The 288,358-nt window shown below is 40.7% G+C and overlaps 3 protein-coding genes, 3 long non-coding RNA genes and 1 other non-coding gene across 10 annotated transcripts; 3 read left to right on the top strand and 4 right to left on the bottom strand.

Annotated features, from left to right (window-relative positions):
- Positions 1-3,842: 3,842 nt before the first annotated feature.
- Positions 3,843-4,472, bottom strand: SMIM36 (small integral membrane protein 36). Its single transcript, XM_060647848.2, has one exon. It carries the CDS (start codon positions 4,385-4,387, stop codon positions 4,106-4,108), a length of 282 nt encoding a protein of 93 aa, XP_060503831.1. The 5' UTR covers positions 4,388-4,472; the 3' UTR covers positions 3,843-4,105.
- Positions 4,473-91,548: 87,076 nt separating this feature from the next.
- On the top strand, positions 91,549-205,431 carry LOC132687874 (uncharacterized). 2 transcript variants are annotated; one of them, XR_009614310.1, is made up of 3 exons: positions 91,549-91,612; positions 137,442-137,529; positions 205,239-205,431. It is a non-coding gene; the product is annotated as an uncharacterized LOC132687874 (long non-coding RNA). The 2 variants fall into 2 exon arrangements; XR_009614309.1 differs by lacking the exon at positions 205,239-205,431 and adding an exon at positions 173,775-173,989.
- LOC132687873 (uncharacterized) lies at positions 127,546-138,150 on the bottom strand. The gene is made up of 3 exons (XR_009614308.2): positions 138,009-138,150; positions 134,763-135,108; positions 127,546-127,819 (listed from the first exon to the last, which is right to left on the bottom strand). It is a non-coding gene; the product is annotated as an uncharacterized LOC132687873 (long non-coding RNA).
- TRNAQ-CUG (transfer RNA glutamine (anticodon CUG)) lies at positions 172,278-172,350 on the top strand. Its single transcript has one exon. It is a non-coding gene; the product is annotated as a tRNA-Gln (tRNA).
- Positions 189,141-192,327, bottom strand: TMEM100 (transmembrane protein 100). Of its 2 annotated transcripts, XM_060646469.3 has the most exons (3): positions 191,874-192,327; positions 191,330-191,543; positions 189,141-190,418 (listed from the first exon to the last, which is right to left on the bottom strand). In XM_060646469.3, the coding sequence occupies exon 3, from the start codon at positions 190,350-190,352 to the stop codon at positions 189,948-189,950; it is 405 nt and encodes a 134-aa protein (XP_060502452.1). In that variant the 5' UTR covers positions 190,353-190,418; positions 191,330-191,543; positions 191,874-192,327; the 3' UTR covers positions 189,141-189,947. The 2 variants fall into 2 exon arrangements, with proteins under 2 accessions (XP_060502452.1, XP_060502450.1); XM_060646467.3 differs by lacking the exon at positions 191,330-191,543 and having other exon boundaries at positions 191,874-192,316.
- A 13,947-nt stretch (positions 205,432-219,378) lies between the features above and the next one.
- Positions 219,379-252,362, top strand: PCTP (phosphatidylcholine transfer protein). Of its 2 annotated transcripts, none has more exons than XM_060646473.3 (6): positions 219,379-219,668; positions 236,884-236,998; positions 239,568-239,647; positions 248,860-249,031; positions 249,904-249,971; positions 251,103-252,362. In XM_060646473.3, exons 1-6 carry the CDS (start codon positions 219,525-219,527, stop codon positions 251,166-251,168), a joined length of 645 nt encoding a protein of 214 aa, XP_060502456.1. In that variant the 5' UTR covers positions 219,379-219,524; the 3' UTR covers positions 251,169-252,362. The 2 variants fall into 2 exon arrangements, with proteins under 2 accessions (XP_060502456.1, XP_060502455.1); XM_060646472.3 differs by having other exon boundaries at positions 219,382-219,668; positions 236,881-236,998.
- Positions 252,363-252,961: 599 nt separating this feature from the next.
- On the bottom strand, positions 252,962-256,652 carry LOC144614237 (uncharacterized). The gene is made up of 2 exons (XR_013551859.2): positions 256,074-256,652; positions 252,962-255,174 (listed from the first exon to the last, which is right to left on the bottom strand). It is a non-coding gene; the product is annotated as an uncharacterized LOC144614237 (long non-coding RNA).
- Positions 256,653-288,358: the final 31,706 nt, after the last annotated feature.

The following is a 288,358-nucleotide window of genomic DNA, read 5'->3' as shown; positions in this document are numbered from 1 at the left end:
GATCCGTGATACATCTCCGTTCCCGCCCTCCCTTATCTTGGGGCGGAAGCATTTTGCTTGTGACCTTCCCACAGCTCTTGTCCAAATCAGGCCACAATGTTGCGTTTGCTTTTATACAAATTGTGCGTGATGGAAGAATAATGTATTGAGAAGAGGTGGACTAAGGAAGTCCTAATCCCATCAGGAAACAAAAATAATGCCGTATTTGACTGTTAAAGGGACTTCTTGGTTCTAGCCGGCAATCCATTCCACCGGGTTTGAAAACATTAGTTACAGCTTCACAGCTGTGCAATAAACCATTCCACTGGGAAATAAAGCTTTATTTAAAAGATAAGAAATAAGTTATGAAGTTTTACAATACAAGCAGGCAGGAGATGGTGCTGTAGAAAGAGCCCTGTGTGGGGAGGGAGGGGGTGGGGTGAGGTGGGGGGAGGCAGGGTGGTAGAAGGGAAAAGGGAATAACAGGATCTTAGTCCTGGCTCTAAAGCCAAGTCCTCTTGGGGACAACGGTCTTCCTTCCGGGCTGCTTTCCTCATTAGCAAAATGCTGAAAGGCTTTTGTAGCTCTCCTAAGATTCTAAGCGTACATTCTAAACAGAAAAGATTGTTTTAAATGCTGAGAAGCTGGTTCCTTCCTGAAGAACACAAATTGAATGAGCCACAAATCAAATGAACCAGAAGCTTGGAAGAAAAGCTTAATACCTTATATTCCGATGTTCACTTTAGAGTCTTAGTTTCCTTCTTTTGTCTCTCTCCCCTGACTTTATTTCTGTTCCCCTTATCTGTTGTTGTTATTATTACTATTATTTGGCGGTTTGTTGTTATTGTTGTTGTTGTTCTTCTTCTTCTCCTTGGAATTTATTTTTCTACCCTCCATGTTAATCTTTCCTCTTCAACTGACTCCAATATGGAATTGAAACATACATGAAAATATTTCCATTTAAAAAAAAGTCCAGTGAATGTTTACTGCATATTCTTAACTCTAAAATAAGAAGAATTTGGGGCAGCTGGCTGGCTCAGTTGGTTGAGCGCTGACTTCAGCTCAGGTCATGATCTTGCCATTTGTGGGTTCAAGCCACACTTTGGGCTCTGTGCTGACAGCTCAGAGCCTGGAGCCTGCTTTGGATTCTGTGTCTCCCTCTCTCTCTGTCCCTCCCCTGCTCACACCTGTGTGTGTTTCTCTCACAAAAATGAATAAACATTAAAAAATTTTAACCAAAAAAAATAAGAAGAATTTAACATTTGGTATTTCTCTTTCTCAAAAAACTAAATTAACTATTATTATCACTTTTTTTATGGTCTACTGACTTTTTTTTTCTCCATGGATACATTTTTCTTGTGTGCACTGATCTATATATTCCCATGATAGGGACAAGGAATGAGAAGGTTAGCCCATGTGAAGCTCATGCTAGGGTAGAGGGCAGGTTCTTAGAAGCTGCTTAGGAATTTGCTGTCTTTTCCTATTCATTTTATATGTTCATTATTAAGGTGGAGATGACTTCTCGACCATAAAAGAAAAAAAAAAACTCTGCAGGATTTTCAATATAATTTTAAAATCACATGTTTAAGAGAAAATATAATTTTTCTGATAAAAATGTGAAACAGAATTTGAAATAAATATTTAAAAATCTGAAAACAAAATAACTTGGATTATCTTTATTTTTCGTATGGCTACTTAACAATCCCAAGGCAAAACAACACCCATCGCTGAAATCGGCAGAGCAGGATGAGTCAGTCCCTCCTCTTCAGTTTTCTCTGGGATAAATTGAAATTTAATTTCTCATTTTTTCTTAACAGTTTTTAGAAGCCCTCAGGCTTTTGTAGTCAGTGAACCCTATGATTTCTGCTTCCAAGCTCTGTTCATGCTATTCCTTCTATCTAAAATGACATTTCCTGGCTTACCCATCAAGCCCCCAACGTCTGCTGGTCCTTCCAGAAAAATAGCTGCTTATTTTTCAAGGCAAATAATCTTATCTTTGATGCCTGAGTCGAAGATGAGATTGGCCATTCAACATTATTTAAATGTTTCCTGAACTCCTTCTGTGTGGTAGGCACTTCTGTCTCTAGGGACTCCTGCATGCTGTGTAGACCGTCAGAGCATCTACAAGCTTTCTTGTCCTTCATGGGCTAAGCCATGCCTGACTCCTCCTTTCTCTATCAGGCAGCAAAGATGAGAGGGAGCAGTCATGACACACTCGTTTCTTTGTGTTTCTACACACAGCCAGATTGGAAGAAGGGGTTTAATAAATCACTAAGTGGATATGCAAGTTACTTTGAGCTCGGGGAAAGGGAGGATTAATAAAAACATACACTGGAAGGAGTAATTCAAAATTATGGAAAGAGATGAGTGAGCAGGGAAACAAGTTTATTAGTTAACAGTAACAAAGAAAGGGAGAGAGTGGTGCTCGGGGGGCGAGGGGACTAAAACACGATGGAACCTCAACATTTTGTGGTGAGTCTTCAGTAACTTTGTACTGGAACAGGACTGGAGATTAAGCGTCTCGATGAGAAGTATGAAAGGGGGTATCATTATATATTAATAATTAAAAATTTTCACTAAGCCATACAGAGAAAGACAGATACCATATGGTTTCACTCTTATGTGGATCCTGAGAAACTTAACAGAAACCCATGGGGGAGGGGAAGAAAAAAAAAAAAAAAAAGAGGTTAGAGTGGGAGAGAGCCAAAGCATAAGAGACTCTTAAAAACTGAGAACAAACTGAGGGTTGATGGGGGGTCGGAGGGAGGGGAGGGTGGGTGATGGGTATTGAGGAGGGCACCTTTTGGATGAGCACTGGGTGTTGTATGGAAACCAATTTGACAATAAAATTCATATATTAAAAAAAATAATTAAAAATTTTAATAATCATGAATAATAAGCTAACCTTATGTGCCAAGAACTGTCTCAAGTGCTTTCAGTGAAATAACTCATTTAAATACCCAGAGAGCCTGGAGGTCTTACCATGAGCCTTGGGGCACAAGGAGGTAGCTTTGGTCACACACCTAGTGAGTGGAGGAGATAGGGTTTGAACCCAGGCTCCAAGCTTTGTCAGTTAGCCACTATGCTCTAAGATGACTGCGCCCCCCCCATGACTCACACGGGGGAATAGAATGGGAGGAGCTGGTATGTATACAAAGAATGATAATATTAAGTCTGGACAACTTCAATGGTTACCTTGTAAAGAGGTAATCTGCTGAGTATAGGATAGATTTGAGCTAGGCTCTTTCCTCGTCACTCAGACACACACACACACACACACACACACACACACACACACTATTGCACTCTGTGTTTTAAACCTTTTGAGGGGGAGTGGAAGAGGCTGCCCCAAAATATGACATTTGGGCATATTGATTATTTTGAAAAAAAGTTACTTGAAAAAGAGCTCATACAAGAAGGATGCTCTGACGCTCCTCTGTCTCCTTGAAAGCAGGATATAAATGTCCCAAGGCGAAGGTGCCACAACACATTCTTGTCACTAGAAATAGGGAATTTGGGTCCAAGAAAGCTATATCAACAAATCTTGTTACATCTTCACTAATTTACTATCTCAAACCCAAACTTCTCCAAACTTCTTTGCTTTTGCTTTGTCAATTCTTGACAGGTTTTTTTTTTGTTGTTGTTGTTTTGTTTTTTGTTTTTTTTTTGGTCTAAAGGACATAAAATCTGCCCGCCCTGGTCACTTCTTTGAGTCTCATATTTTTTATAGGGCCCCAAGGGTAAACATTAAACTTGTTTTTCTCCTATTCATCTGTTTTATGTCAATGTAGTTATTAGACCAGCCAAAGAGCCTAGGAGGGAAGAAGGAGTTTCCTATCAAATGTCAATCTCTCCTAGAAATGGCAAGGGCATCACCAGGAAGGGACCAACAACCAACATCACTATACAAGAGTATTAATGAGATTTTTGCATCTGTAGAACTTGACCAAAGGCCACTTCAGGCTTCTTACCTTAAATGTTTGCTTCATCCACAAAGAGGGTGACAAGAACATAGAAGGTAAGGCAGAACTCCCAACTACATAGCCCAGCAAGACCAGCGCAGCCACGTGGAGAACAGTTTGTCCAGAATGTCTAGTGCTCTCTCCCCAGTAGCCCTTGGCCGACCTCATACCATTGTGCTTTTCTTCCCTAATGGAACAGGATCCCCAAAATGAAGGCTGGGCCTCCTTGCCCAGAGGTCCCCTGATGTGCTCTGCTGCATCACCACCAAGTGGATGGAGGGCTGGGCATCAAGAGTGGTCTCAGGAGCGTACTCCTTACTGGGGTCCTTGCCTCGGCAGTCATACAGCACGCAGGAGATGAGGAATACCAAGAGCAAGATGACGTAGCTTGCCACTAGGATGATCAGGTTCAAGGTGACAGGGTCGATCTCCAAGTAAAACTCCATCACATCTTTCACGGTTAGGAAGTGGGTCTAGAGAAAGGCAAGGGGGCCAGTGTGGGCATTTCAGGGAGCAAACTCTAGCTCATTGGAATAGCAGTGCTGGCTCTGGGGTAAACATACAATAATCCCCACTGCTCCGGGAGACCTCACGGATTAAACCTGCTCGGTTTAATAACTTAAGCTCTTGCTGCTAATACCACGGCCACCAAAACACAGAAGCTGTCTCTTGTCAATTCACCTCTATAGAGAGAGAAAGAGATGGTTCAAGTATTGTTAAAGTGTGGTATATACGCACAGAGCCTATATAATTCCTTATCTAAACAGGTGGTGTGGTGAGCCAAAGTAAGTGTTGTTAATAATAGCACACTGTTAACAAATGGAATTGTCTTGGAAAAATTGTGTAGCATGGTCACACTCTATGTACGGAGGCTTAAATGCCAAGTATCCATACAGGGAGTGATGTGGGTGAGCAGGTCACTGGGTCTTGGAATGGACATGTTTCTTAGAAGAGGGGCACTCTCAGCACCTGACATTTTCACCCTTTCTTCACTTGTTGTTGGTTTTCAGTCATTCATTCAAAAACACTTTGTGAGCACCTCTTGTGTTCCAGGCACTGTACGTGACAGTAAGAGAAGCATTTAGCAGGGGAGACAGACATTAAACAAACGATGGCACAGGTCACCATTTAATTAAGCACAGTGTGAAGAAGCTTATAAAGGACAAGGAGAGCGTGATACGAGGGTGTGTTGTCCCAAGGTGGGTCAGAGAACACTTCCATGAAGAAGAGACATTTAACCTATGACTGGAAGGATATGCAGACTTTGGCCAATTTAGGACAAGGAGGGGAGATTCTTTTAGTCATGGAAAACAGCATTGTGAAAGATCTGAACAGAAAGAGGCATGCAGAATGGGAGAATTGAGACAAGGGCAGCATGACTGGGATACAGACAGAGAATGGAGACCATAAGGGGAAAGAGGCAGGTAGGGGTCAGATGGCAAAGGGACCTGTGTGCCAGACTTAAGATTTGATCCTAGGGCAACAGGATGCAGGGAAGTGACAGGACCAGATTTGTTTTAAAGAGATGGCCTTGGCTGCTGTGTGGATGCAGAAAAACAAACAGATTGAAAAGAATATGAGAATGCAGATCTCTCTATTTATAAATCATCATCCTGCCCCAATAGTCCTGCATAGGGCCAACCGTATGGGTATGCATCCTTTGTGTAGACGCATGGGGCCCATGCTCCAAAGGGCCCCAAACCTGTTTAATGTTTTGCTGTCATCATTTTAAAATTATTAGTCATTATTATTTTGGATTGGGCTCACAAATTATGCATCTGTAAATACATATCATCTGTATGATATATACATTTTTGGCCAGACAGGACTATTTCTCTAAAAGCTAATGGGACTCTTTGACACCTTCTAGCTAAAGGCCCAAGGTCCCAGAGGTCTGCTGGCTTCTCACCGTTGTTAGGCTTTAATGACCTAACAACTTCCTGTCTGGACTCTTTAAAAAAATTTTTTTTAATGTTTGTTATTTATTTTTGAGAGCAAGAGAGACAGAACACAAGTAGGGGAGGGGCAGAGAGAGAGGGAGACACAGAATCCAAAGCAGGCTCCAGGCTCTGAGCTGTCAGCACAGAGCCCGACGCTGGCCTCAAACCCACAAACTGTGAGATCATGACCTGAGCCAAAGTCGGATGCTTAACTGACTGAGCCACCCAGGCACCTGTGTCTGGTCTCTTTATGCCCAGTTTCCGTGGCAACCTGAGGGTTCAGGGATGCTGTAGAAAGGAGTTCTTATTGCTCTGGAGACCTTTATAAAAGAAAATATTTTATGATCTGTGGTCCTGGACTAACCTGTGGGATTATACTTAAGCAGATGGATACTCAAACACTATAGGTTAGAATCTGTTGGATTTCTTAGGAATACAGATACCCAGGTCAGCTCCAGATCTGTTGAATTAGAATCTCTGGGGGGGGGGGGGGGACTGGGAATCTGCATTTGTTAAACATCTTTATAATTTTGATAATTTTGATATGCAACCAGGATAGAGAATCATGGCCATAGAAGTGTGAAAGCAGGACCCGAAGCCTTGGTTGGCTGCCAAGAGATGTCAGAGGAGATTTTCACCAGAGACTTTTCTCTTTTTATTTAATTTATTTTTTTAAATTTATATCCAAGTTAGTTAGCATATAGTGCAACAACGATTTCAGGAGTAGATTCCTCAATGCCCCTTACCCGTTTAGCCCATCCCCCCTTCCACAACTCCTCCAGCAACCCTCTGTTTGTTCTCCATATTTAAGAGTCTCTTATGTTTTGTCCCCTTCCCTGTTTTTATATTATTTTTGCTTCCCTTCCCTTATGTTCATCTGTTTTGTATCTTAAAGTCCTCATATGAGTGAAATCATGTGATATTTGTCTTTCTCTGACTAATTTCGCTTAGCATAATACCCTCTAGTTCCAGCCACGTGGTTGTAAATGGCAAGACTTCATTCTTTTTGATTGCCAAGTAGTACTCCATTGTATATACATACCACATCTTCTTTATCCATTCATCAGTGGATGGACATTCAGGCTCTTCCATACTTTGGCTGTTGTGGATAGTGCTGCTATAAACATGGGGGTGCATGTGCCCCTTTGAAACAGCACACCTGTATCCCTTGGATAAATACCTAGTAGTGCAACTGCTGGGTCATAAGGTAGTCCTATTTTTAATTTTCTGAGGAACATCCATATTGTTTTCCAGAGTGGCTGTACCAGTTTGCATTCCCACCAGCAGTGCAAAAGAGATCCTCTTTCTCCGCATCCTAGCCAACATCTGTTGTTGCCTGAGTTGTTAATGTTAGCCATTCTGACAGGTGTGAGGTGATATCTCCTTGTACTTTTGATTTGTATTTCCCTGATGATGAGTGACATTGAGCATTTTTTCATGTGTCGGGTGGCCATCTGGATGTCTTCTTTGGAGAAGTGTCTGTTCATGTCTTTTGCCCATTTCTTCACTGGATTATTTGTTTTTTGGGTGTTGAGTTCGATAAGTTCTTTGTAGATTTTGGATACTAACCCTTTATCTGATATGTCGTTTGCACATATCTTCTACCATTCTGTCAGTTGTCTTTTAGTTTTACTGATTGTTTCCTTCACTGTGCAGAAGCTTTTTATTTTGATGACGTCCCAATGTTCATTTCTGCTTTTGTTTCCCTTGCTTCCAGAGACATGTTGAGTAAGAAATTGGGTGGCCAAGGTCAAAGAGGTTTTTGCTTATGTTCTCCTTGAGGATTTTGATGGCTTCCTGTCTGATATTTAGGTCTTTCATCCATTTTGAGTTTATTTTTGTGTACGGTGTAAGAAAGTGGTCCAGGTTCATTTTCTGCATGTTGCTGTCCAGTTTTCCCAGCACCACTTGCTAAAGAGACTGTCTTTATTCCATTGGATATTCTTTCCTGCTTTGTCAAAGATTAGTTGGCCATACGTTTGTGGGTTCATTTCTGGGTTCTCTATTCTATTCCATTGATCTGAGCATCTGTTCTTGTGCCAGTACCATACTGTCTTCATGATTACAACTTTGTAAAACGGCTTGAAGTCCGGGATTGTGATGCCTCCTGCTTTGGTTTTCTTTTTCAAGATTGCTTTGGCTATTTGGGGTCTTTTCTGGTTCCATACAAATTTTAGGATTGTTGTTCTAGCTCTGTGAAGAATGCTGGTGTTATTTTGACAGATATTGCATTGAATATGTAGATTGCTTCGGGTAGTATTGACATTTTGACAATATTTGTTCTTCCTATCCAGGAGCATGGAATCTTTTTCTATTTTTTGTGTGTCTTCTTCAATTTCTTTCATAAGCTTTCTATAGTTTTCAATGTATAGATTTTTCACCTCTTTGGTTAGATTTATTCCTAGGTATTTTATGGTTTTTGGTGCAATTGTAAATGGGATCGATTCCTTTATTTCTCTTTCTGTCACTTCATTATTGGTGTATAGAAATGTAACTGATTTCTGTGCATTGATTTTATATCCTGCCATTTTGCTGAATTCATGGATCAGTTCTAGCAGTTTTTTGGTGGAAATCTTTGGTTTTCCATATAGAGTATCATGTCATCTGCAAAAAATGAAAGTTTGACCTCCTTCTGGCTGATTTGGAGGTCTTTTATTTCTTTGTGTTGTCTGCTGTGGCTAAGTCTTCCAATACTATGCTGAGTAACAGTGGCGAGAATGGACATCCCTGTCTTGTTCCTGACCTTAGGGGGAAAGCTCTCAGTTTTTCCCCATTGAGGATGATATTAGCATTGGGTCTTTCATATATGGCTTTTATTTTTTATATATTTATTTTTAAAAAATTTAATCTTTATTTATTTTTGAGAGAGAGACAGCGTGTGAGCAGGGAGGAGCAGAGAGAGAGGGAGACACAGAATCTGAAGCGGGTTCCAAGCTCTAAGCCATCAGCACAGAGCCTGACATGGGACTTTAACTCATGAACTGTGAGATCACGACCTGAGCCGAAGTTGGACACTTAACCGACTGTACCACCCAGGTGTCCCTCATATATGGCTTTTATGATCTCGAGGTATGATCCTTCTATCCCTACTTTCTTAAGGGTTTTTATCAAGAAAGGATGTTGTATTTTGTCAAATGCTTTCTCTGCATCTATTGAGAGGATCGTGTTGTTCTTGTCCTTTCTTTTATTGATATGATGAATCACATTGATTGTTTTGTGGATATTGAACCAGCCCTGGATCCCAGGTATAAATTCCACTTGGTCATTGTGAATAATTTTTTAAATATATTGTTGGATACAGTTGGCTAATATCTTGTTGAGGATTTTTGCATCCATGTTCATCAGGGAAATTGGTCTATAGTTCTCCTTTTTAGTGGGGTCTTTGGTTTTGGAATCAAAGTAATGCTGGCCTCATAGAAAGAGTTTGGAAGTTTTCCTTCCATTTCTATTTTTTGGAACAGCTTCAAGAGAATAGGTGTTAACCCTTCCTTAAATGTTTTGTAGAATTCTCCTGGAAAGCCATCCGGCCCTGGACTCTTGTTTTTTGGGGAGATTTTTGATTACTAATTCAATTTCTTTACTGGTTATGGGTCAGTTCAAATTTTCTATTTCTTCCTGTTTCAGTTTTGGTAGTTTATATGTTTCTAGGAATTTGTCCATTTTTTCCAGATTATCCATTTTATTGGTGTATAATTGCTTATAATATTCTCTTATTATTGTTTTTATTTCTGCTGTGTTGGTTGTGATCTATCCTCCTTCGTTCTTGATTTTATTTATTTGAGTCCTTTCCTTTTTCTTTTTGATCAAACTGGCTAGTGTTTTATCAATTTTGTTAATTCTTTCAAAGAGCCAGCTTCTGGTTTCATTGATCTGTTCTGTGGTTGTTCTCTGGGGTCTGCTGGGACCAGGTGGCCGCACAGCCTCTACCAAATGTCGTTACAGCAGAGGAACCGCCTCTTTCCATGTGGCCTGAGGATCCCCAGACCTCACTCTGCTCCTGGGATTCACCTTTCCCACCAGAGCACTGCCAGGTATTGAGCTGTGGAGTTTCAGACTCTGCACTCCCCCTGTTTATAGAGTCTTAATGGAATTTAAACCCTCTCCTTCCTCCTTTCTCCCTTTTTAGTTCAGTCCCTGCAGCTGTTTCCACTTTTCCACTTTCTCTCCAGCTGCTTTTAGTGGGGGGTGATTTTCCCATACTCTCTCCCTGTCTCCATCCTCTCTCCACAAACAAAAACATCTCCCTGCTCTCCGCAGCTTCTCTCTCCCCCAGTTCACCTCTCCGCACCATGTACCTGCTGAGTTCTGTGGTTCAGGTTGTGCAGATTGTTGTGTCAATCCTCAAATCAGTTTTCTAGGTGTGTAGGATAGTTTTGTGTTGATCTGGTTGTATTTCACGGACACAAGACGCAAAAAAAAAAAAAAAAATCTTCCATGCTGTTCCGCCATCTTGGCTCCTCCCCTAAACAGAGACTTTAACACCATCTGAGGCTGTGTCCCACAGGCTCAAAGAGTTCTTTTTGTCAGGAAGAAGTCCCTTTCCTGATGGCAATACATTTACCAAACTCGTCAGAGACTGCTATTTAAAACAGAATACCAGACCCACCTGGGTGGCTCAGTTGGTTAAGTATCAGACTCTTGATTTCTGCTCAGGTCATGATCCCATAGTTCATGGGATCAAGCCCTGTGTCAGGCTCTGCACTGTCAGCACAGAGCCTGCTTGGGATTCTCTCTCTCTCTGCCCTTCCCACCACTTGTATTCTTTCTTCCTCTCAGAATAAATAAATAAATGTAAAAAAATAAAGAGAGTACTATTATTAAGTCATAGTGAAAAATATAGTTGTCATAGGTTGGAAGGGTTTGTGCTGGACCAGGCATAGTTTTTTCTCCCTAGAGGCAGATTTATAATAAAGTTTAAAATTTATATAATAAAGTTATAAAATAAATTTATAATAAAGTTTCTTGATGAGCACAGCATCTCAGCAAGTGGAGTGTTCTGGTGCACCTGTAAGTCACATGCAGTGCTCCTGGATTACAGCAAGGCTTTATTTACTTATTTATTTATTTGAGAGAGAGCATGAGCAGGGGAGGGGCAGAGAGAGAGTGGGGAGAGAGAGAGAGAGAGAGAGAGAGAGAGAGAGAGAATCCTAAGCAGGACTCATGCTTAATGCAGAGCCCAATGTGGGGCTTGATCCCATGACCTTGGGATCATGAACTCAGCCAATATCAAGAGTTGGGATGCTCACTCTGACTGAGCCACCCAGGAGCCCCACACAGCAAGGCTTTAAGAGACAGCATTATGTACCAGTGAATTCATTTTTCTGCCCACTCTGAACTCTAGATTCTTGACTTCTATAGTAAACTGATGTCTGTACAGCACAGGTTTTTCCATGTAAGAATATTTAGGGAAGTTCTTTGATGACTTTAAATAGAGGACACAAAAATTTGCTAAAATTGACTCTGAAATGAGAACTACACACATTTTAGTCCACATTAAATTAAACTGAAATATATGTAGCAACTGTTGTATCGAACGGAGTTTTTCAGATCAGCTCCAGATTTCTCTGCACGAGTGATAACACCTAACTGCGGTGGTTGATTCAATCTGGCCTCCTCTCTTCTTGCCTTGTCCCAGTTCTGCTGTTTCCCTCCGTGGTGTCCCGGAATATTTGGTTGAAGGCTATTGTTTCTGCTTTGGTATCTTATTACTATCTGAAGAGTGGTGGGTTTTTTGTTTTTGTTTTTTGCCTTTGCATTTATTAGTGCTCAAAGTTCATTTAAAATACAGACTTGTGGAGGTTTTGCTTCCTTCCAGTGTGTTTAGTGGAATACTGGCTACCTGTTTGACTTAATTAACCCCAGGGATGGCTGCTTTATTCACACTGTAGCCAACATCCTCAAGCATCTGTCCCGATCTTTAAGGAACTTAACTTCTTGTGCCATCTAGTGGCCAAGGCAGAGACTGCTAATGAAAGAAAAAGCCCAAAGCAAACTGGGGACAGTTATTTTTTATCAGCAAGAGAGTGTAACATAGGTAATAATATCAAATCACATCTCAGAACAATTCCTTGAGGTAGTCAGGACATACTCCCTTCATTTAAGAACATCTATTGTGCACTTACCCTATGCTGGCTGGGTGCTAGCTGCTTTGGAGCTTGATGATGAGATCAATACTGAACCGACATTACATGCCTAATGTTAGATAGAGCCCTAATGCAAAGAGGAATTATCAACTCCCTTTTAGGAGTGAGGAAAATGAAACTCAGAGAGGCAACGGAATTTGAGCTCGTTCTCTTTCTCTCTCTCACCCTTCTGTCTCTCTTTCTTACTGCCTGAAGCTTAAATCAGGTCTGTACATAGAAAACCCTATGCTATATGCCATGGTGCATTTGAAACCCAGTCAGATAGGGATCCTGTGGACTCTCACTTGTATATACACTTATTTATAGCATAGTGCGTTTTGTCTGTTGACCTGGAGCATCAGTTAACAATGCCAGATAAATATGTGTTAAATGCTCTTCCAGGAGACTCAAGTTTATTCCATAAAACACCAAAATATTTTTGTATTTTAACTCTTCTGGATAAGAATTTATTTCTGATATCATACAGTGCCTTGCTTCCTCCAGAAAACGTAGCATCTTAAAGACTTAGCGCAGTTTTAATAACTTGGGAGGTAAAAATGTCACACACTTACCAAAAAAAAATCACTGGCAGTTTAATTATGTTACAGTTGAGGACGGTGAGGCTTAGGGAAGTGACGTGTGTAAGGCCAGATGGTAAATGATAGAAATAAGACTTGAAACCAAGTTTTTTGAATTCTAATCTAGTGCTTTTTTTTCACTGAAGCTCTTGACTAGATGGAATGGGAAATGACAGAGAGCTAGATGCCATGCTTGACAGAAAAGTGAGAACAGCAACAATAATGTAAACCAAATTGCAGCCCTTTGTACTCTTAAGTCTACTTAACCTAAAAATTTGCACTAACAAAACGTAGCTGACCTTATAACTCGCTGCCGTTCTCAGCTTCCCAGTTGGAATCTAGTGAGTGGCTCCTCTGGGATCTTCTGGAGAAATACTGCCACATTTGATCACAGAGCAACTTCAGGATCTGTTTTTCCATTTGTACTGGGTTAAATAAGGTCCCCCTCCAAATTCATATCCACTTGGAAACTTAGAATGTGACCTTATTTAGAAATAGGTTCGGGGCACCTGGTGGCTCAGTCAGTTAAGCATCCACCTTCAGCTCAGGTCATGATCTTGTGGTCTGTGAGTTCGAGCCCTTGTGCGGGGCTCTGTGTGGAGGGCTCAGAGCCTGGAGCCTACTTCAGATTCTGTTTCCCTCTCTGTCTCTGCCCCTACCCTGCTCATTGATGTCTCTCTCTCTCTCTCTCTCTCTCAAAAAATGAATAAACATTAACAAAATTAAAAAAAAAGAAATAGGGTTTTTGCAGATATAATTAGTTGAGTTAAGATGAGGTTATACCAGATAAGGATGGGCCTTAAATCCAATGACTCTGACCTCATAAGAAGGCTATGTGAAGACACGGATACACACACAGAGAAAAATACCATGAGGAAATGATGACACAGATTGGAGCGAGGTGTCTACAAGCCACGGGATGCCAAGGGTCGCTGGCAACCAGCAGAAGCTAGGAGAGAGGCAGGGGGCAGATTCTCCGTCAGAGCCCCTAAAAGGAATCAACCCTGATGACACATTGATTTCAGACTTCTAGTCTCCCCAGCTGTGAGAGAATACATTTCTGTTGCTTTATGTGACCCAGTTTGTGGTAATTTGTTACGGCACTCTTAGGAAACTAATACACCATCTATCTAATGCTTAGATAAAACCAGGGTTGGCTTGGAGCAAACCGTGAGGTATACAAAGCTATTTTGGCACTTGCCCCTTCTAGCCCTGAGTTAGGTTTCTGGCTTCTTCTAGGGTATGGTTCCACGAAGAAAATGCCCGAGATCAAACAAAATTTTTGTATGTGAAATTTGCTTCCATAAAAAATAAACACAAGACCTTCAGTTTAAAATAGCAACTGGCTGGCAGTCCCTGATGTAGCCTTTTATATCTTCCCAGTAAAATTCCTTGGAAGACACAGAAAAATATAAAAAACCTACAAAAGAAGTGAAAAACAGTGTAGCAGGGGATAATATTTTTAAGATGTTAAGTCATTGCTTCTCGCATTTCCCCTTCCCAAGAATTATCTGAACCCATTTCTCTTCTCCTTCATCATCCAGAATTTCTAAAGGTAGTGACTCTCAGGAGATATACAGCCTAGAAGAGTCAAATTCATCATCTTGAGCTCCTTTGTAGACTTCATAAATTTATACTAAAGTCCATAGACTTAGAGCCAGGCATTGTGGGGAGAGCAAAGACCATTTTTAAAATGATAAAATATTGGCTTTGTGCATCAAGAGACTAAGAGCACAGAATTGATACCGCAGGCCAAAATATAGCAAAGATAAAGTGAGGAATGTGAGCAACCTTCCTACTCTGAAGGCAATAAAAGTTGAAAGCGGGGATAAGAAGGGGGAGGTAACAAAAGCCTTGATGTTACTGAGCCCCTATATAGGCCCTTTCCTTCCCCCATATAGTTTTGTTGGTGGAGAGACTATAGAATCACCCAGATGGGCACTACAAAGCAAAAAGTGTTGGACTTTGATTCCAGAGTATATATCTGGAAAATTGTCAGGTTCTTGGAGAAGCCCCATGCCCTGTATAGCACTGAACAGCAATGGGCTGGAATTGTAGAGAACAATTTCTAAGGAAGGTGGCTAACTGGACAGACCAGGGCCACCTTACAACTGACATCATGCCAAGAGGGTACAGGGAAAATAGTCAAGAGTTTCTAAGACTCCAACATGGGATTGAGATGGAAGAGTTGAGAGATCTCTGATTGAAAAGGGCTCATATTTCTCCCAAGGGCATAGAGTTGTCAGTTATGACGAGGAGATTGGGCATGGGCAATGATATAGCTGCTACAGAGTCTGATGTCTAAGAACAAATGAGATAAGCCACATCTGTAAGGAACGTTGGAGACAAATGATAACATGTAGACTCCATGTTCCTTCCCCAAAGCTGAGACAATACCTAAGACTCCACAAACTTAGGTGATTCCCAGAAAGAAGAAAGCAGGAAGAGGGGGAAACAGAAGAACCTAGAATTTGACTAAGTATTTACTTCCCCAAAGATGAAGGTTTAAATAAAGAATAGTTGATTTGCTTTTAATGGCAAGGTTGAATTTTCACCACTGGAAGACATGGGGACTTCTGAACTAATTTATTTCAGTTATAGAGAAATGAAGGAACTTGTCGCTGGGCTTATCTAATATACTATGTTCCAGCATCACACAGATAAGTTACAATTCAGTCAATGGTTACAGGACATATACTTTAACTCAATACTTCAATCACAGGACCACACGTACAGGTATGTGTGCACACACACATTAGAATAAGGCTGAAAGACAACCTAATACCAGAATTTGAGAAGACTGTTGACTAACTATAAGGTAGATGGAGCTGGATTGGTAACTATCTAAACAGTTTTCACTGCAGGCTTGCATTATGGGATAGAGAATATTTAAAGATAGTTGAACATTTCTGCAAACAATTCCACCATCTGCTCCTATATCATAGACCCAGGATTCATATAACCTCGTTGCTATTCTCCAAAGACAAGTCACTATCTCTACCCCATTATCAGCACCTTCAATCCAGGAGAAGTAAGTAGAGGGGGATGGGTGATGGTGGTGGCGGTGTCTTTATATCATGGGCAGTTATTCCCCACAAGTAAAAGATAAAGATGTACAACGTGATGATTTGATATAAGTGATATCTCAACAAAGCGGGGGGGGGGGAGGTGAAAAAAGAAAAGAGAAATTTTGTTTTGTTTTGAAATAAAGGTAGCAGAAAGAAAAGAGAAACTCCAAAAGAAGGCACAAGGGGCCGGAGAAAATTCCGTCTCAATAATAAAACTGTACCAGATGAATGCAGGGTCAGATCACACAGGTCTTGGTAAGCTATGCTAGAGAGGTTGGATTTTATTCTAATTGCCAAGGGAAACTATCAGAGAGATTTAAGTGGAGTGACAATGATCACACTTAATCTTAGAGAAACTCTGTGGCTTATGTGCAGAGAATGAATTATAGAAAGACAAGTCTGGGAGAGCAGAGAGGTCAGTCAAGGAGTCTACTGCAATGTTGCAAGTCAGATGGGGTGGTGGCATGGTCAAAGTTGTTGATGAAGATGTTAAGAAGTGACTTGGATTTGAGAAATATATGTCATACTTGTTTAGGCTTAGATGTAAGGGATGAGGGAAAGAGAGGCTTTTAGTCTGAGCTAGTGGGTATACGGGGGTACCATTTAGTGATATGGATGAGTGGTTTTGGGGATGGATCTTGAGTTCTTTTTGAGCTAAATCTGAAATGTTGAGGAGGCAGCTGGATATCTGAGTCTGGATCTTAGTGGGAAGAATGGTGCTGCACATACAGATTTTGGATTTGACATATGGGTAGTATTTACAGTCATGGAATTGGACAAGATGGGATTGGGAGAAAGTGTAGACAGGGAAGAGAAGAGGACCAGAGAGTATTCCAACATTTGGAGTATTCCAACATTGAGAAGCTGAGCAGAAAAAAAGGAGCCAACAAATGAGACAGAGAAGGAGTGTCAGTGAGGTAAGAGGAAAACCAGGGGAGCATGGTCTCAGGGAAATATAGGGAAAAGTGGATTTAAAAAAGGAAGTGACCAACTGAGTAAAAAAGGGATTGGTAACATGAGAGTAGATAACTGACCATTAGTTTTGATAAAAACTGAAGGCATTTTTCATGGAGGAGGTAGGGTAAGGAATGAGATCTAAAAAAAGTAGATTGAGAAAAGAGGTGAAAGTAAGAAAGTAGAGAATGTAAGCAAAGATAATTTTAAGGAGTCTGGCTGTGAAAGATTGCAGGAAAATAGAAAGTAGCTGGAGGGCAGTGTGAGAGTGAAAGACAAGGAGTTTTTGTTTACATGAGTGATATCAGAACATGTATGGGGGCCAATGGGAACAATCCAGCTGTGAAAAGGGAATTGATAACACAAGAGAAAAGGGAAAATTATAGGAGCAATTTTCTTGAGCAAGGATGAGATCCAGAGTAAACATGGAAGGATGGGTCCCAGCTAGGAGCAGGGACAATTCTTCCACTGTATCAAGCAAGGAGAAAAAAATAAGTGAGCTCATAGTGGTCTTTTTCCCCCCAATGTTTATTTATTTTTGAGAAAGAGAGAGAGAGAGAGAGAGAGAGAGAGAGAGAGAGAGAGAGAGAGACAACGCATGAGCAGGGGAGGGGCAGAGAGCGAGAGGGAGACACAGAATCTGAAGCTGGCTCCAGGCTCTGAGCTGTCAGCACAGAGCCCGATGTGGGGCTCAAACTCACAGACCGTGAGATCATGACCTGAGCTGAAATCAGACGCTCAACCGACTGAGCCACCCAGGTGCCCCGAGCTTAAAGTGGTCTTAATGGTGGGAAGAGGAGGTTTATTTCATCTGATTCTTTCATTGTTGTTGTTGTTTTTTTCTTTTTCCTGCTCATGAATGAGTCAAAGTCATTAGCAGTGATTGAGTGAGAAAACTATGTGGTGCATGAAACATGAAGAGAAGTTTTGAAATATTTATTTTGGGGAAAGAGAAGACAAATATCCTAGAGAAGTGGGGTAGGACCGCTGGGCCCTGTTGAGTTCCCATGGAGATTTCTTGTCATGAATTTGATGTGAGATGTTTGGCTCCAAGTTGGTGGATAATTTAGCTAGGCAGATGAGTGGTTTAATTAAGTGAATAAAACATAGGGGAAGGTCAATAAGGGTATTAGGAAGCCAATGGTTCTAATATTAGATCACAGCTTCTAAGTTGGATGGAAACGAGGACGTGGTGTGTGTGTGTGTGTGTGTGTGTGTGTGTGTGTGTGTGTTGACAAATGGTAGAGTCAATGCGATGGTGGTCCCTATGCAGTCAAAGGAGAGTTGGAGTAGAGAATTGAGTACATGCACTGGGAGGATTAGAGGCGGGCATGATTGAAATTGAGATTTGGGAATGGACATAGTTATTGGTGATGGCAAGATCTAGGAAGAATGACTGAAGAGGAAGGATGGGCATATCTTTTCAGTTAGGGTAGGCAGAAATCTGCAGAGGCAGAATATTGTCGAAATTGCCAAGATGCATGAAAGACTAAGAGTGAAGAGAAGAATGTGAGCAGAGCACCAAAGCCTTGATGAGACAGGAGTGGTCAGCAGGTTGCTACATGAGGTAAAGTCAAGAGGTGTCTGGTGGTTAAATCTGATGACATACCCTTCACAAGTGTAAGCCCACTAGTTTAGGATTTGGATGAAGCAAGGGGAAAAATATGTTAAGAAGTAGCAATTCAGGGTAACAAATCACCTATCTAGTTTCCCATGGCCGTTGTAAAATTAACACAAACTCTGTGGCTCGAAACAACAAAAATTTATTGTCTTACAGTCCTCAAGGTCAGAAGTCCAAAGTCAGTATTACTGAGCCAAAATCAAGGTGTTGGTAAGGCTGTGCTCGGTCTGGAGAGTCTAGCGCTCCATCTGGAGAGTCTAGGGAAGAATCTGCTGTCTCTTTCGCCTTTTGGAAGCTACTGGCATTCTTTAATTTATGGTTGCATCACTCCAGTCTCCAAAGCTTTCTCTGCCCTATCTTCATGTTGCCTTCTCTCTGTGTATAAAATCTCTTTTTGCCTCACTCAAAGTGATTGCATTTTGGGCCCATCCAGATAATCCAGGATAAACTCTTTATCTCAGGATCCTGAATTTAATGATGTCTGCAAAAATCAGCATATAGGCTAACATTCACAGGTTCCAAAGATTGAGATGTGGATATCTTCTTGGAAGGTCATTTTTTTTAGCCTAACACATGGGATTTGGGGGAAAAAAATCAGCTCTGTTTGAGAGGGCTGATGGGGAACCAGTGACTTCAGGGATGATCTGTTTCAATAAAAATAATACTGGTAATAGTAATTATAAAAATAATTTTTATTTAATAAAAATTATCTTTATCTAAAATCTCAGGTTAGGGATGCCTTGGTGCCTCCGTCAGTTAAGTGTCCAACTCCTGATTTCAGCTCAGGTCATGATCTCACGGTTCCTGAGATCCAGCCCTGCATGGGGGTCCCTTGGAGACTGCTTAAGATTCTCTCTCTCCCTCTCTCTCTATCCCTCCCAACCGCCCACCCCCACCCCAGGTGTGTGTGCACATGTGCACATACTCTGTCTCTCATAAAAAAATCAATCAAATCAAATCAAATCAAATCTCAGGCTATATGAACAAAAATCAGGAAAGGAAAAGACGAACAGAACTATGCTAAACTTCTCATCTTAAATAAGAAAACCTCAAAAGACATCACTTCGTAAACTTCAGCAATTAGACAGAAAAGGATTTTGTAGCTTGCTTTTGAAAATATTGAAAAGAAGTGTTATGAAAAACTAATTGTACCATGGTGGTCACCCCTTTTCAGGGGTAGCAAATTTCATCACTTCCCTGCTCTGCCTTCTTTTCTTCTGCTCTCTTTCCCTTTTCTGGTTAGAAATGTTTCTTTCACACCCATGATGACATTCTAGATTTCCTTATCTGAATATCGTACCATCTGGAGGCATTCTGCATTCCTTTTGGCTTGGGACTTTTTATAACCTGTGATTAGGGTACGGATGGTTAAAGATGGCCACTTTATCCAATTTCCTATGTAGGATTTATGTAATGTTAGTATCCATTTATTTTGATATGTACATTGGACTTGGGAGGACGTGCGTGGATTTAAGGTGTATTCATGGCTCCAAGACAACAGATAATGCTCAGATGCAAGAAAACTTTGACAGTGCTAATTGTCAGGATGTCAAAAGCAACCCAGAGGGAAATACAGGCAGCAGATGGAACAACAGAAAATCCCGGTGGTTCTACATTCAAAATACGTCAAGAATCTAAACCTTTCTTACCACCTTCACTGCTTCCACTGTGCATCAAGCTATTGTACCTTCTGACATGCCTGTTGCAATTAGCTTGCTCATCTTACCCGCTGCCCCACCATCTATTACCAGCATAATAACCTGAGCCTGTAAAAAACAGAAGTCAGACAGTGTCCTTCCTTTGCTCAAAACCTTCTGATGATTTCCCATTTCTCTCCAGCAAAAGCCAGCATGCAAGGTGGCCTAAGGCACCTCCCTCCTCTCAGTTCCGGCCACTTTCCCCCTCACCTGCTCTCTCCAGCCACTTTCGTGTTTCTTGGACCCTCCAAGCCACTCTTATCTCTGGATCTCAACATCCGCTGTTCTTTCTGCCTGAAACGTTCTTCCTCCAATTACCTACACAGCTTGTTCCCTCACTTCCTCAGGTCATTGCTAAAATGTGGCCTTAGCAGAGAGGCTTTCGGTGACCACTCCTTAGAAAGTAGTCCCCCTCCCTGCCCAGGGCGCTCCCTTCCTCCCTGATTCTTCTTCTTTATTCTCCACAGTCCATGCCCCATCTGACACATTCTAAGTGTTAGATGTGCGACCTCTACCCCGCCCCCACTAGAACGCAAGCTTCATGAGGGCAGGAGGTTTGTTTCAGACACGACTGCATCCTGGCACACTGCCCAGAACATGACACAGTGTAAGCACTGAGTACGTTTCTGGATGAATGAGCCATCCACAAATACACATCTTGCCTTGATAAAGTCTCAGACCGTTTGTTATGAAAAGATGGTCACGAGATGAGACCTCCTTGACAGGGGATTAGAGAAAATATTAAAATGAGAAGAAAGGACAACCTGAATTATGTCCCTCTCAAGTTCATGTGTTGAAGGCCCTCGCCCCTAATACCTTAGAATGTGACCCTATTTAGGGGAAATGCCAGTGATGGGCATTGAGGAGGGCACTTGTTGGGATGAACACTGGGTGTTGTATGGAAGTTATGAGCCACGGAATCTACCCCCAAAACCAAGAGCACACTTTTCACACTGTGTGTTAGCCAATTTGACATTAAATTATATTTTAAAAAAAAGAATATGACGTTACTTGGAGACAGTGTCTTTAATGAAGAGATTCAACTAAAACAAGGCCATTAGGGTTGCCCTGATCCAATCTGACTTGGATCTTTGTAAGAGAGGAAATTTGGATACTTAAGGAGACACCAGGAAAGTGCATGCACAGAGGAAAGGCCATGTGAAGACACAACGAGCAGGTGGCTGTGTGCAAGCCAAAGAGAGGGGCCTTAGGACAAACCTAACCTGCCAATACCCTGATCTGGGACTTCTTGCCTCCAGAATTATGAGAAAAAAATTTTCTGTTGTTCAAGCCACCCAGTCTGTGGTATTTTGTTATGCACCCCTAAGAAACTCATACACCTAATTTCAGGGAAAAATCGTATTTTGAGTTGGTCTTCCAAGCGCCTGGGTCTCCTTATATGAAGCCAAATGGGAAACATGAATTTATTGAAGGTTTCTAAGGGTCCAGCGATTCCAGGAAGTTTATTATTACCAAGAGAGAAAGGTGTTCTGTTACTAGAAGCAACTGTCTAAAGCTGGATTGACTTCAACCCTTAAATAATGAAGGACCCCTATGAAGCAGGGCCCACTATCACTGTCATCCCCACGGAAACTGTTGGTGACCAAGGGCTTGCTACGTGCCAGGTTCTTTCTCAACTGCTTTGTGTGTTGAGCCAGCCAATCCTAACAAGGAGCTCTCACATCATTTTATAGGTGAGAAGATGGAGGCACTTAGAGGTTGAGAAACTTTCCCAGGGTCCTAGATTTTTGGTGGCAGAGCCAAGGTTTGAATCTAAGGAGTAGCTCTGGAGCCTGTGTTTTTAACTTCTGCACACTAGTTCCTTTTACGTATCTTCCCCTGTGTATGGAAAGACTTCTCTGCACATTTAGATTTGCTGGTCTCTGGCCTCCAGGGACAGGTTCTTAGCTTAGCGTTTTGAAAATATCCACAGAGTTGAGATAACTTATGGAAAACTTGTACATGAGTGACAGAATCAGACATTTATGTTAAGGTGGCAGGCTGGAGGGAAACATAGTTTGGCCAGTTAAGATGGATCTCTCTCTCTCATTTTTGTCCTCTTTTATTCATCAGACTTTCTTTGAGTGCCAGTCTGATGTCAAGAGCCACCTTCCGTTAGGCATTTTTTTTTTTAAGGTTTCTATTTAGCGGCTCCTGGGTACCTCAATCGTTAAAGCATCCAACTCTTGATTTCGGCTCAAGTTATGATCTCACTGTTCATGAGTTCGAAACCCCCCATGCACTGACAGTGTGGAGCCGACCTGGGATTCTCTCTCTCTCCCTCTCTCTGCCCCTCCCCCCCAAAGTAAATAAATAAAATATTTTTAAAAATTAAAGATTTTATTTTTGAGCAATCTTTACACCAGACCTGGGGCTTGAACTCATGACCCTGGGATCAACAGTCCCAAGCTCCTCTGATTAAGCCAGCCAGGTGCCCCTCCATTGGGCTTTTTTAAGACATTTCATCCTTTAATCTTCCAGCTCTGTGGGACTCAGAAGAGCAGTGCTCTGTTCTGAGTGTGGACTCAACCCTGGTTCCAGCATTGGAAGGAACTTGAGAATTTCTTGTGCCCTCTCCCTCTGTCTCTCTCCTGCTCTCTCTCTCTGTCTTTTCTTCTTATCAGTTAACACTTGGCTCTAGGGGCTCAGGCGGGAAGCCAAATTCTGGGTTGGCCTCATTCTTTCCCCAGTAGTGGCATCTGCAGTCTCCCTCCCCGACAGTAGGGGGCACCAGAAGACCACAACCCCGTGTGAAGTCTGAGGTTTAAGGTCCAATTTTCCTTCCCAGGCAAAGCAGGAAATGGACAAGTGGTTTTTGGATGATAATGGAGTTTTCTCATTTTCCACTTCTTTATATCACCAGTGACATTCTTTTGGAAACAACGGAAAAAAAATAAAATAATTTTTCCCCCCACATTGCATCAATCTCACTTCTCCCTCCTCTGTAATCTCTTCTCTGTTTCCAGGAACTGTTTTCCCTATAATGCACTTGCTAGAATTATCTTCGGGGAATGCCCAAATCCCAAGATCCCACAAGCTTCAAGGACTTCCTCTCTGCTCACCTCATTTGGCTGGCCTTCAGCACACGAGTTCATTTTATTGGAAGCCTGAAAAATGAAATCATTTAGGAAGAAGATACCTTCTGAATCCCATGACACTCTCGAAAGGTGTCTTTTGGTTTGATGTGCTGTTTGGCAGATTTGTACTTTAAAATGGTGGTGGGGTGGGTTTCAGGAATGCATTGTGTTTCTGCTGCATTTACATAATTTACCAACTAAAATAGACTTTTTACTGCCAAAAACATGAGAAAAAGAGAAAGGGAAAATTATTTGGGCCCATTGTCTCTAGCTGCTGTGGAAAATTTAGAGACCAAAGCTGCCATGCTAGAAACAACATTTTTCTCCTGGTAGGGACTGTCTAGTTTATTCAGAGCCATTAACTGCTGCAAATATGGTCTAATTACCAAGCATTTTTTATTCAGCCAGGATACAATGAGCCATATTTTCTAGAAGTCAGGGAATGTCAGAGAAAGGAGGAATGAAGGTTAGTGCAGTCCACTAACTTTATAAACAGAAGCTCAGAGGCCTAAGGTCGCTCAGCTTGTTGGACACAGTAATGCTTCTCAGTATGTGGCTCTTTCTCCCACACCTACTCTTATAGTTAGCTAAAGTAACTTGTCAGGGAAATTGCATTTTCTTGGGTTTGCCTGAAAACGAGGGTGGGCAATTCTAAAAAGGAATATATGTATATTTCTTCCTTGGAGAGAAATGTCTTTTGTGACCTCTTACCAAGAGAGGGCACCCTCTGAGCAGGAATTCTCTCTTCTAGATCATTTTACAGTTAGGAAAAAAAATTGGCCGTCCCTGATAGATCACTGGAGATGGGAACTGCTAAGTTAGTAGCATCTATCCTCAGAAATCATTCAACTTATGAGGGGTGTCAGGAACCAAATTCTGTCTACTTTGCCCCAGAAGACTAATACTCATTTCTTTCTGAGTCTACATCTCTGTAGCTTTGTGTATGTGCTCACACTGACCTCTGCCTGAAATGCCTTTTCTTTTCTTTTCCTTCTCCTCTAGTAAACTCCTAGGCCAAAGTTCTAAATTGTTCCCTTCACTTTTCTGCCTTCTTTCCTCTGTATCACAGAACTTGTCACATCTCTGGATTAGAGCATGGATTCTCTCTTATTTTAGTGTGTCTTACTCTCTGGACTGTGAAACTCTTTGGAGCCTGGATTGTTTTATCTCAGTGTTATCTCCAGTGCCTAGTCTTATGCAAGGCACGTAATCAATGCCTGACAGGTGTTGGTTGTACGTATAAACACATAAATCAATACAATTATGATTGTTCACTAAAGGATTCATCATGGATGGATAGGATTATTTGAGGAAATCTTAAACCTAGAGCTTAATTGTTTTTGCTTTTTCAGCTAAGGTATTTCAAAGAAAATGTACTTTGGGTGTGCAGAAATGTAGGCAAAAGATACATGTGATAAAGGACTGTTATCCAAAATATACAAAGAATCCTTAAAACTCAACACTAAGAAAACAAGAAATGGGTCAAAGACCTTAACAGACACCTCACCAAAGAAGATATGTGGATGGAAAATAAGCATATGAAAAGTACTCCACATCGTGTGTCATCAGGGGAATGCAAATTAAAACAACAATGTGGTATGTCTCTACACCAATTAGAATGGTGAAAATCTGGAAAACTGACACCACCAAATGCTGGCAAGAACGTGGAGAACAGGAATTCTCATTCATTGCTGTTGGGAATGCAAAACAGTAGTCACTTTGGAAGACAGTTTGGCAGTCTCTCTAAACAAAATTGTACTCTTACCATAGGATCTGGTAATCCTGCTCCTTGCTATTTAACCAAAGGAGTTGAAAACATGTGCACACAAAAATCTGCACGTGGATGTTTATAGAAGCTTTATTCAACCAGGATGTCCCTCAGTTCGCGAATGGATAAATAGGCTGTGGTATATATATTCCACAGAGGAATAATATTTAGGAGTGACATCACCAATATGGTGACACAGGTCGTTCCTGACTTTGCTCCTCACAAGCAAAACAACTAACAGCTATTCGTGGACCAGACACTGCTGAGAGAACCCTAGAACCCGGGATGGGGGTGTGGAGTGGGGGTAGTGGGGGTGAGCCCAGAGCACCCCCTGTGCCACCCCACCTTAGAAGGTAAGAGGCTGGGGCGCCTGGGTGGCTCAGTCGGTTGAGCCTCCGATTGACTTCAGCTTAGGTCATGATCTCATGGTGTGTGGGTTCGAGCCCCACATCGGGCTCTGTGCTTACAGCTCAGAGCCTGGAGCCTGCTTCAGATTCTGTGTCTCCCTTTCTCTGTGTGCCCCTCCCCTGTTCATGCTCTGTCTCTCCTCTGTCTCTCAAAATTGAATAAATGTTAAAAAAAAATTAAGAAAAAAAGAAGGTAAGACACTGGCTGCTCTACCCCTCCCCCAGGCTGGGACAGCACCCCCAGGTGTTCTTGGACCTGTGTTTCTTCCAGGGGCCAGGAGGACCCGGGGGACATCCAGCTCTTTCAACTCGCTCCAGCCTTGCCCCATGGAGATTGTAGGGGAGCCTGGGGACTGGGCCACCAGGAATGTGATGGTGCTGGAGAAGGGGAAGGCTAGCTACACCCATCCAGGCCCACGGACCTGCAGGACCCAGGTGGGGAGCAGTCTGCTCAGGGAACTATAGCCCTCCCACTGCTGAGTGTGGCCCCTGGAAGAGTATTCAGCACTAAAAAGAAACAAGCTATCAAGCCATTAAAAGGCAGAGAAGAAACCTAAAAAGGCATCTTACTAAGTAAAAAAAGCCCATCTGAAAAGGCTACATTCTGTAGGATTCCATCTGCGGTGGTATCCCCTTATTGGTGAGATGCGTTTCAAGACCCCCAGGGATGCCTGGCACCATATAGCAGCTTATATATACTATGATGAAGTTTAATTTGTAAATTAGGCACAGGAAAAGATTAATATAGTAACTAATAATAAAATAGAACAATTACAATAATACACTGCCATACAAGTATCTTATTGTACTGTACTCATCCATCTTCTTATGGTATATGGAGCTGATAAGATGCCTATGTGAGGAGGCGACTGAGCTCAGTGACTTAAACGTGTGACTACAACATTAGGCTGCTGAGGACCTTCTGATAACATGTCAGAAGGATGATCATCTGCATCCAGACCAAGGTTGACCATGGGTAACTGAAACAGCAGAAAGTGAAAACGTAGATAAGGTGGGGGTGGGGTGGGGGTGGATTACTACATATGACATTATGGAAAAGGCAAAACTATGGAGAAAATAAGAAAGATCAGTGGCTACTAGGGGTAGGGGTAGGGAAGAGTTGAATAGCCCGAGGACAGAGAATTTTTAGGGTGGTGAAAATACTCTATATGCTCTAATGATGGATACATGTCATTATACATTTGTCTAAATGCATGAATATAAACACCAAGAGTGAACCTGAAGGTAAGCTATGGACTTTAGGTGATTATGATGTGTCAATGTTGGTTCATCCTTAGTAAAAAATGTACTATACTGGTGAGTGATGTTGATAATGATACAGGCTATGCATGTGTGGGGGCAAGGAGTGTATATCTTCCCTTCCCTTCAATTTTGTTGAAAACCTAAGGCTGCTCTAAATAAATAAAGCCCATCCCCCCCGCCCCCCCGCCCTGCCCTTTTGTTTAAGGAAGAAATGTAGCTAAAGAGTTTTGGGTAAATAACTAGGACATTTGGGTAGAATTCAAGCTCTCTCACATACTACCTCTGTGACCCTAGGTGTCACTTAACCTCTCTGGATTTTAGTGGCCTCATTTGCACCTGTAGGGGACTTTTTCAGATGTTTGTTCTGGGTCTTTCTAGCACTAACTATTTAAAATTTCATGAGTTAGAACTCATAGACATTGATATTTATTCAAGGAGAAAAAGGAAGTATTGGTCAGAACTATCCTTTTCCTAACTATACCTACCTATGGCACAAAAGAGATATCTATCCATGCACAGACATTAAAACACGGAACATGGTTAATTTTTGAAAAAGCTGGTTGTTTTGGGGCACCTGGGTGGCACAGTAGATTAAGTGTCCAGCTTTGGCTCAGGTCATGATCTCACAGTTTGTGAGTTTGAGCCCCGCGTCGGGCTCTGTGCTGACCGCTCAGAGCCTGGAACTTGCTTCGGATTCTGTGTCTCCCTCTCTCTCTGCTCTTCCCCCACTCATGCTCTGTCTCTCTCTCCTTCAAAAATAAGCAAATATTTTCAAAAATAAAAAAAATTAATAAATATAAAAGCTAGTTGTTTTAAAAAATAATTAGCTGAATTTCATCCAACAACTGGTAACTAATTTTCTGTTAAAAATATTTAATACAGGGGCACCTGGTTGAGTGCCCGACTCTTGATTTCAGCTCAGGTCATGATACCAGGGTTGTGGGATCAAGTCCTCTATCAGGCTCTGTGTTGAGTGTGGAACCTGCTCAAGATTACTTTCTCTCTCTGCCCCTCTTCCCCAGCTCACCTGTTTGTGTGTGTGTGTGTGTGTGTGTGTGTGTGTGTGTGTGTTTGTGTACACATATATATTTATTTATATACATATATATTTATTTACACATATTTATATACACCTATATATTTAATATAGTATTTAAATGTAACTTTTCCTCTTAAATAAGTTAACCTATGTAGATACAGTCCAGGTATAGCAGATGAGTCTTCACTGAGTACATCATTGGCCATTTTGTTGAGTCAACTGAGGGTGGTTTCCAACATCTCCAACATTCATGAAAGATCCCAAGACAGACCTTTGAGAATGAGATAGTTAACCGATAGCTCACCATCAAGCTGCTGAGCTCTCCCCCAAAAGCCAAGTGAAAGAAGAGAAACAAAATGAGAAGGTTTGATCTACCAAAACAACAAAGCTTTATTACCCCCCTCCCCCCGCAAGGATCTCTAAACTCCACTGGGATTTGGCAAAAGACCATTTGAGTGGAGTTCATGTAATGATGACAGGAATACAGGTGGGCTTTCCAGAGATTGCCTGGGGCAGTAAAGGTCAGTGTTAGTGGTGACTTGGGGACACGAGAGATGAGGTTTGCAAGTGAATTTAGCTCAGGAATGTGAAAGCAGCTAGTATTGCTCTCTGAATTCAGAACCTCAGAATGGAGTTGTCTTCAAATTCCCTCACTGCCATTTGTAGACCAAGCCCTGGGCTTCTCTTTTGGCAGTTGAAGTATTAGTGGAGGCAGAAAGTTTTCTTTGGGATGGAAATCTAAGAGGCTGTAGAGGTAATTAGTGCAGATGGCTCCAGGAGGAGAAAGGAAAGTAGAAATAATTGCTTGGATGTAGAACTCCTCCTTTGGGGACTGTCTAAGGAAAGAGAAAAAGTGGTTTTTGTTTTTTTTTGTTTGTTTCTTTGTTTGTTTGTTTGTTTTCATCCTCCTCCCTTAGGTAAGTTTACAGTATATTTAAGCAGCCCAGGCTCAGGGAATAAAGCAGAGGTATCCTATTTGGGCCTACCTAATAATAATAATGCATTTTTCTTGGCTGTCCATGGTCATATCCATGGTTCAGATTGTTTGGACTTCCAGATTCCGTTTCTATCTCCTTCTAACCCATCCTTCTAAATCAACATCTTTTTTTTTTTTTATCCATTGCAGTCTCTGTGAACCTTTGCTGGATCTTTATCAGTCATAGATTATAGGCCAAACATCTCAATCATGCTAGGACCTTCAAAATCCCAACACTGCCCACTTTTCCTTTTCTCCTGCAGATTCACCTACATATCAAGCTTCCCACTGTGTCCTGTTCAAGTGGTGGTTGGTCATAGGTTCATGCCCTTGCCTTCCAGGAATGCCCTCTCTCTGCTGTTGCCTTGGAGAATCCTCATGAATTCTTAAAAACATGCTCCATTTGTCATCTTCTTTGGAAGCTTTTGTATCTCCCCAAGTCTGAGGCCTTTATACCTTCTTAGATGGTCTTAGCATTGTGTATACACAGGCTTCTATTTCTGTTTTCATTTCTCTTTCTCTAACTAAATTGTGACCATTTAGTATTTGTTGTCAGGCCCTGTCCTTGCCAGTGTCAGTCATAGGGTTGGTAGACAGTCCATATTTGCAGAATAAGTGAATTTCTTGGCACTTAACTTCTGGTCTTAATGAAGGGGGAATGTTGTTTGAATTGCCTATGTACTGAGAGAAATAAATACTGAAGGAAAAAACACTTAAATTATCTTTTCCTTTGACATTCAGCTCTATTTTGCATAGACAAATGTTATTTTGACTGCACGTCAGAACTCAGTCACTGTTTTACATAAACATGGCCCTGCAGTAGACATAATTGTCTAGGAAGTGGAATGTAACCCTAATAATAAACTAAGAGAACACAGTAGTCCTGGATGGGTCCCAAGCAGGAGCTAAACACACCTGCTTGGGCTAAACACAGACAATGGTAAGATAACGCTATAGATGATGAGATAACAGGCAGGGATGTTTGCTGTCACTTGGAAGAAGTATTTCTCCATTGTGTGGGAACAGATCATTCAAATGTAACCCAAGTGGTAGGTGTGCATATGTCCCTGGCCCCTCATTTTCTGGCCTCAACCTTTATTTCAAAATCCAAATAAGATATTGCCTTGGAAAAAAATCCCACCTGTGAATTTTTGTGGAGATCCTTGGTTTTTGTCCATGCTTCAGTATGCTTCCTGCGCAGTGCTCTTGGTTTCAGCCGTTACTTTTCTCTTTTATTGAAGTTTTGTGGGAACTGAAGGGATTACAGTGTCGCACCAGATAGACAGCAACCTAAAACTGAACATTAGATACTATCGTCCTGAAATTCCCTCCTACTGGTTGGAGGTTATGTGGAGGGCTGGCCTTCCTTCTTGTATCTTCTGCTTATCTCTTCACATTGTCCTGCTTGGGTTGCCTGCTGGGATTAAAAGTCCTTCTCACCTAATTGTGCAGAGTGATTCACTTACAGTTTTCCATATTCTTCCAGACTATTGCCCGAGGTGGGGTGGGGTAGGTGCTCGCAATGAGGTTCAACGCAATTAATATTTACTTTTCTAAATAAACAGCTTCACTTCTAACTGGAGCACAGTCTACTTTTGTGCTAAATAGCAGTTTTCATTTTCTGAACAGCCATAGGAATAGCTGCTTACTAGGCTCAGAATTTTCTAGAGCCAAGAACGTAGAAGCCCAGAAAGTCTGATTTGGAAACAATTTAACCAGATAGGATATATGTTTTCTTTCTTTTTCTTTTTTTTGTCCATATGTTTTCAACAGTTTACTCTCATTATTTGAAATCCAGATGTGTAAGGCTATGGCCTAAGCCATTATCATAGCATGGATACTGAGCCATAAATGAGTCATAAATGAGTCAGGTGCTACCTGCAGGCTTTAGTCAGTCCTTGTCTTCCTTATTCAACAATGCTTGAAGTCCTTCCAGGTTAATGATTTACTTTTAGTGGAACTGAACTTGAATGTCTCAAAGTACTGTCATTAAATATATTCATCCTCAATTACAATTATAAACTCGACCAACAAACTTTGTGGAATTTGTAGCTAGTAGTGATCAGACGTAATAGCAATGGGACACCCACTGTGAGCTAATCTTTTAAAAAAATCCTCAAGAATAATAAAAACAACAACATAACAGCAGCTATAATTAACCAAGTATTCATATGTGCCAGGCACTCTTCTAGCACTTTCTGTGTACAGCTGCCTCAGAACAACCGTACCATGCATGAGGTAGATGCAATTAGCACCCCCATCATACAGATGAGGAAATAAAGGCACAAAAACTTTAACAACATGTCTAAGGAAGGGAGGTTTAGCATGGATCTGTTAGACTACACTTGGTCTGTGGGTCTCATTTTGGATTTTCTCTATTCCAGATGAGATGAAGAGATGAAGATCCAAAGAAGTGAAAACATTTGCAAAGATGTGGACTCATCAGCACCCATTTTGGTGCTCTTTGCATTATCACATCTGCTCCCCTTTCCCCAAAGGGCTTTAGAGTTTCCGTTCCTACAGAAAGGGATGTGTGTTCTGCAGCTATCTGGAGGTAGTCAACAAACAGTAGCCAAGGTGCTCCAGTGACTGTTTGGTTTGTCTGTTACTAGGAACATCTTGCCATTAGTTTCAGAAAAGAATTAATTATTATGTATTAATCTGTGACTGATTCAGGAATGCAGTTGGGCATTACATTAAAGAGCCACTTCTCTGTCTGATCAAATGACAAGTTAATTCAGAAAAAAGGGGGGAAAAGCAAAAAGATTTCCCCATTAAATTTTCAATTCAATTGAAAAAAACAGTCAATTTAGCAGCAGCAAAAAATTTTTTTGTTGCTAATAACAGCAATTAGTTTGAATTAGTCTAAATGAGGAAGGAGAATTTAACGGCATAGGAAGGTGGCCCGGAAGCCAATGACAGGAATGCAGTTATGATTCAAAAGGCACTAGAAGGCCAAAAAGGAGCTCAGAAGACAGGCTTTCTTTATATTTTGTTTCCACTTGTCTTTGCAAATGCTTTTCATTTGGGTGTCTCTGTAGCAACTAATGCTGAGATATTTTCTACTTGTCTACTTGTAGAATAAAGGCTGTGCCCCAGGTTTCAAATTTATGTAGTTTTCATATAAATGAACCCACACTGAAATCTCACTCGGTCACAGAGCCCCCGAGGAGGGGCTCTGACTGGCTGTTTGGTTCTGGTGCTCAGCCACTGCCCATCAACTGAATCCTAAGTGACAGTGTTATATAACAAAATATGGCTCCCAGAGTCCCATCCTGATGACTCAGGAGCTCAGATTGGAGAGCTGTTCTCAGAGAAGACTGACTTGTGAGCAGAGCAGACACCACCAGGATCCCTTCTAATACCATGTAAACTAGGTCTCTGTGTGAACTGGCTCTTAAAAATTTAAGGACTTTGTCAAACTTAGGGACAGTGCCTCTTCTATCCAGCTAGGTATATTTTTAGACTAGATTGTAGAGTATGTAATTAGGACAGCAAATTTAAAAGTCAACCTGGATCAACCAAATGTTAATTTGAGTTTTCTGTAAACCAAAAAATATAACGGATTCCAAAGCTAAGTGGAAGTGTTTTGGATTATTCTTGACACCACACCCATAATTTGTGAGAATAATTGAGATGTATCCAAGCTTTTAGCCTTGCTGATGATGCTTATGATTTAACTTAAATTAGACTACCACATAGCCTGCTGTAATTGGTGGTCAGATCCTTGGAGACTATAGGGTTTTTGGATGCCCATACATAGTTACATGAATCAATCTGGGGGGATGCATAAGTAGAGAAAGAGGAAATTCTTGTCATATTCCTTCCCAATGTATCCTTTGTATTCTCCTAGGTCCTGAAAGAAACCTCAGGGATCATCCAGTAAGATCCCTTCTTCAGATGGAAAGTGAAACACGGAGAGAGGAGTTGACTAGTTCAGCGTCAGATGACATATCGAGCCATAGATCCAGGGTTTAAATCCTTGATTCCCGTCTTCTTTTTATTATGTCTTACTATTAATAATAGGATTCATAAGACACATGGTGCCACTGCTAGCAAGTTATATTTTCACTAGTTTTTAAATGACCTTAACTAACATCTGGACTTCACTTTATCAGTCTTTTTTTTTTTTTTTTTTTTTTTTAGGCCCTGAGCACAAATGCTTTGGATAATTTTCCGGCCAATTCAACTAACCTGTAACGATAAGTCAGCAGCACAGATGATTAAATATCAGAGAAAAAATTTCTTTTCTCTCTCTGTTGTTTTGGCAGACAACTAGATTTAAGTTTTCTTAACTGCAGAAGAAAAACAGCAAACATATGCTTTGCAACTGGAGGAAATTTGTTTTTCACTAAGAAATTTCATTAAGAAATCTGTAAGGACAACTTTCTACAACTATGATTTTGTGTGTTAGAACCTTGAGAATACATGACCTACAATATCTTTTATCTTTTTTTCCTGCACTCCATGAAGGCAGGCCCCAAGGAAACCTGGTCTTTAGCTTTGAAATTAAATACTGGTTCATAGATTTATGTGTGCACATATTCTTTCTCCTTTCATTGTTCACAATGGACAAAGAGGAAATATGACTAAAGAGATTTTACAGATCCAAAGATGGCCATGCTAAATTCCAATATGCATTCTCAATTCCAAATAATTTGGGAAATGAAGCATGATGATAAACAGGAAATTGAAAGAAAAAAAATTGAGTGCAATGTGCCAACCTCACTTGGCCAAATAGTGTGGGGTTAGAGTTCTGAATTCCTGGATTGCAATTTGTCCAAGTTTTAGATATATATTGCATTAATTTGCTTTTTCAATTTGACAAAATAGATTATTTGATTCTTAAATGGTCCTTTAGTTTTGATTTCAAGATCAAGTTTTAAAAAGGACTTACTGGGAAGACAAAGCTCTCCAGTGATTATAATTAAAAAATTGTTTTAAATTAAAATTACTGTGAAAAAAAAGCAGAGTTATATTGTTAAAACATGAAAAAGGACTACAAGGGTCCTGTTTCCTGACATTGAGTCATGATCCCCAGGAGCGGAAACTTTAAATTATTAGCTGACTCCTGAATTTTATGTCCATATTTCTAATATGCTGAAAAAATATTGTTTTACAATTATTAAAAATAATTTTACTGGTTGGTTTTCTGTACGCAGCATTCCCAACTCCCATCCTCCTGAAGTACAGGTGTGACAATATTTGCATGGTCGTAATATTGTGAATACCAGATTTTGGCTTATCAAACAATTGTAATATTGGGAAGGTAGGGGTTAAGAAGTGTGTATGTATATGTATAAATGAGGGATGTTAGTATATATAGATCTACATCCTTTTTATCTATCATCAGTGGATGGAAATGGTATATAAGATTGAAAAAATAAAGATTCAGTGTCTAAAAAAAGAAAAGGAAGAAGGCTGCTGGGCAGACTCTGCTTTTTGGTGAATGTATTTGTTTTTAATTAAAATGTACAGTTTAAAAACATAATCAAAGAAATACATGTATCATGCATACATAATCAAAGAAACATTACAAGTTTCTGTTTTCAATAAGCTTTTGTTTTTTTTCCCAGAATTATGGCTGTCTTAGAATTTTTTAAATTGTATCTGAGAGAGAGAGAGAGAGAGAGAGAGAGACAACCCCAAGCAGGCTCCATGCTCAGTGTGGAGCCTGACCCAGGGCTTGATCCCATGACTCTGGGATTATGACGCGAGCCAAAATCAAGAGTTGGATGCTCAGCCAAACTTTCTACTGGAGTTGCATGTCATTTCTCCGGACAAACATTTTAGATACTATCTGTTCTATTTTTTTTCCCCGGAGTCACCCCTGGTTGGAATTTTCTAGCTTCTTATGCCAGTCTTAACAGGTTTCTGGGCTTAATGACCAGCTGGCATCCTGGGACTTCCTTCACCTTCATTCTGGGAACTTCTTCTTCCCCCTCTTGTGTGGGATCCTTTGTTTCCTGGATCCTCTCCCTTGGGCTACTTTCTCATTTTGTGTGGTGCATTTTTCAGACATTTGTTGAGAAAAGGTGTTTGCCAGTTTAATTTCTTGAGACAGTATTTCACATCGGAAAACATTAAAAAATTTTTAATTTAATGTTTATTTGTTTTTGAAAGAGAGACAGAGCACAAGTGGGGCGGGGGGCAGAGAGAGAGGGAGAGGCAGAATCTGAAGCAGGTCCAGGCTCTGAGCTGTCAGCACAGAGCCCAACATGGGGCTCAAATCCATGAACCATGAGATCATGACCTGAGCTGAAGTCAGAGCCTCAACCAACTGAGCCACCCTGGCGCCCCACTTTTTTTTTCACATCTGAAAACATTTTTATTCTATTCTCTTACATGGTTAGTGTGTGTGTGTGTGTGTGTGTGTGTGTGTGTGTGTGTGTATGCACATGTGTGCACATGTCTTATTCAAGAGTTTATTCATTTGAATTTTGAAGATGTTGTTTCTTCATCCTCTAGCATTAAGTGTTTCTCTAAAGAAGTCTAACAATATGATCCACAATCTTATATTTATATTCTATTTAAAAAATGTTTATTTATTTATTTTGAAAGAGAGAGAGTTCAGGGGAGAGGCAGAGAGAGGAGAGAGAGAATCCCAAGCAGGCTCCCTGCTGTCAGCACAGAGCCTTAAGCAGGGCTCGATCTCATGAACTGTGAGATCATGACCAGAGCTGAAATCAAGAGTCGGACACTTAATCAACTGAGCCACACATGCGTCCCTTTATTCTAGTTTTTAAAATCTGGATTTGTGGGGTGCCTGGATGATTCAGTTGGTTAAGTGTCTGACTCTTGATCTCAGCTCAGGTCTTAATCTGAGGGTTGTGAGCTCAAGCCCCAAGCTGGAGTGAGGTCAACTTAAAGAAAAATTAAAATCTGGACTTGAGTTTGGCAATGATGTATAGTAGTATGGGTCATTAAAATTCATGTGCTGAACAGTTATAGGGATATTTCAATCTGCAGATTAATGCCAGGGCATTTTTTTCTTGAGTTATTTCTCTGATAAATTTCTGCCCTCCAAGATCATTTAGACCTCAATGGATGGGGATGGTTGTTGGCTTCATTTTAGGGAGACTGGGCCTGGGCATGCCCTATTTATTGGAGAATTCCTGGAAGTTTTGAGCCTCTCAGCTTCTCCAGAGAGTGATCCTCCAGTCTCCTGCCTGGGCATTATAAGCCTGGATGCCAATGTTTGGGAGCCAAGCAGATGAGAGAAAGGAATAGAGCTTCTCTCATTAATTTCTCCAGACAGACTAGCATGAAGGAGGGGTTGTGAACTAGTCTGCTGAAGAGTGGAGGGCTTTAGGAGGTATAACTCCTCTTTATACAACCCTTACATCCTAGCCCTTGCCTTGACATTCTGAGAAGCCTGGTATCACAATTTTCTGAGCCTCCCTGGAGTTCAGTGGAATGAATTACTTAAATCTTTTGGCTTTCTTTTTTGTAACCTAGACTTTATCAGATTTATTAACTTAATCACCACTTATCAATCTCTTTTCAAATTCTAATATTTTGCTAACATCTTTCATATGCTGTTATCATCTTGCCCATTCTTTTTACTCTTGTGTATTTGTACCATTTTAATTTATATAAATTCAACTCCTTTGTTTCCTTCCATTTTGGAATATTTTTGGAAAGAAGAGAGATACATATGCATATTCCTCTACCATATATATTATTTGGGGGAAACAGGATTTGCTCCTCACACACTGACCACTTGACTCAGCCCTTTAGCTTTGGCTTCAGTAATTTATTTTGTCAGGCTAATCTCTAATGTTATACTCACAAGGTAATATCAAACAGTTATTGAAATAAAGTCTGATTAACTTACTTTTTGGATTAGAATTCTTTCTACTTCCTTTTGTTTTTCTCCTTTGCAGGTCACAATCATAAAGATACAAAATAAGGAGAAATTTTGTCCACTTTTAATTGGGACGTTTAAACCATTTACATTTAATGTGATTATTATTATGGTTCACTATAAATATTTATCTTGCTATTTGTTTTGTATTTGTACCATCTAATTTTTTTGGTCCCCTTTTCCCATCCTCTTTTTAAAAATTAATTCATTTTTTTAAAAATCCCATTTTGGGGCGCCTGGGTGGCGCAGTCGGTTAAGCGTCCGACTTCAGCCAGGTCACGATCTCGCGGTCCGTGAGTTCGAGCCCCGCGTCAGGCTCTGGGCTGATGGCTCGGAGCCTGGAGCCTGTTTCCGATTCTGTGTCTCCCTCTCTCTCTGCCCCTCCCCCGTTCATGCTCTGTCTCTCTCTGTCCCAAAAATAAATAAAAAACGTTGAAAAAAAAAAAAAATCCCATTTTATTTGTTGGCTTATTAGCTATGTCCTTCTTTTGTATGTGGCTTTAGAGTGTATGGTATATATTTAACTTATCATGGACTACATTCAAGTAACATCATAATATAAGAATCTGATAATAGTATAATCCCATTTTCCCTCTTCTAGACTTTGTGCTACTTTGACCATACATTTTACTTGTATCTAAGTTGTAAATCCCATACTATATTCTCATTATTTTTGCTTAAAACAATCTTCTGGTGATTAATTATGTCCTTTGTAAGTCTGAAAAAATTTTCACATTTGTTTCAGAAAGGTATTTCATCTGGGTTTAAAATTCTAAAGTGGCAGGGCTTTTTTCTTTCAGTATTTTAGGGACGTTGTTCCACTGTATTCTGGTTTACATTGTTCCCAAGGAAAAGTCTTCTATCTTTATTATTTATATTCATTTGTATGTCAGATGTCTATTTTTTCCTCTGGCTGCTTTTATGATTTTCTCTTATTACTAGCTTTAAAACATTTTGATTAAGATATATACCTTGATTTATTTTTCTTTATTTTTCTTGTACGTTGGGCTCATTAAGCTTCCTGAATCTGAGGGTTTATAGCGATCATCATATTTGGGGAAAAAATTTGGCCAATTTTTTTCTTCAAATATTTTTTCTACTTAACCCTCTCTCCCTTCCCTTTAAAGACTCTAATTACATGTTATTAGGCTTCTTGAAATTGTCTGACAACTTGGTAATGTTGTATTTGTGGGGTTTTTTTGTATTTTTTTTCCTTTGTGATTTATTTTGGATAGTTTCTATTTTTATATTCTCAGGTTCACTAATATTTTCTTTTGCAGTATGTAATCTGTTGTTAATACCATACAGTATATTTTTAATATCAGACATTATAATTTTCATCTTTAAAAGATCCATGGGTCTTTCAGAAATCTCTTCCATATCTCCACATGGTTAGTCTTCTACCATTTTGAACATACAGAATATAATAATAACAATAACTGTTTTCATGTTGATAACTACTAATTTTATCATTTTTGTCCTTTTTGGTTCTGTTTCTATTGATTGATTTCTCTCCTTGGTATAGGTTATATTTTCCTGCTTCTTTGCATGCCTGGAATTTTTGATTGGAAACCAGACATGGTGCAATTATTGGGTGGCGGGTATTTGTAACAAATAATCTTTAGTTTTGTTCTACAGTGAGTTACATTACTTGCAAGTAGTTTGACCTAATTTTTCTCCATTATTGAAGTAGTATCTTACTGATTGCTACCAGACCATGAGTTACAAGGGTTTCCACCCTGGCTTGTGGGAACACAAGCTATTCTTGGGCACATGAACCAGCAATTCTTACTATCTTCACCTTCTTCTTTCCACAGCTTCATGTGTTGTTTTTTTTTTTTTTTTTTTTACACGCATGTGCTGGTCAGTACTCAACTGAAAATTTGGATGGGATCTTTTGAATATTTGTGGAACTCAATCTATCTATGCATATACTGTATCTCAAAGGGTTTGTCTTGCAGACTCTTAGGCATCTTTATCTCCTTGAATACCTAGTTCTTTCTCCTCAATTTAGGAAGATGCCTGTGCTCAACCTGGGTTCCACCTCCTTGCACTGCTGTCTGAAAGATTTCTTTGGATAATAAACTGGGACAGTTGTGCTTCTCGTGTTTGCTTGCTGTCTTTCAGGAATCTCTGTCCTGCATTGTCTAATGTCTGGTGTTTGAAAACCATTGGTATACACATATATATTCATATTCTTTTTTTTTTTTTATAGTTCTTTAGTAGAAGTGTAAATCCAGTCTCTTGGCTCTGAACCACTCAGTTCTACTTTGGAATGTTTACACAAGCCACTCTAGGTGGCAGCATTAGGCATCATGTTATCATTATAAAAGCTGCTAAAAGGGTCTTTATTTCTAGCATCTGCAAAGTAGTCCTATTCCTACCTCAACAGATGTTTGTTGAGTGCTAAGTTCCTGATTCTTGGAATGTAGAGGTGAAGAAGACAGATGAGGCTCCCCTTTTAAAAGGAGAAAACATTAAATAAATAATAATACAATAGCTCTCTACCACTATCTCTTTACCCTACTTTATTTTTCTGTGTAATATCCTTTGTCATCTGATATACCATATGCCTATTGGTTTAATTTTTGGTAATATCCCAGTAATATTGTAAACTTTATGACAGCAGAAACTTTTTTAATTGCTGTACTCCATTGTTTAGAAAAATGCCTGCTATCTATGTTTGTCAAATGAAAGAATGTTGAATGAAAGTGCTGCAAACAAGAAAGCAAGGGTGTAATGAAATTCTGTGATCTGAAATACCTCTCAGGATGTGGTCTTGCAACCACCTGCATCAGACTCATATCAGGTAATTTTCTAACTTTCACATATTTGATTCCCCTCCCCATGTCAGATCCACTGATACTGAGTTTCTGAGGGTGAGGCCTGATAATTTAAAATTTTAACCTCTCCAAATAGTCTGTACACACCTTAAATTCAGAGAACTACTAAGTTGAAGCATAGAAAAGTTGAAGAGAAGTAGTATTGTAAATGAAACTCTGAATGGTGTGTGTGTGTGTGTGTGTGTGTGTGCATACCTTCTGGTAGGAAGGAGCTATTTCAGGAAGTTTTTTTAAGCAAGGGAGTATGTGATTAGGTCTATGTTTTTAAAAAGATCACTATGGCTGTAGTGGGGTAGTTTTGGTTAGCTCAAAAGTTCTCCTGCCTGTATGTAGAGGAGAGATCCTCTGAGAGTTCCTGAATGTAGAGGAGAGATCATATGCTTTGTAATCAAATAGAGCAGACATGACCTCTTATCAACTGCATGATAATAAAAGGCTATAACTTCTTTTAGACTTACGTTCTTCACATAAAAGTGGGGATAATAATTCTTTTTTTAAAATTGGGTTTTCTGAAGGAGTGACTGGTTAAATTCATGTAAAATAGCTAGTACATACAGATCTGGGAATAATATTAGTTTCTAATGAAACTAATCCTCAAGGTTTTTCTGCCTTTTGGAAGAAAATCAGGGAAACACATCAAACACTGGCATACTCAGGGCCAGTTTTGGCAAGTTGTGACACTAGTCACAGGTTTGAGAGGTCCTAAACAATCTTGGGTAAGACTGTGGGTAAGCAAGGACTCCTAGAGGCAGCTTGAGGAAAAGGAGAAAAAAAGTTGTGTGGACCAGTTCTTGCTGAAAAAGACATGAATAATTTATACACAGTGTGTCATCAGGGACTGGGACTGAACGGCTAACTATTCAACAACATCCTTCTCAAAGACCAGCATAAATCACTTCAGTTTGAGTAATAGAGTTTTCCAAGTATTTAATTAGATTTCTCTCTTGTCTGGTGGTACATTGCTCTTGATTGCGTAGAATAAAAACATCGAGAACATTTTGTACCTTATTTCCCCTTCCCTTTCTTTCCTTGTCTTTCTTTGTTTCTTTCTTTTCTTCCTTCCATCCATCCTTCCTACCTTCCTTCCTTCTTTCCTTCCTTCCTTCCTTTCTTCTTAACTTACATCTTAAACAATTAGTCTCTAAGAGTTGGACCTTTACTACATTTTCCTATTACTAGGACTGAGTGATGAATTGAGCAGAGATCCATGTTCATAAGTCAGCATCATGTTCCTCCCTCCCACACACACCCTCCACTGTGTCCAATCATCTCTTATTAAATTTCACAGTGTCTTAGTATAACCTTTTTCCCTTTTTGAAGCTGTCTTTAATGTTCATTGTAATCTACTTTCAGTTCATTAGAATTAATGGGGAGATATGCATGGTAAACCTTGGCTCATTGAGGTATTCCTTCATTAAATTAAATATAAATAAGTAACGCGCACACACACAATCACATAATTTTGAGTGGTAATTATGTGCTTGGCAATATTGATAGGGTGAATCAAATGGAATCAGAATCCCTGTACTAGTGGGGGAGATAAACAAAAATGTATGCATAAGTACATGTATAATAATAAATTATGGTAAGTTCCATAAACAAAATAAAGTGTACATAAATAGGACATAACAAGAGGGAGAAGGAAAGGAGCTTATTTAGCATGGTTCTGGAGGCATCTCTGAAGATATTATATTTTAGGATGAGCCAAGTTAATCATATGGGATATGCACTTAAGACCGAGGGAACAGCATGAGGGGAGTTCCTGAGGCAGAAAAGAGCTTCTTTTGTATGTCAGGAACTGCAAGGAGACCAAGCGTAAAGGCAAGGAGTGGCCGAAGATGGAATTTTATAGGTAAATGAGAGCCAGAGGTTAGATCATGTTGGTCTCTGTGGGCTCTGGCTATCAGTTCTATTTTGAGTGCATTGGAAATACATTGAGAGGTATTGTGAAAGGGCATGGAGTCATTTGATTTTTATTTTAGAAAACATTCACTCTGGCTTATGTGTAGAATATGGATTGGAGGATCAGGGAGAATGTAGGAATCCCAGTATGGAGACTATTGAAGTGGTCTGGAGGAGAGATGGTAGCGGTTCAAACCAGGATGGTAGCAATAGCAACAACAGCAGCAACAACAACGGGTGGGTGTATGTTATGTTTTTTTAAGCAGGAGTGAAGGAATAGATTTGGGGTTGAGAGAAGGTAATTAAGTGTGGCTTACAATTTGCAGCCATTTACTGAGAAGAGGGAAGGCTAGGAGAGGAATGGTTTGGTGGTTAAATCAAAGCTCGGGTTTGGGGGTGCCTGGGTGGCTCAGTCGGTTAAGCGGCCAACTTCAGCTCAGGTCACGATCTCGCGGTCCGTGAGTTCGAGCCCCGCGTCGGGCTCTGGGCTGATGGCTCAGAGCCTGGAGCCTGCTTCCGATTCTGTGTCTCCCTCTCTCTCTGCCCCTCCCCCGTTCATGCTCTGTCTCTCTCTGTCTCAAAAATAAATAAAACGTTAAAAAAAAATTAAAAAAAAGCTCGGGTTTGAAAATGTTAAGTTTGAGATATCTGGGAGAAATCCAAGAGTACAAATCAAACAGGTAGTTAAATTTCTAAATATGGAGTCTGGAGGACAACTCAAGGCTATGATTACATATGACAGCTCCATGGTATGTATACAGATGGCGTGTTTAGGGGACCAGCTAAGATCTTTAAAATGAGACCTTATATACTGTGGATCAAATAAGATACAAGTTTGTTTCTCATTCATGTAATTTTTCAGATGTAGGTGGCGGGGGGGAGGTGGTGTCTAGATTAGGTAGGCAGCTCCACTCCACAAAGTCATTCAGAGCTTCACTTTGCCTTTATCTTTATTGATTTGTCATCCCTTGAATATTCTTCTTCTTTGTGTGGTTGAAATTGGCTCACTAGCACCAAGACCACATTCTATCATTCAGAAAAAGAGGAAAAGACAGCATCTTATTTTTCAGAAAGTGACCAAAACTTTCACATATTACTTAATTGCAAGAGAGGCTATAACATACAGTTTAGAAACTGACCAGGTACCACCTGGTGAGGTGTCAATTCGACTACTAAGTAGAAAGGGAGAACGGATACCAGAAAACTACCTATTTTCTGCCATAGGCAGTATATAAAGCCAAGGGACTGGATGTGCAGGGCTTCTCATTGTGGTCACTATTGACATTTTGGACTGGATAATTCTTTGTTGTGGGAGGCTATGCATTGTAGGATTATGCATTCACCACCAATATTTATTTTTTATTTTTATTTTTATTTTTTGATATAATTTATTGTCAAATTGACTAACATACAGTGTATACAGTGTGCTCTTGGTTTTGGAGATAGATTCCCATGGTTCATTGCTTACATACAACATCCAGTGCTCATCCCAACAAGTGCCCTCATCAATGCCCATCACCCATTTCACCACCAATATTTAGCAGCATCTTCATCCTCTACCCTCTAGAAGCTGATATCATCCTCCCACTCTTGAGAGTCAAAAGTATCCTTAGTAATTGATTAATATCCTCTGGGAGAAAAATCATTCCCTGTTGAGAGCCATTAGGGGGAAGGGATAGAGAAAGGTGAGAGTGTAGCAGCTGGGGTTTGAGGAGTGCCAACATTTGAAGACTTAGTAGAAAAAAAGCAAAGGAGAGGAGCAAAGTGAGCAGAGGAGACAGGCAAGGGGTAGTCAATGGTATATAAAGAAAAGCAGGACTATAGAGTGTCACAAAAACCAATATAAAAGGTAGGGATGGTTGACTATGTTAAATGCTACTGTGAACTCAACTGAGATGAGGAAGAAATGTGGATTTGGCAAGAAGGAAATTACTGTTGACCTAGACAAGAGCAATTTCTGTATAGGGGTAGACATGAAACCCAGACTGCAGTGAGTAAAAATGAAAAATTGGACAAGTTATTTGTAGACAGCCCTTAAGCAACTGAAAAAGTACAGAAAAATGGAGCAGCTGTTGGAAGGTTATAAGAGTGCAGGTGTTTGTTTGTTTTCTGATGGGAGACACTAGAGTTTGTTTCTATGAATTGAAGAAAACAATCTAGTATAAAAGGGAGTGACTTATGATCCAGGGGAAGGAGGAAAAGACCAAATGGTGAAAATCTTTGAGGGAATGAAACCCAGTGCACTTATTGAGAAATTGGCTTCTGAGATGAGAAGGGATACTAGGTGGTAACTGGCAGAAGGAGAGGAGCATACAGTTAGGTTTACCAATGTGCTGATGGAAATATCAGAGGGTTCCCATAGGTTGGAAGCTTTGTATGAAGTTGGAGATGGGCTCCTGGGCGGAGAGTGGTAGGGTCACAGAACTGCTGGGGCATCCATTGTATGGGTGTGCAGGGGAATAGTGCAGAAGTTAGCTTTGAGGCAGGCATGAAAATAGTAGGGATATTGGACAATGTTGCATCTGTTTAAGATCTGAGGTCACTTGTCTAGAGTGAATTAGTCTTTCTGGTTGTACGAACACAACAGGAATGGATGGAATTGCTTAGCGTTCCAAAGTGAAGCAGCCAACAGTGCATACAGAGAATGTACCCAAAAGCTTCTCTCCTAGACCAAATGAAAGTGACTCTTCTCTTTGCTCCTATTTCTGGAAGGGGGCCTGGAAAGAGCAAGAAAGGATGAAGTCTTATACAGCCATGGTGAACTAAGGTGAGACTTTGTGAATTGCAGCCAAGACAGGTTGGCTTCTCTAGAATGAGAGGCTGAGATGGAATTTGGGATGTAAGATGTTCATTACAGATTGTAATGGTTAATTTTATGTGTCAACTTGACCGGGTTAAATGTTGCCCATAACTAGTAAAATATTTCTTGATGTGTGTGTGAGGTGTTTCCAGAAGAGATTAGCATTTGAATTGGAAGACTGAGTAAGGAAGATCACCCCATCAATATGCATAGGTATCATACAATACAATGAGGGCCTGCAAAGAACAAAAAGGTGGAGGAAGGGTGAATTTACTCTCTGCTTGAGCAGGACATTAATTTTCTCCTGTCCTTAGATATCGGCACTCCTGAGTCTTGGGCCTTTGGACTGGAACTTACTCATACTATTGGCTTCCCTGGTTCTCAGGCTTTCAGATTTGAACTGGAACTATAGCACCAGATTTCCTGGGCCTCTAACTTGCAGATGGCAGACTGTGGGACTTCTCAGCCTCCATAACCACATGAGCCTATCCCTCATAATAAATATCTTTCTCAATATATCCTATTGGCTTAAGTTTCTCAGGAGAACGCTGGCTAATATAGGGGATGAATACTTGTGAAAGAAAGAGGGGAAGCAAATGAGATTGGTCAGAGGAAGCAGTAGAAGTGGGAAGCAGGCCCGACAGAGTTTTGGCTAACTCATTGCGAATTAGAGCAGGTATCGCTCAACTGAGTTGTCTTGCATTGGGTAGAAAGGGCTGGGCATTATGCATGTATTGATCCTACCACTGTATGTGAACTGCCCTGGGAAAGGTGTGACCTTGGGGAGGTGGCTCTCTGCTGCTGAGGCAGACCCTGTTTTTCTGACCACAGGAGGCTGTCTGCTGACTTCACTGCCCTCAGCTGGGCAGCAAGTGTTTCCTTGAGGGGAGCTCTGGGTGGTGTATCTCTATGTCTACCACAGCCAGCATCAGACCTGTAGCACTGAGTCCCTCTGGATCTCAGTCTCCTTCCTCATCTGTATGAGACACCTTGCCTGCTCACAGGTACTCACATGAGATAAAAAATGCAGGAGAGAAAGAATGTTGCATTGAACTATCTTTTTCTGTTTCTTTTACCAGATCTTTCCCTTTACAATTCAATCATGAGACGGCACCTTTTTTTTAAATCAAAATTTAAACATGTATTTTATCATATTATTTATAATCTAAAGATGATTCTTCTATGAGGAAAATCTCTATTGATTAAGTCTTCTATATTCAAATGCTCTTTTGGTGTGAATTTCAGAAAGATAATTTTCTTTTTCTTTCTTTATTGTGGTCAAATATACCTAACATAAAAGTCACCATTTTGACCATTTAGAAAAAATTTTTTATGCTTATTTATTTTTGAGAGAGAGACAGAGCGCGAGCAGGGGAGGGGCAGAGAGAGAGGGAGACACAGAATCCAAAGCAGACTCCAGGCTCTGAGCTGTCAGCACAGAGCGCTATGTGGGGCTTGAGCTCATCAGCTGTGAGATCATGACCTGAGTGGAAGTCGGACACTTAACCAACTGAGCCACCCAGGCGCCCCACCATTTTGACCATTTGTAAGTACAGTTCAGTGGCATTAAGTACATTCACAATGTTGTGCAACTGTCACCACCATTCAGTTCCAGAACTTTTTCATCTTCCCCACCCATTAAATAATACTTCTGCATTCTTCCCTCTGTCTAGCCCCTGGCAGCTACTACTTTGTTTTCTGAAGAGAGAACATTTTGTATATATTTCCATAGCTTAAGTACTATTGTTTCTGAAGAAATGCAAAGAGAAAGAAAAGAGTGATTGCTCAAGATTTGGAGCACTGTCATCTTTTCATCTGGGCATTCAGGGCTCAGAGGTCCTGTGCTTCAGAAGGTGTCTTACTGCTCCATCATGCTTACATGCTTATGTCCCCACAGGGTGAGGAGTCCAGGGGGACATGACCACCTGAAGTCTGCCATTCTCCCACCCTGAAAAATGGCCTAATCATCAGTCACTCTCAGTCACACTGAGAACTTGGGAAGGAAGCCCACTACTCAGCGAGAGCACACTCTATAACTACTAGAACAATAAAACAGCTTCATATTTCTATCTTGTGGCTTGAGGCTCACCACCTAAACAAGTGTCTTGGTTATTTATACATTTTGTATGCTACTCTATTATCTGTCATATACATTGCACCAGCTTTAAGTGGGGAATTCAAGCTCTTCAACTTGTCTTGCAGGTATTTGAGGTTTTGCCTCCTTTTTCCAAGGCCTTTTTCAATTTCTGATTCTTCTGAGAGTTCCTTGGCTTTGTCCACCATCTTCTTCCCCAGCTTTGAGCTCCTATTCTGTTTCTGGGAATTTTTCTTTTATTATATACATTTTTTCTTTTTGTTATATTTTCTCCAGTGTTTTGTGTGTTTGATGTGGGAGGACACTTTCCACATTAGTTCACTGACTAAAAGTCACTCTAACCTACTCATCTGCATTTTACAGATGAGGAAATTAAAGCTCATGAAGGATAATCATATTATCCAACATTTCCAGCCAGCCAGTGATACAGCCAGAAATAGAATCTGCTTCTTTTAGACTCCAGAGCCCCTCCTCTTCACTTGCCACACTGTTACATCTGGGTGGAAGAGGTGGATAAATGGCCCATGCCAAGGCTTAAAGGTGGAAATGAGCAAGTTTTAGGTAGGAGCCAGCAATCAGGAGAGGAAAAATAAACCAAGTGGTAGACTAAAAAGGCTAGCTCATAATAAGCACCTAGAAGGAAGGTATTATGAATGGCCAAGATCGGCTTCCAGTTTTCATGTGTGCTTTACACATAAAAGAACATCTCTGTGAGTTCTTGACTGTAAGAACTGCCACAATAGGTGAAATTAATCGTCCATACTGCCCATTATAAAAAACACACGGAAACACAAAAGTATTGGAGTCATTGCAAAGGAGAGCATGTAAGAAGCTAGAATTGACCCTGAGTGGAGGATGTAGGTTAGGCCTTTTCATATAGGTCTCTGGCATTTACTGGAACTGATTAGAATAACAACAACAACAAAAAAAAAACCCAGAAGATTTAAACACACAGTGGAAAGAGCTACTCATAATTTTAAGTGTATTACTGAAGATAACTAAATTTGATTGCAGTTGTGACAAAACTAATAAATCCAGCAAAAGGCTATCATCTCCTGAATGTTCACCAGTGGCTTAAGTCTACAGCAAGGATTCTTAAACCTACCTGTACGGCATTATTCCCATTGTGCAGAGGAGAACATCAAGATTCCAAGAGGCTAAAAATTTAGCTTTAGAGACCACAGTTGATAAGTTATGGTTGAGCTCCAAGTACCTGACTCCAGCTGTTAACCACTCTGTTCTAAGCTTCACTATGGCCAAAATATATTTATTTTTAAATGTTTATTTATTTATTTTGAAAGAGAGAGAGAGAAGGGGAGTGGCAAAGAGAGAGGGAGAGAAAGAATCCCAAGCAGGTTCCCCACTGTCAGCACAGAACCTGATTTGGGGCTCGATCTCAGAAGCCATGAGATCATGACCCGAGCCAAAATCAAGAGTGGGACATTTAACTAACTGAGCCACCCAGGCACCCCCAGCCAAGAAATATTTCTTAAACATGTTTTGCAAAGTTATATGCTCAACACTGTGGGGGATAGAAATCTTAGACATAATACTGATTCGTAGTTGAAGATGTCATAGTTTACTAGGAAAATTCTAATCGCCTACAATGCATGGTGGACAATGGACTTAGGGATAAAGAATTCACATTTAAGAAGACTCCCTGGGGGGTGTAGCACATGACGTGGGCCTTGGAGAAGGAGAAAGATGTGTCCATGATGAACCAAGAGGATAAAGAACAGAAAAGAAAGAGGCAAGCTGTCCCGGTGGCAGGCAGAACAGGAGCAGAAATATAGAGATGACAGAGAGAAGCAAGGCATTTTTTGTAAAAGTTAAATAGCCAGTTTGGGAAGAGAGGGTATGTGTGGAAGTACAGAGAGAGAGGTGATGCTGAAAGATACAGTGAAGATGTAAATGGTGTGAGTAATAATTAGAGCTAATATTTCCTAAGTACTTGGTGTATGCCAAGCAGTGTCCTTGTGGCTTTAAATTTATTACTTCACTGCAAATTTCCAACTAACCTGTGAGATTGATATCCTTACCACCCAAGCCCCCCATTTTACAGATGGATAAATTGGAGCCTAGAGAAGTAATTTGTCTAAAGTCGCATGGAGAGTACTGATGAGGTTGAGACTCAAACCCAAATTTGTCTAATATTAAAACCCATGTTCTTATTCATGGAACTTTATGGTCACCTAGAAAACACCACCATTGATGCCAAATGGGCTCTGCTTCAGAGTGGATGGGGGAAGAGTTGGCCCTCATTTCATCCCAGTGGAGAAAGAAGAAATAGAAATTGAATCAAGTTATCCTCTGCTGAAAAGTTCTTCTCCCCCAACTTAATTATATGAAGGTTAGGTCACAGTCTGCTGTAAGAGAATGGACTCATTCAACCTTAGACCTACACTGGGAGAGGGATCGAGGGGATCATTCCCTAAAGCTCTGGATAATATGTCATTTGAAGCACCTTAAAAAAGGGGATACCGTGTTGGCTTTCACATAGGGTTACTGATTCAGGGTAACTGTACAACCTGGTTTGCCAAAAGTAGTCTTTGTCTGTGCCTGTTAACCTGTTAACCTGGTATAAATATTAACAGTTCCATCTTTCACTCTGAAGTTGTAAGAGTTAAGATGATTAACTATATGGCCACTCTACTGAAGGTCAGACTAGCCAAGGAAGTTGGAACAGTTCCCAGTACTGTCACTTTGGGTGAGATTTCTGCCTTACAGGGAGTTGCAGCTAAGAGTCTGGACCAGTAGGCTTCTCCAGTTGTGTTCCTTCACAACCTGGCAGAAAAAATAATGCCTTAGGGATGTGGACCTTTCCCATTAAACTGGATGACTGCTGGTGTTCTTGGCTGCTCCAGAGACAATGACATCAAGTGCTCTTCTGGGCATCTGAGGGGATGATCTCAGGGTGATAGAAGAGGAGAGGCTGTACTCATCCATGAAGTCAGAAGTTTTGGGAATGGTCTAAGCACTTCAGTCCCAGGAGATCCCATTGAAATCAGTCATGTGCTAAGTCCCATGAAAGGAGACGCAGATTGAGCCCTGGCACTGGAAGTCTCCTTAATGAGTCATTTCTGAAGACCTCTTTTGTCTAGGAAAGAATGTATCTATACTGGAAGAGTTACTTGTAGTCATTGAAGTTTCCTTACCAAATATTAAAAGTTGTATAAAATAGTACTTATCTTGGGTAACCTCTTAATTTGGCAAACTTTGATTGTTGACGATTTGAAGGATTTTTTTCTCATGCAATTTATTCGGAAGATATTTGTTGAGTACCTACAAGAGGCTAAGTCACTGGGTTCAGGGATGTGATTCTGAGAAATAGAAACCACATTAAGATAATGTTATTCTTGCTCATAAAGCTCATTCTCACCATCCAGTATAATGTGCCACTTAAACAGATCTTTTTAAACACCTCAAATACAACTGCATATTGTTTGTGGAAACATTCATATATAATAAAAGCACAGAACATGCATGGGAATGATCAACAACTCTTGGATATCAGTTAACCTTAGGGAGGTTGAGAGGGAAGAAAAAGGATGGGCCTGGCTTTAGCTGTGTTGGAAGAATTTTATTTCAGAGAGAAAAAGAGAGGGAAGGAGGGAGAGAGAGAGTGTGCTGGCAAGACAGTGGGCTGAAACATGAATGGCAGCATTTCAACATCTAAATCTTAAAATGTGATCAGTGATATTACTTTCTGTACTTTTCTAAATGTTTGAAATATTTTGTAATTAAACACTTTTTAAAATTCCACAACTGCTTCTGAGGAAGGTGGGTCTATTAAAACAGATGTCCCTTTGGAACGACAAAGACTGATCCAACAAGGAGGGAATGAAGAAATACAGAGGGAGGAACAGGGGCCAGTGAAAAGGGATGAGGCTGGGGCCTCATGGGGTCATGAGGTCTATGAAAAATCCCTAAGTATGGTTTGGCTATTTCACTAAAAGGGGTATCTATATGGAAGTTGAAGTTGTGTGTATGTGGCTCTAATATAAACCTCTCCATCTACTCAGACACATGGGCCTGGTGAGCACTTTTCTTTTTTAAAGCTGAGGAAGCTGTCAGGTTCTTACTTGGGTAACTCTGGTGTAGAGAGAACAGCACAGCAGGTACAAGATCGACAACCCACACAGACTCCAGTGGAAGCAAGAGTTGAGAGCCAAGGATATACCTCTTGAGAGGTTCTCAGAAAATTTGTGGAGAATTTTGGAATTTCATAGGGCAGGGCATAAGAGAGAGGAGACTTAAGGAGAGGGAGACCTCAGAGGACTCTGGGTAAAATGATTTTTCACACAGATAAGGTGGGAATTAGTACATCCTTCAACCACAGATTTTATAAGAGAGATTCCAGGAAAATAAAAGGAGGGGGGGGGGGTTGACGAAGTGTGAGGGAGATAGAAAGAAGGAAGTACAAGTACAAGTGCATGTGATAGGAATTTCTGGAGAGGCCCATGGGGATCCCCGAGGTCTCACTGACACTGGAAGGAGAAACAGGCACCCAGCTGATGCTCGTTTGTTTAAGAACATCCCCAGGTCCTGATGGAACCTGTCGAACAGTAGAAGATGTTCAGTGTGTTCCAAACACATTCACAAGTTCTGGGGGCAATGGCATTGCAGTGTGACGGTGGTCTCATCCAACTTTATCCTGCCTTTTGAACTGTGGGCCACCAGTAATCTCACAAGGAGTCCTGCTTGCAAGGTTGTGGTCGTAACCACAAAATGGACTGGGGTCTGTAGTCCCTTTAACAACATAGGCAGGAAGGTAGTAACCTAGAAAAGGCAAAGGTTGGGGAGTTATATTTTGCCACCTGCTGCAGTCGCTGACCAAACTTTAATCCATTTATTTTCTAGGTCTTGTATTAACTAGGGTCATGTATCAACTTATTTCCTAGACAGGGAGGAGTTGATGAAGAGGAGATGGGGTTAGGGGTGAGGCAGGGGGAGGGAGCAGGGCGGGGGAGGGGAGGCAAGAGCCCGGAAGAGTGTAAAGGAGGAGAAGCAAAACAGGTTTCTTGGAAATGAAACTGCTTCCAATAAAGAACAGCCTGATGTGATAAGAGCGAAGTAATCAAAAACAGACAGCTCACATTTCCCTGGAAGTGGAGAGAGCAACTGGATTTTGACTGTTTCCAGATCGTAGTATCTGCCGAAGTCCTTCCCTAGCCTTCTTCAAAGGCTCCCCACTGACCCTATGGCAAAGAGTGCAAAGCCTTGGAAACAGTGAGCTCTTCCTCCTCCACCTCCCCCAAACTATTGCTCCTATCAGACTATAATTCATGAGTGGAGAGTCTCCTTGCTCAGCCCACCCCTCCTTTCGAACCTCCCTCACCACCCATCTGTGCTCCCCACAGCTACTTCCCTAAATCATCCAGCTCAGAAAGAACTGTTCACATACTTGCCATTCATCCTTTGGCTGTGTGGAGGGCCTGTCTGATTCTAAGAGACAGAAGGTAAGTGGCATCTCCAATTTCACACAGCTCACTGTGAGAGGGCTTCATCTGATAGCCTTGTTCAAAGGAGTCAGTTTTAGGATTTGACGTTGGCTCAAACAGCTTATTCTTCCCACTCCCTCCTAAACCTTAGTTTTGGCTGTTCTCCTCCTAAGCAGGATCCCCAGAGCTTTCCAAAGTTTGTACCGACACACAGTCTGACTTCTTACATCATCAAAAGGCTGCAGTTTCTGAAACCTGGCTGGAGCACTCTGTTTTTTGGCAGCTGGAAAAGGGAAAGAGCAGATCTCTAAGAAGAAAGTGGGACCCTGATTCCAAGCTTGGAGATCAATGGACCTGGAGGAATAGGCCGGTGTTAACCCAGAACTTTTCTTTACTCCTGAGAGCAGCATCAAGGCCAACTCCAGGGCACAGAGAGCTGTGCAAAGGCAACCATGATCATTTGACACTTCAACTAAAGCCTAGTTGGGGAAATGAAGAAAATAAGAAAGTCAGTTATGCAACTTTCCAACATGTTAGCTGGAGACCGAATCTGGGCACTGGTCCCTCCATGGGCTTTCCTCTTGTGATCCAAATGGGCTCTGGGTATCCTAGTCCTGAAAGCAACTTAGTGGAACATGATCTCTCCTTTACTTTTAATTGTCATGGAGCCCAGCACAACATTAAGTTCAGATTGTGTGGGGGCCCTCTGATGAGTTAAGTCCTGGGGTGGCTGTTTGCAAGAATTGAAGACATGATTTGTGGTCTAACAGGAGAGGAAGGGCATATTTTGTGATTTACAAATAGTTTAGTTTAGACTTACAAGGTGTACAGATGACTGACAATTATTATAGTGAAGGCATGGTACAAAGCAGTCTGTCTGATACTTGGAGAAACTTTGTACAAGATTCTTATCCATTAAAATTTTAGCTCTAGGGGTGCCTGGGTGGCTCAGTTGGTTGAGTGTCAGACTTCGGCTCAGGTCATGATTTCACGGTTCATGGGTTCGAGCCCCACATCAGGCTCTATGCTGATGGCTCGGAGTCTCGAGTCTGCTTCGGATTCTGTGTCTCCCTCTCTCTCTGCCCCTTGCCCACTCACACTATATCTCTCTGTCTCTGTCTCTAAAATAAATAAACATTTTAAAAAATTGAAAAAAATTAAGCTCTATTAGGTCAGGGATTTTGATATGTTTTATTTCCTATCATATCCCTAATGCCAAGAATACTGTCTAGGGATACTGAACATATTACTCAATTAATTCTGTTGAATGAACACATCTATTCCAAAACCAAATCTTCTTTTCTATTAAGTACTGGTTAGAACTCTTTCCTAAATTTTTTATAAGTTTTACTGGCACCCTAAAGATAAGGGACTAAACTTAATTTAAACTTTGCTTGGTAGCTCAGGGCCCGATTCCAACTTAATTACACTGTTATAAGAAGAAGGTAGCTTTCATCAGATATGATTGAGATATGTGTCTGATTGCCCCTACTTGTCCCTATGCTAAATCACCTTGAATGTGATGAGTTCTTCTGTTATATTTGTGTTGTTTTCCTGTATCCTCTTTCAAGGGTAAATTGTGGTTTCAATGCGTGTGTGTGTGTGTGTGTGTGTGTGTGTGTTTATTCTGTAAGCATCTACCTATAACCTCCTGAGTTCTGATTTGCTGCTTTGAATCTATGACCTGGAATGGCTGATTTAGTGTGACAAAAGTACAGGCCTTGGGGATCCTGGTTTGGATTTTCCTCCTAACTCTCTATATGTGTAATTGGACAAGCTGATTAACCCCTGTGGGGCTCTGTATCCTGATCTGGAAGCCGGGAATAAAAATACTTTGCTAGTTATTGTGAGAACTTAAAAAAGTAACTCGTGTAAGTCAGATGCCAAGGAACTCACAAGCCTCTGAAAACAAAATATAATTATTTTATATAAGTATTTCTCCCATGTCCCTCCCGCCCAGTCCTCAGCACCTCTTAACCAATCCTCTGCTATGTCTTAACACTCTCAAAGGCTTTTCTTCAGCTTCTACTTCGCTTGCCATGTATGATGCTCTCAGAATAGTCCCTCAGCACTACTGTAGCCACTTAGATGAGCTCCAGTGTGTACAGCAGGGAGCTGCTTTCAGATGATCCTGCATGTCAGTGGGCTGGAACACTGCTTGGATCTGTGCAGAAGGAAGAAGGAAGGCTTTCTCCCCAGCTGAGCAGCACCTGGGGTGCAGAATAGCCCTACCTATATGTTCAGAGTCTCACAAAGGTCTCCCTGAAGGGCTCAGACAGCTTCTGTGCATCATTTCTTGTCTAGAGTCCTGCCGTCTGTCATAAAAGAACAGCTCCATCAGTTTCTGGCCTTTTCCCCTCTAATGCTGGCCATGTACTCCCAGCCAGGAGGGGCTGTGTGGGAATGGGCACCATTTTATCTGCTCTATACCCATTCACTCTCTCCTTGGCTCCTTCTTCCTGGAATCAAACTTTTTTATTTTAAGCCCAAGTTACAGAATCCAAGCTGTGACATACCTGGGGGTGGAAAGAGAGTAATAGGAATGAGACAAAAACCATCAGTTCTAATGAAAAAGGCGTCTGAACTGAGAAGCATTTGTAAGAGGGGTCAAATGACAATAATAATGGAAACTGCACATACGGTAACCCATCAGACAGGAAGCCAGGGAACTGTTCCCCCAAGTTTCCCTTTAAATTATGACCATAACATCTAACATGCAAGGCCAGGCTCTACTGTTGCAGGTTCACATCCAGCAAGGAACTATTATTGGGAAATTGATCTTGCATTTAAGAACAGATTGTGTAAAATCCTTCCATTCAGTTAATATTAATGGAGCTTTTACTATGAGCCAGACACTCCCCTCTACTGGGAGTGTGCTGGCATACCACACCTCATTGTTCCTTCTGTAATAGAGACTTCATTCTGGTGGAGGTGAGATATGTGTGTAGGGCTTGAGGTTGGGGTTGGGGAGACAGACCAAAAAAAAAAAAAAAAACCAGAAAAAGAAGAAATAAACAGGAAGAAATACTAGCTTATGGTGTGCACAGCCTTGCAGAGAATTAAAGTCAAGGGATCTCATGGATGTATTTTAGATCAAGTGATTAGGGAATATCTTTCCAAAGGAATGATATTTAAGGGGAAACCTGAATAATGAAAGGAGCCAGACAGCTCAAAGGCCTAAGTCGGGAATAAGCATGGAATGTTGGAAGAACTGACAGGTCTGCATTCCTGAAGTAACATTGAGGATGGTGCTGGGGTGGTGGTGGTAATAGTTACAGATGAAGTCAGAAGATACCAATGTTAGGTCTTATAGAGTTGTGCAAGACAGTAGGAATTTGGTTTTTAGTCTAATTTCCATTGGAGGGATTTTAGAAGAAGATTGACATGCCGTGTACCTTTTGGATCGCTACGGCTGCTGTGTGGAGAATGGACTATGGGGGCAAGAGTGGCTTTGGGTAATGGTGGGAAACTGGTGAAAAGTGGTGGATTTGGTATATCAGGAGGTATATCAGGAGAGCAGAACTGGCAATGTTAACTGGTAACTACTTTGGAGGGGGAAAAGTGAGAGAAGGAGCAGTGTCAGGGATAATTCCTAAATTTTTGATTTGATTAGTTGGATGCATGGTGATGCCATTTACAAAAGTGGGAAATGCTGAAGGAAGAGCAGAGGTGGTGGTGGTGAGTCAGGCACTGAGAGTTCTGCTTTAGACATGTAGATGTGAGAAGCCTACGTGCCATCCAAGTGGACTCTCGGGTCCGGAGGTTTGAGGAGAGGAAGGGCTGGATATGTTTATTTGAGAGACATAGGCATATACATGATGTTCACAGCTGTTGGAGAGATGTATAGGTAGGGAAGAGAAGGGGGTCTGACTGCTCACCTCCTGAACATCATTCGTATTTTCCTCCAGTGTCTTCTTCCTCTTGGATGCCTTCCCAGTCTCTAGATTAGATTAATCCTTGTTGTAACTACTCACAGCCATCACATACCTCCCCTTCTTAGCACTCAAACGGTTGAAACCTAGGTGGGTGATTGACAATGTGACAACTGTGTCACCCAGGGATAGCTCCCTGAGGGTAGAGACTGTGCCTGCTTTTGTTGATCAGGTTAAGAAAGATCACCCAAAACTTAGAAATAAGGCATAAAGGATGGCTACATTCTTTCAAGTACTCATAGAGAATTGTGTAATAAGCTTGTCCATGGGACTCTGGTTATCATTTGAATGACTATTTACCATTAATTAGGGCCTAAACTTTGTTGACTGAACTTGTAGAAAACTGATATTACATAAGTGATTTTTGTCCAATAGAGAAGATTATTACTACAAGGGTATGGTTTTATTATACTGCAAGAAGTAACTGGTTTTGTATATAATTTAGCAGTTTTACTTTAGCTTTTCTCCTTTTTAAAATTTTGGTAAAATAAACATAACAAAATTTATCATCTTTAAGTTTACAGTTGAGTGGTATTAAATATAGTCATATTGTTGTGCAGCCATCACTACCATCCATCTTCAGAACATTTCTTATAAAATTGAAATTCTGTACACATTAAATGGTAGCTCCCTGTTCCCCTTTCTCCAACTCCTGTCAAAGCACCATTTTATTTTCTGCCTCTGTGTATTTGATTACTCTCGTACCTCCAAGATACTCAAGATACTTTTATTTTCTGCCTCTGTGTATTTGATTACTCTCGTATCTCCAAGTACCTCACGTAAGTGGAATCATGCAGTATTTGTCCTTTTTGTGACTGATTTATTTCACTTAGCATAACATCCTCAAGGTTCATCCATGTTGCAGCACATGTCAGATTTCTTTCTTTTTAATGCTGAATCATATTCCATTGTATGTGTATACTACATTTAGGTTGTACTTACATTTCTTGGTGAACACTGAGTTGCTTCCATGTCTTAGCTATTATATACAATACTGCTATGAACATTGGTGTACAAATGTCTTTTCCAGGCTGCCTTCAGGTCTTTTGGTTATATAACCAGGAATGGAATTACTGAAAATAGATGTGGATGTAGGTATGTACACATTTCTTTAATTTCTTTCAGCAATGCAAGTCTTTCACAACCTTGGGTAAGTTAATTCCTAATTATTTCATTCTTTTTGGTGTCATCATAAATGGATTTTCAGGTAGTTTTTTAGTGTGTATAAATGAAACGGATTTTTGTTTGTTGACTTTGTGTTCTGCTACTTTGCTGAACACATGTACTAGTTCTAACAGCTTTTTTGTATGTAGAATCTATAGGATTTTTTACATATGTCATATTATTTGAACACAGATCCTTTTATTTCTTCCTTTCCAGTTTGGATGTGTTTTATTTCTTTTTCTTGCCTAATTTCTCTGGCCAGTAGTATTCAGTAGTATGTTAAATAAAAGTGGTGAGTGTGGGCATCATTGCCATGTTCTTGATCTTAGAGGAAAAGCTTTCAGGCTTCCACCACTGAGTATGATGTTCGCAGTGAGTTTTTCATATTTGGCTTTTATTATGTTAAGGTAGTTTCCTTCTATTACTAGTTCTTTTGAGTGTTTTTGTTATGAAAAGTGTTGAACTGTGTCAAATGCTTTTTCTACATCAATGAGATAGTCATATGTTTTTTCCTTCTTCATTCAGTTAATGTATTTTATATTGATCAATTTTTGTATGTTGAACCATTCTTGCATTCCAGGAATAAATTCCACTTGATCATGGTATATCATCCTTTAAATATACTGCTGAGTTTGGTTTGTCAGTATTTTGTTGAGGATTTTTGCATCAATGTTCATAAGGGTTAGTCTATAATTTTCTTTTATTGTAGTGTCTTTATCTGGCTTTGGCATCAGGGTAATCCTGGCATATTAGAATGAGTTAGGAAGTGTTCTCTCCTCTTCAGATCTCTGGAAAAGTTTGAGAAGGGTTGGTATTAGTTTTTTTAAATGTTTGGTAGAATTTACCAATCATCAGTCCAGGGCTTTTTTTTGTTGGGAGATTTATTATTACTTATTCAATCTCCTTACTAGTTATAGGACTATTCATATTTTCTATTTCTTCGTGATTTAATTTTGGTAGGTTTTATGTTTTCAGGAATTTGTCTATTTGATCTAGGTTATCGCATTTGTTGGTGCACAATTGTTCATGGTACTTTCTTATAATCCTTTTTATTTCAGTGGAATCGGTAGTAATGTCCCCACTTTCATTTATTATTTCAGTAATTTGAATCTTCTTTTTTTCTAAGTCCATCTAGATAAAGGCTTGCCAATTTTGTTGATCTTTCCAAAGAACCAAATTTTGGTTTTATTGATTTTCTCTATGTAACCCATGTTATGGAATAAACAATATGCACTTTACTAAGTTGCTAACCTAAGCATAAATGTATATGTATAATATACATATCATATAAAAGTTGTGTACAGTGTTGTTTCAGTATTGATTTGTGCTCCCTCATTAAGAAATTGGTGAAACTCTTAGTTGTAGGTTAGGGAAATGCCTCTGAGTTGCTCTATTCTAGATTATTTCTCTCCCTGACCTTGTTCATGTTTTGAATAGCCCACTGATCTTGTTCTTCATCTTAATTTTTTTATCTGTATGTTACTATTTCCTCCTTCTATAAGTCACTTTATATAGAATGCAGAAAATTCTCAATCTCTGTGTGCAACTGATGAAAGTACAGATTTTATCTGTCAACAGTATTTCTGTAGGTTTCAGTTACTACTCCAATGCTAAAATCTGGAATGCTAGAGGAAGAGTTCACCTTCAAAATAGTCAGTAAAATGCCAACTGCAGCTGTTGCTTTTTTTTTTTTACAGTTTAAAAACCTGCCACCTCCTGTGTTCATTTGCCTCTACTTGTCACTCATAAATTACTTCAGAAACAATGCATCTCTTCTTGTGTTTCCTTTCTGCTGAACCTGCTCCCTCCCCATCATACTTTTCTCTGTTCTGTGCTTTAGAAAGTAGGGGTTGTTGGATACCTCTATGGCATTTGTTGGGAGATAGCAGCATTTAGGATGGGCCTATCTTGAAAATCTCTCTTTTGTGGTGTAGAGACTCTTACTGCAAACACATTAAGCATTTCTGTGGGTGATAAACCATCCAGGGACTTGCTACTTAATCATCTATGTCCATATGAGATGCCCTTGGACACACTTGCTCTTTTGATGGTGTAGAAGTCTTTTGTATTCATCTCAGTGTCCTTGGCAGTTCAGTGACCTCTGTGCAACTGAACTACTATGTCATATGGTTCAGGGTGATATGGCATAAGGACATGGACAAGGGAATAGTTGCCTAGAGAAGATGGGCTTATAAAATGGGTTTTAAATAAAGATGGTATTGAGGAAGCATGTTGGTGGTGAAAAAGGAGGAAGCCTTTTAGAAAATTAGAGTTTAGGCAGAGATACCAGGATAATATTTTCTTTTTTTTTTTAATTCATTCAACAAGTATTTATCTACCATTTACTATGTGTTCAGCATCTTTTCAAAGAAATGAGGAACAAAGATCAATAAGACACTATTCGAGGCAAATTCATAGAGACAGAAAGTAGGTTAGAGATAATCAGGGGCTGGGAGCAGGGGGAAATGGGAGGTTATTGCTTAATGGTTACAGAGTTTTTGTTTGGGGTGATGAAAACGTTTTGGAAATACATAGTGGTGATGGTTGCACAACCTTATGAGTGTAATTAATGTTACCGAATTGTACACTTAAAAATGGATGAGATGGAAATTTTTATTTATGTATATTTAACCACAGTTAAAAAATTAATAATGCATTATGCTCAAGCTATTGAATTGAATACTTAATCATGTGAATTGTAAGGATGTGAATTATATATCAATAAAGCTGTTAAAAAATAAGGCACTATCCTTGCTTCATAGGAGCTCACTGTCTAATGGAAAAAAATCTCCCTGTAAGCAGATTATTACAGAAGGACAAATATATCAAGACTGGATGGTTAAGAGGATATTTAGAGAGTCATGTTGCTCTGGTTGATCACCACTTTTCTGTTTCAATAATGTAATGATATTTAATAATAATTATTTTGCTAGGCATTACAGCCCAAAATAGTGAATGACATTTTTCATGTATGTTTGTGACTCTTCCTTCTGAGTTGTCATGGATGTCCATTCACTCACAACCTGAATGTAGTACCAGCAGGCACAGCATAGGGAGCATAGGTAACACAGGATACCTATGTTACTTTCTTCCTTAATTTCCAAGTGACATCTCAATTCTCTCATCACTTTTTCTGATTGCACAACTATAAACCTTCATTTAAGCAGTGCTCTGTGGGGTCATTTGGCCTTCACTTCATACCAGTACGTTTACCATCACAAATATAAAAGTGGCCCTGAAATTGTGTGGGAGAACTCAGCTAGAATGTGGTCACCTAGAACATACAGCATATACTTGGGTTCATTTTCAGTGATGGGTTATTTAAGCCCACTTAAATCACTTAAATAGGCTTAAATGATTAAGTTTAGACATCATTTAGAAATTCACATGGAACTTTAAGACCTCAGAGTGCACTTCTGTTTTTCACTCAGATGTATCTGATGTTGCCAATTTACGTGGTAGTGCTATGTATTATTGATGTTCCTATGCTCTCACTTTCTGTTTTTCCTTTCTAACCTTCCCCCCTGAAGTCTTATCTGTGCATGGTCTCCTACATCATCATGCTACATGCAAATCAAATGTCTATATATGGCTACATCTACATTTATACCAATATTTATGTTAAGGTAAGAAAATAGTATCATTATGTACCTTTTCAAAATTGTTTATTCTATCTTTTTCATATTATTCATCAATAATGAGGACTATTATGATAAATGCAAACAGAGCAACTATAATCATAATGGATATTTTCTTTAAAGTTCATGCTTAAAATCTTAAAACACAGGTTCCCAAATCTAATGTAATAGTTCGTATCAGAATATTTGGCTGCCAAATTCAAATTAGAACTTGATCCTTTCTTTGCCTCAACTTTATTTTCTGTAAATATTTGAAGATTGCACCAAGTAAACACTGATGCTCTCATTAGGCCAACTGTTCTCAGATTCTTGGTTTTCTCCTCTGATTTAATTATGCTCTTCCATGAACTACAGAAATATCTCCACTGGATAATAAGATCCATGAGGGTTGGGATTGTGTTCATTTTCTTTACATTTAATCCTCAGCGTGGAGGATGAAACTTCACACATATTAGACACCCAGTAAATTAAGTATAGAGTGAACATTTACTGAATCTCTGACATCATACTTGCTTTGCTTCAATCTACCAGCCATACAGATTTGATCATGCTGTTCTGTTTCACAATCTCTGAATGGACTCAGAGTGCCTACTTAGAGAATCAGATCTAAACCCCTTCCTATGGCATTTAAGGACATTTACAATAGGGTTCCATCTACATGGTGGTGCAGAAAACCATACACAGATAAGATGTCAGCCAGGAAGCATAGGAAGAGAGGAAAAACAGAAAGTGTTAGTCCCATTTCCTGACACTCTGTCCCTGTAAAACAGCCACATTAAACTACTTACTGCTGTGTCACTGCTCCACCCATCAATTTTGAAAGTTCTGGCTGCAAATTAGTGATACATTTTTACAAATTTGATTTGTATCTCCAATAAGGACAGAGACCTGAGATTTTCTCAGATATTTTAACGAAGTTACCTTCTTTGTTTTTATTGTAAATACTGTTGATCTTTCCTTTTCCCCCTTTTTAATGTGGGCATTTCAATGACTTGGGGTCGATGTCTGATTCTTGCCATGTGACTGACCACTACTAATTTTTATGAGAAATCCTTCTCATTATGTTATTATTCCATTCATTTATTCTTTTAACCACTGTCTCACAATTTTCCTTGTAGACTTAAATATTTTAATTTGTGTAACCTAAACATTTCCTGGAAGTATGCAAAAAAATTATTTTCCCCAAATATATGCTATTTGGTTATGTTTGTTTTATGTTAATTATTAGTCTTTTCCTCAAAATGTCTTGCAACTTCTGTTTACTAAATTTACACATTATGGCATTTGTATGCAATTAATAAAGTCAGCCCTCAAAAATCATTAAAAAGTGTATAATTTAGTATTTCTGTTTTCTCTCCCTTGTTTTCGTTTTCACTTGAACTATTTCTATACTTCCTTCAACTCATCACCTAATGTTACAATGTTCATCCTTTGATTTCCACTTGGAGGTTTTGTTTGTTTGTTTGCTTGTTTATCTTGCCATTTGTAAGCTAAAAACACTGGGTGCTGAACTTTTTAATTCCTTAAAAAGGCTTATTGAGATTTTAGGGAAAATTGGAAGGATGTAGAGATTTCTAGGCAACTAAAAGTTTTTATTTTACTTATTGTAAAAGTAATTCCTATGCATCTACTTAACTAAGTAATTCATAATATTAATAATTTATTTTATGTCACTTAAAACATACTTACTCTTTGCCAGGTACAGAGCTAGACTCTGGGTAAGACAGGTACATGGTTATGCTCAGGGAGCTCTCCATTTCTAGGGAAGCAGACGAGGAAGAGCTGGTATATTAGTCTGGGTTCTCCAGACAAACAAAAGCAACAGGTACATATACAAATAACATATATATTATATATTAGTGGGGGGGGGTGACAGAGGGGGAAAGATTGATTTGAGTAACTGTTTCACATGATTTGGGTAGCTTGGCAATCCAAAATCTGCAGGGTAGGTAAGAAGGCTGGAGACCTAGGGAAGATTGATGCCCAAGTCCAAAGGCAGTCTACTGGTAGAATTCCTTCTTGTTCCAGGGAAGTCAGTCTTTGTTCTATTAAGGCTTTCAACTGATTAGATGAGGCCCACCCACATTATGGAGGGTAATCTGCTTTACTCCAAGTCCACTGATTTAAATGTTAATCTCATCCAAAAAACACCTTCACAGAAACATCTGGAATAATGTTTAACCAATTATCTGGGCATTATGGCCTGGCCAAATTGACACATAAAATTAACCATCATAGAGAGTGGTACTGCACTCCATACATTCAGGGTGATGCCAATCGTGTGAGCAACAAGACACATGAGTGTGTGACAGTGAGGAATAGTGACATCTAACATTTCTAAGGTGAATCCTATGATGACTTCATAAAGGAAGTGACTCTTACAGACTTAAAAATAAGGTTATAACCAGTAATAAAATGATGTTTTACCTAGATCATTCCCAGTAGTGCATCTTTGAAGACTTCATTTTCCATTGCTTTAAATGACTGTATTTCCTTTTTAAGGTATCCCACTTTTGGGGGGCTACAGTGCCTTTGATATTGCTAAATGCTTTTTTTACTCAGTCATACTACTGAATGTGATCAAACCACCTCTTGTGTAAGGGATTCGTTGTGAGGTATAGCATGCCATTGTTACAAAGCTGTTTGCTTCCTTCTATATTTTTCTTTTTCTAATAGGATTTGCCTAATATTTTCTAAAGTGTGCTCCAGGGCATACTGGGCCTGAAGGTGCTCTGGGGAATAAAAGGTCAAATATACATGCAAATAGCTACGTGCGATTCCATTCTTCAGGATTAACCACACCCATCTATATTTATTGGCCTGGTGTTACAGTGAGGTTGAAAACATCCTACCAGTAGACACTGGATTTCCTTTTACAAGAAAGGGTATTATGTTTCTTTAGCAAAATACCTTTATGAGCTGCTAGGAGAAGAAGGTGAGGTCCCAAGGACTTGGATTAGCAAAACACAAAGTTACAAGGGAGACAGCTAAATCATAGTGTACTAGAAATGCTCAGGGGTTTGGGGGTGGAAGGAGAGTAGGGAAAAGAGATGAGAAGAAGTAGGAGGAAGGAGAAATGAGATTAACTGAGTGACAGGATAGATATTAGTTATTTGTATTGTTGCCATGTAACCCCCATTTATCATAGTTTGTTCCACACACAAAGAACTTGTGTGGAAAGAATGTGACTGATTTCCTCATTTAGGTTGAGGAATGAGGTCTAGACCTCATTAGGTCTAGCACCAGACTGGTGCTAGAGGAATAGCTGTAAGACATAGTAGGGAACCAACATTCAGGGAATATGGGAAATCAGACAGGTGGCAATCATGAGCATGAGCCCTGGAGTATTTCATTGGAATCATGGGGAAGTTAATGGATTTCCCACACGAGGCAAAGAGAAGGGGTTCAGAACAATGTTTTTCTAGTCTTATAAAGCACAGAAGACCCTCAGTCGGCAATTGGATTGCGTATATACATGTTTTTTTAAATTTTTTAAAAATGTTTATTTATTTTTGAGACAGAGAGAGAGACAGAGCACGAACGGGGGAGGGTCAGAGAGAGAGGGAGACAGAATCCGAAGCAGGCTCCAGGCTCTGAGCTGTCAGCACACAGCCCGACACGGGGCTCGGGCTCACGGACTGTGAGATCATGACCTGAGCCGAAGTCGGATGCTTAACTGACTGAGCCACCCAGGCGCCCCACGTATATACATGTTTTCACAGACAGGTGATAGAGGTTTACTAGAATGCTAATAATTGTCCTTTATGAGTGATGAACTCTTATGTGGCCTTTAATTTCTTCTTTATACTTTTCTGTATTTGAATTTTCTTTATTAAGCGTGTATTATTTTTATAATCAGATTAGTTTAAAATTCTATTTCCATTTCCAAAAAAAAAATTTCTCATCGTTTGTTATTCACAGGCAGGTTTTTGTTAGATATTTGGCAATAGTGTGCTCCCTAAGATTGCTTACCCCAAGATTATGAACCTTAGGCTTGGAGGAAAGCTAACCAAGTTTTCTCATTACCAATCTACACATCTTAAGAGATAGTATAGCTGGGGCAGAGTGGATATTCCTTTAGGGAAATAGGTCTGAGAGCACAAGTAGCAGATAGAAGGCCATCCCATCTCCACTATGAAGTGGCCTATGGGAGCAACACCAGTTTGGAATCTCACAGCAATCGATATATTCGTTCAGGCACAAAACATTCTTTAATTTATTACTGGTCTTCTCTTGTTTGAGGGAACCAGGTTACTGGTTCCTCATCTAATTCTAACTTTGAAGGTAATTATTCTTTCTTGAAGAGGTCTTCATACTGTCTCAGTTCTATTTTTAACAACCACGATCCCTGGAAAATGAGCTTTTTCTGTTTGGTCCTTAGGTCTGCCTCTCAGCTTTAGGTCATGACCCCAGATACAAAACATTAACATCCATGCTGTAGGTTAGGCCTGGACCAGCAGTGATCTCCTAGCTCTGGTATATCACACAGGGTCCCAGTGCTTTTACTTGGCTTTGCTTCTGCCCATATGGCATCTTTTCTCCTATCTTTTCCTTAAGAGTCAATGCAGCATGGAGATAAAGAGCTTGCAATTGGGAGCAATGCAAATTTTGGCTTGGCTATTTAATAACAGCATAATCTTTTGTAAGCTACTTGACCTAAGTCTCTGTGACTCATCTATAATGTGCAAATAAAAATAGTTTCTTCTTCAGAGGTTGTTGTGAGGATTAATTAGATGAAAAATCCTTAGTGGACTTTTTAGCACATCATGAGGGCTTAATAAACATAAGCAGTTATTTAAGAAAAAAATTATCTCAATTTCTGTTTACCTTACACCATCCATGATGTTCTTGTGAGGCTGACAGCAGAGCCTACTGAATTGCCATCCATTTCTACACCTTCATCTCTTTTCAGCAGGATGCAGCTTTAAAAAAGCATGGATTTTGAAGTTATAGAGACCTGGTTTGTACAATTTACCGTGTCACTCCAGTGACTTATGGTACCTGGGTGGCTCATTCAGTTGAGCATTTGACTTTTGATTTTGGCTCAGGTCATGATCCCAGGCTTATGGGATTGAACCTCACATAGGCTCCTCGCTGAGGGTGGAGCCTGCTTATGATTCTCTCTCTCTCTCTCTCTCCCTCTCCCTCTCCCTCTCCCTCTCCCTCTCCCGCTCTCCCTCTCCCTCTCCCTCTCCCTCTCCCTCTCCCTCTCCCTCTCCCTCTCCCTCTCCCTCTGCCCCTACCCTGCTGGTGCTCTCTTTCTCTCTAAAAGAAAAAATAAAATAAAGTGGGGACAATAAAACCAATTGAAAGAGCGTATTGTGAAAATGAATTGGTATCCTCATCACCCTGATGCCAATCATCAGATGCTCTACCTGTGCTGTGGTTAATGATGAATGAAAGTAAGCACTACACTCTTTCCTTGTATTTGCATTTCTCTAAGATTTCATTCTCCAGGTCACCAAACTCCCTCCTCCTCCACCTCCCTCACTATAAAAGCCGTATCTTTGTCTCATCCATGGATAGATTAGGAGGGTGTTTAAAATCTGAATTTGATTCCTATTTTTCCCAAATCTGTGTTGGGTAACTGGGACAATTTTAAAGTTTCTGACATTCTATTTTCCTCTTCTTTAAAATAGAGATAATGATACCTACTTCAAAAGGTGGTTTGGGGACCCAATTAAATTTACTGCCTCTGTTTATTTTGGGCACCTACTATGTGCCAGCCATCATGCTAGGTGTTGGGATTCCAATAGCAAGCCAGCTGGATAGTGCATTTGTATGGTGGTTAGCACCATGTCTGGCACACATGAAGCTTCAACACATAATGTCTAACAACAGCAGCATCACGGTCATCATTATTATATCTGTGCTATATTCCATAAGCACAGAACAAACCAATTCCATTTTAAATTCTTCTGGTCTCAATCAAAATAAAGGAATACTTCAATCTTAGGAATTCTGGGGTGATAAGTTTTCCCACAGAGGTATCCATAATCCTCATGAACACCAAGGTATAGTAAAAGCCATGAGTAAGGTAAAAAGTTATTAGGGGCGCCTGGGTGGCTCAGTTGGTTAAGCGTCTGACTTCAGCTCAGGTCATAATCTCGTGGTTTGGGAGCCCGATCCCCACATCGGGCTCTGTGCTGACAGCTCAGAGACTGGACCCTGCTTCGGATTCTGTGTCTCCCTCTCTCTCTGCCCCTCCCCTGCTCGTGCTCTGTCTCTCTCTGTCTCTCAAAAATGAATAAATGTAAAAAAAAATTTTTTTTCAAGTTATTCAAGTAATTTGAACATACATCTGAGGTTGCAAATCACTGATGTAGAGTTTACTGCCGTGGTGTTGTTAGTACCTGAATGAAGGGAAATTGTAGCTTGGATACTCCCAAAGAGCAAAGAATATTTTCAAAATCAAGTGATTGAATAGTAGAATGGATAAACTGTGGCGTATTCATAAAATGGCGTTTTCTTACTACACAGCCATGAAAAAGAGTAAACTATATTTTGCTAAAGTAAGTGGAAATCTCACAAACATGATGATGAGAAAGGAAGTCAGACACAAAAGGATATGTACTCTGCGACTTGGTGTACAGGAGGAGCAAGACAAATAAAACTTATCTATGCCAACAGAAGTCAGATTATCTTTGGGGGATGGTAGGTATTGACTAGGAGGGACATTAAGGAAGCTTCTGTGTAGAAATGTCCTATATTTTCGGGTGCCTGGGTGGCTGGGTCAGGTAAGCATCCGGTTCTTGATTTCAGCTCAGGTCATGATGTGGTGGTTGGTGACTTTGAGCCCCATGTTGTGCTCTGTGCTGACAGCGCGGAGCCTCAGGATTCTCGCTTTTCCCTCTCTTTCTCTGCCCTGCTCTCTCTCCCTTTTTCAAAATAAATAAGTAAACTTTAAAAATATGTCCTACATTTTGTTCTAAGTGATGATTATACTCTCCTTCTCTCAGCAGCTTGATACATTTTAATATGCTCATTAAAGATGTGTGTACATTATTAAATGTAATATTACATTTAATATGCAACATTTAATGTTAATTGGAATATGTAAGAATAAATGTTACAATTAGTGCTATGTCAATACAAAGTAAAAAAATTTTAATTAGGTAACAAGTATCTATCTATGTATATACATTTTCTCTTTATCTCTTTTTCTCTTTCCTAGTGACCTTTCTGAGCGTACATTGTTGAGGCTGGTATTAAAATGAGTTTGTGTTTTCTTTACTTTTTAAAAATTTTTAAAATGCTTATTCATTTTTGAGAGACAGTGACAGAACGTGAGTGGGGGGAGGGGCAGAGAGAGGGGGAGACACAGAATCTGAAGCAGGCTCCAGGCTCCAAGCACAGAGCCCGAGGCAAGGCTCGAACTCACGATGAGTGATCATGACCTGAGCCAACGTTGGACGCCCAACCGACTGAGCCACCCAGGCACCCAAGTTTGTGTTTTCTAATTGCATTCTTGGCATTTGTCTTCTTTCCTCAAGCTCCTCAGCAGTTCTTATGGGGGAACAACTTGATCAGTGGGTGGTGGGGTAAGGTCACAAAGCAAATACAAAAGTCGTCTTTGACTTCAAGTGTGCTGTCAATGATTCTTAAATCAATAATTGTTGAGTCATCTGTATGTGGGTAATTGTTCATTATATAAAGCTGTTATGATTTTTCTCCAGGGCATCGTCAATGGAGCATTAAGGTGCCTGAGCTCGGCCCAGAATTCAATAGGATAATGGTAATTACGAGCAGGTCTCTAGTTCTCCAAGTTATTATTTTGGGTGGGTGATAATGGCCTTGGGAATAGAGGTAAGAAGCAAAGGGGAGATTTCAGGACTTGAGTGCTTTTCTACTTACAGATTTTGGCCTCTGCCAAAAATCTTTAGATTTGACTGACATTTGAGGGATTAAGGGATGTTGCTAGCCCTTCAGTTACCATCTTCTTCTGACTTTAGGGACCGGCCATGATGGTGTCTGTGGCAGAGTGCAGCTTGCTCCCTGAGGTTTGGAAGATGAGAAAGGCAATAGTCAAAACACTGCTTCATAAGTGATCACGTGCTCCGAGAGTTCATTTCCCAGCTGGGCCCACAGCCCTGGGAGGGGGCAGGCGGGAAGTAGCAGAAGGTCTAGAATGCAGAGGGAGGAAGCAACTCAGGAAGGCATCGGAGTAAATAGAATCTTTTTTTTCATAAGAGTGGATGAGAGAGAGAAACTGGGCTACAGAAGAGAAAATAGGAAATGAGTGGAGGGAGGTGGGAAAGACAGAAACCAACGACTAAAGAATAGTTACTTGACAACCTCCAAATCATAATTAGGAGAAACTTCCTGGCCTCACATTTTCCACATAAACACTCGGGCGCTGGGCAAAGTTAATGGGTCCCTGACTACTGCACAAGAGAGTAGCCTCTGTCCAAACCCAGCAGCAATTGACGTCACAGACGGAGTGTCTCAGAGGAATGTGCTCCGCTCCCCTCATTTATATGTTTGACCCTAACCTTTCCCAGATGTGCAACTGTTGTTCCTTCCAAACAGGGACTTTCAACCCTGGGCATTGTGTGCTCTCTCAATCCTGTCCTGCAGCAAAAACAAAAGCTCCTGAGCTTTAGAACTGGACTGGTGTGCTGGGATCTCTCTAGGCCGCCGAGTGTCCCCTCTGGAGGCTTGGATAATGGGGTTTCTGTCTTGCCTGTGCTTGTGTTCTCACGCCTCAAGCTGCTCCTCAGCATTTGGCCCGCCGCCTCTCTTTGTCTGGCTGTGGAGAGGTGGGAGCACAGGGCAAGCCAGGTCCTTTATGGTCGAGCTCCAGCCTGTTCCTCCTCTCCTCCTGCCTGAACTCCCTGCCTTCCTGGCTCCAGGCACATATAATCTTTGCAGTTGCGCTAACACTTCTTGGTGACTCATGGCCCTGTGGCTTTGTCCACTCTGTTCAGGCGGTTGGAATGTCCTCTCCCCCTTTCCCTTTTTGAGTTGGTGGACACTGAGTCCTCATTCAGTACTAAAGGCAGTGCAAGCTTCCCCTACTCCTGGAAGCCTTTTCTCACTCCCTTCCTGTTCCCTCCCAGTCTCAATTGGCTTCTCTCTCCATAGCTGTGAAGCTCTGCTTTATGTAGACTCCTAACCTTATGCTTCATGACACTGGCATGTTTACTTTTCTCTTTGCTTCACGTCTGAGTTGGTTGTTCATGTATCTATTTCTCCAACTGGACTGTAAGCCCTTTAAGAATGGGAACCCTAGTTTGCCCATCTTTAATTGTCTTTAGGACTTAGTACCAGTTTAGTACTTAGCCTGATTTAGTATGTAACCTGATATGCAATAGGCTTCAATAAATGTTTGTTGAAGGAATTAATGGGTATGCCCAAGGAAATGAGGCTAATGATAACGTAACAGAAGTCAGGTATCACGATGAACGTGGAAGAGTTAGTATTGGCAAAATAGCAAGGCCTCGTTACCATTGATGAAGAGCAGCATTAAAAAAATAAACACAAAATTTGCACAATAGGAACAATTACTGTTGCTGTTACAGGTCCTTAACCCTGTCACTTCCTAAGTGCTTCATCAATATTACCTCATTTTCTTCTTGCTACATCCCGTTTCCAAGTGGTATGGGGGTTCTATAATTGCTGTTTGTATTATTTCAAGTTTCTAGACAACATAATTCTGTAGCCTACAGTGGAGACATGTTCCAAGACCTCTCAGCCCTTTCGATAGCCTGGAATCCCTTTGCTGCAAAGCAAGTGAAGTGTGCTCTCTGTTACAAAGCAGCTGGGCAGAGGATTGTGGCTTCAAAAGTCCCTCAGTGCTTATTACAGGAAAACCAAACTTCTCCTCCCCTCTGCACTCAGAGTTAGCAGTCTTCTTTTCCTCAAACCTAAAGTCCCTGATATGAGACCAGATCCATGCAAAGGTAACAGGGACCACCAGCTGGGCTTAATTAGTATGCCTTTTCCCTAGAAGTTAAGAATGTGTAATTAGGAAAGAGCTACTTATATCTCAAAAAACCTATGCTCCACACTGGACTTCCATCTGTGAGGAAGAGGATTGGAAGTTGTATCAAAATCCTCAAGTAGGAAGAAATGAAAAGAAGGCTAAGGAAGCATTTTTGACAACCTGTCTTCCTATGGTCTGACTTGGGTCCATCCACCCATCGCATATCCTCTTTTTCCTCCTCAGGGAACCTGGCCCCAAATGTACAGAACTCAAAGAAAGCAGGAAGAGATGTCACCATGTCCTCATTTTAAATAGCCAGGAAGCAATGATCTCTTTCCTGGTGCTAAACAATCATAAGGATGATTTCAGGACTTACAGCAGCTTGGAGGGTGGATGACACAAGTTATCTGTTTGTTATCATTTCAATAAGTGGAGTTGGGGAAAAAGTCTTCTTGTCTGACTATCCTCTGGGAGACAAGCCAGAAGTGGTGATGTCTTCCTATGATCCAGAAATTTTTCTGGCCTCCCACTGGGAAGGGAATTTCCACAAGGAATTTTCAATTGGCTGCCTCTCACTCTGGGTTCACTTTTATCAGAGTTAAGGGCTAAGTGGATTAGGCCCTTCAAAGTTGCTCAGGATTCATAATTATATAAAATAATTGGTAAATTCTGTAATATAATTATGCATATAATTACATTTACCTAATTATATAATATACATAAATATAAATTACATGAAATAATTTATAAATTGTATAAATAATATAAAAACCAGGTCTTAAATATTCTGCCATTCCCATTTTTCAGCCACCTTAAGAACTGCCTTCATGCAAGTAGGATAAAGTGGCTTCCCAGAGTTATAGGGATTTTCCCAAGGATGCTGTGAATGTGTTAAAGCTGGTAGCACTGTGGGAGATTCATATTTTGAATCAGAAGCAAAAGATGTGTGTTTTTCCAGAGTTATGGTGGATAGGAATTGTGGATTACATTATTTTAATTTCAAACTTGTTATTTTTCTTTAAATTTAATATCAGTGCTGGGCAAAGAATGTCAGCTTGTGCTCATTTTCAAATCATGGAGCAAACCCAACATTCACTTAAACTTTCATTAACTGATATTTCTAGGGAGATAAAGAAAATGATGGGGAAAAAGTAAAAAATCCCTAGCCAAATAGAGAAAGGAATAATAAGATGAGGAGAGGCAGGGAAAGAATGAAACACACACCAACACTCCAGAAAGGTGGCAGGGAACCCGGGAAAGGGGAGCTGTTCTGTTACTGCCCCAGTCAGCAAATTCTTGCTAAGTTAATTTAGCTGGTACAAGGGAAGAGTAAAGTCAATACACGATGGCTTTGACGAGAGATTTAAATGCTCAGTATCTCAATGTTTGCAAAAAACATTCCACTCCAATGAGTACAAGGTGGGAAAGAATACTGATGCTTATTAGTGCTGCTTTAGGAGTTATGGTCCCCTGAATTACCGTCTCTAACTAACACTTATGATATGCCTACTATGTGCAAAGCACAGGCAAGGCATTTGTAGGTATAAAAGTGAATAGGCCACTTGACTTACCATCAGTGTGGCCCTGAGTTCTTTGAAGGGATATGAACCAAAGAGAGAAAAGGGAGGCCAGGAAAACTGATTATTGTCTTGGCTGAGTCTCTCCTGCCTCAAGTTTCCAAAGTTGCACAACTAGCATTATGAATCATTTTTATATCTTGTCCTTCTCTGTGTCTTCCTTCCCTGCCTCCCTTCCGCCTGTCTTTTCTTTCTTCCTAACTTCCTCACTTCCTTCTTTCCCTCTCCCCCCATACCCCTCTTCTCCATCTTGCTCTCTTGCATGCTTGCCATTATCTGATTAAGGAAGAGTGCTAAGAATTTTTTAAAATTACTAAAATATTGTTAATTTTATGACATTTTTTTCCATCTATGAAGGTGATCATATTGTTTTGTTTTTTTTTATTCTATTAATTTGGGGAATCACACTGGTTGACTTTTGAATGAACTAACCATGCACACTAGAAATAAACACAACCTAGTTGTTCATTTTATATAAATCCCAGATTTGGTTTACTAATATTCCATTTTGGATGTTTGCATCTATGGTCATGAGTAAGAAACTGGCCCATAAATTTTCTTTTTTATAAGGCCTTGTGTATTTAACTTCATATCAAGATCATACTGATTTCAAAAAAAGAGTTTAGAATTTTTTTATTTCTTTTTTTTCTATTCTCTGGAAGAGTTTGGCTAAAATTAGTTTTATTTCTTCCTTAAATGTTTGGAAGAATTTTTTGGTGAAGTTAACCTTTGCTTAAAGTTTATTTCTTTTTTTAATTTTTTTTAAGTTTATTTAGTTTTGAGAGAGAGAGAGAGAGAGAGAGAGAGAGAGAGAGAGAGAGAGAAAGAGAGAGAGAGAAACAGTGTGAATGGGGAAGGGCAGGGAGCGAGGGAGACACAATCTGAAGCAGGCTTCAGGCTCTGAGCTGTCAGCATGGGATCCGACCTGGGGCTCAAACTCATGAACCCATGAAATCATGACCTGAGCTGAAGTCAGATTCTTATCCAACTGAGTCACCCAGGCGCCCCTAAAGTTTTTTTTAATCCATTAGTTAGAATTTAACTTCTTTAATGAGTATAGGACTATTCATATTTTCTATGTCTTCATGTATCAGTTTTGGAAAAGCTTATCTTCCTACACCAGTTTGCATGCTATAAATATATTTTTAGAAATTTATCCATTTAATCTAATTTTCAACTTTGTTGGAATAAAGTTAATCATCATATTTTTGCATATACCCTTTTAATATCTGTGTTATTTGTAACAATGCCCACTTTCACATTACTGATATTAGTATTTTTCCCCCCTTTTATTGGTCCAGCTAGGGATTTATCAATCTTACTATATCTCTTCAATGAATTAATTTGTGGCTTTGTTGAAACTATCTTTATTGCCTGTTTGTTTTCTATTTCATTAATTTGTATCCTTTTAAAATTATTGCCTTTTAAATTTAGGGGATTTAATTTGTTAAATTTGGGAGATCTTTAACTTTTCTTAAAAACTAATTTCTTGAGATAGATTCCTAGTTAATTGATTTTCACTTTTTATTCATTTCTCTTTTTTAATGTTTATTTATTTATTTTTAGAGAGAAAGAAAGAGTGCTAATGCACATGTGTGCATGAGCCAGGGAAGGGCAGAGAGAGAGAGAGGGAGAGAGAGAGAATCTCAAGCAGACTCCACGCTGTCAGTGCAGAGTCACATAAGGGCCTCAAACTCACAACTATGAGGTCATGACCTGAGCCAAAATCAAGAGTCAGATGTTTGGGGCACCTGGGTGGCTCAGTCAGTTGGTTAAGCATCCGACTCTTAGGTTTTCATGGATCCTGCTTGGGATTCTTTATCTATCCCTGCCCCCTCTCAAAATAAATAAAAATAACATTAAAAAAAAAGAATCAGACACTTAACTTACTGAGCCACCCAGGTACCCCACCTTTTATTCTTTTCTAACATATGCATTTAATGAATAAAGTAGCTTTCATTTCAAAATGCTCATTTCCACTGTGATTTCTACTATGATCCACTGATTATTTAAAAATGAATTATTTAATTTCCAAACATATGGGGATTTTGTTATACATTGGTAACTTAATTCTATATTCAGGGAACATGCTCTAGATTGTTCCAATCTTTTGACATTGTTTGAGACTTGCTTGATAAACCAGCATGTGGCAATTTTTGTCAAATCTCCAGTGTATTTTGGGGTTTGTAGATATTGTATGTAGGTATCGCCAATTTTATCTTTATATTGGTTGAGGCTAAATCATTAGGTGCATATAGATCAAGAACTGTTATATTTTCCTGTTGAACTGAACTTTGGTCACTAAGAAATGTCCATGGTTATCTCTAGTTTTTCAGTCTATTAAGGGGATGTTAATACAGTCACAGTAGCTTTCTTTCAGTTAGTGTTTGCACAGTTTATCTCTTCCTATTCTTGTATTTCCAGCACAAGTATGTTCTACTTGTCTCTTGTAAGTAGCATGTATTTGTATTATTTTGTTTATCTACTCTAACAGTCTGTCTTTTCATTAGATTATTTAGTCAAAGTTTTTAATTTCAGTTTATCCCACTTTTTAGAAAGTGTTTATTTCTTTTGAGAGAGAGAGCATGTGCACTTGCATGTGTGTGAGGGGGAAGAGGCAGAGAGAGAGGGAGAGAGAGAATTCCAAGCAGGCTCCATGCTGTCAGTGTAGAGCCCGACATGGGGCTCAATCCCATGAACCATGAGATCATGAGTCAGATGCTTAACTGACTGAGCCACCCAGGTGCCCCTGTACTACTTCTTAAATTTCTTTTTAGTCCTTTCTTTTTCTTTGAATTATGATCACTATATAACCCCATGATGACAAGATGTTAGTCTATTCTTATATGATTGTTCTCCATCTCCTGTTTTCCCATTATACTGATAATACTCAGACTAATGGTTCAAATTTTTTAGGCTCAGACACTCTTTATACTCTACAAAGATATTTGGAACTTCAAAGACTTTTTGTTTATGGAAGTTATAGCTATTAAAATCTTTCATTTTAAAAATTAAAACTTACAACATTTAAAATATTTATTAATTCATAAAAAAATAATAGCAAACCCATTACATGATAACACAAGAAACATGTTTTCATAAAGAATAACTGCATTTTCCCAAGCAAAAGAGTGGCATTATCTCACATTTTGTCTGCCTAACAGAAGATACCTAGATTCTCCTATTTGCTACTACATTGATTTAAAAAACAACAACAACCTTGTATAATGTTATACTATAACATTATAGTATTATGATGAACATTGTTTTGCCCTTATGGATCCCCTGAAAGAGTCTCAGGGATTTCCAGGAACTCACAAACCACACACTGAGACCAGTGACCCTCAGACTTTACCAGTGCATCAAATCATGGGGAGGCTCATTAAGGGAGCCTCATCGGGAGTCCATCACATAGCTGGGCTCCATAACCGGAGTTTCTGGTTCTGCACGTCCACTTTAAGAATCACCAATCTGGACTTTTAATTCTGGATTATTATGGATGTAATTTTTTTTGTCTTTACTTGTAGCTACTTAAACATTTTTTTAATGTTTATTTATTTTTGGGGGGGGGGGGAGAGAGAGAGAGAGAGAGCACGAGTAGGGGAAAGGCAAAGAGGGAGACACAAAATCTGAAGCAGGCTCCAGGGTCTAAGCGGTCAGCACAGAGCCCGTCGTGGAGCTTGAACCCATGCACAGTGAGATCATAACCTAAGCGGAGGTCGGACATTTAACTGACTGAGCCACCCAGGCGCCCCTACTTGTAGCTACTTTTAAAGACAACATCAAAATCTACTAAGATATTTGATCACTGTTACCTCACATACACCTTACACTATCTCTTCTCCAATTAATTTTTCTCTTCTCTAATTGAAGTACTTAATATAATACTGACTTCAGTATGAGTGTTTTTGTGACAGTCTGAGGCTTTGGATGCTTGAGAATACTCTTAGCATCCCTTCATATTTAAATAGCAATTTGAGTGATATCAGTGTCTTGGATTTATGGTTCTAGATACTTTTCCCCAAATATGCTGAAAACATTAATTTTTTCATTCTTTTTTTTTTTTTTTACATCTGTTTCTTATGTTGCTATTGAAATAACTTGATCTTTGCTTATTAATGCAGGATCTGTCGTTTTCCTCTGGGAGTGTTCGCAATTTCCTCCTTGCTTTTGATGCTTTCATGTTTTCTTATTAGACATCTAATGTGAAGTTGTTCCTCGTATCTTCTCCTTGGGAGTCTCTGGCCCTTTGAATCTGGAAAGCCCTCCTCTACTTTTTCCTTCTTCTCTTTCTTTCAGGGAAACTCATCTCCATTATTTCTTCAAATATTTCCTCGTCTTCATTATCACTCCCTCTTTGAGGGATTTCTGTTATCCCATAGTTACTACTTCCACTTCTATTTCATCTACCCCACCACTTTCTGGATATTCTTTTATATTTTATATGTTTTGCCTTTTAATTCTTCCCTCTGGGAATTTTTCTCAGTGCAGTCTTTCAATTGTTAACCTATTCCTTAGCTAAATCTTTCTGCTATCTTCTTCATGCATATTCTTTATTTCAACTAGTTATCTTTTCATATTGAATATTTCTTCTTGGTCCTTTTTATGCTTTCTTCTTATTTCACATCACATTGAAATAACTTCAATTATCCCCTTTAAATTTTTCCTTAGGCAAACTGAAATTTTTGGTGCTAATATTTTTGCTTTTGGTGGAATATGTAACCCACTATTTTCATTTGAAATAGCTGTGTTCTTCAAATGTCTTATTATTTTGGCTTGTGACCTCATTTTCCCCTGAGATATTGGTTGTTTTGTCAGGCAAGCATAGACTTTGGTTTGTAACAGCCCTAATTAGCTCAAGTTAGGGAGCTAAGCCCTGTGTAGGAGAAGGCCAGGCAAAGCAAGACCAATCAGCCACTTTTGGCTCTTAGGTCAGGGCTGCAGCTTTGCCCACAGAAAGAAACATCCTCAGATCATATAAACTAATCAGTCCCAAGAGTTTGGAAGGGAAGGAGAGGAGAATTGCTGCTCAAAGTCAGCCTCCACTTAGCACCTCACAAATACATATGCTGGGAGCTGCTTTATTTGTGCTACCTAGAGTACCTGGACCAGAGCCATGAGCCATATGTGTGACGGCAGAAACTGCTCAAGACAATGACAGAAGAGAGCAAGAGAAGAATGTCAAGAGTCCCTTTCTTATTGTACCCTCCTGAAGCGTGCAGTTATGCTCCCTGTTAAAGGCCAGAGCCTCACCCATGCACCAGTTCAAAATAGTGTAACTCCAGGTCTCCTGGAAATTTTTTGGTATTTCTCTTTTTCAGTTCCTCGGGGAAGGCTGTCAGCCTTTATACTGGTTCAGTGTCTTGGGGAATCTTGATCCTAATCTATTTCTAATTTTTCCAGAAGTGTGATCTTGGGCAAGTTACTTTATTTCTCCTTAGTTTTCTAATTCATAGACTAGGACTAATATGTAACATCAATAGCAATGTAAAAATTAAAAGTAATAATATACACATATATGCTATTTTATATGTATTAATATATAATACATGCATATATACATAGATGTATATACATATAGATGTACATATTACATATATTAATATAGTAAAAATTAGTTAATATTATTGTTGACATAGAGTACACACTGCTCCATAGCTGCTATTATAATTGTTGTGGTTGACTAGAGCTGAGCCTGCCTTTCTATTCTGTGATGGAATGTTCTGGATAATGAGGTGCAATATTGCTGTACCTGTAATGTAAAAAGTTGTCTTTATTGTGTTTAAATCATGTCACTGAAGATTATATTTCCTTTTTCATTTGGGGTCATATATGTGCAGTTACTCAGAGGATTTGGGGGTCTGGGTTCCAAGAAAGGGAGGTGTGACTTATGGAAGTCTCACTGAAGGGAAGTAACTGACCCAGTGGGAGGGTATGGATGACCATTGTGGATAATGGGAATAGCCATATCCATGATCTAGCACTTACTTTTCTTTTTGCACACTGTAATTTTCTTCTGCTAGAGTCCAATGCCTTCAACAATGTGATATTACACATGGCAAAGTGGTCTTGCTCATGCTTGGGTAATTAAGGGATAGAAACGTGTCCATCCTTGGGGTGACAAGTCTCAAGCAGCTGATCGTGAGATATTGAGTCTTCTACAAAAAGCTGATCTAGTCTCAGATGGTTGACTGAGGTGACAAGGGACAAACAGAATGGACCTGTGGGACACCCCAATATGCCACAAGGATTCTCAGAAATATCTGAGGTGGGGAATCTGGTGAAAGAGTGGGCTTCCTACAACAGCAGGATAGGGGATGGACAAATTAAGATTTGCCATTAAAGGCAGTTGTGACTCACTATAGGATGGACTCATGACTTTTGCACTGCCCTGTTAGTTCTGAAAGCTATATATTAATATTACCACACCCCAGCACCCGGTATGCATAATAGTGACAGATGTCTGTTCCTACTTTCTGGCTTGGATAGCTCCTGGGGGCATATCTCTTGACCTTAAGTCACTTGATTTGTTGGCCCCCAGCCATGAGTATTTGGCCACCCTTCATTCAGCAGCACTGACTTCTGAAGTGGACCCAGTGACATCATAGTCAGCCACACCTACGTGAGGCCTCAACATATGTCTTCCCAGGGTGGGTATGGGATGGGAAGCAAAGAAAATATATCTGCTGATTTCTTAAACTCACACACTTTATTTTTGAAATATATATTTCTTTTCTCCCTCAGGGGGCCAATGAAATGTGCTCAAGCTTTCATTTCCACATCTAAAATGATGTGGCTCATTTCTTATCCTCCTCCGAGGAACAGCCAATTGCTGGTGGGTCAATGAACTCCCAGAGGGGATAAAATGGAAGCTGATGCTATTTTAAAAATGCCAGGAAATCTTCTACTGTGCCTAAATATGGACACGGGAGACCTAGGTTCTTTAATTACATTTTCCCAAGTTCAGTAATTACTTAGAGAAGCTTCTTGGAATGTAGGATATCTGAGCAATTCTCTTGGAGTCAAGAATATCTGAACAATTCAGAGGAGCTTTGACTGCCTCCTAAGCCACTTGCATAAACTCCACTCTGCAGAGCTCATAAATTCCAACAAGGCAGGACAAAGCAAGGCCCCCCTTCCTTGGGGACAGGGCCTGTTTCCTTCTACCCTGAGCAGCAACACTACAGCCTTTGTTATGGCCTCCTTGGAACTCTGTACATAGCAACCAGGGCATAAGGTGAGCTGGTCTCTTCCTATTAAATATGATGCCACCAAGCTGTTACTGTCAGTTACTGCCATTAAAATGACAGCTGTTGGTCAGCCCTTAGTTGAAAGGGGCAACTTTCTCCCTCCTCCTGTTTCTTAATCAGAATGAACTTTTCACTCTATCCCAAAATGTGCATACCGACCCAAAGAGGGTTATTCTGAGAATTTCCCAGGCATCATCACCCAGCAGGCTCAGCTTTCTGAACTTGAGGACAGAAATATGCCAGGATCTCAGTGGAGATCAGTGGTTTGGCTTTGAGCCTCCACCACTCCTACCCTCCCCAGACTCCTCCTAAGCTACCCCAATGGTTGGGTGTTGAACTAAGAATGGTTTTCTTTCTTCAAAGATGAAACATCCATCAGAAACTACTCTCCCTCCCACACCCAAGTCAGAGAGTTGTCATGGTGGCAAGAAAGAGAGATTGTGTGTGTGTGTGTGTGTGTGTGTGTATGCATGTGAGGATGCATGCATGTTCCCACATGTACATGGGGCTCTGACATGCGCATTTAATTGGCATATGTGAATTTTTGTGTGCATGTATATCATGTGGGTAGTGTCTTGACAGTCAGAGAACTTCAATCCTCTCTCCTCTCATTTCCCCATTCACAGCCTGATTTTCTTTATGGCAAGGTAACTTCTTATAATTTATTTATTTACTTTATTTTATCTGTCTCTGTGTGTATGTAAGCAACAAAAAATTGATCAGAATTTTGGAAAAGACTATTGTTTGCAGATATGAACAGTTCCTCTTTGGAACTGCTTGGTGGAGGGCTTTTTCCTAGAACCCAGTTTTGGGGGCCCATGTAGTAGAAAGACACTGTCCTCTGTTGATGTCATAACCTCATCTCTCCTCCCCACCTGCCCAGCCTTGATTAGAATGCTGTGTGCTTGGGGTGAAAAAGAATGACCTGAGGCAGTCTGTTAGCCAACTCCTGACTGCTTTTTAAATCAAGTCCAAGTGCCTGTGTTTTTTCCAAAGCTGTTTGTTTAACATGTCCTGAAAACATCTCTTGGATTTAATATCTCATGATGTTTCTTCAGGGACTCACTGATACAATCATGTTAACCCTGTCTCTATCTCCTGCATTTTTCTGGAAGCATAATATGAGATTTGGAGTCAGACAGGCTCAAATCTTGAATTGGGTTACTACTCATGTAACCTTGAATTCATTAATTCTTATTTACTTCTTCTAGAAAATAGGGATAGTAACAATACTGGTCTAATGAGGCTATTGTACAGATTAAACGAAACTAACCTTGTGAAAGTCTTACTGCAATACTTAACAAAAAGTAAGTGCTCTGTTAGGTGTTTTTATTTTCCCCTCCATGCTCCCAGCTATTGCTGAATCTACTCCTCTGACTCCTATCCCTCCCTCTTGTTTCCCTACTGTGTTGGTTTCCTCGTGCTGCCATAGCAAAGTACCACAAATTAGGTGGTTTAACACAACAGAAACACACTCTCTCACAATGTGTGAGGCTACAAGTTTGAAACCAAGGAGTCTGAAAAGCCATGATCCTTCTGAAGGTTCTAGAGAAGGACACTTCCTTGCCTGTTCCTAGCTTCTGGTGGCCCCTGGCATTCATTGGCTTATGGCCACATCACTCCAATCTCTGCCTACCTTTGTCATGTGTCCTTCTCTCTCTCTGTGACCTCTCTTCTTATTGTAAGGATGCAGTCATTAGATTTAGGGCTAGCCCAAAATTTAGTATGATGTTATCTTGAGATCCTTAACTAATTACATCTGCAGAGACCTTGTTTCCAAATGAGGTAATATTCTGAGGTTCTTGGTGGACATGAGTTTGCAGGTGGAGGGGGGACACTAGAAAACATACTATATCTACCACCCTAGGCTCCTATCTTTTTTTCAGATCATCTCAAGATTTGTAACTATCAAATTCCCTTCTCTTACTCTATTTGTATTTTGCTTCCTTTCCTCCATCCTCACTGCTGTGGCCTATAGCAGCTTTCACTTGTGTGACTCTTCTATTCTGTGAACTGATCTTTCTTCTCTGGCCTCTCTCATATCCATTCTCCACATTGCCTTGAAGGTAGGCTTTTAAAAATATAGGCAGATCTGATGAAGGGTTCTTTAAAAACTTTAAAAACCTTTAAAAGCTCCCAGTATCATTAGGATAAAATTCAACACCTTAGCATTCAAGGCTCTTCACAAGGTCCCAAACTGTTTTCCTAATATCCCACTGCACTCTGTACTAATCACCCTCAACAGTCCAAGCCCACACTAAGGCAGATCTAAGGAACAACGTCACTATTGCTGCAGCCATGACAGACTTATTCTAGGGTGCAGTCTTGGAGATCAGGCTCATTTAAGTAGAAGGTTTGTTGAGAAATCCTCTGAGCAGGTGTTAACTTGGGTGTGGGTGTGAGGAAGGAAGTTAAAGACCAGTTCTAGAAAACCTGGGTCAAGCACCAAGTTTGAGGGGTGAGTTTGGTTTCACAAACAGATATGGGAGCTTTGGAGCCAAGGAAGTCAGGATCAGGTTTGGAAAGGGAAGACAGTTGGTGAAATAGTTGAGGCTCTAATACCTGAACTGAATGAGTATGATGTATTCATTGAGATGTTAGGGGCTAGCTACGGGCATAGACTGGGTTGGTTTAATATCACCAGGGCAGGATTGAAAGTGCATTCTGTGGTCAGTCTCTGTATATCTCTCTGGTCATCAGGGAGGGATGCATGGGACACAGAGCCCAGTGACCTAATCCTTGTGATTCTTTGTTCTCTTTTTTCCTTGTTTATTCTGTGGGATCTAAGGCACTGTCAACCCAGGTCATAACTTGTGTTTGTGGCTGTTTGCTGTTGTGGTTTTTTAAATAGCTGGGCAAATGGAAGAACTGAGCTTTCACTGTTTTTGAGAATATCAGGCCCTTTTGTTTTGACTCTTGCTCCTTTGCACTTTTAGTGTCTGAGTCAGTTTGGATCTAGGTTGAGCATGAATCAGGAGACCCAGCTTGACTTGATGGTGTCTAAGGAGTTCCTTCTCTGACACCTTATGACTCTGAATCCAGCAAATTAGCTGAATGAGATGGCATTTTCTCTTCTTCCTAGATTTGGCCACTAAGCTTAATGCGTGACTCTTGCTGAATAACTGACATCCTGTAATCCTCTGGCAGTGGCTGCAGGATAAAGAAGCAATGAGGGACTTAAGCTGCTTCAAGTGATTTACAAGGCTCACAAGATATAACCACTTCTCAAACCCTTGTTTCAATTTATTACAGAAAGTTCTTTCTTTTTCTCCCTCTTCTTCTCCCTCCTCCTGCTCTCTTTCTTCTTCTTTCCCTCCTCCTCCTTCTTGTCCTCATCCTCATCATCATCCTCCTCTTTCTCCCCCTTCTCCTTCTCCTCCTCCTCTTCCTTCTCCTCCTTTTCTTATTTTCCTTCCTCTTCCTGCTCTCCTTCTCCTCCTTTCCCCCCCTTTCCTTCTCTTCCTCCTCTCCTTTCCCTCCCCCTTCCTTCTCTTCCTTTTTCTCCTCTCCCTTGTCCTTCTTCATCTTCCCCTTCTCCTTCTGCCTTCCTTGACCATAAGTCATTACAGGAATTAACAGAGTTTCATGTTGGACTAGGCCTTGGGAATGACTATATTTTCAGGTTAGTCAGTTCAGGCTGCTAGAACAAAAATACCATGGACTGGTGGCTTAAACATTTCTTTCTCACAGTTCTGAAGGTTGGTAAGTACAAGATCAAGGTGTAAGCAAATCAGGTGTGTGGGGAGGACCTGCTCCCTGCCTTATAAACAGCTACCTTCTTGCTGTGTTCTCACATTTTGGATAGAGATTATCTCTCTCATTCTCTTCTAATAAGGGCACTAATCCCATTCATGAGGGCTCTATTCTCATGACCCACTAATCTCCCAAATGCCCTACCTCCAAATAACATCACATTGGGGATTAGGCTTTGACATGTGGATTTTGGGGGACACAAATATTCAGCTCATAGCAGAGCCTAGCATCTTTATTTAATAGATGAGAAAATTGAGCTGCATCATTGTGAGGTCTCTTGCAAGTGTCTCCAAGACAATGAGCAACAGGTTGTCTGGTTTCCAATGCAGGGCTTTTTTCTCTTACATCACAATCATGATTCTTTCTGCTTATTTAAGTGATGTAATTTTATTCACTCAGTCTTGCCTTAACTATTTTTTTTAATTTTCTTTCACTTAAAAATAGAAGACAATTTGTAAGAACAAAGAGGAGCAAGGGTTCTGGGAAGATGGCCACCTGGCTGTAGCTTTCTTCTCCTTAACCTCCAACTCCTTCTCTTGGGCTAGATGGGAGGGACATGGGGCTGAATTGAGGAGGGAAGACCAGGCAGAGGGCTTTCTTCCTCAAGAGCAGAGTTGGATCTAGAAAGGAGATTACCCTGGGACAAGAAAAGGACAGTCTGAGGGGATCCTGAGAAAATGCTGGTTCTGGAGGAAAGGGAGATGTCAGCCTGAGGGTATCTGGTTTCTCTAGTCCCTGTGAGGCCAAGAAGGAATGACACTGAGGTGGTAGAACAGGATGGCTTATGTTAGATAGAAGGTGGAGGTAACCTCTGGGTGACTGACAATCTTTTAGTTTCTAAACCAACACTGTCTGGGGTGTAGAAAATATTTCCGCCACACTATTTGTGTGGCTGACACCAGTTAGGAGACTCCAACAACCAGACCTGAACATAAATGAGCAGACAAGATGGAAAGAAAACACACACACGCACACACAAAGGCAGCTAGAAGAGGAAACAAGTCAGAACTAATAGAGCCCCTTCCGTCAATATGACTTGCTAAAGTGCAACAGGTGACAGTCTGAACCCAAACAAAGATGTTGAAGGAGACTCAAGTGCACCACAAACGTGGAACTAAACTGCATTATTTCCCAACTCAACAATTCAGCAGATTAACTGAAGGAGAGGATAGTCAGTGGAGGCAAGTGGAGGATGTATGTCAAAGCCCAGAGCAAAGATATAAAGGAGGATGCTATGGGGAGAAAGAAGTTTGGGGAGAGGTATCCCAAAGACTCAACATGTGAAAAACAGAAGTTCAATAAAGGATTGGGAAAATAATTCCTTAACAAATAACAGGGAGAGAGGGTATCCTGAGTTGAAGACAGATCTGAATTGGCCTATTAAAGGGGATCCTCAAGTTCAAGGCAGGACCAATGACAGTAACGTGCACTGGGAAATATTCTGGTAAAATTCCTGAATTCCTAAGACAATGTGACTATATTGCAATCTTCCAGGTAGAAGGAACAAGTTACCTACAATGAAAAAACAGTGAGAAAAATATTGGACTTCTCATCTATAATGACTTTTAAAGTCTAAAAGATAATGGAACAGCATGGGCAGGCTATGTAAGAATACCATACAAAACAATATGGACTTTATTACTTGCTAAGGCACAATGCAAATATTTGTTGATACTCAAGTCAAGGATCCATCAATTTCCCCTATATTCCATTGGTTAAAACTCAGTCATGTGGCTTCATCTTTGCAAGGGGATGGGACAGCTGGGGATCACAAGCAGACTGACTTATGCCATAAAATAAAATAGTAAAGAAGAGAAAATAGAGGTGAAGACCTTGTAATTATTTCCTTACTTGGGATTTTCTGATTTTTCACTTAATTCTTGTGGTAAAATAAATCAGATCCTTGATTCAGCCTATTAAATAGATGGTGCCTTTCACTCATTCACTCGATAGTTCTTATGAGTTTCTGCTACCAGCACCTGATACACAGCAGACCCTAAGACCAAGAAAGATTCTTGCCTGCACAGATCTAGTGGGTGTACTGATGCATATGACAATTATGAAGCATTGGAGGCCAGTATACAGTATTGCACAGTGGTTTTGGAACCAGATAGACCCCAATTTAAATTAAAATCCTGGCCATGACAGAGCCACTTTGAGACCTTGAGAGAATTATTTAACCTCTTTCAAAGCACAATTTCCTCATATATAATATGGGTGTTGCCATATACCACAGTGTTGCCTTTGTGATAAATAATCAACCAATAATGTATGGAACACAGACATTTTAGATCTTAGAAATCTGTGGCTACAAGAAAATAAGGTCTCATATATTTATTAGAAAAATTAGTTTCTTAACATTAAAAGCTTCATGATCACTATTAACATCTATACAGTAGTGCAGAAGGGTATAACGTGAAAACGAGAAGTGCTCGTCCTTTGCTTCCAGTCCTTTAGGTAATCATACTTACCCATTCTTGCCTATCTTTTCAGAGATTTTCTGTGTTGGCAAGCATCTGCACATATATGTGTATGCTTTAAAAATTGCAAATGGACTTATGGTAAGCAGTGTTCTGTATCTTGCTTGCTCTATCACAAAATATACCTTGGACATTTTCCTGTATCACTGTATGTAGACCTATCTTACTCTTTTTAATAGCTCAGTAATGCTTTATAGGATGTGTGTATATCATGGTGTAAGTGTTCCCTATTGGTGGATATTTGGCTTATTTTCCAACTTTTGCTGTTGGCTACAAAGCCGCCACAAACGCCTGTGCATATGTGTATTTGGACACATTGAGTGAGTGTATCTGTAGGGTGAATTCCTAGTAATTCAGTAATGAGCCCAAAGGATTGTGCATTTTATATTCTGATAGAGTTTGCCCAGTTACCTTCCCCATGGTTGGTACCAATTTCTATTCCCATCAACAATTTATGAAAGTGCTTCCCACCCCCCCACTATAGTCATCACTAAATCACTAAATTACTTTTGAGATGAAAGGAGTATCCCCTTGCTGCTCAGTATAAATTTCTTTAATGACTAGTGAGGTTGAGTATCTTTTCCTGTTTATCACCATTAAATTTTTTAATGTTTATTTATTTATTTTGAGAGAGAGCAATAGAGAGAGAGCAGGGGAGGGGCAGAGAGAGGTGGAGACTGAATCCCAAGTAGGCTCTGCACCATCAACACAGAGCCTGATGCAGGGCTTGAACCCACAAACCATGAGATCATGACCTGAGCTGAAATCAAGAGTTGGATGCTTAACCCACTGAGTCACCCAGGCGCCTCCTTCCACCCCCCGCCCCATTTATCACCATTTTAATGTCTCTCTTTTCCCCTCAGATTTAAGTCCTTTGCCACTTTTTGTATTTTCTCTCTTTAATAAGTGCTTTTAAAGAGTTCTCATTATAAGGATATTATCATTTTTGTGTCAAGGCATTATAAATGTTTTTCAACGTGCTATTGTTTAAAACTTTTGTTCATGGTATTTTTGCTATTCCAAAGTCATATTTATTATCATGTTAAATGTATGGTCTCTGGGTTTTGTACCATCTTTAGGAGGAACTCCCTTACTCAAAGATTAATTTGAAAAAAGCACTTATGTTTCTCTTAGCACATTTGGGGTAACTTTAAAAAGTGTTTGAATCTTTGTTACACCTGGAATTTATTTTTGACTAAGGATCAGGGTAGGTATCTAGCTTTATTTTTTTTCTAAATAAGTTGGTAGTTCTACTAATATCACATAATGAATATTTCATATATCTTTCCACTATACTTATTTGTATATTTTTCCCACTATATATCGATATGTATTTTGGTATTTTTGGTGTCTCTGTACCATTCCATTGATTTATCTGTCTTTTCAGCACTAATATTAAATAGTTTAAATTCATGTAGCTTTACAATTGTTTAAATAACATCTGACTAATTCTCACTCATCGTTCCTCTCTTCCGGAATCTCCCTGACTACTCCCACATTTTTATGTCATGAGAGAAATCATTTCTGTGAAGTGAATATATTTGATTGGATTACAATGAATTTATAGATTATTTTAGGGAAATTTATTTCTTTTTAACATGGGGTATTCCAGTCCTTTATGTTCCTTACATGAACTGTAACATTTTAAAATAAATGTCCTGAATGTTTCTTATTAAGTATTCCTGAATATTTTAATCTTTTATTTACTATTGTAAACTAGGTTTTAAAAATTCTATTATGTTTTCTAATTATTTTTTGTTATCAACCACTTATTCAAACACTTACTTTTACCTAGTACTTACTCTTATTTTTAAGAAGGATTTTCAATTAATTCTCTTAGACTTTCCAAGTGTAAATCACAGTATTTATAAATAATGATCATTTTTCCTTCTCTAATTTTTTTAACTTTTATTTTTTTGTGTCAGACTGCACTGAAAGGTATTCCCAGAAAGAAGTTACATAAAGGTGGTAATAATTTGTTTTTTGTTAATATTTGCTTATATTAATGTTAAATATGTTAATATTTTGTTTTGTGACAATTTTTTTTTTAACAGGAATATTTACAACAATTTACCATTAAGCAGGTTGTATAGTTTGAGATACTATTTTTTTTTCATAGTAAAGAAGTATCGAGGGGTGTCTGGGTGGCTCAGTCAGTTAAGTGTCAGACTCTTGATCTCAGCTTGGGTCTTGATCCCAGAGTCATGAGTTCAAGCCTCACGTTGGGCTCTGTACTGGACGAAAAGCCTACTTTAAAAAGAAAAAAGAAAGAGCAGTATCCATTATGACTTTTTAGCACCTATTGAAATGAGTGTATGCTTTGGGCCCTTTTATTTATTACTGTGGTGCCTTGTAATAATATATTTCTTAACATTGAACTATCCTTGGATTTCTGAACAAGCCTCAGATGGTCCTGATATATTATTGAAGAAAGTACTGCTAACTCTCTTTGTAATATTTATAAGTTTTGCATTGAAACACATTAGTTACATTGGGCCTTACATCGTAACTTTGTCAGATATTTGTGTCGTTATTATGATGGCTATATAATTACAATATGGAATCTTACTTCTTACTCTGTCCTCTGGCATGGTTTTAAAACCACCTGGGTGGCTCAGTCAGTTAGGTATCCGACTCGTGATCTCAGCTTAGGCCTTGATCTCAGGATCATGAGTTCAAGCCCTACGTTGGGCTCTGTGCTAGGTGTGAATCCTAAAAACACATTCGTGCTCTTTGCTTTTTACAATTGGTCTGTTTAATTTTTTTTCTCTCTGAAATTTTGGCAGTTTATATTTTTAATGGAAAAAGTATTTTTCTGGGGTGCCTGGGTGGCTCAGTCAGTTAAGCCTAAGACTCTTGATTTCAATTCAGATCATGATCTTGTGGGATCGAGTCCCATGTCCAGCTCCATGCTGACAGCACAGAGCTGCTTGGTATTCTCTCTCCCTTTCTCTGCCCCTTCCCCATTCATGTGCATGTGCACTCTATCTCTCAAAATAAATAAATAAACTTTAAAAAGAAAAAGAAAAAAGAAAAAAGTCTATTTCTTCCAAGTTTTAAACTATATTTCCCTTAGCAAATATTTCTTAAAATTATTTTCATTTCTTGTCTATGGTTATTTTTCTGTTCTTGTTCCTTCTCACTTTTTCTCTTGATTAGTCTAAGTAGTGATTTACCTAATTTATTGTTCATTTTAGTTACTGTTCTTTTTCAAAGACCCAGATCATATATGCATCATCTTTTTTAAAATTTATAATAAATTACATTCTGTCTTTACATTTGTTGATTCCTATACTTTAATTTGCTTAGGATTTTTCTGTTTTTCTTTTACTACTCTGTAGAAGGCATTTTGCCAAATGCCTAATTAATTAATGTGCTTTTTAATTAATATATATAGTTATTAATTTTGATTAATTTAGTTTTAAATACAGCTTGATTTAGATCATACAGATTTTTTGTTTTTTCATACTTGTATTATTAAAATTTAGCGAAGTCATGTATTTATATTATTTATAGGCTCAAATAGTTATGTAAAGATTTGTTATTGGCACAGGAACTCCCTGTTCTTGACATTTTAGTTGCAGGTATATGTGGAAATAGTAAGATCAATTCTAATACTCATTTATGCTTTCTTCCACTTATTGCCTACTTGATCTGCCATATGCTATGGAGTTGACTCAAGAAGGGGAGTCAGGGGATATTCGATGGAAACCTTGTATGTGAAAGGGGCTCTATTCCTGCGTCAACCAGAACAGTTCCTTTTATTTCTTTTGCCTATACTGCTCCATTTGAGCATTTCATAAGAAGACAAATTTCAACAGCTGATAGTGTTTAAAACTCATTAAACATACATACATGTACAGTGCTTACATGGAAACCCAGTTGTAAAAGCTCAGTACATTATTGGACTCCAAGAAGCCATTGAGAGTAAAATTCATTATTATTTAATGTGACAAGAAGAAAAAAAATTCTACGGCCCATTAGATTATGACACATAATCTTATTTTTAGAGAGAGACATAGCAATTTGAGAGATGCTAAAATATGAAAAAAAATATTATTGTAGACTAAATATGGCATATGACTTTTAGTTGTGAATTAAAGCCTTAGGTTTGCTTGACAATTTTGTGACTTTGTTCAAAGATTAAGTGCCCAATGAAATCTAAATTGAGGAGGAAGTCCAGCAGAAGATCATTTGCTAACTGGACATCTGAATTCAGCTTGAAAAGTGACATCTCACACTTTCCTTCTCTATGTTCTCATTCCTGATGATGCAGACACCATCAGCTTTGTTCAGTCTCCTTGGCAAGACTGCACATCCCTGGAGCCGGAGTCTTCTGCTTAGTCGGGAAGGGGAGATGTCCTATGTTCAGGGCTTGGAAATGTCTTCTTGGATAAGTGTAAGCCACTAAGTGCCCAGATGAGCTCCTGCTGTTTTGTGCTCCCTCCCTGGACCACGTGTAGCACAGCTGGGGCCTTGTCTGCAGCGGTCCCACAGTCTGGAGGACGATGTGTCATCAGCCTCCTTCTCAGTCTTGGCATGCATTTGCTGCTTTCTTGACAATAGTCCAGAGCTTCTCAAATGTTTCCATATAGTGGCTCTGATGACCCCAGAGTGTGAGAGTGTAGAACCTGGAAGCCTGGAGGTCGAGTTCAAAGCAACTAGCTCTAAATCTGGAAACATTTTATGACTCCCCTCATCTTAAACACTTTTACAAATTAAGTATTTAATTTTGTGGGGTTTGACTATGAATATGGTATTTTCCCAAAGATCTTTAAGTAAAATGGCCCCAGGAAAACATGCCATACGTACACATTTTTGCTTTGTGTAACCCACACACCACTTAAACTGTGACATTACACATCCTCCACTTGGAGAAGCATGGATGAAAGAACCTGGAGGGATCTGAGTTCAGGTCCTGGCTTTGTCATTAAGGAATTATGGGATCTTGGAAAGTTAACTAAACTCTCCAAGTTTCAGTTTATTCATCTGTAAAAGGGAGATTAAAGGCACCAAACTCACATGATTATCTTTTTTTTAAGCTTATTTATTTATTTGTTTATTTTGAGAGAGAGAGAGAGAGAGAGAGAGAGAGAGAGCATGAGTGGGGCAGGGGCAGAGAGAGAGAGGGAGAGAGAGAATCTGAAACAGGCTCCATGCTGTCAGCATAGAGCCTGATGTGGGACTCAATCTCCCAAACTGTGAGGTCATGATCTGAGCCAAGATCAAGAATCAGACGCTTAAATGACTGAGGTGCCCCAATCACATCTTTATCCATTTATCAATCAACAAACATTTGCTTCAAACATTTCATAGTTGGGCTATTGTTGATAATATTGTTATAAAAATCAGGAGGCATGTATCCCTTCGAATCTGTATTTTTGTATCCTTTGGGTAAATACCTATTAATGCAATCTCTGGATCTCCATAGACTTTTATTAATCACATAGGATGTGCATCTTTCAGGAGCTGGGAGCAGATGGATGGCAAAGGATTATTGGAAATGCTTCCCAAGGGAAGGCAAATGTGAGCTAAGACCAGAGAAGTAAAGGCGAGAAGGGGTTTTGATGGTCCATTTCAGGAAAAACCTCAGAGACAGCATGATTCAGGAAAGTGAAAGGTGTGAAGGAAGGAATGGTGATAGATATCAGGAGGAATGGTGAAGAGAATGAGGTGGTAGACAATACACATACCCAACTTTGCTCTAGTGAAAATAAACTATATAAATCAGATGACATAGAAAAGAGAAAGGTTACTGTAGTAATCCAGGTGAGCTGCTTTGGAAGTCCAGCCTAGCGAGTGAGACAGAATGAGAAGTTAGGATTAACAGTCATGAAGGAGGTAGAAATTTCAAAATAGTGTAACTTACTGGGTTCCATAGAATTTGTCTCTATCATTCTTAACTTCCACTTCCCACATGGTGTTCAGAGCACTTGGTATTATACCACTTTAGAGTGGTTGCTAAAAAAGGAGGTAATAGAAACACTGGTTAAAAAATTTGATATTTTAAATCTGACAGTAGTAAATTATTTATTTTTTTAGTGTATAGAGAATATACTATTTATTGCTGAGCTGAACAATAAAATTAATTTTATAAATCATTTTATTTTTTTCAATTGTTAATTAATTCTATGAAGTTAATATATCTTTATGTTGATGGGAGAAATATGCATAATAATAATAATGTGCGTTAAAGTTTACTATAAACTATAGAGTGCTTTTATATGTATTTGCTCATTTGATTCTCCCTATGGCCCTATAAGATAAATGTTTATCCTCATTTTACAGGCAAGGAAACTGAGGCATAGATTTACTTGAGGCCACTCAATTGCTAAGGCAGGAATTGGTCTCAGACTGGGTGACTCCATGCCACGCTGCCTCCTTTTGTGATGTCAGTAATGGGATCAAGATTCCTTCTCCTTTTGGGAAACTGGCAGGGATTCTGGGTTGTAGCAGGAACCTGCAGGAGAAGATGAGAATGCACCTTGGTTCATGTAACTCTCTCCCTGACCTCCCGTAGACAAATTACTTGGCATGCTATTGGAGGGGTGGGAGTTTATTTAGTTTTTCTGGGTGTTTCTTTAAGGATGTTAAGAGGAAAAGGCCAATAGTAATCTCAAACAGGATATCCTTTAGGGAAAACACTCCACACTAAATACAAACAAGAGATTTCAGACTGAAGAATTGCAGACACCGAAGAATCCCTTTAAGTGTGTGTGTGTGTGTGTGTGTGTGTGTGTGTGTGTGTGTGTAGCTAGTTAGTTTCAGGTTCAGAATATCTCTTAGGCTTTTTAGTGGACCACCTACTAGAGATACATTTGAGTACTTCTGGTACCCTGTGCAAATCTTGATGAATGTTTTTCAGGATTCTTCCTCCTTCTACATGTTTGGTGCACATATTTTTTTTTCTGTAGATTTCTGATCTTTCTTTCTTTCTTTCTTCTCTTTCTTTCCTTTCATTCTTTCTTTCCATGCATTCTTTCTCTCTCCTTCTCTCTCTCCCTCTCTCCTTTTTTCTTTTTGCCAACAATCTTGCTCCTGGAGTAGTTAAGTCCATGAGGATACTTAAAAACAAGAAGGATCAATGAGTGCATTCCCCCTGAGTTCAGCCAGGACCACCCACAGTGAATCATGTGTACGAGGACTATTTTCAATGGGGACAAATCCTCAGCAGATTTTGCTGTCCTCTGGCTTTAGTGTTTGGTTTCCATCATCTCTTGGGTCACGAAAGTAGGAGGCTACTTCTATAATCATCTGACTGAAGTTCAATCAGTGATCAGTGACCATGGAAGAAGAGGGAGTGACAAATCAGTCCCCTAAGCCTCTGTTGCATTTGTGTTTGAACATCCCCTTCCTGCCTACCAAGTGTTCTTCTGAATACCCCATTGTTATAGTCACACTCACCACCCTTTTGAGGGATTTAATGGCTAAATCAGATCTTTTTTTTCATGGCACGTCTCAAGGCGGACCCCAACCCTTATCTCAGCAACTGATCTTTCCCATTGCAAACCTGGTGCCAGTGTGTCCCAGAACCCTCTCGGCCCCTGAGAGAGCACTTCAGAGTAAACAAATTGAAATACCAAGAGGATATTTACAGCCACTGACCAAGCTCCCAATTTCCTTGGCTGGCCCTGTAGACAATGTACTCTTGCATTAGCCTTCAATTGTACTGTCAGAAATTGATACAAGACCAAGATTGAGAAAATATTATGCTAAGCCAGTCAATAGGCAAACAAACATTGTCTACCATTTCTTTAGAGGATCTTGGGATAAATGTTTGTTTGCTTTCCCAGTGATATCTCAGTCACCACAAATTCTGGGCCTCTCCTGCTTAAACTTCCTGATTTATTTCCCAGGGACACAAGAGAACCTGGCTTTGGAGATGAGAGAACCCCATGGCACCTAACAGCTTATGCTTTCCTGGTGTTAAGGGACCAAACTCTCCTCAGCAGGCTTCTGCCCACTCAGCCCCACTGCGAAAACTCATAAAACTCACATTAAATCAATTATGAATGGAAGCATCTTTTTAAAAAAAAGTGTTTATTTTATTTATTTTGAGAGAGAGAGAGAGCACGAGTGGGGATGGACAGAGAGAAAGGAAGAGTGAGAGAATCCCAAGCAGGCTCTGTGCTGACAGGATGTGGGGCTCAAACTCATGAACCATGAGATCATGACCTGAGCTGAAATCAAAGGTCGGATACTTAACTGACTGAGCCTCCCAGGAGCCCAGAAGGGAAGCATCTTCTATTCCCATCTAAATGCAAGTGTCCCAAGCCTTGCTATGGGCTAATGCTTACAAAGTGAAGCCTCTAGATTTGTTTTGAGTCTTTGGAGAGAAAGGCAATCAACTATAGAATGTTCTTAAATTCATTTCTTGAACTCTAATTCTTTTTCAAAAATTTAACCATGTGTTAAGAATCTAGCCCAGTGTTTTGGAATCTATGATCTGTAATAAGGTCTTATTAAATCCTGTGTGTTTTCTCTCCTTCACACAGTTAGGTTAATTTCCTCTAACTTCACACACCTGCCTTTATTCCTTTGCATTTGTTTACTGAACCTAGAATGAATGTCTTTCTTTTCTCCACCTTGCAAAAGTCTACTGATTGGTTCAGATTTGATTTATCGGTCTCTTGTTCAACTGAACACATCCATTAGGAGGTAAAATACACATCCCCAAGGCCCCTTCCCTCTGCTTACATTCCCTTATCATTTCTACCATCCTTATGGTGTCTAGTACTGTCCCCTAAGGCTGGGACGAGGCTGAGGCAAATGAGATGTCAAGGGCACGAAATTCAGGAGGCACTCACTGTCCAGGAGGTACACTTAAATTGTGAGCCCTGTACATCCCACTTGTCCTCCTGGTCTGGACCTTGCTCTCCCTGCACAAATCCTCTCTCAGCAAAGACTGGTACATGTCAGATAGCCCTAAGTGTATATGTGTTGCTTTATATTCAAATAATATGCTTAGGCTGTTGTCTCTTGGTTTTTCAATTTAAGATACTGGCTAACACTTTCTTACCATGGCAGAAGACGATTCAGCCCTCTTCAATAGTCACCCACCCCTTCTCCTGACACATACTCTCCTTCCCCCATCCTTACAGTATGATCCCATGACACTCTCACAAGGTTAGATTAATAATCTGTGTTTATATTAGTATGGTCATGTCAACATTACCACAGCTGAGCCCGTAGAATACAGTGTTTGCTTTCTCCATAACTTTTGCTTTTATTACAATTGATGGCTTCTTGCACACTTTATTTTTGCATAATTTTTCATTTATTTTACCACTCCTGGAAACCTAAATCATTTCCAGAACTACAAACGCCTTTCAGTATGGTTAAACACCAGAGAACTTATGGATTCCATCTCCATCTCTCTGGAGTCCTCCGTTCTCCAAGCTGCGTTGAGATGCTCAGCTGGCAGAGGGGGATTGCCCTTCACCTTGCTGTGTGTGTGGGATCCTTATATCCCAGAGCCTAGGATGTCTTTATTCTTGGCTTACTCTCCTCTGGCAGAATAAATCTTTGAGAACTTGCATGTAAAAAAATGTATTTATTCTGGCCTCATACTTGATTCATAATTTGACTGAGAATAGAATTCTGAGAATAGAATTTTTTTCAATGGCTTTGAAGCATAGCTTCATTGCCTTCTAACTTCCAGTCCTGCTGTTAAGAGCACTGATTCCTACATTTATATGTGGCTTCACTTCCCCACCCCCTTTTTCCTTATCTTTGGAAAGTCTTAGGATTTTCTCTTTATCTCTAGTATTCTGAAATATTGTGATGATGTATCTAGGAATAGGTATTTTTAAATGCACTGTGTTGGGCACTCAGTATTTTGCTTTTATTTTGGTTTAAATCTAGAGACTCATTTATAGGAATTTTCCTTCTATTATTATTTTGCAAGTTTCCTTCTTTCTATTGTTTCCTTTTTTTTTTCTTCATCTCTTCATCTCTCTTTCTAAAATTCTTATTGGTCAAATATTGGCCCTTGTTCCATTTATCTATTGATATATAACAAGTCATCTAAAAACTAAGCAGCTTAAAACAACAGCAATCATTTGTTTTCCTCACAAATCTGTAATTCAGGCAGGACTTGGTGGAGGATAGCTTCATCGCTGCTTTATGTGACATCACTAGGACATCTCTAATGAGATTACAGTAACTACTTCCAAATGGCCCAGTTACAGGGCTGGTAAGTTGGTGGTGGTTGTTGATGGGAGTCTTGGTATCTTCCTACATGGGACTCCCCACAGCTGCTTGAGCTTCCTCAGAGCATGGTGGCTGAGTTCCAGAGTAGCATTACTGGAGAGAAGTTGCGAGGTGTCTTATGACCTAGGCTTGGGAGTCCCAGAACATCATGTCTACCACGTTCTATTGGTCAAGCAAGTCACCAAAACCAGTTCTATTCAAAAGGAGGGGATTTAGATTCTACCTCTCAATGAAAGAACAGCAAGGAGTTTTTAGACATCTTTAATTTGATATTATATTTGTTCCCCTAATATTCATGTATTTCTCTTATGTTTCCTTTTTTGACTTTTCCCCCTAGATTTTGAACTAGGGGGAACTTTATATTCCAGCCCTTCAATTGACCTTTAATAAAAACAATTTTTTTTTTAAATCATATTGGTCTATTTCCCTGGACTCTTCTTTAAATTCATCCATTCTTGCTCTGTGGATAATGATATTTTTTATCTTCTGAGGATAAAATTATAGTTTGTTAGTTTCCATTTTCTTCTCTATGCAAGCTCCCCCTTTCTCCTATTCTTCTCCTTCTTCCTTTTCTTCTTCTTCTTCTTCTTCTTCTTCTTCTTCTTCTTCTTCAGTTTATTGGTTTTCATCTCTGCATTTCATGTTAGGGACTTTCCTCAAATACCTGGCATTCTTTAGCTAAGTAAAGCACTTAGACACTGACAGGGAACTCTGGGTGCAGAGAGTTTGTTGAACATTAAAACATCATTGGTGATCAGGCTTGAGCCAGCTTTTTCATCAAATGAAATGACAGTATCTGTAGTCCCCCCAACCCCCTGGGGCCAGCCCACTTCCATGGGGAAGAAATTTCCAAATCCTGTCTAGGGAGTAGAAGACCATCTGACAGAAGTCTGGAAGCTAAGAGTCTTACCATTCAGAATGTAAACATTTATTTTAATAGCCTTGTTTTCATTATAATAACTCACCTTGCTCCTGTCTGCACCTGGCTTCTCCAGTTCAAAGCCTTTGTTATTCACTGCCAAGACATGGAGTCTCCCATGTTGAGAGTCTGAGTTGGAGTCTGAGGTGGAGGTGGGAGAGCTCTATTTGCTCAGAAGGAAGGAGATGGCGGAATTGACTGCTCCTTTAGTGTACAGACCATCAATCCATCTTCTTTGTAGTCTTTTCCTGCAACTCTACTCTCAGAGGTATCTGGGATCTCAAATTCCTGAGCCTTTTTGGAACTCCATGCCCCCAAATCTGCTTGCTCCCTTTGGACTTCCCATAATGGTCTTTGGGCTGTAACCATGCAATTAAGTATCTTTTTCACCTTCAAAAATATTAACATTCTAAAATCTACTGTCTTCTCTTCTATTTTCTCTGTCTTTGTGAATTTCCACTTCCCGCCACTTCCTATCATTTCATTGGAATTTTGAGAAGGGGTGGAAATATGTATTGAATCCGCCATGTTTAACCAGAAACCCACCTGTGTTTTTCTTCCCTCTGGGGAACTGTTCAGTGTTTCTTTTGAGATAAGAACAAATTCCTTCCAGATGACCCTGAAGAAATCCACAGAGTAGACTAAGACTCTCTCATTTCTGATCTGCAGGACAAAAGCGCTGCTTACTATGGCTAATCCAGACAGTGAGGGAGCAGCAGCTAGCTTCCATGGCTGCTCAGAGCCCTTATAGAGTCACATCACACAGAGGCAGGCCGAGCAAGCTACAGTTGTGTCTGCTTCCACTTTCAGGGACCAAAGAAAAGCCACATTTATTGGATTTGTCGATAACTAGGCTAAGCACTTAATGTGGTATAGATCTCATTTAATTCTTCTAACAAACTTATGAGATATGTGTGATTATTACCTACATCTTAGAGATAAAGCATCTGAACCACAGGGTTTTAACATCTTTCCAAGGCCACACAGCTGACACATGGCAGAGTTTATCCAGGAGGTCTGCTTTTGAGACTGTCCCTACTCCACTTTGTCTCCCAATTATATATTATTTGTGTGATTATGCTTTTTTTGTTTGGAGACCATCACATCTGGGCCAGGGATTTTTGTCCTGGCCTGACTACTGAAGGGAGGAGAGGCCCATCTCCTTTTCAAATTAAAAAAAAAAAAAGGATACAAGGAAAGATGTTATGTTAGGCCATTGTAAGTTGGTTAAGGAGGATGGAAGAGGGATCATGGCAGTCAGTAAGAAATGTATCCCAATAAATGCATGAACAAGGATTAGGTTTTAACAAATAAGTGCCTTTTATGTACCAAGCATTATGACAGACATACACAAACTTACTGCTTTGTGTAAGCTTTAAAACAGCCTTAAGATGGGGCACTTGGGTGGCTCAGTCGGTTGGGTGTCCGACTTCACCTCAGGTCATGATATCGCAGTTCATGAGTTCAAGCCCCACATCGGGCTCTGTGCTAACCACTCAGAGCCTGGAGCTTGCTTCGGATTCTCTGTCTACCTCTCTCTCTCTGCCCCTCCTCTGCTTGCACTCTGTCTCTCTCTCAAAAATAAATAAACATTAAAAAAAATTTTTTTTAAACAGCCTTAAGATAAAGGTGACACTTCTACTTTTCAGATGGAGTAGCTCAAGTTCAATTTGGTTAAGGTATCCATTAATGTCACACTGGTAGAAAAGCACAAAGCTAGGATTCAAACCCAGACCTTCTGATTCTAATCAAACCTGGTTCCATTTTCAAGGGAAGATTTCATTGTTTTTAAGAAAAATATTATCTAAAAAACCCAGAAAATAATATCTATAATGGAAATCTCTTATCACATAGTTTGGTATGTATCAGGCCTTAGAAAGGTCTAACACATAAAATTAATCTCATCAATCTTCTATTAAACAATGGCATTAGCCATAGATCTTGGGCAAACAACTTCACCTCAGGTTTTTTGCCTATTAGATGGAGGGAACAACACTTTCAACTAAGAGATAACAAACAGAAGACACACTGTACTGTGGCACATGCAGTGAATTATACTGTGCATCACAACAAGATGTATACTCCATCATACTCCATACATATACATATACATGTATATGTATACTGCATCTTCTTCTTTATCCATTCATCCATTGATGGACATTTGGTCTCTTTCCATACTTTGGCTATTGTTGATAGTGCTGCTATAAACAATGGGGTGCATGTGTCCCTAGGAAACAGCACACCTGTATCCCTTGGATAAATACCTGGTAGTGATTATGCATGAATTTTTAGGCAAACTTCTGAGGTTCAAGATCCACTTGCTAGCCAAGAGACTTTATAAATTATTTAATACCTGAACCTCAGTCCTCCCATGAAGTGAGACTTGTAATAGTGAAGGTTGTGCAAGTAATATGAGGTATTATATGTGAAGTATCTAGTAGTTAGTAGGCACTCCAGTTATATTAACTAATTCTATGCAGAAATGTTCAGGTGTGTAGATGACTTGGTGGGGTAAACTTTCTCAAGAGGTCTATTTTTATGAATTAATTCAGGGCAGAAAGGTTTGTGTGGGATCCTGGGGTGTGAAAAGTGGAGTGGGAAAAGAGTGGATAGTATAGAACCTTGTTACTGAAAGTGGGCCCCACAGACCCTGCTCTGGTTTATTCACTTTTTATCTTTTAAAATTTATTAATTTAAATTTAAGTTAGTTAACATACAGTGTGGTCTTGGTTTTAGAAGTATAACCCAGTGATTCATCTCTTACATATGACACCCAGTGCTCATCTTGAAAAATGCCCTCCATAATGCCTGTCACCCATTTAACCCATCCCCCACCATCACCCCTTCAGTAACCTTCAGTTTGTTCTCTGTATTTAAGAGTTTCTTATGGTTTGCCTCCCTTTCTGTTTCTATCTTCTTTTTCCTTCTATTGCTTAACTAAATATAAAATTGAGTTCACCTATAGCTAATAGGAGTCTCAGCAGATTTAAACTTTTGCATGGGCTCTTATTAGGTGTGTTGTTGGAAAACTTTTGAATAAAGTCAATTATAAGATTTTAGGAAAAAATGTAAAATTATTTTTAAAATAATAAATAAAAAAGTTTTCAAAAATTCACACCTAATAAGAGTCCATTCAAAAGTTCAAATTGACCAGCTACTCCTGTTGGCTATAGGTGAATTCAATTGCGTATTTAGTTAAGCAATGCCCAGGGTCAACTGTGAGGGCTTTAGATGCATTCTTTAGTCTTTACCACAACCCTCATCATTATGATTCAGTAAATGTGCCTGACTTTGTGAAGCTAACATTCTAGCAGGGAAAAGACAAAAGGTACACAAATGAGCAAATAATCTAGTCTGTTTTAAACCATTTTAACAGTGACCATATGCACTGAGTTTATTCACTTTAAAAACATTTAGCTTAAAAAAATAAAAACATTTAACTTTCAGGATTAGTTTCTACAGATGAGACCACAAAATAAACATCTAGAACAAAGAACATTGCTTTTAAGTAACACAAACATAAAAGTTTTGTCTTTTTTACTGTAGCCCCTTGTTTGTGGGTCAGGGAAGGCTCTATGCTCCTTTCAGTGATGCTGTCATTGATCAGAATACACTGGGATGTAATTTTGGCAGAGTAGGTTTATGAGAAAGTTACTCAAGAAAATTAGTCTCATTGGGTCTTATTTTTGATAATTCTGTATTTTTTAGTTTGACCACTGTCATGGTTTTAATATATGTCTATAAATTTGGCATTTATCCCCTTAAAAGTAAACTCCAAATGCCTATCTAATGAATAGAATTTAGCAGAAGTGATGCTCTGTGGCTTCTAAAGATAGGTCATAAAAAGGATAGCTTCTCTCTGGCTTTCTCTGTATCTCTTAACTCACTCCTGAGAGCGCCAGATGCTCTGTCATGAGGACACTCAAGCAGTCCCAGGGAGAGGCCTGTGAGTGGAAGAACTGAGCCATCACCAACATGGTACTCATTGAACGAGTCCCTTTGGAAATGGATTCTCCAGCTCAGTCAAGCCTTTGGATGGTTCAGCCTCTGCTGACATCTTGACCACAACCTCAGAGAGCTCCTGAGTCAGAGCTACCCAGGTAAACTGCTTGCAGATTCCTGGCCCTCCAAAATGGTGAGAGAATATTTCTTGATTGTTCCTACCCATAACGTTTTTGAGTAATTTTTTATGCAGTTGTAGATAACCAAGCTAGAAGTGATACTTGAAAATAGGGTGTTACCTGGAGGTTCCTCAAAAAATTAAAATAAAACTACCATATGACCCAACAAGAGCACTGCTAGGAATTTACCCAAGGGATACAGGAGTGCTGATGCATAGGGGCACATGTACCCCAATGTTTATAGCAGCATTTTCAACAATAGCCAAATTATGGAAAGAGCCTAAATGTTCATCAACTGATGAATGGATAAAGAAAATGTGGTTTATATATACAATGGAATACTACTTGGCAATGAGAAAGAATGAAATCCTGCCCTTTGCAGCAATGTGGATGGAATTGGACAGTGTTATGCTAAGTGAAATAAGTCAGGCAGAGAAAGACAGATACCATATGTTTTCACTCACATGTGTATCTTGAGAAACTTAACAGAAGACCATGGGGGAAGAGAAGGGGGGGGGGGGGAGGAAGTTACAAACAGAGAGGGAGGGAGGCAAGCCATAAGAGACTTTTTTTTTTTAATTTTTTAAAACGTTTATTCATCTTTGAGAGACAGAGAGAGACAGAGCATGAGCAGCGAAGGGGCAGAGAGAGGGAGACACAGAATCTGAAGCAGGCTCCAGGCTCAGAGCTGTCAGCACAGAGCCTGATGTAGGGCTTGAACTCACAAACTGCGAGATCATGACCTGAGCCGAAGTCGTATGCTCAACTGACTGAGCCACCCAGGCACCCCAAACCATAAGAGACTCTTAAGTACAGAGAATAGGGGCGCCTGGGTGGCTCAGTTCATTAAGCATCCGACTTCAGCTCAGGTCATGATCTCACCGTCCGTGAGTTCGAGCCCCGTGTCGGGCTCTGTGCTGACAGCTCGGAGCCTAGAGCCTGCTTCGGATTCTGTGTCTCCCTCTCTCTCTGCACCTCCCCACTTGCAAGTTGTCTCTCTCTCTCTCTCTCAAAAATAAATAAACATTAATTTTTTAAAAAAAATACAGAGTACAAACTGAGGGTTGATGGGGGGTGGGGGAGAGGGGAAAGTGGGTGATGGGTATGAAGGAGGGCACTTGTTGGGATGAGCCCTGGGTGTTGTATGGAAGCCAATTTGACAATAAATTATACTTAAATAAAATAAATTAAATTGATACATAAAAAGTTAAAAACAAAAAAGAAAGAAAATAGGGTGTTACCAAAACAAAAATCTGAAACATCAGAGTGGTATGTAACCAGGTAGTGAATGGAAGCTGGAACCTCACAGAAGGTTTGGGGAAAGCCTCATGAGCTTTGAAGAGACTATTAATAGAAATCCGATGGCTGTCAAGGGGGCTGGCTGGAGGAAGAAAAAGAAAATGAAGAAATGCTATTGGAAGAAAGGGGTGCTTATTCTTTAGTGGCAGAAGGTTTAGCAACACTGTCACTTGTGTTAATGTGAAAAGTAGGGAACATGCTTTATGAACTGGGTGATCCAGCTAAGGAGAGTTACAGGCAGAGTGTTGAAGATACTGCCTGGTTTCTCTTGGCTACTTTTGGTAAAATGCTATAAAGAGCTATTATAATACTTATAATTTATTGAAAAATAATGGACATACATTCACAGTATAAGTTTAAACCACACAGCATTGATTTATATATTTTGGATTACTATGGTGGATTCAGCTAACATCCTCCTTCTCATATAGATATGATAAAAAGGAGAGAAAGGAGAAAAGAAAATAGAAAAAAATTTCTTGTGATGAGAACTCCCAGGATTTACTCTCTTAAATTTCCCGTATGTCACACAGCAGTGCTGTAATTATCATGTGGTACATTACATTATTTATTTTAGAATTAAAATACTATGTTTCAAGTATATATTGAAATATTTAGTATTATTTATCTTACAATTGAAAGTTTGTACCTTTTGGCCACCTTCCTCTAATTCCCCCACCCCTACTCTCTGCCTCTGATAACCACAAGCCTGAACTCTTTTTCTATAAGTTTTGAGATTCTACATAAAAAGACAAAAAAGCATTTCTTTCTTTGTCTGATCTATTTTACTTAGCATAATGTCTAAGTTCCACCCAAGTTGTTGGAAATGGCAGGATTTCCTCATTTTTTTGTGGCTGAATAATATTCCATGCTGTATACATCCCACAGCTTCTTTATCCTTTCATCCTTCACTGACACTTGGGTTGTTTCCATGTCTTGGCTATTGTAACTAATGTTCAGGAAACCTGAAGAGGCTTCTGTGTGAAGTACTGAAACCTCTCACCAACGTCCAGCTCCAATTTGCCAGCCATGCAAGGAAGCCTTCTTGAAAGTGAATCCTCCAGTCTCATTCAAGCTTTGCAATGACTGAAGCCTTGCCCAATCATAACATCATTTGAGTATACACCAGGAAATTGGACCATTTCAGGTGTACAGTTCATTGATTTTTAGTAACTTAGTGATGGAACCATCAACACTTATCAATTTAGGAACACTTTTATCGCCCCAATAACATCTTTTATGATCATTTACAGTTAATCCCCCTTCCCACTTCCAGATTTGGACAACTAACGAATCTATTTTCTGCCTCTATGAATTTACCTTTTCTGGGCATTTCATAGAAATGGGATCTTAGTATATGGTACCTTGTGCCTGGTTTTTCATTTAGCATGTTTTGGAGATTCATCCACGTTGTAGCATGAATTCGTAGTTTGTTCCTTTTCTTGGTTGAATAGCATTCCGTTATACTGATGCGCCACATTTTTGTTTTATTAGTTGATGGGTGTTTGGCTTGTTTCCAGTTTGGGGCTGTTCTGAATAAAGCTGCTATGAATATTCACATGCAAGTCTTTGTGTATACATATGTTTTCAATTCTCTTGGGTATCCATTTGGCAGTGGAATTAAGTATGATCACTCTGTGTTTATCTTTTTGAAGGACTGCCAAACTTTTCCTCAGCGGCTGCACCGTTTTATGTTGCCACCAGCAATATGAGTGTTCCTGCTCCTCCACCAATTTTGGTGGGTGAGAAATAGCATCCTATTGTGGCTTTAATTTGCATTTCTTTGATGATTGATGTTGAGCATCTTCTCCTGTGCTTATCAGCCATTTGTATATCTTCTTTTGTAAAATGTCTGTTCATATCTTTTGATCCATTTTATTATTGGGTGGTTTGTCTTATTAAGTTCTAAGTGTTCTTAAAATTCTGGATGCAAGTCCTTTAACAGATTAGTGCTTTGCAAATATTTTCCCTCAGTCTTTTGCTTGGCTTTTCATTTAGATTGTCTTTCAAAGGACCAAAGTTTTGAATTTTGATGATGGACAATTTACCCTTTCTTCTCCCCTGTTTGAGAACTGTACTTTAAGTGTCATATCTATAAAAATCTTGCTTGGAGTACCTGCGTGGCTCAGTTGGTTAAGTGTGTAACTCTTGATTTCAGCTCAGGTCATGATCTCAGTGTTCATGAGTTTGAGCCCCACATTGGGCTCTGTGCTGACAGCATGGAGTCTGCTTGAGATTCTCTGTCTCCTCCCTCCACTCAAAAATAAGCACACTTAAAAAATATTATTATTATTTTTAATGTTTGTTTATTTTTGAGAGGGAGAGCATGAGCTGGGGACGGGAAGAGAGAGAAGGAGACACAGAATCTGAAGCAGGCTCCAGGATCTGAGCTGTCAGCAGAGAGCCCAACATGGGGCTCAAACTCACAGATCATGAGATCATGACCTGAGCCAAAGTTGGACGCTCAACCCCTAAACTTAAAAATTTTTTTTTAATCTTTGGTTAACTTGAGGTCTTGAGAATTTTCTTCTACATTTTCCTCCAAATGTTTTGTTGTTTCAGCTCTTACATTAAGTCTATGATCTGTTTTGACATTTGGGTATTGTGTGAAGTGAGGGTCTGTGTTCAATTTTCTTAACGTCATTTCATGAACAAACCTGCCCTTTTCCCAGTGAATTGCTTACACCTCTGTTAAAGATCAATTGGTTGTAATTGTCAGTACTTATTTCTGACATGGTGCCACACTGATCTTGATAACTATTGTTTTACAGTATATTTTGAAACTGGGACATGAAATTCTTACAATCTTGCTTTTTAAAAAATTGTTTTGTCTAGTCTAGATGTTTTGCATGTTCACATAAGTTTTAGGATCTGCTTGTCAAGCTGCTCCATATTTTGACAGCAGTCTCCTGGGAGACTCTGAGCCAGAACTGCTCAGCTAATCCAGGCGTGAATCCTTGACCCACAGGGATGATAATGATAAGTGTTTGTTCTTAAGTCACAAACTTTTGGGTAGTTTGCTTCATAGCAATAAATAATTAATTCAACCACCCAATTCTATTTAACTTGCCCATGCATGATATTTGGCACCCCTAAACATCCTGCCACTCCTAGATTTCAAAATTTGTTGCCATTGAGGAAAATGTGAGAAAATGTGGCAGGTGGCAAAAATAAGAGAACTAAGGAAAGGAGGGAGTGGTAGGGCACGGAGTAGAGAGAGGTCTGGAGCAGCAGTGAGCTAACTGTGGCTTGAGGGCCAAATTGGACCCAGAGCCACTTTAAGAATGTCTTTTATATTTTTATGTTAAAAAGAAAGGAAAATAAAGAAGGGAGGGAGAAGGGGAGAGAGGGAGGAGGGAGGGGGGAGAAGGAGAGGGAGGAGAGAAAGTGGAGAGGGAAGAGGGGGAGGGGGAGAGAAGGAGGGGAAAGGGAGAAAGAGAGAAAGAGGGAAAGAGGAAGAAAGAAGGGGAGAAAGGAAGGGAGGGAGAGGGAAAGGAAAGGAAGAAGGGAGAAAAGAAGTGAAGGAGGGAGAGAGAGAGGAAGGAAGAAAGGGAAGAAAGAAAGGAAGGAGGAAAGAAAGGAAGGAGAAAAGAAAGAAAGAAATGACTGTGTGGTCATTTTCCTTTATGGAAAAAGTTTGCTGCACCAGAATTACTCTAATAATTGAAAGAATCTAAATTGCCCCTGCCGTATCTGTGGAAGTAACTATGTAAGTCCTCCAGATCTCAAGAACAAATGTGTTCCATTCTGTGGATGGAATGAGATGTCTCATTCTGTGAATTCAGTTGCCACCCATCCTTCAAAACTCCATGCACTCAGCACTGAGTATGCACAGACCTCTCTGCTTTATGGTTTGCGAATCCCTACAGCTGTAAGCCAAATCAGTGTTTTCTCTTTCTGCTCTCAGTTAAATGGAGAATGGCTCTTCAACTGGTGTTTAATTTTCAGTGGAATGTCTGGAGTTCCACTCCGTTTAGCATAAATAACAAATAGCAATGATACCAACGTCATTCATCGTTTGTGTTTCCAGGGAAGTGGAGGGCAGGATTGTAGATTCTTCTGCAGATTTCTCTGGTGTGGTGAAAAAAACCTTCCAGATTTGGGATACAAAGAACTGGATAAAAATTTCTAGCTTTGAGTGACCTTGAATAGTCATTTACCCTGACTGAGCCCCAGGTTACTTAATTTTTATTGTGGCATCATGCCTAGGATTACATATGATGGAATTTTAAAAGGTGTTTGTATCCTATACATTTCTACACTTAAGGAAAGGGATGTCTTTATTTTATTTTCAAAGGTGGGGAAATAGTTCAATTCTTTGTTGACAATGTAGAGTTTCTGTTTATCGTAATTCATATCACAGATTATATAAATGAACAGAGAGTTCCCAAGTTGATGTTACCATGTTTCTCAAGAGAATCCAATTACATCCAGTTAACAAACTCTTTTCATAAACAGATGTCTCTCTGGAACTGATGATAGATGGGGAGTGAACTTGCTGTGCTAGTCCCATGTAAAATGAAAGACAACTTTGAGTCTTGGCTAAAGCAGAGGAGGATCAACCCCAAAGAAATACTATAGCACTCAGGGTCTTTTTCCCACATACTCCTTTTTCTTCTGAAATTGGTTTTCCCTTTTTGTGGTTGTTTTTATTTTTGAAACATTAGCCCATTGGGAAGAAAACTCAATATCTACAAATGTTTTCAATAGAATAAATTTCAACCACCCCAGGTCAAATGCAATGGGAAAGTGAGTTTGACCTTGCTCATGAAACAAACATATTTGTTCATTCACTTCATCATTCCCCTTAAAGTTACAGCTTCATTGAAAAGCTTTTATTTTTTTAATTTTTATTTACTTTTTATTTATTTTTATTTTTGAGAGAGAGAGAGAGAGCATGGGAGACAGAGAATCTGAAGCAGGCTCCAGGCTCTGAGCTGTCAGCACAGAGCCTGACATGGGGCTTGAACCCATGAGCAGTGAGATCATGACCCGAGCTGAAGTTGGACGCTTAACTGAGCCACCCACGCGCCCCTCATCAAAAAAGTTTTAAATTAGCAGGACCCAATACCTATTGGGTATCCCTATGGGGATAGACAGGCCACCTCTCGTCTTGGCTGGGATTCTAGGCATGTCTGGAATGAGGAGAGATAGAAAGATCTGGCATGGACTCTCATAGGTCCCTGCCATTTTTATCTGCAAACCTGAGCTTTCTTTTTTCACCTCACCCTGTTTGGATTGGTGTCTAAATTTTAGGTGATCTGTTTCTGACTTGAGTTTCTTGTTGCAGTGTGCGTCTGAGAGCTGCCTTTTAGGCTCTTATGCCACAACCATGGGCAAGAGGTACTGTTCCCCTTTCCTGGATCCTGTTTGTGAGCACTTTCAAAGCCACTTATCGGTATTTAAAAATTACTTCCTTTACATTTATAATAATATCTAAAGCACCTGGTACAGCATATGCCTTAGGTAAGGGGCAGTTTTCTTCCACTTTCCCTCCTTCAGTTACAGTATAAAACCATGGCACTGTCCACCAATGAGTTCATCCCATCCCTCCATCACTTCCCAGGCTTTAGGTTCAGGTTTAGTCTGCTGAAACATGGGATTTTAGAGTCTGCTCTTATAAGTTCAAATTCTTGGATTGAAACCCAGATCCATAGGCAACTAGCTCAGTGTTGTGAGGCTTCGACAGTAAATGGGACATAGAGGAGTTTCCTTGGAATCACTTGCACTGGCTACCTTTCCTTTGCAGTTCTATTGTTTCCAGACAGAATGGCTAAAGGTTATTTCTCATCCCTTGAGAACTCTATCAGGATTTATATCAGTAATTAAAAGCATGCTGCGTGAGGCAGCTGAATGCATCCAACAGTACAAATTTAGGCAGGAAACAGTGAGTTACTCCCATTCACTCCCAAGCCACTATGGCACTTATTTGAACACTTTATCTTGGTCCAGCTGCCAGAAAACTTTTCATTCTCTTCCCTTACATACAGGGAGCCGCCTTTCCTTGGCTATCTGAACTCGGAAACATTTAACATTCTCCCAGGAAATAACTCCATTCAAAGCCATTGTTTTTAAGTGCTGGAGTGATTGACTTGAAAGTAACTTGCGTAAATCAGTGCTGTTGATTACTAAACACAATGGTAATTACTAGGGAGGATAATAAAAACACAACACAGTCGTATGAATAATATGTCACAATTGAAAGTGGAACCTATAATGGCCTTCAACTGCAGTATATGCTATTAAAAGAACAGTGTTAGCAAGAAGGTGGCTTGCATGCTTCTGCTGATTTTGCTGTTTCCCCACATGGCAAGTATGGTTAAGTGATCACACTTTTCTCCCTTTTGCATGTGGACGTCTCAGAATCCTTCTCAGCTAGTACTCAAGGTGGCCATTGTCAACCAATTGGATCTGCCCAAAAGATGCAAGTGATTTTCTATCCTAATGATAAAGTGTATGTTTTCATACACTAGACTTGAGTTATTTGAGGATGGAATTCTTTTATTCACCTCTGTATTCCTAGCACTTAGACTTAGTACTTGACGTGTAATGATCACTCAGGAAATAGTTATTAAACTGAATGCCTGACATTACTCAATTAGTAATTAAGTACTCTATTCAGTCAAGAAGAGCTTCCCACCACTATGGGTGTCAAATGGGGCATAGGTATGTGGACATCCTATCTCCTTTGGTTCTCAGGGCATGAAATGGTCTGAGAGTTGTCAGAGACCCAGAGAAGTCAGAGGCTTCTAACTGTGGGCAACCTCACCTAATTATGCATTGTGCTTTACACATCTTTTCTGTGCTTTTCATGATGTGAAAAAGATTGAGGAAAAGGTTGGAAAGCACCAGGTAAAATAACCCTCTCTGGATAACATTAAGGAACCACACTGATATTAGGTTATCTAGAGAAGAGCTCTATATTTCTTTATGAAGTATTTCAATTCCTGAAGATTGCAGATAATGACAAGCAGAAAAAATATGTCAATAAAGCAAGGAAGGATTTATCATAATCAAATCCTTGTGTGTGTGTGTGAACTGAACAGCAATGTAGAGAGTTCCTGCAGCTTGCAGAAAGCACTCTCTTCTCTTAGAAATGGGGTAGCCCAGAAATTCTGCACATACTGATTAGACAACATTAATGACACTTTTCTATGCATTGGATATAAATACTCTTCCTGGAAGATAAATTCTATAAATCTCCAAAGAGAAATGAGAATTTTCTTCTATTTTCTGTTCATGGTCTCTGAATTCTTAATGGGGTAAAGAAATGTTCAGAACCAACATCAAAGACATGAGCTGACATCAGGACCGTCTATTTGACATTGAGACTATCTTTGAAAATCTGGGACATGTAAGCTCCCATTCTTCTAATGGATGTGTATGCACCCCAGGAGTGTTCTGAATGAAGTATTTGCAGAATGTGCATAGCATCATGGGACAAAAGCATGGGTGGGGTGCTCAGGTGTTTTGGTCATGGCAAGTTTCCAGTGTTGTACAATGGAGAAAGAATGGACATGAAGACAGACAGCTAGGTTTAAATCCTGGCTCCTGTCTCCCTAGCTGTATGGTTTTGAGGACTAAACCTCAGTTTTCAATCATAAAAACACCTGAACAATGTGTACTATACAGGTTTCTGGGGTGGAGGGGGGGAAGGTGGCTAATGAGACAATGTATACAAAGCACTAGAACAGCTGGCACAATTAAACCCTCTGTATACCCCTGGGTCGCTCCCATGACCCAGTGACAGCCAGACCACCAGAAAGGACAGATAGAGGCTTGGCTGGGTAGCAGAGTTAAGACCCTTGAAGCCTGCCAGATACACATTCCTGTAGTGTTAGTGACAGAAAGCAGGGGTCCTAAGGCTTTGGGAGACCTGGAAGAGGAGCTATGTGTGAAGCAGTGTTCTTCCCCCTTGGTGTATACTTCCTGTATCATCTCCTCCCCTTGAGCATGGGTAAGGTTTGTGAATATGATCGGGTAGTCACTCTTGTTATGGTGTTACATGGCACACTTAACTTCAAGAAAGGAAGATTATCCTTAGTGGAACTGATCTAATCAGATAAGACCTAAAAAGAGACTGGGTTCTTCTTGAAGAAGGAAACCCAACATGTGGGAAGGTTTCTGGTTTTGTTTGTTTGTTTATTTGTTTTTGTTTTTGTTGTTGCTGTTGCTGTTGCTGGCTTTGAAGATGGAGAAGGTCAAGCAGCAAGGACCTGAGAGTGACTTCTAGGACCTAAGAACAGCCTTTAATAGTTGAGAGAAACCCTCATTGACAGTGAGCAAGGAGCAAGGAACTGAATTCTGCTAATAATCACATAAGCTAGAGGACCATGAACTCCAAATGAGACATAGCCTAGTCAATGCTTCCAGTTTAGCCTGTAAGACCCTGAGTGGAGAACCTAACTATACTATGCCCAGATTTCTGACCTACAAAAATTGTGAAATGAGTAATGGCTATTTAATTAAGTCACTAAATTTGTGGTAATTAGTTATGCAGCAATAGAAAACTAACAAATTATTTTGAATCTAATCCATTTAGGACTTTATCAGTCTCATTCAAGATTTAATTTTTAAAATATTTTAATTTTAATTTTATTTTTTTAATGTTTATTTTTGAGAGAGACACAGAGTGTGCATGAGGGAGGGCAGAGAGAGAGGGAGACACAGAATCCAAAGCAGGGTCCAGGCTCTGAGCTGTCATCACAGAGCCTGATGTGGGGCTCAAACCCACAAACTGCAAGATCATAAGCCAGATAGTTGGACACTCAGCAAACTGAGCCACCCAGGCTCCCTAAAATTTTTTTAAAAGTTTATTTATTTTGAGAGTGAGAGAGAGAGAGAGAGAGGGAGACGTGGGAAGGAGCAGAGAGAGAGGGAGAGAGAATACCAAGCAGGCTCTGCGCTGGCAGTGCAGAACCAGATGTGGAGGTCGATCTCACAAACCATGAGATCATGACCTGAGCCAAAACCGGGAGCTGGACACTTAACTGACTGAGCCACCCAGGCACCCCTTAAGATGATCTTTCAGAATTATGGAATTATCCCAATCTGCCAGGTATTATAGATATCTGTTTTCATGTATGGCTTCAATAGCTAGTAAGCTCATTGACAGTGGGCTCTAGTTCTTGTCACTGTTGTTCTTCAAATTGTCCAGTGTAGCACTCAGTAAACATTTGTTGGGTTGGATATTTCTATAACATTTGGCCTCCTACAAAGCATTCACAGCCTAATCTCATGTGATACTCACTGAACTGTGATGTTGAGGCAAGGTAGAGAAGGGAGCTGAAGTCAAAGAGGAAGAGAGACTAGTCTGTGTTTAAAAGGAGAATCCCTTGGGGTCCCTGGGTGGCTCAATTGGTTAAGCATCTGACTTCAGCTTAGGTCATGACCTCGTGGTTCATGACTTTGAGTCCCTCATCAGGCTCTGTACTGACAGCTCAGAGCCTGGAGCCTGCTTCCGATTCTGTGTCTCCCACTCTCTCTGCCCCTCACCCATTCGTGTTGTTCTCTCTCTCTCCCCCCCCCCCAAAATAAACATTAAAAAAAGGGAAAAATCCCCATACCCTCTTAATTCCCAGTACTACGTAGCTTTGCTACATTAGAGCTTTCTCCATGACAAGGATTAGGATATGAAGTATCTTATACTTTGAGCAGAGTTTTGCTGCAAAGGACCTTGAGGGTTCTGATGGAGCCAAGCCAAAGGGAATAATGCCCAGGCTGTTGAGTCCCATCTCATATTTTCCAGAGCTTTGAGGAGTTACATGCTTGTTTTCCATGCTCCATTTCTGAAGGACAAGCTAATCAAGGAAAATGTTCTTTTGTCTTACAATAACCTCAAGATGAGAAACATATTGCCTTAAAGAATTATTTCAAAGGCAAGATTTCACATGAATATCTTGTCAGCTTACTGTACTCTGAGCATATTAGAAAAATTGGGGGTCTTGGCACTTTTAAAGTTACCCCTGCTGGTACTCATGGCCACTAGAAGATTCAGAAGGACTCTAGGCTGGGTATCTTGTGTTTCTTGGTGCCAAGACCATATGGAGCCTCTAAATGTTAGCATAATCACTACCTGATTAATTCATTAGTTTAACAAATATTTGAGTGCCTGCTGTGTGCAAGGTACTGTGCTAAGTGCCGAGAGTATAGTGGTAAATAAAAACAGACATGGTCTCAACTCCCTGTGAGCAAATCATGTTCTGGAAAGCTGTCTTTGATTCCCAAGGACAGTTTAGGAACTTCTTCTGTATGTTCTTATTTATTATAATTGAGGGACAGATCTATTATATCAGTATCTCATTGTATAATAGTTCTTTGGTGTCTTTGGTTTATCAAGCCAATGTATAAGGTTCTCTAGGTCAAGGAATGTAGACCCTCTTCATTGTATACCTAGGACTATTGTGCTTGCGCAGAGAATGTACCCTACATAAAGCTTATTAAGTAACTAAATGAGTAAATGAACAAATGGCTTCCTTGGGGTACCATATTTGGAGGTGATTGTCTTTGTAAACTCTACCTGGATGGAAGTTTTAGAAAGCTCTCTTCATTGCTTGGACCACAGTAAATATTCAATATGTATCTTTTGAATATATGTATTCTTCATAATCGAGGACATTTTATTTGTCTCAGACGTGATAGAATTCCTGAACCTACTTTGCAGGGGGTCTTATTCCCAAAGGAGAAAACTCAACTACCCAAATCCTGAACAGTCCAAAAGCAGGTTCCCTAAATCACCCCCATTTTTGCCTAGGAATCTGGAAATGTTACAGCAGCTGTTTATTGAGTGCAGCCCAAATCCCAAATTAGCAAGGCTAAGTGGAAGAATCGGCCAGCCATCACTCCTGGCCCCTGAAAGTATCTTTTAAAAAATGCCAAAGCGACATTGACACTACTGTTGGAGGCTTTAAATAACCACCAGTTCTGTTCACGGTGCTTAAGCCGAGCAGCCCCTATGCACGCTGTGTCCCTGGCTCCCTGGGTAGGAGATAGCTAGTCAACACGCCCTGGGAACCCCTTTTAGACCTCAGGCTCCGTTAGCAACAACACAACAAACAGTTGAAAGGGCTTCTGGGTGTAGGCTTCTGGCTGCTTCAAGAATTGTTGCTAAAATAAGGGGGGGGGGGGGCAGAGCTGCAGGTGTTCTCAGCCTTCAGAAGAACAAGCTACTAGGGCTGAGTCAAGGCCAGGCATGTTTGGCTGGTCCTAAGTAGAAGTCCTTAGGATAAGAGTCACAGGCTAGTCTACAGACAGAACTACAAGGAAGCAGGGTAGATGTATTTGTTTTCTAACTGAACATATCAACTATCTAATTGAATTCCCTGACCCCAGGTTCTGCCCTTCCAAGTCATTATCAATATTGCTTCGGTTATCTTTTTGGAATTTAGGTTGTACTGTGCCATTTATGCTTAAAATTCCCATCTGAATTTCCATGGCATAGAGAACAATGTCTAATCCATTGCAAGCACTGGATCCCTTTCTACCACCTGACCACAAATTACTGACCAACCTTATTTTTGTCTTAACTTATGTACTAATGTCTATGAATACTGTGCTTCAGTCTCCTGAAACTTCATCCCCTTAAACATGCCACGTGCCTTGACTTCCAGGGGATTTTTGGTAATGTCTGAAGACATTTTTGTTTGTCACAGCTGGGAGGGGGTAGTATTGGCAAGTAAATACTGGTATTTAGTGAGGAGAGGCCAGGAATGCAGCTAAATATCCTACAATGCACAGAATTTTTCCCTATGATAAAGAACCATCCAAAATGCCCGAAATGTCAATACTGCCAAAGTGGGGAAACCCTGGCATACACCATTAACCCTACCTCATATACCCTTCCTTCTTCCTATCTCCCACCCTCCTTTCCTTCCTGATCTGGTGAAATCCTTGCTATTCTTTTCTCAAACACTGCTTAAAATTTCCCCTTCTCTGTAAAGCCCTCTCAACCCTGGTCCCCCACCTCTTGTTCCTTTACTTTCTCTATCCAATCTTATAATCTCTTTCCCTAACCTCCACCAAAGTACTTTTACCATTTCACTTCATGTTTTTCAAGGCAGCACATATGACGAAAGTCACTTTCCCCCATATGAACTTAAGCAGTCTTCCTGAACTTCCAATTCTATGCTTGGTAGAAGTCCAGACCACACATCCCTGCCCCCAGGGTTTCCACACTGGGCTCACGTGACCTTGTCTTTGGCTTGTGGGTTGTCACCATCCTGCGTGTGCCCTGCAGTGTGTGTGGGTTCTGCACCATCTCAGCCCAGACGGGAAATGTAGGCTTTTCCTCTGTATTTACAAAATCCACCCTTACCACAGGCAATTTGTACAGAGTGCATTTTCCTGGAAGGAGGAGTGGAGGGAATTTACATAGCGGCAAGACAAACAATTAAAAAATGAACATTAGACATCTCTGTTCCATCAGCCTCAGCCACTTCACTCTGGAGATGCTTCCATAGCTGTCCTATTCCCCAGGCACAACACCAGTCCAACTAGTGGCTCACTCCCTGCCTTCCTCTGTTGTGTCCTCATCATTTTTGCCCTCTAGGACTAGCCCTAAGAAATGTGATTTATTTTCTCCATCTTATGTTTGGTCCTGCAGCCTCTTTTTCTCCAACTCAAATCTGTGTCCACTTCTGCTCAAGCAAATCAATCAAGGTACTCAGAAGAAAGAAAGAAAGAAAGAAAGAAAGAAAGAAAGAAAGAAAAAAAAGATGGGTTTCCAGATAACAAACTTGGAAGGAAGATTTAGTGAAAAAATAACAATTCTTGTTTCTTTATTCTATTTTGCTATCTGATGCCCCATCTTGAAAAGACATTCTTCAAGGACAGAGACTGGTCCTCATTTATGTGTATTTCAGGTCCAAGGACAGTGCTGGGTATATCATTAATGGTCAGAGAATATTCAAGAGTTGTTCTTCTGTTTTAGTGTTGATGTGGAGAGAGGTTTAGCTGATATCCCCTGTGGGTCGTGGACAGTGGGGACTATGTGGAGCCTGAATTTCACTTAACTAATGGTGAATATAGTGAAATGAAAAAAATAAAGGATGCTAGGGGTACCTGGGTGGCTCAGTCAGTTGAGCATCCGACTTCAGCTCAGGTCATGATCTCATCATGGTTCATGAGTTTAAGCCTTGTGAATTCGAGCCCTGTACTGGGTTCTCTGTTGTCAGTGCAGAGTCTGCTTCAGATCCTCTGACTCTCTCTCTGCTCCTCTTCCTTTCTCTCTCTCTCTCTCTCTCTCTCTCTCTCCCCCTCTATTTCAGAAATAAACATTAAAAAAAATAAAGGGTGCTAAATAGGAACAACCTCTTTCTTTGCTCTCACAGCTCATACGTATATCCTTCACACTTGATGAACATCACAAGAGGAGGTTCTAGCTCTGCCAACATTTAGTTCCCTCTGCACCACCACAGAAGGGGAATACCATCGACAGCAATGAGGCTTTTTTCTTCCCTGGTCATTTAATGCCAGGACACATGATATGCACAGCTTTGCGAGTGGGAGGGTTTCTGACATAGGGAGGCTAGTAACCCACTTATGATATTCAACTTAGCAGAAACTAGTCCTTGGAAAGGCTGTAGTTTGGCCCCCATGCTGGATTATGGCATGCAGGCACTTAATCTTAGAGAACCGACGTCCCTCTGGGAAGCTCCAAGCTCACTGGAGCTGTGCAGAACTTTGTACTCTAGGTGAGGGAGGAAGATGGTAGTAGAATTCAGGGTTCAGTGCTATTGTCGGTACTGCTTCCTCTATTATGTTAGGGTTTTGGAGTTGCTTTGAAACTATAACCACAACATTTTTATACTTTCAATGGTAAAGTGCTTTATAAATAAAATTTTTAACTTGAAGAATACAAATCTTTTGGGTGAATAATCGATTTGGAATGTCCTGTAACACTAATAAGAATAAGAACACCATTGAAATAGTGTTTCAGAGCACTTTCAGCAAGCACATTGATAGGCTGTGCATACAAACGTCATGAGATGAAGCTTAATAGAGTGGAAGGGAGGGAATGGGAAGGCATGGAACATGAGAAGACCTAATTTCGAATCCCAGTCCTGCCGACAGTTAGCTCTGAGGACTGAAATCATAATCTCTGTTCCCTCATGTCTCTGTGAAAACAGGCTAACAGAGGTTGTCCTACCAACAGTATAGATTTTCAAGGTGGATCTAAGGAAACAGAGGACTTGGAAAAGCTTGGGAAGTTAAAAGAATTTTGCAGAGAATAACAATAACATTGGACTTATCTGGGCAAGAGTGGCTAGACCAAGTGATTGTCTTATAGCAGGGTTTTTTCAAAGAGTGCGTCATGATCATGGCATACTGACATTGTCCAGACCTTGTGCTTTGAGGGGCCCTGAGTTGCTTGGAGACACAGTCACTGACAGTTTCTAAGTGGCTTAGACATAGTATGGGGAGAAGAAAGATGGGGCATGGGATGATGATGGGGTGAAGATACCAAAGCTACTATGGCTAGGATCCTCTGGTAGATTTCCCTAAGACCACTGACTAATGATTAGAAACATTTTTTAGGACGCTTCAGGGGTGTTTACTGTGGTAGTTGGATGGGGCCTGGGAATCCCATATGCCAGGGACCTCCCTAAAGGAGACCTTACAGTTCAGTTCACCATGTTAGCCACAGAAAACAAATATTTTCTGTCCAGTCCCAAGGACCACTTCTCATAAAGGGATTTTATGGTGCTTGTGTTGTTGGTACAGGACCAACATTAGCTTCCCAAAGACAGTCCTAGAAGGGTCTTCCTTTACTAATCCATCAATTTTCTGTTACACTGAAGTGAAGATCCCATCCACGAATGCCCATCCCATACCTCATGTATTGGGATGGTATTTCCTCCTTGAAGTTGGTGGAAATCCCATCTGGAGGCTCAATGGGGCATCTTGAAGTAGGAGAGAGTGGGCTTCTATGGATACTGCTGGTTTCTCAGGAGCCTCACACAGTAAACATACTTTACAAGATGTGAAATATGCCCACTAGCAAGTTTGAGAAGAGCAAAAGGGTTCAGAGGACAGGTGCTTTATGGCTGAATGGTATAAACAGAGATTCCTTAACAAACCTTTATTAATCCTGGTTCTGAAAGGAAATAGAGGGTCCCCACAAGTGTGGCAATAGAGGAAAATTTAATGAAATGACAATTCACAAGAGGGCTGGAGAGTTAAGGGAAATCCACCCGGGATGTGGAGACATTCAAGAACTAACAAAGGCTGGCAACCATTACCATCCCTAGATCTGATGTGGCTGAGAGGAAAGAGTGGTTGTCTGATCTCAAAGAGAGGCACAGGAGGACACTGAACAGGAACCAAAGCCTTGGGTGGAGGCGCACAATGACTAAAACCCGGCCCAGCAGTGAAGGGGTGGGGATGAGACTACTCTGATCTCATAATTTCCACACCCTTAGCCTCCAGCCAGGGCTCCCTATTGACTGAACTCAATGGGAAGTCAAAGGACAGGGCAGATGTAGAGGCTGCCTGTAGTCTCTCAGAGGGTGGGGAATCTTCTCAGACAGGAAAATAGAAGCTATCCAGCACACTTTTCTTGGCTAATATACCCTATGTTAAAATAAAACATTCAAACAAAAGCAAATATAACTTAGTGGAAAGAGCATAGAGTCACCAGTGAGGAGAACAGAGTTCTAATCCCAGCTCTGTTACTCAGTAGCTGAGAAGTCTTGGATCGCTCATGTTGCCTCTCTCTGTGTTAGTGCCATTCTTTTTTCCTTCTTCAGGGTAATGTTCAGTGAGTTTATCAGTACAGGGTTGTGGTGAACATGAAAACACAACTCTCAGTTATCAGAGGGGGAGAGTGAGCAGCTACAGATGTTGTAATGTAGGAAGAGGGAGGATAGTGATGGGGCCATTCAGATTGCTTGGAACCTGATGGGGAAAGAATAAGAGCAAGAGGAGCAAAGTCCTGAGAACAAGCAAAGCCCTGAGACTCTTCCCTACTCCCGTGTTCAGCAAGGCATTCAAGGATATTCACTGGCAGCTGCAGATGTGAACATTGAAGCAAGAAGACAGGGAGGCTCTGTTAATGCCTCAGTACAAGGAACACTAACTATTTTCATTTAGCGGTCGCTTGCTGTTCTTGCCTAGTTGCCAGAAAGCACATCCGGGATTATGCATCTCAATGACCATTTGTCTCAAATTGATTCTGTCTTTGCTGCTCACTCTTTAGAATGTATGGTCCAGAGAGTGTTTATGAGTAAAGGGAATATTATAAGAAACAATATTTAAGAGATATTAGGGAAATAAAGGCTTACTCCAAGTGTCAAAGTAGGAATATAGAAGAGGAGCATGAGATAAGAGGACTGGATATAAGAGAGAAGTCAAAGGTGAAATGTGTTCAGTCCCTTCCAGGCAAGGCTAAGTCAGGTATAGACAATATCTGGATATACAAGTCACTGCTGGGATGGGATCTAGATGCGTGGAGCCTGGTTTCTTATCCTGGTACTCAAAGCCCCCCCAAGATTTGGAAGGGACATAAGTTCTCACCTACTACTCAGAAAGTAGAGGTCCACAGGAAGAATAGTAGACAAAGCCAAAGAGTTCAAATGTAAGAATGTTGAGCATCTTAGGGCCCTACACAACTTCAATTACTCTTTCAAACAGGCCTTATAAGAAGCACCTGAGACATGGAAGACTGCCCCTGAGGCTTGACATTCCCTTTATTTCAGCCTGAGTCGATGATCATCCTGCTGATCTTAGTTCAATTGTCTCTTCCTTAGAGAAATCTTTCATGACTTCCCTGATCAAGTCAAATATTTCTCACATTGTTCTGGGGACATCACCTCTGTAGGACTTACCTTGGGTGGGATCTTATAAGTATTTGACTGGTGCCTGCCCGACACATAGACTGTAAACTCCACAAGGTCATGCCTACTGCAAATCATTACACTCCCTGATCCTAGTTCAGTTAAATGGACAATGCAGCCATGAAAAAAAGTTATTGTTTGTCAGATTCTTGTTCCTGTTCCTAGTACCTAGAATCTCCTGCTTAGCTTGGCCTCTTCATATTCATGATTTGGTTGCATATTGTGCTTGACTTTGATTTCAGTTTCTACCCTAAAGACTGTCTTGGCTCCAAGGTCTATATCTAATTAACTAAATAATAGTAGACATAGGAACCACACAAGTAATAGAAGAACAAAATATTTAAAGGAACAAGCAAAAAGGGACAGGACAATTGATAAAAAATAGAGTGCTATAGAAGGCATGTTTATGTATACCGATATTCATATATTGAAATCTTAACTCCCAATATGAAGATGTTAGGAAATGGGGCCTTTTGGAGAAAGTTGGGTCATGAGGGTGGAACCCTCATCAATGGAATTAGTGCCCTTATAAAAGAGATCCCAGAGAGCTTTCTTGCCCCTTCCATGAAGAGACGGCCATCTATGAGCCAGGAAGTGAGTCCTTACCAGACACTGAATATGCCAGTGAAATTAAGCCAATCTGAGTAAAAGGGTATTGATCTCATCAGTACAGATCGTTGTAACTTAAAAAAAATTTTTTTAATGTTTATTTATTTTTGAGACAGACGGAGACAGAGCATGAGTGGGGGAGGGGCAGAGACAGAGGGAGACACAGAATCTGAAACAGGCTCCAGGCTCTGAGCTGTCAGCACAGAGCCGGACGCGGGGCTCGAACCCACCAATCGTGAGATCATGACCTGAGCCGAAGTCGCATGTTTAACCTACTGAGCCACCCAGGCGCCCCCAGATCATTGTAACTTTAGATCTCTATGATATCCATGGCTTTCTTACTGTTCTCCTGCCTCTTACACTGCTCCTAGTTTGTTCAGAACAATGTCTCCAAATTAATCTTTCGAAATACTGTTAGCCATGAAATTGCTTTCAACCCGCACTTCTGCAGAACAAACATGCAAATAAAAACATTTATGTCTGTAATGAATATTTGTGTTATGTTTCCCATTCTGGAAGCCCCAAGTCTTCAGAATTTAATCTGGAATTAAATGATAATGATGTCATTTATGGCTAATATTTATTAAGCACTTATTTGATCCTAAGCTTGTGCTGAATGTATGGCAGCTATTTTCATGGCTAATCTTCACAAAAATGCTTTGGGATAAAAACTCTTATACACAATTTTTTAGATGAGGAAAAAATAAAGTTTGAAGATGAGTAACCGCCTAACATCACACTGCTAGTCAGGAGTAGAGTCAGGGTCTGAACCATGTCCGTCTGATTCTGGGGTTTAAGCTTTCATGGAGGTACTGGCAGAAGGGTGCAAGCCTTTTCACTATTCCAAAAATCATCTTGGAGCTGGTAATTGAAATACCCTGGGGATGCAGCCAGAGCCTCTACAGTGAGAAAAATTCATCTTCATCATTTGTCGTGATGCCTATAATCATTGTCATTATGGTAAAAATTAATTGAACATCTGATTTGTGCCAACCATTATGGGCTAAGCATTTTATTTTCATTTTCCTTGGTCCCTGCTCCACAGAAAGAAGTGGATTTGGGTGTTGCATCATTAGACTGTAAGTTCCATGAGGACAGTGACTCTGTCTGTTTGCTTGCTGTTTTATCTCAGACTTTGGCCCAGAAGAGTGGTCAAGAAGTCAATATTGACTAATGTAGTCTATTTGATTATAAAGCATCTGTAGACTTTCTATGCCTTTAAAAGCTGAAAATAATTATAATAAAAGAAACAAGAATTTTTTAGAAAGAGGGACATTTTTGTTAATAAAGTAATGGGGACTGGTGCTGGTCAAGGGGAGGAAAGAAGCTCATGGCTGACAGTAAGGAATTACTTGAATATGAATAATGCTCAGGTTGGGGTGCCTAGATGTCTCAGTCTGTTAACTCTCTGACTTCAGCTCAGGCCATGATCTTATGGCTCTCTGCTGTCCACCAAGAGCTCACTTCAGATTTTCTGTCCCCCTCTCTCTCTGACCCTCCCCTGCTCGTTTTCTCTCTCTCTCTCAAAAAAAAAAAAAAACATTAAAAAAACCCAATGCTCAGGTTAGAATATAAGCTATTTATAAGTTTTGTTAAAAGGTGATATGAGGAAAGGAAAATTAAAGTTAATATGTATAAAATTAAACTGTATTAAACATGTATAGAAATGAAAAATTGATTTAACAATATAGGGAACCACAATGCAAGCAAAAAGGAGATTGTTTTTTGGATTATACTTCAAATGCATGTCCAAAAAAGAAACAAAAGTTGGGGAGCATCTGAGTGGCTTAATTGGTTAAGCATCCAACTCTTGATTTTGGCTCAGTTCATGATCGCACTGTTTGTGAGATCGAACCCCACACCAGTCTCCATGCTGAAAATGCTGAGCCTGCTTGGAATTCTCTTTCTCCCTCTCTTCTTGCCTCTCTCTCACTCTCTCTCAAAATAAATAAGTAAAAAGAAAATAAAGTTGGATATATGATATTTTTAAAGCCTTATGCATTGAAATCTTTCAATTTTCCCATAATAAAAAAGATTAAGTAATACCAATTTGTATTTGCTTGCTGACAAGTCAGACAGTAGAAGTTTCATGGTTTATGGCCAATTAAGGTTGTAATATGTAAGGCAAAAGCCACTATAATCTCTTTCACACACTGATTCATTTTCATTTCTCAAAAGCTGAGGCATTTTGCAGAAGCCTATGAAATCTCATAAAATTCTTATGGGAACAGGAAGTAAAGAAGCATAAATATATCAAAGGCGAAACTTAAAAGCATGGTATCTGTCATCTTTTTTCTTGATATCGTAAGTGAGGAATTATTTTGGGGTGATAAAAAGAAAGCTCTTAAATGAGTAAAAAAAAAAAAAAACACCTCTGAAGTCCTTGAAGAACAAAACAGATGTGCATGATAAAGAAAGGAGAAGAAGGTGAAAAACTGAGTCTAAATGTTGAAAATCAAATTCAATGAAACCTATCTGTTGACTAGTTCAACACGATGGAGGAAGAAAGAGATCAAACAAGACAAAGGCTCTGCCCTACAGACACCTTCCGGAGTGTCCAGAAGGTGACCAGGAGAAGGGTGATGACCCTCGTAAAAAGAATGGATAAAAGTTGTGCCAAGAAATAATCTGCTGATAACTAAGACTCTTTCTTCTTTCCAGAATTTGTCTGAGATAACAAAAGGGGCACAGAAAAGGACAAGATGGAGTCATCAAAGGCTAAACTCGATTAAGGGCAGAGCCCGTAGTCCTAGACACGAAAACCAGGACATGATTGTCCCTGGGTATGCTGGCCTCCTTGGGGGTGATGTGCTTCAGAGCCCTGTCAGAACAGATTTTGGACTACAAAATTTGGGTTTAAGGGAGAAGGGCTTGACAAGCTTGATGTAATAAGGAAGATTAAGGGTGATATTTAAATGGAAAGAGGATATATATTGTACTGGTTTTCTATTGCTACTGTACAAATTATCACAAACTTAGTGGCTTGAAACAACACAAATTTTTTATCTTCTAGTTCTGAGGTCAGAAGTCCCAAATGGGCTAAAATCAAGATGTTAGCAAGAATGCATTCCTTTCTGGGGCTCTCCTTCCTTCTCTTTTCCATCTTCCAGAGGCTGCCTGCATCTCTTGGCCTGTGGCCCTCTTCTATCCTCAAAACCGACAACGTTTGGTTTAGTCTTTCTCACATCATGTTGCTCTGACGTACATTCTTCTGTATCCCTATTCCACTTAGAATGACACTGGGTCCACCCAGACAATTCGGGTAATCTCTGTCTCAAGGTGAACTGTTTACCAAGCTTAATTCCATCTGCAATCTTAATTTTCCTTTGCTATGTAACCTAACATATTCATACTTTCTGAAGATTAGGATATGGACATATGTGGGTGGAGGGAGGGCATTATTCTGTCTTTTTGCCTATTTTAACATCCAGCCACTTTTGTTGTTGCCATTATATGGAAAGAAGGGTTAGAACCTGGATGCCTGAGATTCACGCCAAATTTAACCTTGTGAGATTACATGCAAGCTTCTATCTGTGTGTGTTCTTCCAGGGAAAGGATTTCTAACTCTGACAGGAGTTTCTGATTCTTCAAAATATTAATAAACACTGATTTGGAGAATGGTTCAAGACCAGAAAGATCCTGGAACCCAGTGATCTTTTAAAACATTTCTTTTTTGTATATTTTTTCTTACAAAGGTAGTCAAAGAATAAAATGGACTATAGTGCATAAATCCTTCAGTGTTGCTTTGCCATTATGTCCTTTATTCATCAAGGTTGTTTAAGGATCTGATCATGCAATTTACGTTAATAAGAGTAACTAATTTCCCATAGTAATAAATATATTTTTTTCTGAAGGATACTGTAAAAAATACGGCATTGCAAAGGACTGCCTATGGCCACTGCTTTAGGTTTAAACACCAGCAGTAGTAGAAAGTATTAACAGCATGAGTTACTTATCTGTAACATAGTTTGAATTAATATGTTATTCATTCTCCTCAAGCACTAAATTCTTGGAAGATGTATACTTTGCTATTTTTCCATCTACTGGTTAGGCACATAATGTTCACCAGTGTGCCATGGTGAATATAACTCAAAGAAATAAATTTTTGTCAATGTCTATCATCCAAAAGGCAGAAAAAAATTTTTTAAATTAGAATTCAACACATCCTGCATAAAGGAGAACTCAATTCTCAATTTTATTATTTTATAAATATTTTCATGAAAGGTAGGAAATCAATTTCTTGGTTTCCTAGTTCCTAACAGGGGTAATTTAAGTAAAATAAACAGAGTCACAGTTTTCCTCTAACAACATTTATTAATACATTCATGTAACATTTATCCATTGAGGGCTGCTATGTCCTGGACCTACAGGATAAAGGAGTGAACAAAACATAGGAGGGGAGGGAACCTGCTGTAGGTAGGAGCTCAAAAATGTTATTTCCCTTCTCTTGTTATGGGATGGAACGACCATGCCAAATAATTATTGTTCAGAATTGTTGTTCAACCTTATGTAACTGGAATGTATTTGGAACCACTGATGCATAACTCAGGGCTCATTTTCAGAGAAAGTGTCTATGGGTTTATGTCAAAGAGAAAAGGCACAAAGAAGTGAAATCTTCTATGAGAATTGTAAAATTTATGGCTTGTTTCTAAGCCAAGGGCAGGGAGAACATTCCTAAATAAACACTGCTCTCATCTCGATGAAGAGAAATAACAGAAAACAAAGCTAGCAAGCTTCCCATAACTTCACTGCAATCCATCATGTGACCTTCTGCAGGCAGGTCAGACACCCCATCACATTTCATCTCCAGCAGGTGCAGAAACCCTGTGAAGTCCTAAAGTCACCTTTAGGGAATCATTATGATATTGATGAATATATTACACTAAGGTTGGGGCCAAGAACTATGGAGAATGACCTGGCTGGACCTAACCCTGTATTTTATCTACATTAAAAGAAATAAAGACTATCTATCCATGACCAGTTTGCTTTCCTTTCCTTCCCTCCTTTTCCCCCCTCCCTCTCACCCTTTTTTTCCTTCCTTCTGAATTCCTTCTTTCTTTCCATCCCTTCCTTCCTTCCCCTGCTATAAGTTCCTTATAGCCCTAATCAAGTCTGTATTTTTCGTCATAGTGTTTTAGCACCATCAGTATCAAAGGGTTGAATGATTCAATGAATGAATGATTGAAGGAAGGAACGAAGGAGTGGATGAATGAATGAATGAATGAATTCAGCAAATATGTGTGGAGAACCTGTTATGCATAAAGAGTGGTGGTTGGTCCTGGGAGTCAGGGTGGAAAGAGAAGTGGATTCGAGAATAATGTAGCGGTCCTGCGTTAGTGCAAGTCTATGCCCTTGTATTGAGCCAGGATTTGACCTGGGAACAGGGCCTGAATCAATCAGAAGTGCCAGATTTGCCTTCCCTCCTACCACATTCTTGCTGCGTGAGCTTAGGGAAATTACTGAAACCTCTTGAGCCTTATTTCCTCGTTTCTAAAATGAAATAGTACCTACCTATCCTATCCACCAGTGTTTCTGTGAGGATAAATTGATGTAATGTGTGAGAATCCCTCTGTATACTATTAAGCAATTAAGATATTTTGGCCTAAATAGAGATGATATGCATAAAAACACTAATAATTAAAAAAGTAAAATGATTATAGCATGAGAGAAGCTCAGATAAGATGCCCTGGATATGGGTCAAACTGTAAAAGTAGTAGTACAGAAGTTAGAATAGTACAGTAAACTTAATATTACTGTCTTCAGTTTTATAGGTGAGGACACTGATTGAGAAAAGTTAAGTGACTTGCCCAGGGTTATACAGCTAATTAGTAGCTCAGATGGGATGGCCAGATCTCCTTTTTCAGAGGACTCCGTCTAATCAGTTCCATTCAATTAGTATGGCCAAATATTAGCAAAAATATGGTGGTATTATTGCCATTTTTCTACCATTTCACTTTTGGTATTCCTATGAATTCAGATTTAGAGCATACACAGAAGTAGTTCTTTTCTACATATCCTTAAATGATGCCAAGAGGGGCATCAGGCATCAATCAGGAGAGAAATAAGTTTTTTTGTGGATTAAATGATGAAGTGATTTCAAATTATGGGAAACCTTGGCATCATTGGTTCAGAGGAAAAAGAACTGTATTTCTTGTTCAAATAAACTGGCAGTCAGCTTCAAATAAACGGCAGCCTAAAAGGCATGCAGTGTGTTCACCTCTCACTCAGGACATTTTGTCGGGGAAAGATGCCCTGTTCCCCCAGGAGAAGTATAGCCTTGAAAGAGGAGAGCAAAGATGAAGCATGTACATCAGTGTGAGCTCAGCGCATCGTCAGCACGGGATATGTTTCCTTACTCTGTGATGGGTCCCTTGTGACCTGCACTGGGTCCTCCACATGGAGTTCTGCACCTCTGCAGGTGTGGATGATGTAGCACATGTCCTCGGGAAGACTGACAGCTGCTTTCTTGTGCCACTCAAGTTTAAATGAGAACATTACACACATACCTTTGGGGGATGGGGGATGGGTTTCCTGGAAATGACAGCTGTAACTGGGTGAGCACTTATTCCCGGTGGTTCCAGCAGAGTGCCTTTGAATGTGTCCTCCAGACATCCTACAGCTGTACTCTCTCATTCTTTCCCTTCAAATTCTCTTAGGTCATGACATCTCTCTGAAAGTTGGATTTCCTTCAGCTACTGTACATTAGTGTGTTGCTGCATCCTTTGGGGCCACAGAAAGGCTTATGGTGACCCTTATAAAGGGACTCACTGGTCTCTATTGCCTGCCTGTTATCCTATCTTCCCTCAGCCATTTCCTGGGAGGCACCTCTAGCCTGGCTACAACATGTGCATTTTACCACCCTGCTTAATTAATACTCTTGGTGTTTTATCTGTACTTCCAAGACATTCCTCCAGAACAGAGACTCCTTGGCAGGTGTCACCATTTACTCAATGTGTAACCTTGAGCAAATTATTAAGCTCTCTGTGCTTCAGTTTTTTCATGAATAAAATAGGCAAGTCCTAGCACCTGCCTCACAGGGGCAGGGGAAAGAGGGGAAGCAACTCAGAGTATGGGTCTGTGGGGTTTCAAATTCCAGCTTTGTCATTTCCTGCTTATGGGCCCCTGAGTAAAATACTTCCTTCCTGTAAACCTCTAGGTTTTCTCTTTTCAAATGGAGATCATAAGAGGACATATACCATAGAACTGAGAGGATAATTAAATGAGATAATATTGATGAAGTTCTCAGCACAATGCTTGGCGCTGAGTGTGACGTGATCAGTGGGCGAGGGTGAGGACAAGCAGCACCCACAACCTTATGTTGGTTCTGTTGGGAAGTCATTCTCCTTTCTGTTCTTTTACCTAAGAGAGGTGTTGTTCTTTTATCTAAAAAGAAGGAGGAGGGAGAATAATCATACTTTGCCTTTGCCAAGTAACAAGCATGATCAAGAATGATGATGTGTATGAATGTGGTTTAAGACATACAAAGAACACGCAAATGCAAGGTAATAATATTCTCGATATAGCCTTCTCAGGGTACGGATCAGAACTGCTCTGGGTCCATGCAATTCAGAGTAGAAGCTTGCCTTCCGTTCCTCAATTTTTCAAGTGACACAGTTCAAGCATAACACCTCTCCTCTCTCCAGAGACCAATCACTGTCATTTGACACATTTACAGCATGCTTCCTTCAAAGAAAATGCTTACTGAATATTGTACAATAATCCACTTCCTAGTCCCAGTGCTGAACAACATGGGCCCCTTCCCCATTTCCTTGAGCAACATGCTGTTTCTCTAATAACCTAACCAACCCAGCTCCACGACTCATTCCCAGAGGGTTAACTCCTTCTGCTCAAAGGAGCACAGGCTCATTTTCAGCCAGCAAAAATGTATTCATTATAAATCTGCAAACACAGCAGGATAGAAGAGATCATTTGTGTTTTCATAGAGGGCTGATGCCTCTTCACTCTCAGATCAGATTCTGTATGTCTGGACTCACCATTTGCACTGAACCAATGACCAGGACTCCAGAGGGTAAACCTACGTGAATGCTTTACAAGAACAGTAGCATCTCTGCTCTGCTAGTGTTGTTTAGGGTTTTAGCTAAATGTCTCAAAGTCTTAATATCTCTTAGTCCTAGATTGCTGTCTTCAGCAGTCCCTTTAACAAGCTTCACTTGGGACTTTTAGCCATTTAGGCTGGTCTTGTTGACTGACTCTGAAGTCTTGCTATTGACACCACAGACCCTGCCTGCTTCCCCCTACCTTGTCAGCTTTAGACCATTGGTCAGGAAGCCACAAGACCTCGGCTTGAATCCTGATGCAGAGACTTCCTAGCTGTGGATATAGCCGAGGCACAGGTCCCAAACAGACTAGATACAGACATTTGCCACTGACAAAATCCAAACGAAGGGATTTGGTAATGAATGGTGGTAAAACAAGAAAGGAATTTATTTCAGTGAGGCCAACACCAGGAAGACAGTGGGCTAGCATCTCAAAGACTGTCTCCAAAGTGCTGAGAATACTTCCAAGTTTATATAAGGAAAATGTGGGACAAAGGTCAGTGGGTACATGCAGGTGAGCAGTAAAGGTCAGATCATCATTGTTTTGGGGTCCATCATGCCAGATCTTGCTGGCTCAGGGCAGTCCATGTTATTTGAAGGAGTAGTCTCAGTTCCCATCACAGGATGCTTTGATCACAGAGTCTTTTGCCTGAGTTAAGAGATAAGCAGAAAAGAAGAACTTAGAAAGTTTGAGGTCAAAATGGAAGTAGCTGAAGTCCTCTTTCACTGGTGCATGGTCAAGTCAGCTTAGCCCCTTTCTTTCAGCTTGAAATTCCTTATCTGCAGAATGAGATTTCATCAGTTTCCCCCTTTGGCTGTTGTGAATATTGAATGAGATAATATGTGCAAAAGTTGCTTTTCCAGTAACTAGTACATGAGTCATTCTCAAGCCATATTAATTGAAAATGGATGCTTATCTGTTCAGATATCTGAGTCCATATAGCATCCATATCTTCCAGATTCTTCCAGTCTTAGCCTTCACTGCCTAACCCTTCATCATTGTTGTTTATACCCCTTCATGTGGACACACTGACCTTTGCATGGGATGCCTGGAATATGATTTGTCTCAACATTCTAAGTTTGCCTGTCAATTAAAATAAATTTAGTGAATTTCTCAAGCCTTCAAGGTTAATTTCTACTGGAAAAATCCAAATGCAAATGAGGCATCTGGTTCTCATGTGCAGATGGTTCATGCATTACTTGCATCTTTGTCAAATAAAGTTAATGTGAAACCTCATGTAGATACAGTCCACTTGTCCTCTGTTTTCTGTGTTAGGGATTAGAAGGATATGATGAAAAAAAAAAAAGACAAGAGTATGATGAAACTCTTTTCTGAAGTAATTTGATTTGTGTTTTGCTGTAAGTTGAATCATTTTTTCTTAGCAGATTTTTTTTTGTTTTTCCCACGTGTGTGGCACTGTTTGCAATTCTATAGGAAGTTCAAGAAAACCATAGTGTAAATTTTGCTCCAAAAGGTAACATAAACTCTCTCACAAACCCTATCTTTTTATATACAGAGTCTCAAACTGTGGTTTGCCAATCCTAGGGCTGTGTTTTCTAATTGGAATCATGATTCCCAAACTCTGGGTCTGATTATTAATTTAAAATCAATAAAATTCAATAAATATTAAATAAATGCTACCATTAGCTGTGGATTATCAGTGATAAACAAAGTTCAATCCTTGCCCTTCGGAAGAGTTTAGTTTACTAGGGGGAGACAGACGAGTAACTGGATAATTATGTTACAGTATGATCAGTGCAAATGTCAGAGCTATAAGAAAAAATTGAACACGCACACACATATACACACACACGCACACAAAAGCTGGGGTGGGTTTTATTCCAGGTTCAAATGCCAGCTTCCTTCTCTGAACTACCCTAGCATTTTGTCTGAACTGCCATGATGGTCCTTTTCCATTTTTGCATTCTCCACAAATATTTGTAGAATGAATGAACAATTTCCTTACCTTTTCCAAACACAGGAAACTGGTATTTATAGCTGAATAGTTACTGTTCGATATCTGATCCTGTATACTGTTAGATAAGCTGGTAGCAAAGTGATAAAGTTCCTTGGAACCCCACCCCTGAGAACGTACATCTTTTCATGACCCTAAAAGGGATAGGAGCTTTAATGAAATGCGTACATAATAAAAAAAAAAAAATAACCCACCTCTGGAACTTTAAACATGTCTGATTTGGCAACACATCATGCTAGAAGATGAAGAAGGGGTCATAGGAAAACCAACTTAAAGGATCTTTACAAACATCCATCCAAGAACACCCTGCTGTTCCCTTCCTTAGCCCATGGTCTCTTTTTATTTCTCAGTTCACTTGTTCAACTCCCATGTTTAACCTGGCTTCTATCTCCACGTCTGAACATTCTCAGATTTGGAGACCTGCCCTATAACCCTCACTTAATCTTTGCTTCCACCTTTACTTTGCATTCTTTCTGCCCTCTTTCTTTTTAAGTTTATTTATTTTGAGAGAGACAGAGACAGAGAGAGAGAGAGAGAGCATAAGCAGGGGAGGAGCAGAGAGAGAGGGAGAGAAAGAATCCCAAGTGGGCTCCATGCTGTCAGTGCAGAGCCTGATGTGGGGCTTGAACCCACAAACTGTGAGATGGTGACCTGAGCTAAAGTCGGACGCTTAACCAACTGAGCCACCCAGGTGCCCCCATTCTTTCTGCCCTCTTGATATCACTGTTAACTATAGCTTCAAATAAAGGACCCCTACACAATGGCTTCCTCCCTGAGATAGACTGACAGGCTGGTTGGGCCTTCTGTCTTCCCCGAAAATTAGGACAAATAAAGGAAGTTGGGATTGAGATGTCTGAGTCCCACATATGCCACTTACCAACTGTGTGATCTTAGATAAGAGTCTTTGCCTTTCTGTATCTACATGCCCATCTGGAAAAATAGGGTTAATATTTCATAACCACTCAGGTGGCTCTGAAAATGAAAATTGAATATACTTACAAGTGTCTGGGACAAAGATGACATTCAACAAATGGTAGTTTTCTCCCTTGTCACCTCTCCTAACTATGGCCTTTGTTTCCTCCCAGGCCCTGAGGTCAATGTGACATTTCTCCTAAGGCAAAAGGATTAGGCAGGCCCCTTTCTAGGGAAATTCCAGACTCACCTACCTTTGGTGCTTCCTCCTGCTGTTCAGAATTGTTTTCTGTCTGCTCTCTCAGTTCATCTCAGGAACATAGGCATATTCCTCAATCTAACCCATGCCAATTATTTTGCAGCTAACTCATTGATAGTTTAATATGACACAAATCTGTGTATTGGTAATACCAAAAGAGTCTAGTTAATCAACAAAAAAGGACTTGTGATGTGTTACATTATTTCCATTGGTATAAAACAAGGATGTCCTGGCCATCTTATTTTTAACTTGTGCCTTAAGGATTTTATGTTGCCTTTGTGTATACATAATTCTATGTACATGAACTAAGCTGCGAGAATATTTTTGCACCTGGACCTAAGTGGCTCCTTATCCCCTGAGCCTCACTCTGCTGTCCTCTTGAAGAGGGAATGGTAACCCCCTGCCCTTGTGCACTCAGCAACAGTGTGGAGCACTAAGAAAGAAATGCAATTTAAAAGATTTCTCAAGAAGACCAAAAATGCATTCTAAGACATGGAATCAAAAGAATATGTCAAAAGGAGCCCAAGTTTTCAAATGTTTGATTTTTACCCTCTACTCTCCCAAAATGGGGGCTAAACAAATATCTTTTGCCCTTGATCCTTAACCATCCTTAGGGGTTGAGAAGGCAAATGGGACACTTGTCACCCCAAGTATTAGGGTTCTCCAGAGAAACAGAATCCATAGAACACAGTGTGTGTGTGTGTGTGTGTGTGTGTGTGTGTGTGCGCATCTGTGTGGATTGGAGTACTGGAAGATCAAGTTCTTGGCAGAATGTTCAAATATATTTGGGGCAGTGTAAGTCTGAGATCCTTCCAAAAAGGCAGTTAATGTAGGAGTTCACAATATGAGGGAAAGATGAAGACAACTAGTTTATGTTGAATGATAAACTAGGAAGTTGTATGTATATAAAAGCTACATGTGTTCTTGGGGATGTTTTATATCCAAAGTGAGTGTTTGGTTTCACCTGATTTCAAAACTTTTTAGCCTAAAATGATTACAGTCATGCTGTCTGGCATGGAGTTTGGAATTAGGATTTTCCATCTGTTTGTATGCTGGAGAAACTCCATGATTACTTTCTTAGTATTCTTATGGGTATTCCTTCAACTCCCTTCCTATCAGGGTAGGGAAGGGGCCTTTTCTTTTTCCCACCAAGCACAAAGAAATGTCAGTCTTACTCCAAAATCACCTGGTTATTAAGATAAGTAATTCTGCCCTTAGCTGGTCTAATGAGCTGTCATGAAATGTGGTTTTAAACACAGCTCAGAAATAATGTATTTATTGTTTACACTAAGCCCTCATTTCATATTCCTCCATTAACCACACCTTACTGAACATTCTCTCAACCTCAACTCAAGTGATCCCTGATTTGCCTTAAAGGCATCAGTTCCCCATATGGAGGCTCTCCGTATCCCTTTGTACCTTCAGGAGAGGAAGGAGCATGAGAGTTCAGAGTCTAGAGTTTTTAGGTGAAAATTCATGCTCCTTCATACCATCCAGCTTCACCATTATTTGTCTTTCATTTATGCTTCCAAATACTAACTTCCTGACTATCTCCTGTCATTCACTGAGTTTGGGTACCTATCTCCATCTCTTTCCCTCTGCCTCATGTTCTACCATCCTCCTGGATGATCCCAATATCCTAACCTTTTATTTAAATGTTTTCCTAAGGCACTCTGTGTCAGGCATTACATAAAGCAGCTGGGGGGAAAATTATAACATATATAGAGAGTCAAATATTATTTGAAGATTTTGGATAGGAGTTGTACACATTAAAATAAGCACAGGTAGGAGCTCCTGGGTGGCTCAGTTGGTTGGGTGTCCAACTTTGGCTCAGATCATGATCTTGTTCATGGATTCGAGCCCCACATCAGTCTCTGTGCTGACAGCTCAGAGCACAGAGCCTGGAGCCTGCTTCAGATTCTGTCCCTGTCTCTCTGCCCCTCCCCTGCTCGCTCTCTGTCTCTCTCTCTCAAAATATAAATAAACATTAAAAATAAAATAAGCATAAGTAGAGTATGAAGTAGAATGTAACTATATGGAGGTTTTAAAGACAAAACAGAGACAGGTTGCTTATGACTAAGCCTCCAGACACCCAAGGCTTCACATTTATTATGCTTTTTCTTTCTTGGTGGAAAAGTGTGACAAGTGTTAGCCCAGATTCTAAGTTCCTTGAACGCCTCAATTCAACCACCAATTCCCATGGCCACACCCCCAGAATCTTATTTATCAACCAGAACTTGTTCATCTCTGAATTTTTATTTCCTAATGTCATAGTCTCTTGTGTAAACTTTGTCATTTTACTTGCAGGAAAATGGTGTTTTGTTTAAATTCATCTTTCATTTGATTCCTAATGAAATTGATTTTTTTTCATGTTTGTTGGTCATTTTGATTTTTTTCTTGTTCATTTTCCTACTTGGGTGTCTATTTCTTATAGCTGATTATCAGCAAAAACGTTTTATTTGATTTTTTGTCATTTTTTAATAAATAATTTTATTTTAAAAAACAACCAAGTTTTCAATTCAGTTTACTAAATTTTAAAAAAATATTTTAAGGTGTGCCTGGGTGGCTTAGTTGGTTAAGCGTCTGACTTGAACTCAGGTCATGGTCTCACAGTTCGTGAGTTCAAGCCCCGCATCAGGCTTTGTGCTGACAACTCAGAGCCTGGAGCCTGCTTCAGGTTCTGGGTCTCCCTCTCTCTCTGCCCCTCCCCCACTCGCTTATGCTGTATCTCGTTCTCTCTCTCTCAAAAATAATAAATAAACATTAAACAATATTTTAAGAATAATTTGGTTAAAAATTCCATTACTGGGGTGTCTGGATGGCTCAGTTGGTTAAGCATCCGACTTTGGCTCAGGTCATGATCTCATGGTTCTTGGGGTCAAGTTCTATATTGCACTCTGCACTATGGCACTCTGCAGAGCCTGCTTGGTATTCTCTCTCTCTCCACCACCCCCTCCCCACTTGCTCTCTCTCTCTCTCAGAAGAAATAATAAATTTTAAAAAATACTATTACTTCAGGAGTAAACTGTATCTTAATTTTGTAGGTGGGTAAGTCTCATCTGGTAATTGATCTGTGTCCAGTTCTGTAGTGGAACTTTTTTCTACCTGTGGTTGTTATAAATATTATATAGAGGCTTATTTAAGAATTTCTAAAGTCATTTTTTACTAATTTTTGTGTTCAAAATCTCATACTCCCTGAGAGATCTTTTCTTTATGAAGACAGATTCTTTTTTTCTAAGATTTTATTTTATTTTATTTAAAGTTTATTTATTTATTTTGAGAAAGAGAGAGAGAGCAGGAGTGGGGCAGAGAGAAAGGGGGAGAGAGAGAAAGACAGAGAGAGGGAGAGAAAGAATCCCAAGCAGGCTTTGCATGGTCAGCACAGAGCCCAACTCAGGGCTCAAACTCACAAACCATGTGATCATGATCTGAGCTGAAACCAAGAGTCAGATGCTTAACCAACTGAACCACCCAGGCACCCCTTTTAATATTTTATTTTTAAGTAATCTCTATACCCAAAGTGGTGCTCGAACTTACAGCTCTGAGATCAAGAATCATATGCTCTACTGACTGAGCCAGCCAGATGCCTTTTTTTTTATGACTAATCAAATGAAACATCTAGTTAATGATGTATATAGTGTCACCCCAGACTGTGGAACTACCAGGAACTTGGAAAAGACCCAAGTAAGTAAATCCCAAATAGACCTTTAGACCCAAAATGCATAGGTAGCAATACTCCCAATTTTGCCAGATGTTAAGGCAGCACATAATATTAGACTTTAATTTTAGGCCCAGTATTTAGGACCTTAACATTAGGGCCTTAATACTGGGATCTTGCACACAGCCTTCCTATCTTTGTTCTCACTGTGGGAGGAATGCCTCCCTCCCCTGTACTTTATAGTTTGTCAGAGGCTTACCAAAGCAGTTTTTAGTATAAACAGACCTTTCAGTTTTGTTTTACTATTCGTAGAATCCCTCTTCACAGGGAAAGCATCCAAATTATAGACATGAAGCTGTACTCATAAACCCAGCCCCTTTGGACACTAGGACTTTGTTTCTGGTAAAGCACATCTGTCTGCTTTCCCGGGGGTCCTCTCAGACCCTCAAGCAAATAGATCCATGGTGGGCCTTGCCCGGGAGTCTGCCCAACATTCACAGATGTGTCAGAATCTAGAGGTGGCCAGGGTCTCAAGCTGGCATCTCTGCCCACTAGCAGGGGGTATTCTGGAGCCAGAGGGTAAACAGTGGTAAAAATCAGGGAGAACAGCAGCTACTTAGCCTCTAGGGCAATTCCAGTCCATGCAGCCACAGGCATTTCTATTGAATGTTGCCACTCACAGCACTCACACAGGATCTGGAAGCCATTTGGAGATCAAAGGCACCCACAGACTTCAGCAAAGCAAAGCTAGGGGCAGCTTCTGGCTATACAAAGGACATTAACATACACATCTGTTTAAGAGGCTTGGAGGCTTCCTGGTGGAGTTTCTGGCTGAAAAGTTGCTGAAGAAAATCCATGGCTTCAACATTTTCTCCAAGCCCGTACTTAATTGGGTTTGGATCAGGACCAGGAACCACCCTTAGTAGAATCAATGGAGTGTCCAGAAAAGAGTCTGTCAAAGGGTAAGACATGAAGACACCCTCTCCACACCTTCTCAGCCTTCAGATAGCAAGGACTTGGCCCTCTTGACTGTTCAGGATGCAAATGGGATCCCTAGATACAGTGAACCCAGAATCCATTTCTGCTCCTTGGAGCACACAGCAGATTTCACATGATTCTCAGCTTTGGAGTTCCTGAACCAAGAACAAAAAAAGACACACTCAATTCTATTTCTTATTTAGTAACCTCCATTCCATCCTTTCCTTCACTTTGTGTTTTCTCCTCTATGCTCCATCTTCTCATCTCCCCTCCCATTCTTCCTTCTCTCTTCCACCCCTTTTTCTTCTCCTTCCTTCCCCTTCTCTTGCCCCCTTGCTTTTGCTGTTGAGCCTCTTAGAATTGAACTTTAGCAGAGGTTGGCACAAAATTGTTTAATCTAGACTTTTGCTTCCTTCTTAAAATTTTTAAATGTTTATTTATTTTTGAGAGAAAGAGAGAGAGAGAGACAGAACCAGAGCATGAGCGGGGGAGGAGCAGATAGAGAGGGAGACACAGAATCCAAAACAGGCTCCAGGCTCTGAGCTGTCAGCATGGAGCCGACATGGGACTCAGACTCCCAAACCTTGAGATCATGACCTGAACCCGAGTCAGCCGCTTAGAAGAATGAGCTGCCCAGGTGCCCTGACTTTTGCTTCCTTCTTGATCAGGGTCCAGTGGTGCTTCATGGCCAAGAGGAAAGAGTGAATTCCTTTGGGGTTCATAAGTCTGAGCCCTGTGACATTTCCTGTAGCAACCCCACTATCAACTCATCACCCCATGGAGAAGCTGGGCAAACTTCCAGAGACATGGATGCAGAAACAACAGGGGAGACCCACTAGGGGTCACTAGAGTGGGTTCTAAGAAGGGACAGGGCATGGAACCTGGAAAGAAACAACCTGTGATCTAATTCTGTCTTCTATTTGTGAGTCCTTGGGCAGGGCACCTTCCCTCTCTGTGCCTCAGAGTTCTGTCTGCAAAAATTAAGATGCTGGACTCAGAGGGCTTTTCCAGTACTTTAGTTTTTTGGTCTCTTTTTTTATGGCATTGCCATAAGACCATAGGCTTTTTCTCCCATAACAAATCTTATATTCTCTGATAAATGGGCAGGTTTATAATGTAAGCGACGCTTGAAAAAAATTTCCAAGTAGAGAAAGGGGAGAAATTCCTGTTTGAATCTGACCCCGGGGTAATGGGTGGCTGGTTTCACCCTGTCTTCTTCCCAGCCACCCACAGTCTCTGACTCCTGCCTCAGTAGCTCCTCTCTTGCTGACACCACCCACTAGTCTGGGAAAAGCTGAGCTCTTTCTCTTTCCAGTGTGTGCCGGGGCGGGGGAATCTTCTTTTTTAGAAATTGCAGAAGATTTAGAGGTTGAAAACTGAATGTTTACTGGAAAAGAAACAAAAAAGTGAGTATTTCTGAATATAGGCTTCTGAACATGTTTGGGAACCAAGCTAAGAGCTACACTCTCTATCAAGATTGTTTTAGATCTACTGAGATCTTCGGACTCTCCAAAGACTCCCTCCCTCCAAGTTTTATAGAAACAAAATTACAGTGTTACCACAAGATATCTGACAGTCCCCAAACTGGCTCTGTGATGGGAATATGACCAGTGTACTAAACGTGGGGTCATCCCAGGGGTGGGCCATGGGAGCAGATCAAAGATAACCTTCGTTCTGCTGAGAATGCTCTTTCACCACCTACTCTGTTCCCCCAGACCACAGCTCTGGTCCTGATTGCTAAGTTCCCTTGTAGGAGAGAAATGTAAACACATCAGGCTCTCTGTTCTACAGCCAGTAAAGCCTCTGGGAATGGAAAACCAAATTCAGGAATTCATTTGGGGAAAGAATCGCTGTTAGTTGATTTGTTTCATTGTCATCAGACTTGGTTTTTATCCCTGATCATTATTACAGATGGCTCCCATTGCCCTGGCATGAGCCAGACCTACGTGAGGGGGGTCAGTTACAACCTTCTCCTTTGCTCCACTTCTATGGTGAGGGGCTGCCAGGAGCTGTGGGGAAAGGGGTGGGGCTCAGAGATGATTCTCATTTGGGGAAAATAGAATGAAATGTTAAGGCAAATGACTTGTACTAGGAAATGCATTGTTTCTAGCGAAGAAGGTTCTCTGAAAAAGTGAATTAGGATGGAAAACAGATAGTGCTCCTAAAACTCTCAGCAGGAAAATGAACCAGTCTAGTCTCTTCTTTCTAAAATATCTCAATTCCACTTTCTTTAGTTGATGATACCTAGACCACACTGGCAAGAGACACCTCTGGTATTCACACTCCTATAGTACTTTATAAATTATACCCCTCATAAATTACTACAGAAGGAGATTAATACAGATTGCCATTATCCTTGTCGTTATGCCTGGAAATCTTTGGGATGGAATGAGATTGTCTTCTGATTTCTCTCTGAATGCTTTGTGATGATTATGACTTTCCCCAAACCTTGGAACTTATTTCAATAAACCCTGCTTTTCATTCATAGGTGGAAAACAAGTCCAAGTTACTTAATATGACTGGATGCTTTGGACCAGTGTTAGAAATGAGACACCATCTAAAGCTGCAACTTTCTGGTATGTGTTTGCTTTGCTTTGAACCTCATGAATGGGGAAGAAGGTTAGACATAAGTGTTATAATTTGGGTCCTCTGTTTGGAAACTCCAGTGAGTGATCCAAACGTACATAATTTATAGTATAAAATGGAAATTGCAGTGACTGTGGATAATATCTTTGAGCATTAATGTGTGCAAGAATGTCAATGATTAGAAAAACCAGTTCTGGGAATACTGGGGATGCAGGGAGATCCCCCTCAAGCCACATTCTTTGATCCCCCTTGCTGCTATTTGAATGACTTCCTGCCATCGCTGTCACCCAGACCATTAAGGATTTATTCTTCAAAGATGATGCTTCTGGGAACATCATCTTGCCCATGAGTAATTCCTCCCTGATAAGTCCTGGGCCAGATGGTCAGAGTACAACTTTACTACAGTGTGTGGAAATACCAGGCTATAACTGCCCTCATGAGTAATGACATGCCTGGACTTACTGCTCACCTCAGCTCTGGTTGCCACAGTTTTTCACTGTCCTCTCCGCCTCAGCTTCCTGTTTCACCCTGTTTATCACCCCTCCAGTAACCTTCCCCTCCTCTCAAGCTGGAAGTCTCTCTTATGCTCTCCCTGCACCCACCCACTCCCCCCCGACCCCCAGCTGTCACAGACAAACGTCATCCTAGGTGTCTCTCAACTTCATAATGCTGTGTCTATGCAACATAGGCTCCACCCCACAAGAACAATCATTCTTGACTTGGCAGTCTCTCTGGGTTATGCACCCCCACATTCCCAGACCTAAAGTTTTCCTTTCAAGGCGTCAAGCCCAGGAGACAAAGTCTAATAAATACATCTCCAACCTGATCTTTCTTTCAGCTGCCCTACTTCTCTCATCAGAGCACTTTGTAAATGTATGCCTACAATTTCTCCAAATCTTCATATTTGTTTTACCCACCACACAAGTCGTCAGCCTATTTGGATGACACAGAGTTCATATTTCCATATGATATTTCATACAAATACATATATGTAAATCTAATTTCATTTGCATTAAAATATACACACACATATATATAACAGATGCATTCATGTTTTACATTTTTAGTTATTTGAATGTGAAAGTGAAATGTGTATGTTATAACAACTCAAAAAATGTAAAAGGGATTGAAAGCCAAATTACTCTTTTCCCCTAGCTTCACAGTTAGAGGTACCAATGGCATAGTGCACACAAATAGACTTATGGACATGTGTCTTATTCAAAATGTGATCATTTGACTATTAGTCTTTAACTCTTTTTTACTTGATATACTATGACTATTCTTCTTTAATATACAAATCTTTCAAAATTTTCTACCGTTTTTAGTTGACTCATTTTTAAGAGTAAGTAAAGATATGTAAAGCATGTCTCAAGAGTAAGAGCAATAAATGTGCATTGTCAAACAAAAGTGTCAACAATGGAAAGTGGGCATACACCAGAAAGTATCTTATCTTTCCTCAGATCTCTAGTTTCCCTTTCTCAGAAACCACAACTTTTAGCACCCTTACAACTTGTTATTGAAATTTGGAACAATGGATCTCTTTCAAATAAATGTCTACCTCACTCCACCTCACCCCCCATGCCCCTGCCCCGGCTGCCTTTCTTTATACTCATAGGTTAGAAAAACACAGAAAATCCTTAAATGCTCAGGGTCTTCATGACCTCCCAAAGCACTAAATGGAAATCATTTTTCAGGGAAGGCCACAAATCATCTGCAGCTGATAGAAGAGTATTAGGAACTGCAATGAGCCATGACCATTACAAGTCTAGAGGACTGGAGCTTTCTTTCAGGTCACTGGCCTATTGAAACTATTGAAAGATACTAAACATCTTCATAAATATAAGCACATATGTGTTTGCATAAAATTGTAAGAGGCTCACAGATGTCCTGAGGCCCGGCCAGGGCCTCCAGGTTAAGAGCACCCCTTCTTGTGTAGAGGAGAAACTGAGGCACAGGTGGGCAAATATCACAGTATGAGACAAAGCTGTAATTGGGACCAAGGTCTCCTGACTTAGTCCACTGCTTTGTTTAAATGGCATGGATATGAAGACTCTCTCTCTGTTTAATCTTACTCTACAATCAATAAAGAAGTAAGAGCATTGTGCAAATGAACAGCCTGGTGAATCTTTCTGCATAGTAGTCTATGGGGAGATGGGCTACAAGGTGGTTGGATGATAGATTGTATAATATGCCTGTTGTTCAGTGTATTAGTCAGGGCTCTCCAGAGCACCAGAACCAGTAGAGTGTGTGTGTGTGTGTGTGTGTGTGTGTGTGTGTGTGTGTAGATTTATTTTAAGGAATTGGTTCATGCTATTATGGAGTCTGGCAGGTCCAAAGTCAAGGTAGGCTGGCAGATTCAGGAAAGAGTCAATGATGCAGTTGAAGTCTGAAAGCCATCTGCTGCAGAATTCCTTCTTGCTTTGAGGAGGTCAGTCCTTGGTATATGAAGGCCTTCAAATGATTGGATTAGGCCCACTCATATTATGGAGGAAGAGCAAGGTGTTTTATTCAAAGTCCACTGAATCAAATGTTAATCTCATCCCCCAAATACCCTTCAAGTTGACACATAAAATTAACCATCACTGTCAGTCTTGTCCTGCTCTTTCTATCAGCTTCTTCAGATGTAGGTCACAACCCATGGGAATATATTTGAACCTGGAATAGCATTTCCTGGAATGAGAAGATGCATTTTTTTTCAATGTCCATTTATTTATTTTGGGAAAGAGAGTGTGCATAAGTCGGGGAGGGGTGGAGAGAGAGGGAGGGAGAGAGAATCTCAAGCAGGCTCCATGCTGTCAGCATGGAGTTGGATTCAGGCCTTGATCCTATGAACCATGAGATCATGACCTGAACCAAAATCAAGAGTCAGATGTTCAACTGACTGAGCCACTCATGCACCCCGAGAAGTTTTATTTTTATTATCTTCTGATGACGAAGCTAGAAATGTATAATTTCTAGTACAAACTAACTCACTAATGAGTTGTACGTATGGTCTAGTGATGTTATACAGGAACCAGAATTTTATACAGAAATGATACTAAATTTGAAAACTTCCTTGGAGTCTAGAAAGTATCAAGCATTTTAGTGTCCTGAACTTCTCCTTAAAGGAGTCATTCATTCTTCAGATAGATATATAGTGGACACCGTCTATTGGCCAGGAGTTGTGTTAGAAATTGAGGAAGTATAACAGTTCTTATGTCAATAAATTTACAGTGTCATGAGAAAAATAGACAAGAAAACTTTCCTCCAGCTTTCCCTCCAGTTAATGCTCTGAAAAAAGTTTACATAGTATGCTAAGGGAAGCACATTCTCAAGGATACCTCTTCTATCACAATTCATTGTCTCTTCATGTTTACAGCAAACACTTGCTTCTAAGATAGGGATGCAAGGATCCCTCCAGCTGACTTGCTTAACCTTCCTTATCTCTCTCCATAGTAAGTTTTTTAGCTCTAGAATCCAGTGGTTTCACCAGAATAAAATTATTTCAATATTTTCCAGGTGCAATGCAGACTGGAGAATGAGGAGTTTGGGCCCAGAATATAATTTATTGCTTCATCTGGGGAGGGAAGCCACATGGACTGATTTGGATCCCCAGAAGCAGAGCCTCTGGCATCTGCATAAATAGAAGCCCCTCTAAGGGAGGCAGCTGGGTATATGATGGAAATAAGGGTTCCATTAATAAGATCACTGTGTTGTACTGTTATGTTAGCAATTATCACAGAGGAAGTTCGTCTGGGATTAGGACCAGATTTTCCAAAGCTGGACTTGTAAACACCATGAAAGTAGACTTTCCTGTTGGTGATAGAAAGACTGACATTTAACAGCAGACTTTTGTGCAGCAAAGACAGGTCTGATTATTCTGAAGCATAACCAAGAGTGCAGGTTGATTAGATTATGGTTTCAAGTGTTTCAATTTCTGGTTCACTGAAATTTTACTTTAAGTACCTTTGTTCTGTGCTAGCCCAGTGGTCTCTGCAGCTGAGGGAAAGGTTCTAGATTGTGTTTACTATCTAAAATTAAACAGGGATAGTATCGCACAGACTGGTTATGAAAAGCCCAGTTCTGGCATCCTAAGTTGGCTAAAAGTTCTGAAACCCACTGTACTTTTGTTCCAGAAGAATTTATATTCCAGTTCAGAATTTAAAAAAAAGTTTATTTATTTTGAGAGAGAAAAAGAGAGAGCAAAGGAGGGGCAGAGAGAGAGAGAGAATCCCAATCATGCTCTGCACTGCCAGCCTGGAGCCTGATGCGAGGTTCAAACCCATGAACCATGAGATCATGACCTGAGCCAAAATCAAGAGTTGGAGGCTTAACCAACTAAGCCACCCAGGCACCCCAGAATTAAAAAAATTAAGCAATGGACGCAGTCACTGAATATTCAGAGTGGGAGAGTACATGCTTATTATTTTCCCAAACTTGAAACAGAATGAACAATGTGGTTTACTTTTGAGTCAACAAAATAAAATATTGTTGGAAAACAACCTATTACCCAGAAGAAAAGGAAATGGGGAAGAAGTCCAATTAGGTTAATCCCAAAGAATATTTTGACCTTACCCTACTAACTTGTCCTGGGTCATAAAAGGGGAACCCAAAATCACTTATAAAAATAATTATCATGGTAGTATGAATTAGGTATGCTTCTGATATTATTCTGTGCATTATCACAAAAAATTCAGATGTCCTTTTGTTTCAAGCTAATTATCTACAAAACCAAATTTCAGACACATTCTGGAGGAGTTTAGCAATGTATAAAAATTGGCTACAGGGGGGCCTGGGTGGCTCAGTCGGTTAAGCGTCTGACTTCGGCTCAGGTCATGATCTCGCGGTCCATGAGTTCGAGCACAGCATCGGGCTCTGTGCTGACAGCTCAGAGCCTGGAGCCTGTTTCAGATTCTGTGTCTCCCTCTTTCTCTGACCCTCCCCTGTTCATGCTCTCTCTCTGTCTCAAAAATAAATGCTAAAAAAAAAAAAATTAAAAAAAAATTGGCTACAATTAGCCAATTCTTTAAAAATATTGTGGAATAAGGGTGCCTCGGTGACTCAGTCAGTTACATGTCTGACTCCTGATTTTGGCTCAGGTCATGATCTCACGGTCATGAGATTGAGCCCCATGTTAGGCTCTGTTCTGATAGCATGGAGCCTACCCGAGGTTCTCTCCCTCTCCCTCTACCCTTCTCCAGCTTCTGCTCTCTCCCTCTCTCTCAAAAGAAATAAACTTAAAAAAATATTGTGGAATAAACTTACAGGCAAATGGTGAAACATAAGGTTTAAGAAGGAGCAGAGACCTATGTGAAGTCAGTCATGATCCTAGTGCAAAAAAATATTATTTCTAATAGTATTAAAAATCACTGACATTAATAATTTTAAAACCCAACGGACATGCTCTTTTGCTGGGTGATGTAAGCAATAACATGAGCCACTATTTGTGATGGTGTTGAAACAGGGTTCAATGATGATTACATTGGCAGCATATCCTTGGGAGTCTCTTATTGCTTCAAAAAACAAGAAAAGGGGTGATGCCATAGTGAGAAATGTTTTCTTTAGCAGTGAGTCTCATTGAAGTCTATGGAGTGATTGGCTTTATCCAAAAACACGACATGAAAAGACATCTCCGTGACCCTGAATATTGTGATTTAGTAGCTCAAATATTTTGGTGGATTTGAGCCCAAATTAACCAAAATAGGGTTTCTGGAAAAATATTAAATGGCTAGTAGATATGAATAAGAATGTGATATACTTTATACAAATCCTAATAGTATAGAAATTTAAAACTGCTCTACAGACTTCCCTGCTTGTATCTTCACCTTCCTTTAATCTCATTGGCTCCTTCCCTCAACTTAGGAATATGTTTAATTATGATTTCTTAAAAGCTTCCTTTAATATAGTTTGTCATTCTAGCTATTATTTTTTTACATTTCTATTACACGCAAGATTGGTATATTTTCATTATATGTAGTTCCTTATTTGCATCATTTTGAAGTCACTAAAGTTATCTTCATAATAATTGTTCTTGCTCAAGTCATCAATGACTTCCTGACTTACAAATGCCAAAATCAATGGGTTCGGTCCTCATCCTATTTGATCACAAAGGCACTAATACTACCCATAGTCTCCTCTTTTAAAATCATCTTTTGAAACTCAGAGAACATTCTTTTCTGGCTCGCCTCCTATCTCTTTCTTCTTTATGTGACTTCTCTTCCTCTTCCTGAGAGATTCCTTCCTAGTCTTCTCCTCAGTCATTGTGAACAATCTCACTCCTCCTGTGATTTCTGCAAATACATATTCTTGGCCCATGATTCTCAAAGCTCAATAACCATTCATAAGTTCAATGATCATTCGTTGAGGAAATTTTCCATACTAGGCACTGGGGGATACAATGAAGACAAGGTGTCTGGCTTCAAGGGGTTTAAAGTTGAGAGTGGAAACAGACATAAAGTCTTTATAGAGGGGAAGAATGAAATTATGCTAAATGAACTATTTGAACAGAGAGGATCACCTCCCTATAGCTCCCATCTCCCTTTCAAACTTCACACACATATTCTCAACATCTTCAACTGGATATTTCTGTCACCACAAACGTAATATGCTGAGGTGAGAATCATATGTTCCTCCAACCCACACTTGCCTAGCACCCTAACCCCTCATCTTGCACTGATATTCCCAACTTGGTTGATAATAAAACCATACCTGCAGGTGTCCAAGTGTGAAGTCCCATGTCCCTTTTCACGTATTTGCTCTGTCTCACACTTTATATTCACATAATCACTCCCTAAGCATTTCTCAAAACTATTGTTTTCTCCTCCTTTTCATAACCTCTGACCTTTCCTTATTTTCATCTCTCTTCCCCTCTGCACAATATTACTTAGTCTTCTGACTGGTTTCCTCATTCCTTAAATCTTCCCTCCCAATCCAGATTATTATTAGAAATAGCATTTTACATCTTAGGGTTGTTATTAATTTCATTCATCCAGACATGTGGTCAACTTTTTTTGTTCTTTAGACATGTGGTCATCTTAAAAATTCTTTGTTAGGTACCATCCACTCTGCTAGGCACTGGGGATATATATATGTGTATAGAATCAATTCCTAGCCTTAGGAAACTCATGATCTAATGGGGGTAGAAGGTCATTTAAACATCAGTATTCATAAATATAGGTACTGAATATTAAGTATAATGTTTGAAATATAAGGCAAAATATCAACCGAGCCATTAGGGAAAGGCAAACAAAGGGCCCAAAGATTTAAGAGAAATGAGAGAAACTGCCATTGGCAATGTCAAGAAAGTTTCTCTACAGAAGTCTTGTAGCTGTGTCTTACCCTCTATTAGGGATTCTACACGGGGACTCCAAAAACCTTAGAATCCCAAAGGTGAAAGAGATTAATATTTATATGTTTAGAAATTACTATTCCAGGAATTATAAGATGCCATACATGCATTAGTCATTTGATATTTATAAGAAACCTATAAGATAGATGTTTTTCATCTCTATTTTATAAATGAGGGAACTAAAGCTTAAATAAGTTAATTAATTTGTCTTTTATTCATCTGAGAGATGAATAAAAGAAACATTTTAAAAAGTCATAGGCAGCAAGCCATTCATAAGGAATGAATGCCAGAGTACTCAGAGTTAGTAACAGAGGGATACCACTCTCACCGAGACCCAAAGGGGCAGAGGAAGGAGTGGCCACCAAGACCTGACACAGAGAGCTGTGTGGTGAGAGCCACCTGACCATTGGAGGATGCCATCAACAGTGACCCTGTAGTGGGGAGCTACAAGAATGAATATCTTGACCTCACTTTCCACTCAACCTCTGATCTCTTACTGTTCTTTGCATTGGGCAAACTGAACTGGAAGTCTGAGGGCAAGGTAGATCTTGGGAGAGGCTGGCAAATAAAAGAATAAGGTACATACGAAAAAATGGAATATGTCATCATGTTACTGTGGCTGAGACTATTAGGCATAATATTGCTGCTGTTCCTACACATAACAGTGAATCTTCAAACTAGCCTGACAGGTACAGTCTTTTGAGTTCCAGGACTGTGTCTCATACAACTTTCTATTCCGAATGTCTAGCATGAGACCTAGTATGTTAGCAGGCTCTCAATGCATGCTTACTAAATTAACTTGAATTAATAAATTGTGTTGCCTGATAGGTATGAACCTAAAATGTTTCAGAAATATAATTTTCACCTAGGGGAGAGGGTGCTCCCAAATTTCTCAGATTCTCAGACTCATAGTAGGAGTAGAAACTGGATAAAGGCTTGAAAAAATGTGATTAGATAACTAAGAGAATTTGTGTGTGGCTGCCTAGAACAATCTGTCACTTGTGGACATGCAGCTTTGATTTATTCCTCATGAGGTTCCCTGGGAAGAGGGAAAGGAGGCTGACTCAGCATGGTTGCATCTTTATTCACAATCACTGAACACATGCTGAAGAGCAAAGATGATGCTGTCAACACCTCCTTGCAGAGCAACGTGGAAGATTCCAACACAGTGCATGTTGCTGTAAACATACCCTCCAAGCAACGTGTAGTGAACAACATGTGATAGAGACTCAGATCCCTGTCTCTGCCACCCACACATTTGTCTTCACGGCAGTCATGAAGACACTTTTTGTCACAAGAAGCTATTCAACAGAGTTAAAAGTCAGAGAATTCTGGATCCAAACACCCTTAAATGTGTTTTGTTGTATTCCTTCATTCTGCAGCTGAGGAAACTAAGACCCAACATTAAACACCAGTGGGATGCCTTACTTGCATTAAACCTGACAATGCCAACAAGTTCAGCCCCCTTACTAAGCAAACAGGTGCTGTGAAAAAGCTGACCTTTGCCTTTCAAATTCCTCTGGCTGATTTGGAATGTTGTTCTCATCCACAGCCTTACCTGTCCAAGCCTCCATTTTCTCATTTTATAAAAAGTATCATAATAGCCTCCCAAGTTTATAATGATAAAAGTGAGTGAATGCATGTTAAGGTCTGTAAACCCTAAAATGAAACAAAATCCATTCAGTGATTCACTAATAAATCAATGATATTCACTGGCAGCCAACACTAACACTCCTCCACTCAGGCTTTGGAGATCAGCCCCTCTTCAAGGATCTTGTCCTTAAAAGTTTTCTTTCTTTTGCTTCATCATCAAACTTTTTTTTTTTTTTTTAATTTTTTTTTTTCCAACGTTTTTTATTTATTTTTGGGACAGAGAGAGACAGAGCATGAACGGGGGAGGGGCAGAGAGAGAGGGAGACACAGAATCGGAAACAGGCTCCAGGCTCCGAGCCATCAGCCCAGAGCCTGACGCGGGGCTCGAACTCACGGACCGCGAGATCGTGACCTGGCTGAAGTCGGACGCTTAACCGACTGCGCCACCCAGGCGCCCCCAAACTTTTAATTTTAGGGGTGCCTGCTTGGCTCTGTTGGTTATGTCTGTCTCTTGGCTTCAGCTCCTTCTCTCTCCCTCTCTCTCCCTCAAAATAAATAATAAAATTATTTTTCACAGAAAGCCCTTTCATTTTAGAGTGGTTTTAGATTCACAGAAAAATTGGGAAGATAGTTACAGAATTCCCATGTACTTCACATCCTTTCTTTCTTGTGGACCCTTCCTATTAGTGGAACACATTTTGCCTCCCATCTTAAAACAGAATGACGTCACCTTTTCCTTTCACATCCTCTTCAATTATTACTCCATTTCACAGGAAAACTACTCAGTTATTTATCTCTACTAATGGTCTTCTCTACTTCACTCCTACTATCGCCATAGCCACTTTTCCCCCCCGTGACTCCACTGATGTGACTTTGTCAAAGTCACGTAATCCTGTTGCTTGGTCCAGTGGTCACTTCTCCATCTTCATTTTATTCTGCCTTCGATCAGCTTTCAGTTAAGTTTCTCTCTCCCTCTTGCTTGGAAACCTCTATTTCCTTGTCTTCTGTGATAGCACACCTCTTATATCACTGGTTGTCCCACTTTGATCTCTTTTTCCGCTACTCCTCACTGCTTGCTCTCTGAATGCTGCCATGCCTCTGAGCATGGCCAAAGGTCTTATGTCTCCCCTGTCTATATTCAGTGTCTGGGAGACTTCATCCATTTTCATGACTTATCCACTCCAATGACTCCCACATTGATATTTCTAGTCCTTATCTCTACTTTTAGGATTGAAATTGCATCTTCACTTGCTGAGTACCCATCTCCTCTTGGATGTTTAATAGTTATCTCAAATTTTGTACAGTGAAGACAGAACTGCTTATCATTCTCTGCCCCAATTAGTACCCTCTCCTATCTCTCAACCCAGTAAATGGTACTACTATCCAGTTGCCAAAGCTAAAGAACCAGGCATTGTCCTTGGTTTTGTTTCCATCAACCTTTCATATCCATTGTAGCAGCATGTCTCTTCAACTCTACTTCAGACATAGATCCTCAAACCATCCCCACTTCCCCATCTCCAAACATTCCACTCTAAGTCTTCTCAAGCCCAGCCTACTGAAAGGCTTCTAAAGTGGTCTCCTTGCTTCTTTTGCCTCTTCCTCCCCCAATTACTCACTATTTCATACCTCAGTTTTAATTCCTCCATTGCACATGTAACTATTTTAAATCTCATTATTCATCTTTCTATTCTCCTCCCTCTAAAATGCAAACCTCTTGAGAGCACCCTGCCTATCTTGTTCACCACCAACCCCAAGGCCTTGACACTGCTAGCACATAGGAAGGAGTTCAGTAAATACATATTCAATGAATAAATGAATGAATGTGCTCAGTGATAGAGATGTCATGGGGAACAAACATAATAGCTTGTGATTGTTTTTACTACCTTCACAACAGGGTACTTTTGATAGTGGCCACAGTATCATAGAACCACCCATTCAAAGCCACAGAGATATTCCCCTCCTGCCTGGACACACAACATGAGTAGAAGAATGAGTTGTTTGTTGAGAGCTTTGTGGCGGATTAGTGGAGGGTGGGTGACTTCTAGACACTTGCAGGAGCCCTGGATAAGACCGACAGTTATGAGATGTCAGGACTACACATCTACTAGGCAGTGCAGAGGCATAATACCAGCAACTGAACATGTGCTCTGTGCTGGGAATGCATCTCAGTGCTTCCTTCATACCACTTCATTGAGTTATATACCAATCATTCCACAAGGTATTTCTTTCTTGCCCCCACTTTTCAGATGAAAAAACTGATGCACAGAAGTGATGAAGTAAATTGAAGAAAGTTACAAAACTAGTAAATGACAAACCAGACATTTCAAAGCCTGTTTTCTCCCCACTGTATACTGCAATTTTGAGAACTATATAATACATATTCCCAGGTTATAATAGCATTAAGGTGAACCAATAATTGGATCCCAGGTCCCAGTAAGGCGAGAATTACCCAAATAACTCTTATCTGGGGTCGAATTCTGAGTGTCCCAGGTATTGGCAAGAAGAAGAATCTTTTTGTGAGAAAGTGGAATGATCATTAAAACTGTTCCAATATTAAGAATTAAAATGAGAGGGGCGCCTGGGTGGCTCAGTCGGTTAAGCGTCCGACTTCGGCTCAGGTCATGATCTCACAGTCCGTGAGTTCGAGCCCCGCGTCGGGCTCTGTGCTGACAGCTCAGAGCCTGGAGCCTGTTTCAGTCTGTGTCTCCCTCTCTCTCTGACCCTCCCCCGTTCATGCTCTGTCTCTCCCTGTCTCAAAAATAAATAAAATGTTTAAAAAAAATTAAAAAAAAAAAAGAATTAAAATGAGAATTTCCCCCCCTCTTATTCATTTCCCAACTCCTAGTAAATATTTACTGGTGTCTACTATGTTACAGGCACCTGCCAGACGCTAGGGATGTAGTGCTGACAAGACTGACATAATGTCCTCTTAAAGTTTCTCTTGAGGGGCACCTGGGTGGCTCAGTCAGTTAAGCAGCGACTTCGCTCAGGTCATGATCTCGCGGTCCGTGAGTTCGAGGCCCGTGTCGGGCTCTGTGCTGACAGCTCAGAGCCTGGAGCCTGTTTCGGATTCTGTGTCTTCCTCTCTATGACCCTCCCCCGTTCATGCTCTGTCTCTCTCTGTCTCAAAAATAAATAAACGTTAGTGCTCGCTTCGGCAGCACATATACTAAAAATAAATAAACGTTAAAAAAAATTGAAAAAAAAAGTTTCTCTTGAAAGAAATGAGGCTGCTTTCAGTTCTTCAATACATATGCCACTAAGTTCCAGTACCTTAATAGTAATGGGGTTGTTCTTGGTCTGGAGACGCCACGGGTCCTACAGTGGTCTCCATGGAGACGATGCATTAATGATGAAGCTAGATGACCCCATTCCCATCTAGGCCATATTTGCTTCAACTTAGGAATGTGTCTTCCTTTAGTTAGTTAAGCTTTGCAAAATTTTCGTATAGTGGAGATAACCTTGGTACATTGTAAATTTATTGGATGGGTCTGCAAATGTTTTTTTTTTTTTTTAAGTTTTTATTTTAATCACCTAGTGCTTACCACAAAAAGTGTACTCCTTAATCCCCATCACCTATTTCACCAATTCCCGCCCCCCCCCCCCAACATCCTCTCTGGTAACCATCTATTTGTTCTATATAGTTAAGAGTCTATTTCTTGGTTTCTCTCTCTCTTTCTCTCTCTCTCTCTCTCTCTCTCTCATTCTCTCTTTCCCTTTGCTCATTTGTCTTGTTTCTTAAATTCCACATATGAATGAAATAATATGGTATTTGTTTTTTTCTGACTGACTTATTTCACTTAGCATTATACTCTCTAGCTCCATCCACATTGCAAATGGCAAGATTTCATCCTTTTTGTGGCTGAATAATATTCCATTGTGTATATATACCATATCTTCTTTATCCATTCATCTATTGATGGACACTTGGGCTGTTTCCGTATCTTGGCTATTAGAAGTAATGCTGCTATAAGCATCAGGGTGCATGTGTCCCTTTGAATTAGTATTTTTGTATTCTTTGGGTAAAATCCAGTAGTGTGATTGCTGGATCATAGGGCAGTTTTATTTTTAACTTTTTAAGGAATCTCTATATTGTTTTCCAGAGTGGCCACACCAGTTTGCATTCTTACCAACAGTGCAAGAAGGTTCCTTTTTCGGGGAAATGTTTAAGAAGTGGTATTGAGAGCTTTGGGAAATTGATTGTAGATGAAAAAGATGAAGAAATGGAAGAGTCAAGGATGACTTCCTGGCTTTGGGTCTGAGCAGCCGGGTAATTGGTTTTGGCATTTATTAGAAGAAATGCACTAGAAGAGGACCAAGATGTTTTGTTTGTTTAGAAGAAAGATCATGAAGTCAGTTTTGGATATGTTGACACAGAGGTGCCCTGTGAGACATTCAAGTAAGATGCTCAATAGGCAGCTGAATACACAGGTTGGGATCTCAAAAAAGAGACAAAAAAAACCTAGGAAATTATCTACACATAATAATAATACCGTGAAAGTAGAAAAATATGTCTTATGAGAGGTGAACCATGGAATTCAATAATTCAGATGGAGGGAGTAGTTTTATATTGTTTACACAAGGCATTTTTAATTCTGTGGATTTGTTTTCTTTAACAATTTTCTTACTTTGGGAAAAAAACAATGAAAACAAAACAAAAAGCAAAGCAAACAAAAAAATCTGACACCACCTTCTCTTCTAATAATTGTCTTTAAACAAGCTCATCTTGCCTAGTTGTTTAGCATCAAGTCGGGTAACCATCTCCCCCAAGGGAAGGATGGAGGAATGGAAATTGAATTAAATTCTAACAGAATGAGCCAATATATTTTCCCTCCATTTATGTGCAATCTTGTTTCATCCCAGTTGTGACTGATACCTCTGATAAAAGAACCCTGCATCTGTGGCTGATTTAAACAGTGTTGTGCAACACATTCTCTGTCATGATCAAACCTTTTGGTCTTTTTCAATTTTTGTGTTGTTTATAGCTTTTTAATTTTTGCTTTTTCCCTTGAGAATATGGTGGGATACACATGAACTTTGAAACAGAAGGTCTAGCTTTCCATACCAGCTCTGCATCTCAGTTGAGTAACTTTTAGTCCCTTCTCTCAGAGACAAGGTAATAACTGCCATCAGGGGCTGCAAAACTCACAGCCTCCTGCAAGGTGGGAGCTGGTGGCAGACACTGCCAGTGGCCTGCCCATTATCTATGCTCTCCTTTCTTTCCAACAGAACTCCAATTTCATTCAGGGTAGCAATGTGCCCAACTCTTAGGCTGAACAATATGAAATTGTTTGTCCGTTGAAAGTGCTGAAATATTGGCAACTTCATGTGGTTCATTCTAAGACAAACAAACAAAATCTCTCTTCCTCACTTTTCTTACTGTTAGAGGTGGCACACAGTTCTTCTGGTCAGTGACATCTTGCAGAGATGTGTGTGGAAGCCTTTCCTAAGAAAAAGTTGAAGCCTATTTTATCCTTCTAGGAATATAGACATGATGCCTGGAATAACAACTGACATATTGAAACTGTGAGGATAAGAACCATACACTACAAATGTTGGGGCAGAAAGCTAAATAATTTCCTTGACAAACCTCTTACTATTTTAAGTCATGGGTTATTTGGACATTCTGTTGCCTGCAACTGATGGAGATCCTTTCTGATATTGGGCTCACCAACTATGTTTCTCTTGACCTCCCTCTCAATAATCATCCCATTAAAAAAAGTCAAGATTACTAGGGCTCTGAGATAAGGTTTTTTCTCAACTCTGAAGTTGAGAACATCTAGTTTCAGGCTACTAGGTGGAAAGATCTCAGCATGAAATAGTTATTTGATGAAATGACCTCATCCTCAGAACAGTCACTGTCATTTCTTGAGCATATATGATGCCAGGCATTGTGCTAAGCCCTTTGCATACAAGGTCTCATTTAATTCTCAAAACAACTGTATAGAAAAGTAACACTAATTGGTGCCCATTTTAAAGGAGAAAAACAAGTAAGAGAGGTTAATCAACTTGTTCAAACCACACAGGTTCTAATTGACTAGACTAATTCTAATTACTCTTCTAATTCTACTAGAATTCATGTCTCTTTCTAGCCACTGTGCCACACTGCCTTGGTTCATTTCTTGTGCTATGACTAAGTCTGCTAATGGTTTCCCTTCATTAACAGTTTCCCTCCATGCCCAGTTGTTCATTTCATGTCTCTGTCCTACCTTTCTCTGTAACAATACTGTCCAATAGAAGAGCTTTCTGCAATGATAAAGATACTCTAGGGACAGATAGGTCTGGGTGGCTCAGTCAGTTGAATGTTTGACTCTTTTTTGGCTCAGGTCAATACAATAGCTATTACCCAATTTGAAATGTTGCTAATGCGACTAAGAAATGAAATTTTTCTTGACAAAAACTATGAGGTTATTTAGGAATAAATTTTGTTTTATTTTTTCCAGTTTTACTGAAATATAATTGATATATAACATTGCATTAGTTTAATGTGTACAATATGATTTGACATATGTATATATTACAAAATTATCACCACAATAAGTTTAGTTAACATCCATAATCCTACATATTTTTTTTCTTGTGATGAAACTTTTAATATCTCTTCTCTTAGAAACTTTCAAATATGCGATACACATCAATAACTATAGTCATCATGCTGTACATTACATCTCCAGAATGTATTTATCTTATAACTGGAAGTTTATATTTTGGCCACCTTTACCCATTTCCCCACCCCTAACTACCCCCAGCCTCTGCAACTAGCAATATGTTCTCTGTTTTTTTGAGTTTTTTAAAGTTCCACATATAAGTGAGATAATACAGTATTTGTCTTTCTTTGACTTATTTCATTTAGCATAATGCTTTCCAGATCCATCCATATTGTCCCAAATGTAAGGATTTTCTTCTTTTTCATGGCTTAATAACACTCCATTTTAAAATATATACCCTATTTTCTTTATCTATTCATCTGGCAGCGGCCACTCAGGTTGTTTCTGTGTCTTGGTTAGTGTAAATAATCCTGCAATGAACATGGGGTGCAGATATCTCTTTTAAATAGTGATTTCATTTCCTTTGGATATATACCCAGAAGTGAGATTGCTGGATCATAGGATAGTTCTATTTTTAATACTTTCAGGAACCTCCATACTATTTTCCATAGTGGCTGAAGCCATTTAAATTCCCACCGATAGTGCACAGGTGTTCCCTTTTCTCCACATCCTAGCAAACACTTGCTATCTCTTGTCTTTTTGAATTTTTAATTTTATGTTAAGTAACCTAAAATAATTAGCTACATGTGGCAAGTGACTGCCATATAGGACAGTGCTGCTTTAGAAGACAACAGCCAGATCTAGTCCCTTAGGTGTCTATTCTCAGTGACTACGCCCTTGATAGTCCTGATATTTTCCAGGGTTGGTGGTTGTCCTCTATGAACCTTGTTTGTGGAACTGACTAGAAGAGACCAGGCCTTTCAGTAGCACCCATATCTTTCTTTTAACTCAGTCCTACCAAAATGATAGCATCTGTCTTCGGTGTGTCATGTGTGACTCTGTTGCAGTAGAGGTAAAATATCAAAGTCACTGTGAAATGATGATAATAAATGTGACATCTTTGCAGGTTTTACAAAAGGGTTATGAGACCATCATTTCTTGAGGTGAATGATTTATCTGAGGAACTTGGATACTTAAAAGACAAAATGATATGAAATAAAACCAAATGAAAGCAATAAAATCCCATAACCCTTTCATATTTCAAAGCTAAAATATCACTTAAAATTTTCCTACTTCCAACCTGGGTATTAATTCCTCCATTATTTCATAATTGGACTCCAGATGGTTTCTGACACGTTTAATTAGATCTCTACATCAGAAAGCAATTGACCTAGTCATTGGACTTTCTTAAGAACATTATCTATTTATAGTCAAGTAGCAGGGGCAGGTACATGGCTGTTTACAAACTTCCTTCCAGTGATCAAACTGGCTGATATCACAGAGCAGAAATGGTGATTGCTGTTTTATCTTCCTCATTTACTATAGGAACTTACAACTGTTAGATGTAGTGAACTGGAAAGAGCCCAAGGTAAGGGAATTAGGAAACCTGGTTTTCTACTAAGTTTCTGTGACTTTGGGCAAGTAATTTCACTTGCCCAAAGCTTAATCTCAACTTTAGTCTTATCATACATAAAAATTAGGATGATGTAGATAGTCTTTCCAACTTCAAAAGTTTGGACTTTACGGTGAATGGTGCATGCTGGGATAGCAGCCAAGAGGTCCTTTGGGTGAGCAGTGAAACACTGAGAGATTGCAGAAATGGTTGCAGTGGCCTAAATAGATTAAGATAGGAGGAGGAAGAAGACCATAAGTCAGTGATTCAGATTTGGGGACAGACAAGCTACAATAGTAGCAGCACAACTATAGAAGTTTGGACATGTGTATCCCTGAAGTTTCTGCTTGCCTGACTTTGACAAAGAATATACTCTCAAATATGAATATGATGTTTGAAGAAGGAAAAAGACTGATCATGATGGAAAAAATGTCTGGAGAAAGAGAGGGAAAGACATAGGAAAGCAAGAACGAAAGAAGAGGAGAGGTCACAGAAAGAAAGTCTAAGAAAAGAAAATGCTACCTATTATTCTCTTCCGTGAGTATCCTCTATCACAGTTTTGGGCAATCTCACCCATCTGGATTATTGCAATATGTTTCTCACTGGTACCGCTTCCTTCAGCCTTGCTCCCTCCAATCCATTCTCCATATGCAACCAAAGTGATTTTCCTAAAACACAAATCTGATGAGCATGTCATTCCCTTGCTTAAAATCTTTCATCAGCCTTTCTCTTGCTCCTCTGAATAAAGTCTAGATTCTTTAATATGCCTTTCTAAGATCATTGTGGTCTGTTTCACATCTTTATGGCAGCGGTTGGTAAACTTGTTTTGTAAAGGGCCATATAGTAAAGATTTTCTGTTCTGCTGGCCAAAAGGTCTCTGTGGGAACTACCAACTCTTCCCTCATAACAAGAAAGCAGCCACAGACAATACGTGAATGAGTGGGTATGGCTGTGTTCCAATACAATTTTACTTATAAAAAACAGGTGGCTCTTTTGCAGGCCTTATTTTACTGCCCTTGTCCTATTGTCTCAAGGTCACCTCTCCCACCCAACCACTTAACCCTCTGTACTAAGACCCACGAAGTTACTTGAGATTCCCTAACCATACTTACCTCTCTCTCTCAACACTGTGTTTTTGCCTACACTCACTCTGGATCACCTTCCCCATTTCTTTGTCCAGTTCACCTCTACTCATCCTTGTGATTCATTTTAAACTTCCCTGACCAGCCTCACACCAACATTTTGTTCCCACCACACTGTAGTGTAACTGACCTGTTTGCCTATGTCTCTCGCCCCTTACTACACCATAGGCTAGTAGTAGGAACCACATGTTACTCATCTCTGCAATAACCAAAGTGTTCCTGGCAATTTATAGACATTAAAATCCATTTATTAATATAATAATTTGATACCCACTGTTTCTCCTGCTGTACTGCCTAGCTAAGGAATGAATGCACTGACTCTGATACTGGAAAAATAGAGGCCATATTTTCATGGTTCCAATTCCTAAAAGTAAGGAGTTTGATTTTATAAAGCCCCCTAAGGGAAAAATTGAACTTAATTTGGAACCCATATCAGAAGAAAAGAGGGCAGTAGAACTGACAGCAACATGTGACTTTAGGAAAGACCACAGGTCACTTAGGTAATGTGAATGATGCACATGGTCAGTGTAGCAAGCAGACCTGAGATTTGGACTGAAAAGCACATGGGCAGTAGCACTGTGACAAGGCAGGGACACACCTGTTGTGTTGTTTCCATTAGGGACAGAGATGAGTTCTAGCTGGTAGAACTGACAGCCAGAGGCATTCTCTTATGTGGAGAATAGGGCTTACCGGGGCTTTCTGTGGAAGGAGATAATGAATAACTTCCTTAATGAATGTGAAAATCACCTAAAAGGGATGTCTGGGTGGCTCAGTCAATTAAGTGTCTGACTCTTGATTTTGGCTAGGTCATGGTCTCACGGTTCCTGAGTTTGAACCCCATGTCGGGCTCATTGCTGAGTGCACAGCCTGCTTGGGATTCTCTCTCTCCCTCCCTCTCTCTCTGTCTCTCCCCCACCTCAAAACTAATAAATAAACTTTAAAAAAATAAAATAAAAATCATCCAGGAGATTGTCTGAAGATTTGGGGGGGGGGGACAGAACCAACATTTTGTTGGGTGACAGTGTGTCAGGCACAGTGTATCTTACCACTAATAATCTTCACAAAAATTTAGGAAGCATGTCCCAATATCATGGGTGTTAAAAATGGGTTCAGGGGGCTTACACAAGCTCTACAGGGTCACACATCTCCGTTCTTCCAATGCACTAGCAGGTGCAGCACAGACAGTGTTTAGCATCCAAGAGAGGGGAATTAAAAGAACTGAGCTGGTAATGCCTGCCTAAATGGAGAGCATCTCTCTTGATTTGAAAAGAAAGAGAAGATAGGAGACTAAAAGCCCATACTGGGTACCTACATTGTTACATTCACTGCATTCACTCTCCTTTCTGTTCATTCCCTTTCCTTGACAGCACCCCAATATCCTGATGGAAAATAACCTACTTTCATTTTATATAAATTTACTGGAATTATAAATATAGATTTCTTTCCCTTTCTTTATTGGATGGAAGCTTACAGCATCCCTCGAAGCTATTTCTACCAGATCCTTTCTCTGACCAACCTGATACTTAGGCTTGGCCAATCAGATTTCATCTCCTAAGAATTTAAATCTTGAGTGGATAGACATAAGGCTGAGGAATTGAGTGGATTTCATTCATTCCAACAGTACCTTGATGGTTGATAGTTCATCTCCTGTTTCCAAAACTCTTTGTCCAACCTCCTAATTCTTTGACTTAATGTAATTGTAACCAAGACCCAGAAGAAAAGAATGTTAATCTAGTAGAGAAGAATCACTGAGTCTCACACAAATCACAAAGGCAGTAGAAGTCAAGTAGAAGGGTATGAGGAAAAGAAGAATTCAGAAGAAGTGCTAAAGCACTAATTAAAATTATATGATGATGAGTATAAGTTCGAATTCAAGTAATAATTCATCAGTCATATAACATAGGAAATAAGAACAAAGCATCAAGAGAAGAAATATTGGGTATAATTTTAGAGCACTATACAAAGTTGGCTATAAAGAAGAACACTTAGGGACACCTGAGTGGCTCAGTCGGTTAAGCATCCAACTTCAGCTCAGGTCATGATCTCATGGTTTGTGGGCTCAAGCCCCACATTGGGCTCTGTGCTGACAACTCAGATTCTGTGTCTCCCTCTCTCTCTCTGACCCACCCCCACTTGTTCTATCAATAAAATAAAATAAAACGGGAAGTCATGTCAGATTTAAACTTACAAAACATTAAATAAACACTTAAAATTTTTTATTTTTTAATTTTTTATTTTTTAATTTTTTTAAAATGTTTTATTTATTTTTGAGACAGGGAAAGACAGAGCATGAACAGGGGAGGGTCAGAGAGAGGGAGACACAGAATCCGAAGCAGGCTCCAGGCTCTGAGCTGTCAGCACAAAGCCCGACGCAGGGCTCGAACTCACGGACCGCAAGATCATGACCTGAGCCGAAGTCAACCACTCAACCGACTGAGCCACCCAGGTGCCCCTTAAAAATTTTTAAAAAGGGGCTCCTGGGTGGTTCAGTCAGTTAAGCATCTGACTTCGGCTCAGATCATGATCTCACTGTTTATGGGTTTGAGCCCTGGGTTGGGCTTTGTGCTGACCGCTTGCTCAGAGCCTAGATCCTGCTTCAGATTCTGTGTCTCCTTCTCTCTCTGCTCCTCCCCCAGTCATGTTCTGTCTCACTCTGTCTCTCAAAAATAAATAAATATAAAAAAGAAATTAAAAAAAAATGTTGCACCTGGGTGGCTCTGTCAGTTAAGCATCTGACTTCGGCTCAGGTCATGATCTCATGGTCCGTGAGTTCGAGACCCCATTGGGCTCTGTGCTGACAGCTCAGAGACTGGAGCCTGCTTCAGATTCTGTGTCTTCCTTTTTCTCTGCCCCTCCCCTGCTTGAGCTCTGTCTGTCTGTCTCTCTCTCTCTCAAAAATAAATAAACATTAAAATAAATTTAAACTTACACAATTTATATGTCAGTTATATCTCAATAAAAATAAGGGTGAATATGCTATCAAGGTAGAAAGGAAATTAGGGTGTTTTAAGAATATAGTCTCTTGCACACTGTAATGTAATGAGGATGGAGAGGGAAATAGATTTCCAGTGCATGTGGGAAAGGAGGGGATAAAGGCAGAAATAAGGAACTTCTTCCATAATTTTTGAAGCCAACTATTTAAAAATAGTTTATAAGAGAGATAAAATTGAAAGGTGCTTATTTTATTCAAATTTTCAACAGACTGGAATGTACTTACCAAAACAAAAAAAGTAGAACTGATAAGATTTACATAACATATAGGGAATAGAATTTATGACATATAAAATAGGAGGCCTAGCTGTTCTCATCAATTTTTTAAAAAGCCTGGAAACTTGACAAAAATATTTGGAGATTAAGCAAAATTTTGGTAGTTGAGAAATAAATGTTAAATTAGGAGAAAAGAATGGTCCAGAGAAGTGAAGTTTTGTTAATCTACGTCACCAGAGTGAATGGAGCAATTAACTAATATAAAAAGAGATTTCTGAAGGGAAAATGTGAAGGCCACAGCTTGGGAGAATAACAGAAACATTACCATTTTCAGATATTAATAGAGAGGACATATGCATGGAAAAACAAAGAGATAAATTGGAACAAAAAAAAGCAAAACTGTAAAATAAATGTGACAAAACTCATCCTATATGATCAAATTTATGACAGGAAAACAATAACCATAAGGTGAAATGAGACCAAAGCTCTTAGCCTGTGTCATGGCTATCATTTCTTTGACTTGGAAGAGCACGTTCATGTGTCAATGTAGATATGATGCTAGAATGGAAAAACATGGGGGAAAGGAGTGGCATTTCATAGGTCATCAACTTGTAAATTTAAAAAAAATAATAATAACCCAAAATTGTGAATGGCAGAGAAAAATGGTTGGGAGGTGGGCCAAAGTCCTAAACTCATAACATTATGGATAGGAAGAGAGGTAGTAGAGTCAGAAAGATTTCAATACAAAATCTACCTCTGACATTCCATAGCCCTGTGACCTTGGGCAAGTTGCTTAACCACTATGTAAGGATACACTGTATCCTAGCTTATAAAATGAAAAAGGGAGAGGGAGAGAGAGATGAGAGAATTATTTTGGTCTTACAGGGTAAGACTCAATAAATGGTAGCTAGTATTTCATAATCTTTGGTGATAATTCTCACAATGAACAGATTAATACGGTATGGTACAGGACCATAGGTCCTGACTTCTAGGTACAGAGCAGTTGTGAGGACTGAGAGCTGCACCTACATTGTAGGTTTTCATCAAAATAACCAATGGAATAATGAAAAGATGAAAAAACTTTAAGAGTGTTTGAAACTAGGAAAGAGTACTATCCACAGGGCAGCAACTTTGAGGAAACGTCTAGAGATAAACTTCAGATGGGACCAAGTGTCACTCACTCTAAGTTTAATTTATGACCCTTCCTCATGAAAAAAAAAAAAAAAAAGGAAGAATAGAAAGAAAGTAAGAGACCCCTGAAAATGGATAATTAGGAGAGACCAGAAAAGGTCAAGGGACAAAGAAACACACTACTTTATCTGTCTATTCTCAGTAGTGGTATCTAAAACACTCTCTAGAGAGGCCCTAAGGTTACAGCCCTTCTTAAGAAATCTAGCAAGTAGCCACTCAAAGGAGACTATATATACCACTGCAGCTTATGCCTGGGTTAGCAACCAGATGGAACACAATGTTGAAAAGTTAACTTTGACCCAACACTTTCAACAAACAAAAAGCAGAAAGCATGGAAATAGGGAGTTTCACTGGAACTCTTTCTTCTTAGGTAACTGAATTACTGAACTATGAATAAAATTTATGGTTAACCATTTCAGCAGCTTAAGGTCTCAAAGAAGTTTCAGGTGAACAGTGAGAAAAGTCAAATTGGTACATTATTCTCTTTCAGATTGAGAAAACAGGATAAAATCAATGAGCCCTAAACAGAGATTCTGGAAGATTGAACATGCCACCCAAAATACAGCTGTAGATCTTAGACAAAGCTGGCAGTCCTCCCAAGTGAATGATATCCATAAGGGGTAAAAGAAATATCCTCTTGGTTAGAACAGTAAAAACATATTCTTGCCAACAACTGGTGGGAATGCAAACTGGTGCGGCCACTCTGAAGGACAGTATGGAGGTTCCTCAAAAAACTAAACATAGAACTAGCTTACAATGCAGCAATTGCACTACTAGGTATTCACCCAAAGGATACAAAAATACAGATTCAAAGGGGTACACGCACCACAATGTTTACAGCAGCATTATCAACAATAGCCAAACTGTGGAAAGAGCCCAAATGTCCACTGACTGATGAATGGACAAAAAAGATATGATATGTATACATATACACACACATGCACACACACACACACACACACACACACACACACACGATGGAATATTAGCCATCAAAAAGAATGAAATCTTGTCATTTGCAACGATGTGGATGGAGCTAGAATGTATTATGCTAAGTGAAAGAAGTGAATAAGAAAAAGACAAAAAGGCATAAGATTTCACTAATACGTGGAATTTAAGAAAAAAAAGAGATGAACATAAGAGAAGTGGGGGGGGGAAGAGAAGAGAGGGAAACAAACCACAAGAGACTCTTAATGATAGACAACAAACTGAGGGTTGATGGAGGGAAGTAGAGGGGGATGAGCTGGATAGGTGATGGGTATTAAGGAAGGCACTTGTTGTGATGAGCCCTGGGTGTTGTGTGTAGGTGATGAATCACTGTATCATACTCCTCAAACCAATACTGCACTGCATGTAAACTAACTGCATGTTAACTGAATAAAAATAAATAAGAAAAAAACAACAGTGAAAATGTGAAAGAAGAAAAAAACCCACTAACACAAACTACTCTGTGTCATAAGGAAAATTTTTGACTGAAATAATACCCTTGGAACCATCAGCAAATAGCATGAGGAAGAATGCACATAATTTAAAGATGAATAAAAAGCAAAAGACAAATTATGCCTATAAATACAACAGAAAAGATGCAGGAGAGAAGCAGAATTCTTATAGTGATTAGATAAATAGGAAATACTTCTCTAGCTCTAACCCTAACCCTAGCCCTAACCCTAACCCTAGCTCTAACCCTCACTTCATGAGGACAACACAACCTTGCTACCAAAAGAACCTGTAAAAGATTTTACAGAAAGGAATTAAAGACCTAAACAAATGGGAGCACATTCAGTAATCCTGAGTTGAATGACCTAATACTGTGATAACCTTTCCCCAGATTAATCTGTAGATTTCATACAGTTCTGATTCAAATCCAAGCATGTATTTTAGTGGAATTGATAGGACAATTCAAAAATATTTGAAAATGCAAGGTGCTAAGAAGAACTATGTCTCCAAGAAGAACAAAATCGGAGGACTTATAATACTTGTACTACCTTATATGGAGGCTTATTTTAAAGCCGTAGGATTTTAAAAAGTGTGCTGTTGGAACAAGGACATTATTGTCTAATAATGAACAGAAAAGCAAATCTAGAGGGTAACCCACATATGACAGGCACAGTCATCTAATTTGCTAATGCAAATACCAATGCAATGATGTGGGAAATTGCTAATTGTGTAAGTAGACCACAATTCTTCCAGAATTCCCTAACTCCTCTCCCTTCAAATCTTTGCACCTTGACTGGAGGAGATCTACCCATACTTTTAAAAATAGTCCCTTTATAGCCCCTCCTCAAATTATTCTGATTTGAGTGTGCCCACTGTCTCCTGCTGGGTCGCTGAGAAACATGGGGCAAGTATCACTTAGAACATTTACAGTCATGGGGCACCTGGGTGGCTCAGTTGGTTAAGCGTCCAACTTAGGCTCAGGTCACAATCTCGCAATTTGTAAGTTTGAGCCCCACGTCGGGCTCTGTGCTGACAGCTCAGAGCCTGGAGCCCACTTCAGATTCTGTCTCTCTCTCTCTCTCTCTCTCTCTCTCTCTCTCTGCCCCTCCCCTGCTCACACTCTCTCTCAGTCTCTCAAAAGTAAATAAATGTTAAAAAAAAAAAATTTAAAGAACATTTACAGTCATTGTTCTTGCTTTTAAGCAGAGACGTCCATTCAACAGCCTAGCCTAAAGCTTTTCTATCCTCTCCTAACCATTTCTAGGGAAAGAGATTCAACATCTTGCTTCAATAATGTATCCATTATTAAACTTTCTCAATAATATATTCAGCACTATACCAACCTTTGCTGACGGGAATTTATATTTTGTACACAATAGTAATCCACCCCTGTTTCCCTTTTATACCTATCACAGAGATCATAGAATGTCGGTGTTAAGAAAGGGCCTTGGATATCATCAAATCCAGAGGTTTCCTATTGGGTGTTTCTGTTTGTTCCCTGATAGGTATTCTAAAGTTCAAAAGAATCCATCTGGACTATTAGTTTGCCTAGAATAGGATCACATGGGTTATTCTGTTATTTAAAATGTCTTTAGAGGACAAAAATCCTTCCAAACACACATCCCATATGAAAAGGTGGGGGACTCACTGACCTAGTTTAACCTATTTATAGCTCAGGGAGGTTATAGTTTACCCAAATTGTGCCCAGTCAGCTTGTTGCATAACTTGGAATACAGTCCTTGCTCTTAATTAGTCCTCTTTCCATTACACAATCCTCCTCCTTAGATGAAGACTTCCTGCCCCAATACAGCTTTATTATTTATGTTCTCTCAGGATAAATCTCCAACAAACAAACGCCTCGGTAATTGTAGCCACTACTCAAAGTGTGGTCTGAGCACCAGCTGTATCAATATCACCTGGGAGATTGTTAAAAATGCAGACCTTCAGGGGCGCCTGGGTGGCTCAGTTGGTTGAGCCTCCGACTTCAGCTCAGGTCATGATCTCACAGTCTGTGAGTTCAAGCCCCGCGTCAGGCTCTGTGCTGATGGCTCAGAGCCTGGAACCTGCTTCAGATTCTGTGTCTCCCTCTCTCTGCCCCTTCCCTGATAACTCTCTCTCTCTCTCTCTCAAAAATAAACATTAAAAAAATTTAGGGGCGCCTGGGTGGCTGAGTCGGGTTAAGCGTCCGATTTCAGCTCAGGTCATGATCTCACGGTTCATGGGTTTGAGCCTCGTGTCAGGCTCTGTGCTGACAGCTCCGAGCCTGGAGCCTGCTTCCAATTCTGTGTCTCCCTCTCTCTCTGCCCCTCCCCCACTCATGCTCTGTCTCTCTCTCTCTCTCTCTCTCTCTGTCAAAAATAAATAAACATTAAAAAAAATTTTTTTTAATGCAGACCTTCAGCCCCACAACCCCCAGCCACAATGTGCAGCATCTGCACAAAATCCTCTGGTGATTCATATACATATTAGAATTTTGAGACACTCTGGCCTCTGGGCTTGCTAATTTCACATCTATAAATGATGCCGGCCCATCCCCAGCATCCAGATGCACAGGTAAATGCCTGTTTTTCTCTACTTTTATCACCCACAGTAGAATTGGCTATAAGAAGGTTCACAAGGAGGAAGAACTGTCTGAAACCTCTTTTTTCCTAGAACAAAAAATTGATGCCACTTTAATATGACCCCCGCCTGCCACCTAAGAGTTGTTTCTAGAGCAAAATATTTCCAATCTGCCCAGTATTGGTTGTCTTCATGAGTTAGAGCTTCTTGAGAACCCATGTTTCTTCTACCTCATTGCCTGAAACCTGCTAATGGGAAATAGGAAATGAAAACTGACAGAGATAGGGGCGAGGAGGGGGGAAACCCAGCTGGACAAAGGGAAATCATTTGGAAATTAAAAACAAAGCAACATATGAATCCAGGAGTCTGGGAGTTGAAAAGGGAAGTTTTATGTAATTCCAGCCAGTTGATGTCACTGCGGCCAGTTCTGTGACTGACTAAGGGAGGCCGAGGGGAGGGGGGATGTGGAGGTGGGAAAGACCCAGACATTCTCCTTTGGACCTGAGGCTCAGCCTTATGTGTGCAGGATGAGATCAGTAAGAACAAAGAGATGTATCTGACCAAGAGCCAGGGCCATTTCCCTGCAGAAATGATTCTGCAGTCCTAAAGAGGTCCGTCATCCCTTCTGAGCCTCCCCTTCCCTCAACCAGTCTTTTTGTGGCCTCCTGAGCCCATCTGAGGCACAGTGATACCTCACAGGCTTCTAGCTCATCTGTGTTCAGGAATGGGAGGGTCGGGGCCACTGACACACACCGGTATCCTGCAGCCTATTATTTCCTGCTTGTCCTGGCCCCCGTCCAAGGCCCAGCATGACAGGTGGATGAAGTTCACCAGAAAGCTCAGCAGTGGGCCAGTTTTCCAGGAATGCTGCTGCTAACTAGATTCACATACTAGCCACCCCCACCACCTCAGGCTGAATGGAGAGCCAGCTGAATGGAGCAGAGTTTTTTCTTTTTTCTTTTTTTTTTTTTTTGAACTCTGTCTCCAGTCTGGATCCTGTGATTGTTTCAGCTGGTATAAGCAACTCCCTACTTAGGCTCCAGGGTCCCAAGTGCTTCCAAATCCCTGCAAGGAACAAAAGTGATTCATTCAGACCTTTGTTCTCAAACTAATGGTCCATAATTGAGGACTGGAAGGAAGGACAGCAGGTGCCACTGAGGGCATGGGAGTAAGGGAGAATGAGGGCTTTGGGCTGCTTTAGCAAGAAAAGTTTCAGGGCGATGTAGTAACCTGATTGAGGGAGGAGAATGTAGAGAGAAGTAAAAACAGATCATAGCTTTTAATAGGCGATCCAGAAAGATATAGAGAATGAGATTAAATTTAAAGAGAGAAACTATTCCATTTGAACAGAGTTTAGAGATTGTAAAAGTGTCTGCTCTTCCAATATGCTTTTGATTATATTTCCCGAATATATTTCCCAAATAAACTGTGAGTTAATGAGACAAATAATCATGCAAATAATTCTTGTTAATTGTGTCAGGCTGACAGTTTAAAGCAGCCCCCAACCCCACTGGATTTAAGAGCACTTAATAAGTGCTTCCCACTGCACTAAGTGGAAAGGAGAGAAGGAATGCCAAAATACATTTAAGTTCCTGACCTCCTGAGTTTCTCAAAAAATTAAAAATAGAAATGCTATATGATCCAGTAATTCCACTACTGGGTATTTACCCAAAGAAAAATGAAAACACTAATTTGAAAATCAGACACATGTACCCCTATATTTATTACAGCATTATTTACAATAGCCAACATATGAAATCAACCCAAGTGTCCATTGATAAACGAGATGTGGTAAATGTACACACACACACACACACACACACACACACACACGATAGAATATTGCTCAACTATAAGAAAGAATAAGATCTTGACATTTGTGGCAACATGGATGGACCTAGCGAGTATTATGCTAAGTGAAATAAGTCAGACAGAAAGAGACAAGTACCATATGATTTCACTTATATGCGGAATCTAAAAATTTTTTTTAAAGCAGAAACAGACCCATAAATGCAGAGAACAAACTGATAGTTGCCAGAGGGTAGATGTGTGGGAAGGTGGACAAAATGGGTGGAGGAGAGTAGAAGATAACAGGTTTCCAGTTACGGAATGAATAATCACAGGAATGAAAGGTACAGCAGAGGGAATATAGTCAATGATATTGTAATAGCTACAATGGTATTGTAGATGGTAGCTATATTTGTGGTGAACGTAGTGTAAGTACAGAGTTGTCAAATCACTATGTTGTATACCTGAATCTAAGGTAACATTATGTGTCAACTATACTTCACTAGAAAAGAAATGGTTCGTGCCCCTCTGGAGCACGCAAACGAGAAAGACAGACATGCAGGTAGATAAACGAGTATCATGTGACCAGCAATGAGATGGAGGCATGTGTTGTTGCTATGGAAATACAGAGGAGACACAGGAAGAGATCTCAATGTTTGGGGAGGGAGAGTTGCACTCTTTCCAATTCTGGCAAAGCAGAGCCAGAGTGAGATAGGGCTGGTCCACCAGATTTTAAAGGTAGACAATTTGCTAATGGACCCGGCAGGTGGGAAAGGTGCCTTTGGGTAAAGAGATAATCAATCTATGGGCCAGGGTCAGCCTTTATTTTTGCTTGGCCTGTCTCTGGATGCTAAGTCATCATCATCTGTTTCTGCTATAAGCCGAGACACCAACTTGGGAGGTACTTGCAGAAGTCCTTAGAAGGTTCCCAACAGTCTGCATCACTGCTGGGGGAGCTAGCTTTAGTCTTCACATACATGTCCTGGAGATCTGGAGGGAAATTATTTTGGGATATAAATATGTATTTCAAGATCATGGCCAGTATCTAAATGACTTATGTCTATTATTGCCTCCATGGGTAAATGCTAAGTATATCTTCCCCATGCTATAGCATCAGTATAAAGGAATGAACCGAAGAGCCAACCATCTCCACCCCAAACCACTTCCATCCTGCCCACAGGTGGGAAGGGGGAAATTACTTGAATTTAATGCTAATAAACCCTATCACTGCCTCTGTACAAGGTTTAGATGAAGGGTTAACAAAAGGATTGACTCTTCTATCTCTTCATGTATAAACTACTCTCACTTTGGAGATAAGAGTCTTTGCAGACTATATTTTCTACAGGAAAGTGGTTTTACTTTCTTCATAAGGTCTAGACTACATTTTTCTAAATATCATTGATTCTTCTTGGGGAGGAAAGGAGTATATGCATGTGTGTGCACACACATAAGTGAGCTTTTGAGCCAACATTTATTTGTTTGGAAACTAGGAAGAAAGAGAAAGCTTACCCGGATGTCACGATGTCACACTGATAAAGATCTATAAAAAGGGACCACACTTGGAGTGCCAAAGTTCACACTGGGATGTTCATTCCACTGGAATACTAAAGTCCAGCCCTGAACTGGCTTGCCAAATCCCTGTCTCCCTTATTCTCCCTTCCTCTCCTCTAGGTATTATTCTAAAGGAATAAATACGACTTTGGAAAATTTCTATAATTTATTGTGTTCTTCTAGCAATTATGCTATTGTGGTTGGGACAGAGATGGGCTGGATCCTGCCCACTACTCTGGGAAAAGGGTGATGGATTATGACGAAGTGAGATTATTTGCAATGCAAAGGATTAATGCAAAAGCAAAAAGCAGCACTGTGAGAGAGAAAGGGATAATGTTAGAATAGGAGTCAGACTAGCTACATAGAGATTATGTTCATGAGAAGCTTCCCCTATAATGATTTTAAGTTATTTTGATCTTTTGCTTTGTTCTGTAAAAACAGTCATATTAAACCTTAGGTTTGCACTTGTCTTGTACCTTGCAATTTGCCTTTGCTATGACAACCCTTTGGTAAAATTTTAATTCTCCTTTAAAAAGTTATGGGAATAGTATTGTGGGAATTAGGACCTTTCCATTTTCCTCTTTATTGGCTGAGATCCTTGTTACAGTAAGAGCATTGTTTTCGGAAAACACTAGTCCAGGCATTCTTGGTGGGAGTAAACCTCAGACCAAAGATCCTTTCCAAAAAGATAGCAGAGGGGAGGGCATGGTGAAAGAGATTTGGATATTCAGATGCAGGAGAAATTACAAAAGAAAAACAAAGAGAAGAAAAATTCCCATGACCCTGCTACCCTCAAGAATTTTAAATTCATTTTAAAAAAATATTTATTTTTGGGAGAGCACAAGCAGGAGGAGCAGAGAGAAGGGGACAGAGGATCTGAATTAGGCTCCTCAATGACAGCAGAGAGCCCGATGCAAGGCTCAAATCCACGAACTGTGAGATCATGACTTGAGCCAAAGTCAGATGCTCAATGGACTGAGCCACCCAGGTACCCCAAGAACTTTTAATTCATTTAAGAAGATAGAGCATACACCCATGACTATTTTTCCAGCTATGGTCTTCATTCACTCATCCTGCTGTGGCTCAACTAGACTCCCCTATTTTTTTAATGTTTATTTATTTTTGAGAGAGAGAGAGAGAGGGGGGGGCAACCACAAGTGGGTAAGGGGCAGAGAGAGAGGGGGACAGAGGATCTGAAGCGGTCTCTGTGCTGACAGCAGAGAGCCTGACTCAGGGCTGGAACCCACAAACCGTGAGATCATGACCTGAGCCGAAGTCAGATGTTTAATCGACTGAGCCCTGATTCCCCTAATTTTTTTATATGGCACCACCATCCGTTCAGTTTCCAAGCCCAGAATTTGGGTGCCAAGTCTGATTCTTTCCTCTTCCTCACCCTCTACAAATAGCCAGTCTTAAAGTCCTATTGGTTCCATCCTCCCAAATACTTTCGATATTTTCATGCAGTACTGCCATGAAGAATGGCACTGGAGAAGACAAACTGGGGAAGCCACTGGATTTGGCAGCGAAAAGACCTTTAATGACTTGCAAGGAAACTATTTCAGCAGCCATATTACAAGGGTGAAGCAAGCATGTGTGCCGATGAAGAAGAGATGGCTGTTGCACCTGATAAGTGCTTGGGAGCAATAATATTCAGTATACGCTCAAACCAAAAATTATGCCTCCTTTAATAATTCAGATGGGAACTTGACTCTTCTCATTCCGCTGTTCTATTTCATAATTTCTTTTTCCTTTTTAAATTAATTTTGCCTTCTGGAGAATAGGGTATAAAAATCATGGTAACGGCATTTTGTGAAAATGTTAGCCTTTCTTACTAAAAGAGCCCAGGCAGCAAAATTCCACCATCTACGCAGAACAAAAAAATAGAAGTTTAAGAACCTCCTGGATTCAATATGGTAAATAATTTTTTTGCTCCCCCAATTTTTTTCTTATGAATAATTCTATGAATACTTTTCTTGCGAATACCAGCTTTCATATATTTGCAGACTGTTTCTCAGCTTACATTCTGTCAACTAAACCAGTTTCCTTACTATTTGTATGGCCTTGGCTTTTTTTTTTTCCCCTTGGCATTTTTATTTTAACTTATTTTCTCTCATCACTCCATCAGCCTATAATCTCAATGAACTTCCAATTTCAGCTAAAATATGATTTGGAAATGTAAAGAATCTGGCAGTCAGAGCTTTTAGGTTCGAGTATCAGGTACACCACATAATGGTGGTATGAACTTGGAGAAAAACCTAATGTCAGATCCTCAGATCTTCACCTATAAAATGGGGGAAATTATATCACCTTAGTAAAGGTTGATGCAAAGACTAAATAAGAGCAAATATGTGAAATTGCCTGGCTCATAGCAGCCATTTAATAAATTTTAGTTCCTTCAGACGCCTTCTCTAAAGTCCTCTACTTTTTCTTGAGCTACAGACTTGCATTTCCAATTTCCTGCAGACATCGCTACACATAAGTCTTTCTAGTGGAAGTCACGATTTTCCATAAAACTTGTCTTTCACATTTCCCTCCATATTTTTGTTCATAATATCAGTCTATCGTTCAACACATTTTTTTTTTTTTTTTTGCCCAACCCTGGTTCCAACCTTTGCTGATATCTGGCAGAGACCATGAGATGCCTCTAAGGTATCCTCAGGTGGGAGCAGAAGCACTAGTGTCTAAAGTGAAGAAACAACAGGTGCAGAGAGCAGCAATCCACTTGGTAAAATTCCTTGGAGAGACTTTCTAAACCAGCTTCCCCTCTCCCTTTCATTCTTTTTATGGTCTGCTATGCTTGGCTCCTGATCCAGACTTAGGATCTGCTTTTATCTTTGATATTTGAGGATCTAACTCAACTTTTCTGGATTGCAGATGAATGGCTAATCTCTGGAACCTCAACTATTGCAAACACTCATGAACTGATCTCCCTTTCTGCAGCGTCTTCCTGTCTAATCCAGCCTTCCAAAAGGGATCACTTTAATTATCCAAACAATCACTTCAATAGTGTTAGTCCTCGGGCGCCTGGGTGGCTCAGTTGGTTGAGCGTCCGACTTCGGCTCAAGTCAGGATCTCACAGCTCATGAGTTCAAGCCCCACATCAGGCTCTGTGCTGACAGCTCAGAGCCTGGAGCCTGCTTTGGATTCTGTGCCTCCTTCTCTCTCTGCCCCGCACCCACTCACATTCTGTCTCTGTCTCTCTCAAAAATAAATAAACATTAAAAAAAATTTAATAGTGTTAGTCCTCTACAGTTAAGCCTCAAAAAATGTCTCTCCCACCACTTACAGCATAAAGCCCAAATTACCTTGCCTGGAAATAATGGGAGTAACTGTATAACTTGTTTCCTACCTATATTTCCAGCCTTATCTCTGACCATTCCCCAAGATGAATTCTTTGCTTTAATATCAACTTAATGACTTGCTCTCTAAAGTGTACTTTATGTTTCAACTGTCCCCACATTCAACCACCTTGCCTTCTTATTTCAAGGAGAATCCTCCCATTATGTTTTTCTTGATGGGAGGTAAGGTCAAATGCACCATCTTTTCCCTCATTGCTTCCATGGTATGAGCACTGACTTAGGCTTTGCCAGCCAGATGCTCCCATCCAGGACAATAAAAACTGAGTAATGTAGACCTAGAGAAGCAGTTGGAATTCATTTACAGTGGTGATGGTGGTGGTGGCCAAATCCTCCGGCAGGTGTAGCATCATCCTGGCTAGATTCTTTCTGCTAAAAGACTATTGTGCTTCCTGCTTCTTGGCTCTTGGATACATTTGCTCCTTACCATTTTCTGAGCCTGATCCTCCAGCTTTCTGATGGTTCTGCAAGCCAGTGATATTATTCCAATGCATCTCCATTTTCTTTCTTACAGACAGAGATGTTTCTGTTGCTTTCAACCCCAAGAATCCTAACTTATATCCTGAGATGTCTAGCTGTTTTCACCAGTGTTTCTTTGCTATGCTAATTCTATGTGCAGAATGCCTTTCTTACTTCTCTCTGCTTTTCTGGAGATCCCATGCATAGTGAAAGACAAACATTTAAAGAACCATTACATTTCAAAAAGATAGATGCCAGGAGGGAGATATGTATTGTGTCCATTCGGGCATGAAGGGAACTCTTTTTACTTACGGGAAACTTCCATAGGAAGGAACTTGTCAGGTATTGAACTGGAGGAAAGACAGTACAGGCACAGAGTCAGCATGAACAGAGGCAAGGAGGTGTGAAGGAACAGGCAACACTGAGCAATGGCAGAAGTTCAGTATGACCACAACATAGGCTGTGAGGGGAAGGATGGTGGTGGGAAATGAAGTGTGTAAAATTCACCTGGATTGCTTCAAGAATAAAGTCCCCAGTGAGTTAATGGGACTGAGCCATGTTCATCAATAACTACTAATATTATAAAAAGACAGCTAGACACTTAGTGCCCCCAGATGGAAGTATTCAATACTTCACACCACCTATGAAGTATTCCTGCCAAAAACATCAAATCTGAATCTGATCAATGCTTTACATTTAAATGATAATAAGGAAAGCATTGGTAATTATTATATAATTACTAACAAATAATAAATTGCAAATAAAATATATGTTATAAAATTAATTATGTAACATTATTAAATAAATTGAAGGAAACTACAGCAGTTGAAAGATATCTTAAGTGATACCTGTGAAACGCAGACTGTGGGAAACTCTACAGCACAAACAACCCAAATTCTTCCACAAATAAGAAGCGGAGAGTGGAGGAAGAGTATTACAGGAGGGAAAAAAGAGACAAGGGATGTATCAGCCAATTGCAATGTGAGGAAGTTATTTGGTTTTTGATTCAAAAAATTGTGAAATGGGGCACTTGGCTGGCTCAGTAGATAGAGCGTGAGACTCTGGATCTCAGGGTCATGAGTTCAAGTCCCATGTTGGGCATGTAGCTTACTTAAAATACACACAACAAAACAAAAAACCGTGAGGGGCACCTGGGTGGCTCAGTCTGTTGAGTATCTGACTCTTGATTTTGGCTCAGGTCATGATCCCATGGTCACGGGTTGTGAGAAGGAGCCCCATGTTGGGCTCTACCCTGAGTATGAGGCCTGCTTGAGAATATCTCTCTCTCTCTCTCTCTCTCCACCCTTTCCCCACTCACACACTTTCTCTCTCTCTCTCTCAAAATAAACATTTAAAAAATTGCGAGATAACATGGGAAATTTATGACTATAAAATTGTTAATTTTTAAAGGTATAATAAATGCATTTAGATGTTTAGAAAGTATTATTTAGAGATACACACTGGAATATTTCACACAGATGAGATGATACAATATCTGATACTCGTTTCAGAATAATTTGGGGTGGGAGTATTAACCAAATAAGATTGGACATGGTAGCTTATTATATTTTCCTCTTTACTTTTGAACAAGCTTGAAATTTTTCTAATAAAATATTTTAAATTCAGATGGCTAGGTTTTGCCCCCTGGAGATTCTGATGCCATAGGTGTAAGGTGGCACTCAGAAATCCAAACGTTTAACAAGCACCTTAGAGAATTTGAAATCAGATGGTCCCTAGTCCATAATTTGAGCAAATTCAGCCCAACAGTGCAGTGACTTCAATGGGGGAAACCAAGTAAGAGAAATTGGCAGTATCTTTAATGGAGCAGGTGCTCAAGATAAATATCTGACCATTTTATTTGATGATCGTTTACAAATAATTGTCCCAAATCTTCCTAGTGTTTGTGTATAATAATCATTCAGGGTGTGATTACTGGCGCTATTTCCTGATGTGGGCCTTTTTTCCATTAGATTTTTTGAGTCCCCTAATGCTTGCCTCATGAACCAAGGCTAATTCCCTGATTAGATAATCATCCTTGGGAAGCTTTCTTCCTAATCACAATGGTAGGAGAGATGTTGCCAGGCCTTCCAGGAAGGGAGAGACACCCAGTTGTGACCCATTAAATTGGCATCAGCTCTCACTCCACCCCTTCCAGGAGGAAAGGCTCTTATAACCCTGGAAGGGGAGGGAGCAGAGAGGTGACCCATCCTTCCCAGGGCTGTCAGGTCACATCATAATCTCACACACTCCCAACCCCCCTTTTCATTCCACTTTTGAGAATTTTTCAACTGGAAAGTGCCTGAAACCTTGGAGTTGTGGAATGGGCTGGGGTGTATCATGGAGACATGGCTGGCCACATGTCATAAGGCAAACTGACTGAAAATGGGAAGGTCCTGCCATGACTCCTCAGAGACATGGGCCCCTCTCAGGCAGTTAACCTGAGGGTGGCTCTCCCAGCAAAGCCAAAACAAAACGCTGCTGCTGGCTGAGCCTCCCTGGGATTGCAAGAATGTTTTCCCATCCAGGCAAAGCCCTGCTGTCCTGCCAGCAACAGAAAAGCAGCCTTCCAGAAGAATCTTCTCCTTGTCTGGAGCATTCTAGGCTTCAGAGCTGTCTGGGATCAGCACACCTCAGCGTTGGTAGACGGAGTGGCTGCATTCAACCCCTCCCCAATATGATATGAACTGGAACAACCTTGCCTCTTCTTGCACAATCCGGGGAAACCTTGCTGTACCCCACTGATAAGGTGAGGAAACAATAATGGACAGAGATGGGTACTGTTTGTATCCTGATTTTATAGGCAGAGACCTTCAAATTGAAGGTCTCAGTGATTGATCTGTGATCACTCAGCTCAGGGTCAGAACTAGGATCAGGTAATCCTGCCTTAGGCTTTGTGCATGTAACTCCCTCAGAGGGTTTTTGCTTGTTGCCTTAATGTAATCACCCCTCCTTTTATATAGTTTTTAAGTTTATTTATTTATTTTGAGAGAGAGAGAGAGAGAGAGAGATTGTGCAGGCGAGCAGTGGAGGGGCAGAAAGAGAGGGAGAGAGAGAATCCCAAACAGGCACTGTGCTCTCAGCACACAGCCCAGTCTGAGGCTCTTTCCCACAAACCACGAGATCATGACCTGAGCCCAAATCAAGAATTGGATGCTTAACTGACTGAGCCACTCAGGTGCCCCATTCGCCTTGCCTTTTAAACCCTACCCTGCTCATCCTTCCCAAAGGGAACCTACCTTCCTGCCACCGTGGGCTCTGCATTTCCCTGAACATGTTGCACTTGTTCTCATGTATTTCCTTTTCTTTCACTTTCCTTCTTCGTGAAAGGCTTTCTTCTCCTCAACTCCAATTTCTCTCATTGAAATCCTGCTCCAGCTTGCCAGACTTTTAGGATTCATTCACCACCCTCACATAAATGACATTTCCCTCCACATCTTCATCACACTCTGCTGATAACATTTCTTGTCATGCACATTTGTTTTCTTGTCTCATATTTTTCTTTTGATGACCTTATGGCCATGTGTATACTTGCCTGCAGAATTCTGATGCATTGCAAACTCCTTGAGCCCTGTGACCATTTTTTATTCAACTTTTTATTTCCTCAGCATTTCCACAGTGCTCCGTATATAATAGGAGTTTTGAAATTCTACTGAATTGAATGTATGCAACCTTGCAATAATATATAACCTAGTTTCCATCTATCAAAATACAATAAAATGTCCAGGGGAAGCTGGATGCTACAAAGGATTAATACTGGGATTAATCCTTACCCAGTTGAAATGAAGACTCCTTAAGTAGCATTGTAATTTATGTCTTTGCTAACTCCATCTTTGCATGTACTAAATACATTGAAAGTGAATCGCCACCGGGTTTTGAATGCCCTGCTTCCACTTCTCCCCCTTATAACAGTGAGGAAGTAGAGATGAGGGGAAGACAGAGCTACAAAGCTGCCTGGGGAAGTTGGTATATTCAGATGTTCACCCTTAAGTTTCCTTGTCCTTTTGTGATTCCAGATTGGTTTGGGTGAGTGAGGAGGGAAAGGCCAGCCCTCTGGGGACATTAATAATAAGGTCTGAAGGATGAAGATCAAAAGGCAGCTTTGGCTGCAGACCATGGAGTAACCCTAGTAACGGCAGAGGCTCTCTGATCTCCGTGCTCCTCCATACCCCCTGTGAGCTCAACTACATTTTGCACCCCTTCCTGGGGTCACCACCCTTCTCAGTTACAATCCACCCTTGTTTCTTCCAAAACTCCATATCCCACAAGAATATAGGTCTGCTGTTTATTTGCATATAACTCTTTATCTAGCCATGAGATAAACCACCAGGAAAAGTTTTACAAAACTGGCATGAAACCAAATGTTAGTTAGTATGAAAGCTCAGGGAGAGCTTAAGCTTTTTAAAGAATACCTTTCTAAACTGAATGATCCAAATTGGCCTTCTACAGTATTTATCTTCGCTAACCTACAGCCAGTTCATAAACCTTGTAAAAGTTTGCCTTTTAAATCATCCATTGCATGTTTCCTGGGATTTATTCTGAAATAATCTGGTGGTTAATGGGAGCTGGGGGCAGGGCACAAAAGAACCAACACTAACCATGAGTTGATAATTGTTGAAACCAGGTGATAGGGACGTGGGTGTTCATTATGCCATCCTCTCTCGTTTTAGTAGATGTTCGAAATTTTCCTAGCAAATATTTTCTTTTAAAAAATTTATTTTGTCTTCATATTCTGCCTCCATGCAGTTCTAGTATGGTTAACTTTTCTGTTTTGGAAGACAGGAATTATCACATTGGGTCATCTCCTCCCTCTGCCTTTCTTATTAGCCCAACTTGTATCATCTTCTTTCCGTGTCCTAGCTTGGCAAAACAAGGGTCTGTCTGCTTGGTGAATCTCAAGTACTATGCACAGAGTGGCCCAAGAATCTTGGACATGGCCAGGGTGAATGCTCAGACTCCTTTCGTAACCGTTTAAAAATATGCCATGGTAGCAAGAGTTCCAAGCTTGAGGGTTTTATTTTCACTGAGGACTTCAAATACTGCCGCTGGGCTGCAAATAGAAACTAGCATGGTGGCTTGTTTGCAAAAGTTGCTGTGTTCTTTCTCTCTTCTCATTCCTTCTCTCTCTTTCTCCTCTGTCCTCTACTGGAAAAGCACCTGTTGGTGGGCAGTTACCAATGTGAGGATACAAGAACTTTCTGGTGTTAAATACTTCCAGGATATCAAGAACCAAAGCTGTTTGGACTGCTAGGAATGACACAGTGAATCAGCACCCCGTGTCCCATTTTTGGAGACTTCAACTACGTTGTTGGTCTGGGAGGAAAACATGCTTAAAAGTCAAATGAGAGACCCTATTTGAGGAGGTGACATTCAGATTGCATTTCACAGGTGTTTTGGCACCAACAAGTCAAACAGGGTATTTCTCCAATCATGTAAGCAGACGGACTTGCCATTTGATCCACAGCAGAGCTTGTCCTGTACAAACTGCATCCAAAATATCATCCCACTCAGTGGGCGATTCCCCAGCATTAGTCACTGGCAGGCGTCCTTTGAAAGCTGCTCTCAGGAACTTCTGAGGTGTTGCCTTTCTCTGCAGCTTGTCTGATTCCATAAGGCCAAAGAGATGCGTTGAACAACTAAGAAAGGCAAAGTGGAAAAAAAAAAAAGGGAGGGGGGAAGTTCAACCAGTTAGAACCCTGGGCTGTGGAGGAAGATGGCCAAAGAGGCTGGATTTCCAGCTGTCCATCACCCCTCTCATTTTGCACAGGAAAGGCATTTCTCTAATCCACCTGTTCAATTATTTATCATGCTATGTGTTTCCTCTTAATTGTTACTCAGGCAAAGCCTTTATGTTGTAAGGTGACACCCTAGTATTTTTTAACGACCTTAGGCAAAGTGATTGACACTTGATCCTGGAGTCAGATGTTCCCAGTGACGCAACTTGCTCTCCCAGTAGCAGAAAAGCTTCCTGCCATGATTAAGTTGGAACCGTGAAAGTGCTAAAATGTGTTGTCAGTCTTCCTCTGATGCAAGCACTTTTATTATAGAGTCTGCTCGCAGAAGAGGGAAGCAACACAAGCCTTGCCTCCAAATAGCCCTTTCTGCCCTGGACTAGCCACTCTATACAGAAGGGCGGCATGTGCCGGACGTTTCAGAGACCAATGATCACAGTCACGCCTTTTCCAAACTTACGGTTTTCCTGGGTCAGCCCCTTCCCTCTCTCTATTTCTTTTTCTGGGTTCCTATGACAATGTGATCCCAACTGATTTGTGCCTGGCAGGGTGCCACTCTCTGAACTCTCATTAACTGCCCCAGTCAAGCAAAACAAGAAGCAATCCATTCTGTATTTGAACTTGAAATGGAAAATCATCTGTGTTTGCTTTTCTTGATAGGAGGCTGAGATGGAGCAAAAGGGTAATTCTGTTTTTTTTGGACATGGGCTACTTCCCAATGAAAATGCTAGGGAACCTGTGAGCAGTGGGTATCAGACCCACTGTGATTCAGTGTTGGCTGATCCAGTCTGTGTTAAAACCACACAAAAGGCTTTTTCAATGCCCCCCCTCCCCATTTGGGTTTTCTCTACTACTCTTCAGGGTTCCTAGGCAAAGGGTATTTTTAGGGTGTGGCTGCCTCCTGAAGGAGTAGTTTCAACTATTGATTCATTAATTTACTACTGTTATACCACAAATAATGCAATGAAACCAAACACACATAAGGCTATGACCTAAAAAACTTATTTTTTAAATTTTTTTAATTTAGAGAGAGAGGCGGAGAGGCAGAGAGAGAGGGAGACACAGAATCTGAAGCAGGCTCCAGGCTCTGAGCTATCAGTTCAGAGCCTGATGTGGGGCTGGAACCCACGAAATGTGAGATCATGACCTGAGCCAAAGTCGGACGCTTACCTGACTGAGCCACCCAGGTGCCCCCAAAATTTTTGAATAAATACAAAGGAAAGGGAAAGCAATAGAGTATATTGCATTCTTATTACTATTACACTGAAGACTTTTATAGGTATTTATTCCAAATTACCGTAGGCACTTTGTTCCCATTCTATCTTGATACCAGAGGTACCAGAATCCAAATATATGTAGCTAATACACAGATTGGAAAGTTCACCCTACAGGCTTTTATTGTTTTTTGTAGTAGGTTTATGTCTGAACTACCTTAGCCAGACTTTATTAATTCAATCACAAAATATTTCTTTTTAATTCTCGGATTTCTGATATCTACCTGTGTTTAACACATTGTACATATCCAGTAAATACTGGGCAAGTGAGTGCGTGAACGAATGAATGAATGAATGAGTGGAGCCCAATCTCGGAAGAGAGCTGGCCTGAATCAGCAGTTGTCAAACATGGCTACATACTGGAATCATTTATAAGCACTTTATTTTTATTTGTAATGTTTCTCCAAGTACTACTTTATTCTCCCCTCTCATTCTATGTTCTTTTAAAGTTAATTATTGCTCGTTATAATAATCAAAACAATGCAGAAGAGTCTAAAGAAAAATCATCTCCTTTTCCTTGAACACTCCAGTGATGTCCATGCTCTTAATGAGTCACCATGTGTTCTTCTATAGTTTTTATTTTAATTTTTTAAGTATTTTTTATGTTTGAGAGAGAGAGAGAGAGAGAGAGAGAGAGAGAATGAGTGGGGGAGGGGCAGAGAGAGAGGGATACTCGGAATCAGAAGCAGGCTCCAGGCTCTGAGCTGTCAGCACAGAGCCTGACACAGGGCTCGAACTCACAGACTGCAAGATCATGACCTGAGCCAAGTTGGACACTTAATCATCGACTAAGCCACCCAGGCACCCAAGGTTTTATTTTAAAAAGCTCAAATACACTTCCAATTTATTTGATAAGAATGGCATATGATATATATTAGTTGAAAATTTGCCTTTCACATAATATATTGCAGATATCCTTGCAAATTAATACTAGTCCATACCAACTTGCCTCATTCGTTTTCTCAGCTACACAGTGTATGTAATACAGGTGCACCGTAATTCATTCAAAGGTTGTTTTTGTGTATGTGTGTATAAATACTGGCAATGCAGAAAGCAATATTCTTTTTTAATGATATAGTTATTTATTTTGAACATAAGTGAGGAAAGAATTTGAATGAGGGAGTAGAAATAGAATTCCAGAGAAAAACATTCCCCTGTATTGTGGCTCTATAAATATTCTTGTAGTTCTGTTACGTCTATATAAAGATGTAAAACCTATGATCAGGTAGGTTTTCAGAACTAAATTTGGAATAAAAAGCATATGCATTTACATTTTAATAAAAAATATGGCCATATTACCTGATTTCTTGCCCTTACCAGCACTATATTTATCAATCTACTTTATTATAAATGTATTGAGAAATTTAAAAATCTAATGAGAAAAAATATTATATTGTGGTTATTAATTTTCATTTCCTGGGACATTTTGGAGGATTTCGTTTGTTTTTAAATACAAATCCTGGGTCCCATTTTAAATCTCTGAGGCAGAGTCTCTGAGGTCAGCACCTGTGAACCTGTCTCTATAGGGTTCCTACGTGAGTCTGATGAGGTCAACACCTGTGAATCTTTGTCTTTATAGAGTTTCTATGTGAGTCTGATGATGTCAGTGCTTGGACAGGCATTTGGCAACCACTGATAAAGACCATCTTTTGATTGAGATGTAAACTCTATGAAGATGTAAGCTTCTATTATCTAAAAACAAACCAACCAACCCTCAAAAGCAACAAGATCTGGGTAGTGACAACTGTGCATTGTATAATCAAATTATATTTTCTTTTTCTTTAATTTCTTTTTTATTTTTTTAAATTTACATCCAAATTAGTTAGCATGTAGTGCGACAATGATTTCAGCAGTAGATTCCTTAGTGCCCCTTACCCATTTAGCCCATCCCCCCCTCCCACAACCCCTCCAGTAACCCTCAGTTTGTTCTCCATATTTATGAGTCTCTTCTGTTTTGTCCCCCCTCCTTGTTTTTATATTATTTTTGTTGCCCTTCCCTAATGTTCATCTGTTTTGTCTCTTAAAGTCCTCATATGACTGAAGTCCTATGATTTTTATCTTTCTCTGGCTAATTTCACTTAGCATAATACCCTCCAGTTCCATCCACGTAGTTGCAAATGGAAAAATTTCATTCTTTTTGATTAACAAGTAATACTCCATTGTATGTATGTATATATATATATATATATATATATATATATATATATATATATACACATCTACACATCTTCTTTATCCATTCATCCATTGATGGGCATTTGGGCTCTTTCCATATTTTGGCTATTGTTGATAGTGCTGCTATAAACATGGGGGTGCATGAGTCCCTTCGAAATAGCACACCTGTATCCCTTGGATAAATGCCTAGTAGTGCAATTGCTGGGTTGTAGGGTAGTTCTATTTTTAGTTTTTTGAGGAACCCCCATACTGTTTTCCAGAGTGGCTGCACCAGCTTGCATTCCCATCAAATTATATTTTCTACATGATTTAAAACTATATACTTATTTCAGATGTTGATGAAAATTTCAATTCATTACCTGAACTTTTTTTAAATTTTATTTATTTATTTTGAGAGAGAGAGAGAGAGAGAGAGAGAGAGAGAGAGAAAGCACAAGCAGGGGAGGGACAGAGAGAGAGGGAGACACACAATCCAAAGCAGGCTCCAGGCTCAGTGCTGACAGCTCAGCCCTGATGTGGGGCTCGAACCCACAAACCATGAGATCATGACCTGAGCCAAAGTCAGATGCTTAACCACCGAGCCACCCAGGCACCCTTACCATCTTAACTTTTTTTAAAAAAGTCTATGTCCAATCAGAGAGGACAATAAAGCATAGCTGTAGGTATAACAGGTATCAAGGCTTGTTGAAGCATCCTTGGCTGTTTGGCCGGGGTGGGGGTGGGGGGGCATTCCATGGGAGCAGGTTAGTGGGGCAGTGGCCAGGTGGAACAGGAAGACAGAAGACCTGGATCAGGGTGTGAGTCTTATTTCTGTCATGTATGAAATGTTTGATCATAAGCAAACCATTTAACCCTGCCAAGCCTCAATTTCCTCATCTAAAAATGAGGATAATATTTCACAGAGCCTCTGGAAGGAAGGAGTTAGCAAGACAATGAAAGTGAAATCGCTATGCCTACGGCAAAGCACTGTCCAAATGCAAACTGGCCCTTTGGATGGCTAGATAGCTCGATAGCATCAGGGTTATTTTTGAGAAATGTAAACTTGGATATGAACATGCTGAACATAAACAACTTCTGACTGAGAAAACAAAATTTTGATAAACGTACATGGGTTTTGAGGGGGTGGGTTCCTGCCAGATATGACTGAATGCAAGTTTCTGTGTCAACCCATTTTCTCTCAGTGTTTGTAATTTCTCTCATGAGGTAAACTGCTGTTTTTCCACAAACATCTCATTGAAACTGATTTGCTTGTGACTTCTGTAGCTTTAATTGTCATACAAACTCTCTCAAAGCATGTATCAGCGATGCTTTGAAATTAACTTCAAGGGGTGCCTGGGCGGCCCAGTATTACTGATTTCAGCTCAAGTCATGATCTCATGGTTTGTGAGTTTGAGCCCCTCATTGGGCTCTGTGCTGACAGCATGGAGCATGCTTGGGATTCTCTCTCTCCTTCTCCCTCTGCTCCTCCCCTGCTTGTGTGCTCATGCTCTCTCTCTCTCTCTCTCTCTCTCTCTCTCTCCCTCTCTCTGAAAATAAATAAACACTAAAACTACCTTTAAGATAGATACTAGTACTCCTTACTATATTGAGTACTAGTCATTGACATAAAGCACTTTTTATCTATTAATGCAGTTAATAGTTACTACAACCCTAGGAGAGAGACATGCCATTAATATTCCCATTTCGTTGATGAGGAAACTGAGGCACAGAGAAGTTTACTTGTACAGGACACAGAGCAAGAGAGTGGTAAAGCTGAATTTCAAGTCCAGGTATTTTGGGTGTGGAGTCCATGTCCTTAACCACAGTGTTCCACCATCTTCTGGGGAGATAATTATTGATATGAGGAGGAGGAGGAAGATCTTAGTTATGACGATATGTTTTATTCATAATCCTCATAATGCTCCGAGATTAAAGTGAAGTGTTTCTGCTCAATTAGAGCCCGGACATTTGGTTCTCTAGTCATAAGTTTGAACCATATGGATATTGGTGTCATTGAGCCTCTTTTCTTGGACAGAATTTTGCAATTGTTAAATCCCCTGACGGACTTATTTCATTGTTGCTTTACAGCCATCCAGTGTGGTGGAGATGCTGAGGGCTAGCTCTTCCCATGACCTTTATGGGCTCACTCTGGGGCACCTGGGTGGCTCAGTCAGTTGAGCGTCCAACTTTGACTCAGGTCATGATCTCACAGTTCATGATTCAAGCCCCTCTTTGGGCTCTGTGCTGAAAGCTCAGAGCCTGGAGCCTGCTTCAGATTCTGCGTCTCCCTCTCTCTCTGCCCCTCCCCTGCTCACACTCTGTCTCTCTCTCAAAAATAAATAAACATTAAAAATTTTTTTTTATTTTAAAAAAAGCACCCACTCTGGGTGTCCCCTCTGGAAGGATCCCTGATTGCTTCTCCTTACTTATTCCCACCAGCTGGCCAACTCCTCTACCTGTCCTGCTCTTATCAAGTCACCACCTGCAGGAAGACTTCTTTGATTCCGCCTAAAGTATGTCAAGTTTTTCTGCTATGCACTTCTGTCACACCCTGCCTCCAATTTCAGGCTGAGGCTGGCTGATAATTCTGAACCTTGAATTTTCCACACAGGAAACTCAAGGAAGCTGAGAGTGAAAGCACCAGATCTGGTGGTGGAAGATGTGACTGGGGTCCTGAGTCAGTCTTATGTTTACTAGTAGGAGTGTCTTGAAAGGTGTAAAATGCTACAAATATATGGTAAAAATTCTAAGAGGACCTGGCTTCAGATGGTGAAGGATTCAATAATCATCAGCATTTTCAGTCCTGGTTTCTCAGAACTACTGACTCACTCTTTAGCTTTAGCTTAGACTCTCGATGCCATGTTGCTTAACTTCTATTTGGGACAGTTATTCAAGAATCAGGTAGTGAAATGTTACTGTGTACCAGGGAGTATCAGCATAGTGGGTAAGTGAGTGTGTTCTAGAATCTGAACTCAGATCCTACTCTACCAGCTGTGTGATCTCAATTACATGGCTGAATCGGTGACCCCATTTCCTCATCTATAAAATGGGGATAATAATAGTGCCTCCTTCATTGGATTGGTGTAAGGATCAGATGAGACCATCCAGGCAAAGCTCAGAGCATAATGTTTGGAGCACAGTGAGTGCTCCATAAAAGTTGTTAGCGTTGTGAGCTAAACTCTCAGGTTTTAGCCTGGCTTCTGGTCTCCAGAGCACTTCCCAGAGAATTTTCATCTTGCTGTTTTGCTTCTTCAAATCCCAAATATAACTCCTATTTTTCCACTCCTATTTTTCCAATTTATCCATTAGGTCCATTGTTTGCAGTGCCTAGGGCCCACAATACTTGTCAAGACAATTTCCTTCTTGCAATAAGTGAGATACATCCCCTCCTAGTCCCCTACCCTACCCTCCTCTCCCCTCCCTCTCCCGCCCTCCCTTCCTTCCTTCCTTTCTTCCCTTCCCCTTCCTTTCCTTTCCTTTCCCCTTCCTTTCTGTTTCCTCCCTCCCTCCCTCTTTCTTTCCTTCTTTCTTTTTTCTTTTCTTTTCTCTTCTTTCCTTCCTTCCTTCCTTCCTTCCTTCCTTCCTTCCTTCCTTCTTTCCTTCCAGTGGAAGAGAGGGACCATTGAAGAAAATAATGCCTAGAGCCCACAAAACTCATATCAATCAGCCCTGGCTGGGTGGTTTTGGCCGAAGGTGCCTCATGAGGTTTTCAGTGAGGCTGTCAGGTGGGGATACAGTCATCAGAAGATTACACTGTGGGAGGATCCACTTCCCACTGAGGTAGTTGCTGGTAGGTCTCTGAGGTTCACTGAGGTAGTTGCTGGTAGGTCTCAGCTCCTCTCTGGTTATTAGCTGGAGGACTCAATTCCTCACCACATGGCTTCCTCAGGACATAGCAGATGGTTTCTCCCAGAGCAAGAGGGGAGAGAGAGAGAGAGAGAGAGAGAGAGAGAGGAGAGAGAAACACCAAGGCAAAAGCTTCAATGTCTCTATAACCTAATCTTGGAAGGGACATGCCACCACCTTGCCATATTTCACTGGTCACACAAACCAACCCTGAGATGATGTAGGAGGAGTGTGAGTACTAGGAAGCAGGGATCATCGGGAGCCATCCGAAAGGCTAGCTGTGACAAGAACTACTTTTTTAAATGTTTATTTATTTTTGAGAGAGAAAGCGAGCACACGTGGGGGAGGGGCAGAGAGAGAGGGAGACACAGAATCTGAAGCAGGCTTCAGGTTCTGAGCTGTCAGCACAGAGTCCGATGCAGGGCTTGAACTCACAAACTGCGAGATCATGACCTGAGCTGAAGTTGGACGCTTAACCGACTGAGCCTCCCGGGCACCCCACACAAAAACTGTTTTTAATATTTGGAAACTAGAAACTATCCAAATGCTTATCAACCATAGGAAAGATAAATAAAGGATGGTGTGCTGGTACAACGGGACTCTACGCAGCAAGGAGAATGAACCACTGACAGCTATATCCAACAATATGGATGTACCTCACAAACATAATATTGCACAGGGGAGGCCAGGCACAAAGAGTACCTAGCATATGATTCCATTTATATAAAGTTAAAAAATAAGCAAAACTACTCTATGGGTTAGCAGTGAGAATGCTGTCCTTCCGGAAAGATAATGACTGGAAGTAGATTCAAGGGGGACTTTGGGAAGCTGCTGCATTTAGTTTCTTCATGTGGATTTTAGCTCTACAGGTTTGTGAAACTCCTTGAATTGTACACTTTTATCTACATATATTATACTTCAAAAAGAATTGTTCAAAAGTTGGTGTTAGAACACCTTTATTGTCTTCCTTTCATAGAGAGACATTTTGAAAATGATATCAGTTATGGCTTGGTGTAAATCTGGGATGATTACAGTATCTGGTCAGCATATTAGTCCTGACTGTGAGAACTTGACTGAACAAGTCACTTATTCTCTTCACTTATTTTCTCTGAACGTGGTTTGCTCCTCCGAAGAGTTGGACACTTGCCCTTCTAGCCTCAAGTGTGATGAAGAATGTTGGGTAACATCAGGTGTCGTTGAATACTGTTGTATACAAGATGAAGTACTAAAGTCAGGCAGTAATGTAAAGATCAACTATACAACTATAAACAAACTACTCTTTTCCACCCTACAGAAAATTCTGTAGATAAGCCTTAAATCACTGGATGCCCTTGGAAGCTCAAAAGCCAGGAACTAGGAATGTACTTGTTTTTGTTTCTTGTGTTAGATTTTTGCCTTCGGTGGTCTTCCTTTCTGTGGGGCAGCCTAAGACAAGACTGACTTGAATGGCAGTGGTGGGAGAAGGGGGCAGGGGAAGGATTTCTCGCTCTCTTAATCTCTTTTATGTTGAGGGCACCTAACTGAATTTCCATATCACATATACCTCTACAGTGACTCCAATGTATGTGAAAGCACTGAAAATTGTAACAATAATAAGGAAATGTAAGTTATGATTTATCTTTGGAACAGGTACTTTCCTCGGATTATTTTGGGTCTAGAAAGCCTTTGCGGATAATGTCAAGGTTAAATGAAGTGACTGATTAAAGTCAATTAACCAAAACAGGAGGCTGCTTCATGCTTAATGATATGTTGGGACAGTACGCAGAGAAAGAAGCTAAAGTCAACATTAGATGTTATCATAAATAGCAATTTTAAAATTATGTAGTACTTTATTGTTTATAAAAATCTAAATCATTTCTTAAAAATTTACCTTATTTTAAAGATGAGGCTTAAATGTTCAAGATCATCTGACTAGTTTAACAAGAGAACTAGGATTTACAATCAGATCTTTTTTTAAAAATTTTTAAACATGTATTTATTGTTGACAGACAGAGACACAGTGCAAGCAGGGGAGGGGCAGAGAGAGGGAAACACAGAATCTGAAGCAGGCTCCAGGCTGCGAGCTGTCAGCACTGAGTCTGACCCGGGGCTTGAACCCACGAACCGTGAGATCATGAGCTGAGCCAAAGTCAGACGTTTAACTGACTGAGCCCCCCAGGCGCCTTTATAATCAGATCTTCTAAGTTCAAAATCATAATACTTCCCAGGAGACCAGGAGATCTTTCCCACACACACTTTTTTTATGAGTGGTGATGGTACAAAGATGTAGGTTTGAGGATTTTGTGATTTGGCCCCCTTGGGCATATCCTCGGGCTTCAGCCACCTGCAGGATCCACATGACTCTGATCATCTCTAGACAAGATTCACCATATTAACAAAGACAGTGAGGTGGGAAGGGCAGAGTTACCTGGTGGCTATGGTTCTCACCTGGGCAGAGACCGGCTGCTCAGGATGAGGTCAGAAGTTGCTCCTGTGTGACCCAGGATATGTGGGATTTAGGGTATCCTTCTGGGTGATATAGCTGGTTCCTGATGCTCCAGGATGGGACCAAGTTATATTTTTAATACATATATGCTTGTATCATGCTTGTACATGCATTCCACATCTGCTTATTACTATATAATAAAACTGTTTGAAAAGACACGCTTTGCCCAATAAAGATATGTTATAAGGTAGCTGTGATGCCCCAATTCAAATATGCTCATCATAGGAGTTGAAATTCACAGTGCATAGCACTATCTTTGTGCCTCACAGTTTTGCAGAGGTGTGTGCCCTTTAATGGGACTGAAGCCTCCCAGACAGGGGTCCTATACTGATTAGGAGAACCCAGATGTAGTCATTGTGAAGTGGCTTAAGGAGGAGAGTAGTAGTGAGCTCAGTGGAGAATCTTCTCCAGCTCCTCACATTTAGGAGAGATATTGCTATGTCCAGATATGATTCCATTTCTGTTTTTAAATTTATCATTCCACATTTCCTTTGGGATTCAGGTAGCAGCATGAGGCCCCCTGGTGGCCTGAAATCGTTCTTGAGTTTACTTTTCAAGCATTCTCAAGGGCAGGTGTGGCTGGAGAAGTACGTGGGTAGTAAATACTCACCTACACATGTTGCTTACAGTAGAGACAGGGCGGAGTAGGATGACCTATTTGGGGGAGTTGAGAACTAAAATATTTCTTTTTTTTTATTTTTTTAACGTTTTATTTATTTTTGAGACAGGGAGAGACAGAGCATGAACAGGGGAGGGTCAGAGAGAGGGAGACACAGAATCTGAAACAGTCTCCAGGCTCTGAAACTGTCAGCACAGAGCCCGACGCGGGGCTCGAACTCAGGGACCGCGAGATCATGACCTGAGCTGAAGTCGGCCGCTTAACCGACTGAGCCACCCAGGGGCCCCTAAAATATTTTCTTTTAAGAGATTAAAACAAATGGACTTTGATTCAGGATAAACCACTCACTTTCTGATTTTTCATTCTTTAGTTCATTCAGTAAACATTTATTGAGTACCTACCCTGTGCAAGACATTTTATTAAGCATCACATGAGGGGTAAAAAAAAAAAGACACCATGCCCTTCTAAGGAGATTTGGAAGACAGTAAAACATTTATGCCACCAACATCGTAGAAAATGAAAGTTGCCATCAGAGAATAAATAAGTAAAGACTATAGAACGAACAGTTACTTTGAGGTAAAAGGGAAAACTTTTTAGGAAGGGGTTGCATTTAGGCTGGGGCTCTAATGAGAAGCAGGATTTGGATACGTTGAGACAGAGAGGGAAAGGATGACATTATGGAGGAAGGAAAACAGAAGGTGAACATACATGGAGGCAGGAAACCAAAGTCTGATTCAGAATGGTGAATAGTCTGGTCTGGCTAACTCATGAGTTTTTGGGTTGGAGTGAAGTGAAAGCTGGATACATCTGTTTGGATCGGATAGTGGAGAACCTTGAACACTTGCCTGAGAAATTTCTTCATCAAGCAACAGGGAGCCTTTGAATATCTTTGAGCAGGAAAGAGGCATGTCAAAGCACAGGCTCCCTCCCTCTCACTGAAATCAACACGATGCTATATACTTGCATTTGGCCCAGAGGAGTGTTGATGTGCATGAATTTAAGATAATTGTGGTGTACTCTACTATAATCAACAACTCCAAACTTGTACCAGCTGCCCTTCAAAGCCATGAGAAACTAGGCCATCAAGGCTTCTCCTCTGAACAAAACCACTTGAGCACCAGAGAGCAGTCAGTGCCAGAGAGCTCCTGCCATATTTAATTAAATTCCTTGGGAGAATGCCTCTCTTGAAAGTGCTACACAAGGTTTGTTTTGTTTTTCTTTGTATTTCCCAGGGTTAAGAAAGGCTTCATGCCTCACTATCTTCCCATACTAGTTTCATGTGGTTTAAACTACATGGACCAAGGATATTTCTGGCTAAAGTTCTGAAGTAGAGTCCTAGCTGTGTATAGAATAGCTCAATATTCACAAAAGTCAAGCAGTGATCTTATTTGGTTATATTAGAACTCACTCAGTTAAGCAGCCTGAGAATCTATACAATGCCTGGCATATGGTTGGTGCTTGAAAATACGTGAAGCAAATATTTAACAGCTGATTGAATAAGTAGGTAACGCACATTTAATAACACCTTATAAAATTCCTGACCCCAGGCATCGATTTCCTAATTGTTAATGGTTTAGAATATAATGAACATCATTAATATTTTTCTTCAGAAGTCATGAAAAAATGATACAATAAAAATCTTCTAGATAAGTTAGGGAGTGGCAACACGCTCATTTGAGAGAACTACGATTAAGACATTGCGAACAAGGAGGGGAAGACGGACGATTTAAAATCAGATAACTACAATAAAATAAATAAAAATAAAAATACAATAGAAACAACCATTTAAGAAGTTTCAGCAGCAATAAGTATTTATTATTTTGAATGAAATGTACATTAAACTTTATATAAAAATCATCAAAAGTGCTAGGTTGGATTATTTTAATATTAATTTAACCCCCCATGTCATCTAGTAGCTATGCCTTTTACCTTTTTGTTTAATTTCTGACACATCATTAATCATCTAAAACTGTCCAATGTTAAAACATAAAAAATATTAGTTTATTCTTCAAGAAAAAGTACCACCAGTGATGCGTTATTAAAAGCAAAAAAATAGATGCCAGAGAACTTATTTAAAAAAATTATCACAGAATTTCATAGAAGTATGCAAAGTCTGAGGGGATTTAGACTCTCGGCAGTACATTTTTATGATACAACTCCTCAAAAGTGTGTGTGTGTGTGTGTGTGTGTGTGTGTGTATGTGTGTGTGTGTGTGTGTGTTTGAGGCAGGTCGCTGGTGTGCCAGAACTGTCTGATTATTTTCTCATCTTTCCTTGGCTCCTTTCCAAGGTGAAATGAGTGTTGTCTAATGCCGTGCACCTCCCATGACCCTCAAATGTTTAATGTAGAGAAAAAAGCTGAGTTTTCAGTCTTAGAAATAGCCCTTAGAGTTAAGTTTGTCATTAATGAAAACACAAGTAGGTTCCTCACAAAACAGAACCCCCTCTACCCTCCCATCCTCAATTCACCCCCATTCCTCTGGTCTGCTCCAACGCTCTGTTCATTCTCTCCCACACTAGTTCTGGGTGAATTGGATGACACAGTGAAAGGAAGGCTTTCAGGCCACGTATCCCATTTGGTCCCATTTGGTCCTAAGCAAATAAGCTTCTCTGATTTGCCACAAGAGCCGTCTGACTCTCCCGTCTCTTGGCTTTCTTGCTCCTCTGCCTCACCTTCCAGCATAAGGCACTGGAGGCTAACAAAAAAAGTCCAGATGACAGAAGGACCAGACCCAAGATAGAGATGATGGAGCCATGGGAATTGAAGCTGTAAGCCACAGCCGTGACCACTATGCCAGCGATGAGGACCACCACGGCAAACGGGATGATGCAGCGGTAACAGGAGAGCTCGGCACCCCCTGTAGCAGCCGTCAACTGAATCTCACTGACCAAGGGGACCGTGGTGACCACCACTTCCCTGTTGGGGCTCTTCTCCATTGTCACTGGCTTGGAAGACTTTGGGGTTCCCAGGATCTCCTTTATGGGCTCTTCAGTCATTTTTACTAGCGGCGTTTCCTAGCTGGGTTCACAGACTAGACCTGGGGGGTCTCTCCAGGGTGGAAGCTGTGGAGGAGACAGAGAAATGCATCAAAGTGAGCCCTGCAAATAGAAGTCAGGAGCTAGGGAGGCACCTCTGGGTTCTTTCCCAGGAGGCACAGATGCATGTGAAAATCAGCTTTCATATTTTTTTTCCTAATTGTTTGCATTCTCTTTGCAAAATGCAAGGTAAAGCAGATAGCCATAAAGAAAGGGAAGATATAAAAAGCAGGAAGCACTTTACAGTGTTTAATATACCCTGACGGTCTACAAATGTTTTACAAGCCTTTCCGCTTTGTCTATTGCTTCTCATTTCTCTAAACACACGGAAAAGCCTCAATCCTAATCCAAAAGACGGCCTCCTTCATGAGGAGAATACACTATAAACAATACTCCTCACAGTTTGTTCCAAAACTCAGGGCAACATAGACTCTGCCAGTGTTTCCGGGCATAACATGCATTCCAAACTATCACCCATTTGCTGCCCACCAAATCAGTATCAAGACCAGCAGCCAGTGTAAGAAGGATGTTCTTTTACGGCAGCTGACAATCAGCAAGTCTTTATTGTACCTATTTAACAGCGCACCATGTGTCCTGGGACCACAGTGGGGGAGCAGGTCAGCAAAAATTCAGCGGCAAGAAGGCCAGGATTTGTGATCTGAAATGTGGCAATATCTTCCAATCCATTTGAGAAGGGAAAAGGAAGAAGAAAAATCCCACGGTGTTGTAGGATACAATTTTGTACTTTCTTAAAGATAAGATCAACTCTTAGAGTAACTACCTGTTGGTTCAAACTTTTCCTTTGAACTCAACAAGGAATTTCAAATACTACGTGGGCTGTGACATATTTTTAAAAATAAGCATTCTTGATTTTCAGGAAAGTTTTATACTTTTTTCATTTCCCCATGCCCTAGCGTATAAAACTTGTCGCAATGCACCTTTCTGAACATCTGAACCCGAACACTTTCAGGACTCTCCATCACATATCAGAAACTCTCAGTCAAGCATCTGTCTCTAATGCTTCCCAGGAGAAATCGGTGAATGCTCTTGTCTGCTGTTCAGACATGTTAAGTCTTCCTCTTTTGTCCCCGAGAAGCGATGTAGCTAGCAGCATTGCAGTTACCGAAGAAATTCAGAGGAAGATTCTTGAGGCTATTTCAAGGAGATTATTAACACTTTGAACATATTAAGCATCCACTGAAAACAAACTTAAGCCCAAATCAAACCTCCCAGGTTCCTCTCTGCCCTGGGAGGTCAAACTATCACTCCATGTGCAATGAAGCTAAATCTTAGAACTGCCTATTCGCATGTAATTTTTAATCACTGAATTAATCCTTGCTGTCCAGTGACACCCTACATACTGGCGAGGCCAGTAAAAGGATATTTGAGATTATGTCTGAAAGAAAAAAAAAATCTTCGCTCCAAAGCTGAGGCGTAAGTTAACCTGCAAACGAAGATCTGTCCCCAACTACAGGCACATACCTCAGAGAAAAGCAATCCATTACCAGGCGGCACACCGGACTTGGGAGGGAAGAAACAGCAGTGCTTGAGTTTCTTCGGTCAACTTCTGGGAAAGAGCCTGTAGTGGCTTGTCTGTCAGTAAAATGACAGGACAGGAATCTCCACTGGGGAAAAGAAAAGATATAAAAATACTGTGCTGTAGGGCTGGTTTCAAATCCTGGAGTTCTTTCTTTCGCTCTACCTCTGTTCCTAAATGACGCTTGTCTTTCCCTCTCTCTCTTTTTATTTCCTCCCCCTTTGGATTGCCCCTCCCTGTCATTTTTTTTTTTTTCCTTCGTTCTCTTCCTTGCCAGCAGATTTCGAGTTTTGGCTTCCCCCAGCTCTGCTCAGGGACATGATAAGTCAGAATCAGTCTAGAGTCCCCAGAGACAGAAGCCAGCTTTTACTTTTATTTCTCTTGCAGCATTTACTAAGTAGACTGCTTTGCATTACTCATTTTTTCCCCCAGCCAACCTCCAGATCTTCCTCCCACCCATCAGGCATTTTCATAAGAAAATCCCAGACTCAGCGTTGCAGACCCAGCTGAGGGGACAGAGCTGAAGGGACAGACACTTTAGGGCGGCAGGAACAGCTGTGAAGTCATGGGGCAGCTGAATTCAGCCTGTAAGCCAGCAAAAATCCATGTTTCTTCTGCTTCCCCAATATTCTTTATTTGTATGTGTGTGGGGCCATCTGAAGCTTAACCCCCCCCCCTTGTTTGATATTAATTCTCTTAGGAATGAGGGTGAGAAGCAAATGTTTATGGCTGAGGGGGAATCCAGTCATCTTGATTTAAACATGATCACTTACTACTTGTGCTAGGAGGTGAGTACTTTTGGCAATGCTGAAATTATCATCACCATCAGCATCACCATCACCACTGTCATTTACAGACCACCTACTATGGACCTGGCCCGCACAGCATGCATGCATTACTTCTCACTAGTTTACAAATGAGTTTATAAACAGTTTGTAAATGAGGCTCAGAGGGGTTAAGTAATCTCACAAAGGTCACACAGAAGGAAAAAAAAAAAACGTTGGTTTGAACCCCAGGCTCTAATGGGCACATAAATCATGTAGAGAGCTTATTAAATGTCGAATCTGATTTCGTCAGTCTGTAACAAGCTCCTGGCTGATGCCAGTCTGCTGTTTCTTGGCCCACTTTCAGGAGCAAGGTACTTGAAACATTCAAGCATAGATGGTTTGGCCCACCACACACCCCAACAATTAAGTTAAAGGTCTATATCCCACTCTTCCTCAAATGGCTTTATAGGTTGATACTTTTTTTTTTTTTACAGATAAAGCTGTTTGAAATTTTAAAGCCCCAGATTGTCTTTTTGAGAGGAAAAATGAGATAATATTTGGACACTATTATAAGTTCATCCCTATACTTCTGTAGCTAAAAGTTATCCATCCTCTATTTTTTAGTCTCTATAGTTTTAAGAACTTCTTTTTAATTAATACAGTAAATTTATAAGTGTTAAGTCAATTATCTGAAAAGATGTGTTCCCTTCTTTCTCTTGGCTTGTTAGATTTCTTTAACTGTTGGCACAAGGCTCGGATGTTCCCAGGCATCTCACTTCTGTTCTAACATAGCATCCCGCATCTAGTAAAAATCCTTTGATGGTTTTGTCATAAAGGGAGAGGGAACAGAAGTCCTTTTCTGTAGAATGGGAGCCAGAGAGAGGGCTTCTGCATCTCAAAAGAAATAAAGTTGAAAAGTCCCTGAGGTCAAGGGAGCCCAGAGTGCTGAGGATGGCGAGTATCTGGAGGTCCCCATAGCTGCCATCCTTGCATTTTTAAAATGTGGGCGTCCAAGAAACAGACCCATCATCCAGGAGAAATGCTGTGGCTTGGTGATGAAGATAAAGGATGCTTAGAACTAGGGCATTTCAGCACTTGTCAACACTGCCCTGGGAAAATGGTGATACAAAGGCCACTGGCCACATACATTGGAGGCTTGGGGGGGGGGGGGGTTCCTTATAAGAGCAGCAAGGTCTCTCTCTCAAAACAATCCAATAAACCCACTGAAGCTCTTAAATCACGTTACCCTGTTGAACATCATATTCCTCTCTTACTAAAATCAAAGGTACATGAATCAAACCTCCACCAGAGAGAAACCAGAGGGCACCCTTTTTCCACAGTGAGCCCTTGACTGAATCTATAATAAGGGACAGTAAGTATGTCTGTGCGCTGGGAACATGGGCAGGTCTGACATTACTTGTAATAAACCAAAGCGTTCTTCAGGCTTTCCAGGCTCCAGGCATCTCATTCTCCTCCAATTCTTCACAAGGAGTGTACATCTGCCTAGATACACAGATGCGTGTCTCCAGACTCTTAAGTAGACAATTGATGATTTGTATTGATAAATACAAAGACAAAGAAAGCTTTGGGATAAAACAGAAGTTGTATACAAAGAATAAGCGCCTAACATTATACTCATGGACACACGCAGTTTTAACTGACTTTTACTTCTTCAAATTGAAATTCAGGGAGAATGCCTAGTGATCAATGCCTGATGTCTTTGAATATTTTTACCTTCATCCATTCTGTGCATTTAAGATATTAACCCCCGCCCCTGGGAATTCCTAAAGGGACACCTGCCCCCAAATGCAAAATCTTATCCACAAAGCAACCAGTCTTCTTTCTGCAAGCCTTTCAGAAGAGAGGAGGAATCTTTCTGGTTCTTTTGAAAACACATGGCTCCAGGAGATTCTTTTAAAGTTTGGAAAACTTTTCAGAAAGCGTCCAGTGTGTGAATTAAACCAGTGCCCCCTGCCCCTAACTCCCCCGCCCCTGCCCCCTCGCCGTAGGCATTCAACATTTCTCTCCCAGATCTTTCAAAAAGCAAGGCAAAGATTCTTACCTTTCCCAGCCAGAATCGGACTGAGACAGCTGCCTGCTCCAGCCAACAGCAACCCAGAGAGGGGGATGCAAATCACCACACTAGGGACTGTAAACAAAGTACTCAACAAGGCTTAAACACAATTAAGGGACCGGAGAAAAACTGGAGAGAGGAAATCCCTTAAATGCGGCTGCATTTTGTTCAGCTTCCCTCTCTGAGAATGTAATCCGTGTTTTTTAAAAGGGAACCAAGTTTGAAAAGAATGTCCTGCTTTGTTTTACTCTCTTTATAGTCCCATCCAAGCTTTCATTTTCAAGATTTCAAGATTTTCCCTACCCAAAGCCCCCCTTCTGATACTCCTCTGTCAATGCTAGGAACCTGCAGAGAAGAATTTGTAAACCTTGTTATGTACTTCCAGGCGGGTGTGGGGTTCGGAAAGTATGTGCGCGGTGTGGGGGGTGGGATGTAAACTAATCTCTTTCCTTGCAACACGCAAGTAAAAAGAGTAATTGAAGAGAAGAATCCGTGGTGAAAATGACATGTGGTTCCTTGTGTGGACCCTCTCCCTAAAGTCAGAGTAGCGGTCTTACCAGTGCTCTCTATCAGAGGATGGCAAGGCACCATGGAAATGATGGTATACTGGAAAATCACTTCTGTGAGGAACTGAACTCTTAATCACGTAATTTTCAGGCCTCGACATCAGTCTGGTCCTGGGGATTTGAAACCACACTGCACCACATGTAACACTTCCACCAAAGGCATCATAAGGAGCAGAACTTGTTATTCTGGAAAGAACTTGCCCAAATTTGAAAAAATCTTATTTTATTTAGAAATCAGATTGGAAACAAAGATATTTAGGTGCAGGGGATACAGAAGTGGAGGAGAGAAGGGCAGATGGTGAACACCATGACAGGAGATTTGGCCCTTTTCCCTTCAATAGAAGCCAAGGTTCAGTCTCTGGGCTGGAAAGGGAGGGGGGGTGGCGTTCTGATTTTGCCATTGGCTTTCTGTTGTTGAAGACCTGGACATTTCTCCTTTGGGAGCATACAAACTTTGCATTTTGTGAAGAGCATCCCCATGTGTATTCAATTACTGGCCCATATTTACTTTCAGTTTGCTTTTGCTTGGTGTGGTTGAGTTGGCTAATTTCCAGCAGCTCTGAAGATGCCAGTTCCTTCCGGCTGTCTGTCCAATCACTGCATGCCTTTGATCTGGGTCATCACCCAGTCCAATTGGATTCAGTGTGATTCGGGAAGCTGGCCAGTTTTTCTCTTTTCCAATGCTTCTTTTAAGGGTGTGTCTGCACTTATGTTCTGAAATCACGAACATTTTGGAAAGTGATCTGTGCTTGTGTGTTCGTTTTGGATAACAGGTCGTGTTATTGCTTTCCCCACACCATCCCCCACCCCCAGGCACTGTTCTTTGAGGTCTAGGACATTAAATAGAGAGACCTGATGGTACCAAGAGGAATGGTGCGTATGCCTTAGATATATATTTTACTATTTGCTGGTCAATTTCCAGCTACCAGAAACTCATTAAATCCATGTGAGTATAGAAGGGTGGAAACACGTCTTCTAGATACACATCCTGGTCACCATTCTCTTATCTATTTTGTTACATAAACATAAAAAACCAGAGTTGCTAAAATCAAATGGCACAGTAGGACCTTAGGGAGGGCTGAGTAAATCATCTCTCACTTCAATAAGAGCTAATCGGCACTTCAGCCTCAGATGAGAATTTATTTTCTTGTTTCAAAATCCAAATGTGTGCTGAAACTTCTGTGGTCCTGATACATCCCCATGTATCTTGCACAATTCTTTATGCATATTATGCTTTGGAGCCTTAGAATGAGGAAGCTCAAAGATCAAGGGTGATAGCAAATTGGGCTGCCATTTTCCCAAACAGGTACATACCACTCACGTCAGCCTTCCCTACTAGGCTATGGGTCATGTATTCAGGGGCTTGGAGGAAGCCCACCATACTTGCCTGTTTGTCCAGGGGAGGCAAGGGAAGGGACTGGAACGAGCTCACTCCTTTGCTGCTCCTCTTGATACTCAGTAGTGTGGGATCCCACTATGCCTTTTTACAGAAGCAGTCTCCCCCTCACCTCTGATGACAAATGTCACTTTTCTTGTCCATAATATAACGTGCACATTGTGTGACCACCCTCCCCCCCTCCACTCCCAATCAACACGTAATTTCTAGGCTTCGACATCAATACGGTGCTGGGAGTTTGAACCACCCTGCAACATGTAAAATTTTCTAAAAAATACTAATCTGTGACATCCTATAAGGGTCAGTTAGCTTTTCTTTGTTCCATATTCATAGAGCAGGATATACCTTATGACCCAATTGGCCCTCTCTCAGTCACATAGTGACGGTCTTAAAATGACCTACATGGGATGGGCAGATCAGTGCTGCCAAGATACAGTTGAAACCATAGATTTTGGGCTCTGTGTTTGGGCAAGAGGGCTGTCAAGTAGATTATCACAAGTAGTTTTTGCTATCTCCATTTTGGGGGAAAGAGAAACAGAGGTTCAGAGGAAATCACTGTTCCCAGATTTAACTCCAGGGCCTGGACTCCTTCATTCTGAGTTGACCCACATAATACTCTCAGTGAAGAGGAGAGGAACATATTAGCACTTACCTGGTGTCTAATATGCACCGCCCATAATACAGACCCTATCTCAGGTATTTTCATTTTACTAATGGAGAAACTAAAACTCAGGAGGTTAAGCACTTGCCCAGGATCTACTACAAAGGAAAGAGGCAAGGCCAGGATTCAAGTCCAAGAGCTACTTCTCCTGTGTTGTGCTGTGAGGACTACTGTTGCTTATTATTATTTATTAGAATACATGTCTATCCCTAACTTCAGAGTAAGTCCCATTTTCTTGGGTTAGGGATGACATATTCTCACTAGGTTCAGTTTTAGAAAAGTGCTTTGAAAATGGGTATCTATTGCTTCTAGGATGATTAACCACGTGCATTGACTCAAATGCATCTGGGTTTTGAAGGAGAGCTGTGTCACTAATCAGATTTGGGTAGGCTTGAGACACAGGCCTGGTACCATTGGAGTCTGGGCCAGATGCCATGGCAGTATGGACATCTCAGAAGTCACTCAGGCCATTCCTGTGCCTTCATGAACATTTAAGTTCTGCTGATATTTACTGTATTGCTTTCAGTTGCCAGGGATTTGTTCCATGCTCTAGTTGAGAAAATACAAACCAGTAAACAAAGTATGATCTCTGCTATCCGGGAGCTTATAGTCCAGGGCAGGAGAGCCATAGGGCAACCTAAGTCAGTAATGTTTTTACTGGAGGGAATACCAAACTGCTTCGGGAAGGCTGGGGAAAATGAAGTCTGTCTGGTCTAGGTGGGAGGGAAAGCTTGATGGCAGATGGGTACTGAGAGTATTACAAGTAGGAAAGGAGAGGAGGTGATTCTAGGCCAAAGGCCATAAATAATAAACATAAATAAACATAGCTCAGGAAAGTCGGAGTCTTCTGCAGAGAGCTTTGAGTAGCCTGTGTGGCTGACTTATGGAACTCATGGGACAGGCAGAGAGCAGTCCAAATAAGACGGGAGAAGGTTTATGGTGGGATTATTGCCTCAATGTCAAGTTGGGACTGTGTTATGCGAACGGTGTGGTTTGTTTGTTTGTTTGTTTGTTTGTTTTAGAAGAATGGCATAGTCTGCTCTCTCTGCATTATCCAAATTAGCCTGGCATCAGAGTGTTGAGAGGCAAGCAGAAAGTCAAAATGCAGAAGGTGGAGACTATGACTGGGACACCTGTTAGAAAACCCTTGTGATTGTCCAGGTGAAAGGCGCTAGGGGCCTGACATTAGGAAATAACGTGCAGGCGTGAAGACACAATAATGGGCAGAATCAGCAGAGCTCGACAGTGAATTTTCCACATGGGAGGTTGTCAAAGGAGAGGGATTTGTAAGGTTTTAAGGCCTAAGTAATTACTAGCTAATCGATACTGTTGTCAGACACAGAAGGCCAGGGCAAGGAGCAGGTATACAGTGAAGGATACACACTTGTTCTGTTAGCATAGCTGACTATTTCTCCGGTGGAGAGGCAGACAGACGCTGGAGAGAGTGACATTACTGCCCACCAACTAATTGGTGAACCATTTCCTGAATTGCCAAATAATGAGGTTAAGAGCTCCCTGGTCAATATGCCCCTAAAATTATGAATGAATTTATAACTTACTTCATTCCACACAGATACACACAGCTGCTGACACATATACAATATGCACACATGATTTGACACGGCTAACTTTTTTCATAGAACAAGAACGTAAATATTTTAAGAATTCCAATTCAAGCCTTTGGTTGAAATGACTGTATGCAAACAATACACTGAGCCAATTTTAAAGTTCAGTTTTAAGTTCTGTGAAAACAAGAACATAAACAGCAATTCCTTTTGTACAAGCATGCACCATGAGAAAAGCGCCCCATAGATGTTTTCCGGGAATGAAAGTGTTTTTCTCCTCTATCGATCACTACCACGCAAGGTACTACTCACACAGAAGAGCATGTAGGAGGTTCCAATCACCTCATAACCCAAGTGGAGAACAGCATTCGTCTTACCAAGAACTAATTTTATGTTCCCTCTGAGCTAATGCTAAAAAAAAAAAAAAAAAAAAAAAAAAAAAAGCAGTCCAAGTCCACTGTGGATTTCTTCATAAATGTCAAGTTTGGGGGCACCTGGGTGGCTCAGTGGGTTAAGCATCTGACTTCAGCTCACATCATGATCTCACAGTTTGTGAGTTCTAGCCCCATGTCGGGCTCTGTGCTGACAGCTCAGAGCCTGGAGCCTGCTTCAGATTCTGTCTCCCCCTCTCTCTCTGCCCTTCCTCTGCTCACGCTCTGTCTCTCTCTCTCTCTCTCTCAAAAATAAGCATTAAGTTAAAAAACATAAAGAAATGTCAAGTTTGGGCCTCATGCAACACAAGCAAGTCTTCGTATTGGAGTTTACCAAGGTCCCGTCGACTGGAGAGTCTCCCGTATCCTCAAGGATAGTGTTAGCAATTGTGTGTGCTCAGAAAGTCTTTGCCAAGTAAATCAACAGGTAAATAAAAGAATGACTGTACATTTAAATCAGATATAAACTTGAAAACTCAGAACGTTATTCAAATAGATTATTTCAGAGTGACCAGATATTTAGTGCTAAGTACATTAATTATTCAGTGACTACTGGCATTTTTTCAGCATTCTTTGGATGGTTGGTAGCATGTGGATCCAGCCACAGGCTTCACTCACTAATAAACATAAATATTTCTTGAGCACTTACTTTATGCTATACACCTTTTATAGATTTATGAAATAATGAAATGAAATATCGTTTAACACTCACAAATAACCCGGGAGGTAGATGTTAGAAATAGTTCCATTGTACAAATGAAGAAGTTAAGAGACTTGCCTAGGGAAGTCACCATTCGGAAAATGCTGGAGTCTAGGATTAGAGTCAATGCCCGTTGGACTCCAAAGTTCACCTCTTAATCCCTATGCAACCTTGTTTCTGTGTTCAGATGATGCGCACACTTTCTGTTGCTTGCAAGGAGTTTATACTTAGTCCAAAAGAAACTCGGGTTTTGAAGTGATTGTTTTGCCAGAATAAACACAGCATCACCTTCCCGTAGAAACTCTGCAGTGGCCCCCTGATTGAGAGTGGGACTATCTCAAGAAACTGTTTGAAAACATTTTTATCCATTTACAATCTGATCTCCACAACGTGGGTGGGTAGTGGGAAAGGGACCATTTGCCCAGCTGGACTGAGTTCAAAATAGAACTATTTATCTTATGAACTTATCTTCTGGAACAATGCAGAGTACAGATCTCTTGCTTTCTTTCTTTACATAAAAATTTTAAAGTCTGGCTTCGGGGAGGAGATGGTACCTTGCTGTCTCCTTTTTGTTTACTTAAATAAACGATACAGGAAACAGGCATCATTGTCTTTGTACAAGCGGTTGTAAAGCTTGGTAAAATGAATGATCCCAAGACAGTGCATGGCCGCAGAACGAGAACACGATGTTTCTTCCGTTGCTGTACCAAGGGGCACCAAGTCCACTGTCAGCTCCAACTGGCCACTTGCACTGGGTCGGTCAATCTGCCATCAACCTGATGGGCTCATTAGTCTCAGGAGAACCTCTCTTCCCTTATTTCTTGCAATTTATTTTCTGAGTCGAACTTAGTTTGGAAAATTTTCTTTACAGCTCTGGCAGGGCTTGATCCTTTTTCCCAGGGTCACAGGGTAAGGTTTTGGATGGCCTCCACAACAAAATTAACATCTCCGACTCTCCACTCTGGTTGTGTGATGAAAACAGCCATGAGCTGAAAGTCATGAAACTTGTATTTGAATCTTTTTTCCTCTCTTTCAGAGTCCCATCTGTCAGATCTCAGGGTCCCGTCTGTGGATCCTTTACTATTCTTTCCTTTTAGTCTATTTTTATAAATCCTACTTGGGCTCATAAACTCCGAGAACTTAGACAAGACAGCTTGGGGAAATAGCTACCAGTACCACCCGAGCTACCAGAACAGCTGTAGGAAGCCTCTTTAAAAAAAAAGAATTCTCTGGTTCAGCATCTGTCAGCAAAGCCATTGACCTTTTGCTGTGGATATTCATCTATTTCCCTGCGAACAGAGTCACAGGCATCTGGTTCAGAAGCTGGCTGCACCGAAAAGGGTTCCTTCAGTTCCAGTCAGAAATTCTAGGTTTTCAGCGATCACACACTAATTTCCACTCTTGCTGATCCAAAGTCAGCGCAGTAGGGAGTGTGGGATGTCCAACGAGATCAATAACACAATGAGCAGTAAACTGAATTTGGAAGTTGAGCAGCAGGGGTCGGAATTCCTACTTGTGGAGCCTTACCCTGCGGTGACTGACATGACAGAAGTCAGAGACCTCAGTCCACAGTTTTCTGTGACAGGGCACAGGAGCAGCCAGTGTTAGCACGGACAGATAGGAAAGCCCAAGGGTGAGTATCTGGGAACAGGAAGCAGGCACTGCTATGCCAACAAGGCTCTGGGACAGAGAATTCTGACGTGTTTTGCAGAAGCAACTGGGCTCTCCAGAAGCGGCCAAGAGGATGTCCCACGGAGCATGCGTTTCCTTAGTGCCACTTCCCTCCCAGGCCACAGGGTCCAGAGGGAGCAGCTGTGCCACTGGCTGTGCGACTTGCCTTGACTCAATGGATTCCTTGTGTTCCCACTTTAGCTTCTCATGTGTATGGGTCAGAACAGTATCTAAAATTCCTTCTTATTTTCTTTGTGGTGGGATCGCAATCTTACCACCGTCAAATGTATTCTGTACACCAGCAAGGATTTGGACTCCTAGCATGGGAACTGCACAGGGCCTTTGTCAAAAGTATGGGTTTCTGGGCTCTGTGCACTGCATTACAGAATCAGGGTTTTTGGTTTCATGTGTGTGTGCAAGTACGTGTGTGTCTCAAAAGGTCAGGAATCTGCATTTTTTTTATACGTGTCCCAAAGGGAGTTTGAGAGCCTCTGCTTGACATTAATATAGCAAGCCATCGAGGGTTTGAGCCTAACCAGACCACTCCCCTGGATAAAACCCAGCAGTGATGTCTCTTCATTGAAGGTGTGGAACCTCAATAGGATATACAAAGCCTCCCACCTCCCACGAACCAGCCCCTTCCTCCCCAGCCTCAGCTCCGGCTTGGATCAAATTAGGAGTTACAACTACAACGCACTTTTTCATGTTCCTTATGACCTGTTGGTTCCTACTTGTGGAGACTCAAGATGATGTGTATTCCTCTTTCCCAACTATCTCCAGCATCCCCTCGACAGATGAGCCCTTCCCCATCTTCAGATCAGGCAGGCATCCGTGCCCTTCTGCCGTGTCCCCACCTGCTCGAAGCCAGGGTTTCTCAAGCTGGGCATGTTTGACATTTGGGGCTGGATGATTCTTTTTTGTGGAGGGGCTGACCTGCTCATTGTACGATGTTTTGCAGCATCCCTGGCCTCTACCCACTAGATGCCAGTAGCAGCCCCCAAGCTGAGAACCAAAAATGTCTTTGGACCTTGCCCAAGTGTCCCCTAGGGGCAAAACTATACCTGATTAAGAACACTGCTCTACTTGGGGCACCTGGGTGGCTCAGTCAGTGAAGCATCCAACTTTGGCTCAGATCATGATCTCGCAGCCTCATGTCAGGCTCTATGCTGACAACTCAGAGCCTGGAACTGCTTCGGAGTCTGTGTCTTCTCTCTCTCTCTCTCTCTCTCTCTCTCTCTCTCTGCCCCTTGTCCACTCACACTCTCTCAAAAATGAATAAATGTTAAAAAATTAAAAAAAAAAAAAAAGAACACTGCTCTACTTACGTATAGTCCTCACCAAATTATGTGGCAAGTAAGCTGTTTGCTTGTTTATCTCCTCTGAGAGTCTGAGAGTTCAAGTGCAGGGGCTGTAAAAAATGCATTCTTGTGACCCCTGTGCCAAAGCATAGCACCTGATGCATAGTAGACATAGAACATGTATTCCCTGTGTAGCGTAACTTTGAGTGTTAGATATCAGAAGACCTAGACTTTAGCTTATCTTGGTCGGCTCTGTTGCTTAAAATGTTGTGACTGTGGACAAATCGGGTAGCGTCTCTGCGCTTCGGCTTCCCTCATTTGGTTCTGGTTCTCTTCTGCTTTGTTCTGGGATGGCTGCTTCCTGGTATGCTGACCTTTAATGTCAGTGATAGGAAATTAAGCAGGTTTTGCATCTGCAACTGCTCAGAATTCACAGTGTTAGAAGAGAGACTCATCCACTCTGAAGGATGATTTTTTTCCCCAATATACCCTACGAAATACCTCTCCAGTTATTTATTATCTTCAAGAAGGGCTCCCTCCCTCTCTCTCTCCCCCTTCTTTATGACTTTCTTTTATATTCTGGGCAGGCCATCGCTGTGGCCTGTGTGTTCTCCCAGCACTGTGGTGGGCTGGTTTATGTATCTTGCTCCCTTCTTTTAGCAGAAAGAATTAGTTTCCAGATTGAATTCAGCTGACGAGGACCCCTGTTGCAGGGAAATGTGGACTCTGCCACCATCAACTCCCTTCCAGCTGCAGCTGGCCAGGGCTTTCCGTTAACCGTTTCGTGCTCTGAACATGGAAGTTGCAAAAACACTTACAAATTGTAAAATTCTATACAAACGAGTCAGAAGGTCCCAGACACTTATCTTTTAGTCTGCAAGGGGGCTTGCAAATCATCTAGCCTACCTCTTTCATTTAAAAAAAAAAAAAGTTTTATTTATTTTTGAGAGAGAGAAAGAGAGAGAGAATGAGTGGGGGAGGGGCAGAGAGAGGGGGAGACACAGAATCCCAAACAGGCTCCAGGCTCTGAGCTGTCAGCACAGAGCCCGACACGGGGCTCGGGCTCACAGACCGAGAGATCATGACCTGAGCTGAAGTCGGAGGCTTAACCGACTGAACCACCCAGGCACCCCCTAGCTCTTTCATTTTAAACTTGAAAACAGTGAAGCCTGAACAGATTAAGTCACTCACTCATTACTATTTTCTTTGCAGGTTCTGACTACCTCAAGAAGTCAATCTGAATCATTCTGTTGCTTTCTTAGTGCATCACAGCTAATCTTTATTTTCCATCTTTTTATATACTTCATGATCCTCTCTTTAAGCTTAAATTAACAATTTCCTTTCAAAAAAATAATTTCCTTTCAACAGGGTTTGAGGATGTCTCATCTGAAAGAGGTGAGGAATTTTTTTAGAATAGTGAGCTCTGTGTTTCTATGTCCACAGTAGCACATGGTTTAGAGGGATGAACAGGGTTTTGTTTTGTTTTGTTTTACCCCCAAGGGACAATTTGTTTCATGCAAATTGAAAATAGCTCTATTCTATTCCTTACATTTTTTTTTCTTACAACTTTCTTTTAAAAACTTCCTAGGCAGATTACCAGAATGTGTTTGTAAAAAGACAGCTGTTGAGAAAATATGTGGTGCTCATTAGCCACTAACATGTTCCTATTTGAGAATTTTGGAAAACTTGCCGTGTGAGTGCACTGCTCTATTAGTTTACCTGATGACTTTATTAAGAAGCTTGGCAACTTGCTGTAGCCTGACAGTCTAGGATTGCTCATTGCTGACCAACAGTGGTGCTTCCTTGGGGACTCAGGTGAGTAAACAAATCTAGCGGGTAGGGAGAGACTGACCTAGGATTTCAAACTTGTTTTGCTAAACAAGTACTGGAAAAAAAATAAAGAAAGAAAATAAGAAGACCACCATCATCCATAACTATGATTGGTTCTTGAAAGAAAGGGTACTATTGCTCAAAACCAAAAAATCCAGGATATAATCTCACCACACTGATTTTCCTTTTCACATTTTGAACTGCATGTCTCCAAACTGGTATTTAGAAACCACCAAACCTAGATTAATTATAATGGGAATTATAATGTCAAATCCTATATAAAAAAAAGGACTAAAAATTTTTTTGATTCATATTGGTATTAACTACTGCTCATATCATTTGGTTCTTCAGTGAGGCCAAGGTGTTATTTATGTCTGAAGATTTCTAGATTATTGGAGAAACAGCACGGTGGAATCAGTATGCCCAGACTCACAGAGCCAGCTGGGAGAAATTCCAACTTTGCCACCACATTCCATAAACCACTTAACTTGTTTGTTTCTTCATCTTGAACAAACGGGTCTATTTCACAGGATGTTGCATCAAATAAAATAATAAATCTGCAAGCATTTAATAAACTATACAGTGGTCTGTAGCTGTGAGATTTTGTCAATAACTCTAAACTCTGTGGGCTTAAAAAAATTAAAACCTTCTCTAGGATGTTTTAATCTGTCTGCAATGTCTGATGAATTTATCAAACTACATTTTACGTAGGAGATTACAATATATAAAGTATGTGTCAATGCCTGGCATAAGCTAGACACTCAATTATTTTTAATTTCCTTTACCCACTGGGAGTACACGTTTGACTCTCCACATAATGTAAATGCCGAACATTTTGTAACATAAGTGATAGCCAAACTGCAATTATGTGTCTATGATCTTTTTGAAATTTTCTTGGATACATGAGTGAAAAGAAAATCAAAATAACTTTCAGGTTATGAAACCATTCAAACCAGCTACACACTAGCTCTTTCACCTCTGCGCCCTCTACTGGCTGAAGGTCTGTATTACATTAGCAAATTTTACCATTTCAAACAAAAGGATCACAATTTCCCTCAGCGTGTGACTGAAAGTCCTAACACACAAATCGCCACTTTAAAGAATCATGGTGTTTTCTTTTTTCCTTTTTAACAACACCAGGAAAACTTATTCATAATGTAAAAATTAAATGGGGATAAAAACAAGTAGGAAATAAAAATCAAATGTCAACTTCATCTTCAATGGAACTGTCAAGATTGTGTTTTATCTTTACTCTATTTTCTCTACATAAGATGTATGTTATTTGTCTTACAAAAATAGGATTATGCTGTATATAATTTTTACAAACTTGCTTTTAGTACTGCTTACAGCAAACATCTTTCAATGTCAATAAAATGGACCATGTAATGGTTACATAGTATTCCATTGCAAGGATGTCCCATAATGCCTTTATAAATATTTATAAAGTACACATTCAGTTTGATTTCAGCTTTTCTTATTGCTGTGTTTTAAAAAAAAAAATTTCTCTTATGGCCCATATTCTCCATGAAGATATGTCAGAAGCTAAAGCAAAAATTGATAATACTTCATGAACAATATCAGGGGCTAAAAATGATACATCAGTGCCCAAGGTCTCCATATACTGTATAGTCAACGATTTCTACTTCCGGTTTCCATTTCCTGTACTGAATATGCTTTTCCACTAAATCGTATTAACATATATTTATCATAAGCAAAGAGTGAACATTTTTAAAAGACTTAAAGTCTTTTTCTCAGTAAAATTCATGAAGATATTTCATCTCAAAAATGAGAGTTGGCACCATGAACAAGGAAAAATCTGAGGTCTGGAAAAACTGGGTGAAAATTAGAAATAGATTTACCATGTTCAACTCCCAGTGAAGGAAGGAATGTCCTCTATTACACTGAGAAAAGCCCAATTAGTGAAGCTGAAGGTAAACCAGAGCGTTTTCTCAAGGCTCACAGGTAATAATAATTAATTGAAAATAATGAGAGAAAAAGATAGGAAATAAGGAGTCTGAAAGGTGTAGTTAGTGCAAAGCAGGAATTCCATAACAGGAGCTGGAACCATGAGAACACAAGCAAAAATAAAAGCAACGGAAGAAGAAATTTTTGAGCTAAATAAATATTTGAGTCTGAAGTTTTAAAATGGTTCATTGAAAATAAATTAAACACGTGCCTTGGTATAACCAGGCAAAACTCCTGGACATAAAAGGCACATTAAACTTTCTGTTAGAATGGAGACTTTTAAAGGAAAACAAATATGTATCTTAGAGAGGAACACAAGTCAAGCTATTCTCCCTAAAGCTAAATGCCAATCTTCAATGTTTATAGGACTTTGAGGATTAATCAAAATTAAGAACTCAAGAATAGTGAAGATGTAATTTAAATTTTCCTTTCACAAACTTCCTTTCAGAGCTCCAGTGAGGAAAACCAACAAAAACTTAGTGCTCTTGTTTGTGGAGCAGGGAAGGGGGGGCTGGAGCTACACCTGCTAGTTTGCCCTCTGTCCGATGATGGAGCCAGAAGTCTCTCCTCAGACATTTTGAAAACCACTGTTTCAGTCCATTTAATAACATGGGGAAGGAAAATAATTGTATAGCTATTGAAAAAGCTAGGTGAATTTAACGTTTTTGCCTCCCCTGGCAATATGATTGTCTATGTAGAAAACTAAGAACAATTTAAAAATGAATGGAGCCTGGGTGGCTCAGTTGGTTATGTGGCTGACTTTAGCTCAGGTTGTGATCTCATAGTTTGTGAGTTCGAGCCCCATATAGGGCTCTGTGCTGACTGCTTGGGATTCTCTTTCTCTCCTTTCTCTTACTGCCCCTCCCCCCCCCAACTCTCTTTCTCAAAATAAATAAACTTTAAAAAAATGAATGGAACTAATGAAAGAATTTAGTAAGGTGGTCAGTTTATAATATACATTCATATATATGTATGCATATATTACACATGTATATATACGATCAACAAAATATATGTATATACATACAATGTATGTATGTATATAAATGCATATAGATTTATAGATTTATTATATATTATTATGTATTATTTATTATATATACATATATATATATATATATATATATATATATATATGAAGATCAACAGAATTCTACTAATTCACTCAACAGATATTTATATACCAGATGTATGCTAATAACTAGGGACACAGTGGTGAGGGGGATGGACAGGTCTAGATGTTGAACTTATGCTCTGATGAAGGAGACAGATGCTCAACTAATTACAGATCAAGATCAGTGCTAGAAAGCAATTAGCATTTATTTGCTTACTTTTTATTGTTTTCCTCCTGCAGGTTCCAGCACAAGTGGAAATCAAATTTGTACAGGAAAAAAAGGCAAAGGCTGAGATAGCACATAAAAGAGGCTGGGAAAGAAGACTCTATAGAAAAAAGATTCGGGCTAATGCCTGACAGATGAGAATGAGTGGGGAGTGTGGGGAGAGCAGCTGAGACAGAGAAAAGCTCAGGGGACACTTGGCGTGACCGCAGACACTGAGGGACGGAGGCTGGAGCACAGTGAGGGGACAATGGGGAAGATGGGGATGGGGGCACAGGAAGGTCTAGTCAGAGGGAGGCATGGGACACTGTAAGGGGGGGTGAGAACTCTTAATGTTGTTTTATGCAATGTGAAGCCAGTGGACGGTTGTCAGGAGAGGAGTGACAGGAGCAGTGGACACCACATTTTAATATAGCACTCCCTGTCTCTCTGTAGGGGGAGTGGATGTCTTACCGACTGGTGGGAAGGACACTGGGCAGTCAGGGGAACAGTGATGGTAGCCTTGGCCGGAGTGGGCAGTGTGTATAGAAAGAAGTGAACAAACTCAAGCTATGTGGAAAGTACAAACAGCAAAAACTATTGAGCAATTGTATGAGGGGTTTGAAGGACAGAAAGTAGTATCAGTGTAAGGTTTTCAAACTTCCAAACAAATTTGATGGACACACGACCGTAGGGAGATGGTGGCAAGGAGAGGCCATGCAAATGAGGCCTTTGCCCAGGTAGAACTGGCCTAGGTTAAGCAGGCAGAATTCACCAAGGACTTGGTCTACGTTCCCAGAGAAGACAGGTAGGCTTCTGACCCAGACTTGAGAGCTGCCCTCTGCGAGAGGATCCCAGGTGTACAGAAGAAAAGGGCAGCGGTGTTTATGCTGATGAGTATCAGAGTGTAATCTGGGGGCCACAGCCCAAGTGAAACCCTAAACTTTTGTCTGAAATGCCCTAGTGTTGACCTCAGGTCCCCTGCAGTGATTAGTCAGGGCAGCGGAAGGGACTTGGAAATACAATACTTCCAGCTCATCTCTGGAATCCCTTTACTGGAAGGAAGATGGTTGGCAACTTATTCTCTGACCCCCTTCCAGGATTTAAACACCCGGTTTTCTGAACAGTCAATTTTAAGAAAGTTGACATAAAGTATATGTCCCATTAGGTAAAATTATAAACCCATCTTCCCTAACATCGGGTTTGTATGTCTTATTTTTTAGCAGAGTATATAGACTAGGGATCTTCAGTCTGTATGGGTCTGTGACAATATGGTTTGACTAACTGAATCACCAAGTTGTTATCCAAAGTATTATCTCTGTGTGCCTTAATTCTCTTATTCTAATTCTCTCTCATAAAATAAAAATGGTGCCACAAAAGACCCTGAATAACCAAAGCAATCTTGAAAAAGAAAAACAAACCTGGAGGCATCACAATTCCAGACTTCAAAGTTATATTACAAAGTTGTGGTCATCAGGACATTATGGTACTGGTACCATAAAATTAAAGTGCTGGAATATAGATACAGATGTAGATAGATATAGATATATATCACATAAAATAATTTCTCAAACTAATTGTTCATGTGTTCATGAGGATGGCATCTCACAACTTTGTACCCTCCAATTGCTGTTACGGCCATAAAAACATAAAAGATCACACTTAAGGAGGATTCAGATATTGTCTTTAACTTATCCTTTTATCTATTAATGTACTCACTTGTTTGATAAATATTTACCAATGATAAGTATTTATCAAACAATTGAGTACATGAATACATAAGCGAGAACAAATTAAAGGCAATATCTAAATCCTTTTCCGGTACTAAATGTTATAGTTTTATGGCTAGAATGGTTCATAAAAAGTCTTCTAGGAGTGGATATAATTGAGTTGCAGCTACATTCATTGTTTTGTGTCTATCGATCCTATGTTGGTAATAGAAGATGTAGGTATGAGAAAGTAGGCTCTAGAACCCAATAGGACTGACTCCAAGCCTCAGCTCTGCCTTTGACCTACCCATGTGACCATGGGAAAGTTCCTTCATTTCTCTAAACATTAGTTTCTTCACTTAAAACCTGGAGATTATAATGGAACTGATTTCAGAGTAGTATTGGAAGGATTAAATGAAAACACTTAGCATAGTTTCTGGCTCATAATGAGTACTCAGCAGGCTTAGGCTATTATTAACTGACTTACAGGTTATTATTTTATAAGCTTTGGAGCCCAGTAACAGCGTCATCACCCTCTTTATTTTCTCCACTGCCCTAGCATGGCAAAACTCTTGAGCATTTTAATAAGAGCAAATGTTCAACAGTACAAGTCAAATAGAAGTAAACTGATTTGGACAGCCATTGAGACAGATTAAATTCAACTCAGCTATAGAATTGAGCAATAACTATTGAGAGAATACATTCCATAAGGGTTCACTTTCACATTACAGAGTGCTTTCATTTGTATTATTTGTATAATCCTCTCAGCAAATCCTTGAGATAGGTATTATTTTTATATTACTGTTGAGTAAGTAGGTTTAAAAAATTAAAATGATCTCCCCAATTCTTAAAGTGACTAGAACCCTGATCTTTTGACTCCAAAGCTAGCTTTTGTGACCATGACTCTATCTTGGGAATCCACAAACCAAATTAGTTCTGTGCTGTGAAAAATATCACTGTGGGAATCTGATCTTTACCCAGATGTTTTAACCATGATGCCATATAGTTTGTTCTTTCCTCAGTTGCTTACTAGTAACTAAGGACAGGTATACTTTTAGTCCCCCAATTAAAAAAACACACATAAAACAACACTGATCAATCACAACAGGTAATCTATAGCTGTTCTCTGTGCAAAGTTAGGCATTTGTGAACATTCATTATTCATTCACTCATTTTACATGGTATTCCAGAATAGTGTTTTTCTTTTCCTTCTGCTATTTTTAATGGGAACTATAGTATTATATATTTATTGGAATTATTTATTTTTTATTATTTTTTAAATATCTTATTTTTGAGAGAGAGTGGGGAGGGGCAGAGAGAAAGGGAGCCACAGAATCCGAAGCAATCTCCAGGCTCTGAGCTGTCAGCACAGAGACTGATGTGGGGCTCGAACTCACAAACCGTGAGATCATGACCTAAGCTGAAGTCAGACACTTAACTGAATGAGCCACCCAGGTGCCTCTAGAATTATTTCTTTAACTTGTTTACATTACACAAATTTCAAATATATAGGAAAGTGCAGAGAATAGTATAACATTCATGAACCCACTACCCAGCATATACATTAATATTGTGCCTTATTTGCATCATAATTTTTTAAAGAAATAAAATGGAACAGCTACTCTTGAGAAACAGCTACTCTTGATGTTAACATGAATCCTTCCCAGTTACATTTTGAAGTTTACAGACTAAACACTACTAAATGCTATAAATATAAAATATCTTATTCTGTACATCCTTCTGCAACTTGTCTCCTTCATTCAAGAGTGTTTTCAAGATTTGTCTACCACAGACAAGTAGATTCTTTTTATTAAATGTTTATTTACTGAGAGAGAGAGAGAGAGCGAGCATGCACATGCAGGTGCAAGCCAGCAGGGGAGGGGCAGAGAAGGGGGGTGGAGAGAGAATCCCAAGCAGGCTCCATGCTGTCAGTGCAGAGCCCAATGTGGGGCTCGATCCTATGAACCATGAGATCATGATCTGAGCTGAAATCAAGAGTCAGACCCTTAACCTGCTGAGTCACCCAGGTGCCCCCAAGTCGATTTTTGTTTGTTTCAAAAGCTATATAATGGATATACCACACTTTATTTATTCTGTGTTTGGAGAATATTTTGTGTTGTTTCCAATTTTTTGCTACTGGAACACTGTGCCTATTTACATAATTATTAGCGGTTCCCTCAGGTATACCCATCAAAATGGACTGCTGAGCCAAGTAGCATGTGGATAGTCAATTTTAATAGGTCTTTCCAGGTTGTTTTTCAAACTATCATTTACATTTTACCTAGAACATTTTATGACAGAGTTTTCATTTCCTTGTATATTTACCAACTTCTAATTAAAAGAAAATTTTTTAATGTTTATTTTTGAGAGAATGAGAGTGCACGAGCAGGGGATGGGCAGAGAGAGATTGGGACGAGGATCCAAGCAGACTCTGTGCTGACAGCAGCTCGCCCTATGTGGAGCCGGAACTCACAAACTGTGAGATCATGACCTGAGCCGAAGTTGGTCACTCAATCGACTGAGCCACCCAGATACCCTACCAACTTCTAATTTTTAAGTTCTTGACAATCTAATAACTATGAAATGGTGTGATTTATTTTGCATCTCCCCACTTACTATGGAAGTTAACTTTTCATGTGTTTATACGCCATTTGGGTTTTTTTTCTCTGTTCATATTTTCAGCTGCATTATCTGGGTTTTTCTTATTGATATATAGGAGTTCCATGTATATCACCAATATTGATTTTTTGTTGTCAATGTACCAAATGCCTTCTACCAATCTGTGTGTTGGGTTTTGATTTATCTATAGTGTATAATTGAACAGGGGTTGTTGCTTTCTAATTGAAATGTTATTTTATGGTTTCTGCTGTTTTATGTCTTTAAGAAACCTTTTCTTAACTCTTGGGTCATAAAGGTTTATTTACTTTTATATTGTCTTCTGCAAATTTCAACATTTTGCCTTATGCAGTTAAGTCTTTATACATCTGGAGTTTACATTTTTATGTGACATAGTGGAAATTCATTTTTGTATAAGGATAGTCCCTTGTTCCAATACCATTTTTTCTTTACCATATTTCACTATTGTAGTATAGTTGACAAACAACATTACATTAGTTTCAAGGGTACAACATAGTGGTTTGACAAGTCTTTTCATAATGCTCTGCTCACAAGTGTAGCTACCATCTGTCACCATGTAATGCTTCCAATACTATATTTTTAAATTATCCATTCTCTCTCACATGCTAGGGTTCAGTATGCACATGGATTTGTTTCTAGAAGGAAAGCTGTTCAATTATTTATTTTTCCTAGACCTGAGTCAGTATAACAGTATTTTCTTTATTATTGATCCTAATATCTGATAAGGCAAGTTTTCTCTCCCCCCCCCCCCCCCCCCCCAAAGGTACTTTCCTACTTTTTCAAACTGCTTGATACTGTTAAGGTCAGCCGTTGGGCACGGTAAAGATAGGAGTTAGAGGCTAAAAAAAATTTAGCAGTCAAACGCTTTATTGGGAACTAAGGTTCTGGGAGAGGTTCCGTGACTCAGGGAGTGAGAGTCAAGGAAGTCACGCCTGGGTGTGGTGGGGTAGGGTTTTTAAGCTACAGTGGTTCAGGGTTTAGGTCTGGGTGGGCCTTTTTTCGCGCCAGGTCGTGCTGTTGCCTGGTGATTGGTTGACCTTCAGTTCGTTCTGGCCCGCCGCTTGGGGCTTTTCCGTTGGGTTGCACTGACAAGATGGCCGTCCCCTCCACTGTGGTTCCAGGGACATCCTAACAGATACCTTTCTTGTGAAGTTTAGAATAGGTGTGTTAAGTTCTTTGAACACTCTTAATGGATTTTTGCTTAAATTTCATTGGATTTATAGTTTGAATTGATAGTGTTGGGAAAATAAAGTTTTACACCATAAGATGGCCGAGGGGACTAAAACAAGCTCTGGTCTCTAGCTTGGAGACCCCTCTTCTGGGTTCTTCTTGCCCTGTTTGCCCCTCGTGCAAAAACCCACCACAGATGTGGAAGCTGACAACTATAAATTACCCTCCCCCCCTTCATTCAGAGCTCGGATCTTTGGAGAAACGGTCTCCTCTGAGCCTGCTGATGTTAAATAAATCGATCCACCAAGATCTCCGAGTGCCGCTTGGTTTTTCCACCAGTGTTCCAGTCTGGTTCTGTAACAATGGAAATGGTCTTCTTTAAAAAATTAAATATCCTAATCTATGAGTAAGATGTCACACAGGAATAATTACAGAAAACAACTCTTCTCTAGGTGTTTTAGGCAGAAAGGAATTTGATGTGGGGGATTAACTGCTGGCTAAACTCCTAGAATAAGTATGTATTTGTTTTGTTTTTTTGTTTTTCAAATATGTGAGGGCAGGGATTGGCTATTTTTTCTTTCTTTTTTTCTTTTGTTTTTGCATTGTCATCAGAGAATGATATATATTCTTTAGTGTTTGTTGAAAATATCTTCTGTGGCTTACAGGGTCATCAATTTTAATGAATGTTTAATGAGAGTTTGCAAATTATACGGGTGTTCTGGCTATTGGGTATGGGGTTCTATAAATGTCCTTTAGATCAAGCATATGAATTATATGCTAGTGTTCCATCTCTTTGCCAATTTTTGGTCTGCTTGACCAATCAATTTCCTAGAAAAGAGCCTTAAAATGTTCCACTGTGATTGTGAATTTGCTGATTTCTCCTTGTATTGATGACATTTTTTGCTTTACATATTTGAGATGATGTTGTGAAATAAATATAAATTTAAGCATTCAGAATTCCTGAAAAGTTCTGTCCTTTATCATTATCCCATGAAATCCTATTTTTTTTCCTTGCCTTAAATTCTATTTTGTTTGATATTTTTAGAGCCATACAAACTCCTTTTTGTTTAGGGTTTTCTTGTGTATGTTTTCCATACCTTTCATACCTCTCATTTTCTGTGTCATTATATTTTAGTTATTTCTCCTGTAAACATATATAGCTGGGTTTTCTCAAAGTTTCTATTTTGAATAATTTTAAATGTGGAGAAAAGCTGAAGGAATAGAACAACAAAAAAAATGTTTATCTTTCCCCTAAATTCATCAGTTGTTTGTATTTTGTCGCTTTTGCTTCTCTTTCTTACAATTACCCAGTTTATCACATCATAAATATTGCACAATTATTTTTATTGAACTCTCTGAATGTAAATCACAGGTATCGTGATACCTTACTCTAAAATTATTTATGCTAAATTGCATGCATTCCATTATATAAATATATACACAATATTACAAATGCATAAGCACACACACTCATATATACACATTTTAATCATTTAACATTTTATTGCTGAGTAATTCATTGATGGGTATATCACAATGTGTTGTGATAAAATCAATTCACCTCTTGAAGGACATTTGTGGGTTTTTTTTGTTTTTTGTTTTCCAGTTTTGGGCTACCACAAATCAAGCTGCTGTGAACATATGTGTACAAGTCTATATACGGACAATGCTATTTTTTTTCTCTTGGGTATATACCTAGGAAGTGGAATGCCTGGATTCTATGGTAGGTGTATTAAAGAAATTGTCAGTTTTCCAAAGTGCTTGTATCATTTCCATTCTGCCAGCAGGGTATGAGTGTTCTATTGCTTCCACATCCTTGCCAGCACTTGCCTTGATCAATCTTTTTAGTTTTAGCCATTCTGATAAGTGTATAGTGGTACCTCACTGTGATTTTATTTTACTTTAAAGTTTTCATTTATTTAGGTAATCTCTACACCCAGGGTGGGTCTCGAGCTCATGACCCCAAAATCAAGAGTCCCATGCTCTTATTTTAAATTAAATTACCCTACTGACAAATGATGATGAATATTTTTTCATGTTCCTATTTGCCACTGATATATCTTCTTTGGTGAGCTGTTGGTTTAAACCTTTTGCCTACTTTATTGGTTTGTGTTTTGAGAATTCATTCCATTAAATTTTAACATGCGCAATAGACTAAAACTAATCAATATCTTTTGTTTACCTCCTATAAATAAAACTCTGAACTCACCCTCCCTGTTTTAGGTTTTTGCTCTTTGAGTTCCACTTTGTTTTATTTGTCCATTTGTCTATTTCTTCCCCACCTGTCCATCCCATCTCTAACCTCTCCCTTCTCTTCTTTTGGAACTCCAGTCAGAAATGTTTTAACTTTTCAGTGTATCCTTCATGTCTCTTACTTAATCTTCACCTTTTCCATTTCTTTCTATCTCTGTGTTGCTTTCTGGAGAATTGCCTCATAGCCGCCTTTTTATCTATCCCTTTATTTCTCTTGAACAATTTTACCTGTTCTAATTTTAGTGACTATTGTATTTTTCATTTGCAGAAGGTTCTCTTTCAGATTTATTTATTTTTTTTCTTAGTGTTCCATTTCTAGACCTTCTTTTATTTAGTTGTCATAAATGCATATTGAAAGTTACTCATATTGGCCTGTTGTTACCTGTAGTTTTTTGGTTCCGGTAATCCTGTTTGCACATCTGCTAACTCTCTCACATGGAGAGTTGTTTCCTCAGATCTTCGTAACTCATTTATTGTATATGTATCTTCTGTGGGTGTTGTCCCACACCTCGGTAATTCTCCTGGGTAATTCCATGTGTCCTTCTTGTGAAAGTGTCCCTGTCTCTAATTCTGGCAGGATCTCAGGGGTTTCAGTGGTCCTGAATCAGATCTGGTGCTAATTTCTCTCTTTGTGGCTCCCATACAGGGCAGATGACAAAAATTTAGGTCACATCTCTGGCATACACTCGGAGTTTGGTTTCTCCCAGCTGTCTTTTTATTTCTTTCTACTTAAGGCTTCAGGAAAAGCATGAGCTTCCTTGAGGGCCCCATGGTCTACAGCCTGGAGATTTTTCTGGTTTACTTGGAATGGAAGGGTTAGATCTGGAGGGATCCAGGCTTTATGAGGGTGTCCCCTGTCCAACCTCCCACCAACTATGGCCCAATACCAAGTCTTCAGTCCTTGTGTGAGTATTAGAACCCCAGCCCCAGCCCCTGGGGCATCAGTCTGTTTGGATTTCAGGAAGCTCCAAATATATTATTCCTCTCTTCCCCACCAGTGCTCTGAATCCATGAGCTCTGAGCTCCAAATCCATTTAGATACACGCTGAAGTCTGACAATGGAAATTAGCATTTCCCCTTTATTACAATGAAGCAGAGGCAACTAAAGAATTACAACACTGCCTGAAACCAAACTTGCCCTCCAGCACAGGCAGCAGTAAAAAGTCTCAATTCCAGTCCCACAGCCCACACTCTGGAATTTACTACATAAACTAGGGCAGATAAAAATGTGTATTTTCTACAAGTAGGAGGAGCCAGAAGGGGTTGATCTGGGCATATCTAATAGTTCCTGTTCTCAAACTCATCAGCCATTTAAATCACACATCTCCTGAGAAGGAGTGTGTGAATGAGTGAGGCCAGGAGGATTACTCTAAAGGAGGGAAGTTCCTCCACAGAGAAATACAGCATGGGGGAGTGTTGGGGGGGGGGGGGTGGGGGAAGGGGTAGTCAATCCCTTCTAAAGATATCCCTTGTGCTTGCATCTCTGGCTTTCATTCTGTCTTCCCTTTCTGAAATCTGGTGCATACTCTTCCTTTATTTTCAGCTAAACTCTATATTTAAGACTATTTTGGTGTATTTTGCCCAGAATTCCCATGTTTGAGGCCAGGAGCTTCAGCTGTCATGTTGTTGGAAGTTCTCTAGAGAGTGTTTTCACAAAGGAAACAGGATGGCCTATTAAAATAGGCAAGTCCTGAAGGAGAACAGGCCGTTTTAGACCTTTCTCCAAGCCTTTTCTAGGTTTCTCTGAGGCTGCACAAAATAAAAGCTATTTGCTTCTTCATTCATAAGCTGTAATAAAGTAAACATGTGCATAAACCTCAACATACCCAAATGTATGTGTGCTTACCTTCCGAGTTTAGTAGATAAACACACTTTTAAACATATGCAGTACATGCAATTTGAATTTCTGGCCTTATATCTCCTATCTTACAAAATGCCATTTACATAGCATTTACGTATCCATTTACATAGCATTGAAACATTGAAGCATTGCAGCTTCATCAAAGCACGCCTTTATAATGGGATTCCTTGAAGATGTTTGAAAATACTTCCTAGGTAATGGGTTTTGATGAAATTTCTTTTTTCAAGCAGTTGAATTTCAGTTTAAATATAATACAGTTTTGGGGCGCCTAGGTGACTGCCGGTTAAGCCTCTGACTTCGGCTCAGGTCATGATCTTGCGGTTCCTGAGTTCGAGCCCTGCTTCAGATTCTGTCTCCCTCTCTCTCTGCCCCTCCCCTGCTTGTGCTCTCTCAAAAATAAATAAGCATTAAAAAAACCATATATATACATATATATAATACAGTTTGTATAAAGAAGAGAGTTTAAGAGGCATTACAAAAACAGTAGGAAAATAGGTCTCTAATCTCTTGTGCATTTTGTCTAGAACCATCCTCATAGAACAAAACCGAACCAGCTCATAATTGAACAAAACAGTAGCATATCTGTGCTGCCAGATCTGATCTTATTTCTTTTTGGAAATTTGCATGAACATAGAGTTTGCCTTAATTTCAAGGCTTTAAGTTTAGAAGGAGAAACATTTCAATATAGTAATGCAAAATACACGGACATTTTTATTGAACATGTATTTACTTTGACAGGCAATGTGCAAACATGTTCTGTGTTTATTTTATATGGTCACCTCCTCAGTTCTCACTGGTTACACAATTCTTACCCCAGTTTACAGATTAGGAAACATGGATTTTCAGAGCGTATTGACATTGTGGTATGACATTGTTTCAACTACTTACTCAAAGCCAATTACAGGGTGCCGGTAGCACATATACTAACACCCAAAGGAGCTGAGGGAGCAAAAAGATCTTTGAGTTGCACGAAGATCTGAATTATGCAAGCAGCAGAAATCCTCGGTGGACGCCATGATACCTTTTAGATTATCTTTCACCCTCCAGGGTGGCAAATTACCTGGTAGACCCATTATGAATTAGGTTATTTAATCCTTTTTGTGCCATGGACCCCTTTGGCCTCCTGGTGAATCCCATGCACCCCTTCTTGGAATAATGTTTTTAAATGCATAACAGAAGGAATAGAAATGACATTGGAACAGTATTCAGTTCTAGCATCTGATCCCGGAGATTTTCAAGCATTTCTGCTCTGTCCCTCTTACCTCCCAAGTGTACCAATCCCCTCAGAGACTTTCCCTGCCTTCTTCAGAGAAGGTAAAGGAGGGACACCCAAGCAGGTTTTAGGAGGTAAGGGGTGGGGAGGAGGATGAGATGGGCTAAGGAGCGGTTTCTGAGATGGCGTTAGTTTCTTCCTTTTCCCTTCCGTCCACAAGCCTCCTCAATCCCCTAGCCCCTGCATCTTGCCCGAGATCAAGTCCAGTACTTCTCTGGTTTTTCTTCTCTTCCATCTTCACGATCTCAGGCCCAGCCCCGCCCACCTCCCTAAGCCCGCCCTTCCGTGGCCACGCCCCCGAGGCTCCTCCCTCCCCATAAATCCCTCCAGTGCCCCATCGCGCCTCTGGTCCCTGCCAATCACGCTGGACCACCCTCTCGGCCCGCCCCAGAGCGCACACCCGGCGGGTCCGCGGCTTCGCCCCGGAGGCGGAGAAGCTGGGGCTGCCAAAAGATGGAGTGTGGTGCGGTCGGCGGCTTCTCCGAGGAGCAGTTCCGGGAGGCCTGCGCGGAGATCCAGCAGCGCGCGCCGGCAGGCGCCAACTGGGAGCTGCTGGTGGAGACCCTGGGCTTCAGCATCTACGGGCTGCTGGACCAGGTAGCGGCCGGCCAGCTGGAGGATCCCAGGCAGTCGCTTGTCGGGGCCAACCTCCCCAGGGGAAGCGCGGGGCAGCGGCCTAGGAAGTCAGGGCCGGAGTTGGTCACGCGGAGCAGGGAGGAGCGAACGCTGGGGCAGTGCTGGCAACTGACTTTGCCCCTGCAGTTGGGAGGTCATCCGAATTCAGCCTAAGTCTGAGGCCCAGGGCGGGAGTGGTTTGTTGGAAGCTAATGATAGGGTTAAAATGCAGGATTGCAGAGTCTGAGCCCCATGCACTTGGCTGCAAGGGACGTGGATCCTCCTCCCGGGTGGGTGCCACTGATGTGTGTATGTTGGTGGGGTGGAGAGAACCTTAGGGTTTGCATACAGGTGGGAAGGAGACCAGACTTTTCAGAAACTGACTGGATGTGCAGGGTGATAGTGTGTGTGCAGAGCAGTGTGGCTGAGAAGGGAGCTAATATCATCTCAGTCATTTTAGTCATTTCATTTCGCAGCTGCCCCTTTCATGTAAGGGGCACTTAAGAATTTGGTCTGAAGCTTTAGGGAGAAGATTAACTTAAAGGGTAGGAGGAATAGAGTTGGTTATTAAGCAATTCTCCAGGCACTCCCGGAGGCCTTTGGAATCAGGTAGCTTTCCAGGTGGAACGATTACGTTGTACCTGAGACCTTTCATCAGTTACAGTGAGTGATAGTAGCTGAAGGCACATGGGATAATAAATCACTTTTAGGCAAGTGAAGTGAAATCTAGGTTTACTGGCAGAGAACCAGAATAGTATAGAGTAGGGAGGCACTCTGAACGTGTGTGTAGCAGGGCCACGGGGTGTGACAAAATGAACAAGAAGCTCACAGTCCAGCGCAGGTGGAATTAATTTCTGAGTGTAATTTCATTAGGTGCCTTGGTGCCAAAGTGGACATGTTTTCAGACAAAATCTTTTATTCTTCTGACCATTCCATTTTCCTTACCAGCCATATCCAGGCATTTGCCAAGTTTTGTCAATTCAGCTGCTCAGACAAGCCTGATATCTGGCCCCCTTCCCTTCCGTTTTCATTCCTTTGTGGTTGGCACTTTGGATGGTACCTTTCACCTAGAGTTGCAGAAGACTTCTGGCCTTCCTCCTTCCTCTCTGATCCCTTCCATCCTACACATTACAGCCTGATCAGGCACCTGAAGGAGAGGCTGTGGTCTTACCACTCCCCTTTCAGTGGCACTGTTGATTGCAGATTTAATACTATTATAATAGCTCACACACTGCATGCTGTCTTATGTTCCAGGCACTGTTTAAGTGCTTCACAGGTATTGACTTACTGAATCCTCATGTCAGTCTTAATGTAAGGCACTGTAATTATCACCTTTTTACCTATATGGAAATGAATGTGTGCAAAGGTTAAGGTGATTGCTCAAGGTCTGAACTGGGATCAGAACTCACCTGTCTACTTCCAGACCTGTGCCATGAGCAGGCTCCTGCATTGCCTCTCTGAGAGAAGTCAAATGCTGCTGGGTAGACTATACAGATCTTTCTCAACTTATGATGGGTTTACATCCTGATAAACCCATCATAAGCTGAAAATATCATAAGCTGAAAATGCATTTAATATACCTCACCTACTGAGCATGACAGTTAGCCTAGCTGATCTTAACTGTGCTCAGAATGCTGTCATTAGCCTATTGTTGGGCAAAATCATCTAACACAAGGCCTATTTTATACTAAAGTGTTGAATATCATGTAATTTTTTGAAGAGTGTACTGAAAGTGAAAACAGGATGATTGTATGGGTGCAGAATAGTTGTAAGTGTAGTGGTTCACTGCCCCTGCCCAGCATCAGAAGGTACTATATCACGTATCACTAGCCCAGGGAAAGATAACAATTCAAAATTCAAAGTACTGTTTCTACTGAATGCATATTGCTCTTGTGCGTTTGTAAAGTCAAAAATTATAAGTTATCCTGTCAAGTTGTTGACCGTATTGAATTGCATTAAGGCTTTTTATTTTATCCTGTTTCTTTTTATTTTTTAATGTTTATTTATTTTATTATTAAAAAAATTTTTTTAATGTGTACTTTTGAGAGAGAGAGAGAGAGAGAGAGAGAGAGGGACAGAGTATGAGTGGGGAAGGGCAGAGAGAGAGACACACACACACAGAATCCCAAGCAGGCTCCAGGCTCTAGGCTCTGAGCTGTCAGTACAGAGCCTGACACGGGACTTGAACTCACTGACTGAGAGATCATGACCTGAGTCAAAGTCATCCACTTAACTGACTGAGCCATGCAGGTGCCCCAATGTTTGTTTATTTTTGAGACAGAGAGAGAGAGAGAGAGAGAGACCGAGAGAGAGACCGAGTGGGGAGGGGCAGAGAGAGAAGGAGACACAGAATCCTAAGCAGGCTCTAGGCTCTGGGCTGTTAGCACAGAGCTTGACTAGGGGCTCAAATTCAGGATCGTGTAATCATGACCTGAGCTGAGGATCAACAGACTGAGCCACCCAGACGCCCCTCATACTTCCCGTTTGTTAATACCATCTAAAGATTTCCACTCTGTTGAGATGAGTGAACTAGTTTGGTCCCAACTTACATTTCCAGCTTTATCTCCCATGACTCGTCTGCACACCCCTTGTCCTCCAGCCAGCCCAGAGCACTCTACCCTTTACTCCAGTGAGCCTGTGCTTTCTTGCTTTTGTGCTTGTGAGCTGAGACAGTGCCTGGCTTTCTATTGTGTCTTGTTGCCATTGTGTATTGTTACATTGCAGGGTCTGCCTCCCTCCTGTGGGGAGGACATGAGTGGTATTCAGAATAGTTCCTATCCCTACTAATAATACCGTATGTCTTATTTCAACCTGCTTAGGGGTAAGGGCAGTCATGGTACACTGATGTAAATTACACGTGCTCCCAGGTAACTTCTTTAAGTTTAAAGGGCGTGGGATTCCAGTAGGTGTGCCCTGAGCCTCAACAGCTAGGACAGAGGGCCATTGCTCCATGGCCACTTTGTTCTCCATCTGTATTAAAATGTCAGGAGGCCCTACTGAGTTAGGGTATAAGCCCTTTCCTAGAACCCTTCCTGGGTTCTAGCATTTTCCAGCATTATTTGCTGCCTGGCCCACTTTGCTAAAGCCTCATTTTCTTTCCAGTTTGACTCCACGTTTTGCCTTCTTCCCGGAAGAGAATTCCCTCTAATTTCCAGTTAGTAAATCTTTTCATCCGAATACGATACCTTATCAAAAGTGAATTCACTTGTCCCACATTCTGCACCTATCTGCCCCAAAGCCCTTTTCTGTCTTGTGGGCCAGTGGTGTTTAATCCACCCTGCATGTTACCATTATGTGTCTTTTCTTCCACCAACCCAAACCATTTTACACACATGAGTGTATATGGCCTTGGGTCCTCAGGTCCCCAACTGGGGGCTCAGACCAGAAGACCTTGGTCCTTCTGTTAGTCTTCATCTTGATTAATCTACTTGACTATTGCTGCAGGTGAGTCCAGGTGAGGTTCAGTATTTCAGTTTTTGCTTTCTGGCTTTTTAAATTCCAACAACTGGGGTAAACAGAGTGGACTTGTTTGGAGCCCTTTAATGTTGAAGGGCCAACAGGGGGTACGACTAGTCCATCTAACTTTAGGTAGTGCTACTTTGCCTCAACCCCATCAACATTTGCTTCATTCATCCTGTTTCTTAATAACCATCTAAAGATTTCCACTCTATTGAGATGAGTGTTCTGATTCTCCCCTCTCTTTCCCCATTTTCTTGTTAGTCTAATTTTTATTGGCATCTTTAACATCCATATAAGGGATACTGAGATAGGTAATCTGGTAAGTCTTCTTGGATTGCTCGAATTTTGCAGCAGTAAGGTTACACATAGTACCCATGCAAAGGGGACCTCCTCTATCAAAGTATTTACCATGATTTGGCTAAAAGGCATATTTAATAGATGAATATCTCCATCATGATAAAGCCAGTCCAACATGACTTGCATATAAAGCATATTAGTGGCCTCATGGGGTGGGGTAGGGAAAAGCAGGTAACACTAGGAATTTTTATGATAGGAAGAATCGGGCAGCCACCCTTCTCAGTGTAAACAGATTTTGCAGTGGCTTTTATCCATTCCACCAGGTTGACTGTTCCCTTGGGAACAACCTACTATGTGTCTGGATCACGTATAGACATTTATGTTAATCCACCATGAACTGTGACGATGATCTATTTTGCATGTTTTGAAAAGACTGAAGTGTAGGGGCATTTTAGTTATCTGGTGTAAAAAATAAATTATATTAAATTAAAAAAAAGATTGTAGCTTTTTCTGTTTATGTTTTTTATTTATTTTTGAGAGAGAGAGAGAGAGAGCGAGCGAGAGTGCGCAAGCAGGGGAGGGACAGAGAGAGAGGGAGACACAGAATCTGAAGACAGGCTCCAGGCTCTGAGTAGCTGTCAGCACAGAGCCCGACACAGGTCTTGAACTCACAAACCACGAGATCATGCCCTGAGTTGAAGTTGGAAGCTTAATCGACTGAGCCACCCAGGTGCCCCATAGATGGTCACTTTTGATATACAGTATTTTGATACTTTTTCATTTTCTCTTTTTTTATTAAATCACAGGTTTTTGACTTTGAAAGTTTCTTTGAAACCATTCTGTTCAATGCCATCATCTTTTTCATTCACTTCTTTTTTTCTACTTCCTTTGCCTGCTGTTTCCTTCCTCTCTTCTCTTTTTTCCTCCCCAGGTTGTAATGTCAATAACTTACCATTACATAGTGATTTAATTTACAAAATGCTGTCACGTGTAAGTTTCCTTTATCCCTGTAAACAAATCTGGAAGATAGGTAGGGACAGACCTATTTTCCTATTTTACAGATGGAAATAATACCCAGTTGTTAAGTGAGCCACACAGGACCTAATTACTAGTAACTAGACATGAACCTGCCTACTTTGATAAGCTTAGCACCAAATATACAGCTTGCTTCAAGGCAAGAATTACTTTCTCTTTCTGGAGGATAAGCAAAACTAGCCCCGAACTGCCACATGGTATCATGGGAAGAACATGGGTTTTGGAGGCAGACAATCCTGGGTTAAGATCTCCATTCTGCCCACTGTCATTCATTTTTTTTTCATTTGGAGAAGATTCATCAAAGTGCCTCCCATGTGCTATTGCCCTCACAGGCACTGGGGATAAACAATGAATGGGAAGATGTGCCACTGTTCCAATGAATGAGTTCTTGAACAATGAACAACATTCACTGATGAGAATAAACCCATAGCATGTAATGATACATTGGGTGAAAAATGCTATGAAGACAGTAAAGTGGGGTAAAGGGATAGAGAGATGGTATCACAGTGGTGGCCAGGGATGATGTGATGTGTTTTAGATGAGGGAATCTGGAGAACCCTTCTGCCGAGGTAACATTTGAGTGGGGACAGAAATGAAGCGAGAGATTGCATCATGCAAATATCTGGAGGAGAAATGTACCAGAGAGTGTTTTTCAAAGCGCAAGCACATTAGGATCACCCTGGGAGCTATTAAGACATGACCAAGCCCTACTCTAGAATCCCGGAATTAATTGATCTGGGTTGTGGCCTGGGTAGTCCTTTGAAAAACTCCCCTTTCATTACAGGGGTTGATCATTCTGTTGTCTCTACTTTTGTGTATGTTTGAAATGCTTCATAATCTGGTTTGTTGTTGTTTTTGTTTTCAATGTTAAAACTTCCCAGGAGATTCAAATGGACTTGCTGGGTTTTAAATCACTGTAGTAGGGGGAACACTGAGTGCTAAGTCCCTGAGTCAGGCGAAGCTTGCCTTGTTTTCCAGGAAGAGCCAAAAGGATACAGGACTGGGGTGAATCTATGGTTGGAGAGTAGCCAGGGGCCAGGCCCCACTTACTAGCTGGGTGATGTTATTCAGTTATCTTTTCATTTTGAAATCCCAGCTTCCTCATTTTCAAAACAAGGATAATATTTACCTTTCAGAATTACTGACCTCTCAACAGTCATCAAATGAAATGGTATATGGCACAATGGTATTTCTTTTTTTTCTTCTTTTTGTGTTTTATTTCTAACCAGTTGCCAAGTGATGCTGAAGCTACCAGTCCAGGGACTATACCCTGAGTACCACCAATGTATGGGGACCATCTAGAATGGTGCTGGGGGGTGGAGAGTCCTAGAGAAGCAGTGAGTGGAAACTGAAAGGTAAGAGGGAGAAAGAAGAATATCTTAAGACAAAAGCAACACCATTTGAAGACTCACTCTCCTGATTTTTAAGTTAGTGGCCACCTGGGGGAGTGAATGTTGACTTCTGAGCTGTGCCAAGAAGTCTCCCTGGTAGAGAAGGGCCACAGGTCACTTACAAAAGCGTTCCCAGTGATCTGCAGTCAGGTCTCCTTGGAGCTCTGGGCCACATCATCATGCCAGTTGACACTGTGACATGCCTACAGAGAGTGTGAAATCAGCAGGCAGAGCTTTGCACCCTCAATTTAGACCAAGTAAGTAGTGGTCTGAGCTGATGGGGTTAATGGCTTGACTTCTTAACATTTTTAAATCTGAATGTCTGGCGCTGTGAGAAGGGACTGCCTGCAGTGTGCCTTTGTCCTTTAATGGGCCTTCTAATCAAGAAGTTTGCTCAGGAGCTGACAGCTCTTTTCCAGGGACTGTTCTTTTCTATGCTGTGTACCTACTAAAATACAAAAAGCCTGGCATTCCTAGGAAAATGGTGTTTAGCCAGGCTGGGCTAAGGGACAGTTTGGCCTTTAGGTGGGAAGCACAGATTTAACTCCCACAAGAACAGGTTTACTTCAATGGCTGAGAAGTTTCCACTAGCACCCCACAGGTGAGATCATCATCATCAGGAGTGTCTTCACTTCCAGATTACAGGACTGTTCTGCCCCCTTCTCTCACCCTTTGACCTCTCTGCTAAGGGAGGAGTAGCTACCGGCATGAGTGACCTAATGATTATTGGACCTGGGACACTTATGGAGCCACATTTTACCAGTGGGCAGGGCCACCATGTTTGAATGCAGAGCACCCATGTGTGGCATTCTTCTACCTGCCACAGACTGAGGCCAGCTCTTGTGCTCTCTTGCTCATGCTCTCTCTCTCCCTCTGTGTGTGTGTCTCTCTCTCCCTTTTTCCATATTCCTGAGCAAGCAGCTGGATGGATATATCAGAGCCTCAGGTCTTCCCCTCCTCACCTCTCTCTCCTGATGAGCATGTGGTGTGAGACTGTGTGAGAATGCTGGTCCCAAGGTTTAAATTGAGGGGACTGAGAGGAGAGGGCTGAACAGGACCTCCCACTCCTGTCTTGGTATAAGCCAGGCTTCATACCCTCACCCTGTCTTTCACCAAATTCCTCCATGGGGATCACAGGAGGTGACTATTAATAAAGCAAAACTCTGATTTTCATTGGGCCTTCAGGACTCTGAGAGCAGAAGTGACTTGTCAGCAAAGATTTGGACATTCTGGATCCCTGGACACAATACCATACCAGTTGAACCAGGGGCTGAATTGGAGCAGTGTCAAGTGGAATATGGTTCTTGCTGGGTCTTCCAACCTGCTGTTGACATCAGAGTCACCACCTATGGGTGGAAGGAGAATTCTAGTGGGCCCTTCAGTGGGAATAGTTTGTTACTTCACAAGCTCACAGTCCCTGGACATAATTTTGTGAGGCTATTTTATCCATCAGGGAAATTATGTAAATGAATGTATTCATGTAAGAAAGGGAGCATCCATGCAAATACGAACCTTTGAATTTTAGTCTGGGACTTTTAATGTGTTTTGTTTTTTAGGGGGAGAGAGAGAGAGAGAGAGAGAGAGAGAGAGAGAGAGGGAAAGAAAATATGAATGAGCCAGGGAGAGAGGCAGAGGGGGAGACAGAGACAGAATCCTAAGCAGGCTGCATACTCAGTGCAGAGACCCATGCTGGGCTTGATCCCACGACCCTGGGATAATGACCTGAGAGGTGAAATCAAGAGGTGCCCCTTTAATGTGTTTTTACGACCCAGAAAAGCTTAGATGGGGTGCCTGGGTGGCTCAATCGGTTAAGTGTCTGGCTTTGGCTCAGGTTATGATCTCACAGTTTGTGAGTTTGAGCCCCACATTGGGCTCTCCGCTCTCACTGCAGAGCTTGCTTCGGATCTTGTCTCTCTCTCTGTCCCTTCCCAGCTCTCTCTCTCTCCCTCTCTGTCAAAAGTAAATAAACACTAAAAAATTAACAAAAAAAAAAAAAGACCCAGAAAAATTTAGAGATAGACTTAACCACCTTATTTTGCCATTTAGTTTAGGATAGATACCTCTCCATAGCTACCTTTGGGTGAATGAAAACTCCAAAATATTTGTTCATGTGCTCGTTCAAGCAGTCTTTAGGACCTGTTGTGTGCCTGGCATATGCTAAATCCCGGTGATACCTGATGAATAAGACAAAGTTCATACCTTCAAGAAGCTTTAAGACAATAAAACAAGCACTTTATATATTATATAGATCTGAGTTTCTGACCTTTATCATTTTTTTTTTTCTCTCTTGGAACATCTTCTTTTAACATTTCTTCCAGAGTAGGTCTGCTGCTGAATTCCTGCAGTTTTTATTTGTTTGAAAAACTTTTTATTTCTCCTTCACTTATTTATTTTGAGAGAGAACAAGGGTGAGCAGGAGAGGGGCAGAGAGAGAGGGAGAGAGAGAATCAGAGCATTGTCAGCACAGAGCCCAACGTGGGGCTCAATCTAGTGAACCAAGAGATCATGACCTGAGCTGAAATCAAGAGTATGTCGCTTAACTGACTAAGCCACTCAGGAGCCCCTCTCCTTCACTTTTGAAGGACAGTTTCACTGCATACAGCATTCTAGGTTGGTGGATTTTCTCTTTTAATACACTATGTATTTTATTCCACTCTTGTTTTACATGGATGGTTTCTGACAAGATGTCTGGTGTAATCTGCATCTATGTTCCTCTATAGGTCAAGATTTTCTTTTTCTTTTCTGAATTTAAATAGGATATATTTTGCTACCTAATTTGGATGTAAATTAAAAATAAATTAATTAAAAAAATAAATAAATAGGGTATATTTAAGGTGTTTTTTTTTTTGTATTTGTCCCGTATGGCGTGCTCAAGATGGGCAGATTTACTTTGAAGGGTGGTCTGAGCCTGCACAGTAAACACCCATGTGATTCAAAATAAAACGTAAATATGACTACGACACAAAGTTTCCTCTCTTACATGTGTAATTGCACTACGACTCATTGGCAGTTCAGAGTTTTCCGGAGTTGTATGTTTTGGAAGTGGTGGTAGCAATGGTCTCGAGCAGGGATCACCAGACTTTTCCTCTAAAGGGCCAGCGAGTAAATATTGGAGGCTTTGTGGGCCAAGAGGCAAAATGGAAGATATTATGTAGGTGCTTTTATAACCACCTAGAAATGCAGAAACAATCCTTAGCTTGTGGACTGTTCAAAAATAACCAACAGGACAGATTTGGCATCACCTGACTAAAGTATGTTTCTGACACCTGATTGCTCGGTCATTTTAGGATTTATGAGCCTGAGACTCTAGCTGGGTTCTCAGATTCCTCATCTGTAAAGTGGAAATAATTCCTGTTCTGCCAAATTTGTATGGGGATCCAATGAGAAGATACATTTTGAAACACACAGTAAATTAAATGGTTTTTGTTGTGAGCCATAGCTAAGTGTATATGTCCTACCCAATATACTCCCCAGAGGCCTGGTTTATACCTGTTGTCCTGGTGATATTTTTACCACATCCCTTTCACTCTCAAAAGTATGCTGGTTGGAATGATAAATAATACGGTCATCCTCGCTATAACTATATGCACTTCAACAGCTTTCTTATTTATCCAATGGTATGTTTGGAGAGGTCAGTGACAATCCAGAGGCAGTATCACAGACCATGACCTCAGCTGTCCGATCACTGGCTGCAAGGCCAGGTTCTACGGTCATTATTTGAGTGACTTTAGGTGAGTTTCACAGACTTTTTTTTTTTTTTTTTTACAGCTCTAATGAGGTATCATTTGTATACCATAAAATTTACTCAGTTTAAGTGTACAGTTCAATGAATTTTAGTAAATTTATGGAGTTATGCAGCCTTCATCACAGTCTAATTTTAGAACATTTGTGATATCCCCAAAAGACACTTCTTGTGGTTGTTATCATTCCCAGTCTAGACAGCCACCAATCTGCTTCCTGTCTCTGTAGACTTGCCTTTTCCAGAAATTTCTCCGAACTCCTTTAGCCTCAGTTTCCTTGTCTGAAAAATGGGTTTCCCAATGAGCCACACTTCATATTATCATTGTGTGGATTAAGTGAGATAATCCGATATCAGTCCAGTGTCCGGTATTCAATAAGCACTCAGTGAATGTTAGCCATCATTATTATCTTACCTAGCTATGTGCAATCCTTAGGGATTAAACCTGCCATGTTTTCGTAGAGAGATCTAAAATATTAAATCAGATTTACTCAACTGCCTTTTTTTTTTTTTAAATGTTTTTATTTGTTTTTCAAGGGGAGAGAGAGACAGAGCATGAGTGGGGGAGGAACAGAGAGAGAGGGAGACACAGAAGCTGAAGCAGGATACAGGCTCTGAGCTGTCAGCACAGAGCCCAATGCGGGGCTTGAACCCACGAACTGTGAGATCATGACCTGAGCCGAAGTCAGACGCTTAACTGACTGAGCCACCCAGGCGCCCCACAACTGCCTTTTTTTTAATCTTGATACACCCTTCCAAGTGGCAGCTGTAGCTTGATTCCTGTCATTAGAATTGATGCTCCTTGGTGAAAAATGCTTACTTTTCTTAACTTCAGAGCCTGTTTACTTGCCACAGAGTGGCTGGAGTTGGTCAGCTTCCACAGTCATAGTTGAGATCTTGTCCCCTCCTGCGGAATGGGAATGAGCTCTTCTTTGAGAGGTTAAGAAAATTCAGCACACACTCAGAGGTGCATTTTCAGGATTAGACAAATGTGATTTATCAAGACTGTCTCCCAGTCAGTGAGGTCAATGCAGATGAACATCATGATTTACAGAGACAGGGTGACACCTTTCTGGATCAGGTGGGGGAGAGGTAAAGGAGGTCTAACAGATTAGTCCTCTGAGGGAGCTGCAAATGTCAAATGCAAACATTGTGACATTTTGGCATTTCTCATATGTAAACACATGAGCTCTTACAGAATTTATCCTGCTCAGGACAAATAAGTGTGCTGTTGGCAGTAGTGTTTCTCAAAATATGTTAACCTTATAAATGCAGTTGAAAATAAAATGTCCAGTTCTTTTGTGCATTTGAATCAGCACTGCTAAGAAATACAACAATCTGATGTTTAGACAAGTGCCCCAGAATAACAGAGTATCTTAAAAATTACTGATTAGTGAGATCAGTAGCAAATTGCCAAACCCTGTCCCCACACCTCCACCATTTCTTCATTTATAAAGTGGAGATAATAATATGCTTACCTCATAGGATTATTTTATGTATTAATCACCAAGCACAGTGCCTGGCTTCATACTCCATAGATGTTAGTTTCTCTAAAAAATGTGCATTATGTTACAGTTCTGAATCCTCAATTATTTAATATGGAAAAGGGGATCATTGTACCCACCTTATGAATGACAATGACATCTAATATGTGCTAAGTACTTATGTGTGAGGCACAATGGTAAGAATTTTAGATGGATTAGCTCACAATCCTCATAATCATCCCCTTAAGTACAAATTCATTAGACCCACTTTGCAGCTGAGGAAAGCAAGGCTAGTGGGTAGAAGAGCTTTGACCCTACTGGGTTGTGACTCTGAGCCCATGCGGTAACCACCATGGGGTATTTTCTGGTTTTTGAGATGACTCTGGAATAATACACGTAAAGATAGCAAAGCACTAGTCCGTTGAAAGTTCTATTATTCATCCTTTCCCATTCCTGCCTATCTCCTGCTCTGGATCTGAATCTCTACAGAAGAGGCATCTAAAAAATATTCCTCTGGCTGCTTGGAGGCCTGTTAGACAAACACCAGGCTTAAGGCCTCAGGGGAGCATCTCAGTGGGCGGTCCATTCTGGGTGGTCCAGGGAAGGAGCAAGAGCACTGGCTTGGGGACCAGAAGGAACAGGTTCCCGTCCAGCCTTTGCAACCAACAGCTTCATCAGTGGGACCCTTGGCAAGTCACTGACCTCTTTTACGTAAAGGTCTAAGGCCCCTTCTGGCTCTAAGATGCTATGTGATGGGTCTTCTTTATCTTAATCATTAGATTGTGGTTTGGAACAATGGTTTGAAGGAAATGTGCAGACAGTAGGGCTAAACAGGAGACACTGAAGGAAGTAGAAGGGCCCATGTCACCTTCTTTCTGGCTGTCCCAAGTACTAGCTGTGGGACTCAAGCAAGTAATTTAGCCTGCCTGAGATAATTTCTTCACATAAAGATGGAGATAACACTAAAATCCCCATCTCTATCACAGAACTCTGTTAAAGATTACATGAGGTAATGAATATAAAACTGAAAACTGAACAATTACTAGTATTAGTAAAATAATTTATAGCAGGTCAAAGTGACCAGAAAACTTCAAATACAGAATGCATGGCTATTGCATGACTACTGACATCACCAGGGGGAAGTATGTTCCAAGCTCAAAAGCCAAGAATATGTGTATGCCCGATTTCTTCCCAGGGCCAAGGATACAGTAAGTCCTAGCAAGTTTATAATTTTATAATAAAATTTGTTAATTTTTTGTAATTATACTTTTTTCTGACCTAGTGGAAGGAGGTGGCACTTTCTATAACAGTGTGTGGAGTTTCAGATATGCAAAATTAAATATACTTACTGTTGATTAACACTGGCCATGATCTCTTCCCTCTCTTCCTTGACAATGCATTGTAGCAATGCTTATGTACTTCTGTACTGTTTTAATGGATTTATACATCATAGTTTCTCCTTGTAAATGCATCTAAGTCTTATCAGCACTATTCTGGCCGTCTGCTTTTCTACTTTAGAGTAATAATGCCAAGTAAAAACAAACCTGGACTCACAAGGAGAGACTTTTATCCAAAAGGATTATTGCAAAGTGGGGAGAGAGATTATTGTAATAGGGAGAACGCTTTGACCATAAGATCTGTGAATGTCTCAAGAATGAGGCAAAAAGAGTTTTTCTTTTATAGAGATGAGTAAACAATGTGAGAAACCAGTGTGAGGAAGTGAGATAAAAGATGGCATGCCTGGATAGTAGATCAGAGAATATTTTGCCCTGAGGCTAATCTGTTCTCAGGAGGGGCTGTATGCTGGCTCAGCCTGAGGGTGGGCCAACATTTAGGGGAAGAATGAGAGAAACTTAACCAGTCTGGTTCACAAGCATTTTGTTCTGAGCGGATCAGTGGGGACAAGCAGTTCAGCTAATCATTTATGAGGCAATGCAAGGGAATTCAGAGCGTCTGTGTCTGGCCTTGTCACAGGTAAACAAGGGCAGCATCTGGGAGTCTTATCTAAGTCCTATGGGGAATGATGGTTCTTTGCAACAAGCTCTTTTCTGGAACACAAAGGAGAGGGGAGTTTTCTTAACCTTCACTGTTCCCCCAAATCACAGGACTCCTGTAAAATTCATTTTTGGAAAGGATCATTTTTATCAATTAAGGTTGCTTTTAGCTGCAAGTAACAGGAAACTGTACAAACAGTGACTCAAAGAGGGGTTTATTTTTCTCATTTAACAAGTAGAGCAGGGGTCAGTAGTTGATGACACTGGTTTAGCTGATCAATGATGCCAGTAAAACAATGAGTCTTTTTAGTCTTCCTCCTCATGTTTGGTACCTCTTCATTACAAAATAGCTGCTGTAGCTCCAAATAGCCATAGTCAAACCAGTGTAGGAGACCGGCAAAGTCATTAGTTGTGTACATTGCCACAGAGGTTCTCTTAGCAAGAAAGAAGGCACTCTGTGCTACGGTAAATCTTCTGTTTCTTCTGGTCACTGTATTCTACACAAGGTATTTACTGATTCTCTACCACCGAATAATTTTTTTTCAATTTTATTCATACATGGAGAATTAGAAAAATATACACCAAGTTTTACAGCATGATAAATAAATGGAGACATTCTTACAAATGATTTTCTGGAGGAGCTTCAGGAAAGCCAAGAATCTCTTGAGTAAACTTATTTGGAATCATTTATTGAATCATCTACTGAATCTTACACATAATGCAGAAAGTTTATATTTCTAATTTTAAGGAGATCTTACACATCAGTAATAAAAACTTTGCCCAAATCAAGCCAAGCTTTATTCCCTTTCCTATCTAACTATTTGCACAAACAATGGTACCCAATCCTGATGAGATGTTCCTGTGCTATTGGCAAGAGTATACATTGGTATAAATTCTTAAAGCCTTATAAAAAGCATGAAGAACCTTAAACTTATAAAAAAGCATAGAGAACCTTTACTAAAATCTATCTCTAAGGAAGAATGAAAAAAATTAGAATTATGGACCAAGTTGGTTCATCTGAAATAATAATTATTCCAGCAATATTTATATTTGTAAAGATATTAGAAACGAAGGACTGAATGAGAATAATTAAATTAGGTCTGATCTCTCCATAGAGAATACAAGTTGTTTAAACCATATTATTCCGATTTTGTAACATATAGAAGTATTTATGTACTTAAAAGAAATAATGTCAAATATTACCAATAGATCTTTGTGGATTATGGGGTTACATGTCATTTATATTTTCCTTATTCAGTTTTTTGCATTTTCCAATTTTCCTATAATGAATATTATTTCTACAGTTATAAAAAATTCACTTTATTTTTTAAAGTAAAATCGTGTGTATGTTTGCAGAGATCCTTGTCAGAAAGAAATAATAGGTGAAAAGGTGCCTTGATCCAAGAATTTTGGTGGGCTGTTTGTTACTTGAAAAGAACATTTTATTGATAGACGAGGGAAGTGTTACCAAGCATTTTGTTCCTCTGGAGTCCTGGCATTTCTCAGTTCTGCCACGAAGGGAGTGTTTAAAGGAAGTTGTAACAATAGTTCGTTCTTCTGTATTCAAGTAAATCACATCGTTTTATTTTTCTCTTTCTAAGAGGGCTTTCTGTTTTTCTTTTCTGTGATATGTATAGGACTGAGGTCACTAAGGACAGTAACTAAATTCAGAAGGGGAAGGGAACCAGTGTAAGGAAACAGTTTGTCTTAATTTATCCAGATAACCAAAGTTAACTCATTTAAGCTGAGATCATTATCTCAATGCATAATTATCCCTTTTGCTCAGTATGTACAGAAAATGGGGCCCCAGCATTCCGGAACAGGGAACTGTCTCTCTTCCAGAGATGATTAATAAATGTATGAGTATGTATAAACCCTCACTATCTTCCCATCTGTGTGAGGGGAGGGCACAGGAGGGAGAAGGAGGTGTTTCTCCTGATGTTTGTCTTTTGGGGTATACAAACTAGCAGATCTAAATACCTCGCGTGCTGTGCTCACAGCATGTGAGGTGTTTAAATCTGCTAGTTTGTCATTTGCTGGTTGGAAACCTTTGGTATAAAGTCACATACTTTTAGAGCTGGAAGAACTTTATGAATTCCATTTCAATTGCATCTTCCATTCTTACCAGTTAATTTAACAGATAGATGAGATTCTTAAACTAGTATATGTTTTGCCCTGGGTTATGCCCCCTGAGCCAGGAAGCCCTTGTAGCCTCAAGATCTCTAGAAAGCTTCACCATGTTTACCTCTTGACTTCACATGTTCGATTAGCCAATAACATTGCTTTAGCACATGGAAGAATGTGTCATTCTAAAAGCATCGTTTTTGTTTTATTTGTTTGCTTTTGCATGGAACTTAATCTAAAAGCCTTTGGTTTAATCTTAACAGTAAAGCCTTTAGGCAAGAGGAGGGTCAGGAATTGTTAGTTGCCATTGTAGGGAAAGTGAAATGCATAACATGGCCAACTCTAGCCCCAGAACCCTCACAGAGGAGGATATGGTCTCGCATGAAGGAAAAAAAAAAGGCCGGAGGTGGGGGGGGGGGGGGGGGGGGCGGGGAGAACTCTCATCCTTTGGAATCTAGAAATGGTCTCTCTCTCTCTCTTTTTTTTATAAAGAGGACTAATGTGATTTGAAGCTGATGTTTTATACACAAGTTCTTTACATAAAAAGGAAGTTGTTGACAGATTCTTTCTTGGCATTGATAAAAACAATGTGTTAGGTTTCATTATGCCCCATGGATATCTAAAATAGTAACCTGTCCCCTGAGCATTAGCTGCCTATATGACACTCCCACTTGGATGTTTAATAAGCATCTTAAACTCAAAAGTAGAATTCTTGATATCCCCATAGCTCACATATCACCTCTTCCCAAGTGTTCTCTATCTTAGAGCATGGATCTCTCATTTACCTAGTTCAAGCAGAGGTTCTAAGTAATTCTTTACTTTCTCTTCTCCACAGGCAATCTGTCAGCACTTCTTGCTAACGTTACTTCTAAATATAACCCTAAATCAGTGACTTCTCTCAATCACTGTTGTCACCTCCTTGTTTAAATCACCATCATCTCTTATCTGCAGAACCATTATCTGAAGACCATTGCACTGGTCTTCAAACCATCTCCTTGCTCCCTTATGATCTGTTTTCTACCAAGCATCAAGGATCATCTTTTTATTTAGTGTTCCTCTGTTTAAAGTCACTCATTGGTTTTCCTTAGTAATTAGAACAAAATCTTTATCCCATCACCCTGGTTTACAAAGCCCTGTGGAGTCTGGACACCACTGTCTCTCTGACCTCAGCTCCTACCACCTCTCCAATCCACAGTTCTCTGGATCTTATGACTTCCTGTTTTTTGAGCATGAACGTTCATAAATGTGAAGGTCTTCCCTATACCAGGAATGGGTTTTACTTATCTTCCCATGGCTGGTTCCTTCTAATATTTAGAATAAGATGTTCTGATAAAGGTTATCCCTCATAGAGGTCTTTCCTTATTACTTGATTACATAGGACACCCCTTGCCCCCAAAACAGGCACCACTGATGACATAACTTTCCTTATATACAATTCAAATTACCTAGATAGCATTTATAGCCACCGCCACCACCACCACCAATGTCTACAATAAATGTATGATCCACTAGAGCAGGGGCCTCATCTGCTTTTTCATTATTGTGTTACCAAGACCACAGAGGAGGTACCTCAATAATTGGTGTTGTATGAACATCTGCTTTTCATATGCTGTGTCATCCGGCTGTCTATTTGGAAATCAATAGATTGTTTTGCCTGTTCTGTTTTTACAGCAGACTGGACTTTATGAGTATAAAGTCTTTGGTGTTCTGGACGACTGCCCTCCGGCTTTACTTGCAGATGTCTACATGGACTTAGACTACAGAAAACAGTGGGACCAATATGTTAAAGGTGAATAACGTCTATTATTAAGAAAAAAAAATCTAGAAAGTAGAATCTATTGTTACTTATTCCAGCTAGTAGAAAGCAACAGGTTCAATTTCTACTATGTTATGTTTTATTTTTAATTTTGGCATGAAAGTCTTAAGTGTTGGGCTGAAACGTGATTCCTTTGTGATTCCTTTGTGATTCCTTGCATTCCCTTAGCTGCTACTCTCCAGTTTGCTCTGGGGGCTCCTTTGTTCTCACTGTAAGTTCAACATCATCTCACATATCTAGGTAGTCACAGGCAGCTTCTTGGAGGAGGTGGTGTCCGAGCTTTGTTTTGGAAGTTGAATCAAAGTTTTATCAACAAGAAGAATGCATATAGGTGAGAGGGTGAGAAGGTGAGGGGATGGGAGGCTTGAGGCCATCTGAGGCCCAGGGAACAGCATGAATAAAGGGAGGAAGGCATGAAACAGCATGGTATGTTCAAAAACTGTGAGCAGTTTGGTTTTATTGTGTTATTGGGGTAGCAGAATGTAGAGCTAAGGGAGGAGGAAGGTCCAGAGCTCCAAGGCTCCAGTTCTTAGATTTTGCCCTGAAAGTCAAGGAGGAGGGGAAGGGTGATGCCCTGAAGGAGAATGCCACCTGTGAAAGGCATTAAATAGGGGTTCCTCCTGTCACTTAAAGGTGGGAGTGGCCTCTGCCAAATCAGTCACAGTGGAAGAGAACTGCAGAACTAGCCAAGGTGCACGTAAACTCTGAAAGACCTTTGCTATAGTCAGGACTTTTGGTTGCAAGCAACAAAAAGTTAACAAATGCCAGTGTAAGAAATGGAAAAGAGTTTATTGGTTTCATGGCATTGAAAAGTCCAGGGGTATCTGACTTCTAGGACAGCTGCATCTAATGCTTAAATAACTTCTCCATCTCGACTCAGTTTTCTTCTGAGTTGACCTAATTCTCAGGCAGATTCTTATGTCATGGCAAAGATGGCCACCAGAAGATCCAGGCTTATAGTCTAACCATATAAATAATAACCCCACAGGAACAGGAAGGAGCATTCCACTTTCCTGCTCACGGCAGCCAGAGCCCCACAATTTGCTCTCATGGCCTCCTGTGGATGTTTGTCATGTTGTGGTCTCCTAGTGTTTTCCAGTACCCTTTCTATCTAGGAAGAACTGTGATACTTGTCCATTCAAGGGAGAAGCCAGATGTTCTCTGTCCCAGTCTCCTCAGGGATGTAATATAGATGTTGCCAGTAAGACACACATGCAGCTTCAATGTGAGAGAGAACTGCAGCGTCCAAAATCAATTTTCTGGTGATGGTCAGGGCTAAGGTGTCTGACACTGGGAGAAACAGTTGCAGAGCCTCTGATGTTTGGTACTTGGCATCAGCCATTCACACTATGGTGTCTAGTCCAGTAGCAGCAGTAGTTTGGCTTCTCTGGAACAATCCTGAGGTTCTAAGCCCAGCTCTGGTCCTTCTACATATTCTGTGAGCTACCTGAGGGCCTTTACTAAACCACAAGGTAAGACCCTGGCCAGATGCACCATCCCCGAATGAATCACTATGGCCACATCTTGCTCATTTTCCCAGCCCTGAAATTAATGCTGAGTCAGTCCTGTTTAAACCGCATAGTCAAGGAGGGGAAGGGTGAAGGAGAATGGAGATCACTGGTTCAAGAAGGGGGAGGTGATGCTGAGTATGCAAAGGTCACAGATGTCTACTTCTTCCCTTCCTCTCAAGGGCTGTCTTTAGTCTCTTGTGGCACCAATGGGCAAGCTCTTTAATCCATGGTCTTCTAACAGATTTTCCTCCCAAAGCTGAATTAAAGAATACTTTTCCCCCATCAGCATCTCCTTAAGGGTCTGTCATGGTTACTTCAGCAGCCTTGGCTTGCCTCCTTCTTTAAATAAATGCTTAGTATGAAGGCATACTGCACAGCTTGGGGTCAGAGGGTGTACATGCCATTGAATGCTTTTGCTCTCTCCAGCCAAGTTAGCTGCTATTTGCACAATATAGAACGATCAAATATTAAGGGAATCTGGTCATTGCAGTCGTGGCAGTGTGTAAAGAAACAGGGGAGAGAAGCAAGACACTTAGGGTTAGCCACAGCTATGCCACTTCCTAGCTGTTTAGGAAGGACACTGCCCTGGCTAGAACCTTCATTTCCCAGTTGAACGCACTAGACTGGGTGACTCAGTTCAGGGCTAGCTGTAATAGGTCAAGAAATCCAGAGAGAGAAATCAAAAGCAAAACTACTGGTACTCTAGTGACATCTGCTGGCTGCCCTGATTTTAAAACCTGAACGTTTAGTTTTGGATGCCTGATTTTGTTCCATTGCATTGTATTTGAGAATCTTGCTTGTGCTATACAATGGACACATTTTGTTATTTTATTTTTACTGCGTTTTAATGTCTACTAGACTCTGCTCTTGGGCAACAAGCTTTTAGCATTAATGAATCTTATTTCTCCTAGAGTTCTGTGCCTTATGAGTTAGTGGTTTATCATTACCCTCAGAGATAATCACACCTAGGCTTCTTGTTAAATGAAGCCCAGAAAGCTTCCAGATACATTAACTTCTTTTGTTCTCCTTAGAACTCTATGAAAAGGAATGCAATGGAGAAACCGTGGTCTACTGGGAAGTGAAGTACCCTTTTCCCATGTCCAACCGAGATGTATCCTTTCTCAAGGCACATCACTACTTGACTTCCTAAGTGTTTCTGTGCCCCTTGGCTATTGCCCAGTGGTGTCATGCCCATGGCAATGTGGACAGTGTTGTCCTTTGATTCTTGCAGAAACATCTGCTGAAGCTGTTGCTTCTTGTGTGGCTTTTGGAGACCTCAGAGTGTGATTTCTGGGCCTGACCATGTGGAGCGTCTATGATTGTGGTCACTGGAGGGCAGCTCAGACTTTCCTGAAAAGTTTTCTAAGGCTTGAATTTGTTGGCTCCAGAAATGGCGACCTGGAGAGAAGTTCTTCTAGTGTTTACAAATTCCCTCGATCTAGAGGTGGAAGTGAGCACCCAGGGAGGTAAAGTGACAGAGGCATACATACAGAGTGGGGACTGCAACTCACACCCTCACTTTTCCAGCTCTCCCCATCTCCTCTCCAGTTTGAGTGACCCCACAGCGATCCCTCCTTGACTGCTGGCTCTGGGTACTGGGGATATGTTTCTTCCCCAGTTTCCTCATTTATCATTAAAGCAGTTGAATGGAATGTGGGGAGTTTTAGCTAACACTACAAGGTTCTAGGAGGCCCTCTCGGGATAAGCCTCCTATGGGGGATGGAATTTCAAGGACAGGCAGGGTGGGAGCAGGATGACTGAGGGGTGAGGTTTCCACCCCTTCACTGTCCTCTTCAATCACAGCAGTCAAGTGTTTTACACACTGAATTTCCATAGAAGATCCTTTCAGCAAAGGGTCTTGTGGATTAAAAAAAGTTTGGAGAGAGGAGTGCCGGAAGATGGCGGCGTAGGAGGACGCGGGGCTCACAGCGCGTCCTGCCGATCACTTAGATTCCACCTACACCTGCCTAAAGAACCCAGAAAACCGCCAGAGGATTAGCAGAAGGGAGTCTCCGGAGTCAAGCGCAGACTAGAGGCCCACGGAAGAGGGTAGGAAGGGCGGCGAGGCGGTGCGCGCTCCACGGACTGGCGGGAGGGAGCCGGGGCGGAGGGGCGGCTCGCCGGCCAAGCGGAGCCCCCGAGTCTGGCTGGCAAAAGCGGAGGGGCCGGACAGACTGTTTTCCGACAGCAAGCGCGACTTAGCGTCTGGGAGGTCATAAGTTAACAGCTCTGCTCGGAAAGCGGGAAGGCTGGAGGACAAAGGGAGGGAGAGCTGCTGAGCCCCCGGACGGCAGAGCTCAGCTTGGCGGGGAACAAAGGCGCCAGCGCCATCTCCCCCGCCCATCCCCCAGCCAAAATCCCAAAGGGAACCAGTTCCTGCCAGGGAACTTGCTCGCTCCGCGCAAACACCCAACTCTGTGCTTCTGCGGAGCCAAACCTCCGGCAGCGGATCTGACTCCCTCCCGCTGCCACAGGGCTCCTCCTGAAGTGGATCACCTAAGGAGAAGCGAGCTAAGCCTGCCCCTCCACCCCCCGTGCACCTTGCCTACCCACCCCAGCTAATACGCCAGATCCCCAGCAACACAAGCCTGGCAGTGTGCAAGTAGCCCAGACGGGACACGCCACCCCACAGTGAATCCCGCCCCTAGGAGAGGGGAAGAGAAGGCACACACCAGTCTGACTGTGGCCCCAGCAGTGGGCTGGGGGCAGACATCGGGTCGGACTGCGGCCCCGCCCACTAACTCCAGTTATACACCACAGCACAGGGGAAGTGCACTGCAGGTCCTCACCACGCCAGGGACTCTCCAAAATGACCAAACGGAAGAATTCCCCTCAGAAGAATCTCCAGGAAATAACAACAGCTAATGAACTGATCAAAAAGGATTTAAATAATATAACAGAAAGTGAATTTAGAATAATAGTCATAAAATTAATCGCTGGGCTTGAAAACAGTATACAGGACAGCAGAGAATCTCTTGCCACAAAGATCGAGGGACTAAGGAACAGTCACGAGGAGTTGAAAAACGCTTTAAACGAATTGCAAAACAAAATGGAATCCACGATGGCTCGGCTTGAAGAGGCAGAGGAGAGAATAGGTGAACTAGAAGATAAAGTTATGGAGAAAGAGGAAGCTGAAAGAAAGAGGGATAAAAAAATCCAGGAGTATGAGGGGAAAATTAGAGAACTAAGTGATACACTAAAAAAAAATAATATACGCATAATTGGTATCCCAGAGGAGGAAGAGAGAGGGAAGGGTGCTGAAGGGGTACTTGAACAAATTATAGCTGAGAACTTCCCTGAACTGGGGAAGGAAAAAGGCATTGAAATCCAAGAGGCACAGAGAACTCCCTTCAGACGTAACTTGAATCGATCTTCTGCACGACATATCATAGTGAAACTGGCAAAATACAAGGATAAAGAGAAAATTCTGAAAGCAGCAAGGGATAAACGTGCCCTCACATATAAAGGGAGACCTATAAGACTCGTGACTGATCTCTCCTTTGAAACTTGGCAGGCCAGAAAGGCTTGGCACGATATCTACAGTGTGCTAAACAGAAAAAATATGCAGCCGAGAATCCTTTATCCAGCAAGTCTGTCATTTAGAATAGAAGGAGAGATAAAGGTCTTCCCAAACAAACAAAAACTGAAGGAATTTGTCACCACGAAACCAGCCCTACAAGAGATCCTAAGGGGGATCCTGTGAGACAAAGTACCAGAGACATCACTACAAGCATAAAACATACAGACATCACAATGACTCTAAACCCATATCTTTCTATAATAACACTGAATGTAAATGGATTAAATGCGCCAACTAAAAGACATAGGGTATCAGAATGGATAAAAAAACAAGACCCATCTATTTGCTGTCTACAAGAGACTCATTTTAGATCTGAGGACACCTTTAGATTGAGAGTGAGGGGATGGAGAACTATTTATCATGCTACTGGAAGCCAAAAGAAAGCTGGAGTAGCCATACTTATATCAGACAAACTAGACTTTAAATTAAAGGCTGTAACAAGAGATGAAGAAGGGCATTATATAATAATCACAGGGTCTATCCACCAGGAAGAGCTAACTATTATAAATGTCTATGCGCCAAATACCCGAGCCCCCAGATATATAAAACAATTACTCATAAACATAAGCAACCTCATTGATAAGAATGTGGTCATTGCAGGGGACTTTAACACCCCACTTACAGAAATGGATAGATCATCTAGACACACAGTCAATAAAGAAACAAGGGCCCTGAATGATACATTGGATCAGATGGACTTGACAGATATATTTAGAACTCTGCATCCCAAAGCAACAGAATATACTTTCTTCTCGAGTGCACATGGAACATTCTCTAAGATAGATCATATACTGGGTCACAAAACAGCCCTTCATAAGTTTACAAGAATTGAAATTATACCATGCATACTTTCAGACCACAATGCTATGAAGCTTGAAATCAACCACAGGAAAAAGTCTGGAAAACCTCCAAAAGCATGGAGGTTAAAGAACACCCTACTAACGAATGAGTGGGTCAACCAGGCAATTAGAGAAGAAATTAAAACATATATGGAAACAAACGAAAATGAAAATACAACAATCCAAACGCTCTGGGATGCAGCGAAGGCAGTCCTGAGAGGAAAATACATTGCAATCCAGGCCTATCTCAAGAAACAAGAAAAATCCCAAATACAAAATCTAACAGCACACCTAAAGGAAATCGAAGCAGAACAGCAAAGGCAGCCTAAACCCAGCAGAAGAAGAGAAATAATAAAGATCAGAGCAGAAATAAACAATATAGAATCTAAAAAAACTGTAGAGCAGATCAACGAAACCAAGAGTTGGTTTTTTGAAAAAATAAACAAAATTGACAAACCTCTAGCCAGGCTTCTCAAAAAGAAAAGGGAGATGACCCAAATAGATAAAATCATGAATGAAAATGGAATGATTACAACCAATCCCTCAGAGATACAAACAATTATCAGGGAATACTATGAAAAATTATATGCCAGCAAATTGGACAACCTGGAAGAAATGGACAAATTTCTAAACACCCACACTCTTCCAAAACTCAATCAGGAGGAAATAGAAAGCTTGAACAGACCCATAACCAGCGAAGAAATTGAATCGGTTATCAAAAATCTCCCAACAAATAAGAGTCCAGGACCAGATGGCTTCCCAGGGGAGTTCTACCAGACGTTTAAAGCAGAGATAATACCTATCCTTCTCAAGCTATTCCAAGAAATAGAAAGGGAAGGAAAACTTCCAGACTCATTCTATGAAGCCAGTATTACTTTGATTCCTAAACCAGACAGAGACCCAGTAAAAAAAGAGAACTACAGGCCAATATCCCTGATGAATATGGATGCAAAAATTCTTAATAAGATACTAGCAAATCGAATTCAACAGCATATAAAAAGAATTATTCACCATGATCAAGTGGGATTCATTCCTGGGATGCAGGGCTGGTTCAACATTCGCAAATCGATCAACGTGATACATCACATTAACAAAAAAAAAGAGAAGAACCATATGATCCTGTCAATCGATGCAGAAAAGGCCTTTGACAAAATCCAGCACCCTTTCTTAATAAAAACCCTTGAGAAAGTCGGGATAGAAGGAACATACTTAAAGATCATAAAGGCCATTTATGAAAAGCCCACAGCTAACATCATCCTCAACGGGGAAAAACTGAGAGCTTTTTCCCTGAGATCAGGAACACGACAGGGATGCCCACTGTCACCGCTGCTGTTTAATATAGTGCTGGAAGTTCTAGCATCAGCAATCAGACAACAAAAGGAAATCAAAGGCATCAAAATTGGCAAAGATGAAGTCAAGCTTTCGCTTTTTGCAGATGACATGATATTATACATGGAAAATCCGATAGACTCCACCAAAAGTCTGCTAGAACTGATACATGAATTCAGCAAAGTTGCAGGATACAAAATCAATGTGCAGAAATCAGTTGCATTCTTATACACTAACAATGAAGCAACAGAAAGACAAATGAAGAAACTGATCCCATTCACAATTGCACCAAGAAGCATAAAATACCTAGGAATAAATCTAACCAAAGATGTAAAAGATCTGTATGCTGAAAACTATAGAAAGCTTATGCAGGTAATTGAAGAAGATATAAAGAAATGGAAAGACATTCCCTGCTCATGGATTGGAAGAATAAATATTGTCAAAATGTCAATACTACCCAAAGCTATCTACACATTCAATGCAATCCCTATCAAAATTGCACCAGCATTCTTCTCAAAACTAGAACAAGCAATCCTAAAATTCATATGGAACCACAAAAGGCCCCGAATAGCCAAAGTAATTTTGAAGAAGAAGACCAAAGCAGGAGGCATCACAATCCCAGACTTTAGCCTCTACTACAAAGCTGTCATCATCAAGACAGCATGGTATTGGCATAAAAACAGACACATAGACCAATGGAATAGAATAGAAACCCCAGAACTAGACCCACAAACGTATGGCCAACTCATCTTTGACAAAGCAGGAAAGAACATCCAATGGAAAAAAGACAGTCTCTTTAACAAATGGTGCTGGGAGAACTGGACAGCAACATGCAGAAGGTTGAAACTAGACCACTTTCTCACACCATTCACAAAAATAAACTCAAAATGGATAAAGGACCTGAATGTGAGACAGGAAACCATCAAAACCTTAGAGGAGAAAGCAGGAAAAGACCTCTCTGACCTCAGCCGTAGCAATCTCTTACTCGGCACATCCCCAAAGGCAAGGGAATTAAAAGCAAAAGTGAATTACTGGGACCTTATGAAGATAAAAAGCTTCTGCACAGCAAAGGAAACAACCAACAAAACTAAAAGGCAACCAACGGAATGGGAAAAGATATTTGCAAATGACACATCGGACAAAGGGCTAGTATCCAAAATCTATAAAGAGCTCATCAAACTCCACACCCGAAAAACAAATAACCCAGTGAAGAAATGGGCAGAAAACATGAATAGACACTTCTCTAAAGAAGACATCCGGATGGCCAACAGGCACATGAAAAGATGTTCAACGTCGCTCCTTATCAGGGAAATACAAATCAAAACCACACTCAGATACCACCTCACGCCAGTCAGAGTGGCCAAAATGAAGAAATCAGGAGACTATAGATGCTGGAGAGGATGTGGAGAAATAGGAACCCTCTTGCACTGTTGGTGGGAATGCAAATTGGTGCAGCCGCTCTGGAAAGCAGTGTGGAGGTTCCTCAGAAAATTAAAAATAGACCTACCCTATGACCCAGCAATAGCACTGCTAGGAATTTACCCAAGGGATACAGGAGTACTGATGCATAGGGGCACCTGTACCCCAATGTTTATAGCGGCACTCTCAACAATAGCCAAATTATGGAAAGAGCCTAAATGTCCATCAACTGATGAATGGATAAAGAAATTGTGGTTTATATACACAATGGAATACTACGTGGCAATGAGAAAAAATGAAATATGGCCTTTTGTAGCAACATGGATGGAACTGGAGAGTGTGATGCTAAGTGAAATAAGCCATACAGAGAAAGACAGATACCATATGGTTTCACTCTTATGTGGATCCTGAGAAACATAACAGAAACCCATGGGGGAGGGGAAGGAAAAGAAAAAAAAAAAAAAAAAAAAAAAGAGGTTAGAGTGGGAGAGAGCCAAAGCATTAGAGACTGTTAAAAACTGAGAACAAACTGAGGGTTGATGGGGGGTGGGAGGGAGGGCAGGGTGGGAGGGAGGGCAGGGTGGGTGATGGGTATTGAGGAGGGCACCTTTTGGGATGAGCACTGGGTGTTGTATGGAAACCAATTTGACAGTAAATTTCATATATTAAAAAATAAAAAAATAAAAAAAAAAAATTGAAAAAAAAAAAAATAAAATAAAATAAATTTCTATTGAAAAAAAAAAAAAAAAAAAGTTTGGAGAGCCACTGAATTTCTAGCTCTGACATTATACAAGTTTGTATGTTCTTAAATAATTATTCACAAGAAAGAGAAGGAGCATGCGGGTGTGTTTTATAGAAATTTTGTGTGTGTGTGTGTGTGTGTGTGTGTGTGTGTGTGTGTGTGTTGGCCTCTAAGTGTATGTGTTTACCTTGGCTCCAACCAGATTATAAAATCCTTAGGGGTTTATTTTTATTTATTTATTTATTTTTAACGTTTGTTTATTTTTGAGACAGAGAGAGATAGAGCATGAACGGGGGAGGGTCAGAGAGAGAGGGAGACACAGAATCCAAAACAGGCTCCAGGCTCTGAGCTGTCAGCACAGAACCCGACGCGGGGCTCAAACCCACGAACTGCGAGATCGTGACCTGAGCTGAGGTCGGACGCTTAGCCGACTGAGCCACCCAGGCGCCCCTTCAGGGTTTATTTCTTGCCCGCATACTGCTAGGTAGTTGGTACACACATGGTACATATTTCAACAGATCGTGGATTACTTCTTAGGTTTTATGTGGTTACCTCTGATCCTACCAACAACTGTGCAAAGTGAGTTCCATCATCCTCATGTTGTAGTCAAGGGAACTGATGCAAAGAGAAGTCAGAACTTTGCTGTGGTTTACACAACTAGTGGGTGGCAGAGGCAGGTTCTGGACCCGGGTGCAGCCCTTTCCAGAGATGGTGACCTTGACCAGGGCATGAGTCCATCTCTCTGACCTCACTGTGACACTGCTGGGTAGGTCTTAGGAGTGGACACTTGGGGCTACTTGAAGTTCTATTTAATTGGATTTCCAGGCCCCACAGTCCCACAGTGAGTTTCTCATATGCACATATGTCTCTCCACTAAGGGTTAAATTTTTGAGAACAGAGAATAGCACAGTGGAAAAGAACATTCATTTTGAGCCAGAGATCCCAGACTGAATGTGAGCTTATTCCCTGATTTGTTGTGTGATTTTGGAAAAGTCCCTTCGCTTCTCTGGACCTCAGTGACCTGGTGATTCTCTGTTCATAGGCTCTATGGAAGGTCCAGCAACCTCCCAACCCTTTGAAGACCTTTGCCAAGTCTTAATAGATCAGCTGATTTTTCCTCAATGGAGTGTCAGGTGATATCTGTCACATGAGCTGAGCAAGTTTTAGGAGAGAGTAGGACAATCTTGGCTGTGAGGAAAGAGGCCTGGGGGAGGAAAGCCAGAGCCAAAGCAAATTCATTTCTCCCCCAAGACATTTAAGAACTTTACTCGTCAGTCCACAGAGCGGGGGCAACAGCCCATCCTGCAGGCTGTCTGAGTGAGGGCTGGGACCACTGTGGGTGCCGCAGAGACTCTGAGGTGGCATGGGGCTATGGCTGTTGCTGTTATAGTAAGTATAATTGTGTTATACTTAGGGTGATTTTTTTTTTTAATTGTTTAGTCTTTGAATTCCTTCTAGTGCAAAACCTAAAATTCTATTGAGGCCTGTCTAGCTATGAAAGTCTAACTAGGTTTGGGGGCCAGATCTGGGCTTGCATTCAGGTTCCAGTTGAGCTATGGGTCTTTGGCAAGTTTCTTTACTTTTCTGAGCCTCAATTTTATCATCAGTAGGATGGGGATACTTACACTGAACTCACAGGGACCATTTCAGGATCAAAACTGGTGCTACATGTAAAGCACATAGTAATGGCTGAATACATGGTAACTCTCACTGTTTCCTAGGATTAAATTATCTTCTCTAGAATAGTGCCATAGACATAGTGAGTGTTCTACAAGTGTTTATTGAGATGAAATGGCTTTGTTATTTTTGGTGAATCAATGTTGACCCAGAGGGGACATCTACCTACTAAACATTCAGGTGCTTAGGTTTCTTCCTATGACCAGCAGGTGTAAGTAACATTGCTTGGCCATCCTCTGTGCATAGAAGTCAGCAACTAGAGCTTTGGAGGAGGGCAGGACAAAGTTTATGGGGTGCCTGTCCTGCCCTGGTTTCTCCAGTGCCTCCACCAAGCATGCCTGCTGAGCAGTGTAACCCCCTTTCCCTACAGAGGGAAACTTAGCCTCAGAAACAGGGAGTAACCAATGCAGAATCACACTGCTGATGAGTGATCAAACCTCTGATACCTCACAGTGCCTTCTTAGAGAAGGGAGGAGGGGTTTCTGTATATAATTAAAAGCATCAAGGACTCGTTCACAGGTAGGTAAGGCATGCTGTCAAATGAGAACATCAGACAGTATGGGACACCATCTTACAGTGCAGGTAGAGAGACAGGGCAAGGAAGTGAAGTAACAGTATAAGGGAACAAATGCCAGGTGAGAGGAACAGAGTCCTCTCCCTTTGCCTCTGGCTTGTGGGGTTTCCTTCTGCCCATCTATAAGGCTGGCATTGATATCATGCCTTGACTGGCAGTACAGTACATCTACATCCGGCAGCGGCAAGAGCTGGACGTGGAAGGGCGGAAGATCCATGTGGTCCTGGCCCAGAGCACTTCTGTGCCGCAGTTTGCCGAGAGGCCTGGTGTGATCCGGGTAAATCGGTACAAGCAGAGCCTCGCAATCGAGAGTGATGGCAAGAAGGGAAGCAAAGGTAAGGCCGGGGTGCATGTTGGTGCACTGACCAGGGCCACCTGTATCAAGACCATGCTGATTGTGAGGCACGTAAAATTCATGGTGCTTATTCCCCGAGTTCAGAGAACAGGCACGTGTAGAAGACAACACCCGGAGAGAGACTCCATTCTCCCCCAGAAACTTGAGTGCATGGGGGACATTTAGATCTGACTCAGCCCATTCTTTACTGACTCTTGCACTGTCTAGATGAAATTAGAGCCAGAAGGTTTAGAAACTCTCACTTTAGATTGGTCCTCGGGATACATACGTTGGGCCTGAGGATGGGCAAGAAGGCTGGCAGCACTGTCTCTGAGGACGCAGCTCCTGCCCAGCAGAAACCCAGAGACTCAGGACTTGCTTCTCTGGAGTTCCAGCCCACGTGGAGAAAAGCTGTGAGCAGAGTAGGCATACGCAGCCGCCTACAGTACTGGAACGAGTGTGGCCTTGCATGTGAGGCAAAATCTGAAGCTTAGTTCTGACGCTTTTCACATGTCACCTTGAACATGCCACCTAACTTCTCTGAGCCTCCATGTTATCATTTATAAGCTCGGGTTTGTTCTTACCGACTCCATTGTACCATGAAGGTAATAAAGAGAGAAGTAATTAAATGAGATACTATATCCAAGTGTATAGAACGTTGCCAGGCATTTAATGAGTAGCAGCAAAATGTGCCTGTGACTGTGATTTAAAAATGTTTACATATAAATATTCTGGGAGACAGGGAAGAGAAGTGCTCCTGAATCCTGTGCCCCCTCCCTTCTTTCTGAATCTAAAAGGGGAAGGTTGGCAGGGTTTGTTTTTGTCTTTGTAACATTTTTCCTCCTCCTGAATTGTCTTTTCTTTCTCCTCTAGTTTTCATGTATTACTTCGATAACCCGGGTGGCCAAATTCCGTCCTGGCTCATTAACTGGGTCGCCAAGGTGAGATCCCAGGAGGCAGGAGGGGGAAGTGTGTTTGACAAATGTTGACTTAGTCCAAGGGGCTGTCCGGCTGAAGAGACATCCTATCTCAGGCCTAATGAGGCTCTTTTATGAAGCAGCTTGGTTGAGTGACTACAGTTAGGACTGAGGTTGCCAACACCCAGGATGTGGAGGCTGGGACAAAAGACAAAGAATCCTTAGCTGGAATGTCAGACCCTCCCTGCCGGCCACACCCTGCTGGGATCACTGTCTGGATCCTCCTGACAATAGCCTGCTCATTATAGAGAAAATGGGGCCTTTAGACCCTGCCCTGCTTATGGAGGAGTCTGGAAGGCTAACCTGGCTCCAGAGACAACCAGATGTGTCCAAGCCTGGAAGCCCCCAGTTTTGTTACTGCTGTTGTGTTTTGTTTCCCTGTAAGGAGAGGGAACTGCTGTGGTACCGGATCACTGCAGACTGCCTAGGGACCTGGCTTGATGAGAATCATTCAGCCTGCTTTGGAGGAGACCTACTTCTTGGTGGGAGGGCTCAGCACATTCCCTGGAGAGTGAAAAGCGCACAGGCTTTGAGTCAAATACATGTGATGTTGAATCCTCGTCCTGCTTCTGTCTGTGTTATCTAGGGAAGCCATCAATTTCTTCCCTTTTAAAAATGGAGACGGATACTACCGACCCTGTAGAGTAGTAGTAAATAAAGCAGTGTCTGGGGAAAATCTTGTACGGAGTTTGGCACTGACTAAATAAAAAAATAGCCTAACCCTTTGCCCCCACAGCCTCACCATTTTCTAATTCTGTAAAAGAAGTCCTTTCTCTGATTTCTGTGGAAGAATCCCACAACCCAACCCAATTCCATTTCCTATGTTTTTTCTCTCCAAAAAATGGTGTCTCAGAAACATCTTAGCTTTTTACTAGTGAAAGCCAAGGCATACAACAGTGTTCCCTGCTGTCTAGTCTCGCCTGTGCCTTGGGTCTTCTGTCATTATCTGTAGCAACGTTCTGTTGAAATTGGACAGGGGACCTACTGTCATATTTATTATTCTCAAGGCATCTTTGTTTACCTTTGCCACATCCCAAAGAATCAGGAGTAATGTCTGTGAAGACACAGAAGTGACAAGTCTTCTTTGCTTTGCAGAATGGCGTTCCTAACTTCTTGAAGGACATGGCAAAAGCCTGTCAGAATTACCTCAAGAAAACCTAAGAAAGGGAACGAATGGTGTGTCCATGGAACGATGTCTCTGCAAGTGCCACAGCCCACTGATGCTCAGCTTTTCTTTCACTATTCTATCTTCAGAGGCCTGCACACTGTCCCACACATCATCCCCAAGTGTGTTTGTCTGATGCCTGGCTTCCTTTCCCACTCTCCCCACCCCGGGACTGGCTGCCTTCTTCCACTATTGAATGTGGGTCAGATTAGGGAAACTTTTGCTTGTTTATTTTTAAAAAGGGAAGTCCTCAATAGGGAACACAATCATTCCATTGTGCCATTTTAGGGGAATGGGTGGGTGGAGGAACAACAAATGCAAGGGCAACCAATCCTGGCAAGCTGGCTGCTTCCCAGAATGTGACTTCTTGCAACCCAGGAGGGGCTGCTGGGATGCCATCCCCTTCAGACTGGACTCTTGGTGCATCAGACTGGGAGACACGTGCTGATGTCCATTTGCCTGATGCTTTGGTGTGTTGATTTGGCTGGGGTCTGAGGTGATGATCCAGTAAGTCTTTCCACCATTTGTACTTGTAGAAGATCATGAGCTATTTTGATTTCAAACCATGTTGAAACACATGGCAGGCCTGATTACGCACTTAATGTGATAGCCATGTTTTCTCATCATCTATGTCTGGGATTCTCTTTCCCACATGCCACTGGAGAGAGGCTGACCGTACCTCACTTGCTCTGCATTTTATCAGAAACTGAGGCATCATGATGGCTCTCTGGTGGTTTGCAAAAGTCAAAATACTGGGCGCACAGCTGTGATAAAGTGTCTTTATATGCAATAAAATGAATTTCCCTTCTAGAATGTTTGGAGATTCTGAAGGGATAAGAGTTCACAACCAGGGAAATATTAATTAGTGGATTGGATGACTCTACAACTTTTTTCTCAGGAATTCTACCTAAGATGTCTGCCTCTTCTACCGCTAAAAGACCTCCAGTTTCCTGTTTTCTCCTGAATTTTCGTAGAGCAAGATATTCTGTGGCTCAAGGCATAGCCTTAATGATCTCAGGGAAAAATTTTAACCACTGTGTGTGATGGCACTGAACCCTGATTAGGGGTCATAGACATTTAGGATGTAAAGCCAGAAGCAAAGGATTTATTAAAATGGGATACCTCAGACTGTATGTTTTCTCTCTGGGAAGAAAACGGATTGAATACCAATAAATACAACGTGACATAAATTTGTCCTGTTTGTAGTTTTCTTCGTACCTTGCTCCTTTTGTGAGAATGAACCAGTTGGGTCTCGTTTGTTTGCAAGACACATCCAACCTGAGTAATGAACTTGAGCATAAAAAAGAATTTTCGGTGCACTTACATGCAAGGCCAGGTGTAGGATGGACCCAGGTTAGGGTTGATAAGACTGACATTAGAATTTGGCTACATTTGTCTTCAGGTTATCTTTGACGTTGGGCTTTGTCTGGTGGCATGATTGCTGCTGACAGCAAAGGGTAGGCCTATATCTTCTCAGGCTCTTGCTGAGCCAAAAAAAGACAGCATTTCTTTCCAGTAGATCCCACACTATCCTATGACTCTCTCAACCATATGCCTGTCCGTTCCCCAGTCATTTTGGACATATGGATAGGCTTATACAAATAAGTGAATGCTTCATAAGTTTACCATTAAAAAAATCATTATCAGTAATATAACTGGAATTTAATTTTAGATAGGTGAAATCTAAAAGTCTCTTGTAACAGAGGGCCAAGTTGAAATTTTAAGTATAGAGTCACTGAAACACAGGCACGATTATAGTCTTTGAGCAGAGAATCGACATGAAATGGTGTCATGCAAACCATCTTTAAACAGTGTTTAATAATTTGTTAAGAACTCTGAGAACACGAATATGGAGTTTCTAGGTAAAGTAGTACCAAAAAGCAGTCACAGAGTTTGGGATAATTAGTAGAGTTTTGACTCTTTGGCATTTATGTGTGCTAATTTGGAGAAGACAGTCCTACACAGCATTGAAACATGAGGTCATGTGAAAAACTGAGAACCCATGAGCCAATAGTAAATGCCAGAGGTGCAGAAAATGTAGGACTGGTGCTCTTGGGGTTGTTCCCGATTCCTCAGGGTATGCCTCTCTATGACCGCTGGATGCATTGCTTGGAATTTGAAAGTTAAATATTGTCATTCCTCTAGCACTTTGGTTCACTTACTCTTTTCCATTCTGTCTCTCCAAATGGACAATAAGATAGATAGAAACAGTTACTTCACTTTGATTACCAGCCCCTAGGGTTCTAGACAGTAGGCACTCAAGTGCGTGATTTAGAGAGATGGACCAAATGACACACACTCAGAAGGCCAAGCCTATTCAGATATGGAGGTCTAATTCGATTACATTAAACAACAATTCAGGCCACATTATTTCCTTAGTCATTTTTTGTGTGTGTGTGTGTGGTGAGGGGGCTCTAGATTCCTTCGGTTCCCATTGGTCCTTTATTTGTTAAGGGGTGGCTTTGCTGGTGTGGTTACAGGTTATTTTTTAATGTTAGAGAAATGGTACAGTCTGGACACAGTCCAGTTGATTAGTCAGGATATCAGGATTTTAATGAAAAACAAAAAATAGCACTACTGTTAGAGCTAAATTTTTTCCACAGGTGAATTAGTCACATTGCATAACAATCCAAAGCTATCGACCACATTGGAATTGAGGGGTTCCAGCAAAGGGTCACCTCCCATGAAAATGTTCCTATTTCACAATGACAGTCCTGGCCTGGCTCCCTGGCTGAGGTTCTTCACCCAGAGTCCCCATCTATAATGCTTGTCCTTCAAACCTCCTGCTTCCCAGCTGGATTTGGGAGACACAGAGCAGGAAGAGCCCGTTCAGTTCTTATGTTTCCAGTATCATCACGCAGTTGGCTCGGAGAATTATCCTTAAAACTTAAAAGCTTTGAGACATGCATTCACTGAACAGCTATTTCTTGAGTCTGGTGTCCACCTGGCAAGGGGACCGCCATGGCAGATCCTGGGATGGATGAGACAGGCTTGGTGTTTACCCTCACGGAGCTCGTGGTCTAGTGAAGAAGACACCGTGGACAAGCTGTTGAAAGATGATGAGTTTTGAGAAAGGGCAAGTAAAGGGTGCCAGAGGTTGTAAAACTGGGGGCACTAACCGAGTTTGAGGGGTCAGAGAAGAATATGTTGTAGTGGGCTGCCTGTAGGCTGGAGAAGAAAACTGATCTGCGAGGAAGGAACCATTTACATAAAGCTGCTCTGGCAAGAGAGCCAATCACATCTGAGGAAATACCAAGGCCAGTGTGGCTGGGGCAATGGGAAGGAAGGAGAGGCATCTCACGTGTGGCTGAAGAAGCAGGCAGTTACACCGTGGGTGATCGTGAGAGCCATGGCAAGGATTTTGGACTCTATACCCAGAACACCAATAAGCTTTGAAGTATTTTAGGCTGACCTAAAATCAGCAGTGACCTGATGAGTTTAATCATTCTTTTTTTTAAATGTTTACTTATTTTTGAGAGAGAGAGAAAGAGAGAGAGAGAGAGAGAGAGAGAGAGAGAGAGAGAGAGAGAATGAGCAGGGCAAGGACAGAGAGAGAAGGAGACACAGAATCAGAAGCGGGCTCTTCGCTGACAGCAGAAAGCCCGTTGTGGGGCTCAAACTCATGATTCGGGAGATCACGACCTGAGCCAAAGTTGGATGCTCAACCGACCGAGCCACGCAGGCACCCCAAGTTTAATCATTCTTAACAGCTGCTCATTCCCTCCCCCCTCCATGGTTCCTTCTTCACCACATGGAACAGTCCGTCCAACACTGTCAGCGGGGTACTCTCCAAGGTGCTTTAAGCCTTGTCACTTGGAATCCTCTCCACTGTCAGGTAGAAGGCACGGTGGCTCACACCCAAATCTAGTTTCCGAAGTGGAGCATCAGCCTCTGAAGTCTAACCAGAAAAAGAGAGGCAGAGAACCTCATGGTCCATGCTGGTGTACCCCACACCCTCCAATGGGTGCATCACACAGCCCACACGAGCAGAACTGTCAGGATCTGGAGGTGGGAGAGCAAACAGAAAGGCATAAAAAAGGTAAGCAGGTCTGCTTTCTCCAAAGTTTCTTTTTCTACACTCCTCTTCCTCGTGAGAAGACAGAAACATTGTTTGTGTAGGTTCTCAGAGTTTAGAGCTAACAAGACAGGAGGGCTTCAGAAAAATTATTTATATTGCTAATCTACTTGTATGTTTTTGTATGTGTCTGTGTGGATACACATTATATGTACTCCACTTCGTAAGACAGAAAAACGGAACAACTAAGTGACATTAACACGATAAGCCAGGTTGGATGCTAGGCAGAGGAGTTCATAAAGGTGGAACAGATTCTTCCACTGGGGACACAGCAGTCTGGAGAGGACTGAAATAGGTGCACAGTTTATGATAATGACAATGGGATCACCAGCACATGGAAGGAAAACATGTAGTATTTTAGGACTTCGTGGCAAACTGCGGTTAAGACAACAGGTCCAAAATCGAATTGCTTACACCAAGCCCCACTCCCCCAATGAAGATTTAACTTAATTACAGTTATGGCTCACCCACAAATGGAGTCTTAGACCCGTCAATCAGGAATCACCTGATCAATCCTAGTTAGGTAATCTGCCTGACAAACCCGTGCCATCCCCTAAAGGAAAGTGACCTTGCAATAACCGCGCTGCTCTGTGGTCTAGCATAATTCTCGCGTTCTCACTCCCTTCTTCCTTTTATTTTGTACAGCTCCTCGGAGCTCCTTTCAATCTGTTACACTGGATGCTGCCCGATTTGAATCGAGTTTTGTTCACATACGCTCTTAAAAGTTCTACCATGCCTCAGTCGATCTTTTACCAGCTCTGGTCAGAAGAGGAAACAAAAGGAGACCCCCAGGAGCCCCCAGGGGCAAGGAGCCACCAGGACCTACCTGCTGAGCCCCCTGAGCTTCTGCTTTCCCGCTGCCTCTGGAGGCTGTACGTCCCTGTTGGATGCTAGCTCTGCAGCTCTCAAGGGAGGTGTTTCAGATTTGACCCGAGCATTTCTCTCTCCGGACTGAGTCCAGACACCGGCTGAGTCAGATTGGGCCCAATTTAGAAACTGGACGAGGCGCAGGGTGGGCCTGGGTATGACTTAGAAACTAAGACTAGGGGCCGGCTGGGTCCAACATAGAACCCTGGGTGGCTGGCTGTGAGGAGACTGGGCCACGCTTAGCACGAGGACCAGGTCGGAGGGGCCTACTTCCGTCTTAGAAACCGGAAGGCTCTGGGGCTGAACCGGGTCCCACTTAGAAACGGGACCGGGTGTGCGCGGACTGGGTCCCGCTTGGAAACCGGACCGCGTGGGGTCCGTAGAGGGGCCCGCTTCGAAACCGGACCGGGTGCCCATGGACTGGGTCCCGCTTAGAAACTGGGTCCTGCTTAGAAACGGGACCGGGTGGGCGCGGACCGGGCGGAGGAGGACTCGGTCCCGCTTAGAAAGCGGACCGGGTGGGGGCAAATCGGGTCCCACTTAGAAACTGGGCCGGGTCCTGCTTAGAAACCTGACCGGGTTGGGGCAGACGGGGCAGAGGCGGACTTGGTCCCGCTTAGAAACTGAACCGGGTTAGGGCGGATCAGGTCCCACTTAGAAACCGGGCCGGGTGGGGGCGGACCGGGAGAGGCGGACTTGGTCCGGGTTGGAAACCGAACCGGGTGGGGGCGGAGCGGGCCCAGTGTTTGGCCTCAGGTGGATGAAATGTTGTTTTAAGCCTGATCAAGCAGGTTAGCCTTACCAAAGGTAATCTTGAATTACTGTGGCCGCAGTGGAGAACTTCGACATAAAGCTCATCCATTCAGGAGGTGCCCTAGAGCCAAGCACTCACCATAGGGGTAGGGGGAAAACTGTTTTTCCTCCTCTAAAGTTTCAGGTGGCCAGAGTGTGACCCTCTGGGACACGCCACACACTCCAGGGCCTGCGGATGGGATCCTGAGGAAACTGGCAGAAGCCTGTGAAAGGTAAGAATTCTTAACCAAAATTAGCTTTGCCGTTTCCATCTCTGTCTGTGGGGCCTGGCTGAGAGAAAAAGGTAAAGTTTCATGTTGTCCCTACCCTTCTAAATTCAGACGGGCAGGCAAAAAACATTTGTTAAACAGAGTGAGGTCTTTGCATTGTGACTGGTGAACGCGCTTTTGTATACTCATTGGTTGTCAAACCCTTCCCTCCAGGGACAGCTATTGTCTTCTTGTTTGTCTCATTTTGGGTCCTGAGAACATGCCTTGGCAACAGGTTGGGGGCCCTGATAATATAGCTGTACAGAAATGTGGGATGCTCTCCATTTGTGGCTGGGATCCTACCCACTGTTGCCAATTCTTAGGGGAATGGTCTTTAGGTTATCTCTGGGGGTGGCTGTGGGTCTTGGAGCATAGTATCTGTGCCTGTGGTCCCTATGGGGTTGTTCCTTCATGATGGGAAAATTTATTGCTTGTCCAAGGCTGAAATTTGACAAGGTATGCAAAAGGATTTTTTTTTCTCACTTTCCTTCTTTTTAAAGTAGTTCTGTGGACAGTCGTTGGCCAAAGTGGAAGCTGATATTTATTTAGAGCCTGAAAGAAATTTGTTTTAGGCCTTCCCCCTAAGCTAAATGATACTATGGACCCAGAAAGAAGAAAAACATCTTGCACCCTTGTCTAAGGATTTACTAAAGCATTCCAAAGACACACGGCTCTGAATCTAAACATAGGAATCTCCTGATTTCCATCTTAGTTGAAGGTCTCCCTGATGTAAAGAAGCAAATTGAGGATAATGTAGTTGGATGGGTGGGACAGTCTCCATATCATTCTGGTTGCAGCCCAGTTCTTTGAGAAATTAAAGGCAATTATGCTTATCTTACAAATCGAATATAAGCCCAGAAATGTGGTTCTGGAAACAGTTCAAAGTCCACTTATCCATTTTTCCAGTCCCCAGATCTCTTCTAATCATTAGAAAGGCTTGCAGATTTTGTAAAAGATCTGGACTTGGGAAACAAGAGTCATTTTTGACGGAACTTGCATTTTTTCTGTGCCTGTTGAGATATACATATTTTACGTAGTCTTTTCCAGGAACCAAGGGACTTCTTATCGGGGGAGGAAAAAAAAAAGGCTATTTTGAAAACTAGTTCTGTGAAAAGTCTTAAAAACTCTCTTCCACAAACATTAATAAAAAGCTATCTGAGCAGGGGGAACTTATTCCATCTTCCAAAAACACAATTTCGATCCAACTGCCCTTTTATAAACTAGTGTCCTTTTATAAACTTTTACATTATCATACCTGTCTTATGGCTACAATTTTAAAATGAAAGCTGTAAGATCTGTTTGAGCTGTTTGTATATTTATGTACAGTTGTGTATTTATGTTATAGGTACATGGGGAGGGGGTTTGTACTTCTGACTGGTATTGCCAAAATTAGTTTTTTATTTTAAAGTTTTAATTTAAATTCCAGTTAGCATACAGTGTAATATTAGTTTCAGGTGTACAATATAGTGATTCAACACTTCCATACATCACGTAGTGCTGGACACAAGTGCATGCCTTAATCCCCATCACCTGTTTAACCCAGCCTTCTACCCACCTCCCCTCTGGTAACCATCAGTTTGTTCTCTATAGTTGAGTCTGCTTCTTGTTTGCCTCTCTCTCATTTTCTGCCTTCTGCTCATTTGTTTTGTTTCTTAAATTCCACATAAGAGTGAAATCATAATGTATGTCTTTCTCTGACTAACCTCACTTAGCATAATACTCTGTGGCCTCATCCATGGCATTGCAAATGGCAAGACTTCATTCCTTTTTAATGAGTAATATTCCATTGTGTGTATGTGTGTGTGTGTATCACATCTTCTTTCTTTATTTATCAGTCAGTGGACACTTGGGCTGTTTCCACTATTTGGCTATTGTAGATAATGCTGCTGTAAACATCGGGGTGCATCGGGGTGCATTTACCCTTTGGGTAAATACCTAGTAGAATTGCTGGATTGTAGGGTAGTTCTGTTTTTAACCTGCCAAAATTAATTTGAAAAGAGTTCTATTTAATTGGCTTGAAGACAAATACGTATTATATAAATATCCTCTGAGAAATATAGAAACTAGCCCACATATTTTGCAAGTTCACATGATCTAGGATAGTCCTCAGTAAATAAAAGCTAGTTTAAATTTATTGGTTTAATTAAAACTGGAATTTTAGAGTTATCAGTATTAAATGTAGTACTTTTATTCGACCTCAGTTTACTAAAAGTCAAATAAGCTCATGTTAAATTCATATCAACTTCTGTTACAGAATTTTTCAGCAAGAAAGATAACTTAAATGATTAGCTGTTTAATATCTCATGAAATTTTCACAAATAGTCTAAATGTAATGGTTAAGAATAGGTAAATTAAGTAGATTTAAGTAAGACAGAAGTTTATAAATGAGCTTTCCTACAATGATTATGTTTTATATGTTTACTTAAAATTAGTTTCCCAAATCTTTTTGGAACGTTTCAGCCTACATAATCATGTGACGTACTTTTTTATGATAAGTCTTGAATTTGGACAGAAATTTGGCAAAATTTGGGGAGGATTTTCTTCACAGACTAAAAGAATAGCCTGAGGCATAGCCGAGGCTGGAGAGTGAGAGACAGATAGCTATGGGCAATTGGGGGTAATAGCTAATAACAGCCAACATTTATTGACCACTTATGAAATGTCAAGCAGAGGCTTAACACTTTGAGTACATTAAATTATTTCATCCTTGTTCACCTACAAAGACTCTGCGAGAGCATGATACCTTGTCTTGTTCCCAACTATATTCTCAATACATAGAACACAAAAAATATCTGACTGCTGAAGGAATGAGTGAATCCATGGGGTAGCAACAACCCTAAAGCCCTATGGTCTCAGTTTGACCGCTATGCCAGAGAGATGGACTCCCCCCAGATTTACAGCTAATCCTGTGCTCCGCTTACTTCTTACCAAAGAGTGGCCTTTGAGAACAAATGAATTTTTGGAAATTTTTTAAAGCTAGAATTGCTTTATTTTTCAGTTATTTTGTGTGTGTGTGTGTGTGTGTGTGTGTGTGTTTAATTTTTTTGTTTAATTACTTAAAAATTTTTTTTTAATTCTTTTTGCTACCCATTTTGATCCAACACCCTTAAAGGACTTCTGCCAACTATCTGGAAGTCCACACACTGGAAGGGTATTATTGGTTTAACTGGGGAGGGGAGAGAGGCAGGCGGCAAAGCAGAAGAAGAGAAGGAACTTTTCATTTGCAGGCCAGAATCCTGAACATTCAGAAAACCTGTATTCCCCCAGGGACAGGTATGGAGGTTGGGTGGGGGCAGCACACCAAATCCATTTTCTTCTATCTATTTTACCCAGTGTTTCTCTAGCGGTTCAGAAACTGAGAAGAAGCCAGTGGATACCAAGCAGGACAAAAACAGCACTTAGAGCTCAGTGAAGGACATACGGCAACTTTTGTTTTATGTCAAACAGCTTACGAGGGGCTGGATCTGTTAAGTGGTCATGAGTGTGGTGTTTCATTTTCCAAGGGAAAGTGAATAATGGTTCTCATCAGGAGCCTGTATTTCAGGCCTGGTACTGAATAATTACTGGACTGCTGAAAGCTTCCATGTAGAAGTTCACCCTCCATTCTACTGCTTGGCTCATGTTCCCATTTGAGCTACTTTAAGCTCTTGTAAACAGTGTTTGTTTTCCATTACAAGCTAGGAAATGTGACTGTGTGGCAACGGTGCTGGGTCCCTGGAGAGGGCCTGCCAGGGAGGCCTCTTCCTCACATCTCATTTCAGTGTGTAACTTGCTGTCAAGGTTGGGTAATCACTGAAGCTCATGTCTTCCCATCCTATTCTGTTCCACTAACTTATAAAACGGCCAGAGACCCGCTTGAGGACTGGCGGATCAACCAGATGTTTCCTGAGCACAGACAGTGTGCATTTCCCCTTGCATATCATCTTGTGAGAGGGGAGGGCTGGCAGGCGCTCACCCCGGCTGACATCATTGGGCGAGGTAGCCTGGGGAAGAATTTCAAAGCAGAGCAGCTTGGCCAGGGAAGAGCTCAGCTGGCAGACCTGTGCTGGGATTAAGTGACCCAGATAACTAGGGAGAAGGAATCAGCAATTTACGTGTGTTTATTCTCTGAGAGGAAGTAGACCCTCCATTCCCTGAATATCCATGGGCTACGGGGTGAACTTCCCCAGTGGCTCCACAGACACAACCAGGAGCATGCTCACTGTATGGCTCCTCATCCAGCTCCTTGTTTTCCCTGACTTTTGCTTGAGGTTGATGTGGGTGGGACAAGCTCTGTTGATTGCAGTGAATAATAATAAATAATAACCACAAATTAACGAGCCCTTCTTTCCCAAATGCAACATAGTGGAGCTCAGTTGCTAAAAAAAATCTATGATTCTGAATCATCTTATAGATCACTAGCTTGTCACATTCAGGGTGGTAGGAATGAATAAAATAAAATAATTTTTTAATATAGAGAACAATTGACATGGAGTTGCCAGCTCCCCCCTAGAAAGGTCATTAAGAATAAACTCAAAGAAATAAATGAATAGAATGTACCATTTACTATCACTATAATTACATAAAAGAAAGTTTGGTTTAACTTCTTTTGTTCAATCCCTCCAAGGAATGTTCTTCATAGCTCATAATCAAAACCAAACTAAGAAGACCTGAACAGTTCCATGTGACCTAGGATCTGACCCCTGACTACTTTTCAAACTCCACCTCCTTTTCTTATGTGTACCTCAAACTTCTCTCTGTACCTCAAACTTGCCTTGGTCTTTGCATTGCTGTTCCCAACATCTAGAATGCTATTCCCCCAGATCTGTATATAGTGCTCTGCCAATGGGGAAGCTTTCTGATATGGCTGCCAATGATCCCTACCTCCTGATATTCACACCCTTGTGTAATCCTCACTGCCCCTCCCCCCCTGCCCCCACCACACATACTGTATGTGACCTGGACCTAAAGACTTGCTTCTAAAGAATAGAATAGAATAGAATAGAATAGAATAGAATAGAATAGAAGACTTTCTTTATTTTTTTTCCCAATATATGAAATTTACTGTCAAATTGATTTCCATACAACACCCAGTGCTCATCCCAAAAGGTTCCCTCCTCAATACCCATCACCCACCCTGCCCTCCCTCCCACCCCCCATCAACCCTCAGTTTGTTCTCAGTTTTCAAGAGTCTCTTATGCTTTGGCTCTCTCCCACTCTAACCTCTTTTTTTTTTTTTTTCCTTCCCCTCCTCCATGGGTTTCTGTTAAGTTTCTCAGGATCCACATAAGAGTGAAAACATATGGTATCTGTCTTTCTCTGTATGGCTTATTTCACTTAGCATCACACTCTCCAGTTCCATCCACGTTGCTACAAAGGGCCATATTTCGTTCTTTCTCATTGCCAGGTAGTACTCCATTGTGTATATAAACCACAATTTCTTTATCCATTCATCAGTTGATGGACATTTAGGCTCTAGAAGACTTTCTTTAAAGAGTAGCAACAGTGATGGGATGTCACATAGGAATTAGGTTATAAGACTGTGACCCATAGAGATTAGGTTATAAAAGACTGACTTTATTCTTGCTTATTCTCTCTGGCTCTTGCCTACTTGTTCTGATGAAGCAAGTTGCCATTTGTGAGCTGCCCTATAGAGATGCTGGTATGACAAAGAACCGAAAACGGGCTCTCGGCCAACAGCCACTCAGAACTGAGACACTTAGTCCAACAGCCTGGGAGGAACAGAATCCTGCCAACAACCTTCTGAGTGAGACTGGAGGCAGATCCTTCCCTGTTGGGCTTTCCTGTGACTGCATTTCCAGAGGATGTCTTGGTTGCAGCCTTGTAGGAGATGCTGAGCCAGAGACACTGGAACCAGCTAAACCATGCCCCGCTGCAGGCACTTTGAAACACTGAGATAGTAAAGGTTTTGTTTTAAGCCAGTAAGTTCTGGGTTAATTTGTAACTAACACACTGCCTCACTTTATGTAGGTCTCTGCTCAGATGTCTCCTTCCTTAAAGTAGTCTCTCGCCTGCAAAACAAAACAAACCAAACAAAATTAATCACACGTTATTCTCTATCCCCTTACCCTTACTGTATTTTTATTCATGGAAGTTATGACTACTTATATTATGTATTTATTTATTAGCTGGCTTTTATACTAGAATGAAAGTTTAGTCAACACCCACTGTATCTAAATATGAGCACTTATTCATGTCTGAAGAAGGTGGACGTATATTTGCCCTGATAGTGCTTAAGTTTATTTGACAAATGCTTATTGTAGGCTACTATATGCCAGGCCCAGTGATTATAGGTTATTTATTCCTGTTCTCTGGGATCTGGGCCAGTTAATTTTAGTCTGTTGGCTAACCTTTTTTTTTTTTTTTTTTAAAGCTAAGTTACTCTGTTTTGATAATGCACCTTTCTGTGCCTCTAAGCATTTGATAAAAATGCCATATAGGTTGGAGTCAAGGCTAGAGCTGTATGTGCTCTATTGAAGTTCATTGTTGGATGAACATAATTTTTTGAAAAGTTCTTATTTCACACTGTGCTGAAGTCTGACTTTATGCTACTTTCATCTACTGGCCTTAGCTTTGCTCTCAGAAATAATAAAGAACATATCTAGTCTTTCCCAAGCCCTGTTATAATTGCTTCATTAACTCTGCGTCTTTGGGTATACGTTTTATTTATTTCTGCTCTAAACTTTTCTTGGATATTTGGTTTTTATTCATTTTATGAGGTTGATATTGCAAATTCAGCTTTCTGCTTGCTTGAGAGGCAGTGTGTGAGCTATAGCTATGGCCCTCTCTCCACCCAGTTTCCAGTGGAAGTGGTAGGGCCCATGGTCCCCAGGGATGGTATCCTGAAGCAGCAACACCTAGGAGCTGTCCTATCTGTCTGTCTTAAGCCCTCACATTCACCTTTCTTATCTCAAGGCAGATTCCTCCATTTCTGGGGTATGTGTGTGTAGGGAGTGGGGGTGGGGTAGATGGTGGCTAATCAGCCTGGCTGTCCTCCTCCTTTCATGGAAAATAACAGAGGGAGACCATCTCTGAATGTGGATCATCCTGTTGTCCTCATCCTTGACAACTGCTTTTTTCTTCCCGTGAGCTCTGATCTCCACATTTCTCTGCAATTTTATCTCTATTTTCTCTTTACTTCTGGGTCATGAGTGTAATAGTTCTTATGTTTCAATCTTTTTGTTTTAATTCTGATGCATGTATTTATGTGTATGTATTTTGCATATTTAAAAAATATATGACTATGTGTATATTATATGCATAAATATATGAGTATATATTTTTCAGATGGCTTAGCTGCCATCTGAAACCATTATCTCTCCTTCCTTTTTTATCATTCCTTCAGATACTTGAAGATCATCACCATTTTCTCCCTCCTTGGTCTAGACATCTCAAATCCTTTTTCTCCCAGATTTTTGAGAAACAATAGACATACATCACCATACAAGTTTAAGGTGTGCAGTGTGATGGTTTGATTTACATAGATTGCAAAATGATTACTACAACAGGTTCAGCCAACAGCCATCATCCTACATAGACACAATAAATAGAAGAGAAAAAAAGTTTCTCCTTGGGGTGAGAACTACCAGGATCCACTTCTACAACACCCCCCCCCTCCATAACATACAGCAGTGTTAACAATGGACACCAATGCTGCATGTTACATCCGCAGTTCCTTTAATGATTCTAAGCTACAAGAATTTTCTGAACCCTTCTCACCAAAAAAACCACCTCCTCTATTCCTATAGACACATTATTTTATTTAATAACTCCCAATGTTGAGAGGGATACTCAGAATACAGTGGGATTATTACTTCTTGTAATCTGTGCTCCCCCACCCCCTGACCCATTCATGCTGTGTGGCAGATCATTTTTTAACCACATATTTATACTGTTGGCTCAGAATAATCAAATCCCTTTCCACCTTCCTTACAAATTTTAAATATATAAACTCTGTCAAGCAACAGTTGCCCCATCCTCTACTTGTATAATTGATCATTTCACCTAAACGAAAGACTTCCTACTCACCTCTCTTGAGTTTTATCATGTTAGTTTTAGCCTCCACATCCTGTTGTAGTGAAATTTCAGGAAATGCAGAAAAACTAGCTTCAGTTTATTCTTGCCTTCACCAAACTGATGCTCCTTTGATATACTGATCCCCAATGAATTGTGGCTCCTTCCATCTATATAACATTTTCTCCTCTTATTCATTTATCAGAGAGCATACTATACTAGCTTCTTTAGCTGAAGCCCATTTGAAGCTGAAGCCCATTTTTACTCGCTGAGATTATGTTATTCATTCACTCAGTAAAGATTTATCAAGGGGCAACTCTGTGTGGAGAGCCACGCTGGGCATTGGTTATACAGAGATAAATGAACAAACATGGTTCTTGACCTTACAGAACTTATGGTAGACTATTTACATTTTTATACTCATTTGTAGACTTGTTATCATACTTATAATTGCTAGTGTTTACATAGTCTGATTTTTACCTTAAAAAAAAAAAAAGACCAATCTTGATAAAGGAAAAACTGTAGTATCTAGGTCGTGGGTTGATGGGTGTTCACTATACAATCCTTTCAACTTTTCTGTATATTTTAAAATTTTCATAATAAAATGTTGGAGGAAAATTTGTGTTTCATAAGCTATATATTTTTTAATGGTGCTCAGCCATGGGAGTGTACATATCCTTTTTAAAATATCTTTACATTGTTTTCCTTTTTATGTAATTCAGGATACTGCAGCCTCCTTCCGCCAGGGTTCTCAGGAGAAATTATCACGTAATAGAACACTTGCGTTGGAGACGGAGTAGGTAGGACTCCAGCACTTAGTGGCTTTGTGCCCCCATAAGTCATTTAATGTCTCTAAGCCTTGATTTTTCTCATCCCTAAAGTGGGGGTAATCATATTCATACCCCAAGTTCTTGTGAAAACTAAATCAAATTGTGTACATGCTCACTTAGCATATTTAAAATGCATCCTGCCCACTTCTACCACTCCCTCCACTCGTCTACTTTGTACATACCATTATTTCCTTCCTTAACAAATGTGAATTAATTAATCCCCATGCATGCTGCTTTTCTTGTTTTACCCTTTGAAAAATAAAATTCCTAGAAACTGAAATCCCTAATGTATTACTGGATGCTTTGGGTTAGCAAATATGGTATCAAAAGATACGAATTCATCCATCACCTTCAAGTTTCCTTTTCAGGTATGGGATTGATGTTAAGGAAATGCTGTTCATATCCTGACCAGGTGGTCTGAAATTGCTGCTATGTTGTAAATGCTTTGTTGTCAATTCCTGTCTTGATTTAGTATGTTTATGCTATTGTCTGTGTGTCCTGATTGCTCTGTCTGCAGTATCTTCCCCCTTCGAACCTGCAAAAGCCCCATGCTTCCTTTGAGAACAAGTTCAATACTGTGTCTTTTACTCTTGATGTTTCCACTGTATCATGTCATTCTCAAAATATCTTAAAGAGCTTACTACTAGATGGTAAACAGAGAAAAGCAACTCTTCCGTCTTTGAATTCCCAGCACATAGGACTGGGAGTACCACGTAGGCACTTGTTAGAGATCACTCATGGGTGCTTGCATGGATGATGAATCACTAGAATTCATCATCCCTGGGTCTCAGTTTATTTCCATGGAACAAGAGAGATAGCCGTGTTACTTCAGAAGCCTGTTTGAACACTGAAATGCTAGGATTCTTTGCTTTTGTATTATGTTACATACAGTATACCATTTTTTATTTCAAGTATTGTCTTAATGCCAGATTTCTCAAAGTCAGAAGCTTCTTGATTTTTAGGCACTTGGGATTTGGATGTTTATACATCCCCTCTCTCTGACTCTTTGCCCTTAATTGCACCAAGGGTATGATTCAGTCGATATATCTAACCAGTCCCTGACATATCTCCCACTCCAAATAAACAAACATACACCTCCCCATCTCTCTCACCTTCCATCCCCTCTGTCTCCCAGATTACTTAGTTTAGAATATTCCTTCGATCTTGTGGCCTAACTCCGAAGGAGGTTGAATGGATTCCTGTCTCCTGGAGGAGCCTGCTGGGTCTCTGGATAAGTACTAAGATGATGCTAGTTCTTTGAGGCTCAGATCCTTTATCCTCCAGCAGCTGCTGAGTTAGTTTCTTGGAAGATATTTAAATTCTAAATTCTAAGATATTGTGAGCCCCCCATTGATTATTCTGGAGATTGAGCAGCACTCAGGGAAGACAAGGAGGCATGTTGTTAGGGAGGCATTAGACCACATCTTAAATGTATTTCTCTCTCCTCACCCTTTAAGTGGCAGCATTCTGGACATGTTTAATATTCTCAATTCTCTACTTTCTCTACTAGTCACACTCTTCAAATCCTGTCCACTCTCTCTGACTGCTAAAGCTTATTCATCCTCTGTGGCTCAGTTGAAAATATTACTTCCTACAGAAAGAATTTCTCGATTCTCCTATTGTAACACTTAACAATACTGCTTGGTGATTGATTATTTGTGTGATTTCTTCACTTAACTAAATTTCGTGTAGGAGGAGATACCGTCTTTCTTGTTCCTTGTTGTATCCCAAGAGTTTTAGTAGTGCTTGACACACAGTAGTTTCTCATCCTATATCTATGACGTGAATTAATAGTAGTCCCTCTTCTTACAGAAGTTGACATAAGATGCACAAAATAAGCGTACGATGTCTATCACTGTATATTAATACAATATGAATGAACAATGTATTAATGCCCCTCATTGTGCAACTCCTAAGGATCCTGTGGACATAATATTATTTCTCTCATTTGGCAGAAAAGAAAATTTAGGCTGAGAAGTTACATCATTTCCCAGGGTTACACTACCATTAGAAAGTAGCAGAATTGGATCTGAACTCTAGCCTTCTGATATCAGATTAAGTGCTCTCTCCATAACGTTGCAGCAAGTGTTGTAAGATTGTACAAAATTCTGCTGCATTGCAGAAATGGGACAATTCACTCCTAAGATAAGATGATATTTGAATTTGGATCTGAACGAAAAATAAGATTTGTTTTTAATTACCAAAATCAAACAATGACCCTTAGGCATTTTAATGAATTCAGGTAATACAGATGTATTTAATGTAAGATATGAAAGCTCATCCTTCCTTATTCTAATTACATTCCCAAGACATATCATAAACCATATTTGTGTATATATACACTGTGGTGGTTTTATTTGTTTAAAAGGAATCATACTGTAAATACTGTTATTCATCCTCCTTTTTTTTTTTTTTTTAAGACTTCAGTACAACTTGGACAACCTGGTATGTGTTGTATTTATATTTACGGGCTGCATTGTTAACTGCTGCATTTCATCCTTTCTTAGGAATGTTTCAGAGTGTGTTTAACCAGTCTCCTATTGTGGGCATTTATGTAGGTGGTTTTCCATTTTCTCCTTTGTAAAAAACTGCAGTAATTCTTCTGAGTCCTTGTTAAAGATTTTCTGTCTATCTGTTCCTAAGAAATGGGACCCCTTGTGTCATGGGTTATATGCAATTTAAATTGTGAAAGAGGGGTATCTGGGTGGCTCAGTCGGTTAAGCGTCTGACTTCAGCTCAGGTCATGATCTCATGGTTTGTGGGTTCAAGCCATGCATCGGGCTCTGTGCTGATAGCTCAGAGCCTGGAGCCTGCTTTGGGTTCCGTGTCTCCCTCTGTCTCTGCCCCTCCCCTGCTCATGCTCTGTCTCTCTCTGTCTCTCAAAAATAAATAAATATTAAAAAAAGTTTTAATTGTGAAAGAAACTGACAAAAAATGCACAGAATGTGCCAAAGCTGTAATTGGAGGGCAAAAAACATTCAAGGTGGAGAAAGTCACACAGATAAAGGTGCCAAAAAACGTAAGTCACATTCCTTTGTTGTTCCCCAGATGTTTCAGCATTTTGACCCTTTGTGTGAGCTCTGATGACAAATTCCAGCTCCTGCACAGCGCCCAGAAGCTATTTGTCAGTACGTCTCTTTATCCTCCCTCCTGTCCCTTCAGTGATGAAGTCCCTAGAGGTTAAGCACTCTCATTATTAATCTTAACACAAGAATCTCTGAAAACCAATGTTTGCTGCCCTTTGGTTCTTTACTTTCATGACTCCTCACCACACACAGACCCCTTATTGTGCTATTCACAACTTTCCAGATGAAACCAAAGGCTTGATTCAACTGTAGTCAAAAGAAACGAATTCTCCACAATTCCACACACATACGTGCACTAACCCTCTGCTTTCCACCAGCGACTGAAACTTAAAATTGAATGAACAAGACATGAGATGTTTCTAAAGAGCTATCCCGTCACAATCAGCTTTATAAAGGCACAAATGTGCAGTTGCATTTAATGGTGTTTATTTTAAAACATACGATGTTTACCCTTGAAAGCCTATTATGCATCTCTCACCTTACAGTGAACAAAAGGGCATTGTAACTTCATGTAGGCTGACTGCTTGCTTAAATTTAGGTCTGCACTCAAATGAGAAAAATACTTGAGTATCAGTCATCTTGGAATCCAAGGGACTTATTCATAGAGCATGTGGGGCTCTATTCATAAATGATTTATGTCTTTGTATAAAGGAGAGTGGGGGTTGTGTGTGTTGCTCAGAGAACCATCGACTGCCTCTCCTGAGTAATTTATACAAGATCAATATTTATCAAAGTGAGCCAAGAATTGTGCCATAACTCTCAGAGAGCCAAATACTTCGTTTACAGTTCCTTCACCCATGGAAGGGAGCATGACAGATTAAAATGTTTGCATAAACGCTACTTAAAGTGGTTCTCACTTGGTTCCTGTTGCTTTAGATACAATGTGATGTTTTGGCAGAAATTGCAGATTTCTGTCATGGATGTTGCTCAATGACTAACACATAGTAGATGTTTTTAAAAATGTATTTGTTGAATTAACGACTAAAGGGAAATAAGCAAATGTTCCAAAAAGAAAGGAGGGTTCCCCACTGTATTTATTCTTTTAACATATATTAATTAAGCACCTGCTAAGCCTTATGCATTGAGTGAGGACACAGTTATTACCTGGAATGATTCTCTCAGACATATGGGTAAACAAAAGCATATTAATGAAAAATGCTATATGCTTTGTTAAAGGTTTTAAAAAAAGTGTTTTGGAGATCCTGAGGAAGGAGCAACTAATTCTGCTCAGAGAAGTTTGGGAAAGGATAAGAGTAAGTAGGAATTATACAAGTAGATAGTAAATGGGGGAGGGAATTTTAGAAAGAAATAATGGCATGAACAAAGGAAACATGAGAGATCTTCAGAATGCAGGAATAGGGAAGATGTGTTGCCATGAGAGATTAGAGTATTTGTGTCAATAATGGGAAATAAGTATGAACTTTTCCATTAGAGTTGGATTGTGAAAGGCCTTATACACTCAACCAGTGAGCTGTTGCTTTATTTTGTGAGCAAGAAGAGACTTCCACAGATTTTTAACCACAGAAGTGACGTCATCACATTTCCCTTAGCAATATATCTCTGGTGGCACAATTTATACTATCTCTATACCATCTGGTAGAGAAGGGTAGAGAAGAGATGACGAATGGCTTTCAATTTGTTTATCAACTCTATGAAATTTATATACATCTACAGGAAAACAAAGTATATCAGAACATGTGGAAATATACTATGAGGGGGACAGTGATTTTGATGGTGGCAGTCTCTTCTTGATTTCCAGAATTTTCCTTTGATGAAGGAATTAGTCCATGATGGAGTCTACAAAAATGAGCTCTGAATGATAGTGTAATCCTAAGGCAATAAAATCATGCTGATGTGTTATGGTGTTTTCTTTTTATTGTCAACATCACCACCATGACTGCTACTTAGAAACCACCAAGTTTAACAGCAGCTGCTAATTGTTCACTAATGGCCTGCACTCTCAGAAGTGTTTATAGAACTAATACAGCTAGATTTCTACTGGCAGAAACTAGTTGTCAGAATTCTGGGTGTCTTAGCTTCTATTCCTTTCTCACATGGGGCTTGGCAAGACTGACTTATGTATCCTGAGAAACTTAACAGAAGACAATGGAGGAAGAGAAGGGAAAAAAAAGTTAGAGAGGGAGGGAGCCAAACCATAAGAGACTTAAAAACTGAGAATAAACTGAGGGTTGATGGGGGGGGGGTGTGGGAGGGAAGGGAAAGTGGGTGATGGGCATTGAGGAGGACATCTGTTGGGATGAGTACTGGGTGTTGTATGGAAACCAATTTGGCAATAAATTTCATATTAAAAAAATAGTGAAAATCAAATAATAATAATAAAAAAAGAACCAAATGTACAACTTTTTTTGAAGATGGACTTTCTTCTCCCCCTACCATCTCCTCTGGCCACAAAAAGAATCCTTGGATCATTACTATTTTGCTCCCTATTCCTAGGTTTAAGAAAACCCTGTCTTTATAAGACAGTAAATCATCGACTGATGCCCCCTCCTTTTTGATGGCATACCCTGTGAGATTTGACTGACCTTGTTAAAGCTTCCACATGAAGCCAACGATTGAGCAATAAATATATAGCTGACCTTTATAAATGCAAACATCATGGCCTGGAGAGATGGGTGAAAGGTTTTTGCTTTTCATTTTAAATCTTCAGCATTGTCAGAAGTTAAGACTCTGGCTAAGACTAGAATCAGGACAATTTTGAAGTGCACAGCAATTACCTTCCATTTACTTTATTATATTTGCAAATTATATTTTTTCGATTTCTTCAGATTTAAAATAAATTCCAACGCTTTAAAATTGCTTCTCGGGGCTCCTGGGTGGCTCAGTCAGTTAAGTGGCCGACTTTGGCTCAGGTCATGATCTCGTGGTTCATGGGTTTGAGCCCTGTGTCAGGCTCTGTGCTGATAGCTCAGGGCCTGGAGCCTGCTTCAGATTCTGTGTCCCCCTCTCTTTCTTCTCCTCTCCAACTCGCACTCTGTCTCTTGTCTCTCTCTCAAAAATAAATAAACATTAATTTTTAAAAAATTGCTTCTAATTTGTTTTTGGTCCAAGGTAGTTTAATAAGCACTCTCTTACATCCTTCTAAAATACTAAGAGTAAATAAAGTAGAGATTAGTGATAGTGATAATTATAGTATTGGTAAGAGTAATGGTTTTGATGATGATGATGGTAACTACAGTTCATTAGCATTTCCTATATTCTAGGTCTTGTGATAGTTTCTTTACATGTATTCCATCATTTAATCTTTCCAATAATCTTATGAGGTAGAGAACTAAAACCTAGATTGTGATTTGTCCAAGGTTACACAGCCAATAAATACTAGAACACATTAAGGAATTTAAGTCTTTTGTATTCTGGTCCAAGTTCTTTCACCCACGTATTGCCAAATCTGATACATAGAATGCTGTTCCTACTCCTTAGGTGATGCATCTCACCTTTAGGGAACTTGGATTAACCTCACTTCCTCTGAGAAGCACTCCCTGCCACTTATTAGCCATGTGGTTTTAAGTAAACCATTTAACATGAGTTTATTCATCCATAAAAAGGAGGTAACAATATGTGGCTCAGAAGTTGTTGCAAAAATCAAATCCCTTAACCTAAAAGGCCTAGAAAGGTCTGGCAGGAAGCAAGCACTCACTAAATTGTGGTTCATTTTTCTGCACTGGCCACTTGACTCCTTATGCACTATCCTAATTATGAGGAGTGCAAGTGACAAAAAGAGTCATGTGAACCCAAGGCTCACAGACTTTGGATATCAGCACATTATTCCAAATTTCTCATGTGAGCCAGCAAATTGCAATCTTTATGTCTGTCCAAAGCGTTCATCAGCATTGCACTGGACTTTAACCCTACTATCACTAACAGGGAATAAAATGTCCTAAAGGTTGATGTCTGAAGAGAAGGGAAAAACAAAGAACCCTGGTAGGTCAGTCTCAGAAGGAGCCAAAGCTCACACTTCCTCAGAACAAAGGAATGTACGTTTTCCCCTTGCACATTTAATGTATAGTTTCCAAGAGGTCAGCTAAAAGTAATGGACTTCAGCCAATCTAATATCAGGCAACTGCTCCAACATATTTCCCTTTGATACCTGGTGAGGCAGTGGTGTCCAAGAAACATCTAGGCGATGCAAAACAAGCAGCAACCCAGCCAACTCCGACTGCTACATCACTAGTCTCCTCCAAGCTTGGGTTGAAAAACTACAACATAATACTCTACCTTTTTTGCCCACTCTTTCTCCAAATAAGAAAATAGAATTCTGATGTGAAGAAAATAACATTAGAATTCTTCTTTCTTTTAGTACTCAAAACAGTGGCTAGCCTTTTCATGTTTCCACCTCCTTCCATAAAAGCCCTTTTTCTTTTACCTTAAACAAACAAAAACAAACTTTCTATAAATTGAGATTGAGTTCAGTCTTATTTTTCCTTCATTTGAAAAGGTCCTGTAGGTATGATTTTATATCTGTTATCTGTTGGCACTGGGATTCTCTTTAGGGTTAGCAAAACTAGTCTCATAATCTCTATTGTAGTTATGGGAGGAGGTTTAGAAGATTGTGTAATACACCCAGATATCTTAGCTAGTAGGTGGTGGAGCCAGAGCTAGAACCTACAGCTTCTGACTTCATTTGTTTTTCAAAATCAGAGCACCTCAGAGTGTTTTTGCTTTTGTTGCCGTTCTTCTTGTGTGTGTGTGTGTGTGTGTGTGTGTGTGTGTGTGTGTTCCTTGTATACACCTAGTGCAGAGTTTAGAAACATAAAAACAAAAACAATGAAGCTGTTACTACCTAGAAATATACCTTCCAGCTGGCAAATAGATGGCATTACCCTAAACAGAAAGCAAAGTCATTGTAATTAAGTGCTGGAACGAGCATGCAAACCAATAGTAGAAATTACATGAGAGTCATTAGGGAAGATCTCCGGGAATAAGTAAGAATCCACCCATCTGTGAAATCCGGAGCCCTGGTTTTCCCAACCATTGTCACAACTCAGGGGTAGAGAGGTGGGGAGGAGTGAGGGAGGCAGTCCCACTGAATGGTCTGTGTTTATAGAAATTCCTTCATTGAGTGTGACTCTAACAAGCTTTTATTACCCCTACTGCCTCGATTGTAGGAGTGAGTTTGATCTCCCTGTTGTCCCTGAAACGTGACAGGGCCTATGACAGCTTACCCACAATCTGCTCATGAGAGGGGCTCCCTGTGGATGTAGTATTTGGAAACAGGATTCCAGAGACATGGATCCCCCTGCAGAAATGATTCCCCAAAAGTCTGCCGGAGGAAACCATAGTCAGGAGGGAAATTGGAGTCAAAAACTTAACTTATGAAACCATGGTTTGGCCTAATGGGCAACACCAGGTCAAAACCAGTGGCTAGGCCATGACAGTTTGTGGCTAGGATGTCAGGAGAATGAAAACAAGGTTTGATGCCTACACAGGTGAAATCAAGAAATTTAAGCAAATTCTGGAAACTGTGGATCTTTCCTTTTTTGTGGGAGGAGTTATAGCCAAGCTGCCAGAGTTCTTTGAAGACATTAAGGGAAGGCTGGACAGTTTTTACCAAGCTATTTACCCTTCATGTAATGCCCTTGTCCTCCTATCCCTGACTTTGATTCCTAAATTTCCTGCAAGGCTTGGCTTTAATATTTTCTCCAGCATAGAATTATTCACAGCCACCCAGACAATAGAGATCTTGTGCAGTTTGTCATGTATTCAGATAACTCTGTATTATCATTTCATTTGTCATATACAAAGTATTTTCTCCAAAAAGAATATAAGCTTATGACAGCAGAGGTGAGAATGTGATGCCTTTTGAAAAGTCCCAAATGCCTTAGTCCAATAATTATCATTATAGCAAACACATGTCCAGCACTTAAACTGTGTCCCATGCTTTCTTGTAAGCACTTTTCCACACATATTATTTAGTCCTGACAACAACCTACACAGTATTTCCTGTTATTATCTTATTTTACATGTGAGGAAACTGAGTCCCATAGAGTTTCAATGATATTTCCATTGGTTCTTGGTTAAACCACTGAGATGTTGACCTCTGAAATCTCCCCAGAACAATTTTCATAAGCACTTTTGCCTCGCTCCACTGCCAAAGAAGTAGATGTTATGTGGAATCTGAATACAGCACCTGGCTGGAGAGGGTTGGTTTTCTGATGATTCACACTTTTAAATAAAAATAATAAAACCCTTGGCTGGACAGCTTCACTTCCCCAGTCCAGCTGGGATGTGGTCACTGTGGTTCCAAAATACACTTGGGTGATATTCCAGCTTGAATAGCATAATTTGCACATTTGGTTGTCAAAGTTCTGCACGGTGGTCTTGTGATCACACTCCTTGTCCAGTCCCTGCCAAAAGTTCGCTAATGCTTTGGCTCTCTGTCCTGCTCTTCGCTGGAAGTGGCATGGAGGAGAATGCCTTCTTTAGTTGCAAACCTAAGTTAAAAAGGGACAAGCTGGGTAAGTGACCTAAACCTAAGTCCTGATTCAACCATTATTTGCAGGGCACTAGTATGAATCAAGTATTTTCCCGTATCTTATTACATTAGATCTTCCCAGTAGCCCTGTGAGCTGTGTCACTGTCAGTATTTTATAGATGTGTACGTAGATTCAGATGTGCAAAGTGACTTGTCAAAGATCATTATTCAGCTAGTAGAAAGGAAGAGATCCGTTTTCTGTGGATCTCCCGTTTCTGTGCTCTTGCTGCTGCATCAAGGTACTTCCAGCTCACTTTGAGGTGGATAAGGTGAAGAATAGAGCAATATGATAAAGATGATGCTAGTAGTAAACATCACTACTAACATTTATTGCGTCCTCACTATGGGGTAGGCACCATGGGAATACCTTACAAGCACCATTCCATCTCATCCTCACAATAACATATAAAGTAGACACTATTTCTCCCATGTTACAAAGAAGGAAGGTGGTTTTCAGAGGTGTTAAATCATTAGTCTATACTAATACTGTACTATACTAATGATAGCACTAAGATTTGAGCCTAGGCATCTGTCACTATAGCTTGTTATAACAGCTGTATATACTACGACATGGGAGTAGTGGATCGGATTCTTCCCCTGCCCTGGATCTTCGTGACAAAGTATGAGATGAGCACTTGAGAAAAAAAAAAAAAAAAAAAAAAAAAAAGGTCAGACTGACAGGATTGCCAATGGAATCCATTTAATCAAAGTCACAATTCTCAACTCTTACCTCCATGCTCAAAGATTGACTTAGGAAAATTGCAGACAGACTGCAAGGCAGATGATGGAGTTGCTGAGATGCAACCTTACCTGGCCTGGAGCTTTAGATGCCCGAGCCAGTTATCTGTGTCATTAAGTCCTTCTCACTCCATTTTACTAGGAGTGAACTGGAAAGGAGATGTGGATACCTTGCCAAGCCTTTGGGAATCCACACCTCTGTCATTGAGATATGAGGAGGGCCTTTAGTTAGTAAGAATTCTCAGACACCTCTTCTGGAAGAGAGTCAGTCATGTGCCTTCTGTTGCCAAGGGGGTTATCACCCTTTTGCATGAGAATAGTGAATCTGGGGGCGGCAGCTACTCCCAGAGTGATTGAGAGCAGAATCATACCTGGCAAGGGAGAAAGGGAAGAGGAATGGCAGATGGAGGATTAGTTTTATATCCAGTTATTAACACACCAAACTAAAAGGAGCAGGGCTCCTTTGCAAGTGTGAATTACTCGTTACACTGTTTTCCTTTCCCCCACCTTTTCCTTTCCCCTTTATTTTAATTTTTATTAAAAATGAAAGACTTCATTTAAACAGCATTATCACAACAGAAGGATATTCACATTCTGCTTTAGGTTTTCATAATCCTTATAAGTCTTCCCCCCCCCCCGCCCCCGCCGCCGTGTATCATCCATTTCTATGTGACTGTAATTGTAAAAGAGAGTGCTTTTCCATGTTGCCCCATATTTCTTGAAAACATTTCTTATCAAAAGCTAACCCAATGTATGGATGACACAAACTTATTTTTCTTGTCTTCTTCTTTTCATTGATATCCTGATATTTTTATTTCCATTCTAGAGCGTGAGGTTATTCATGACTATTCCAGAGGTGAAGGCCTAAAAATCAAGGGAAATGTAAATTTGTCTATTCTGCCATGTAGTAATGCCTCCCATTAAAAATAAAACAGCTATAAGATAGAAGTGAGGGGGTGGGAAAAAAGGTCAAAACTGTTCATTCAAGTGAGTTTTTATTCTGGTTATATTCAAGTTAGGAAAATGAAAGGTGAAGAAACACACTAACAAGCTGACAAACAGCCCTGCACTTGGCGATGGCCCAGCAGCTGTGCCCAAGGGTGGACACCTCTGGCGGTGCCAGCAGCCATGCCAAGGCTGGGTGAGGCTCGGGGGAAAGAAATGCCTCGCATACCTCTGGATCTGTTTAGTCACTGACTCAGGAAATAGGCCTGTGTCACTCAGCTGGTAGCATCATTACTTTGCCTGGGAGGCCAAGGGTTCAAGTCCCATACCAGAAACTTGGCAGCTTCCCAAAGCCTATGCTTGTGTTGTTGTGGGAGGCGGATGATGGCATGCGCTGGAGAAGAGCTGTTTCTCCTTGATTCTTCCAGAGAAATGGGGATCTGGGGAGCAAGGGTGATGACACATCACTCAGCTGAGTGCTTTGACCCACAAGCTCTGAAAAGCTGTAGTAAGGAATCGGCAGAACTATTACCCTTCCAGGAAGAGAGGACAGACTGAGCTCTCTGCCATGGTGCACCACCTCTTTAACTCAATTCTCAGCTCAGTCTTTGTTGCAGCTACAAGAAACATAGAGACCAAGAACAGCAAAAAATGGTGACAGGTCTTTATTGTTAGAGTGAGGAAGCTGCAGTCCTTGGTTAGTGAGGAAGCCAAACCTGGAATGCACATCCACACTCCTGTAGAAAAATCTCTTGATGAACTTTTCTTTAAAATACTTGCATGCAGCATTGCTTGACAGTTTAATGTGATCTATGAAAGCATTTTGTCATTTGATATTTCAGTTAGCTTAAAAGTTTAGAAAGTATCACATTTAAAAGTACTTGGAATTATGTATATTAAATATACCCAATCATTTTGCCTTTGAGTATGTATTGGAAATCAGGGAATAAACAAATGAAGAAAAAACGGTGGTACAAAGGGGCCTGCCGCTTCAATGAAGGTGGAAGTGGTGATGGATCTTTTAAAATAAAATCAGTTCACCCCAATAAAAGATAAACCATGTAAGCATGAAATATAATTTCTTCTCTTGTCTGAAGAATTTCTATGACAGCTTGCGTGGCCTGAAAAGTAAGTTTGTGTCTGTCATCTGGGCATGGATCAATACTTTACAAGTTGCCACAGAGCTGGTTCTGGTTGATCTACTTTGTGCTCAGCCCTGATGCTGAGCCCTTTGCCCCAGGAGCATGGGAGGCTGAATGAGGCTTGGGATAGTGCTCTTAGGGTGAAGTTGTATAGAATGGAGAGGCCTCAGTAACATGAGTTACCTCTCAGCCTGATGTAAAATCACCCTTTCCTCCTTTTCCCCTTTAAATAAAATACTTCGCTTGTGACCAGCTGTAAAGGAGGTACCTACTTGTATAGGGACTCCTTGGGGAGGCCCAGATCTAGTGTTTCTGGTTCCATGACATCTTTTGCTGTGTTCCCATGGGATTCATTTCTATTTAGTTATGAGAAGTTCTCTTCTTCTCCTGTAAAGCCTTCTCTCCTACCCCCTGTGTCTAAACATACAGTGAGAGAGATTGTGGCAGTTCTAGGAAAGAGAAAATCCTCCAAAGCTGGAAGAAAGCTAAGCAGTTTTGGATCTTCCTTAGCATTCTGTGGCACCTGTCTATTGTTTTTTGTGTTTTCCACCTGAAATTATTAGCATCTCTCTTTTTGTGAGTGCACATTTTTAAAACAGCTTTATTGAGGTATCATTCACATACCATACAATTTGTCCATTTAAAGTGTACAGTTCAAGGGTTTTTAGTATATTCCTAGAGTTGGGCAACCCTTGCCACAATCAATTGTAGAACATTTTCAGTACCACCAAAAGAAACCCCACATCCTTTAAGCTAGCATTGTCCAATCCCCTATCCTCCCAGCTCTAGGAAGCCATGAATCTACTTTTGCCTTATGGATTTGCCTATTCTGGACGTGTCATTGAAATGGAATCAAGGATCTATTTAAGCATCCTACTGTTCTTCCACAGAGCCTGGCAAAAGACCTTGTACCTAGTAGGGCTTTGAGTTAGGTTAAATTATTACTTGTATTAGTTATATTGGATAACCTGGTCTTAGGATCAGTATAGTCCATGAAGAAGGAAACTGGATAGACCTAGATGAAAAGCCTCAAATGTCATTACCCAGAGTGTGCTAATGATCTGGACATTATCAGAATGGACGGACAGCCTATGATTCATAGCTTTTCCTAGGTCAGATTCTGCAGACATGGTCTCCTGTACTCCCAGTCTGTTCAATGATATAGCACGGACGCCATAAACTCAACAATTCAGAAATCGATTCCTTAGAAGACTGGAGTTCTCTCATAAGTTGGCACACCACACTGCGTGTTAACAGGCAATAACACTAAAATGCACTAAAGACCATGTAATTTATTCCCAACATGCTGTTATTCTTTCCAAAACATTAGCTTTGGAGCAGAACGTTTGCTAAATGTTGTCTTTATTTCCAAAGCTTGGGGTAAAGATCATATGCAACCAATGGCTGAGAGATAATTGGCCACTTTACAGTTTCAACCTCAAATGAACTCCCCTGTCTGAGTAAATTTCCTGGTAAAAGATCCCATTTTAATAGAATGTGAAAGCTGCAAGAAGGATGGAGCTTACAGATCTCAGTATGGTCTGTTAGATAAATGACCAGGGGTAATATATCTTAAAACCACATTTTGTAGACAGTTAACAGAAAGCCCAGAAAAAAAAAATACTCACTGGTTCAGCATTCATGCCTAAATGAAAATAACATGTGTGCCTTCAGCCCAAGATGTGCCAGGGCTTGGAGGGAAATTGGCAAGGATTAAGACCAAGAGCCTTTTGGGAGCTGTTAGGCATTGTCCTCCTGGGCCTGACCTCACAACTTTCTCTTAGAGGAGAAAGTAAAAGGTGGCTGCCTTCAAGCTTTGCTCTCAGAGTTGCCACAAAGAGCCCCCCAAAACACCTTGTGGCTGGCTTCTTTTCACTGAGCTGGCATTGAATCAGAAGTAAAATTATCATTTTGTTTAGTAGATGAAGAAATGGATGGCTTATACTATTTAATCTAAAAGTGGTCTCTGGCATGGCTTTGGGTCCCTAGGTGTTGAGAAGTGCTTACGAACATGAGGCTGCTCTTGCTCTGTATTTAAAGTGAGATGCTTTGTTTCCTCCTTTGGATTCGCCTCTTTTCTGAGGTCTGCCTCATGGTGACCTGGTGACTGTGAGTTGTGTTTTGCAGAGTGGAAAGGTGGTCTTACTGTTTTAAGTTCAGTTTCATAGGCCTGAGACCCCTGGTTTAAGATTTAGATTCTCCATAATGGAAGGAAACAAAAAGTCCCAACTGTAACTTAATTGGCTAGAGGGGAGGGTGGTTTAAATCTCCTACCACCAATAGCATCTGTTTGTAGGAGCTCATCCTAAAGATTCAATTCGTTATTTAAAAAACACAGGGCCAGGAACTATCCAGGGAGACAGGGGAGAACTAACCATGGCTCCCCCTTGAATAAATCAGTTACCATAATTGGTTGTGGGGGAGAAGGAGGGGAACATAAATGTGGTGAGTACCATGGCATAGGTATGGATGGGATATAATAGAGCACAGCCTAGGGTGGATCAGAAGGACTTCTGATTTCTTATATTGGGTCTTAAAGGAGGAATAGGAATTGGCCAGGCATGTAGAAATTGGCAGTTGAGTAGAAGAGCATGTTTTTGAGGCAGATAAGTACAGCAACAGAGATAGCATAATGTGGTTCAGCATGTCTTGGATGGGTGGGCATGTATTTTTGGAAGATAGGGCTGGACAAGTCTGCAAAGACCAGAGCAACATAAGCCTTGTATTTGAAAATGCGACGTACCACTTTCCTAGTTTTCCTAGCTTTTTCAGTGTGGTAACCAATACCCTGAATTCTGTCCTAGCAATTACAACTATATGCATTTCCTCTCTTTTGCTCCAAACAAAATCATATTCTGGCTCTGCCACTTACTATGTATGTAACCTTGGACAAATTTGCCACATGAAGTCTTTGTTTTCTGTTCCATAAAATGGGACCAAATCAAAAACAATGTGAGGGGGTTATTGTGAATATTGTCAGGATCAAACAAGCACAATGCTTGGCATTAAAAAGTTCTCATGAAATATTTGTGGAATCAAACTGGTACAGGAATAAAAAGGAAATTCTACTGCCTGGAAAACAGCCTTTAGCTTTCCAAACACCAGTGGCTGCCAAAGTAGTCTAGGACACCTGGAAAGAGGTAGAAAAGGGATCTGAACCCTGAAGAAGAGTGACAGGAAGCCAGGGACCCAGAACCAGGAGACAGTAGGCCAGCAAAGCAGATCGAAGTGGAAGGGATACAACTTGTGCCAGAACAACAAGGGCATCACTAGGTCAGGAGTGCAGACAGGAGGGAGGAGGTGGCAGATGCTTGCTCATAGAGTACTTCAGGGAATGGATGCACAGCAGCCCATGGTTTCCGCTTTCCTGATGTCATCCTGGTGTCCTACCAGGCTCTGGAAAGAAATCAAAAAAGGGAAAGAAGAGAGGAAAAAAGGGAAAAAAGAGAACAGCTGCATTTTTGTATAACAATAACACACTTTTGTGATAAAAACACTCACAAACTAGGAATAGAAGGGAACTTCCTCAACCTGAGAGCATCTATGGACAACCCACAGCAAACATCATTCTTAATGGTGAGAGGCTAACAGCTTTTCCTCTAAGATCAAGAGCAAGACAAGGTTTTCTGCTCTTGTTGCTTCTATTCAGAAATTGTACTGGAGGTTCTGGCCAGGGCAATTAGGTAAGAAAAAGAAAAAAAAAAAAAAGGCATCCAGATTGGAAAGGAAGATGTAAAACTACCTCTTTTTTTGCAGGTGATATGATCTTGTTTCTGGAAAAACAATCTTGAAAAAGAAGAAAAAAGTTGGAAGATTCATAGTTTCTGATTTCAAAACTTCCTACAAATTGACGTTAATCAAGACAGTGTGGTACTGGCATATGGGTAAACATGTAGATCAATGGATTAAGATTGAGAGTTAGAAATAAAACTTCTCACTTACTGTCAACTGATTTTCCACCAGGGGTACCAAAAAATTCAATGGGGGAAGTATAATTTTTTTCACAAATGGTGCTGTGACAACTGGGTATCCACATGGCAAAGAATGAAGTTGGATTCCTGCCTTACACCATACACAAAAAATGTATCAAAGACTTAAATGTAAGAGCTAAAAGTATAAAATGCTTAGAAGAAAACATAAGGGAAAATCTTCATGACATTGGATTTGGCACCAAAAGTACAAGCAACAAAAGATAAAATTGATAAATTAGACTTTAACCAGATTAAAATTTTCTGCTTCAAAGGATATCATCAAGAAAGTGAAAAGACCACCCACAGAATGGAAGAGAGTCTTTGCAAATTATATATCTGATAAAAGGCTTATATCTAAAATATATAAAGAACATCTACAACTCAATAATAAAGAGACAAAAAGCCAAATTAAATGATAGAAAAAGATCTGGAGTGCCTGAGGGGTCTCAGTTGGTTAAGTGTCCGACTCTTGATTTCAGCTCAGGTCATTGACCTCTTGGTGCTATCAAACCCTGCACCCGGCATGGAGCCTACTTAAGATTCTCTCTCCCTCTCCCTCTGCCTGCCTCTCTCTCTCTCTCTCAAAAACAAAATAAAAAAGGAAGAAAAGCATCTGAATAGGCTGTTACTCAGAGAAGATATACAAATGGCCGATAAGCACATAAAAAACCTCAACATCATTAGTCATCAGGGAAATGCCAATCAACAGCATGTTGAGGTACCACTTCATACCCACTAGAATGGCTATCATGGAAAAGACAATAGCAGGTGTTGGTAAGGATGGAGAGAAGTTGGAGTCTTCATATGCTGCTGAAGGGACTTTAAAGTGGTGCAGCTACTTTGGAAAAGTTCTGCAGTTCCTCAACAGGTTAAACATAGAGTTAACATTGCCATAAGATCTACCCAAGATATGTGAAAACATAGGTCCACACATAAACTTGCACATGAATGTTCATAGCAGCATTATTCATAATAGTCAAATAATGGAAACAATCCAAAATTTTGATAACTGATGAATGAATAAATGAAATGAGGTATATCCATACAACGGAATAGCATTCAACAATAAAAAGAAATGAACTGATATGTACTACAGTATGGACAAGCCTTGAAAACAGTATGTTAAGTGGAAGAAGTCACAAAGGGTCATATATTGTTCCATTTATATGAAATGTCCAGAACAGGAAAATCCATAGGGAAAAGAGATTAGTGGTTCCCTAGGACTGGGGGGAAATGGGGAATGACTTCTAATGGGTATGGAGTTTATTTTTGTGGTGATAAAATGTTCTAAGATTGTGGTGATGGTTGCTTAACTCCATATATTAAAAACCATTGAAAAACCACTTTAAATGCATAAATTGTATGGTATGTGGATTATATCTCAATAAAGCTATTATAAAAATAACAAAACAACTAGCTATCATTAATTGAGTACTTTCCAAATACCAGGCACTGTGATAAGCTTTGTAATCTTATCTAAGTGTTATAATAAATATGCCAGGAAGGTTTTATTATTTTTATTTACAACAGAAAACTTAAGTTCATAGATATTCGGGAACTTGCCTGAGGTCACAAAATTGGTAAGTACTATATTAGTTAGAAGTTAGGACTGTGACCCATTTTTATCTTACTTTGAGATTCAGGGTCATATTAAAAGGTCTTAGATGGATCTTGTTGACCTTCTTGTGTTCCAAGTCTAGTGTTTCACAATATGACCACCACAAAACAGCAGGAGTTAATGGAATCTCTGCTTCCAACTTTCTCACCATGGAACCGTTGTAAGGTGTTGGCCCCAGTTGCTGCTGGATATGGGGTGGAGAGGAATCTATCCTTAGTTGGTTGTGTTCTCTGGCCTTCCAAGGACTCATTTGTTCTAGAGAGTCCTTTAATTCCCCCTCAGATGTGTCACAGCTGTAATTCTGGGAGTGAGACTCTTGACCTTCCACCCCTAGCACTTGATTTTACACATTGTGGCTTGTGTTTGAAGGTGAGTCCTGTTACTCTTGGCTCTGTCTGCTTCCTAGTTCCGAAAAATAAAACGTGACAAGGAAGGTGTTAGGCCCACGAAGACAAGGGCATCTAATAGGCTTACTGAGGAGAATTTGGATGAGTTTTGGGAAAATGACTCTGCAGTAGACAGATTACATTTTCTGTTTGGGCTTAGCAATTAAGGGGGAAAAGGGGACCAGTGCCAAATGTGCTTGGGAATCTTGTCAAATTCCAAATGTTGGGAAACATTTCAGGATGTTTGACTGAGTTTGGCAAAATCAACACCTTGACTGTGCCCTTTCTTCTTGAACAAAGGTAACATAACAAACTGCAAGGATTCAAGTACACAAGAAGCCATGGGCATGATTACCCTTTTATGGGAAGTGGCACAATGACACCCCTTGTCAATGGAAACATTTCAGTGAGGGTATTAACTGTGAGCATGGTTATGATAGCAGAGTTTTTAGAAAGAGGGTGAAAGTCAACTGAAGTAATAATTCAGGTCTTAAAAGGAAGCAACATATCTTTTCATTCTGCTGTTTGTGATCAGAGCAGAAGCCGGAAGGGGAATTGTGTCCTTCTGTGACTGTCCACAGCCTGATTCTGTGTATTCTGAAGTATTCCCAGGAATATTGTGGCTTCACTCTCATCCTTTAGTCAAAGGAAAGCCTTTTCCACTGGGTTCTTTAGTCAGAGCAGAACCATATGGAATGTTCCAAATCAGAGAGCTCTTCTCTAGTTTTCAGTAAAACCAAACCTCCGTGATAGGTTGAGTGGAAGGAAGGGGAAGGTGATGATGAAGTCTTGGGGACAGCTTGAGCCCTTGTTGAAACACTGAAATGGGTATGAGGCTATAGATAAGCATATGTAGTGCTTCAAATTAGTTTCTCTCATAATCCCTGAGTTACTTCATTGGCTCACAGTATTTACTGAGCATTTACTAGGTTCTGTGCACTAGAAAGACAACAGTAAATAAAACACAAAATTTCCTGCCCTCCTGGATTTCGCACTCTAATGGATAAAATACATTGTTTTTGGGGAGGTAAAATGTTAAATTACCAGTTGTTAAAAGTCAGTTGCAGAGTTGGTCAAAGAGGGATAGAATTTAATTTTCCTTCCTATAAGTAGCTGCAATACCCTGTTGGAGTTTTTACCTTAGTACTTCAAATAGTTATCCTATTTTCCTGATAAATTTTCACACTGACGTTCACTGTTACCTCAGATGGAGTATGTTGTCTTCACCATTAATGTGATGAATTATGTCTAATGTTCAATTTTCTAAGAAAGAGAAGCAACAAAACTCATATTTTAAAATGTTTTTCCCCTAACTGACTAAAACATAGAATTGGGAAATATTTAATATAATATTGAACTAAAGCTTTCTCCATAAATATCTGTTTTTCTGTGTGCCTTTTTATCATCAGATGTTTTTATTCACTGAGGAAGTGAAATTTGAAAGTAAGGATATAAATTAAAAGTTTACCAAAGCAGCCTTGGATTTTTGCTTCAAGGTAGAAGAATGGTTTCCAATCTCCCCTTCCTTCCGTTTCTGCACATCAGTGTCATATATTAATTCTTTGTGGTAGGAGCTGTTATTTTTAGTGGATTCCAGTTCTGGCACTTGTCAAGGGAGCTCCTGTATGGTAACTGTTGTGGACATGTTAAAAGATACAGGTTTTTCTGTGCTGCATTAGCCCTAGACTCGCTTTCACTGCTTCTGAGTCCCCAGCTGGTCACAGCTGGTTCTGCTGATGCTCCCCAGCTGCAGGCTCAGCTCCCTGAGCTATTCCTGATGGAAATGGATAATGCAGCATGACTCCCATCCCAGGCTGGTATTATATTCTGCTCAGACCCAAGATTCGATGACTCCAGATGACAGGGGCTCCCACACGTCTTGTTACTAATTAGATCTGAGATCTACCAGCAGTATTAATGACCACAAGGGACCGGGTAAGTTTAGAGTACAGTTCCCGTCACTAACTTCTTTCCCTATGTTCATTCAGTCCACCGACTGGAACTACAGCCTTGATGCCCTTTCCTTAGTCCAGTCACTTTATTTGACTAGTTTCACTAGTCCAGATTCTGGAGGCCCTAGCTGTAGTGACCCAGTTACTGACTTGGCTTTCTTGCTTTGAATAAGACCCTAGAGAGTGTATCCACCTGGCCCATTAGACTGGCCAGTATCCACTGGTCTAATTTTGGGCATCACTGACTAGATGCAACTTGCTGGTATAGCCATTTCCAAAATAAAGATGGAGACAGTTATGGCTCATGGACACTGGGCATGATGTAACCTCCAGCAACTCAGGAGCTATGCTTTGTCTCACCGTAGTGTGCATGTCTCAAGCTAACTCCTGCTCTATCCCCAGCTCATCTGAAAATACTGTAAGGCATCAGTACAAAGTTTCTAAGGCCCAAGTCTCAAACAGCAATAATATGTCATTGGAGTCACTTCATGGTAGAGCGGGAAGCTTTTGGTGTCAACATTTATTAGCTGTTAGGCATTCTCAAGGTCCCTTGGTCTGTGATCATAGAGATAAGCAGACCTGGGTTTCATACTTATCCCAGTTCCCTGAAGGAAGTCAAGGTTTTGGAGCCAGGAATGGCCTGGAACTTTTCTGGGACTAACCCAAGGCCGTGTAAAATTCCTCTGGGAACGTCCTAAGATCTACAGCTGCAGATTCCTTGTTGCACCCACAGCGCAACATAGATTTCCTAGTATCACCAGCTGCGTTCAGTATTTCTACACTTTTTCTTTCATCACTGTGCTCTACTGGTTCCTTGAAAAAAAAAATCCCACATTGGGTGTGCAATTGAATTTGGAAGTGGGAGGGAGGCATCTGGGAGACCAAGTGAAAGCAAAGTGAAGAAGCTCGTTTAGAGAAGCAGACGGCACTTACCTCACGAAAGTGGGCTACGTCCTCACAAGGGCATGTATTTTTTTAATGTCTTTTTTTTTCTTTTTGGGGAAAAAGAGAAATTGGTCTAAGTACATGACTCTGTCAAGTACAGAGGGTATTAGACACTTATATTGTCATCCATGTCCAGGACAGGGTCGAAGTCCCTTAATTTGAGTTCTCCGAGCCCAGCAAGAAGCCTATTGCTTGTAGCTTGAAGTATGGCCATTCCCTTTACAGATCCTGTAATTCTCTAAGTCAAGTGCAAAGTAAGGATGAGACAAGCTTAAGGCTGCTTCTGTTCTGTGTTGAACAAATGCTTGATGTAGAGAAGCAAAAGGAAAAAACAAAAGTGAAATTGTTTGATGAGGTCATAGAGAATTAAGTGCTGGATGTTACTGCCATCTAGTGATGATATAACACCTGGCTGCCTGGGGAAGGGGAAGACCCATCTTTGTGCTACAAACACAGTGGCATTGCCTTATAGCCTAACATAACCTTGCAGGCTCTGGGATGGAGGTGACATCTGGGCAAGCTTCTGATTTACCAGGAAAGGTATTATGTTTAAAAAAAACCTGATTAAAAAAATTTTTTTTTGCATTTATTTACTTTTTTTTTTGAGAGAGAAAGAGAGCATAAGGGGCAGGGTGGGGGGTGGCAGAGAGAGAAGGAGACACAGAATCCAAAGCAGGCTCCAGGCTCTGAGCTGTCAGCACAGAGCCCAACGCGGGGCTCGAACTCACAAACTGTGAGATCATGACCTGAGCCAAAGTTGGACGCTTAACTGACTGAGCCACCCAGGCACTCCTCTTTATAACTGTGAAAACAGTGTAATCCTAAGCCTCTCTTGTCTATAATTTGCTTTTGTTTATAAAACTTCATTAGAACAAAGAAAATAGGTTTTTAAAAATATATGACACCACCTTCCCTAACACATGTTCACACATTCTCAGAGACCACGTTTTATAGCACCTCCCCTGCGTCTATCCACAAGCTTTGTCTCTTTACAGAGCATCACTTAATAAAGCTGTCTAATTCCAGGCATATTCCTCCTCTCTGTGCTGTACTCTCAGGATACCTTG

Source organism: Panthera onca, chromosome E1 (genome assembly GCF_046562875.1).
Source record: "Panthera onca isolate mPanOnc1 chromosome E1, mPanOnc1 haplotype 2, whole genome shotgun sequence".
Lineage (NCBI taxonomy): Eukaryota > Metazoa > Chordata > Mammalia > Carnivora > Felidae > Panthera > Panthera onca.
This window is presented reverse-complemented; position numbering and strand designations above follow the sequence as displayed.

What these genes read in the sequence shown, in the direction of transcription:
- SMIM36 (XM_060647848.2), bottom strand. Translation starts at nt 4,387, where the DNA reads ATGGAGTTTTACTTGGAGATCGACCCTGTCACCTTGAACCTGATCATC.
- TMEM100 (XM_060646469.3), bottom strand. Translation starts at nt 190,352, where the DNA reads ATGACTGAAGAGCCCATAAAGGAGATCCTGGGAACCCCAAAGTCTTCC.
- PCTP (XM_060646472.3), top strand. Translation starts at nt 219,525, where the DNA reads ATGGAGTGTGGTGCGGTCGGCGGCTTCTCCGAGGAGCAGTTCCGGGAG. An exon ending in TCTACGGGCTGCTGGACCAG is followed by an intron (nt 219,669 to 236,880) that starts GTAGCGGCCGGC and finishes CTGTTTTTACAG; the next exon opens with CAGACTGGACTTTATGAGTA. An exon ending in TCATTAACTGGGTCGCCAAG is followed by an intron (nt 249,972 to 251,102) that starts GTGAGATCCCAG and finishes TTTGCTTTGCAG; the next exon opens with AATGGCGTTCCTAACTTCTT.